A 288,358-nucleotide genomic window follows, 5' to 3' on the forward strand; every position below is an offset into this window, starting at 1 on the left:
TTAGTGTAGCTTGAAAAAAAATTGGAGCACTGAAGGACAACTGATAGGACTCCGCGATCCGAACTACTTCTGATAGCGACAAAGTCTGACCATGATAAGCTTGCTGCCAACTATGACCTCAGACCTGGCACATAAAGGATTTAACACAGTGAAAAAGCACAGTAAATTAGAGGATAGTAGCCTAGTAATGGTACATCCAAAAGTAGAGCTGTACTAATACATCATACTTAAATAAAATTATTGTAGTGTACTGGGGGAAAAAAGCTGTTGCACTCAAAAATAACTGAAAAAGAAATTAATTAATTTATTAATAAGAATGAGAATAATAAACCTTTTGTGTTACAATTAGAGACCAATTTTTGTCATTCAATTTGGTTAAATAAATCTGATGTAAAAATAACCAAGAATGCATTAAATAATAGATGACAAATTTTATTAACTAAATTACACAAGTGTCAAATCTAACAAACATCAAGAAATCAGATATAAGCATATTTATTTATTTATATCAAGGCCATCTATGTTACAGTCACCTATTTTGGATAAAGTATGTCCTTTTATTTAATGTATAAAATGTCTTAAGTACATTCAATCTTACTTGATTGTTTGCATAACAGATATTATGGACTATCATATTGTTTTAGAGTGTGCTTCATGAACCTTTTTTTAAATCACCAGTTACATACCCCATAACAAGGGGATGAATAATATATATATATATATATATATATATATATATATATATATATATATATATATATGTGTGTGTGTGTGTGTGTGTGTGTGTGTATATATATATATGTATATATATATATATATATATATATATATATATATATATATATATATATATATATATATATATATAATTTTTTAAAGGAGACTATAAAAGTGTCACCGTTTAACACAAGGTATTACTTGTCAATGACAGGGATGTGTAATATGTATATATGTATAATATAGACCGCTGCATTGTGAAAACAGTGTCGCATAATGCATGTTATGGCCTATAATATTGTTTTAGAGTTTGCTCTACTAAGTTTACTTTCTTTACCGACCATTTTCCATGTAAGCCCTTTGGAGGTGTTTTTTGTTGTTGTTGTTTGTTTGTTTTTAAGTCTCACCAGTGTCATATTGTAACAGTATTACTTTTGAGTATGTGTAACATATGGTCTCGTGTGCTGTAGTTATCATGTGGATTGCGTGGCACTCTGACACACAGCGTTAGTGCGTTTCGCACGTAGTTTTACGGCGATGAACCCCTGAGCGGATAAAACTGCAGTGTGCGGTGCACTCGTTTCAGTCCGTGCTGATCCCTACAGCTCAGCTTCTCGTTCTCTTTCAGTAATGGGCGGTCCGTGTGCTGTTCAACCAATGAAAGCTTCCTTGTGTTTAAATAGCCCACGCCATTAGCTCTCTCCCCCTCAGTTGCTTTTACTTGCGAACGCCATATTGGTCGCTCGGATGACTTGGTGTTTTTTTCTTTAGGAATTACTACGAGACTGGAGTAGACGGGAGTGACTTCTCCAGAGCTGCACACTTTCATGCGATCACTTGTTACTTCTGCTACACTGACTACATTGCTTTTTTTGCGGGGTTTTTATTATTATTATTATTATTAGTGGTAGTAGTACTATTATTTTTGTGTGGCATGCCTGCTCTCGTGCTCTCATGCATGTTCGTTGTCTGATCGGGTTTTTTTTCTATTACGGAAATAATAATTACGCGCTTGTGATCTGACGTGTAATCTCGACAGCAGCTATTTGTTTGTTTTCGTGCCGAGTTTCATGTGGCAAAATGTCGGACGTGCGTCTTTCTAATGGAAGTCCGCCGCTGGAGCGCGTGGACGCGAGACCGGAGGGACACACCAAACCTTCGGTGTGCAGGAACCTGTTCGGCTCGCCGCACCCGGGGGAAGTAAGACAAGCGTATCTGGACGAGTTGCGGGAGTCGGAGGCTGCGTACAGGGAGAAGTACAACTACGACTTTGTGAAGGACATGCCGCTTGAGCCGGGCAGATACGTGTGGGAGCCGGTGGACGCCAGAGACGCGCCCGAGGTTTACAGCAGGCCGCCGCGTGCGACCAAACGGGTGGATCTTAACGCGAGTCAGACGGACTGCCAAAAAACGCAAAGCGCTGGGAAGAAAAGACCTGCCCTGGAGGACGCGGGTAAATAAATACACCAGGATGAAGGAGTGCTTGGCTTCTGAAATAGTATTCGTTACTTTTTTATGACGTTCGTGACTTGGTCGGTTTACAGCGCACGCGAGCTCTTAAACATCTGGCGGAGTTGTTTTGACGTTTCGACGCTCGCGCAGCCTTTTGTTTGAAGCCCGAGCGTAGCGTCATTGCATTTACTCTATGTGCAATGCCCTGCATGATATATTTTTGCTACAACCTTAGCTGTTGGCTTTGCTATTTCCTGTAATTATTTGTTGCAGTTAAACATGTAGCTACAAGAGCACTAGGAAGTAGGGCTATTTCGAGTGAGAGAGATTGAGAGAGAGAGAGAGAGAGAGAGAGAGAGAAAGAAAAAACGACCTAAAAGAGTGCATTTGAAATTGATAGTGGCGCACATACAAGAGTCTAACCGCGTCTTCCTTTTCAAACTCAGATTCTGCACGGCAGAGTAAAAGAGTGAACCACGGAGAGGAAGACAGCAGCAGTCAAGACAGTGCAGAGCAGACACCCAGAAAATCAGATACCAGCACGTAAAACAACAGGACCTACAGGAAAAGGTGGGTTTCATTAGATTTAGAAACAACAACATGTAGAAAATGTATACCTACCACTGTTACTTTTGCATTGGGGGAGGGGGGGGGGTGTTTGGTCACAAGATTCACAATTATATGTTAAAGTTGGTCAAACGTTATGCACGTGGAAAGTTCTCGCAGGAAGCCTGAGTTTCATTGCAAAAGGGGACTTTGGTGTTGTAAACAAACGCCTTTGGACTGCAGTACTACAGTGTAGTAACACGTCATCGACACTCTGGTGTGTGTGTATATGGGTGTGTGTGCAACATTGTACACATACATCCATACATGCATTGATTGTCACTTATTAACTTGTTCCTAGATAACCTTTTGAAAAAGACATTTTTCATTTGCTAGAGGGGATTGCAAGCTTTTAGAGAGTTCCACAGTTTTAGGAATATGCTTTTTTTTGACGATGCTGATAAGTATATAACTGTAACAGGTTCTGTGCAGTGCATACAAATGTAATGCACGATTATTTCTGTGTATATATTTTTTTTCTATTGCTCCTTTTCTTTAGAGCTAAATAGACTTGTTATTCTGTTTCCTGCAGAGAGATGAAGAATGTGCATTTCTCCATCAAAGAGCTTTATGAAGTAAACAGGGACAACAGCAAATGGAAAAAAAAGAGCATTTCCTTTTATAAGGATGTGCAAGGCAGTAGAAGCACTGATTTTTTTTATTATTTGTTTTTACACTAAAGTTTTGGCACTCAAAAAAAAAGACATTTGCCTCAAAAGCAGACAATGTAGCAGTGTGCAAATGGAGTTTCCTTTTTGCTTTTGTCTTTACTACCTATGTATATAATTATATGTAGCATATTAAAATATAACATTATGATGAGAAAAACCATATAGTGTGAATGACTTGAAGAATTGCTGTGCAGTTTTCAAAACAACCCCCAATCATACTCCCAGATTAAAAAAAAAAAAAAAAGATGTTTTATTAACTTCAATATTGTCAGGGTTTAAAACACTGACAAGTTATCCATTTCAAAAATAATCACAAAGGACCGAGGTCCTCCATTAAAAAGCTCCCATAGAAAAAAGTTCACAGTTTAAACAGAACTGGTGTCCAACCATTTGAGACACCAGGAGAAATTTTTTTTGTTGTATTATTGGTGATACTATAGAAGTGTGTATGGTACTTAATTATGTGAAGTTTATTTAAAAATCTGCCAAAGTTGCAACACATTCAGGCAGGGATATTCTTTTTTAGGGTGTGGTTTTATGGTTTTGACAGTGTTTCACAGTATTATTATATCCCTGGGTTATTCCACTAGTTTCTTTTCTCCCTAGATTATGTTTTGAATTTTTTTTATGAATGACAAAACCTACTGAGTAAATAATAACTTTAAAAAGGAAACTGAAATTAACAGCAAATTTTCTTCAGTAACGTTTCGTGTATATTTTTTTTTTCTTGCACCGTTGTATAACAAATTTTTAGATTATATTTTTTTAAACACTGGTCCATGTTTGTTTTTGGGTTGTTGGTTTTTTTTTTTTAAGAAAAAGTCCCTAAATCTAGTCATTTGCAGTCACACATGGTATTCATGTTGAACATGATGTTCCACTATCCCCCCAAACAATAAAACAAAAACTAGACGTTACACTGCATGTGTAAAATTCTGAAGTGTACCTGTGTATATTGCTTTGTAAAAACACTGAGGAAATTATACTAACTTATTTATGTTAAGCTTTTTTGTTGTTGTTGTTCATGACTATCCAAAGTGGCATTTGTGTTTTTTTTAACTACCTTTTTTTTCTTTTTTCTTTTTTTTTACCGAAAAGTTTATTTTCAAATTTTGAAAAGAATTTGTGCAAGGTTGCAAACTGAGCCTATGTTAAATTTTGATGTGGATTTTGTATTGCTTGTTTAAAGAGATCATTAATAAAAAATAAAAAAAAGACAAACACTCTACATTTGATTCTATTCTGTGTACATCAATATGCATGACAAAATGCATGTTTAAAAAAAATAGGTTTATATCACACAATATATTAATTAATCAATTCACTAAATACATTTTGCTCTTGTTAAGGATAATGAATGATTAATGCACAACACTTGCCAATACAAAATATGCTGCATAAATATATCCCTTGATTTTTTAAAAACTTGAAGCCAAACAAATAGGATCATCCTAGAATGTTTTGTACATTTGATATTACATACATTTTACACAACCTGTCCAAACATAACCCATAATCCTATAATCACCTGAACTGAATTAAGCTTTAAATGTCTATCAGAGAGTTACACCTTTTTCACTAGAGAATAAAGTTGTGCTTAATATACAGATGGCTATTTTATGGAGCGAGAATGGGGCATAAAAACGGGTGACAAACTGGACACTATCTCACCCGCTGTAATGTCAGTATTTGTCTACATTTGCATTTACCTGCATCCAGAATAAATAAAAGGTATGGACACCTATGGTTGCGTATGGGTATGGAGCCTATTTAACATGGAAGGATGTCTGAAATACATGAAATATGCTGTAAGAGATAAGTAAATACCGATTGCATGCTATCACCCCTTTAAAATACTTGTTCATAATTTACACTACAGTTCGAACGCGTGATAATGTTTGTGTGCTCGCGGTTACAGGCAGCTTTTGACGCAGTTCAATGTCCCATGGAAGCCTGTAAGAAGTGATTTGAGTGCCTTGTCTTTCAGTCTTTTTAAAGCCCACTACTTCTGCTTTAAACGTGCCGAAGATGTTTTACATGTGAAATACTGAAGTGTGGATGGAAACATAAAACGAAGTGTTTTCGCTGTGTGCACAGCCTACTACTCCAGGCGCCATTCGGAGCGCGCTCAGGAACCTGCCCTCACGCTGCCTGCCTCGATTGAGAAAAACAAGGACACGTCCCATGAAAAAGAAGAAGGAGGGGAAAAAATATCGATAGGATACTGACATTTGGTTCGTCCAATCAGGCAGGGTTTAAGGAAAGCACACCACTGGAGCCAGCCACTGAGCTCGGCTGTGCTGCGGGTTTGCCGCGGGAGCGCGCGAGTCGGTACAGGATGTCCTTTCCGCTAAATCACGGTCTCGAACCCAGCACCATTGGCTAGATTCATGGAGTGTATGCTTTTTTTTTTTTTTTTGCTGATGCTTGCAAAACCAGCCGTGGTTGACACACAGAATGAGCGCTTAAAGCCCCAAGCTATCTGTAGCTCGATGGATAAAAACGTGAATGTGAAAACAGCTTGTATTGAAGCGTGTACAGAACTTGTAACTACACAAAAAACTTAGGAGGTAGTTTAAGTTTTCGCTCGTTCATTTTGCGCATCCTCACTTCAACATCCCTTCAACATGATAAACCAAGGCGATCATTACGACGAAGGAGTTGAAGTTCCCTCAAAAGAATCGCGACTCAGAGTTCCAGGTTAAAGCGTTGATCAGTAGAGCACGAGAGTAGCAGTGGAAGTGGTTTCACTCCTGGCCACACAGACACAACACAGATACCAAATTCTGCGATACCCTAGTGTTTTAATGTAGATGGCGACCATTTCAGATCAGGTTCTGTCATTATGGATAAGATCATATTTTAGGTGGCAGAGATATGTCACCTTCCTAAACAAAGAACGTCTATATCATGAGTCAGGATAGAGGCAAGGTGAAGTGAATCTTGTGATGTAGCTAATAATAATAATAATAATAATAATAATAATAGGTGGTGATGCAGCAGGCAGTGTTGCTGCTCACAGCTCCAGGGTCCGCGGTTCAATTGACTTTGGTTTGGAGTTTTGCATATTTTGCTTCTTTACATGTTAATTTAGTCTGGGATCTCTGGTTTCCTCCTACCTTCATAAAATAAGGATTGGCTACACTAAATTGAACCTAGGTGAAAATAAGTATGTACATATCTGTACGCATAGTGCCCTGTCATGGGCTTTGGATCCACCGAAACCTTGATCAGGATAAAGTATTTAGTGCAGATGAATAAATACTACTACTAATAATAGTAGTAGTGATAATAGTATATAGTAATAGTAGTAATAGTAATAATAGTAATAGTACAGTAATAGCAGTAGTAGTACTAATAGTAATAATAGTAAAAGCAGTAGTAGTAGTAGTAGTAGTAGTAGTTGTTGTTGTTGTTGTTATGCCATAAGACATAAGAAGTCAAATATATTATTATTTCAGCACAATGTAATAAATGTAAGCATCTCTTTAATGCAGCTAGCTGAGAGATTTAAAAAGCCCATGAAAATACCTTCATCCAGAACCTTGGCACGAATATGTATTTGTTAACAAATGCTCAAATGTTAGACAAGGTTATTGTGGTAAAATATTAGTACTGTGTAATTAAAATAATTATGAGGTAATAAATTAATTTAAAATAAAAGGTAACTTAAGCAACCTGGCAATCGGAGCTGTGTGTGATTTTCAGTGATCTTGCGGGTCAGTAGGTCAAGTTAGCTGTCTTACTGGGTCAGCGTAAAATGGGGCCATTTTTGTTTGTGCAACCTGCTTCTATAGAAAACCCAGGATGGTTAATTTTTGCCATTTCAGGATGTTTTAAAGAGCTGATCAATGCTCTACATATGTTTCAAAGCAAACCTGGCTGATATTAGCACCTAGTAGTGGCTGTGACTGTTCAGATGGTATCTATTATGTTCATACTCTACAGAAAAAGATGGTTTGGCTAATAATCACCACAGATGTCTGGCCTAGGATCTGAATTAGGATTAAAATGCATTTAATACCTGCTCAAAAATTTTGCTGATGCCAAGCGACCTGTCATCAGGGCCCAGTTCACTGGAACATAGTTAATGTCAGGTATTTTGTAGAGGCAGCAGATACAAGTGCAGATGTTATTGTGCAAAGTGCAACACAAACAACCAAAACAATGAAAACAAGAACGTAACCAATGGTTACAAGGCAAAACCAGGCATACTATGAGTTAGGTTGTGGCACACATGATGACACATACGACAAAGACAAAAGCTTGACAGTGAAACACATAAAAACCAGAACTTAAATAGGGGTAACACAGAACAGGTGTGATTGCTCAGTGAGACATGTGACATGGTCATGGGCTGTGCTGGGGCTGATGGGTGATGGGCTCAGCTCCCCTTTGGCAATATCATGACATAGGTCCCCCCTTAAAGCAAACGTGCAAAACACAGTCAAGAGGGGGTCATGCAAAAAGTCTCTATGCCTATAAGGGCCCTTAGGCCAACAAAGTGACTCGGGAATGATACCCTTAGCGTAGCCGGAAGGAGGTGTGACGTCCTCCAGAAGGCGTGAGGTGGAGCGATTTCTTCTGCAAAGATAAAAGGTGGCGCGATTTCCAAGGCAGAGCATGAAAACGGAGTGATGTGACATTCTCCATAAAACCAGCGGGGGGAGTGACGTTCTCCATAAAACCAGTGGGAGGAGTGACATTCTCCATAAAACCAGTTGGGGGAGTGACATTCTCCATAAAACTAGAAGGAGGAGTGATATCCTCTGCGAGGCCAGAGGGGGAGCGACATTCTCCAGTAAGCCAGAGGGGGGTTATTCTTGCACCTAGTGGTCAAAAATTGGAACTACAACAAACAATAATAGAGGCTCGCTGGGGCAGGAATCACGTTGTCCCACGCTCAGGGGATGAGCAGAGGTCAAAACAATTCATAACTGGGTCGCATTGTTTTTACTCCAAGTTGGGCTAGCTTAAAATACTCTGTGTCCACCAAAATCTTGTTTTGTAGCGTGTAATCAGATTTACATCTAATACTTTTCTGCAAAGAAAGGCAAACAGGGCCTAGACAGTGTGTCTATGATGTACAGAACCATTTCTATTTTAAAATATACTGCAAAGATTGGGAGAAAGAAAGGGGGATTATGGAGTGGCTAATGTTTATACATCAGAAATGTGTGTGCACCACAGTTACCTTGCTGTTGTCCCACACAAAGGTTGAGAAAAAGAAGAATATGTCTGAAATATTTGACTAGTTTTGGGTCCTTTGTGTGGTTTTTGGTATGTAATTCGAATGGAAATTTAGGTGGCAAACCTGGTTAATGATAGTAGCACATCTGTGTGTGCGTCGCTGGTAATGGGAAACACACCTGCTGTATGGAACACTGTTGAACAAAGGTACATCTTAAACTATTCAAGACAAACTACTAGACTGTATGCTGAATTACAGGGGTACTCTAAAAAAATTCACTCAATAGCATAAGTCCAGTGTGATATCTTCTTGGCTTAATTTTAAGCCACTGCTGGTTAAAAGTGATTTAGAATAATGTTTGCACCATGGTACATTTGGAAAAATAAACAATAGCTGCTCTTCATGTAAAGAAGTGCAATCACACCCAACTCATGTGACCCTGTACAGTAAGAACAATCTAATGTTGTTGTTTTTTTTCCTTCAGCTTTAGTTACTTCAATTCCATCAGGTCCACTTCATGCCACAGAACTCACTCAACCACACATACCCTGCCAGATATGATTTCAGAAAAGATATGCGAAAATGTTTGTTCATTCATTCACCTTTGCTAACCTCATTTTTGTTCCTTTATTAGAATGCTCAAAAAAATGCTAGGCCAAAAAGGAAATAGTCCAAGAGATCTGCTGCTTGATTAGGGGTAGAAGCATATGAACATAACTACTCACACAACAGTGAAGAGCAGCCTAGCCAAATCTCTGAAAACTCTGAGATAGTAACACAACATTTCCAGGACTAAACTAGGCGACCACTAATCTAACAGCATGGCAGACAATGAGAAAAGAGTGATCAGAAAACCGGAAAATGTTTACAGCTGGGCCTATTATTAGATATTTTGTGCAGATCCAAACATGATGTCATATTTGGCTCCCCTACTGGGAAAGAAACATTTGCAAATGCCTGTATTATTTTGAATCTGCAACGTCTCATGTGTTTTTTGTTATTAATGAGTGATTTTTATGAGACTGAATAAAGCTTTTTATTTTCCACGTCGGTCTGCCCAATAGTCATGTGCTTTGACTGCCCCTCAACTCTACAAGAAACCTGCACCAGGCATGGAGTGTAACCAACTCTGGCTGGCACTTGTGTTAATTTGGCCCCTAACCTGAACAAACAAAGGATTTCAACAGCGTTTTGCCAGTGGACCTCTTATCTTGGTGTGTACCCCAGATGTGTGCATGGTTTTGATTTGTTCCATGCATTGCACTTTCAGGGTCAATTAATAGTATTCCCATTCTGTCTCTCACTCTGTTCTGACCACATTTATAAATTCTTCCAACTGACTCCTTATATTGATGACAAGATAAGTGTGTAGGTGTGTGTAGGATCATGGTTTGAAGGATGACAGTCAGCTTGAGATGACCCATGATCCTGCTAATTACAAGCTATATTCAAGATTCAACTTTATCATATACGCACACTCCTTGTGCAATGCAGTTCTTAGTTTGCTTGTTCTCACAAATGCTGCAGTAGAAAATAAAGGATAAAAATAACTAATAAAGATAAAGAATAAAGTCTAAAAGATTTTTTTTAAATATGCAATATATTTTACAGCATTGGAGTAAGATAAAAAATATAATAAAATAGAAAATATAAAAACTATCAGACATAAATTATAGTGGCATGTCTGTAATTTCCATACAAAAAGGGGAAAGCAGGTACTTTCCTTACCATAATTTCATCCAAACTGACAATATGTATTCCAATCATATGGCATGTATCATCTCAGTCACATCATATAAATCAAATTGGACATTATGTCCCCTCTCACTAAACACTGATAGTTCACCTTTTCATTTTAACCTTTTATTGTAGAAATTTTTACAATAGTAGATAAAATGATATTTTTGCTTTTTAAAGAAACAAAATAAAGACCTCTGAAGTGTGTGTGTGTGTGTGTGTGTGTGTGTGTGTGTGTGTGTGTGTGTGCTTTTTTCAGCTACATTTGGATATTAAATTTGGTGGAATATTTGTGTGGATGTGTGATACTCTAATTTCTACATCACTGGTGTGGTTTGTTGTGCTGCTTCAAAGCCTCTGACATGTAAAGCTGTGCTCTCTTATATTAATGAAAGAAAAGAAAAAAAAAGCTTTCTTGTTAGAAAAAAAGGTACTATATAATTACATTTTTGTTTTCTAATGTAGGCTGTAAATGTAACCTCAAATGCAAAATGATAGCCATTAAAGGGGTCATATGATGCTTTTTTAATGTTTTCCTTTTCCTTTAGTGTGTAACGTATTTGTTTGTGCATGTGCAAGATCTGCAAAGTGACAAAGCTCATAGCCTCCCACAAAGGGATTTATTTGACCTAACAGAGAACACTGCTCCAGACCTGCCTAAAACGCCTCGATCAAAGTCCAGATATTACTTCCGCAAACGTCTACATCACAATTTGACATATCACCATAATGCAGCCATAATTTTTGCAATTTTAATTAATTAAATTTTCTAAACTGTATTTTATATTGTCACTTCAGGACATAAAGTTGTTACAGTGAAGACGACAAATTAAACCATTATAACATTGTCATATATCATGGAGGTAACTCTGGACTTCATTTCCCAGCAGCCACTGCAACATACTACATCATTGTCACATGACCACCTGCACCTGTATCACGTTTCTGTTTAGCGAGCACTCCCATATATATAGTCACTGTTTGTACTGCTTCCTTGTCTCACGTAAATTGTCTTCTATGCTTTTGTCCACGCCTCCATGTTTAGTTTTCGCCACAGTATTTTGCCAAGTTGTCTTAGTGTCTATGTTTTGTTGTTTGTTTGTTTGTTTGTTTGTTTATTTATTAAACTGTTTGGAAATCTGCGATTGCTTCCCTACCTACCTTTGTAGCGTGACAAACATCGTAGCTGAAAGTTACGAGAGTTATTGACACAGGTAAGCCGACAGCATTATTAACTGTGTTTATAATTGCTTTAGAAGCCTTGAAAATTGAAGCTCACGATTATGGTAAGGGATGTTACATTTCTGACACACACTTGAGGTTTTTGGCCAATCACAATGCAGTGGGTCAGCTAGCCAATCAGAGCACTCTGGGCTTTTTAGGTGGAAGGGTTTTGGAGAAACCGGAACTCAGAGCGTTTCAGACTGGGAATAGAGGTACTGCAATAATGTACAGTATGTAAAAAAATAATGTGTTTTTTGAACATGAAAGCATCTTAACATATTCTATTACACCCAATAAACAAAATAATGACCTTTTTAAAATTATAATATGACCCCTTTAAGGTACAATTATGCACCTTAAATCATGTTAGTCAAATTAACATTAAAAAGAGAGACCTACTGTGCAGGTGACAAGAGTCTGTACTTTTAACATCCAGTTTTAACACTTTTTATTCTAGGAGTGTGAGAAGAGCCTTCACCCACAAGTCCATGCCATGCACATGCTCAAAATGTGTTAGCCTTATAATCAAAGCCATGTCAACACCCAATGTGATACTATGGTTGATTGTGATCTGTTGGTGGAGATGGTGATACTGTACTTGTAGAGGAGCCTTGCACCTTATGTGATGGTGTGTTGTGCACATGAAAGAAAGGCAAAGTTGAAGATTTGGGGCCCTAAGCAACTGAATCAGGGACCCCCTACCTAACTCAATCATATTATTTTGTATGTAAGAATGAACAATTATTCATATTGTAATGATTTTGATCAGGAGAAAAAGTTTAATGCTATGGTGTTTCTGTGGATTTTGACTCACTCTTTTCTTATTAATAAAGGTGTCCTTTATTAATAACACTCCCTATTTGTTATTTGTCAATTACTATTAAACACCTCTAAGACAAACATCATTATCAAACACTCCTTCACGTCTCTGGCTAAACTTACCATGTTCAAACTGCAATAGTTCCTCTGTTTAACTATAGTGACAAAGCCTATACTGTAGATACACATGTAAAGTGCATTATAAAAGCTTGACAGTTCTTACCATTCCTGTATATTGTTTCGGACAGAAACTCATTATAAACCATGTCACTGCTACCTTTATTTAGTTCTCTTGCTACAACCAGTGTCTGTTAAGTATAACACTGGTTCTCTCTCCATATTCAATAAAAAGTTCCTAAATCCTATTTGGTTTCTCATAGTTTCAGGCTGCTGCAGCAAAGTCTTGGAATATGCTACAAAATATTAATTTTAACATTAATTTTAATTCATTATTTATTTGTGTTTTTTAAGAATTCTATTAAGGACAGTTTTACAGAAACATGTACCCGTGTTGCTCCTTACCAAGCACTTTACTATGGTGTTTTTGGTTTTGTCTTTTATTCACCCTTTTGTTGTCTGTTGTTTTTTTTTCTTCTTCTTCCTTCCACTTTGTTTCTATCCCCTTCAAGTGGCTTTGCAATATGGCACATGATGGGGACAGAAATAAGAATTTGTTCTGAATAACTTGCCTGATTAAATCAAAGGTTAAATAAATGAATATTAAACTCTTTTGCATTTATTCATTAGGTTGTGTTCCAAGTCAAGTAAAGCTGCTGTTATTGACAATTATAATAAACAAAGTTAGTAGCTAGCTAATTAGCAAGAAGTTTGGTACTTCCTTCAAAAGATTTGACTAGTATCAACAGTGAATATTACAGTAAATGGCCATGTGATATGTACAAGCTTTGCTTGTCAGGTGACATTTAGTTTTATTGACAGTTCAAAACAAACATTTCACTGTTCAAACATAGGAAGAGGCATTTAATGTAGTCTGGAACAGCTGAACTGGATAGCTAATGATACTCTCTCATGCTTGATAGTTGAGGGATCTAATTAGCCAATAACTTTTTTACTTAAAGAAAATGGATTTTAAATGGTTAGAATTAATTTTTACCTTTTTGGTTTTTTTTTTTAAGCACCAGATGAATATGTGCACTTTATCATAGTCTTCTCCAAACGTTAACTTGGGTAGATTATGGTTCAAACCTAGCCCATAAGCAAGTGCAAAAAAAAAAACCTCTTAAGAATGCTGTGTGTGAAAATCCCAAGGGATGATCAGTTTCTCTAATATCAAACCAGCCTTTCTTGCACCAACAACCATACCATGGTCAAAGTCACTGAGATCACATTTTTAAAAATGATTATATTTATATGGGGTTTTTCATGTTGACCTATGTTATAGAGCAACATTTTTACTGCAATCTTTGAAGTTGATCTTTTTGCTTAGATAACTTGCTGTCTTGTCTGCAAAATGTGCACAATACATGCACTAGCAAACATGCCTCCTACACTGACCTGGGGAGCTGCAGAAGAGACAAAATGGTAACTTAAATATCACTCAAACTAAGCCCTATAGCCAACCAAATTGTAGACTGGTCCTGTTTAAATCTATCCCGAATTAAGAAGTGATTCTAATACCATTGAGTAGTGAAGCCAGTGGACAAGGTCACACATTTGACCTGCATGTGCACACACACACACAGCCCATAATAATATAATATAACCCCAGCTATCATATAAGTTGACTGAAATAAACTCATCATGACCACAGATAGAGAAAGGGGACATGGAGCTGTGGTTAAGAATACACACACACACACACACACACACACACACACACACACACAATCCATTAGAGTGTGCTTCTAATTGAATGGCTCCAAAAAGTCAGCTGAGACTCAGATCAGGCATCACCATTACACACACAGTGAGAGAGAGAGAGAGAGAGAGGGAGAGAGAGAAAGAGGGAGAGAGAGAGAGAGAGAGAGAGAGAGGAGACAGCAGAGACATCTCTCTGTATCACACAGACACTCCACGCCCACAGTGGCCGCAGAGGGAGAGACAGACTTTATAGAGCAAACACCTACAGTACATCTAACCGAAACCACGTTTTATGTTTAGGCTGCACAGCCACAGCTCACACCCATTGCACACGATTAACGGTTCTTTTTTAAATAAAAACAAGCCAGTGCAGCAGCAAAATCACAATTATACCAGTACAATACAATCCAGTCATAGAAGTACATATTAGGATGGTAGATATATAACATGGTTTCACTGATATAAACTAGTGCAATTTGAAATTTGATCCACAAAACATGGATAGAGTTCAAATCCCCAGTGACATTACAAAACAAACAGTAGGCCATTCAGATGTAAGAAAATCCATTTGCTGCCCCTGAATTAATAATATGACTCCAGCAATCATATAAGTTGACTGAAATAAACTCACCATGACCACAGACAGAGAAAGGGGAAATGGAGATGTGCTTAAGAATACACACACACACCATGAACATGTCACTTTCATTAAAGCCCCAAATACCGTAACCTTTTATATTATGGTCATTTGGTGAATTTTATGTATAGCACACATTCTGATGGCAACAATTCCTACACAACAGGAGGAACTAAAATTCATCATGATGACATAACACTAAGTGCAAGCATATTAATTTAACCTGCTGACAACACACCACAATAGTAATATCACACTGGCATAATGACAAAATCAACACAGTAAAACTAACCGGACCTGTTGTACCACATTTTCCACTTCTCTGGTACGTGTATAGGCACTCTTCAAGCCAAATGATTCAGCAATCTTTTCTCTAGCCTTCTCTATCACCTACACCATTTACTGTTTATATTGTAGCATTTAAAGTACTTTTAACCTGTTATTTTAAATATATTATCCTTTTATGGTGGATTACCACAATGTAATAGTAACCTGTTGGAAAACCTAGAGTGTATCTAAGTTTAAGGAAAATATGTGTAAAACCTGTACTTGAGGCAGTTGTTTTTTGTTTTTTTTATCAGAGACATCACTGACTACATGTTTAATTTTGAGAGATTGCAAATTTACTAACATATTGTGAAACCAATATCAAAACACTGCATGCTCAAAATGAAAGCACATTATAAAGCCATGCAGCATGCTGAGGTTCTGCAATAATATTGATTCAAATTATGCTTGTCAGTTTTGGATTAATATTGTGATTTGACAGATATTTAGTGCTGATTACACTTTCCACAGAATGCAGTCTTTTTTACTTTATACTCAAATGTGCAATTACTGAACAATTTATCACAATGATGATTTTCAATGCAGCCATTTCACCTATAATTCTCTCTCTCTCTCTCTCTTTCTCTCTCTACTATATGAGAGGCATAACAGATAAGACTTGAAGTAACTTAAAGTATATAACACTTAATATTTGGTTGCACATCCCTTGCTTGCAATAACTGCATCAAACCTGTGACGCACTGACATCACCAAATTGTTGGTTTCTGTTTTTGTGATGCTTTTCCGTGGTTTGAAACCAAGCCTGTTTCAGTTTTTGTTTGTTTCAGGGGTTTCTCTCTTCAGTCTCCTCCTTTCAAGAGGTGAAATTTTGCTCAACTGGGTTATGGTCTGGTGATTGACTAAAGCCTTCCACTTCTTCCCCCAATAAAGTCTGTTGTTGTGTTGGCAGTGTGTTTTGCATCATTGTCTTGCTGCATGATAAAGTTCCTCCTGATTAATTTGCATTTCCCAGTAAATTGCATTGCCAAACAAAATGTTCCCGAATTCATTCTGCTGCTACCTTCATGAGTTACATCAATAAAGATTAGTGAGCCTGTTCCAGAAGCAGCCATGCATGCCATGACACTACCTCCACCATGTTTCACAGATGAGCTTGTATGTTTTGGATTATGAGCAGATCTTTTCTTTCTCCACACTTTGGCCTTACCATCACTTTGGTAGAGGTTAATCTTGGTTCCAGAACTTTTGTGGCTCATCTCTGTATTTCTTTGCAAATTACAAATCTGGCTTTCCAATTCTTACTGCTGATGAGTGGTTTGCATCTTGTGCTAATGCTAGGTTTGATGCTAGGTACACCAGTGGTTTCTTTCTTTTTCAAGACATTCCAAATTGTTGTACTAGCTATGCTCAATGTTTATGCAATGCCTCTGATGGATTTTCCCTCTTTTCTCAGCTTCAAAATGGCTTGCTTTTCTCCCATAGACAGCTCTCTGGTCTTCATGTTGGCTTATCCTTTTTAACAACAAATGCAGTCTTCACAGGGGTTTAAATATTCAATCTAACAGGACACACCTGGTTAACAAGAAACACCTGTTAGTCACGTTCCAATATTTTTTACTCGTCTACAAATTGGGTTGTCTGATACAAAATGTGTTATGTTCTATGTCATTTAAAACATCTACAGTGCATACAAATACTGGGAAATAAAAGCTGAAATTCTAAACTCTCTTTTCATATTCATCTTTTGATATCAAACCCAAATGTCTTCAGTCGACTGCAAAAACAGTTAATTTGCCTTGTCTCTCAGGCACCCCCCCGAGCTGTCTGTGCTTCTGTTGTCTGATGACCTGTCAGTTGTAGTTCCTGACACACATCTACTGCTGTAGCTTCTCTCACCCTATGGGCTTGAGACAATCAATCCTGATTTATCTTCTGCTTGGTGATTCTCCATTTGTTACTCACGTTAATTGCTGCTGTAGGTGGTCCCACAAAAAAATGTTTTTGCACCTGCCAAAAACATTTTATGCCCAATCTCACCATCAATTTAATGAGAAATCTTACCTGGAAACTGTACATTTGTACATAAGAACTGCTTCTGTAGTCACAAAGACTGTCTTTTGCTTATCCCAGGACTCTTATTCACAATATGATCATAGTGGAACACCTTTTCAACACACTATATATGATTATGATTTATAACCCAGTTATTGGGTGTCACTCAGAATAGGACAGTATCCCTTTTGTGACTTGCTCCTCTCAAGGTTTCTTCCTCATGTTGTCTCCAGGAGATTTTACTTGCCACTGTAGCCTCTGGCTTACTCATTAGGGATCTAAATCTACATCCAGATTTCTTTAATGCTGCTGTGTGACTGTCCCTTGTTAAAAGCAGTATATAAATAAAATTGAATTTGAATTCTTATATGAATGATTTGAATCTATTATATGAATGAGTAAATTATTATTAGCATTTAATGTTATTTGGAATTATATGGCATTTTAATTTAGCATTATGCAAAATGCTAATGAACGGACTATCCCTTCATCATTATGATCAGGGTTAGGGGAAAAACAGTGAACAAAGACAACAGTTGCCAAACATCTAATTTAACCCACATAGCTAAATTAATGTTGTGTGATATGTGAGAGCCTTGTATTTGAAACAAGAGAATGTGGACTATATTTTCTGTGAAATATTACATACTTAACAATATTATCTGAAGCCAAAATCAAAACATGAGACACCAAAGTGCTGCCCTCTTTTGGAAGAGAAAAGAGTGGAGTGAAACTGCATAAAGAATCATTTATCAGGCAGCATTAATTCTGAGAACCTACCATGTCTGTTAGAATGACAAAGACATTCCTATCTCAAATCTGTCTTATCTGTGGACTGGCTTGATAACAACTGTAATTATGATTCAGCCCAGGGTGGTGCACCTAATATCATTCATGTCCTCAGTGCAGGATTCACAGTGCAAAAGGGGGAGGTGGTTTTTCATTGCTGCCCAGCCAGGAAAAAAGATGAATGTCTCTGAATAGAGAGCAGATATATGAAACCACAGTCTCCCTTTTCATAGTGTAGAAGAACATGGGGTTGGCTGCCAGAGGAGCAAAAATACTACCAACTCAAGGAATGTCTTGGCACTGGCAAATAGTGAAGTGCACTCATTATGAGAAAGATGGAGGGAAGACAAGGGAGAAAAAAATCCTTAGGCATATTGCCAGTAGCCTCCAACACAATAGAGAAACTTAGAGCTCATCTCATGGAAACCATGAATTTGAATTTCACCTAGCTACTTGCCTGCTAAATCAACACTCTTTCCTTCAATTATGCTTTCTTTACTCACTCCATTCTACTTGTCCTGATCCTTTATTCAAGCAAGACTGGAGCCTCCTTAACAGATAGACATCACTCAAGAACTGTTTCAAATCTCCCATCTGTGACACTACACAACATCTGATAGGATATTTAACAGTTACATGTCAATCAACAGTTACATGAAGTTTAAGAGAATTCAAGACCAGGCTATTATCTTGCTATCATATAATTCTGCCACTAAACAATACTAAAAATCAGCACAGGGGAGATAAGCTTTCAGTTCTAAACAAAAAACAAGCACAGTATCATCAATAGCTCTGTGGTATCTGTAGTACAACAAGCTGTTGGTCAACACAGTTAGGTGGGTTCACATGGTTGTCTTTGTTTACAGACATCTTTTCTCTAGTCTGATCGATGGCCAGTTCTTTTCATTCTTTTCTATCACATTTAAAGGGGCCACGCACAACCTTTGGAAAGCATTACACTTCAGATATCAGGCTTCCTCCCTGCAAAGAGAAGTGCTCAGTCGTCTCAAAGAAATGTTATTTCTAATTACGCCATCCCTCCACCACATGACCAAGCAACTCTTTGACTGGCCTGAAACACAATACAGTATTGTTTTTGCTCATCACAGCTCTAACCTCTTACCTAACCCTTTTTATGGCACAGTGAATTTCCCTGTTCTAATTAATGTACTAGATATTTGATATGGTGATAGCAGTAATAGGCCTATAAAATTTATTGGATGTAGTCTACCTGCTGAGCGTCTGGTTTAGTGAATGATCATCAAAGTTCAATACTGAGAATGCACACACAAACAATTATTATTATTATTTACCCTCGACACAATTTTGCATCCTCTTTCTCTGGTGAGGACAGGATGACTGGCTTTATATCCGAAATTATTTACAGACATGGAGGAAGATAACACACCATTACCAGAAGTAACTAAAAATGCCACGTCCAGCCATTGAAAATATCATCCAAAGTGTAAATATGTCAACTGAAGGGACTTCATGGAGTCGGCATTGAAAAAGGAACCAAAGGAGGAAAATAGAGACAAAGAGAGCAGAGAAGAAAACCATTGCTATAACAAAAAACATAGATCAAACTAAACAAAAACAGGTCATGAAACTGTCATTTCCCTTGTCTGCAGGGATGCTGCTTGCCCAGCAACAACAACAACAGGAAGTTGTCCACAGAGCTCCCTCCATGGGACTGACATTTAACAACTGAAAACATATTTATCCATCCAAAATACACCTCTCAAAAAATCGGACAGAGAAGATGTGCAGGACTTTTGCTGCCACTTGGTTTGCTGCCAGCTGTTGGTTTTAACCTTGGGTCTAAGACCTAAATGAGAGACAGATATAACTCTCTAAGCATGGGAGTCATGCTAATGCCCAGGGCGAGAATATTCCAGAGAGCAGCTAGATGAAAGGGATGGCATCAGTGTTTATTGAGGGCCTTTTTCAGTGGGTTCGAGGGCAGCCCATAAACCCTCAGTAATTTAATTAAAGCAGTTACAGCAGTCTGACTGGAGCCACATGGAGAAGTGTGTGTGTGTGTGTGTGTGTGTGGGGGGGGGGGGTCTTCTCTCATTTATGTTTAATATATTTTCTTTTCCGCTTTCACTTCCTTTTTTTAAGCGGTCTTCCTCTTTGCTGATTCGCCTGTCACACTACAATGTAAATAATTAATGTTTGCATTTAAAAACAAAACAAAACAAAAAAAAAACAGGAAATGTTACTTTACATTAGAAATGCTTGAAAACATGTCAAATAATACATTAAATCTTATGGCATGAAAAGACAAAAATAGAAAACTTGTATCTATGTTTGGAAGGAGTGCTCAAGCAGGGACAGTGACAAGATCAAAGTGCATTTCAGGGAAAATTTATTTCCAGGAATAAAAAGCAGTTTGATGGGATTTATCTTTAAGTGAGGACTTGCCATCCTTGATAAGATGTCTACAATTAGTCTATGTTTTAACTGTAATAAAATATTTTCCTGTTTTTCTATACTCACACAAAAACATATGTTTAACGAACCTGACAAGGTAACAAGCTGCTCTTTCCAGTATCAGTAATAAGTATTGGTTGCAGTATTATTAATAAAGCAGTAAACACAAAACATCTTTATACAGAAAACAAACTTGAACTCTTTTAACCTCTCACATTGCTTGACAGAGAGCATACAGTCTGAAATAATCATATAGCAATCAACCAGATGAATTATATATTCTTAGAAGGTTCCATATAGCATCCTCAAGGGCTCTTTGGGTTGTTCTTCTGTGGGAAACCTTAGAGGTATACAATGTAGGGTTTCCCTTTGAGAAAGAGGTCCAAGTAGAATCCTTTTAGGAAGCTAGACTCCTTGAACGTGCAAAGATATTATGATTAGTGTAGGGAAAAACACGGACACAAGTAAAATTCTCGGTCGTGTCTCACTACTGAGATAAAAATAGAGCTGTCATCACTGTAATTATTCTGACACATGGATATAGTTTATTCCTCTTTGATGTTCCATTTCAGTACAGATTTTGGAATAGTATGAAGACACAAATCAAAAAAATCTTTGAAATACAGTTTTTGGAATTATGACTAGACAGGATTGGGCTTTGCTAGGTCATCATTGACTACACCAGATTTATCTTTCAAATGTCAGTGGTTGGTGATATTAGAAGTGGATTGGTTTCTGTATCTTATTACAGAGGGGAAAAAAATCCTCAGTGCCTAGAGGCCTGCTAGCTTGTAAGGTATATTCAGTGCAGAAATATGAGTCACTTTTCAAGCTTCTTGTATCTCTCATGTATGCAAGGAAAGCAGTCAGTCATGTTGCCTCCACAAGACTTACCCTTCTTATTGAATCTAATGGAAGCATATAGTAATGGAGACATCCACTATGCATTGAAATAGGTTCTGAGGTGGTATACATTGTGTGTACCAGTCATTATTTCTGTGACAGCCTGGAAACACTGTTTTTAGAGCTAGATAGTTAGTACCAGGATAGTTAGTATAGCTAAATAGTTAGTACTGCCCCAGGACCTTTCTCATCGCCCTTTTGGTCTTAGATTGTGGGCAGGCCGTAATTGCAACATTCTTAGAAATTTGGCGATGCACATGCACACCTGTCCTATTGCACACTTCACAGGATTCGCAGTGAGGCCAGCACATATTAAAGACTTTAGGACTGCCTTCACATACAGTCTGCTACTGCCAATTGTTATTATGTCATCTAAGTAAGCAGCAGCATATGCCTGGTTGGGCAGGAGAATAGTCACTGAAACAGGGCCACTGCCCCAACACGCTCAGTCAGAACCATCACAAATTTGTGTAAACTGATCAGGGTGATCTTTTTTTTCCCTGGGATGTTGTCAATAATGGAATCTGCCAATTGCCCTTGGTCAAATCTAGGGTCGATTATAAATAAGCTTCGCTCAGCCAATTCAGGACCTTGTCAATATGAGGCACTGCATCCACATGGAATTTTTAAATAACATTTGCCTTGCTTTAGTCCACACACAAATTGTGTACAATGAGGCTGTTCCAGTCCCTGTGGGACTCCTGTATTACTGCCATCTCTAGCAATTTTCCCAATTTGTCCTCAAACACATTTCTTTTGTGTTCAGGCATGCAATGCGACTGGCTGCACACAACCACTCTGCAGGAGTCTTAGTGTGATGCTCTATGGGGTCAGTCTCCCAGGCAGGAGAGAAAACAAGTGCTTACAACTCAGCAATCACTGCTCTCTGGGGTGGGTAGAAGTGGTATCCAAGTGGAATTGGAGTGGGATTAGATTCCAATTCATATCTCTCTGCTACTGCAACAGGGCAACAGGGACCACCTCTCCCCAATTGACATTAAAATGGCAAATCTGCCAGGTGTTTCTCCAGTCAATTTGCAATACCTCATAATTTCACCAACCTGCTATGTGACTTCAAAGGGCCCTTGACACTTGGCAAGTAACTTTGAGCTAGAGCTGGGGAGTAATATGAGGTTCTCAGACAGCTGGATGGTAGGTGATAATGATAATGAGTCTTTATTGATCACATATACATATACACAGTGAAATTCTTTTATTCGCATGTCAGGAAGCTGGGGTCAGAACGCAGGGTCAGCCATGATACAGCGGCCCTGGAGCAGAGATGGTTAAGGGCCTTGCTCAAGGGCCCAACAGTGGCAGCTTGGCAGTGCTGGGGCTTGAAGCGCCGACCTTCCGATCAGTAACCCAGAGCCTTAACTGCCAAGCCACCACTGCCAGTGATGAATTGCTCCAGTGCCACCCATTCTACAATTTTCTCTGGCTACTCTGGGTCAGGCCTCAGCCAGTGGCTGCAAAAGTGGAGGGGCCTATGGTCAAAGATGAATGGTAGTGCCCTTCAACCAGTGCCATCATTCGGCACACACTGACCCTCTTGAGTGGAATTTATACATTTAAAGTTTATATTTGGAATGTATATATTTCTGTAATGCACTACACAAATAAATTTGAATTTAATTGAATTGAGCATCGTTCTTTAAATCACATAATCCAGCTGGCTCTTGGGCAGCAAATTATAGCCCGATAAGCCCATGCCTGGCCAGCTGGGCCTCTCCAGTAAGAAGAGCCTGAATGTGGAGCCCCCGCTCAGTCTTTAGCCAGCCACATGGTGAGGCCGATGTCCTCAAACATATCCAGATACGCCATCATCCTGGAATGTTATCATGGCAAAAGAGGGGCAGCTCATTGGTGGAGAAGCAGGACAGGAAGAATATTTTATTAGGGTCTTTGTGACAGCTTGATCCATGGCCTGCTCACCCACGATTTTGTCTAACACTTTTCAACTGTCACTTTTCAACTTCTGGCTCACTGCTTAGGAAGCGAGACAGAGAGAGACTAAGGGAGTCTACATTAATATACATGGCAAACAGGGCTCAGACATGCCAAATTAGTCAGTGCCCCTCTAGCTCTTCCCCCAAATTCCTCTCTTCTGCTGCAGACTCCAAACCTGCTATAGTTGGAACGTGCATAACATGATAACAGACTAAGGCTTGCAAGAGTATAATGGCTGATCACACACCTCTACACCAAGGATGTGTGCATTATGTGAACAACTAAATGAACATTTACATATCTATAATTATTCATATATTCCTATACACGGTTTTCTGGGTGTTTATCTTATTTTGGCTCCATATTTATTCATGGAACATTTTTAGCACAATATTTAACAACCGATATTAAAATGATAAAATTACAATAACCTTTGGTATAATACAGAGTTACTTTTCAAAGGAAGTAAGCATCGGACAAAGCCAGAGTCTGGTCTCGCTGCAGACTAGACATTATTCAAATACCTTATTAGCAAGTAGTCTGAAAGTTTAAAAAAAAAAAAAAAAAGACGTAAATTCCATGCCTGACAGTAACATTCTTTAATTAGCACTTCATTCCATAAAGAATTAGAACATTGTGTTATTTAATCTTTGGGATCTTTAAACTATGCAATTCTAGCATTTTTGTCCTTAATAACTTTAATAAGACATTTTAAAAACACTGTTATTCTACTGGAGATTTTGGAGCAATGTTTTGAGCATTCTCTACTACTATCATCAAAAGACCAGTTGAGGAAATATTTTTTGGAAGAATGGTGTTCATCTCTCCAGTATAATTCTAGAAACTTGTACGAATTAATGGCCATTAACACTTACCTTTACACTAAGTGTACATTTACATTTATATTCTACACTACAGTATAACTTTAACTGCAGACGTTAACTTTACTGTGTCTATTCTGATTTATTCACAATTTTGGTGTGTATAGCTTTAACAAAATAGCTATGTTACATGGTACAATGCAGAACAGAACAGCAAGGTAATGAGAGTAGCAATAAAGCCACTAATTTACTGGTAATTACATTTAAATGTCTGTCACACTGACTTTATGCCTGTGTATTCCCAGATAGGCAGTTTTTATGGAGACAGTATATCAACATTGCGTGCATGATGCACGTTATCACACCCAAGTACACACACTGAATGCTCTCCAATCCACCCCCCCCCCCATCCCCCCATCCCCCCACAACCTCCAACCACCCCCACGCATTAGAATGTGCCTCTAATGAATGACTCGGAAAAGTCAGCTGAGACTGAGAAAAACTTTCCAACATCATGATTCAGGTTTATAGATGATATATATATAAAATTTGCTGGTTGCCAGTGTAATGCTGTTTGTGCTAGACCAAGGTCTAAAGCAGGTAAGAAATATTTTTATGTCTTTATGGCTTTAACAAGGCACTGGGCAACAGGTAACCTACGTATATGGTAATTGGAGACAGATAAGTTTGTTTATTGTACCCTATAAAATTCATTACTCAAATAAATATGAACAGGATGAGCAAGTACTTTATTATATCAAAGAAAACATTGTGGTTTCCTGGAACATGTTGACAATCTAGTTCATATATTTTGTTTTAATTAAACAGTTCAAATTAACATCAGCTGTGTTTTGATAAATCAATTTGAAATAAATAAAGGTATAAAAAGAAAAAAAAAGGGGAGGAGCTGCACAGTAAATCCTAAACATGGTAAAAATGACCCAAGATTTAAGATATCTAGACTTATGCAGATGACCTTACTGTATTGTTTCTAACCACTTCCCCCTTGTCAAATGCATTAAGAGCTTTAACTGAATTTATGTACACTTTATTTGCAGAAGTAATAAGGAAGTCACCAATAGAGAACTGATATGAAAATTGTGGAGGACCAAGGAGAGAACAGCATAAAAACATACAACAGCATACTGCATTTAGCAAAAATGTATCTCAGACACTAAAAAGAAATTCAAAATAGATCAGAGATGTATGGTTGGAGGACAAAATGTGAGGATGTGCTAGGCATATAGTACCATATCACAAATTATTGTTTGTTGATTTTGCATTTGAATAATTATGCTTTTGGTGTGGTTTCCTCAAGATGGCATACAGACATACATACAAAAAACCCCCAAAAAACGACATTTTATGTAACTAATATCATGTTACATTTCAAAGCCACTAGACTGCATCATTAAATTAAATTATTTTGCAAGTGCACACACAGCTAGGAAAAAAATATTTGCTTTCTTTACTGACATACAAGCATTTTTCTGTAACATTTAATTTTGTGTTGGAAAACTATAACGTTTGGGAATCTAAAATGGTTTTGTACTGACTCGATAATGTAGAAGTCATAAAATAAAAATCTATAACAAAGTTTGTACCATTACATATCTGTGAGTGGTAAAAGTATGTGAACCTTTGTTTTCAGTATCTGGTGTGACCCCCTTGTGCAGTAATAACTGAAGCTAAAAGTTTCCAGTAACTGTTGATCAGTCCTGCACATCGGCTTGGAGGAATTTTAGCCCATTCCTCAGTACAGAACAGCTTCAACTCTGGGATGTTAGTGGGTTTCCTCACATGAGCTGCTTGCTTTAGGTCTTTCCACAACATTTCTATTGGATTAAGATCAGGACTTTGAGTTGGCCATTCCAAAACATTAACTTTCTTCTTCTTCTTTGTTAGAACGTCTTCTGTGCTTAGGGTCGTTGTCTTGCTGGTCGTTGTCTTGCTGAATGACCCATTTTCTCTTGAGATGTTCTGGCATTCTCCTTTAGAAATCGCTGTTATAATTCAAAATTCATTGTTCCATCAATGATGGCAAGCCGTCCTGGCTGAGATGCAGCAAAACAGGCCCAAACCATGATACTACCATCATCATGTTTCACAGATGGGATAAGGTTCTTATGCTGGAATGCAGTGTTTTCCTTTCTCCAAACATAACCCTCCTCATTTAAACCAAAATCTGATGATGTTATAGGCAGAAATATACCAGTATCTGATGATGTTTTATTTATGCAGAAATACATCAAATTCTAAAAGGTTCACAAACTTCAAGCACCACTAAAACTTTGATAAACACTGTAGGTGTTATTTCAACACCAAGGATTTTCCAGTGTTGCGTCAACTCACAAGAATCGAATACATTGGAAAAAACAGAAAGAAGTGAAATTCCTAGCAATGATTTATAATCAGTGTTTATATTGAATTACAGTCCTATTATTTTCAAATTTTATTCAATTAAGGTAAAATAACACCGTGCCAAACCTCACAATTAGTTTATTGTGACACTATCACACAGGCACAACTGGATGAAAGTGAAAAGTGAAAATCATATGACTAAAAACTTGTTCAGAGTTCAGCTCTTACTAAAATGTGCCACATAGAACTTACCATGATGATTTGAGAATGACTTTAAAATCACATGGGGGACTCCTTTTACAATTTCAGAGACCATTATGGTTTACAGCAGATGTATTTGGATTGCTGTCGCACTTGCATTCATCTGAATCTTCGGTTCCTACACTTCAGGGTGGCACTGAAAAAGGGTGGGGTGCTTGGAAACTTCCATGAAAAAGACAAAATGACAGAGAATGCTTCCACTGACGACTTCATGTTTGTTGACCGGTCATCAAGCAGTCATGGTAACCACTTTGAGATTAGCACTGACTTTTCAGTTCTTTGGTGCAATAGGAGTAAGATTGCAAAAAGCACATAATAGGTATGAAATAATAAAGGCTACATTTTAAGACAGCATTAATTAACTAAGCAGTGATTCATTGAGCAGTGATTAGTTAAGTGTTTTTTTTTATGGAAGAGAATTACCTAAAACACAATGCTTGACCAAAAAACCAAGACCCTCATCATTTAAGAAACATGGTGACTCCATGCTGCAATTACCCTCTATTGGTCACTGGAACGCCTAAAATGCGCTGTATTCTGACATGAAGCAAATGACAAATTTATACACCATTAATGTTAATGATAGCCTACCCGTTCTATTTTCAGTCTGTCTTGGCTATTACTAGACATATTTAGCACTGGCAAATGCTGTGTTTTATTTCCACATGATGGCTCTGAGGCTGAAACCTGGAGCAGAAGCCACAGACCACACTTTGGCACAACATAATGCCTGTTAAAAATTCTTAGTGAAGGCTTATTGAGCACCAGGCAATCCTCATTTCTAAGAAGGCTGTGGATTAGCTAAGTGATCCGTTCTCTTCACATAGCATGTACAGTGAGGACAACTAAGCATTTGGACCCTTTTTTTTTTTTTTTTGCTTATTGCAAATTTCAAACTGTCTTTGCATTACTTCAAATTTCCACACATAATGCCTTTTGAAATTGTACTTATAAATATGAACAAAAAAGTATGTATTAATAAGCAAAAAGCATTGGGATCATATGCACACTCCTTTTTCCTGCTGCTTTCAGGTTGTCCTGCAACTCTTTTCAAGTGACTGATGACTTCTCTCTTATCTTCTTTATTATTAGTTTGAGAGCGCATTGTAGAATCTTGGATGGTGAACCTGCCCGGGGATGATTAGTTGTGGTTCTCAACTTTCCACCTGCAGATTATTATCGAATCAGTTGCACTCACAGGTATGTTTATGGCTAATGGCTCTGTAGCTTTTTCCATTTGAGTGTTGTCCCTGATAACATTAGGAAGCCCCTTCAACACAATTGCTACTTGTGTGAAATCTTCCCATCCAATGGTAACATCTTCCCTGACACCAAATGCAATTTGCACCAGAAATGTATTTTTTGTTGTTGTTGCAGTATTTTTATATAGAACTTGATTTATTTTTATGTATCGTGCCCGTGTTAAATATAGAGTACTTTTTTTACTACGTTTTTTTTTTAAACATATATTTGTTTATGCTCATCAATACATAGGTTTTTGAACATATTGTAAATTTGATATGGATACATGCACTGGAACTATATTACATAACAAAAACAACAGTGTCCAAATACTTACTTCCTCTCAATCTATGGTGTTTAGGTTGAAGGTTCAGTATGTTGTGCTATGGGTGATAAAAAAGAACTATGTGATACTACTGTCACAATGTCTTAAAGAGGCTTTTCACATTCCTGGAGTATTTAACATGTGATCAGTCTATTCTCCTGTCAGTCTGCTAAAGATAGTACTGTCCTCAAACCGATATACTGACACTATATTTTAATGGAGCTTGAACAAAAATGCAGCCTTTCTCCTAACCATTGTTGTCCATTGTAATGTCCTATGGAGTTAAGACAGGCCCAGGGACTACTTTATTCTATTATTTACACTTTTATTCTTTAGAAAAATAAGTTTGTCAAATAATATTTTAAAAACAGGAATATTCATGGAGTAACTGCTCAGGTCCTCAGTCGCAAATAATGTGTGAAAAGGTTATTCTGATGTGAAATTTAATTGAGGATTACTCAAACAGAAAAAAGTCTGTTTAAATTTTATGTATACTGTACACATAAACACTTTGCGTACACAGCTGATGAAGGACATTTGTGCAAAATGTTCCACTATATTCTCAGTTCATGATCTCAGGATTTACGTGCACAATGCCTTTTGCAGTTCACAACAGGCGTGTGTTATAAGGACATTTTCAGATAACAGATCTATTTATATATCTGCTGCCATTTCAGTATCTCATTATCAGAAAGGGAGTCTCCAGTCAGCAGCAATTAAGCACACTGCCAACAGAAACAGAAACAAACATTACTAAGCTTTTCTTCTCACATGTGTGTTAAGAAATTAACATTGGTGGAGCCATTGCAGTGGCCTGGGTTAGCTCTGCTAAACTATCCTGCAGCTATTCTGTCTGTTGTTTTATTCCACTTTAATAAATCATTTGTTCTACCTGACGTTCCAGTCTTGCTGCTCACTCAGTGTTGCCCTGAAACATCATCTTTTTTATGAGACCTATTAATCAGTCTCTACATGATGGCAGATTTGTTGCCATAGGTTGGTGTTTATAGCAGTTTCAGCAATCTATTTTCACAACTAAGAAAGAAGCTCTATTTATGTGATTTTGTTTTTTATGTGACTTTGTGTTTTTCTTTCTTAGCCATGAGCAGACAGCACTGTACAAGTCAAGCATAACAAAAGTGAAAAAGTAAACCATTTTTACTAAAAGTAAATACAGACTCCCCATTCTCATTCACTGTTAACAACACTACGATTCGTGGGATTGGCATTTTTGTTTTGCAAACTATGTGAAAGCTCAACTCACATAAAAAGAGTCAAAAGCAGTTGTTTCTGCAAATCATCCATTAATAAAACCCTTACGGACAAGTTTTTGTTTTTTACATTTTAAATTTATTTTCACATCGTTTTAATTGTCACATAGTATTCACATGATGTCAATTTCAAGACATGCTGAAATGTACATGTAACCACATATTGCTGACATAAAACGTGATCATGTGTGAAATGTATTGAATTTTTTTCTTAAGGTGTAAAATCCTGAACAGCATTAGAAACAACTTTTTATATATCTTTCAAATTCTTAATTTGTCATTTTCTAATGAATAATAACATTAATATCCTAACACTAGTCACCTGCTCCACTAGAATGTATCCATATCACGACAAGTCTCATTGTCAAATCCTGCCCATTAAAACATTAAGTTGATAAGCTGCTATCTTGAAATTTAAGCCTGTGTCATTAAAATCACAGATCAACCCAACAATGTTAATGATTATACAGTAAGGCATGGCTGTGTCTGATGCAATAATCTCCTAGTCAGCTGTTCCATCAAGTACAATTTTCTTGAGTTTAATTATGCCCATGATTTATGGTCGAATTTACTCTGCAGAGAAATGGAGTATAGTATACTTTGTGTCACTAATACATCAGAAATACTGAACATTACAATCTGAGTATTTACAAAAAGAACCTGATGTTTAATGATAATTGTGGGTTAAGTGTTTGTGTCATTATGTGTGTGTAGGGTGTGACATATTGAAGGGATTAGCCAGGTTACTGTAAATGTATTAATGACATGCAAACCAACAGGTAAGCCTAATCCTTCCTCAGCTTTGATGACCTGAACACACACCCACACCCACATCCACACACGCAAACACATCCACACATGCTAATAATGCTAACACACAAACCCACATGCACACAAAAGGTAAGCTGTAGAGATATACCAAACAGGTGAAGAGTGTTGCAGGAGAGTGATAAACTCATTGACCTGCAGACATAGAGCTGTAAAGCAAACACCCAGAACCTACATGTGTCTGGGTGTTGGACCTCTGATGTAAGGATCTGTATTTGGCAAGTGATGTCATCTCTGCACTCAGCCCTAACCATAACAACCATCACAAACAGAGATGTCGTGCGAAGTGAGAGACAACAATTCATGACTAACACCTTCCACATCATACCAGGAAGCTCCTCCTCTCACACCCTGCTATGGCCTTACAGGGCAACAGTAAAGAATCCTTAAGATGCTTTCAGTTTTTCCTTAAAGCTCTATGCTATTTCTTTGAGTTTACTGACCTCGTGTTAAATATTACAGTACATGACTCTCAGATGCATACACACAAAACTGTCATGAAAATGTCATGTCCGTGAGAGATTAGCCCTTTAATGGTCTGGAAATGATTTGCCTGCATTGCCTGGGGCATTAACAATAAACTTTTTTTTGGTGATGTCTATTAATGGTTAAAATGCATTTTCAAAATATATAAACTTGCATAACTTCAACATGACATCAGACTGAAATAGAAAGAGAATTTCTCATTATAAGATGAGTATAAAACAAATATATTTCAAAATATGGCATGCAACAGAGTGCAGGTTAATCTTTTATGAAAAAGACACTGGCAAACAATTCCAAAACGTGAGACACTTTGGGCCCAATTTGGACATTTTCACTTAGGGGTGTACTCACTTTTGTTGCTAGCGGTTTAGACATTAATGGCTGTGTGTTGAGTTATTTTGAGGGGACAGCAAATTTACACTGTTACACAAGCTGTACACTCACTACTTTATGTTGTAGCAAAGTGTCATTTCTTGAGTGTTGTCACTTGAAAAGATATAATCAAATATTTACAAAAATGTGAGGGGTGTACTCACTTTTGTGAGATACTGTATATATACATATCTCGGGTAATTGTAATTGTGAACAGGTGTGTGTGATTAGAACTCGAGAGATGCTGAACGTACCAGTGGCGTGTTGTGCTGGGGATTGTAGTCCATGGAGGCCATGTTTGTAGGCTGTAGTGTGGAAAGTGGTGGATTCTGTTGTGGATTCAGGCATTTGTGTGAAAAGAGAATTATATTTACAGTGGGGTCCAAAAGTCTGAGACCACATTGAAAATCTGATTTAGATTTTTTTATATTTAAAAATGGAAATAAACAAAAGGTTTTAGAATTTTTAAATATTTAAAACAAAGAAAGTAAATGTTCAATATCTCGAATATTTAATGTTCCGCACTATTTCTAGGTCTCTATTTAAAGGTAAGCAAATGTGTGATACTGACCCTGTTAACTGCTTTGTACAAAACGTCAGATTTTCCTCATGTCTAATCTCTTCTATTGAAGTATGTGTTCAGACGACACTTCTATGAATTTGATCTAATATGGATCATAAGGTTTTGCACAAACGTGCGGAGTCCATGCCAGTTTGAGTGCACACTGTCAATAAATCAAAAAGGGAAAATACCAAATACTAAGAAACTCTGAAATTCATATAAATATTTCCAAGATTCTACTATTCACTAAACTTCTTGTCAGTAATATAATTTGTGATGAAAATTAAATTAGAAAAGAATGCAAAATAGAAGCAGTTTCTCTAGTGGTCTCAGACATTTGGACCCCACTGTATATAATTATATACATTATACATAAAAATTGTCGTATTCTATTGGCAGATACATTATATGGTCAAAATACGTGTACAGCTGACCTTTGAATATCACGTTCCAAAACCATGGGCATTAATATGAAGTATTCCTATCATATTCATATTCACTGCTATAACAGTTTCTTCTGAAAAGACTGTTCACTAGATTTTGGACTGTGGCTTTGGGGATTTGTCCCCATTCAGCCACAAACACATAAGAGGGGGTTGTGGTCTGTGTAGGCCTCTCGAGTTCTTCCACACCAACCTTGATAAACCATATCTTACCATATCAAGTTCACTTTGTACACAGGGGCATTATAATTGCTAAGAACAGTTTACATTCAAGTCTTAATCACTGAACACTTGATAACATCAGTTTGATACAATAGACTTAAAGTTAACTCTAATGATGCTCATACTCCAGTTCCTTTTAACAGAGTTAACACTAATTGACTCTATATAGTTATATATATAGTATACAGTTATAGAAGAGAAATGATTTATAACTGTACAAACCAGTGTGACATAGAAGAGGATGGGTTCCCTTTTGAGTCTGGTACCTCTCAAGATTTCTTGAGATTACTTGTTGCCTCAGGGAGTTTTTTTCTTGCTACTGTCAAGCTACTGTTGTGCAGAGGTGGGTAGTAATGTGCTACATTTACTTCGTTACATTTACTTGAGTAACTTTTTGAAAAAAGTTTACTTTTAAGAGTAGGTTCAACTGGCCATACTTATACTCTTACTCAAGTTCATTTTTCAGTGAAGAAATGCACTTTTACATTTGGTGGGATTCCTCTGTTACTGTTAAATGTTAACGAATATATGTAGCTTTAATAATTAGTTTATATCACATATAATGAGGTCGAGAGTCTCGCGATACACTGCAGTGGTCTGAATGCGGACGCAACAATGGCTCACTTTTAGCTGCTCAGTCCTGGAATATAATGGCCAAAGAGGGGGAAGAAGCGAACGTGTTGACAGAGGCAGGACACACACACACACACACACACGCACACACGCACACACACACGCACACACACACACACACACACACACACACACACTTTTGTTCTCTGTTGTCTTGTTTAAATGCAGTTCTTGACAAATTTGTGTTGTTAACATGTTGCGAAAATAAAGACAGTCAACTGTTGGGAAATTGTTTGTTTTTTGGGATGTGTGTGAGATTTTGTGTTGAAAATGACAGGTTCTGTGTTATTGTACCCATCACAGTACTGGGATATGCCGCTTCATCTTGAACCCAGGTTTATATCATATAAACAGAACAGACAGACTTCCAAAGAGAGGTGTGACTTATCGTTCTCCACATAGACTGAGATTCAGGATTTTCCCTTTATTTTAATCAGATCCGACGTAACTAGTAACTTGCTACTTGAGTAGTCTTCTCATTGTATACATTTTACTCTTACTTAAGTAATTATTAGCATTATTACTTTTACTACAATCATTTAAAAATTATTTTTATAAGTAGTTTTAGTACTTACTTCGGACATTGTTAAAATCACTATATAAATAAAATTGAATTGAATTTAATGGTCATGCTGGAGCTTGCCCAAATTGTCGCCTGTTAGTTCCAATGAATGGACATCTTAATGCCATAGCATACAAAGACATCCTAGACAGTTGTGTGTTTTCAACTTTTTTAGACATAAATGCTTCACTTGATATAATTTTTTGAATGTCAGACATTTTTTTTTTCTAATTTCTAAAGAGTTTCCAAAATTGTGGAAAATTCCAAAGAATTCTTCGCATGTATTGTTCATTTTATTTAATTTTTTAAAATCCCTTTTGTATGATAAAATAATTAAAAAATAATATAAAATATAATATAAGTGTAAAATATATAAATGAACTGAATGATCCCTCATATATACCCCTAACTCTCCAACAACCCTTCCTAATAATTTTCTCATTGTCTTGCTTTTTGTTTAACCTTTCCAGGTTCTTTGGAGTTGCCGCCTGCTGGAACCTCAGCCTCAGCCGCCTGCTGTACGAGCTGTAGTTAGTACTTGTGGTTAGGGCAAAGACAGCAGGCTCCAGTTTACAGTCCTGCACAGACACACAGCTACTGATTTCATACCATCTTCGTTTATTTAAGGATGGGCAGCCCTCTGAAAGGCCTCGCTCCAGTCACCTGGCAACTCAAGACTCAGCTACTAGATGTTCGAGCAATAGCTTTTAATCTTGAGTTTCTCTCAGAGAGGCCTTTTTGTTGTCATGCTGTATCTTTTCCCTTGTTTGTTTTTCCTGTATTGATGTCTCATAGCATAAAGTTAGTCCCAAAGGAGATGTTGAATTTATGATCACAAAGAGTCCATACTGTTACCACTTACTGTATCCTACTGAAAATGCCTGAACCTGCACTTTATTTTAACAAACGTGTTCACATGTGTTCATATAAACGGTAAGGACCCCCACATGCACCTCACACAGGGAGTTTAAAGAGAAAACCTTTCAGGAAATAAGGTAACAGTAGTGCACAAAGCAATAACTGATGAAGGCTAATAGGACATTTTGTGACCCAACCCAGCCTTCGGGGAGCCTTTAAAATCACAGAGCAGTAGCATGTACTCATTTCCACCTGAATTAATGACTTTCTTCATTAAATTAGCTCTGTAAATGAAGCCACAGGATTTAGCAAGTCCACACAATGAGAGGCATGTGAGGAGGTATAGAAGTCAAGTGTGTTTGTGTGTGTGTGTGTGTGTGTGTGTGTGTGTGTGCATGTTTTTAATCCTGACATTTTCATTTCTCCAACAGGACAGGCCTAGGCATGTCTCCATTTCTGGAGGCTGTCTCAGTTTTACTGTCTGGAGAGAGGGTGTCCACACGTAGTGGAATGTCTGAACCACAGGCGGCACATGCGACTTCCACTCATCGATTAATGCCACTGGATTAGTAACAGGTGGTTAACATGATTCCAGTGCGAAGGCCTTTTCCTGAAAAGGCCACACACTGCAGCAGCCATGAAAGCTGCAAATCTGCTTTACTAAAGACCATAAAAGAGACAGAAAATCAGATAGAGACAGAAAGGAGACCTGACAAGAAAGAGAGACAGCGAAGGAGTGTACATGTGGGAGATACTAAATTGTGTGGGTTAGATATAAAGAGTAAAAATAAGTGAGAGAGAAGACACTTCATGTGAGCAATAATGTCATACCATTCATTACAAACCAGACAACCAGATATCTTTTAGTAGCTTCCAATTAAGTAATTGTTTAAATTATATATTGCATTTGTATGTTGGAGCCAAGAAGCACCTTTCCTCTCTCACACACCATCATAAAAATTTATTTAGGCTTAAAATCTAGAATCTGACCTCCTCTGGATGGGACTAATAATATTTTAATGCACCAGCTAATGTTTATTTGGTATAAAAATAAAAAAAATAAAATATATTTTTTTAAAACAGTGATGAGATTATTAAAGGGAAAATCCATCCTGAATAACTTGACTGTCAATGTTTATAATCAATAATTTCCAAAAAGTATTGGAATGGCAAGGCCAATTCTTTTTTGTTTTTCTCGCGTTTGAGATCAAAAGAGGAATATGAGACAATAGATCAGAATTTCTGCTTTCATTTCCTGATATTTACATCTACAGTGGTGCTTGAAAGTTTGTGAACCCTTTAGAATGTTTTATATATCTGCATAAATATGTCCTAAAACATCAGATTTTCACACAAGTCCTAAAAGTAGGTAAAGAGAACCCAGTTGAACAAATGAGACAAAAATATTATACTTGGTCATTTATTTATTAAGGAAAATTATCCAATATTACATATCTGTGGGTGGCAAAAGTATGCAAACCTCTAGGATTAACAGTTAATTTGAAGGTGAAATTAGAGTCAGGTGTTTTCAATCAATTGGATGACAAGCAGGTGTGAGTGAGGACCCTATTTTATGTAAAGAACAGGGATCTGTCAAAGTCTGATCTTCATAGCACATGTTTGTGGAAGTGTATCATAGCATGAAGAAAGGAGATTTCTGAGGACCTCAGAAAAAGAGTTGTTGCTCATCAGGCAGGAAAAGGTTACAGAACCATCTCTAAAGAGTTTGGATTACACCAATCTACAGTCAGACAGATTATGTACAAATAGAGGAAAATCAAGACCATTGTTCCCCTCCCCAGGAGTGGTGCACTCCAAGAGCAAGACATGTAATAGTCTGTGAGGTCACAAAGGAACCCAGGGTAACTTCTAAGCAACTAGGCCTCTCTCACATTGGCTAATGTTAATGTTCATGAGTCCACCATCAGGAGAACAGTGAACAACAATGGTGTGCATTACGGGGTTGCAAGGAGAAAGCCACTGCTATCCCAAAAGAACATTGCTGCCCTTCTGCAGTTTGCTAACAATTACATAGACAAGCCAGAAGGCTATTGGAAAAATGTTTTGTTCACGGATGAGACCAACATAGAAATTTTGGGTTAAATGAGAAGTTTTATGTTTGGAGAAAGCAAAACTCTGCATTCCAGCATAAGAACCATATCCCATCTGTGAAATGTGGTGGTGGTAGTATCATGGTTTGGGCCTGTTTTGATGCATCTGGGCCGGATGACTTACCATCATTGATGGAACAATGAATTCTGAATTATACCAGCGAATTCTAAAGGAAAATATCAGGACATCTGTCTGTGAACTGAATCTCAAGAGGAAGTGGGTCATGCAGCAAGTCAATGACCCTAAACACACAAGTTGTTCTACTAGAGAATGGTTAAAGAAGAATAAAGTTAATGTTTTGGAATGGACAAGTCAATGGCCTGACCTTAATCCAATAGATATTTTGTGATCGGATCTGAAGCAAGCAGTTCATGTGAGGGAACCCCCCCACATCCCAGAGTTTAAGTTGTTCTGTACTGAGGAACGGGCTAACATTCCTCCAAGCCGATGTGCAGAACTGATCAACAGTTACCGGAAAGGTTTAGTTGCAGTTATTGCTGCACAAGGGGGTCACGCCAGTTACTAAAAGCAAAGGTTCACATACTTTTGCCACTTACAGATATGTAATATTGGAACATTTTCCTCACTAAATAAATCTGATGTTGTTTTAGGTCATATTAATGTGGAAATATAGAAAATTCTAACCTTCTGTAGATGTGTTAAACAACTTAGAACATGGCACCTTTGGTGGCAGACAATACAATGTTTAGGTAAGCAAAAGTATTGGAAAAGATCAAGTAAATGAAAGTAAATAACACTTAATATTTGGTTGCATATCCCATGCTTGCAATAACTGCATCAAGCTGGCAACCAAGTGAGATCGCCAAACTGTTGCATTAAGTGATGTTTTTCCTTGCTTGTACTGTAGCTTCTTTCAGTTGTTGTTTGTTTTGGGGATTTCTCCTATCAGTCTGCTCTTCTGGAGATGAAATGCATGCTCAATTGGATTAAGTTTAACACATCTAGATGTAGATATAAGGAAAGGAAAGCTGAAATTCTGACATATTGTCTCATCTGTTGATCTGAAACCCAAATGTCTGTGTTTAGCAAAAACAAAGAACTGACCTTGCTGTTTTGGTACTTTCAGAGGGGACTGTATGATCTTCAACCGTGCAAAAGATTTATTTAGAGATTAAATTCTGAGTTATCTTTTTTGGTTGAAACTTCTTTCATTGAAAAGTTGATCTATTTTCACTTTGGCTAACAGTTTCCTACATTACCCACAATACTGTTTGCTGATAATGGTGCCGATGAGAAATCATGTCTACCTTAATAAATCAGTGAAGCAGCACTTCAGTAATTTAGTCTGTCCGGCTCTCTCATCTCTTCATCTGTACAATCTGCTCAAACAGATCAATATCCAAAGCTTCATCTGTCATGCTAATACCAACGTCAATGTCATCATGCTCGTCATCTAGCCAAGCTGTTAGAAAATGTCACTGGAAAATGGTGAGTGAGAAAAGAAGCTGAGTTATCCCTTATGCTTAGTATTGTTGAAATTTCTGCTAATAAACTGCTTTATAACTGTACCTGGAATGTCCCCCTGTGATCAGTGCAGCAATCAACTACTAACTTTGCACAGGAATAATGAAAACACAGCACTAACCAATAAATTAGCACCAGAATCGCTAAGTCCATCATAAATATTTCAATGTAAACACATTTAATGGGCTTCAGGGTAGACTATAAAAAGCCAGGAGCATGAGATTATGACTCAGGGCCAGTTAGGCCAATCATAACACTCTCATTCTAAGCCTGAGGGAGCAAATGTCATCAGTCAACACTATCAATGTGTAACCAGCCAATACATCATGACTCACCTACCACTGTCTGTCACCCCTGCTATGTCCTGACCACAGTTGGTGTTTTCAACCTTATAACTCCACATGCTAACCAACAGATTCCCCTTTACCAAAAGGTTTACATTATTCACTTACTCAACTGACCTGTTATTTTACAGTTATTAACCAACTAAAGCAGAACAAATGTATTTGCTTTTGATATTATAAGCCTTATAGGGTGTAAATAAAGGAATATAAATTCAGAGCTATTAATTGTTTAACAAACAATCAAGCAAATAGGGCACACCTGGGCAACAAGAAAAATGTTCTAATACTTTTAATCACTTCAAAAAGTGGGTTCAAACAAAACATGCCATGATCATAACACTCCAATTCTAAGCATGAGGGAGTAAATGTCATTAGAACACTACCAGTGTGTAATCAGCCAATACATCATGACTCGCCTGCCACTGTCTGTCACCCCTGCTACAGTTGCGGTTGGAAATTTACATACCCCTTGCAGAACCTGCAAAATCTTAATACTTTTAACAAAATAAGAGGGATCATAAAAATCCTGTTATTTTTATTTTAGTACTGTATTGCATAAGCTATTTCACATAACAGATGTTTACATATAGTCCACAAGACAGGATAATAGCTGAATTTATATTAAAAAAAAATTACCCTCTTCTGTCCAGCTCAAGGCCTGTGCCAAGGCCTCTTCAGTCCATCTTGAGACAAGAATGTCATTGCTCTGTTTCCTGGATCTGCAGAAGACATTGTTGCTCTGCCTCCTGGCTCTCCAGAAGACCTGCTACCTAGGAGTCCAGGACCTAGTTTAGAGGGAGGAATTTGTCACAAATTCTCCCTCTTGGCATGCAGCTTGGCTCAAAGCTGATGTCACTCCATGTACTTCTTTGCTTCTGTGTTGCCAATTGTGGCCAGGTCTTCTCTGTTCTCATGGCTACTACTTTCAGGTTTTGACTTGTGCTCATGTTTCCCATTTCTCTAATCTGGATCACTCTGGTTTACATTTGTCTGCCTGTGATTTGACCCACACTTAGTTTACACACTTGCCTATCTATCATCTATTACATCCTGTCTATCACTCCCACACATTACATCTATCTCGAGTTCTAGATATATAGTTAGTAGTCTCAGCCTCGGATGGCCCACTGAGCATCTAATACTTATTATACCGTTTTTTTTTTGCCGCAAGAATCTTGAATTTTGCAATCTGATTGGCTTTCAGTACCTCTATGTGTGCACACATATGTGCCTTAGTTTCCAAAAAGAAAACACGTTTGAAGACGGACACAGTGAGCTTTACTCTTTTATTAAAAGTTTGGTTTAAAGCAGTTAGTGGTAAGTAAATATGATGCGACTGGCTCCAGGTAAACCCAAAAGCAAGATGTTTTTGCACAGTTCAGTATTCATTTTGGTATTGCCACTGCACATAATTAATAATGTCAAGTGAGTTAGTTTCACTGGCAGTTATACATACCCTTGATATGTTTTGTAGATGATGCAGTATGTTTTGGATAAGCAGTTCCTTTTTTTTTTTTATCTCCATACTCCTCTTTTTATCACTATGGTAGAAGTTCATTTTAATCTTATCTGTTCAGAAGTCCCTCTACCAGTGTTTATGTTATGTTTTAGCAAACTGTAACCTTGATGTTTTCCAGTGGTACACATCTTGTAATGAAACTTTTGAGGTCATGCTGGTGTGTTCATTCTTTTATAGTTCATCTACGCCTACATCCTGGAGAGTGTTCTTGAGTCATTCAGTAGTATTTCTTGGTAATTAAAAGTCTTTGTCAGTCATCTATTACTGTAGACATCCTGCTAAGTTGCTCCACTCACGAGTGCATTCTTGTGGTTCACACAGCAAAAGAAGGATGATTATGACACATCATGTTGAAAGATAGCAGATGAAAATGCAACACATATTTTATATTGTATATATTCTTATACTGTGACACATGAAAAATGGTTGGGGAGTTCAATGTGCAACTCCTTTTGGCCTTTGGGACTGGGAGAATATGAATATTGGGTTGTGATTCCTATGCCTGTTCCCTATGTAATCTATTTTCACTGCCATTATTAATTTTTTACCCTCAAATCCAAGTTTCTTTTCAATTCCTGTGTTAAAGACTCTATTGTAATCTATATGACTCACTTATCTAATTCTGTTTTTTAATATTCTCCTTCAGATTTTTAGACTGCATATGCATTATAAAATGAGCAAACATGAAATCTCATGCTTGTATTAATGAAAAATACTTTAATTTTAGGGTTTTGATGTTTTTTTTCTTCGTCATATTTTAACTGCCTCCAGGCAAATTAATGGGCTTGGCATTTATCTATCTAAAAGGACAATCTGTATTAGCTCCACTGGTAACTTTCCAACTTCCTACTACATTACCCTCCCCAAACATCAAGGAAGAGAATGAGTGTTATCTACATAGAGATAGGCTTCACCTCCTGGCCCTGTTCCCTGTTATTCCAGGACCTCTGTCACAACAGGCCTTGTGACTATACATACAAATGACACAAAATTAATAAAACAAGTAATAATGCTGCATTGTTTTCCAAACATAACCTTCTATAGTCAGGCTTGAACTGGAACAAGGCCACTGAAGTGTAAAGTCTTCTTTCTGCCAAAAATCCCTGGGTGCATTTGGCCTGAAGAAATTGCAGTAAAGAAATACACAAGGCTAAATTATGCCAGGTCATAAAGTGGCTTGTTGGAGATGCATGGCTGGAGTGGCGGCACTGCGTGGGCTGAGAGAGAGAGAGAAAGAGCCTGCTGAGGACTTGGCTGAAAGCTACACACGTCCTTGGTTAGGTCACAGATCCCTCCAAGGTTAATGTGTAACACTCACGGCTGGCTGTGCAAACCAACTCCTCCATGGAGTGTGTGTCTGGGATGGGGGCAGACAGCCGGAGGAATGGGCTCTCAATCAAATATACATTGTCGAATCATGCGTTTCTTGACCTTGTTAAATTTGTACACTCAGCCAAAAAAGACTTTTATAGCCACAGTGGGGGAGTGGTGGTGCGGTTGTAGAAAACAAATACCCGTGCATGCACATGTGTACAAACACACACACACACACACACACACACACACACACACACACAGACACACACACAGTGAGTAATAACTGCTAAAGGGTGAAAACAGACTTGGCTTGGAATATGTCCTGTGAGCCAGGCCAAGTCCCTTCCCCCACAGGGTTTCACCTGACTTTACTTAACTGACGTGCACTACCCAAACCAACTGGCCCCTTGTGAGATGGACACTCACTTCGTCTGTCTGTCTGTCTGACACAATCATGGATATCCAGTAAAATCTACAGAATCTACAGAAGATATGATTAATGTATTGCCTCAGCTAATAGAGACTTTCAGAACATTCAGTAAATTAATCTAAGTTAATCTATTACAATAAATAATGTTCCTGAAATTTTATAAAAACATATGCCATAATAATGGTTTGCTTCACAATATTATAAAAATGTTGCTTGCACAACATTGCAAGTTATACAAAAAATAACACTATGGAAATGTGAGATAACTAAAAATTCTGCAGCAACATTGTAGAAACATTTACAAAAGTAGTGTTAATCTATGCTGACCGGCACAGAAGAACCAATAAAAACATTTGTAATAATTTTCCAATTATCATTACCATTAAAATTACAGTATTTGTAAAATGTTAGATTTGACACGTCACAGTAGGCCTATTCAATATTTTTTTTATTGTTTTTTTCCTCTTTCAGACAAAAAAGTTCTGTTTTGGACTATTTTCAGTTGAAAATTATTGGAGGCATCCCTAATAAATATAGCTAATAAAGTTACAACTTCACAAGCTACTTTGCTGTGAACTTTGTGGGCTAACATTAGCTTGTGTGTTCATTTCTGTTAATAAATTACTTTCATGGCTGTGTATTTATGACAAAGCATTTTAAAGCCTTTCCCAACTTGCTAGAAGGGGTTCTGGAAGTATTTTTACATACATCACTGACATTTATCTTCAGGAGATATGCAGCAAATATGAGTATAGTGAATGAACTGGAAACATAGGAGTCATGGTAAAAGTAAGGCAAAGCATTTGTGCAAGTAACCCACTGGCTTATCTGCTGTTATACACTATTTTACTTTAACTCCACTAAAATCTGCTGTTGTAGCTGCAATGTTTACACCCTACTGCACTACCACATCACACTCTGACATATTTTGTGTGTGTGTGTGTGCGTGTATTATAGTTGCAATCAAAATTATTCAACCCCCTTTGCAAATCAGGTTTATTGTCAAAATTAAACAGACTCTCAGTTGTTTACAATGAACAAATCAATCAAAAGCAATTGAAGTAGTTTAACACAACAGATGCTTCAAGTGGTTTCTCCAAATTCAACTGAAAATTCAACTTATAATGATTTCTCCAGTCTCAAAATGATTCAATCCCCTAAATAGAATCCCTCACAACAGCACAAATGTGTAAAAGATGTGCTGTCTGAAGCACACCTGATGCAACTAATCAAGGGCTTCATTAGTTACACCAGGTGTGCTTGATCTGGAACACAAGAAATACCTGAACTGGCCAGGGGTAGTAAATGTATGAAATACCTGGATGGCGCAGAAAAAGGGAGCTATCAATGACTGCAACAAGATTTCTGAGAAGGCAAGTCATGAAAAACCGCAAAAGACTTGCAGCAAGACTTTGTGGCAACAAGCACTGAGGTTTCAATGAGCACAGTAATCATATAAATCATATAAATAAGCTAGAGAAGTTTTGGGGTTCTGTTCTGTGTAGCGATGAAACAAAACTGGAACTTTTTGGCACGATGGATCAGTGGTGTGTCTGGAGGAAGAAGAATGAAGAAAAAACACTCTGTCCACTTTCAAGCATGGTGGTGGCGGAGTGATGCTCTGGGGCTGCTTTGCATCCTCTGGCACTGGAAACCTACAGCGTATGGAAGGCAAGATGGATTCATTGAAGTATCAGGAAATCTTTGAAGAAAACATCATGTGTCTGTGAGGAAGCTGAAGCTTGAGCATCATTGGACCTTCCAACAGGACAATGATCCCAAGCATACCTCAAATTCCACCAAGGCTTGGATGCAGAAGAAGTCCTCGAAGATTGTACAGGACCATCACAGTCACCTGACTTGAACCCCATAGAAAATCTCTGGTGGGATTTGAAGAAGGCGGTTGCAGCACGCAAACCCAAGAATATTAGTGAACTGGAGGCCATTGCTCATGAGGAATGAGCTAAGATTCCTCAGGAACGCTGCCAGAAGCTGGTGTCTGGCTATGCATCTTATTTGCAGCAGGACATAACAGCAAAAGGTACTCTACCAAGTACTAAACGTGCATGAAGGGGTTGAATAATTTTGAAACTGGAGAAATCATTGCATTTTCAGCTGAATTTGGGGAAACCACTTGAAGCATTCGTTGTGTTGAACTATTTCAATTGTTTTAGTTTGATTCACACACACACACACACACACACACACACACATATATATATATATATATATATATATATATATATATATATATATATATATATATACATGTTAAATCACTCTATGTATACTTCTAACTCTCTGTGCTGCTGTAATAGGTAAATTTCTTTCTGGGAAGAATAAAGTGCTCTATCTGTCTATGTAATCTATTTATCTATTATTATTATTATTATTACTTAGGGAAAAGATTACTCATTTTGTATATTTTTGAGTGATAACTCATAGTAGCATACTCCGATTTTATAATGAGTACCTTTGAGTAAAGGCAGGTCTGGGAAACAGTGGTCTTTATATATAATCGTACTTATATATAGCAGTGTGAATATATTACTGAAAACTGATACTCACTGATTAAAATAATAATTTTTATTCAGTTCTTGCAATACAAATATCATATGGTCATAAACTGCTCAAGGCCTGAGCCCAGAAATAATCCTCATTTAAGCCCGTGAGAGTATTATGGGTGTGGTAAGATTTCCCTGTTCCCTGGTTCAGTGCTGTTTTGGCTCAGCTCTACTTCATGGCACATGCTGGAGATAGAACTTTCATTTGCTTAGGCCACACAGTGGCAGGCAGCAGAAAGTGGAGGAGACAAGTCATGCCAGGCGTGCAGATGTTAATTTCATGTGAGGAGAATATTAAACCACACATTTACCTTGGGGCTTGTCTCAGTCTCAGATGTTTTAAAGAGTGGGGAACTGACAAAAAAAGAGGATGAGCGGCAGAGAACAGGATAGAGACAAGTATGGGGCCTTACATTTCTGTATATATGCACTTCCTTTTTTCTTTTTTTCTTTTTTTACTAAAAACCGCACTATGCTGTACCATTGCTTGTCACAGGCGTGGTACCTTAAGGATACCTCTCTTTAGTATGTCTCTTTATGTATGAGAAAATTAATGTGGTGTATATTTAAAATTCAGTCTTCCTTTGAGGTTTAAATGTACACTACATTCACCTGAAGATAACCTGAATGATACCACAAGTGACAAGCAATTGTACAGTTTAGTATTTCTTTATATTCAAATATGTATTTATTTGTGAATTTTATTTAGAATTTGGGTGAAGGAGTGAAGGGCTCAGCTTATGAAGAAACTCCCATGAGCAAATATATGACTGGTAGTGTATGTGAAACATGTGCCCTATGGACAGTTCTGTCAATTGGAAATTCCCACTAATTTAAAGTTCAGAAACTCTCCTTTCCTCTCATCCATGGTGATATGGCTAAGTATGCAAGTAGGAAGCACTGCTTACCCCTAAGGTGTTTCTGATTGTACTCAGCTGGTTTTCAAAGCCAATTGATCTCTACTGGCACCATTTTTCCTGTTCTGTCTGGTCATGGTAGGATGGTAAAGACATCTCAAACAAGCAAATATGTTGTTGCCATAACTTGACCTCCATTCTTTTTGACATTGCTCTTGCTAATACTGTTGTCATGTGCAGACAATAACAAGGATATTTGACAAGATCTGTTCATAATTTCATAAAAACAGGTTGTGCGACTGCTCACATTGCAAGACATACTTGAAATTTATCAACTGGAGTTCATTTCACCACTTAATCAGGCATTGCTATATTCCTCATACGTCACATCAATAAACAGCCAATACAGCTGAAATTTGGTCCAACTCTGAAGATCAATTGATGACAGGGCCATGAATGCCAGGCTTTAGATGGCCTTCATAATAATGATGGAAGACTTAGAGAAAGTATGTATACAGCTTTAAACTACTGCCATCTCAAACTGGCCTTTATAGCTTTAGGTGGCCTCTTGGCTAGTCAAGCTAGATACAGTACAGGCCCCTGCTTTCCACAGAATGACTTCTTATTGATGGGCCATCCTGTTCCTCAAAGGTAGTACAAATGTCTGGTTCTCATTGAGTATGTTAAGAATTATGACATACACACTCACTGTGGACTTCAAAAGGTTTCCTGGTCTTAAACTAAGAGGCTTCGCTCAAGGTTGGCAGATTGTTATGACGTCAGTTTGGGGTTCCAAAGCATGTCATAAACCTTCCGTCATACATTCTTTAAAGCAAAAATCCTTATATGTAAAAAAAATAAATAATAATAATCCTTTAAGAAAAATAAGTTAAAAATAAAAATTGGGGAAAAGAACATGCAAAGCATTAAACTTGATGAGACAGCAGACTGTGCATAAAACAACAAGGTCAAGAGGGCAAGCAAACTGGCCCAAGGGCTTGAGATGCCTATCCAGACTGACTAACCCTGTCAAAGGCCTTGGAGTAAAATGCATTAATCTAACTAAATCTACCATGACATGATCAAAGGGGCTGAGAGGATCATGTGGCGTTAGCTGAGGGGAGGTGAGTGAAAGCTCACACGTGCAGGCAAATCTGTATAAGAGTGAGACATTGTGAGAGAGAGAGATAAGAGTTTTAGAGTGAGAGCATGTGCCGAATGAAGCAAATCACTCTTTCATGCAGCAGCTCCCAAACAGAAAGCAATAATACCTTCAACAACCTTTAGGCAAAGGTCAAGTCAAGCCCTAACAGCTTGTCATCTGTACTTAATGAGTAAAACGTTTTACACATAATACCCACCTCATAACTAGCTATGATAAGTAATATAATTTATATGTAAGAACATGTGTACCCAGGGACACATTTGGGGTCTCAGCAATTGGCAATAAAATGTCAGGGTCACGATGACACTGGGTGTGAGGTGGAATTACACTTTGGTTGGGATGCCAGTCAATTGCAGGGCACCACACACACACACACACACACACACACACACACACACACACGCATAATATTTTTTTAATGCAGACCTGGATAAAACAGGGCTGGAAATGTATCCACCCTGTGGAACTGTCTGCCAAGCCTTCTATCCTGTACATAATGTGACTTGGTAAACAAGCTAACTATGTTTCAAAATAACAATGTCTTTCCAATATCAGGAAACTATTGTTTATAGTTGACAACAACAGCCAGCTAAGAATATTTTATGAGATTTACTTAAGTTTTTAGGTCTGTAATGTATAGAAAGATCAGAAATGTTCGCTGGACATGCTATTAGAATCTACTACAAAGCTGGGACTCCGTGCAGCTGTGAGTCAAAATGGGGTCCTTTAAGCTGCAATGTAAAGAGATGCACGATTTTCCTTAAAGTTTTTCTTTTAATAACAAAGGAGAATGTTCATTTAAGAATGACAAGAACCACATGAAATTAATGTACAAGTTAATAATTTTTAAATCAATTAAATAATACATTTTTGGAGACCCCAGCAGAGATATTCTGTCCTGTGCACAGCGCATGGTCTTTATGGAGTGCTGGCTCTATAAATAAATAAGGAATACATGCTCACCACTGTTAACTTGTTTCCCATGTAAAGACTGAAAGAAATCTTCCTTGACTAGTGCCCTAACTTTTTGGGATAGGCACAAGTCTTTTTGAATTTGAAAAAAGTTGTACTCCCAGGTTTTTGGTTGTACTCATACAAGCTCTGCATGAAATTTAAAATTTTTCATCTTTTGTACTCACTGAACCTTTTTTGTTTTGTACTGCAGGATCCCAGGCCCATGCACACATCTAGTGCCATTGTGAATTTTTCTGGCAAGCTTCCTAAAAATATTTTGTTTACAAACTGAATAGTGCACCTCCTATTCATATATGTATTCAAATCCAAATAATGTATTTATATTTGGTTACATCCCTTACACTGATTAAACCCCTAAATCTCTCGTTCATATATATATATATATATATATATATATATATATATATAATATATATATATATATATATATATATATATATATATATATAAACCAGAGGCTGATGAGATCAGGACGATAACTGTTTATGATACCAATGAGCTTTTATGTCTTACTCTTCACAGATGGACTAGCGTAACAATGCTGTCTGGGGTAGTAATTGAGATAAGCTCGGCGCAGTAAACAGTTCTGAGACATGACAATGCAGAGGGGGTTGTAGAGAGACCCATACTGCAAATTCCCTAGGGGCTCAGCATGTTTGTGAATGTGTGTGTGTGTGTGTGTGTGTGTATGTATGTGTTTGCAATTTCAGCGTCTGGACGCATGCCGTTTTCTTCACTCTGCGTTACATTTGTTTTTTATGTATAAGGACACAGTCAAAGGCCGAGCTGATCAGAGTGCCTTGATCCTCAGACGCTAGAGACAGTGCTGGGCTCTTTCTAACCAGTCCAAGGAACACTTCAAAGAGAGCCATTAATGACTAACAGCGAAGGGAAGCATGTCCTGTTTCCATATATTGTGATCTTCGTGTTGAGAAATGGCTAACAGTAGTGAATGAGAGGGAGAGAAAGAAAGAAAAGAGAAGGCACATCTGTGGCACATTTGGCTCTCCCACGCATACTGTCAGACTTACCAGCAAACCAAACACAAAGGTGTAGCTGAACTCAAATATTCACAAATATGTGTGTGTGTGTGTGTGTGTGTGTGTGTGTGTGTGTGTATATATATATATATATATATATATATATATATATATATATATATATAAATCAAAATTATTCGACCCCTACTGCAAATCAGGTTTATTGTCAATAGTTACAGACTTTCAGCTGTTTGCAATGAACAAATCAAACAAAAGCAATTGAAATAGTTCAACACAACGAATGCTTCAAGTGGTTTCCCCAAATTCAACTGAAAATGCAACATTCCTTGGTTGTTTTCCAGGACATTCTAAATTGTTTTATTGGCTATGACCAATGTTTGTGCAATGGCTCTGATTGATTTTCCCTCTCTCTGGCCTTCATATTGGTTTGTATTTTAAAAACAACAAAAAAGAAACCCAGGGCTCAATCAAACCTCGAGTAGACATTCAAAGTTATTAATTGTTTAAACAATCAATCTAACACCTAGGCAACAAGAAACACTTGTCAGTCACATGTTACAATATTTATGCTCCCTTGAAAAATGGGTGGGAACAAACAAAAGGTGCCATATTCTAAGTTGTTTAACACATTGAGATGTACATATCAGGAAATGAAAGCTGAAATTCTGATCTATCATCTAATATTCAACTGAGAAGTACACACAACCTCCCCCGGTCGCACATGTTGGGGCAGCTTTGACTTTGTAAGTGAGGAAGACTGCAAGCAAGGGAAAGAACGTGACAGAGTGAGCAAAGTGGTTAGAAATGTGAGCTGCTGAGTTTCCTCGGCAAGCAGGCCAGATGCTGATTCAGCACTAGTGATTCACGCTCCACTGGGAATCTGCACTGCTCTGCACGGCTGCAAAGCACAAGGGCCAGATATGCATACACACCACAGCTGATTTAGGTCCTGCTCATACAACAACCAGCTGAAGAAGCAGACCACTCCTTAACAGACTTGTGAGGGTGCACATTAAATTAGAATAATGCATTAAAGGTGCAGTGTAAAATGTTTGTGTAATTTTAAATATACACTAGAAAAACTGTGTCACCATAGTATCATATTGCAACAAATGTAGTTAGTTACCTTATTTTAGACTTCTGTTAAACGTTCCCAGCCCAGAAATTAGCTCCAGCCCAGGTGGAAAGGAGCTGCTTAGACCAGCCCTTCTTTTGAAAGGGAAAGACTTTACCTAAAGTATATTGCAGCTATATGTTTAAAGGTGCAGAGGTCAATCTTTTCATTTTGCTTACTAAATACAAAAAATGTGTAAATATCTGGACAGCACAATGAAACAGTTGTTGAAATAACATGATTTTAAAAAGCAAGTGTATCTATGCCTAAGGAAAAAAGTGCCTGAGGAAAAAATTGCCTGACTCTTTGGCTGTGTTTGTCCACTGTATTATAGACATGCCCCCAAGGGCCCTGCACTCCACCCCTATTTTACTGGACAGAAAAGCAGACTGAATCCACTGCTAAATGGAAAAAAATGCTTTTTGCAAGCTTAAGAAAACTGCTGTACACAAAGAATGAAGCTGGATGCCTGGATAATAAATGCTATAACCTGGTCGAATCTGATCAATCACTGCAGCAGTAAATGTACCATGTTATTTGCCATTTTAGAATTTCACATGTTTATGGCTTGTTAAGTTGTCATAATTAGTCAAGTAGAATGAGAAAAAATATATATGACAGACTGTCACGATTTCCCCTCGCGTTAAGCGCTGGAGCACGCAGCGCGCTCTGAAACCCAAAGCGCGAGCTCAAAGCGCAAACGCTCGCTTCCGAGTTTTTGAGTGACATTGACTTTGTTTACTTTTTACATGTGCGTTTTGTTATGGTTGATGTCCTGTCTCTGCCCCTGTATTGTTATTGGTTGTTTCCTTTTTATGTGTTATCATTGTTCTCAGCTGATTAGTGTTTCACCCCTGACTACATTTGTTATTTAAACCCCTTTGTCTCATTGCTTGTCACGAAGTATTGAGTGTTATCACTGTGCCAAGCCGTTGGTACTTGTGGCTCGTGGCATGGTATTAATCTTGTTTATAGATTTATAGTATTCTTTGATTCTAGTTGAGCCTTGTTTATGCCTTTTTGCAGGTCACCCAACCCATTGCCTGTTTTTGACTACACTATTGATTCACATTTTGGAATTGTCTGTCTGACTCTCTTCAATAAAGCTCGTTACTGCATTGCATCCTGCCTCAACCCTCAGTCCGTGATTCAGACATTGTTTTGTCATATATCATTATATATATATATATATATATATATATATATATATATATATATATATATATTTATATATATATATATATATATACCGTTTACACCAAGGCTATTCAATTAGCAGCACACAGGCCATATCCAGCCCTTGAGTAAATTTTTACTGGCCAATCTTTTAAAAATTAGATGATCATTTTGTATATATCAGTGTCACGTATTGCTCCCTCGTGCGTAGTGCTGCATGCCACGTCTCTCAGTGTGTGTTTTGTTTTGGTTCATGTCTTGTCTCCACCCATGTCTTGTCATTCCTTGTCTCCTTAATGTGTCATGATTACTCTCACCTGTGTTCAGTTTAGTCTTGATTAGTTTATGTATTAATAGCCCTCATGTTTCCTTATTTGTCACAAAGTATACACTCTGTCATTGTGCCAGTCATTACTGAGCCTTGATTAATTGTTTACTTACCTGGTTTGATCTAGTTCCTGTTACTCACATTTTTTTTTGCTTTTGCCTGACCTTGTTTATGCTGTTTGCACTTCACCTGACCCTTTGTTTTTGGATTATGTCTTTGTCCTGTTTACAATGTTTAAAACCATTGAGTACTTGCACTTGCATCCTCTACTGAATCCTGACAATTAGGCAAATTATTTATTGCTATCTGTCCCATACCATAAATGCTAATTAAAATTCATGAGTGTAACTACATACTGTATATCCACTTTATAATTCACATTGAGTGTGTTCAGGATTTCTATATGCATTATTGCAACTGTTCCAAATGTGGCCTTTCACTGACAAGTGTGTATGAGTCATATATAGAGAAGAGACCTCCAAAAAAATGTTTTATTAAGTCATAAAATGCTTTATTTTCCCTGTTGTTCCTGTTATTTATTCAGATTATTTCATTCTGTCTGTTTTTTATTGCTGCAATATAAATGTGAGCAAAATCATTTCCAGTTCTTGTATTTATTTTTCATTACACGCTATTTTCATTTTTTATTTTGAGCATTTGTTGTCAAAAATTGGCAAAAGTGTAAAGCTGAGCATGTGCTGAATTACAGGACACAGATAGCATAACACATCAGTTATGGTGACCCCTTTGGCCCATAATTTAGCCATGTTTAGGCCTTATAGAATAAATGGGTTAAAGAAAAGCTAGGTATGTTAAATTAATAATTTACTACAACATTTAATTTAAGTTTGGATGGTAAGCAATATACTAACTCCCAGCATTAATAATCTACAAGATCTCGAGAGCTGTTACAGAAATCTAAGAACATACCATTCAGATCAGTCAGAAAAAATGTGAGCCTGTGGCCTGAGCACTGCAGATTTATCTTAATCTGTGACAACAGCAGTTCAGTTAGGACCTCAGGGCCCTGCAGAGTAAGAACACTGTTAAAGCACAGTTTCATTTGGCAGAGAAGTGTGCAGGAGCACACATGACAGTCTCTTTGTAGCGCGCACACACACACACACACACACACACACAAACACACATGAAAGAAAGTTTAACTACTATGTGGGACTACAACACTGCACCATGAAACCACTAAAACAGAGAGCTAAATCTCACAAAATTATGGAACAGAGAAGCAGAGAATTCACACACATTTCTCTCTATATAACTCTAATCACTCTAATACTTTAACTCTAATAACTCTATTTAGGCTTGTTGTAAATAGGCAAGAGAGAAGGACTAGGAGGGAGGGAAAAAGCAGAAAAGCAGGAGAGAGAGAGAGAGAGAGAGAGAGAGAGAGTAAGAGGAGACAGAAAGAGCTGATTGTATCAGCTCAGCATGTCTTGGCATCAATTCTCCCACTGAAGGCACTGGGTGAGGATCGAGTGCAGGTGTTATTATGGTGTCAGAGGCAGGAGCTGGAGTGTGTGTGCTTATGAGGGTAAGTGTGTATGTGTGTGCGGTGGGGGTGAAACCTTCTTCCTCATCCTTTTTGAAATTTCAGCCTTTTTCTCCACTCTGCCTCAACTTTTTTTTTTCCCCCTTAAGAAATTTGTCAGCTCTCTTACATGCTCAAGCAAGTCTATTTTGGCAGGCAACACTTGTTGCTCTATTCCAGTCCATTAATGATTAAAAACACCACACCGGTTCTTTAAATGTGCATATTTTATCCAAAACTGTGCCCCATCACTAAACTCTGTCTCCTGAGTCCTCAAATTTGAGTTCAGAAGTCAGAGCAGGTCAGCTTAGCGAGTTATCACATGCCCCTTTTCGCGCCTCCTCCACCACGAGCATTGGTGCAGCCTCGAGTACTGTAAGGCCTGGAGCTCTGGAGCCTGTCCAAACCCAATACACGGTTGTGTAAATCTCAAAACAGAGATATAGATCTATGATGGTGACGTAGCATATTAGTCTCATGCTGCAGCCTTTAGATAGAGAGGTCTGCCTGATGTGGCTTCATACATCTTTTTCAAATACACGTTACCAGTACATGCTTCCTTTTGCACCCAAATGGTCAAAAATCGAGCAAAGTGGTCTAATGAGAGGGAGAGGAGTTCATGGAAAACATAAAAGAGCAGCACAGTAACACAAATAAACTAACCACACAATTAGAGTTAAGCTGTTGGTTTCCTCTCAGTTAAACAAACAGAGGAATCGGCAGTAGAACACAGATTCTCCATTCCCTTTCTTCAGAGTTTACATGGTAAATTAAATCTCTTTCCACCTCCTTCTGCATGCACTGAGACCTCTTGGATTGCTTCCTCTGCAATAACACAAGCGAGGCCAAGCAGCAGCAGAGTGCCCAAGTCTCTCTCTCTCTCTCTCTCTCTCTCTCTCTCTCTCTCTCTCTCTCTCTTTGTCTCTTTGAAAAACTATTGAAAAATCTCCAGGACCTCCACATTCTTCCACACAGACTCCTCAGAGAGCAATGTATGTTTTCAAAGTCTAACCCACAAATACTTCTACACATTAGGAGCTAGAAATTCCACCTTTTCTACAACCTACAGATGATTTCAAATCAATCATTAAACTGGAAAGTAGAAATAAAATCTGCCTGATAGTTGTGAAAGACCAAAGCTTTGGTTTAAAGTGGGTAGTTAGTGAACGTTGTTAAAGCTTGATTACATGTTTTTCCTATAAAGCACTGATTATGAACATTCGCACAGTGCAGTGACAATCAATTTAGAAAAAAAGGAGAACTCTCTGGAAATTTGAGTGATTCAGAAATTCATCCAGGCCATTCATCCAGAGGACAATTCTTTATACCACAGTGCTATCAAATTCTTGAATCTACTTGGTGCTGATTAATTTTCTATAACAGCAGCTCTGACACTAGTTCACAATACAAATCACATTAATTTATATTAATGTAGTCATTCTAATATGCTATTATTGAAATATTAAGTACTTACACAGAGACATTTATGGTGGATATTCAACATAATTGAATCTGTGATGAGATATTTATTAAGCATCTATGGAAGGAATCTACAGTGCCAGTGCTTTGTAATGGTAAGTGGTAAACCTGTCCCTTTAAGTTTTCCAGCATGGGAAAGTCTTCAGGTCAGAGAACTTTATGGTTTATCAATAACATGACAAGCTAAAAAAGAAGATTGGTAAGAAATGACTGTTTATAGCATAAATGATAATAGGAATTAACTTGTTTTGCAGACATTCCACAACATTAAATGTAACTATATACACTGATCAGCAGTGTATCAACCACCCATCTAATATCGTGTAGATCCCCCTTGTGCTACCATAACAGCTCTGACCCATTGAGACATGGACTCCAAAAGACCTCTGAAGGTGTGCTGTGGTATCTGGCACCAAGATATTAGCAACAGATCCTTCCTTCCAAATCCTGTAATGCCAGGGACAAACTAGACGATTTTTTTTTTTATCTTAACCGATTTTAAAACTGTGGGAGACCACAGACATAAGGGCAGTTTCAACCAATTTTTAACATTATAATCCTCCAAACACACACACTAGACGATTTGGCGAGACCGCGAGACCACACTCCTGTCGATTGTAGCAACGATTTCAAAGACACAAGCTCTCACAGAAACTTGTGTTTTATCAAACGTGACTACAGAAGACAATATCACTCACACTTCATTTTGTTTATTAGCCGCATATCAACCGCCTCATTCACACAGCAGAAAGTTATTTAACAGAGTCTCTCTCTCTCAAGAACCAGTCTCTCTCTCTCAAGAACCAGTCTCTCTCTCTCAAGAACCTAGGCTCAACATATTATTAAAAAATTCTTCAGTTGTCTCTGTTGCAGAACCATACTCCACTTTCGTGGCATGTTTGTGGCTGCCATGTTTCCGCTATAAAAGCACGCAACACCGGGTTGGTGACACTTGCTCACTCTCATTGGCTATTGTGGGTATCCTGCCTCCGGCAGCCCAATCAAGAGTAGTAAATATCAAACATGTTTGATATTTATGATTTGGGATCGGGGAGGCCCCGACTCGATCCAGAGCAGTAAAATAATCATAATGACGCCACACAACTGAGGAATTTTTGGACAAAAAGTTGGTAGAGACAAGCCTCGAATCGGACCAAGCCCCCCCCTGTTCTTCAAGTGTGTGGCCAGCCTAAGTTGCGATGTGGAGCCTCGATGGATCAGGGTTGTTTGTCCAGCACATCCCACAGATGCTCGATTGGATTGAGCTCTGGGAAATTTGAAGGCCAAGTCAACACTTTGAATTGTTTGTCATGTTCCTAAAACCATTCCTGAACAAGTTTTGTAAAGTGTGGCAGGGCGCATTATCCTGCTGAAAGAGGCCACTGAAATTAGGGAATTCCGTTGCCAAGAAGGGATGTACTTGGTCTGCAATAATAATGTTTAGGTGGGTGGTATGTGTCATCTACATCTAGATGAATGCCAGGACCGAAGGTTTCCCAGCAAAACAATCCCCAGAGCATCGTACTTCCTCCAGCAGCTTACCTTCTTCCCACAGTGCATTCTGGTGACTCACACGCACCACGCCATCCACATGATGTAAAAGAAAACGTGATTCATCAGACCAGGCCACCTTCTTCCATTACTTCATGGTCCAGTTCTGATGCTCGCATGCTCTAAAATAGGTAGGTGCTTACGGCGATGAACAGGGGTCAGCATAGAAGGGAACTGACTGTTCATTTGCTGCCTAATAAATCCCACCCATTGGCAGGTGCCACTGTAACAAGATAGTTAGTGTTATTCATTTCACCTGTCAGTGGTTTTAATGTTATAGTTGATTGTATATATATATATATATATATATATATATATATATATATATATATATATATATATATATGTGTGTGTGTGTGTGTGTGTGTGTGTAGTATGCCATTTTTCATTAATAAATTTTTTTATTGTTGGCAAACAATTATTTATGTAGTATAACACGAATAAGGCACTTCAGGATGTGCTGTTACTGGAAAATAATTAACTTTGGGGTGGTAACAGTAACAGGGCTCAGTAAAATGTAGACGAGCGAAGGACAGCATCTCTCCCTTCAGACCCACCTACATGCCAATAAACAAGGTCCATTAATTTCCACAGCTCTGTGTAAGAGACAGGAGGTACTTGGGAGAACAAAAACACTGTTCTCCATGCAGCTCAGCACATGGTTATTGTATGTCTGCCCAGCTCACATTGGTCTCTCTTCCACTCTGCAGTTTCTCTTTTACAGGAGACAGGCAAGGCTCTCATCTCCTTCACAGGTGAACATCTTTTCCCTCTGTGTTTAGAAAAGACAGAGCTTTAGTTGTTCACCCACCCAAAGCAGCTGCATGCAGATTCAGAACAGATCCTTAGTTCTGTATATGGTCATTCAGTGGGTAAAGTCGATTATTAGAGAATATTTCATTACTTGAGATCAACTTACAGTTTAGCTTATCTGAATTATAATTATATAAATAAAGGTCTATCCATATACTTTATAGATCTATGAATGGATTTATATAGTATTTACTGTACATTTTATACTCCAGCACTGCTGAATGCTCTACAGTATTATGATTGCTCAGATGGTGTTAATCAATTTTCTATAACAGCAGTTCTGACAGTAGTTCTGGCTACAAGGTTTATATTAATGCACTCAATATGTTATCATTTCTATAATAACATACACAGGGACTTGCAGTAACATGACTTAACTTAAAGAGAGCCTACAAGGCATGTCTGTGGACTGGGGAAGGAAACTGGAGTACCCAGAGGAAACTCCCCATGCACAGGGAGAACATCACAGCAGAAACGTGCAGAGAGTTCCTCAGAGGCAGGGGCTCAAATGTCAAAAAGGGCTATATCACCAAAGAGCTCATTTTACTTTACTTTATTACTTTAAATACTTTGCTAACTTTAATTTAACTACATATTCTTATCACCTGGTTGACATTGCAAACAGACTGTGTGTGGTCACAATAATGAATATGAGAATGACACTACTAATATGATCTAATGGGATTTTATTTTTTACATTCGTAGAAATAATTACAACAAAACGGCAACTTTTATTGCAGAGATGAATCCAAAGAATATTTTAAAGAAAATTGAAACATTATGAAATGTATTGCCATCCACAAATGTAGTGACACACCCATTGTATTTTGTAAGTCGCTTTGGATAGAAGCGTCTGCTAAATGAGCAAATGTAAATGTAAATGTATGTCACTTACTGTAAAAATCAGTAAAACTATTAATTTCACACTTAAATTTTCATTTGGCAGCAGCACTTTTATTTCCATAAAACTGCAGCACTGCTTTTTAGTCTCAAAGCTTGTCAATTTTGCCTTCTAAATTTCATTTTAAAAAGATAAATTGAGATTTTAATGATCTTATATTATATTTTTTTCATATCACTTAGGCTACAGGGCTATATACATACATACATACATACATATATACACATACATACATACATACATACATACATACATACACACACACACACACACACACACACACACACACACACACATATAGTGGCATTGTGCCTTTACTGATTATATAACATACATATAATTTAACAAGGTTACTTGCATGTCTGGAAATGTGACGAACTTCAGTAGCTAGTACTTACCAACGCATTCCCTCTCAATCAATTTGAAAACTACCGGCGATAAGCATATACAATGCTGCTAATATTAGGTTAGCAGAAGAGCTAGTGGTTTCAGCATACCTGTCTGCCTTTTGAAATGAGACGCATGGCGATTACGTCATGACAACAAGACTATCCGGCGGCAGACTCAAGTCTGACAAATAAATAGGAAAATTCTCCGACTTTCTTGTGATTAATTTGCTACTGTTTTGTGCACGCTCTCGTGTTAATTTGAATTCAAATGCTTTTCACATAATATACTTGTTTATCAATTAATGTTGAGAGGGGCACTTTTAAATAATATAGAAAAAGGGCAGGGGCTCGAGCCCCCAGAGCCTTCCCTTCTGCACATCCCTGGCACACAAGGCAAGGCAGAGGCGTGAATCGAGCCCCCAACGCTGGAGGTGCGAACAGTTCTGTTCTTTAATACATTTTTAGCAGCATAAAAATATATTTTAAAAATTATTAGCAATGGCAAATTGCTGTGGTATAAGAGCAAAACACATTGGGAGGTGCTATTATTAAAAAATAATGAACCCAACCCCATTGTTGATTGTTTTCCTAGAACAACATGCCTCAAAGTGTATCCAAAGGGGTTTTTTTTCCATACATAAAAAAACCCTTGGGATGTAAATAATGCATGGTATGCCCTGTGGAATTAAGGTCTTATTCAAAGACTATGATCTTTATATTTAATATATAGTACCATCAGCCTTTGGGAGAAAGCACTACATGCATTATCACATAAAAAAAACAAACTATAAACTGACCAAAAACAGTAACACTGTAAACTGCAACAGACAACTTACTGTACGTTAAAGCTCAAATAACAGACAACTTTGAGCCAAATATGGTTGCGTTTATACACAACAGACTCAATTATGGCAATGGCAAAGGTACTGTGGGACAAAAGTGGCCCAAACATAACCATATGTAAAGCCTGTGTGGCATTTTAATTTTAGGCTGAGTGTGACTGACCCAGCTGTACGTTCTGGTCCATATCATGCCTGAGATGCGGTCTCCCCAATGTTGAGTTGTAATTCACATTCCACAGCGGTAAAAGGTAAAAGTGGTAAATGCGGGCTGGCACTGGGCTATCACTCATTTGTTCTGTGGGAGTGCCCTGCAGTGATTGGAACAGAAAAGAAAGAACATGATTCTCACAAAATGATCGAGCAAGTGAGTGCAGTCACAAACTGAGATACAGCAAGTGGTTGAGTTCCATTATTCACTTCTAACAGAGCCTAACAAAACACCTCACTTTATCTCTCTGCATGAGTGCACACACACACACACACACACACACCTGTTTGTCTTACTAGCTTTAACTGACATAATTATTATTGCAGCTGATTAATACTATGCCTACACCTAAGTCTAACCCTAAACAATAAATGCCAAATGTCCCTACAAGATCAAAAGTGTCAGATATTCCTATCTTTCTGGGGACATTTGGTCTCCTCCAAAGATATAAAAACATGCTTTCCACTCTCCCCACATACGCACACTCAAACACACTAATTAGCACTTTTTTTTTTGCCCATGCATGTTCTTCTGAAACTTGAAAGGCCTACTCTTACTTTCTGAAGGTGTTTTTTTCTAGTGGTGCAAAGAGGAGTAAACAGGGCAGGGAGGGAGAAACAGTCTGGAGCAGCTTTCTCCCGCCAACTCCCACAGCTCCACCCTCTATCCTCAGCTACGCCACAGTGCACAAACCACTGCCTACACTGCCCCCTATTGCCAGCATGGGCACACAAGCACCTTTGCTACACCAACAAACAAGTCCAGACAAGCCCTAAGTAGTGCATGTGTGCATGCATGATGTGTGGTGTGTGTATGATTTATGTGTTTTTTAGTGCTTGTGTGCAACTGCAGAAACTTGTTGGGCTTCCAAGGCCTTATAATGCTGCTTACTTTAGTCAGGCATTTCTATTGTTATTTATTTAGCAGATTTATAATTACAATATGAGGATAATGTGTGCTTCTGACACACAGTCTGCTTCACACTATATTGAATACACTCAGAAAATTCAGGTCATGACTCTATCAAAGTGGTTATTGTTATTATAGTCATTATTTAGTTATTATTGTTAAAATTTAATTGTCTGTGACTACCATGTGACTGTAACTGAATATTAATCTCAAGTTCAATAGTTCAAACACAAGTATAATTTCTGTATTGTCAACTTCAGTCTATTTTAATAAAATTGGAAAAGGGCTGTTAATATAATAGAAAATATTACAAAGCTATATTTTAATAGTGTTACAGTGTCCCTGGTTTGGGATCTGTGGGTCAAAAGGTGAGAAATGAAAAGTTTTAAATAAATGAACATGATGGTAATGTGCCTAATATAAATAATACTCTCTGTGGGGCTTTTTAAATGCTGGAAAGGATCCCTGGTTCGGAAAAAAAAAGTTTGAGAACACAGACAAGAAGTCAATGCCAAGATGCCAAGTGGGTGAAGTGTAGAGTAGTGAAAAGCGAGTTGACTGTTCCTCACTCATAGTGTCCCTTTAGTGTGCTGCACAGGAATGTTCTTTTTCGAATGTTTAAAAAGATTAAAATAGCTCTGGACATGATGTGCACCCAGACTGGTTGTTGTTCTTTTGTCTGTTTGTTTTCTTTTGTGTCAGAAATGTTTTGATGTTAAAGGGCAGCGCTGTTGATCGTGCATTAGCAGGCAAACTAGCAAATGTCATTGCCGAACTTTAAATTATGTCTATGTGAAGACCGGGAAGAGGCACTGCATTGTTTTTTTTCTGTGTGGAATATCACAAGTACTAGATTTAATCTCACAACCTTTCTTTAATGTCTTGATGGAAGCCATGTGTGTTTTTCCAATTCAGATTCCTTAACCCTCTCCTCTCCAGACTGAAGTATGTCTGAATAAATGAGTCCAACAGAGAGCTGAATGTCAGCACATTTTGACCACACTGACAAAATTCAGTGCCTCTGCTGTCTTCATGGATCATTTCCAAGTCTGGTGTAATTTAAGTAGCTCCTCACTATCACCTTGAATGACAGACTATTTTGGAGAAAACTGCTCTGCTGATGAAGGATAGAGGAGAGGCAGGGCCTGCACTTTCTCCTCTCGGAACAATGAAAAGCTCCACCCATCTGTGGAGGAAAAGAAGGACCCTCCCTTATCTTACTGGTTTCAGCAGGTCCGAGTGCTGCAGCCTTCCGTATTCTCCACCTAGAGCAGCCCTGCCACACATTGGCTAAATATCCATAAAAGCTTCTCAGGCACACGGTGGACAGACTGTGCAGGGCAGGGCTGTAGCCTGGGGAAGGCCATGTGTGCAGTTATACACCTCTGACGCCTCTTAATGAGCACATTCGATGTCGCCATCATTAGACTGAGTGCAATACTGCTGGGTCAGATGGTGGGTGTGGACAAGCTACAAACAACACCCAAGAGCAAGGCAAGACCACATGCTACATAAACACACCTCTCTGGCTTCCATTAAGGAATGAAAAGGGGAAAACGATAGTAAATTCAGTAGCAAAAAAGCCTCTTTTAGCATATGTGGTTGTGATGTGCTATTTTGAGAATCATGGTGGAGCTATTTGAGAACACACACACACACACACACACACACACAAACACACACAATCAATCATTCTGAAAGAGCAAACTACAAAGGACAAAATAGTAACTTCAATTAAAATATAACAAAGAAATGAACACTAAAAAGACACATTACTTGGCAGTGTTCATAATGTTACATGAAACCTACATAAGCCCTTCCTGACAACTGACACAAACATATTTAAACCACACTGTACATCTGGTATGTCAAAGTCACAGAATGGTGATGATGACAAGCATTAGAACTATACTCAGATTTATGGTAAAAGAAAATGTACATAACTATGTCATTACAATGTCATGATGACCTTGCCAAGCCATGTCACTACATCACAATTATGTGACACTGAAATAGCAGCACGCTGAGATTTAACATTGTGTGAAAGTGTAATCTCAAAACAATAATTGATGAATAAAGCCATTATTTCAGTTTATGGCTTATACTGATCATCTAACTCTATAAATACGGCATTTCACTAAAGTCATAACAAAATGCACCGATAGTGACACTATTACAGTGATTTCTGAAAAAGATTGAATTGTTTAAATGAATGAGATGTCCATTTTTATTAATTGTTTATTTCAAGCACATCAAATTTAATTCCAAAGCAAAGATTCTACAATTGTCTTACGTTAAAAAAATTAAACAGGCACCAATTCTTAATGTAATGATTTAATAATTAATAATTCAAGTCCAACTACCAGTTATGCTGTGCTCATGAGTGAAATAATCTTACATTTCAGTAACTATGACAAAAACAATCTGTGATTTTTTTTTCACAAAAAAGTCAATTATTTGAATTTCTTCAATGATCCAAGTACTATATACTGTATTCAGTTAATTAATGTAAATACATGACTAAAACCCAGTTTATATTATTAAATTATATATATATATATATATATATATATATATATATATATATATAATATATCATAAATCTATAATATACCATATAATATAAATATATTTACATTTACATTTATTCATTTAGCAGACGCTTTTAACCAAAGCGACTTACAAATGAGAAAATACAAGCAAATACAAGCATATATATATAATGCTAGATATTATGTATAGATTTTACATTAAATTACGTGAAGTTAAGTTTACTTTAAAATAAAAAAAGAAAATTGCTGCCACATTTAAATTACTTTTGCAGTGGTTAGTGTTGTATTTTCACCTTCCAGTACTTACCGTTGTATTTTCACCTTCCAGAAGGATCTGACTAATGTTTGAATTTCTTTGACTACCATTGCCTCGTCTTTTTACATTCTTCAACTGTACATTTTCTGTGAGCCTGTGCCCACTGAAGCCTTAGGTTCCTGTTATTGGCTGACAGTGAATTCCAGTGTGGTCTTCTGAATGCCATCTGCAAGGTTTGATGTGTTGTGTGTTCTGAGATGCTCTTCTGCTCACAACATTAGCTTGAACCAGTCTGGCTATTCTACTCAGACAAACAAGGCATTTTGTGCCTGCAGAACTGCCGCTCACTGGATGCTTTTTTGTTTTTTTTGTACCATTCTGTGTAAACTCTAGAGACTGATGTCTGTGAAAATCGCAGGAGCTCAGCAGTTTCTGAAATACTCACACCAGTCTGTCTGGCACCAAAAACATGTCATGGTCAAAGTCACTGAGATCACATTTTTCCCCAGTCTGATGTCTGATGATGAACATTAATTGAGGCTCTTGACTATCTGCATGATTTTATTTTATATACTGTGCTGCTGCTACATGATTGGCTGATTGAATAACTGCATGAATGTGCAGGTGTGCAAGTATTCCTAATAAAGTGAACAATGAGTATGTTAGTGGTTATTCAGATATATAAGTACTTTTGATGAGGTTCTGAAGTACTATCCATGAGCTTACTTGCCTCTGTCCGCCCAGACAGCAAGTAAGAAAATTCTGATTGGATCATTTTCCTTCTGGAGTCAAGCTTAAAGAAATTAGACAATTACTACAAAATGTCCAGAGATCAGGTAAGTATTGTGAATAAAATCTAAGTAAAATAAATGAAATAAAATCCATAATAGAATATATATGTATATATATAATGTAATTAAAAAATATTAAATAGAATTTAAATAGAAAAATATTGACAATATTTGAAAAAATGTAAGATATTTATAATAAAATTGCAGACATTTAATTTTTTTAGCTCCTCAAAAACAAATCCAAAAATGAAGGTTAAACGGGCCTGAGGTTTTCCTTTTGCTAGTTGAGTTAATATGCACATACAAGGCTTTTCATTAGTCTTTGCTCAAGTTTTCATGAGCGTCATGCATAGCTTGTAACATGACTCCCTATTGTTCAGTGCAAGTTCAGTGCTGCGTAGTGTCCAGTGAACAATGTCTTACCACAGAGCCCAAGGCCACATGTGTCTGTGCTCATCTTCCCTCTCTACCACCTCTCTCTCTCTCTCTCTCTCTCTCTCTCTCCGACCCGCTACACTGACCCTCAGGTACATGCAAGCGGTATAGATCAAACAATACCAACAGAACTTATTGTGCTTATTTTATTTTATTTGAATCATATTTGCTTAAATAGCAGCTGTTGCTCTTTTGTTGTATGTGTGTTTTGTATATTCTGTGACTTAGTCACTAACAATTTACCCTAAGCCTCGCCTCAAGCATTTGTAAATTGAGGAACCCCATGTTGAGTCATGACCCCTAGTTTGGAAACCCCTGCTCTATAGACTGCTGTGTGAGAGTTGTCGGAATTACTCAAACAAGCCCTTCTTGCACCAACAACCATGCCATGATCACTTTTTTAAAATATGAACTTTAACTGAAGCTCTTGAACTGTATCTGCTTGATTTTATAAAGTAAGTACTGTAATTTATATCACAATATAATTTATGCATCCTAGAATATGTGCAAATTAAAGCACAATAATATTAATATCAAACACAATATATTGAGGATTAAAAAAAGACACCACACCGGGGGCTCCTCTAGCCATGACAAGTCAGTTGTCTATATGGTCTTAAGGATGGCCCAACCCTGGTTATGGCTACAATGTTTTGATTTCAGCACAAAAAGTGCTTTAGTTAATGTGTTTATTCTATACAAAAATAATATGCATTTGAAGGGGTTTTGTGTTCTGAAGATTCCAGTGCACAGAATACAGATCACTGAGATCTCTAGACCCTGAGTTTAGTGAAGCTTGGATTTATACAGTCCTGAATAGGACAACAAGCCAAGCAAGGAGACACAAATTCTTCATCTATATTGAAAGCTGAGAACATTCACTACCTGTAGATGGAAAGTAAAAGAAGCAACCACTGGTCACACTCCTCCATCAGATGCCACTCTGAAGCCCCATATGGTGTTTGAGGCTTCACTTCAAGCTGAACCTCTTCACAGCTACCAGATGGCATGAGCAGCCACATCGGCACTGACGCACAGAAAGCAGACTGCCTTCAGCCCAGCGGCAGCTGTGCAAACAAGAAGTATACAAAAATGTGAGCTATGCAAGTCACCCTGGATAAGGTCCCAGCTAGGGAAGAAAAAAAAAGTATCAATAAGCAAAACTCATGACAATATGGATAACTGTAATAGAAAAGTGCAGCATATTTTGTTAATGATGCCGGTTGTGTGTGATTAGAGGCCATGGGAAAGATGGTGACACCATGAGGCTATGTGGTCCCACTGAGAGGTCATGCTCCTCACACAGACACAAACACAAGCTCACTCAAACTTGCACATATCACAGGCCACTCTCCCTGAGACACACACACACACACACATACACACACAGCATGTAGTCTGAGATTCAGGATTTTCCCTTCACACACACACACACACACACACACACACACACACAAAGAAAAGCCATTTCAGTAATTACAGTGCCCCACTTGACATCAAGTCATCACAGTTGCTAAGAGAGGATAGTGAAGCTGTCATGTTTCTGGGGAAACATTTCTTTGCTTCAAGTCTTCCCAGTTCCAACATTCCTTATTGGGCTGTAATTATAAAATCCTTAGTGAACTTGATCTCCAGGTCTGTAGCTGAAAATCCCTGTGCATAGACCCCACCCTTTGCAAGAAATACCTGCATACTTCAAATTTAGTTCATACACAGTAGTCACGAGGCTGAACAAAGCCACAATCAGTCAGAGTATCTCATGATCAGTCAAGACTATATTCTTTCAATTCTGGCTTATTTTACAGAGAATAGCACTGACAGCAAACGACCATTGAAACCAATATAATCATTCTTGACTCAGTCACTGCAAATAACATACACATCTACTAAACAAAAGCGTTTAGTCACAGTGTTGACAAGTCCGCTGACTTTCCATGACACCGTCAAGCAGTGGTCTCTGTTTCTGTTTACAAGCTCGATCTGAACATTTAAATCCTTGTCAAACAAAGTGCTCATTTTTTTAATGCTGGTTTTGCAGAAAATGAATTATAGTATCCATCTTGGCAGAGTATCATGAGGGCATTTTTTTCCTTTTTTTTCTTCTTTTTTTTCTGTGCTACTTTCCATAACTCAGACCACTTGAGAATGCTCAAGGCCTGGAAGAGTTTTATTTTTTATTTTTTTTGCTTGGCACAGTTTCATCAGGAGGGAAAAGAATGGAGACAAAGAAAGGGAAAAAATGGACCTTTTCCAAAGACAATATTTATCAGAGCAGCTTCAATACAGATCTTATTGTGTTTGTAAAAAAATAAAAATAAATAAATAAATAAATAAAAAAGGAACAGCCTTACCATTTCTGTCATTTGTCATTTATACTGAAGCTGTATTTTTCTCCCCATCTTTCATGTCTATGATGAACAAGTGATTGAAGTATTAAATCACCTACAAGAGATGAACTGTATCTGGACAGCCGTAGTACCATAAAGAGATTTTGCATGTTAATTTTCCACTTGATGAGAATGATACTGATTTTAAGATAAAAGTGTTGTGAAAAAAATCATCAGCTGAATTTCCCCAGGCTAGAGATTTACTTAACTTACAAACACAAATGGAAACCGAACACTATCATATATGCTAAAATATCTTTGTTAAACAGAAGTTTGAAAACTCAGGGTACCTAACACATCTCCATATTTTACTCTTCCCCTACCCCAGACTATTACATTTACATTTATTCATTTAGCAGACGCTTTTATCCAAAGTGGCTTACAAATGAGGAAATCAAAGCGATATATCAAGCAGAGAACAATACAAGTAGTGCTACCATGCAAGATTTATAATTGAGTTCTAGAGAAGCAAAGTTCGCAGAGTAGAGGAGTAAGGGTTTTTTTTTTTTCTTTTCTTTTCTTTAAATAATGTGGAGGTTGGCATTTTAGGGGTTAATTAAGTGCTCACGGAAGAGGTGGGTCAGAAAAGATTAGAAAAGATGCTGCCACTGATTCTTTGAGCCTTTAGTACAGGAAGGAGAGATAACAACAACAACAACAACAACAACAACAACAACAACAATAATAATAATAATAATAATAATAATAATAATAATATCATCAACAACAACAACAACAACAATAATAATAATAATTTTTCAAGCTGTGCTGCTCAACACAGAAATCTACTTACAGTCTAAACTTTAAGCTGTTTTTTCAGTCAGAGTATATATTTGGACCATGGCCAGACTGAGCCCACTGATTTCCAACACCTGCACATTTCAGCTGCAGAAAGGCAGAGATAAAAAGGCAGAAAGGCAGAGCTTCATGCAGTAAACTACATCTAGGTCACCATACTACACCAACCACACTTCTCCAAGCATGCACAATAAGTCAGGAAACACCCCTCCTCTTTCAGAAGGCAGTAGCTCAATGTTCTATGCATGTACACTATCTGCAACAAGTCAGCAGTGTGTGCTGCAGACAGGCTTTGTGCTTATTTATGTGCTTATGCCATTTGTATGTGTTACTCTCATGTGTTGTTCTCATGAGCTCATCGACAAATATACACACTTGCACCTCTTTGTGCGACAAGTTAGGTGAAATGTTTATGCTGTCATGCAGATAGCTTAACCACAGAACCAGATGAGCACTTAGTACACAAAACTATTAAGATTCATCTGTATAGAGAGGTTACCAATCCACATCTGAATTGCTGGATGGTTGGTCGAAACAAATTTTTGAGCTTCTTGGAATTCTGCTTTTTTCATAGACAAACTGTAAACATGTAGTACTTTTCCCCTTTTTTTCACTCAGATCCCATGGGAGATACAAACTTTTGCACTCAACTGTAACTGAACAAAAGGTTTTTTTCTGAGATCACAGCAAAGAATTTTGGTGTATTGCAGCATTCATGAAATTAGAACTTTTCTTTTTTTTCTCTCTTACTTAAAATTAAAGAACTATCTATCTTTAATTTCTGATTATTATATTAAGTCTGCACAAAGCATACATACTTAAGGAAGATTAAAAAAGCTGTTATTTTTCTTTAAGACACATGGTTTGTAATCCACATTGGACCTGTACCTGACTTTTCATTGGGTCACTGTGTAGTAAACAATCCAACACGTGTCACGGGGCTGAAGGAGGCGAAACAGGAACTGCGATTTGACCCAGATCCGAGAGTTCACTTCCTGTTATGCCTAATCACAGTGCGAGATGTATGTGAAATGAGACACCAAAACTCTGCTAATGACTGTGGCTTTATAAGACGGCTGTCACAACGGCATGTAATGAATTGCAATAATAAGGCCTCATCCAAAACACAGAGTGTCCCTTTTGGCCTGGGGATTTGCACATACAGAGAGTCAGGCGTGGCGTTATTTTGACTGCATGTCAGCATGAAAACCAAAGTGGTGTGAATTGTGGCCGTCATGCTTTCCTGTTTAAAGTCAGCCAGTGTTCCACGTACACACCAAATGACCTCAGGGGTTCCACTAGTGAGGAAACAGAATTCAGCTTTATTATTTAAAAAACATTCATTCTGGTGTCTGCATTAGTGAAGTGAAATGTTGTGTGTAATATTAATAGAAAATGAATGGAGGGCTCTCTGGGTTTCTTTCCAGCACATTAGCTTGCAGGAAGCAGCTCATTTTAAAGTCAGGCGTATAAAACTCGACTCATACTAGGACTTCTTTGCCATCCATTTCAAATCTAAACTCATGTTGCGTTGATGCATAGCAAAGTAATTATCCCATAATGTATAAAACAAACATATTTCTGTCCTAGGGCAAGATTTTTTTGCACAACACTGCATGCTGTGTATTAGCCAGTTTTAGTTTTGGGTTATTGAAATGTGAGGGTCTATATAAATCAACTCACTTTTCCAATCTCAACTGCTATAGTTATTTAAACAGTAACAATCTTTAATTCATTTCATGCTTACTTTGGCACATCTGAATCCATTTCTTGTAGTGTTTAACAGACTACAAGAGGGCTGGGAATAAGGGTGTCCCAGTATTATATCTTCTCATTAACGTAAATGCCATAAATGTCAGGGGATGTTTTTAAAGAGGCCTTTGAGATGGCTCAGTGTTGGAGGAATAAGTGAAGGACAGAACCTTTATATGTCCACTCTTCTTACTCAATGGGCAGTTAACTTAAAAGCTCAGACAGAATTAGTCCAAAGCAGACTGCTGGTTTTAAGGCTAAGTGTTTTAAAGCCTCATATTCTGTACAGACATCATAGTGTGGACAAGAAATTAAACTCTGGAAATAGTGAAAGTCTGTATTGCCCAATCAACCTGTAAGATTCCACTTACATTTGTATACAATTAAGGAAAAATGGTCTCCACACTCATGGACCATTCAAAGGCTGTCTTCCAAGGTGCATGCACCTCCAAAAAATGCACCTCCAAACCACCTTAATGTGTTATATAGAACATTATCCTGATGTTCATTGCTCTGTGGCATTTCTGTCTAAACTTTCTACATTAAAACATCTAAAATGTCAGACTGTAACAAACATTAGCATTCGGTTTCACAGATGATTGTCACTATCACACATGACAAAAATAGTTAAATAGTGCAAGTTAAGATATTAATAGTGAAAAAGATCTAAATAATATCAGCTCACAGTTTTATCTGAAAGTGACAAAAAATTTCTGATAACTTATATGCCCAGGGGGCACGGTGCTTTAGTGATTAGCACGATTGCCTGGGGGCTGGTGTTGAACAGGATGACAGGTGTAAATTGTTATTATTTTGTTTAAAGATCTTTTTTTCCATTTAGTACGGGCCTTCAGATGCTAAATAAGATAGTTACATGTCTCCCAGAAGACAAAATACCAACAATTTACACCGATCATTCTGTTCAATAGTTTACACCCCCCTGGCTCTTAATGTATCGTGTTACCTTCTTGTGTATCAGTGAATGTTTGCACCTTTTGTAATAGTTGTGTACGAGTCCCTCAGTTGTCCTCAGTGTGAAAAGATGGATTTCAACATCATATAGTCGCTGTTGGAAATGGGTCAAATATGCAGAATCTGCTGGAAAAGCAAAGAAGGTGCAGGACCTGGAGGATTTTTTTCTGAAGAACAGTGGACAGTTTAACTGTTCAGGACAAACAAGGGACTCATGAACAACTATCACAAAACATAAATAGATTTATCAGATTCTGCAGGGGTATGTAAACATTTGCTCACAACTGTATATATCAACATCATCACATGGTCTGCAATTAAGCAACATTTAGTCTGTAAAATCCGGAAAAGGCAAATGGTGAACTCCATGTCTCTTCTTTACAAAAGTATGCAAATGATAATCCTCTTCCTCAAGAGCTAGCCATAGCTTGAGTCAAATGGTATTTAATGGACGCTAACCTGTCTTTAGACAGCAGATCCCCTTTATGGTGTTCCCCAATGCACACAAACAACTGGTCAGTGACCCACCAAATGGCCATCATTTTGACAGAGCACTTTGACATGATCCTTCACTGGACACAGGGCTGGCCTGGACTTATTTTCCTCTGCAAGAGCAGATAGGTTGATTGGTTTATTAATAGTAATAGCAGTATCAGCAATATCTTTATTAGGAATGCTAGGTTTGGCCATGTTTGAACTCTGATCTCAAAAGCAGACAAAGGCTGTCCTATAACACATGAATTTCTCATCTGGTTGCAGTCAAGGCCAGCTAAAAAAGCTATCTTAAGCAAAAGCTACATTATGTAGGGGCCTTTGATTGGTTCACAACTGCTTAGTTGTTCAAACTGCTTAGCACAATGTCTAGGTCCTACTGTAGGACCACTGTCTTAAATACAGTTCAGAGATGCTCCTGCCATACACTTTTAGAGGAAACAGAGAAAACTAATTCTGCAAAAACTCCAAAACATTGTTCATGTTGCAAGATAAAGTTTAAAAGCTTTCCATTTTACAGCATATAACTTGTGTGTACAGAAAGCATGTCCTCGAATTCGTGACTGTCCCTTTGTGCATAAAGCCAGTCTCATAATTTCAAAGTGTGTGGTCTGCTGTTCCATAGTGACCTGTGACCTGTTCATTGGGGACAGCAGGTCTGGTGAGATTAGTAGCAGGCATGGAAGCCCCCGTAAATAACATTAACAAATAGCAGAACCATGTTCTGTTCAGCACAAATGGGGCGATCAACACTCTGATTACATAGTTTGTTGAATGCACTGTAGTGTCAGCCCTATCAGTGGGAGCAGCTGAAATTCATAAGACTGTAGATTTGGTTAATCGTGCACCAACACATCCGGCCTGAAGCATTTTCTCTCCCCTGTGCAATGAACCACATTGGACAACACATTGGTTCGCAAGCAGATCAACTTCCACTCTTCTGTAGGTTCCATATTAGCTTAATTACCTCCTTGTAAATTTGCCAATGCCCATGGCACAAGACTGCTGCAAGACCACTCTCTGACCGCATTTGTGTCCAATAAGAAGACAACTCTTAAGACAAAAAATGCATTTGTATACTTCCAAAGTTTACACCACGTAAACTTTGGTCATAAGGGTTGCTTTTTGCACGGGGTCGTGGTCATAAGGGTTGCTTTTTGCAATCAGCAAAGAAAAAAGGTTCCAACGGTGGTCTGAAGCAAAAGGAGGTACAAGTTGTAACAAAGGGTATGAATGCTAACCTCACCTCTAAACATTACCTTAAATATGTATATTTTTATATGATATGAATGGTGCTCTGTGAATTGTAAACTTGTTGATTTCATGACCCAGGCTTACACATATTTATCTGCAGGAGTGGCACAGCATACATCTCACCACCACACAATAAAGTATAATAGTAAAAAAAAATAAATAAATAAAACATCTTTGTCAAAAATTAAGTTCAAATATTATGTAGGCTGAATCTTCTTTGAGGCTAAGGAAGTGTGTTTAACTCCCCATGCTGTGTGTGTGTGTGTGTGTGTGTGTGTGAGAGAGAGAGAGAGAGAGAGAGAGAGAGAGAGAATAAAGCCCTGCTGTTTTACACCTGTGTGCTAAAGGCCTATGTTTATTAGTTCACTTTAATGAGAGCTGACATGCTCTCAGCCCATGTGTCACAGATCAGCTGCAATCTAACTAGGGATAAAACAGGCAGCAGTGGAATTGCTTCTGTAGGCTATCGAGTAACAAACATCCACAAAATTTCATTTGCCAAAATCAAGAGCCTTTCAGAGTTTCCCAACCTTTACTGAATACCTGATACTGAATTATAATTAGTAATTAATTATATTGTATAAGGCCAATCTTGTATCATAATTCAACGTAGACTTCTTTTTATTTTAATCTGAGTTTAGCTGGTATATGTACTGTATATCTGTGTGTGTGTGTGTGTGTGTGTGTGTGTGTGTGTGTGTGTGTGTGTACACTATATATGCAAATATAGATGTCTGGGTATTATTGTTAAGATGTCTTTAAGCCTATTAGGGGGAGGGGAGGTTTTTCCTTTGTGCTAAGGTTGTATTTTTTATTGATTTCGTTTGACCCCTTTAATGTTAATGCACATTATACAGTAACTACAGTAGATCTAATGTGTGTAGTAAAAGAATTTAATGAGTGAGGAATGTAGGTCTGGATCCAGTAGTTGACAATAATAGTTGACAATAAAGTCAACTTGGCTTTCGGTGGGTCCAGAAGCAAATGAGTTTCCAATGGAGTCATCAATTCAGGACAGTTCTACTGAAATAAAAGTGAAAACAACCAGCCAGAAATGAAAAATCATAGCATATGCCTAAAGCAAAGAGGGATTCAAAAGTCAGTGCTGGCCAAGGCTGTGTATTTTGACAGCAGCCTGCAGGTCACAGGGGTAGGATTTGGCAGGAGTATGAGATGGGCTACTGCTCACAGATGTGTAGCAGGTCATCTGAAAGGAGGTGGAATGCTGCAGATAGAGTCTCCTATAGTTACAGTGCTCAGAGTTCCCCACATTCTGCAAAAAGGCAGGACTGTAGAAGCTTAAGCCTAGCTGGCCTTTATCTGGGAGAAAAAACTTGTAATCACACACACACACACATACACACACACACACACACACACATACACACATGGATACTTTTAGAATTTTCTAATTTTTACATATTCAAAGTAAAAAACATCTGCATATGAATGCTTAAGCTTTAATGTTGTACAGTTAGTTATCTACCAAAGTCTATTGAGTCACACACTCCCTTAACTCTTTCACTAAATGAACATTACAGTTTTTTACAATCACTTTGGCACTCATTTCAGAACCTTGATGTCATTTGTCAAAACTCTAGACACAAGACTCACAACCAATGATCAAAATGCACATTGTTCAAAACTCTAACACTTTTTCCAATTGCCTGGATACAACACACATAACCCTTAGATCATTTGTTCATTGAACTAAAATCACCTGTTCAAAATGACACCACATAACATCAAAGTGGTACCATTTCAAAATGCAATTCACACGTTACATCTGAGACGAATGTCTATTCATTTCATTACAGTGATCTCAATATCAACTGATACAACTGCTCAAAATGATAAGTAACTGTTGCATTACTTGGAAACTGACAAATAATGTTCCATGATTAGATCATGAAAGTTTCTGGATAATGAGATCCATTGACACCAATTACCGTGGAACATGAACCAATTGGACTACTTTATCTATGTAATATTTCATCATCATTCTTTATCAGACACTGTTTCTGTGCTCTCATGTTCCACTTTTCCAGACCATGTTTTCAGATTTGACATTACACAGAGGCAAAATTCTGACTGACCAACAAGAGCAGGCTGTGGTCAAATTGGGCCAGAAATTATATTTGCCTTACAGACATTCAGCAGCACATCTTGGACAATGACGACATGTTCAACAGTGTGGAAGCCACAAGTTTGCCGACTACAGTATGGCATGCATGCTGAAAAGGCACCAGGTGTCTCTAAAACAGCTATACTGTGTGCCGTTTGAAAGAAATGTTCCATTTGAAGATAATCAGTAAGTGTCTTTAGAAAATGTCTTTTTAGATGGCGATATAGGTGGATGCTGACAAAAACCATCGTAAATATATATATTTTTTGGATGAGACAGGTTTAAGCCTGGCCAAGATGAAGAGGAGATGTTGGAATTTCATTGGTCAGCAAGCAACCATCCAAGTACCTGGACAACCTGAGGCCAACATCAACATGTGTGGGGCTATATTGGAAGATGTGTGGTGGAATGCAGACCTAGTTTAGCATGGGGCGGCTGTGGTTCAGGTGGTAGAGCGGGTTGTCCACTAATCGTAGGGTTGGCGGTTCGATTCCCGGCCCACATGACTCCACATGCCGAAGTGTCCTTGGGCAAGACACTGAACCCCAAGTTGCTCCCGATGACAAGTTAGCGTAATGCAGCTCTCCTTGTAACCTTCCTTGATGAGCTAGATCAGGTCTGTAGAGCTGATGGTGTGACCTGGCGTAATGTCATTGTGTAGGTTAATGTCAGGTGCAAGCATGGATTCAAGGTTTTAAGAAGGTATATGATAGGTGCCCTCATGAGCAAGTCACCCTTATCCAGGCCATGGATGATTCTTCCCAAGATGTTTGGGTAAAAAGAAAATATCCATTATGATGTGGATGAGAACCTGTGGCCAAATTCACAAGACAGGGTTGATGGAAATATAGAAGTACAGTAATGAATCCTTTGTTTTGCTTTTTACAGTAAGCCAGGCGAGGAATCCTGCAGTTGACATTTTACTGTACTGTAGATTTTTTTCTTTAATTGTAGCTAATTATTTTTGCTTTGATTCAGAGAAACCTATGTTGTGATTTGATTGTATTTCATCAATACATTTCAGATTTTGTTCAATAATTACACCGTGTCTGTAGCGTTCTCTCTCCCAGTCCATTTAAAGTGATGTATTTTGGTGTAGTACCATAATGAAACATGTATCACATATTTGTGACTACAATATTTGATGACTGTACTAACGACTACACACTGAAACTATTGATAACTTGTGTGTGGGTGATCTAAATTAATGTTCCTATGGTATTTCATGATAAATTAGTTATTTGAACCAATGATTCTGCAACTGCAAGTTATATTTAAAGATATGAATGCACAATGTAATGTTTTGAACATTGGGCAGCCTGTGTTACAAGTGATAACCCTTGTGAGTGTTGTGTCTAGAGTTTTGAAAAATGACATCAAGGTTCTGAAATTAGTGCCAAAGTGATTTTAAAAAACTGTAAATCTTTGAATAAATGCATGGTATACTTTTACTCCAATAATTCCACTTATTGGAGTCCCTCCTTTTTTTTGGTGTGTGTGTGTGTGTGAGAGAGAGAGAGAGAGAGAGAGAGAGAGAGAATGTATGTAATCTCCAGAAATACAATTCTTAAGTAAACATCAACAAGAAAATATAAATGTGAATAAATAATATGAAATCATCAGAAACAGTAAAGTTTATTATAATAATACTGCTTAAAAAGTAATCATTTTCTCTTTCAGTGGTTTATGTGACATAATTTCATCTTTAGTATTTAAAGTGATTAAATGTGAAATATTTTCATATTTAATCATTTAATGTTAATTACATGTATTGTTAATTATTATAATAATATAATATAATAATAATTATTATATTATTATTATTATGTTAATTACAATTAATGTACTATATTAACTTAAATGTTTGGAATTACTCACACTCTCACACACACACACACAGACACACACACACACACACACACACACACACACACACACACACACACACCTCATTAACCTAAACTATCTTTTAAACTATATAACCTGAACATATAATTTTTTTCATGTTTTCTGCTCATGTACACTTTCACACTCCATAAACAAAACACATTCAGTACAGTCACATACAATCAACTGCATACATACACATTTCTGTATAGTCGGCAAAATATATCACATTATTCACACTGCAAAATACTTTCATAATATGATGTCAGACAGGCAATGGTTTTCACTAATCATGAAAAGAAAATAATAATGTGTAATCAGAGAAGATTTCTTTATTAGGACAAATCATGAATTATAAGGTATATTTTTCAATATGCCAACATGCATGCAACAAAAGCGCACCCTTGTGGCATCTAATAAAAAGGGAAATGTGTTTTAGTTGGCCCTTTTTATCTTATATTTCAGGCATTTTAGTTAAATGTTGGGAAGTTTAATCATAAATAATATTTAATTATATTTTAAACCCGCATCATGATGCTGTTAGGCTGCATTAAGGTTTAGTGTCGAGGCATATAAATAACGTACCTGTTAGTCCTAATTAGACTCTGAACTCACAGCTGGATTTAATGGTAATAAAACCTGCCGAGGCATGTGTTGCCCCCACACACCCTTACACTTGTCTTTTGCTGTCTCTTATAAACACAGTTCAGCCTGTAGCTTATGTTGAAATTCACAAACACATACCTCCTATTTCTCGGCCTAGTTGTACATCACAAACACAGTTGCTGTAAATACGTGATCACACCACTCTGTTTAAACCAGTTTCTTCAGACTGTAGACTAAACAAACAGACAACTCATCCCACACAGATAAATAATGGTGAGCTCCTAATGGGAATGCAACTCCTGACTCCTGATATGAACCTGCACCAAGCACAGTTGCCTGAAAGCTCTGACTGGGTGGGTGTGTTTGTACAAGTGGCTTGAGCTGGACATTTTTCTCAATGAAAGCACGGACTTTAAAAATTGCATGGCCCGCCCCTCCGGTCACTGACTCCGATCCAGCTTCCCAGAACCACAAAATGTTCCAATAGTCCACTGCCTCATCCAGCAGGAATGCTCCTAAAAAAACACATGGCACAGGTGCATCTGCTCTCGCCACTGTGGATAACTGCACTTTATCACTTTGTGCTCTAAACACTGCTGATGAACTAGATGTACTTTTATATCATGGAATTTTTTTTATCTTCTCCTAGCCATGTGAAAGATAAACACTGCACAATATGACGTATGATCATATAAATTCACCTATGAAAAAATGTTCACTATTGGTGAATCAACCATATACAACTATACTTCAATCTATTTTCATTATATTACATTTCAAGTTTCCAGTAACCAGATGTTATTATGGAACTCTGCTACTCAGATGGAAATTTTGCTCTGTGGAATTTTTACAGCAGAGGAAACTAGAGTAAATGATATGGCACAAACAATTTCCATACCTATTGATGCTTTCATTTATTACTACATAAAATTTCAACCAACCAAAAACGATGCAAACTGATGTAATCTAGTTAGTCACTATTCAGAAACCTTTAGAATAGTGGAGGGAACCTGACGCTCTGGCTCATGTCAAAAACACTCTGCACCTGCTGGAGCTGGAGAGAGGGTCTGCCTCAGCCTTGGAGCAAATCAGTCAGCCGACGAAGTTCAGCCGAGGACACTGGCAGCCTCTCCCCCACGAGCTCGCGTGCTGAAAGGCCTGGGTTCAGCTGAGGAACCTAAACTGTGTGCCAGCGCTTCCACAACTAAATCAGACTCAGGCACCCAGGGTTTGGAGAATGATTAGGTTTCACTCACTGCTGTGTGTGTTCAGTGTGATGTTTTGAGCCCTATGGGTCTTTTTGAATTAGCTGCATAGATCATGGTTTTCTGGGCCAGTACTACACATCTGGACTTTCACCTTCACTTGAGCAGCACACAATATAAAGCTCCTGAACAAAAATAGTTGAGGTTAATTTAACAAATCTTGCTCCTATTTGCTAAACACATGCACACTTTTTCATTTCATGCAGGTTCTTTTTTTTCAAGGCACTTGTGAAAAGGGGTTATGAAGATATGCATTAGTGGGAATGATTAAAAATGGAATAAATGTGTCCGGGAAGTACGAATTGCTGTCCTGATGGGCCTTTTAAAATTTTAAGAGCAGACAGGTATGCCAGAGTTTTATAGTGATTATAGTTAAAAACAAAAAAATACAATTATAAGCAACACTATAAATAATAATAATAATAATAATAATAATAATAATAATAATAATAATAATAATAATATACTAGCTCATCAGTTAGATCAGAGAACATCCATAAAAATCCTTTTCTGTATAGTTCCATTTGAAAAAGCATGGGATGTCCTCTCTGTGCACTTACACAAGGGGAGTCATAAATCTTTCAGCAGATATTTGAAATTACATAGCTTTAGTTTTAATACTTGAGTTCATCAGGTGAACAAAGGACTCTGCTGCATAATACATCACATGGAATGACTATAACTGTATAGGAATTTTTAATATTTGAATAAATAGCCATAAATTAACGTTCACTAATTGTAGGCCAGCACTGTTAGCCTAGCTTGTTTTTATCTGGGAACCTTTGACTTTATGTGAAAAGAGGTGTTGATTATCAGAGCATGATCTTCTCCCCAATTATAATACAGTGCCATGCATAAAGCATTCACTTCCTAGAACATTTTATAGCGTAGTTTTAGATAATCACATTTTATAGTATTACAAATTAGAACTGAAACTGAGTTAATTGGGGTTACATGTCAAAAATCAGAATTGGAATAGACCTAAGTCTAGGCAAATATAGTCATAAATCAAAATATTGTACTGAGGGAAAATCAATATAGTTTGCAAAATTATTTACAAATTTTAAAAATGTCAGTAAATAAAGTCAGTAAATTTTATAGACACATTTGTTCACAGATGGTTCTTTCTTCTTAAAGAAATTAAAAGGGGAGATGGGCCTTCATGTATTAATAATCACTTTCAGTTCAATTTCTGTCACTCTCAACCTGACCAGTCTCATTCCCATGTAGCAGACAGTCACACTGTTCCAAGAAAAACATTCAGCAGACACAGATCTTGTTAACCACAAGTCTCATTTTACTTCCATCCCATCCATCCCTCTGCCCATACATGCCTAACACTCCAGGCCCAGACATTGCTAGGACACAATGACTGACAAATACTGACAAATCCAAGATCATTAGACCCTTCAATAGTTACATAAGGAAAGCAATATCACTAAGATATTGGAGCAGCCTAAAATATGACAGCTACAAACATAGACTGTAAAAATGTATACTCAGAGAGAGCAATTAAATCGGACAAAAGTAAAACATGTAACGCTTTCATGATGATACAAAGGTATTAAAGGTTGGATGAATGGTACGGTATAAGCAGCAGAATCAAATTTACAGACACTTTGGCTACCAATAATGTCTGCACAAAACAGTGTGCGGTTGTACACCACAATGGCCTATGAGTCTCTTACCTAATGTCTCATGTGTCCTTGTAGGGCAAATGATAAAAATAAAACACTATGACAGGGCTTGAACCAGACAAGCTTACACTTTTTACATACTTTGCAGCTCAATTTTCCCAATATGTGCCATTTTGGTACACTAGATCCTGCAATCGAGCACACAGTGAAGTAACATTTTGTAAAATAAAAGCCAAGAAGTCTAAAATGATTCTGAGGAAAATGTATCCACAAGTGAATTTAACTAACAGTTAGTCACATGACTGTGTCACTAATTCCCCCCTCTCACAGTGCAGTGCAATTTCCAGTGCAACAGCTCCTGCTCTCAGGTCATGTGATTTTGTTTACATTACCGGTGTCTTGGTTTCTGTTTTGTCTCTTGGCTCCACCTCTGTCTTATCATTGGGTTGTTGCCTTATTGTGTTCACCTGTTCTGTGTTTAGTCCTAAATTATTTGTCTATTTATTGTGTTCTTTGTGTCATTGTGGTTGTTGAACGCTTCATATGTTACCAAGCCATAGTGTTTTGTGTTAAAGTTCACATTGTTCATTATTGTGCCTGTTTATTTATCCTATGGATGTAGATATGCCTGTATTAAACTTGTCTGCATGTACCTTGAAATCTGGTATGGTTCGTGACCATGATTAAATTCATGACTCCATATAATAAAGTGCACAATGATTTTATGCCTCCTGCTACCATACATTACACATATGCACAGTATACCAAAAGATCATTCTCACATACTGCCTATTACAATGCATACTTCTGCTACTGCTACTATTAAGAATAAAATTTCTGTCCTTGTGCTGCAGGTAGTAGAACCAGTCATGGTCATAACATTAATTATTAATAAACAAATGAAATAAGTCTAATGTTTTGTGACGTGCTCCCGGTCTTCTGGAATAACAACCTGTGGATAAATAATTAATTAGGGGTTAATGTGATCAGTGGCTTGGGTTCAAACCCAACCACCCTTCCCGACCTGCACTTGTATGTTTTTGCCACGTGCCTGCGGTTTGATCTGCCCACACTTTATCCCATTCCCCCTCTCCTTTCATCAAACCTGTCAGTGTTCATAACGGAAAACATATTGAACACATGCTATTTTCTTTCACCCCATCTTTTTTTTATTCAGGGGTTGATGGATTTTTAATCTACAGAGAATTTGGTGCATGACATCACCCAGGGTACTTTAAACATAATATTTCACCAGATGCAGCTCTGTGGAGAATCATTGTTTCATTACCATCATAATTCATGCTTTACTGCAGTCTCTTCTCTACAGAATGTAGCTGGTTAAAACTACGGGAGCATGACCCTGTCTTTTCTTCTAGCAGAGAAGATCATGTTTTTTGTTTTTTAACTTGGTGTTGCTTTTGATGGAGCAGACCTGGCAGAATATTGCTGTTTGCAGCATAGGAGGGACTTGTGAAACCACTGACTATACTGACTTTGCTAGAAGACTGACTGACAAAGCAAGGGATTTTCCACAAATGATGAAAAGTTGTTTTCAACCAAGCAAATCAGTCATGTGTATAGTGATTAGCATGCTTGCAGCATTTTCTAAAATTTTATTTCATTTTTTTAATACACAGAGAATGCAAATAAACCAGAGACTATTTCCAGGTATCTGTAGTATGCAATATTTTGGGTAAATAGATATTTTAAATTTTTCCATAACAAAGCCAACTTAAAGTACAAGAACAACCACTGTAACAGTCACAGTGATGACTTCAATGACAATAGGAAGAAGTGTTTCATTAGGCTATCACATGTTGAATTAGCCATTAGGTAAAAGTAAGAGTGGCCAAGATTGGACATCTGCTGTAAAAATCAAAAACAAAAACAAAAAAAATCTCTTCAAGATTCTCCTTTTGTCGTAATCTCTGCTCAGTCCAATTTTCCTCCATGCTACTTTATGACTTGGCAATAAAAAATGACAAGAAATGAGCAACTTGCCATTTATTTTTAGACTTACCAGAAATTACATTAGGTTCAAACAACATTCACCAAGCAGGCCTGCTGTGTTTAACTTGGGAGGAGGTGAGCAGTATTTGGAGGAATGAGAAGTATTAGGTCTTGCTACCAGAGTTACCTCAGTTACAGCCATCTCAGTAAACACTTATATTTGAGTAATTGCAGTGTTATCACATGCTGGACTATGAATGGGTGAGCAGCAGACACAACAGCTCACACAAAATAAACGGCTCTACTTTGGTATGTGCTGTTGGCTATTAGCAGTAGGGCTAACAGTGCGCTGAGATATGAAGCTAACTTCAAACTCCAGGCAACACAATTATGCCAAAGACCATCCACAGTAAAAATTAGTCATCCTTCCCAATGGACGTGATCAATTTTATTAGGGACGCATCAATACCTTTCTTTTTCTCAGATCAAGCATGACTAATTTTTTGGTTCGCACCAATATTGTTACTCACACTTATTCTGTAATGAATAACCTACTTAGTATTAAGTATTCAAGATGGAACATTTTATTTAGCTCAGTTTACATACTGTAGGTCACTGCCATATGCTGCTACCAATGCACTCCTTGTGCTGACTTTTATTTTTAAGATGTTATGCTGTTTAAACAGTATCTTTTATAGAGACCGCAAGGGCAGCCGACCTGAATGTGGAGAGAAGTATCAGTCTGTGGAGAGTGTGGTCGTTAAAAATGAGAACAAGGTGTCCTTATTTGCATCTTGACTTGCAAACTGTAGATCCTGGCAAGCAAGGGGAAAGGAAATTCTCAGAATTTCTGTCCTTCACCTGTGACAGTTACTCTGTACACTCAATTCACTGCTCCTTGCTTGTGAATACCTTTGTTTGCACACAATTCACGGAACCTTTCGCCCATCCTTCATGACCACGCTTGCTGATACTTCTCTACACACTCTGTTCGGCCACACTCACGCTCTCTATTAAATCCACTTTTTACTTTCCAGTTTCAACGCCATGAGATGTTTTATCAGGTTACTTGTAGTGTAGGAAGATGTAGTAGCTGTAGTACCTGATATTTTCTCAGAGCACAGTTTGCTTTAATTGCTATCATTAATTGTGAAATACATGTAGATCACTGGTATTTCATGTCATCTGTTCATTAGTGGAATAACGTACACTAGGCTTACGTCACATGATATCACGCTGGTATCAGTTCATTTTATTTAAATACAAGAGTAAATGAGCATGGTATGTAACCGATGGCAGTTTCAGTACTGATGCATCCTCAACTTTTATTTTATTGAAACCCATTAACTAAGAACATAATACAAAAGCAAGGTGCTAGTAGTCATGTGGTAAATGGCTTATTCTGTATGAGGTATGGACTTTGCAGGCAGTCCTAAACATTTGTCAGGGATTTCTGTTGACAAAGAACCAACAGGGGCCCTAGCAATCAATTATATACCAATATATTTCATTCAGATGTTCACCAGACGTCATGGTATAACTCTGTTACTGGTACCATGGTCCAGTGCTGAAACGAAAATGAGGCTAATTCTAACTAAAATCAGTGCTAGCAATCACAGAAAGCTTTAGACACTGTGGAAAACCAATCTCTCATCACTCCTATAGCAAAACAGATGGATGAAACGCATGTGGAACTTGTAGCAAGGGAAAGCAAACATGGCCGCTAAGGGATATGGTCTGCACTCTGACAGAGAAATAGGAGTAATGAGTGATTGATATCCCTGATAAAGCTCAGTGTTTTCTTAAGCGTACTGCCCGCAAGGTCTTCAGCGTCTGGTTCCAGTTAGCTAGCTTATACCTCGCTATAGTACACATAGATTACACACTTGAAAATGCTTCATAGTCAGGCAATTCACTAGCATTGCATCATTTCATCATTCCAGGCTCAAATTAGCTAATGCAGTATTAGCATTCATAGATACTAATCTGGTATTGCGATGCAGGACCTAGCACTCTGTGCCAACTCTAGATCTATTGGCACTAATGACAGAAATAAATATGTAAAATACAGAACACATGCAATGAGAGAGCACTGCATCTTCTGCTCTTACATCACCACTTCTATTCCCCTCTCTTTTTTGTGTCTTATTCTGAAAATGTATGCTGCATTCGAATTTGCTCAAACTTGGGAAGATGATGCTCGGCATTAGATCATTTTTCATTTCCGTTTAATTTCCTACAACGTGGAGAAAATACATGAATGCCTCCATGTTTGTCTTTTGTTTGCAACCACCTAGACAGCTAACTGGGATTTCCTCCTCAAAACAGTGAACTGTCATGAGTCAGTGTTATAGATTTAACAAGCTAATATGTCTGTATGTTGATAATCTAAAGCAAATACTTGTATACTGTATACAATTTATATGGTGATTTTTGCTGTAGCCCCGTTGATCAAGCATGGGTATTGAGAAAACAAGCACCATCTTAGCAGGTGAACCACAGAGTTCTGTTGAACAGGAAAACATGCAATTATTGTCGTATTCCTCTTTATGTGTAACTGTAAGTAGGCTATATTATTTGGTGCACACTCATGCTGTAAATCACACAGACAGGCAAAGAGCGCTTTCACAGACTTATCTTGTTCAAATGTCTTTGAGTGACAGGATATCCTTGAATACATAAATAGTCAGGTGTGTGTGTGTGTGTGTGTGTGTGTGTGTGTGTGTGTGTGTGTGTGTGTGAAAATGAAAATATGAGGTTAGAAATGCAGATACAAGCCCAACTGCATGCAGACACACACATACATATACTACTGTCTAAATTATGTTCTCTACATCTTCTCCATCTTCAGATGACACTTTACTCATATTTTGATTATGTTTTTGCAGCTCCGGTCAACATTTGCTTTGGGAGGGGTAAGCCAAAAGACAAACCTCACTTCTAGCCTTTAAATAAATAAATAAATAAATAAATAAATAAGATCTGTCTAGGGTTTGATGTGTATCGGCATAGCTGACAAAAAAACAATCCAGAACTCTATGCGCAGCGCTGACTCATTCTTTTGCTCTACTTGTGTGGCCCGTGTCTAGCTGTCTATTTTTGCTTCCTTTTTATATTTTCTTTTATCAGTTTGGTTCTGTGTGGGCCATGTGCCTCAGCGCACATGGACAATATGACAGCAGTGACAGCCAGAGATGAGTCAGGACTAGAAAAACATTTACCTAAGTGTTGTGAACTCAGCAGTAAGAGTGTGATTTTAGCTGCCCTCTCCTCCCTTACAGCACATCACATACAGTACTGTTGCTTTTTTTTTTCTAAGGACCCAGCTTATGAGGGCCATGGTAAGGATCCAGATAAAACATGGCCCCCACTCTTTGCTTTCATGTCATCCATATGCTTTTATTATGCTGCTCTGAAAAGGAGGGAAATGATTCATGCTGCCGGCGTACGTGGCAGAGCTGCAGCTGCAGGCTGCACCTGCAGCAGAAGCAGAGTGGGAAAAACAAGCTGCCAGGCACATGCAAGGACAAACAGACCCAACCTCTCTCTCTCTCACACACACACACACAGACACACACACAGAGATACACACACACATGCTTCCCCACCCACTATTACAGGCTCAACTGAGTTCTGTAAACACAAGAGTAGCTCAAACTTTCTGTGCTTTACAAGTCTCAAGCAATTCTACAAAGAAGGAACAAAGCCGGCAACAGGACAAGGACCCTCACTTGTTTTATATTAGCTGGAACGGCTCAGTGTCATGCTGGGATGGGCATCAGAGCCTCCTCAACCTTTATGACCCACCACAATAAAAACGTTGTCATCCAGCTGCTAAAAGCTTTAATTAAAGTGACACTTTACTGCAGAAAGGTCCGGCAAGTACCTTTCAGCTAAAGATCAGAGGGAGCAGGGTTTATTGTTGGTTTTAGTGACGGTGGCTGTGGGTGAATGCGTCTGCTTTTCATTATGAGAGGGCTTGTTGGACTAGGCTGTTTAATTAACTGAACTGGAAACTCAAAACAGCACTGGATCAAAAGGCCACGCTACAAGAGGTCTGTACTATGTGCCTAAGCACTGGCATTTGCTCACAGGCTTTAATGCTTTCACTGGCATTTAGAGACACTCCAGAGACACAAGCCCATAGAGGAGCTTGTACTCACAACCTGTTACCTTCCATGATGCAATACTCACACTGTCTATATATAAAAAAATAAAAACATACCTTAGTAATAGGCTATGTTTTTGCATGCCGAGTTAACAAGCTGTGACATAGCCGTACTGCCATTGGGGGGGGGACCTCACACATGCACACAAATTAATGCTTATTCTCAATCACATGCAAACAGCTGGGTAAAGAATGTGGGGGGAAATACATTCCCAGCATTTGGAACAGTGCTGCCAAGCACGCCACGGCACTAAGTCCTACTTTCCTCACATTGTGGATTGACTGCAACGTGCCACTTTGGAGAAATGGAGTACTTTCCCTTATGTAGCAGAAATACACTGCAATATTCAGCAAAATAAGTTCATAGTGTATCAAGTCAAAGTGAAGTCAACTTTTATTTATAAAGCACATTTAAAGACAGCTGTAGTTGGTCCAAAGTGCTGCATCGTATGCATAACAGCGCATTAAATAACGTCATAAGACAAAGAATAAAAATAAGTTTAAAGAGAGGATTTAGATATAGCTAAAGACAGAGCTGACCTCACGTAAAAAGGGAGAGTTTGGGACAAACCATAGAAAAGGTTTGATCACCCTTTGTCTTAGTACGATAACGGGGGACAGATAAAAGAAGTTGATTACAGGATCTTGGTGTTCTGGTTGGAGAGTAAGGGTGAACAAGTTCAGTAATGTACTGTGGAGCAAGTCCAGAATGAGCTTTATATTCATAAAAAATCATTTTAAAACCAGTGTGTTTTTTAAAAAATTGTGTCTTTAAACTTGATTTCATTAAGAGCTTTATCTTTATCTAAAAGGTTGTGAACTGTCTGGCTCCAAGTGCTCAAATACTCTTAACTGAATTTGTATTTATTTTGTAATGCATATCTTCTGTGCTTTTTCGTTTAGCACTCCAGTTTTATTTTTGGTATCCAATAAATGCTCAAATAACTCAAATAACCACACTTTACAACCATGTTGAGCAGGAAAGCATTGCAGATTGCACAATGCACCAAACAGCAGAAGACCACATTGGGTTCCCCTCATGTCAGCCAAGAACAGAAACCTGTTCTTCTCTCCCTGAAACCTGACATTTGAAGATCGGAAAAATGTCACCTGGTCTTTTTCCGTACATTTATATTATATTGTATAATATTATATTATATTATATTATATTATATTATATTATATTTACATTTACCCATTTTATCCAAAGCGACTTACAAATGAGGAATATTATATTAATACTATCCGTATGTAATGGACATTGACATAAAATATTATTTTAAAAATATTTTAATGTTTCTATAATAATGAGTGTAATGGTTAATATATTAGATAATAATATACTGTTATATGTGTGTTTCTGTGAACCTGATGATTGATAATGGGTAACATTATCACAACAATGGGATAATGGGTAACATTAGGTAAAAAAAAAGAACATTTAAATTAAGCATATGAAATATGATTAATTTATCATATGTGGATACATTATGAATTTTGACATAATACACTGATAGATACAAAGAGCTTATAAGAAAATTTTTTGTGGTTTTTACAGCTTCACAGACATTATAGCCCGTTTTCAAAAGGTTTATCAAATGGAACAATCTTTTGAGAAGCAGGTAGTTATTTAGAAATTTTTTGGCATGCTGTTGAAACATATAAAGCAGTATTGCTGCAAGGCCTTGTGCACATTTCTTGTGACACTTCACTGCAGAAAGTTATCTGATGATGGGGAATTTTGTGCTAATGTGGTTTTCACAGCCACTCATCTGAAGGACCAGCTCTACGCCCACATACATGCTCTCCTGTCTGCTACCGCTCTGAATACACAGCATAATGTCCATAGTTCTCTGAAAAAATCCTTATCATCGCTGATGCACTCACCCTGGGAGAGGAAAATAGTGTAAGATCAAGGCCATCATCATTCAGTGGCTGTTGTATAACAGATTCATTATTCATTGTTCTGACAGTTTTATGGTGCAAGCAGATGAGAAAGGCAGAGAAGCTGATGATAAATGATGCAGCCCAAATGGCAGCCTGTTTGTAAAATCAAGCCATCAGTAGGTACTGCTAAAGCAACAGGAAATAAATCCCTCCCTGAATTTGTGTACAAGACGAGAGAGCCTGTAATGTACCATTTTGCTTCTGCTCTGGACCCAAAGGGTGGGAGTATTATGGTATGACAGCTTATGGATGTCTGTACAGCTGTTGCTGCAGGCTAGGTTTACTTTGGCACATACGCTGTAAGCCAAACATCCTCCAGGACTTATGTTCTTCTGCATGCCATCCAAAGCAAGTAGAGCCTGGTAATACGCACATCAGCCAACCTGAAATCTGTTAGGTAGTCCACAGAGCAGGTAGGAAGGAAAGGAAGAAATCACGGCAAGTAATAAACTCACTTACTTAGAAAAAATCTCCTAAACTCTTAAATGTACATTTGTGCCTTGCACATCCAGTGTTCTCCCTTTTTCCCCTCAGAAGGAAGGTACAGAACTATCGGCACTCATGATTCAGGGACAGTTTGAACCCCAAAGCCATCAAGTGTCTCAGCAACCTCATTAGGAACACTTTAAACACTGTTATTGTACTGCACTATTAGATAATTTATCATTGTACATATTGTATACTGCACATTGCACATGCTATTGTACCTTCCCCCTTAAGGTCACAGTGTATGTCTTCTGTCTATTCTGCATTGTCCTTTTCAAAATTGTATGTCACTTAACAGAGGTGGAGACAGATGCAAGTGCAGATTGTAGTTTAATGAAAAAACAATCAATACAAATAACGTAGCTTAGACACACAAAAACCTGAACTAGGATATCAAGGCAAAAACGTACATGGACTAAATAATATAGCAAAAGCAATGAACAGCAACGTAAGACAAAAGCTAAACAATGGGTGAGGTGCAAGATGTGACATATACTAGTGCTCATTAAACCCAAAACTTGAAAAAGGTGAAAGCAGTCATGTGACATGGTGAGGTGCAGTAGCTGATGGGAAACATAGTTCAGTTCGACATAACCCTGACAGTTTACATAGCAAAAATGGGACACAGTCAGTAATTACACCTATACTATGCACTTATACTATGCATCAGTCCACACCAGTTTTAAAAATAAGTATACTTTTTTTAGTATACTGTAGCAGAAGTAAGCACCGAAGAAGCTGCATGTGTCAAAAAGACTAATTATTCATACATTTTATATGTTTTGACTGTAATTATGTGTAACTGCAGTAGATTTACTCAGTGTGGTCTACTGGTTAGGGCTTCAGGGAAGTTTAGTAATGACTTTTGAAAGTATGTAGGCTATGAGTAGTGTCTAATTCAGGCGTCATGAGTTCCAGACCAAGAAGACCAGAGTCCAGCAAAGTTGAGTGATTTCTCTGATCTAAATCACCTGATTCACCAACTTGAATTAGTACAAATGAAGGACTCTGAATCCAGCTGTTAGGGACCATCCTCCAGTGGACATTTGTATTGTTTCAATTCCTGAGTAACCTGAGCCATCGGATTAAATAACCCTTTTTTTTTTTTTTTTTAATAATTGCTCACATGCATTAGTCACTTCCAAGTTCAAGTCTATGGCCAAAATGCAATTCCTCTTGCTTGGTAGTGTAAGCATTTATTTAAAAAATAAATACAAATTTATTAAAAGCAGAAAGGACATCTTGAATGTACAGAATACTGTATACGATATACAATGGTACTAGGGGGGGTGGGGGGGATGGGGGAAGATGGGGGGGGGTTACAAGAAACCAAAACCAAACTCAAACTGTAACAGAAAGGTGAACTTAATCATTTCCAACTCTTTTGTGTGGTTAGTTAATAAGTTAGGAGGGAAATGACTCACTGAAAATAAGTGCATAATGAGTATTCAGACAGTAAAATGCAATATGGTCTCATTCATGCATGTTTTCTTACCTGTTTCCTTACAGACTCAAGCCTTCCATAGAGATCATCCAAAAATGAAATTAGGCACTCTGTACTGTAATGCATCACTGCCAGAAATTCCTGTACACACTGTGCTGTTGGTACCTCTCTGACTGAGAACATTCACTATGGCTCTTTTTATGGTTTTGATTTATTTCAGTATCCCTGCTAAAAAAAAAAAAAAAAAAAAGCCTGTGCAGTCGGACCAGCTACCAGCTTCCAAAAACAGAGGCCAAGCTGGTCAAGTTGGTAAACCATCTTTGGCAGCTGGTACTTACTGGTAAATGGAAACAGTTTCTGAATTCATTCATTCATCTTCAGTACCTGCTTTTCAGTGAATACAGAGTCTATCCCAGGATCACTGGGTCTGAGGCAGGAATACATTCTGAATGAAACACCAATCAATCACAGGGCATCATGCACACACGTGTTCACACTTAGGGGCAATTTACAGTAGGTAGTCTATCTACTGGCATGGTTTTGTGAGATTGGAGGAGAACCAAGAGGAAACTCACCAGGCTGAGTCAATCTCAAATATTTATTGATTAAATGATATAAGAAAACGAGTGAAAACTGCAAACTGCGCTTAATTTGGAGCAGTAATACACTACAGCCTGGTGACCAGCAGAGGGCGCGCGTGGACTCACTGTCAGCTGATGACGTGGAACGTTAAGGGGGAAAACATGGCGGCGCCCGCAAACGAGCACAATAACTGTAATAATATTGATGTTTTTAAGCCCAGGATAATAAAGGATAATGATCCCGATACCAAACATGCATCAGAGGACAGAAGCTGTATGGACTATGTGTGTGAGGTGGTGGAGAGAGAAATTGGTGGAGATCTGAAATCAATGAGAAAAGTCAAGGGGCTTCTTGAGAAACTGACAGCAGAGAACAAAGTGTTAGAGGAGCAGGTAAGACAGGCGGATACAGTTCTTCTAGAACACACTTATAGTGAAATATATATGTATATAGGTGTAGTATAGGTTGTGTATGTGTTTTAGAAGTTTCATTTAAAAAACTGAAGCCAGAGGAGCTTAGCATTTACTAATACTAGTTTGGTATTTATTCCATACTAATATATAGTTCACTAAGTAGGCTCTAGACAGCATTATTTGTAACTATTGTGCTAGGACTGTCCAATAAACAGTTTGACAATTGTAATTTATTGGCCTAAATTACCCATAGACAGTGCTGAGACTGTTTAGATGAATTGCGGTAATCTGATCTGATTATTATTTAACAATCAATTATTCATCATTCGACTGCAAACCATATCACAATCACAATATGTAATAATTTGTTCATTATCAGTAACTGCTTTATCCTGGTTAGGGTAACAGTACATCCGGAGCCTATCCCAGGAACACTGGGTGTGAGGGAATACACCATGGTTGGGATGCCAGTACTGCAATTGACTGGCAGCACACGATGCACACACTTTCACATAAGGGGAAAGCTAGCTACTAAGATACTTTAAATATTTGTTTTATTCCTGCTAATTTTCTGACCAATAATTTCTTATTAAGACCATTAAAAACTTTATATTTTTGCCATTTTGGGCTTGGTCCCCCCCGCCCTCCCCCCCTTCATGGGTCCCTCCTGCCCTCCCCCCCTTCATGGGTCCCTCCTCATTCACACCTAGGGCCATGTGGACACAGAGAGAACATGCACAACTCTGAACAAACAGTAACTCGAGCTCAGGATTGAACGAGGGACCCTGGAGATTTGAGGCCACACCACCACACTGCCCATATGTAAAAATTATAAAAGCATTTTAATCAGAAATGATGAGTTAAATCAATCAAAGATGGGTTAAATTAAGTATTCAAGCATTAATTACAGTCCAGATAAGTAGAATGAGCCAGAACTGTGTCTGGTGTATACTCACTATAGATGTACCATCTCATCCTGAGTAAAGGTATTAGGGTAGTTTTCTGAAATGCCAAGATCAATATCAGATCGGACTTGACATCACATGAATCTGTGTTATGAGAGTTGACGCAATACTGATTTTGCAGGACACAACTTGTTACAGTTCGGTCATTAAAAGGGTGCCAGTATTGGATTAGTATCTCATCGACTGACTCTTAAGTCTGTGATATCATAATAATGCATCTTTAATATTGGTAATGCTCATCTGTACATGTAGGTGGTGACTGTATCGAGCTCGGTGCCTTTGCGTGTGTCAGCTGCACTCGCTGCTGCAGAGGAGTCCCGGTCCAAACTGGAGACTTTACTTCAGAAAGAGAGAGTCCTTTCCAACACGCTGCAGCAGCATCTCCAGGGAGCACAGAGCTGGGCTGACAGCCTCGGACAAACTCTGGGAGAGCTTGACACACTGGAGAGACACATGAAGTACCTCCAGTGCTTGTCTCACATTGAAGAGCTCAGGTAAGAAGCTTGTATGTTTCTCAAAATTGGTCTACACATGCTATGCTGTTTTAAATTTCATGTATGTATATATACTTTTCACACGTTTGCTGCCTGAATTGCACAGTTATGTGATCTTTTGTTATCGTTATTTGTGCCTAAAACAGTGACAGCATTCAGCAGTTCCTGATGACTAACAGTGTCTGGGAGGCAATTGGTGTAGTAGGCAACATGGCCACTCTGGACATGGGTCTTAAAGAGTCAGGCTGCACCCACCTCCAAGCATTCCTCAGAGAAACATTGCACTTCTGGCATAAGATCCTGAAAGACAAACTCAAAAGGTATGAATCATTTTTAATAATAAACACCGGATTCGTTTTTATAGCAGAATTGGTTTATAAGGAAAAAAAAAAAGAAAAGAAAACATCAGTGCTCATAGCCAAATACAAAACTTGCTGACTTTTTGTTGGGGACACAAACATGATGTGCTACGTTAAAAACTTTATTAGAGCCAGACAAGGATCATGTACCTCTTCATTTTCCTTAGCCCATATTTATGCAGTTTACTAGCCAAGTGTGTTATGCTATGTGCTATTATATTATTTTAACTACAGTGGCCTCCACTAATATTGGCACCCTTGGTAAATATGAGCAAAGAAGGCTGTAAAAATTTGTCTTAATTGTTTAACCTTTCGATCTTTTGTTCAAAGAATTCACAAAAAAATATTCTGTTCTCATAGATATCAAACAATTGCAAACAAAACATGGGTTTATTAAAAAAATATCTTTGTTTAATATAGGTGTGGAACAATTTTTGGCACCCTTTTAGTCAGTACTTTGTGCTACCCCCCATTGCCAAGATAACAGCTCTGAGTCTTCTCCTATAACGCCTGATGAGGTTGGAGAATAAATGGCAAGGGATCTGAGAACATTCCTCCATACAGAATCTCTCCATGTCCTTCAAATATTGAGGTTCACGCTGGTGGACTCTCCTCTTCAGTTCACCCCACAGGTTTTCTATGGGTTTCTCATCAGAGGACTGGGATGGCCATGGCATGACTTTGATTTTGTAGTCAGTAAACCATTTTTGTGTTGATTTTGATGTATGTTTTGGATCATTGTCCTGCTGGAAGATCCAACCACGGTCCATTTTAAGCTTTCTGGCAGAGGGAGTCAGGTTTTCATTTAATATCCACTGATCTTAACAACAGCTCAACAACCTTTTGCCGCACATCACAACTATATTCCTTGATCTTACCCATTCATGGTCATGGTTGAACAATTTCCTGTTCCTAGTCACCCAGGTGTACTAAAAATTTTAAATATCAATGGGAGTATACTTCAAATATATTTTTCTCATATGAATTCATAGGGGTGCCACACATATATTTAACAAAGATATATTTTTTGATAATCCTGTGTTGTGATTGCAGTTATTTGATATCCATGAGAACAGAGCATTTTTGTGGGGGTTTTTTTTAACAAAAGATCAAAAAGTTAAACAATAAAGACAATTTTTCACAGCCTTCTTTGCTCATATTTACCAAGGGTGCCAATATTATTGGAAGGCACTGTATAAATTTTTTAGCCTAGACAATTTCTGGGCAACCAAACAAATGAATTGGGCAGCACTTTGGAGCTTTAACTTGCCAGGTGGGCTAGCTAATAAATGTATAATCTGTGCACACCTGGAGTCACAGCTACAATGTTTGTCTCATCCAAAGTAACATTATGGCATTTTATTTCTCAGCCTGCACAAATGTCAAGAGTTACTTGATTATATAAAAATGTATCAGGCCAAACAATGATCTTTACAGTACAAACACAATGCAAATGAACAGATTTCTGTTCAAGTTCTTTTAGGTTTTTAGTAAGTTGATGGCGACAAGACAGGAATCATGTTAATTTCCTCACAGTGTGAATTTTTGTCTGGTTGGTATTGCTGATAAACTTTCAAAACTCTGTGAATGGACCTTTTTTGTTAGTATTTTGTTGTATCCGAGATGAACCGGTCAAACAAAGGGCTTAACTGTTGAACTGAACAGTGTTATTGTGTTCCATGAGGGTGCAGTCAGTTTTTCTTGAGTCGCTGTGTTTAATAGTTATATAACTAGAACACTAAGATTTGTTAGATTTGTGTGGGCCAGTTCTTGTTTTTGTTGGGGTTTTTTTGCACTGGATGTCCCAACTCTCTGTTTCCCTTCATTTCAGTGATTTTGAGGAGGTTCTGACGCAGCTGCACTGGCCAGTAGTGTCTCCCCCGACGCAGTCTCTCTCTCCACTGTCCAACGCTCAGGAGCTCAACAACCAACTGGAGCTGCTCGTGTCTCAGCTCATCTCCCTGCAGACGTCGTATCCTCTGTGCCACACACACACACACACACACACACACACACACACACACACACACTCTCACTCTCACTCTCTCTCACTCTCTCAACACACCGATGCCACCAATCAAACATCTAATACCTTTAAGAACTCAGTATAATAACTTCGATAATGGTGGGTTGTGATTTTTACCACTATATCAAAAATAAAAATATCTCACTCTGAGAACAGCTGCCCTAGACAATCTGACACTCTGAATTTGTGCATCATTGAAGAACAATGAGGAATAATTCAAATGTTTGTCTCTTGGAAATCAAAAGATATATAAGTAATTGTGAAGGCAGCGTAAAACCAGAATTGAATTAGAAACATCGAATTAGAAAGTGGTGTCGGCATTATTGCCTTTAACCCATCACAGGGATGACCTTATATCAGAGAAGAAGGAGGTGCCCACCCGCCCCGGCCTGCCTCAGACCCCCCCACTTTCACTTCCTGTTCAGATCATGCTGCAGCCTCTCAGTAAGAGGTTTAAGTATCACTTCACTGGGAATCGGCAGACCAACTCGCTAAACAAGGTCAGAACATGTGTTATGATTCTTACTGTATTTAAATTATTATAATGTATCTGATATATGAATTATTAAAGGATGATATGGTACCTGCAGAATCTGTGCACTAAGCTGACTAGTTGGTCTGAGGAAAAGTTCTGGAAAAGTATCTATCAGGATTTGGTTATTTTGAACATTCCACAGAGAAGCATGAAATCCATTATTAATACATGGAAAGAATATGACACAAACCCAAGCTCTGTCTAGAGGAGGCCAACCACCAAAAAATAATAATAAATCAGTGACCGGTTAAAGAGGGGATTAGAGGGGAACGAAGAACTAAATCATGGTTGTAATTGCATATTTTTAACAGATTGTCTACTGGTACATAAATTGCTGAGAATATTCCAGTGCAACTTCTAGCTTTATTTCTAATTTGTATATTATAGCTTTCTTCATAAGGTTAAAATAAAACAATATTTTAATTATGATTTAAAATTACACACAGGGAGAGGTAAAATGATCCTAATTACAGTCTAAAATACTAACTCTAGTCCTCTATCCCCTTCCAGCCAGAGTGGTATCTGACTCAGGTCCTCATGTGGATGGGCCATAATTCCACCTTCATGGAAGAGAAGATTCAGCCCATTTTTGACCGTGCTGGAGCCAAAGTCAATGCAAAGGTAAGAAAAGTCAAATACATTATGTTTCACCCACCGGCATGGTACTCTGTGAGGGTCAGATACATGTGGAGTCCCTGCTGTGTTCATTAGGTGGAGCTGTGCAGAGGGCTTCTTACTCTGGTGCATGAGAAACTGGCCCAGGATGCCCCACGGCTGCTCTATGACGATGCTCTCTTCTGCCACCTGGTGGACGAGGTACTGCAGTTTGAGAAGGAGCTGTGCTCCACACACGCCTACCCCAGCAGCTACCCTGGAGCCCTGCACATACTGCTGGAGGAGAACGTCTTTCAGAAGTGGCTCAGTGTGGAGAGAAAGAGTGAGTCCTCTAATAGCCAGGTTTAACTGAGGAAGTGTACTGGAGTAATTGTAGTTTTAAAAAAAGTAACCCTGTATGTGTGTGTGTTTGTGTGTACGTGTGTGTTGATATTTAGTGGCACTAGAGAAGGTGGATGCCATGTTGTCTGCAGAAGGGGCCTGGAGCTCTCAGTACAAAGACATCACTGATATGGATGAGCTGAAAGCACCAGACTGTGCAGAGACATTTATGACTTTACTGCTGGTCATCACAGGTACAAGCCATGTCATTTTATTAACATTAATATCTTTATTCTGGTTTTTGGATGTTTTATCAATTTAGAATAAATTAAAATACCTTTGCCTTTGATTACAGTTTTATGCCATCATGCATCAAAAAAGGGCCCCTTCCTAAAAAGATTCTGCTTGGAACCTTTGTAAAAGGGAAATACAGTGTTGTAGTGTGTCCTGGGAGCATTTGAAGTGGGAATTCACCCTGGATGGGATGCCAGTCCATCAAAGGGCACTGTTCAAACATACAGTCACACACTCCATTACCCTTAGAGGTATATAGTTTTATATAGCCTTTAAAATTACTGGCATGTTTTTGGGAGGTCAGAGAAAACTGGAGAACCCAGACGAAACCCATGCAGACACAGGGAGAGCATGCAAAACTCTGCACAGACAGGAGCTGTGATGAAGTAACGCTACCACCCATGACAACCTATAAAATTTAAACCCAAAAAAATGCATTGAGGGCTAGTAATCAAATAGTACACGTGTCTCTGACTCATTATCTGTCCTTGATTTTTTTATTAGGTTCTCATGCACACCCCACTTTTTTCCATTTTTGTTACAATACTGATATGTTAGTGGATTGGATCAGGAAATACATTAAATCCGATCCTGCTTATCATGCAGAATCAGTATCTCTAACTCCTACACACTCCTCTCCTTTTCAGATCGATATCGTTCCTTGCCATGCCCTCGAGCTCAGCTCAGCTTCCTGGCTCTACAAAGAGAGCTGGTGGACGATTTCCGCATCCGTCTCACCCAAGTGATGAAGGAAGAGTCCCGACAGCCACTGGGTGCCCGCTATTGTGCCATCCTGAATGCTGCCAACTACATATCTACAGTTCTGAGTGACTGGGGCGACAATGTGGTTAGTGTTCATCATACCCATTTGTGACAAATGAAATAAATCTCTGTAATGGAATAAGAAATAGGAAAGTAAAACGTCTCTCCATTTCTCGTTTTTCCACAGTTCTTCTTGCAGTTGCAGCAGGCAGCCGTGTCAGTCGGGGATGAGGTGCTGGGGCCTCTCGGGGCCACAGAGAGTGGGCGCCTGGCCTCACTGGAAGGCTCCCTGTTTGAAGGACTGCTCGCATTGCTTGAGAGACTGAGAGGAGACATGTTGGGCCGTCTCCTGGATGCAGTTATGAGAGACGTGAAGGAGAAAGCACAGCCTTATTGCAGGGACAGGTACTGTACAATATACAGCTGAAAAATGAGCATGGGGGCTTTGGCTGAATATGAATAATTATAATTATGTAATATATAATAACTGAAAACCAAATCACATGTACAGTAGTGACCATTCACTACAAAAGGATATAATAATAACATTAATAATAATAAAAATAATAATAATTAAAGCTGCAAACAGTAATTTCATGGCTGAGCACCCAGACATGGTGAGCCGCACGTTCACAGAAGCGCTGCAGTTGTTGCATAAACAATCACAGGAAAGCAGAGCCATAACTATAGGCAAAGAGATTCAAGAATGATTTGTCATTTCAAGCTTTTGCCAGTCTGTTATGGGAGGACAGTTTTGACTATTAGAGTTTCTTTGATAGCTTTTATTTAGACAGATCTCAAGATGATGTGAGCAAATGCCTACCAAGATTTGTGTCATCGTGCAAGGTCATTGCTGAGATACAGCCTCACTTCCTGTTTGGCACATTACAGGCAAACCATTTGGAATCTCAACATTCTTTTGATAACTTTTGTGAGGTTTACTCTGAAATTTGTTGATTTAACAAAATTTGTAGGAGGAGTGGCAGCGAAAAAACTTTTTGTTTTTTTGACAAAATCCACTTAATTTCAGATGCACTTGAATTTTCAGATGTTGGTGTGCGTTCACTTCAGCAAACCCCAGAGAATTATAGGGGGGGAAAAAATTCTGAATTTAGCACAAACTCTTCAAATATATAGATCTATAAAGATATAAGGGAAAACATTTAAGTTGTTCCAGTTTTTGACCACAAGGTGGCACAGTCAAATATTCTTTTTAAGCCTTTTTATAATGGAGATTCAGTTCTGTTGTGTTGTCAGGTCCTAGAACTGAGTGTGAAAAGTTCATGACTGAGTAATTGTTTGTATTATATTGGGAAAAGAATGCTATATCTAGCTGTGGAGGCCTGGGAGCACACAAAGTGATAACTGCCAAGTCTCTATTTAAATGTCTAACAGATGTCCCTAAAATGTAATGTGTGTGTGTTCTGCAGGTGGATCTCTTTGCCGTCACAGTGTGACCAGGCTACCATGTCACTGTCCAGCTCTGCGTGTCCCATGTTGCTGTGCCTGAGGGATCACCTGCTCCAGCTGCAGCAGCTGCTCTGCCTGCCTCTGTTCCAGATGTTTTGGCAGGGCCTGGCCGAGAGGCTGGACCTCTTCCTCTATCAGGATGTCAGTCTCACTCTACAATATTTCATCGTCTAAATCAGCATGTTTTTTTTTTTTTTTAATAATAGTTTAATGACGTAGACCTAATTATCTCAAATGCAAAAATGAAAAATATCAGAGTCTGAGGTCCAGTAGTACTCTGTGGGATTCTGGCTTTAAGATGATTTTGAAATGGTTGCTATGGCTGTTTGTTATGATTTGTGCTTTTGTCTCTTTTTTTCCAATGATAGTGTATCATACCGTGTCAGAACCACATAATCAAGTTATGAAATTATTTAAAAACTTGATTCAGTTCAGGAAATACTCTGTGTGTGTGTGTGTGTGTGTGTGTGTGTGTGTGTGTGTGTGGTATAGGCATGCTGTTTGCTGAAGCAGTAGCTATAAGCTTCCCCTTACTTCCTAACAACATCAGAGGTGCCAACATCTACTGTATTTGCTAGTGCAATACAGAAGACACCTGAAAATTCCAGTTTTCTGCATCTGCTATGGTTTTCTGAAGGGGCAAGGGAGCAGAACGTTAAAGACACACATTTGTTTCTGGTAGTGATTACTTTCACTTTGAAAGTATTTCGTACTGTTGCTTGGCACACTGAAAAGAAATTATCCATTTTGTCCTCTGAAATAAACTAGACTTTCTGTGGTAATATTCTGGGGGTTTTTTTTTTCTCTCTGCCTGCTTGGGTTTTCTTGTTAGCAATACTGGTACATCAGTCTTCTAGCTGATCAGTCTTATAACTAAAGAAGAAAACTTTAAAACACCAGCCACGTCTTAGAATTTGGAGTAGGGGAAATTGTGTAAATTTCATGTGTAGCAAAGCCATTGCTTAAAAACTCTGACCCTGGAGGGCTGTTCCATTGTATAGCTGAATAGTGCAGAAGCTATCATTACCGCTTAATGATGCAATTGTTGTTTCTCTGTATTCACAGGTGATCCTGTACAACCACTTCAATGAAGGTGGTGCTGCACAGCTCCAGTTTGACATGACTAGAAACTTGTTTCCATTGTTTGGACACTACTGCAAGAGACCCGAGAACTTCTTCAAACAGTGAGTGTGGAAGAACACGTAGGGGCGTGGGGGATTACAGCCAGATTCACATTCTCTTTAATGAGAAATAATGAGCCCTGCGTTTTCAAACTGCCTTTGTAGTTCAAGCAAAGGAGCAAGTTTAATTATGTTTCAGATGTGAGTAATTGATTGCCCATTTTAGTTTGTCTTAAAGTGCACAAAGCCAGTGGTTTTACTGAAGGCTCCTCACATACAGTAACAAATATCTTGCTGTCTGTCTACATGCCAGTGTGAAGGAGGCCTGCATCATCCTGAATCTGAAGGTCGGCCCGGCTCTGTTGCTGTGTGATGTGCTGAAGCAGGAGGAGGAGGAACCAGAAGAGGATGAGGCCTCTCTGAGACCCCAGCAGCCCACGCCTGAGTCAGCTCTGAATGAGATGGGGGTGTATAAGCTGGCCCCGAGTGATGCACAGATCCTCCTTAATCTGCGTTCTGCCTGGCTTAACCACTGATTAAATCAGCATCACTGACCCATCAATGCTAAGGCATGCAGCTGGCCAAACAACATCCTAACACGCTCTCTACTTCCGACGGTGCAGAGTTTACATAAACTACAGTATGAAATGAAGCAGTTCTAATATGAATGGGGTGACCAATGTTTGACAAAAAACACATCTTTCCATCATTAAAAAGTCTCGACATGTTGAGATTGCTGTTTTAAGCGATCCAAATAATCTGTATAGCTGTGTAATGAGTGTCTTTTGAAACTCGAATAAATTCACAGTGGTTGTGAATAATACCCTATGTACTTGGCATTAAAAACTGAACCTAAAATTTCAGAGCATATTATGTAAGATTTTCTTAAAGGAATACTCCAGAATACAGATGATTACCACATACAAAAACTTTGATGTTCCTCTGTACTGAGAAAAGGAGTTAACAGACAAGCTGTTTAACATTTATAGATGAGTTTTGATCCAGTAGATAAAATGAGTTGCGAGTTTTGATCCAGTAGATAGAGATAAGTTTGAAAAACACTAGAGCATTCCCTTAAGACAGCTGCCTCTTTGGTGTCTTTGAGTTGTTGTAGTGTCAGGTGAGAAGAGAGAAGAGCCAGTCACTTAGTGCTCTGTCCTCCAAAGTGGCTCCTGATGAAGGGTTAAAGCAGCACTCCAGGTCGCACAAGATCTGAACACTTGGCTCAAAAGGTACCTGCCAAAACACAAACGCACTTGTCAGAGCAGAGGCACACTCCGCTGAGTCCAGTAATGTGTGAGATTTTCTGATAGTATGTGGAAGATCCTGATGCTGTCTACCTTTGTGATGGGATTTGCTTTTAAATCAGGCTTCAGAAGATTTCTTATCTCAGTACAGATATGCCTGGTTTTCTCCAGCAGCATCTGATAACAGAAACAGCCACAAGCATGTTACTGACTGCAAACAAAAAGGTGTTGTCATGTTAGTTAAGGAAGAATTTCATATTTTAACATTGGAGTAAGCTGGTACGAGTTATTACTCTAAAATGTGCCAAAAAGCCAGTCCTCATTTTTCTCCCCAATAAAAACTACAGATCCAATCGACACATGAATCTTGAATGGCTGAAAGTTGCCTAAGTGTTTTGATATTATCGGACACCCTGTGGAGGCCTCACACACTTCCCCCACTTCACGTTTGAGTTCATTAATGTTAAATAAAATCTATCAATGTGTGTATACTTTGAGTTTTTTAACAATCAGCTAACCATATTTATTAGAAGGCATCAAAATTTGGGCCAAAATCAGAAAAAAACAGTGGAAAAAAAAAATCAGTCATGTGGAGCCATTTCATGCTTTCTAAGAGGGACAAAAGCAAGTAATTTGTGAAAGAAATATGTACGTATATCGTTTTCTTTATTGTTTACTGCATTTTTATTCAAACTCCCCCTTCAGGGACTACTCATTATTCCTCTTTGGGGTTGGTAGGTCTGTAACTGTTTAACCCAGGTTTCTTCAGTCTTATCCACAATGATCTGTGTGGAGGTTTCTACACAAGGCAAGCAGAAGCTAGACTTGATCCCACTTATTTAATTAAATGTTCTTTGTCTTCACACCCACTATTAGCCATGGCTCCTATTTGAATAGGTAGAATGGTCTGGTAAATGTACTTATTAAGAACATACTGTAGCGTATGTCTGGAATGATGTTATTCACCTGTGGTTGTCTGCTGGTGCTGGCTTTAACAGGGGTCCTGCTGCCATGCTCACTCTCCTGTATGCAGCTGACAGAGGTGGTCATTCTGGGTGTAGAAGAGACAGACACACTCGAATCCATCTTGGCCTCCACACACACTGAGATCAGCTGGACATGCAGAGCTTTCAAACTGCGAGTGGGGGAACGAGAGAGTGGACAAGTAGACAATACTATATACTCAAAGCTTGGAATGGATGAGTTTTAAATACAACAAAAATCGTAACCCATTTTCTGATTCTTCCATGATTTCCAAGTGAAACAGAGTCAGCCTTTAACTCAGTCCTAGGTAAGGGGAGGTTGGAAGATGATGAAAAAAATGGAATTTTATTTTTTAAGTGCCTGATGCTGATGCATTATAATATGTCCAAGGATTAAGAAAGTTTGATTTTCAAGTCCTAAAGCATATTATTCAGTAACTACACTGAAAATAATGGGAAAGGCATGTAGTTTACATTTATAGCATTTAGCAGACACCCTTATCCCGAGCAACTTACAGAAGTGCTTTACAGTGCTTTTATTAGAAACATCCTCATGCTAACAAAAATATGTTTTAATGCATTTAACCTTTATTTAAAGTAGGAAATCTTTTGAGATATTGCTAATCTCTTTTGCAAGAGAGTCCTGGCCAAAATGAGCCCCCCCCCCCCCCCCCTTGTCATTTTACTAAAAAAATTATTAATTAATGTAGGTTTTATAATAAAATTTAAATAAATAAGTAATTTTAGAAAATATACTTGTATTAAATATCAGCACTATTTTATTTTTGCATGCAACCGGAAATACGAGAGTTTGGGTTACTTGTGACATTTGAAAAAGTCACCTTTTTCTAAAAGCTGAAATTTCGATCTATCGTATATATCTATTTGGCGTCTCATATTCATCTTTAGATCTCAAACCCAAATGTCTAGTGTATAGCAAAAACAAAAGAACTGGCTTTGCTGTTCCAATACTTTTGGAGGGGACTGTAAACTTACCTGTCTGTAGAGATAAGCCTGTGTCCAGCCTTTATGTCAGCGGCAGGCTGTGTGTCAGACATCGGTGCTTTATTCAGCGCAAAGACCAGCATTATCTACAGACAAAGAGCATAAATTTGAATTTTGTCTCAGCTGTTTTTCATAATGCCTCTGTTATGCTTTATGAATTTCTTTTATTTTTTTATATGTGGATTTTACTATATGTGGGTTAGGTACTCACTATACTCTAGAGAGAGGGATTATGGTATAGTACCGTTTTGGCTGCTAGTCCACTGCTTGCTAGTCTGGGTCGATGCCACTGAATGCAGAGCCGGTGTGTGTTCAGCGTGGCCCATGGACACAGGTCTGACACCATCTGTTGGGGATGACAAACGTGCGTGATAAAGGGTTAGATTTAGTTCATATTGTCCAGTGTATGATTTCTGTGTGTGTATACCTGTATAGTCTGAGGCCCCAGAATGAGGGCATATGGAGGATCAGGTATAACACACTGCTCTTTGTAAGTTGCTAGGTGATCACTGAAGAAGTTGTGTAACTGAGTGAGTTTGAGAGTTAAATTCGAATCAGCAGTTGGAGACATAAACTCCTCCACACTCTGCCCTGCCACTGGACAAAACACACACACACATACTATAGAACAGTGCTCCAACACATCAACTTGCATACTGAACACTCATACTGAATTACAATGCGACTATATGTTTTTTGGGGGAAAACAACATATTCTTGAAGACTCAGAAGCAAATAAAGATGATGCTGAAATCTGTGTATGTAAAGGGTGGGGAGAAAACTGATTTGGTTAAAGATTCTTGATCATGGTGATTTTTACAGTAGATTGTTACAGTCACAGAAATTACAATTGTAAAGAATCAATTAATTTATCTGTTAATTTACTAAGGGATGTTCATCAGTAGGCTACCATCACAAGCTCCCAATTCTCCCAAAAACTAATTTCACCAGCAAAATTTTCATAAACTATATGCCTAGTTGTATGGGCTTAAAAAAAAGAAATATATATATAAGCTCTTGCTTTTAGTGAAAAGCAAAAAAATAAAAAATAAAATCTCGATGGTGGGTCACAATCATCAGTTTAGAGTAGTGCTCCAGTAGACAGTCAGAAACCAGAAGACATGAGGTTGGGACTTGTGGACTGCTGTACTGTACTTGGTTGTGTGGAGATGTGTCTCAGATTGAGCAGTTGTGTATAGTAGCGGGAGAGGTGCACCCAGGTGATCTCAGAGCATCTCTTGACTTTCAGCCCAATGTCCATATCTGGAGCAGAACCGTGGTGAACTAACATGGGCTCCGCCATGCCACCTGATGTTCACCAAAACCACACAAACACACATCCACAAATGAACAGCAACTCCAGATTCATAGATTTTTCAACAGCTGGCTCAGCTAAACTACAGTTCATCAGCTGATTGAATTATGAGCACTTACCGCAAGGACTGAGTAGATCATTGGAGGCAAAATCAGCGAGAGCTTTGAGAGATAGAAGAGGAATTGGGCCTTCTGTTGCTGTAGTGATGCCACACAACTGGCCATGGCTTGTGAGCACTTCCATTGTCTATAAAACACATATAATAATCATAGACCTAAATATAACAATGAACACAGTGTCATTACAACAAAGTCAGTTACATGCTTGTGTGTCTCACCCTTGCAGCAGCTCTCAGACAAACCCAGAAAAGAAGTAAGTGACTCTGTGTCACATGAGTCCAGTCTGAGCACTAGGGACAATAAACATAAATAGTTGCAATACTCATAATAATATAACGCATTTCTTACATTAAGGTCACTTTGAAATTTAAAGACCAAAAGCAAAGACATGAGCTCCTGCATCATCATCATCATCATCATCATCATCATCATCATCATCACCTCATCTGATTCAGCAGGTTCTGTAGGTAGTGGAGGTTCGGCAAGGTCAGTGGTGGTATTTTGCCACTGCTGCAGGTATATTAGAGCTATCTCCATATAGCACATGTGGATTAACCTGAGAGAAAACACACCAACACACACACACACAAATGCACAACTACATGAAATGTACTGCAGCTCGTGTAATTAATGTCATTGAATAGCAGTAATACATCCTGCACAGTACTGAATAATAATGCGTGAAACTCGAAAGTCTCACTGAAGTTTAGTGACACACACTCGTTACTCACTGCAGACTGTGGCTGTGAGAATGAGCCAGTCTGATGCTCTCCAGGAAGGTTTCTACCACTGTCTGATGTCTGAGTGTGCCTAGTGACATCAGGGTCCTCTCCACAGTTCCTAAAGGAACACCGCCATAATTACAGACAGACTTATACCAGAGTTACAGTCAGGTCCATTAGTTTTTGGACAGTGACAAGTTTTGTAATGAGGAAACAGGCCACACCTGGCTATAAAACTGCTTATCAGTCAATTGTCCAATTTCTTTTGTAAAAAAAAAAAAAAATGGCTGTAATTCGTAAATAGTTAATGCAATATTTTTGTTAAACCCGTTGAATTAAAGCTGATAGCCTACACTTCAATCACATCTTGATTGCTTAATTTCAAATTCAGAGGCAAAATGACAAAAATTGCGTCACTCCCCAAATACTTATGGACCTGACAGCATGTGCAGTTGTTGATATGGGGAGGTTTTTGTGTGGAGAGGTTAATTAAATTTTTTTGAAGGAGTCTCCATTACTAGCACTTTGTAGCACTCATGTATACGTACAGAGCTGTTCCTTTACGTTTTCTGACATGTCCCAGGAAAGGACAGAGGGCTTTGTGGTTTCTTGTTAACATTGCAAGGTGCATTTTATGTCTTATCAATGTCACGATAGAGTAATAAAGAGAGACTGGTGACAGAACGACTGTTTCTAGCAGTTATAACGTTATGATAACAGGAACAAACTTGTTTAACTTACGTTGCACAATAAGGTTATGGGATAATATAATGAGTCACTCTTTAATTAATTAAACATGTAAGCATTGGCAAACTGCTGTGGTATGAGAGGAATAAACACTTTTGTCTTTAAAAAAGTGCTTTTGCTTTGTGTTAGGCTGCATCACACCACCCCATCATTGATTATTTTCCTATAACTGCATATCCAGTTGTTTTGTTCCTTAAACGAACGCACAGTCTACAAGCTCTAATCTGACTGTGCTTACCTTTGAGGTACAGGATATCAGCCTCAAGCTGGGGGTCCCTGCTAGCCAAGGCTCGTGAGATGATGAGTGCAGAGTGGAGCTCCTCCTGAGCCAATAACCACAGATTTGAGTGTTGTTCATCTTTTTCTGATGAGCTCACCATGGCCTGCAGGGCCAAACACTGACCTGGAATACAGGAGCATTCCAGAAATCACCATGATGGATTATACAGGTAAAAAAAAAAAAAAAATGCACATGTAGCGTATGTAAAATGTACTCAAATGAATATTTTGCTGTTGGAATTTATATTTCTGTATATCCCTTGGAGATCCCAGCAATCATTACATAATGGTATTTGAAACAAGCACCTGCTATCCTTATGAGGAACTTTATTTTTTTCCCTTTAAACAGGAAGTTTCTTGAGTTTGCATATACAGTATTTGCAACTATTTTCAAAATAAAAGAAAATAGGGAATATGCTACAGCTCAGGTCTCAGGAGAATATAATATACAAGAGCTTACCCAGCCTTGTGCCCCATGCTCCTTGGGATAGGCCCCAGGTTCCCAGTAAGAATAAGTGGTACAGAAAATTGATGGATGGAGCTTACCCAAACGCATGGTTGTCTTGGCCAGTAGAGGGAGCTGTGGGTGGTAAATATTCCTCCAAGCTGGAGTGGAGAGCAGCCGCAGTCCTCCCCCTGCCTTCTGCACAACACACTCCCCCAGTGTCTTCAGCTGTAAAAAAGACAAAGGTGGACACTCCAGAGGTTGCTGATGTTGAACTTTGCGTAAGGGTCAGTAAGTGAAGACTGACCTGCTGCTGTAGTAGTTTCTGAGTGAGCAAGTAAAGCGGCTGACCATCTGAGCCCCTCAGTTCACTCAGCAGCAGAGTAGCCTTAGCAAGTGACAGACCAGAATGCATGGAAAGGGTACTACGGCCAGACAGCAGACTTACTGTCTCCTAAACTCATACACACACACACAAAATATATCACTTAACTGCTAGTCAAAACAATGTATAATGAATATACATAGGGACTTCATTAATCAGTAAGATATTGTGGATGGGTGACAAGCCTGCAGCATGGAGACGCTCTCCTCCGGCACTCTACCACAGTGTGTGTTCAACGTGACCCCCTGCAGGAGCAGTAGAGCCTGTGTGTCTGGGTCTCCCCAGGCTTCAGCCTCAGCTAGGCCTTGTTTTATCAACCTGTCCGCCTCCACACTACTGTCCACACCTACACACACACACATACACACACAGACGAGTGAAGTGTGAAGTGACTTTTGTGTTTGCACTTATTGCACTACTGTTTTGGGACTAAATAATTAACCATGTTTGCTTGGAAGTTATTGTTATGGGTTCGAGGAGAAAATGTGTGCATCACATGCTAAACACTGCTCTGCAAACAAGAGCATTATGATGCATATTACTAGAGCTGTCACAAGTTACATTCATTTCCAGCTCTCCCCTGTCATGTCACAGTTAGGAGTTTGGGACGGTAGGGGCTAACACATGCTTAGACACATGAAGCCAGTCACATTTCTTTAAACTGCTGCTCCTGTAATGACACATGGCAGCTAAACAACTAGAGTGCTAACTCCCCTTTTCTGTACACATGACCTAACAGACCAGCGGTCATCACCTGGCAGCAAACTATTTAAGTGGACTGAAGTGTGTACATAAATATATACTGTAGCCACGCTGATAAACATATGGAAAATAACTCTAGTTAAGCAACTCTTGTTTTCTAAACATGAGCCAGTTTCTATATCAGATCATCTGTTGTGGCTTTTCTAAACACATGCATTTATGTCAATAATTTAGCAAAAGGCAGCTCATCAGATCAGAGACTAACTACAGGGCTAGAGACATTCGCTCATAAATTGATGTTTTCTCAGACTTTCACATTTTCTTTTCCCAGTTTATCTGCTCTGAAACAAAGCATAACCATGCTGGTAATTGTCTTATTTATAGGCATAAACTAAACCACTAATGGTTAAGGATTAAAATATACAGTAGATCTTGTCACCATGCAGTGACCTTGGCTACCTACCTGGACCTTTGTAAGTAAGGAATTTTTAATTTAACTGGACCTTTACAAATGTTAGTTGAATTCCCCTGTCATAGTTATTGCCCTTAAAGCATCTTACTCAGTAACTATTTGAATGATAAAGTAATTAGAGTGAAACAGAAAAGTTACAAGTGTGAGACATGTCTGGACAGGTCCTGGCGTTTAAGGGAGACTACTCGTGAGTAACTATACCTCAGGGGTTACAGCTCTTTATATTGTTCAAAATTGGAAACTGTGTTCACATGTTTTGACAGTAATGAAAACAAAGCATGCTCAAGGATTGATGGATATAGCAAAGCCATGAAACACTGAAAAAGAAAATTATATTTACAGCATTTGGCATGCACCCTTATTCAGACCCTTATTCATATTTATACATCTGAGTAGTTGAGGGTTAAGGTCCTTGCTCAAGGGCTCAACAGTGGCAGCTTGTCAGTGAACTCATGACCAATCAGTAGGCCAACATCTTAACCACTGAGCAACCACTGCCCTAAAATTACCAAGTATCATTTGAACACCTGCCTTAAACCTCCACATCCAACACATTCATCACAGCCACTACTGAACTGTGTGTTTGATGATGCCCTATAGCCATACACTGAAACTTTTATAAGTTTAAAATCATCTATTTAAGGCATCATCAAATCTGCAAAAAAAAGGGATGGGGGGGGGGTTACAGCACTGCACGATCACTCTACACTCACATAGAATTTAGTCATAATATACTGGTAAATATTGTTTTCCTGCAGATTTCCTGCTGACCTGGGTAGATGGCAGTGCCAGGGATGTGTGCAGTGAGGCTCTGGACCACAGACAGTGTGCAGCGGAGCCATAGTGAGCGACCCATGTGCTCTAAAGCTTCCACTGCTACCGGCATGTCTCCTAGCTGAGGCCCGGTATCTGCCTCTGGCTCATACAGCTGAACAGGAACAACAAAAACATTAAGAACAGGTTACACTTTTCCTTGAAAAGTTTGAAATGACAACACTGCTGTATGAGGACTGTCAGGTTAGTGTCAGGTTGGAGTGTCAACTACAACATCCTTGTAGTTAAAAAAAATAAAGAAAAGAAAACAAAGTATTTGGTTCACAAAAACTCTAAAATGGCAAATTCAGTGTAAGAAAATGCAAATGTGGTAAAGACACATTTTTTTTTTTCTGAAAATTGTAAAAACAATTATCATGAAATGTTAGATCAAGGGTCACACCGAACAATTTCTCAGCCATTTAAGATAACTTTCCAATGCTTTTGGGAAACTGGGCCCAGACCAAGATTATGAGGGTGCAGCAATTTACCACAACATATCTAATACTATATATGTATTACAGAGTACCTGCTCATGTTCGGCTCTGGTACTGGACTGCTTATGCACAGAAGATGGGCGTCTGGGGGGCAGCTGTTGGAGACTGTCAATCTGGAGCAATGGTGAGTCCTGCAGTAACCTGAGAGCAGATGCCGCCTGATCTGCACTGCAGCAGAGGAACCACATGATGGTTATATACAAACATACAGAAAACTTTCAGACATATAGGAAACTCTAACTTTCACAAAATTTCAAGCAGCACTATATACAGGCACATACACACAATGAACCATATGTTTTACCTGGAGGCAGCTTTGCCCTGCTGCAGGTTGACACTGGACAGCATCAGTCTGATCTCCACAGCCAGCTCCAGCTCCTCAGGGTCTGTGTGGATGTGCTGAAGTGCAAACAGCTCAGAGTTGAGCTGGCTGAAGCTCTCTTTTAGTAGCAAAGCCTGCAGGAGTAGACAGAGTCATAAAAATATACTTAACTAATCAAATAACGGCTTAAGCAGCTAAGAAATGTCATAAGATTGACATAATTCATGACCTGACTGATGTGTATGGTCACCAATAGTTCTATATGACAGCAGAAACAGCAATATACATGCGATGAATCTCAGCGACCAAAGATAACTGAGTGATATGACAAAAATATCATATCATGATACCTGAAGACATTTCTACAATACCTGATATGCATCACATAATATACAGGTTTGCTATGATTTCAAATTATACGAATAAGTTTGTGAAAGCTTAATATCAGCCAGTGTTTTCAGCCAGATGATATATTGGTTGGGCCATAGTCATAATCCCAAATAATCATGTGATTGATATCTTGTTACAAATTTTAAAACTATTTTGAGAACATAATAAGTGTTGACCTTGACTTGTCCTGGAGTAAGTGTGTCTTTTTGGAGCCAGAACTGCAGGCCTTTGGGTTTCACACTCTTCAAGGAGGGGCCGCTGGGAGACTCGTCTCTGCTGGACTCGTGCAGTCTAGGAGTACTGGAGCTCCTCACCTGTGTCTCCAAAACCTCTGTGTTTCAACACGCATATGTACATATATGTTTGAATGTACCGGTCCTTTGTATATTAGAGTAAACTGGAAAACTACTAACCTGCACTCAAAAAGCATGATTAAAAAAGATTAAATACCTGAAATTGGCTCAGCTAGGTCATGAATCGTACTACACATGGCCAAGATGAGCTGAAGCCTGGCCAGATGCAGTCGGCAGGTCAATTTGGTGCCGTACAAAGCCACGATGTCTTCACTGAGTTTCTTGTTCACCAGCTCCTCCAGAACCTGCAGACAACAAAATAGCATGTTGTTTATGTACAGAAAAGGCCTGTTTCTTCCTCCACTTTTTAAAAACAAAACAAAAGCTTGTTACCTCAAGATTATAAGGATCCATGAGAGGTTTATAATTACTGAACTTCTTCCATGTCTGTGAACACAATACACAAGAGAAGAGAATATTCTTAATATATCCTACAGCTACATGTATACTATCATAGTTATTACTATACACACAAGCTACATGATTTGGCCTGTAAATATGCACTAGTGTATTGTGTTATACCGAAGCTTTCTCTGCTCTAGTGTAGCTGTTGTGAGGCAGGGGGACTTCCTCTCCATCACCTAGACTGTGTATCTCTTTCACTGCCTCAGCAAACAGGCACAGCTCAGTCAGCGTCTTTACCTGTACAAAAAGAAACAGAGCATGACATATAACCAGGCTGACAATTCCATTACTGGCAGCACCCACATTTTTCATTTATTCATTCATTTATTCATTCATCAGTAAATGCTTCAACCTACTCAAATGTGAGGATAGAATACACTTTGAATGTAATGCCAGTCCATTGCAAGGACCCATGCTATACACACACTAGCAAACATTCATTGGGGCTCCTCACAGACAGTAACTCAAGGTCAGGATTGAACCAGAGACCTTGGCGGTGGCAAAGCTACATTAATCCAATATTGCTGACTATACCATACTAATCAATAGAAAGAATGAAAAGTGCAACAAAAAAAAGCAAGACAAAGACAGCATCGCTTTCTCCAAAGCCTACCTCCAGAGTCCTCAATCCCCTCAGTGCCTACCAGGGTTCTATATCAGTATCCACACTTACACACCTTCATTATTCTGCATCCTGCAGAGAGATGGGGCTGCTGACACACTTTGCTGGCTACATATTGGTAGAGAACCAGAAGAGGAAGTGCCTGCCAGTAGACAGACATATAAAATGAACTTACTGGCATATTAAGGAATGTCAAGAAGTAATGAATAGTGTTAACTAATTACAGTAACATTACAGATCCAAAAAGTTTAGTACTCAAATAAGAAAACTCTATTATATAACTGTACTATAACTAATTCCAATGACCTGTGACATTTTTACAGATTTACAGTGAACTCCAACTAAGATAATGTACACTTTGTAAAATATGAAACATATGTAAAATACGGACATGTGTAATGTCCGTACAAATGAATATACATTTGATGAATATCACTAACTTGCATCGGTAACTCAATTGTCCATTTCTGCTATTTAAGGTCACATAAATATTGGAAAATGGTAGGCTTTATCAACAAAAAATGATGGGAAAATGATGCCGTTATTATAAGATTCTGACCAGTCTGCGCACTCAAATTAATTAGTCTAAAAGGACTTAATCGTGAAAAAAAAGATGTGATACGTTATAGGGTGACTTTAAGCATAGTATGTGGTTGTGTTGCTTCAGTACTGAGAGGTGATGTCCTGAGGTGTAGAGCCAGTGACACACAAAGCCCAGGGTGGCCACAGTGCTGCCAACGAGAGTCTGGTCCGACTCTGACCAGAACACATTCACCCCAGGGATGAGCGCCGTATTCAGCGTGTAAGAAGAGTATTCCAAATCATTATCAGGATGAGGCAGGGACGCCCTCAACAGACACTGTGCAACACACAAATAAACTAATCACATAAACAAACACAAGCAAATACTGATTTACATACATTATACAAGTCTTACATGCCATCTTCTTCAGATGCAAGAATGGCACTCTAAAATATAACAAATTAAAGGTGAATATTAATACTCTACACCATAGCACTTCTCAAATCTGATTAGTCAGAAGGTGTTGATTCATTTTCTATAACAGCAGCTCTGACACCAGTGCTGGCTGATATTCAAATCACAGGCTTATTTTCATGCATTTGTTCTAACATGTTTGTTTCTATAGTAACAATTCATTCACAGGCTTGATCTACATAATCTAAAAGTAATAATTAAACAGATTAAAGAATGTGTTGTTATTTAACAAAGAAATATATCTAATCGTTGAAAAGCTGTCCTTTTTGGCACTTGGGATGCAGGTGCTTTGTAGTTTCTCGTAAAAGATGTTTATGTTTTGTAGTATTAATTACAAGAGAACTTGTAGGAATGACCATTTATAGCTGCTAGAATGCAAGTAACAACAGGGACGAATGTGTTTTTTTTAGTTAGTATGAATGAAAAATATATAATAAGCCCTACACTTGTGGTCTTAATGGGGGGGGGGCAGCTTTGGGATTTTGCATCTCACCCCTACCTGATTATTTTCATATAACAGCATGTCCTGAAGTGATTTTTACAGATACTTCTTACTGTGCAAGCACTGTTTAAGTAGGCAGTGGGTATTTTTTTACCTTAAAGAGCTTAGCAGAGAGAAGGCAGCAATTTGTTCGTTGGCTTATGTTAGATGTTAAGATATACCTGTGGACAAAAGTAAAACCATTACGTGATCAAAACTTTATTAAAGTGAAAGAAAAGACAAATATTGTCATTTATCATTTCACGTACTGAGCAATTTTCGCAGACAGCAATGCACCCTGGAGACAGCCCCATATCCCAGCATGCCTCAGGGGCTGTTCAGAGGAGTTATGGCCCCATGAATCACCATCCCAGGATTCTAGCACATTAGTGGTCTGCAGGGAGCAGTCCAGAGCCTTGCTCCAATTTGAGTGAGCAGCCCTGAGCACAGATTATACAAACATATGCACCATAATCAACATTTATCAACAAATTTTTCATTAACTCTATTAATTAGACATACAGCTAGCTAAATATAACTTATAACTATGATAGTACATACTTTGGATTTCCATTGTAGAAGTGCAGATTCCCAAGGTCACGCAGAGCTTGAATTTGCAGGGAGTTATATTTATTTGCCTGAAGGTATTCTACATTAGTGGACAAGAAGTGTTTAGCTTCAAGATCAACATTGTATGTGTTAATAATGATATGATTTTCAGATAGAAATTCTCACTGATAGAGCTGTTATAGGAGGACAGGATGGTCTGGATGTGTGAGGGAGACAGGGGCAAGCTGTACACAGAGCCCACAGAGTTGTAGTCTTCATTGGACAGGTCTGGAGGACCGATGGACGGGGCACTGCTGGCTGCTATGTTAAACTCCACTCTGCCCTCTGAGCCAGGATAGGACTCCTTACAGAATGGCACCTCTATTGCTAAAGAGTTAATACATAGAAGAGAGCACATTACACAATAAATATGACACAATAAGACCCACTGTCCAAATTAGACATACATAGTTTCAACAAAATGGTGGGGTCAGTCGGGGTGAAGAAGAAGGCAGGTCAATGTGTTCATTGTAATCTCAATGTGCCTCATCAGCAACAGAGGGTTCTTAAAGGTACAGGAATAACAATTTATACCCAAGTCTCCCTTTATTCAATGGATACTCACATGGATAGATTTGTACTTTCAAAGAACTGCTGCAGTATTTATAAAGACTGTCCTGTGCTCCCTTTGTTCATAGTGAACATCCTTTCAATACACATAATACTGTTGACCTTTACTCTTCAACACCAATATACTGTAATGATGTACACTACCGGTCAAAAGTTTGGAGACACTCGACTGAAATGTTTCTCATGATCTTAAAATCCTTTTGATGTGAAGGTGTATGATTAAATGTTTGAAATCGGTGTCGTAGACAAAAAATATAATTGTGCCAACACATTCATTTCTTTCATTAGAAAACTAACATTTTATTTACAAAAATATATTTTTTTTAAATGGATAACTTGGGAGTGAAGTATTCCGAAAAGCAGCCAGTAAGTGTCCAGCGTAGGTGGGAACTCCTTGAATACTTTTTAAAAAGCATCTCAGGGAGATTCCTCAAGAAATTGGTTGAGAAAATGCCAAGAATACATTTCTGGAAATTCTAGGCAAAAAGGGGGTCTACTTTGAAGATGCTAAAAAAATTAATTATTTAGTTTTTTTTTTTTTTCACAACATACTTCCCATAGTTCTATTTGTGTTATTCCACAGTTTTGATGACTTTATTATTATTCTAAAATGTGGGGGAAAAAATAAAAATAAAGATAGAGTGTGTTGAAACTTTTGACTGGTCGTGTATATCTATAATCCTTCTATTAGGTGTCACCCAGAAGAGTTTGTGTTCCCTTAAATGGCTGGTTTCTCTCAAAGTTTCATCCTCATGTCATCTCAGGGAGTTCTTGTTTGCCATTGTTGCCTCTGGTTTGCTCAGCAGAGATCTAAACCTATATCCAGATTTCTGTAAAGCTGCTTTGTGACAATGTCTAATGTTAAAAGTGCTATACAAATCAAATGAAATGTAACTTATGCTGAGCTTTACATTGATGCTATCAGAAGGCTGGTGCCCAGTGGACTCTAAGCCTAGTTCTACAACAGATGACAGTGAGTGGGACTCACAGTGCTGTGCATCAGCTAGCAGAAGCATGAGCAGTGTGCGGCTGTGCTGGAAGGCACGAAGTGTGTAACGTCTCTTGGCCAGGGACTCTCTGAAGCAGCGCAGGGTGTCATCAATGTCCAGCGGTACAGAAACCACACACATAGCTCTTTCCCTCTCTGCAGAGATAAAAAAAATTTAAAAACACACATTTTGCACATCTTGAATAAGTTAGACTCTACAAGTGATTAACAGCATTTTGCACATAGCATACACATGGGGCCATATTCAAAGTCAATATCAAAATAGAGTACATTGGTATTCAGACGTCATAATTTACTACGGACTGAAGCACTGCTCAGACAGTTAACGCAAAATAGGAATTTTCCTAAAATACTAGCGTAAAAACTGTAAAAACTAATTTATTCTCAATCATCTGAATCTGCACAGAAAATCTATTCTGAATACAACTAACATCTTATGTGTCTTTCTTATAGTGTGGCCCATACAGTGCAACAAGTATATGAGGAGTAAGAAAGCTCTGATCCATGTCAGTCTTTACCTGCCACCTCCAGAGGTTCTGAGGCAGCACTGCTTGCAGTATTCTCACGCCAATCCTCCACACTGGAACGTAAGAGCAGCTGCTTGCCTGAATAGTTCCTACAGGTCACCTATGGGTGAATGAATTTCAGTTACACAGGATTACTCTAGTGCACAGAAAATAAATGTTATATTTCACAATTTAAAATGCCTGCAGCATTTGGTTCACCTTTTCTCCAGTAACGGACTCTGTGTAGGTGAAGTGTGGCTGAGGGACTGAAGGGCCTCCAAAGTAGCTTATTCTTTCCAGCAGTCTTCTCTGAGCATATACCAGTACTGGCGTTATCATATGAGTGTAGTGTTCCCTGGAATACAGGACACAAGACATTAGTTTCCTTTTTTACGTTTTCATTTTCTGCTGACCTTCTATAACAATTTTCATATGCTGCAAAAATAGAGACAGCGCAAAGAAGGACAGGTGCATCTTCAAAATTAGAATATCGTGGAAAAGTTAGTTTTTTTCCGTAATTTAATTCAAAAAGTTTAACTTTCATATATTCTAGATTTAAAGATTCACATAAAGTGAAATATTTCAAGCCTTTTTTTTGTTTGTTTTAATCTTAATGATTTTGGCTTATAGCTCATGGACATCAAAAATCCAGTATCTCAAAATATTAGAATAAAGAATTTATAATACAGAAATGTCGACCTTCTGAAACGTATGTTAATTTATGCATTTATTCCCCCATGTTCTCCCCGATTTGGTCATTTGCCAATTCCCACCCACCAGCTAACTCATAGCAAACCAGAATTTCAGTCCAATATTGGACCTGATACCGATACTCAGCATTGGACTGATGCATCCTATATGGCAGGTAGAGATCAATGTGTTTAAAATGTGAAAATGTACTCTCACTGTCCTTTTTCATCCGAGCTATTACCTTTCCTCTACGTTTCTCAGTGAGATGACTCACCGTGTATAACAGTTGTATAGCAAAGCAAGATGGGCAAGAGTTTCCCATTTGGCCTGGTAGAAGAGGAGCTCCAATGTGTGCAACACCAAATTCTTCATCCACTTCAGATCTACCAGCACTCCATCATTCAGAGGCCTGGCCTCCAGATCTTCACCTTCCTCATCATATGCCTTCCACTGCTACACAAAGAGAGCTCTCGGCATCAAACACCGAACAAATTACTGGCTTAAACTCTACAGTGAGAAGCGTAAGGTGGATGAGTGTATACTGTCTGAAATGACCTGTAGTTTCTCCATCATATCCATGAGCAGCTCTGAAGCCAGAGCCAGCAGGGGTGTGAACTCTGTGTAGAACTGATCTACTGTCAGTGTGCTGGGAGTCTCAGAGCTCTGTCTACATTCCACCAGAAATGCAATAGTGCTGAACTGGTCCCAGAGGATCTCACACACCCACTGCAGAGATGTCCAAAGACTTCCACGATAGGCCAGAACCTGCATAAATATTTAAAAAGCACAATAATATCACTAATGGCCAAGCCAAAAAAAAAAAGAATGCTGTTCTTGAATTAAGCGTGGGCTTGTGTGCACCATGGCTCTCCTGAGGTGTAGTGAGGCCTTGTAGATTGTGTTCAGTGGCTTAAAGAGGATGTGGCGTGTAGAAGTTTCAGCTGTTTCACTGCTTTCTGAATCAATGGTCAGTTGTGTACGTGGAGTGTCCAACTCACTCTCCACTTCACTTTCCCCAGATCCCTCTCCACTGATGTTTGGTGCTCCTAACAAGATATGTGGCATATTAGTACATATTAGCTATGAGTATGAGTAATGTCTAAAAGACTGATGACAATACATGTAATCCCAAGAATCCCAATAGTCCAGAGAAATATACTTCAGAATTTTATATTAAATTAGTGAAACCAGGTCCAAACTGTTTTTAGAAACGTAGCAGAGAAAACATTGCAACATTTAACATGTGACACTAACATTCAGATTTTTGCAAAGAGTTTGATTAGTCAAATGTTAGATTTTAACGTGATAAGATTTGATCCATGATACACAGGTCCAATGATCCATCCTGCACCATTCCTCAACAAGGATACCCACCCACCTTTGTGAATGGTGGGTTTGAGGATTGAAGGTCTCAACTCAGGAGGTTTGGTGTGTAGGGAAATATTTTTCCATTTCACTAGTGTTCCAGTATGGGCCAAGGAGAAGAAGTGCAGAGGTAACTTGCTGTAACTGTAGTTTTTAGGCAGAATGAGAAAGAAGTCACAATGGTGCTAACTGTAAGGATGAGGGAAAAAAAAAGTCTACATGTCTCCATATCAATCATTTTACATAAAACACATCATACTATTTGCCACATAACTGTGCAAAAACACAACACCTACACATTCCTCTGCTCTGTTTATTTATTTACTTATTCATTCATTTATTTATTCATCAATTGCTTTATTTTCATAGGGGCCATTACGCAATCTACTGAGCTTCACTTTATTTATTCTTTCACTGTTTATTTATATTATAATTTACTCAGTTGTTGTCTTATGTGTATTGTAATCTGTGTCTTCCATGCATCATCCTTGTTCTGTGTCCTTGTAATTTGTTGTGTATTATACTGCTGTGACATATTCCCTCAGGGATCAATCAATCAATTAATAAAGTACTCTCTTTCTTTTTCTCTTTTTCTATCTATCTAAATAATCTAAAGAAATTATGTCATAAGCGAATTTATATATTATCAGGCCTTCAGGAGGTAGCATAGTAAATAAAATAAAAAACAGCTATTAAAAAAAAAAGTGGACATACAGTACAAAATTTAAGCTAACAAGCTAATGATAGACTCCAGCAGGCCATTCAGTCAGTCACCGTAAGACTGAAGACTGATGTCAATCACTGTAAATTACCAAGCATGTTCACAGCACAGCTCATTTATTTTTGATGCCTCCAAAAACTCCATAAAAGTCAAAGTTCACAGAGGTGAAAATGACAAAATGATGATGAACCCATGAAAGAGTGCCTCCTAACTCGGCTACCATAGACAAACATTCACGCTTCCTCCTTTTATACGGTGGTCTTAAGTTATGGATTTGATTCATAATTTCATAAATGCATGCATGCAACTGAAATAAATAAGCTATTTAAACTTTACAGCATATATACAATTATAAAATGTTATTTGTGCTGTATATAAAATTGCAGTAACTCACACCACGATACAATTTGAAGCGTATCAATCAAGGTTTACTTTAGTGAGTCTCCTTATATGTAAATTTCTTAACTCAGGAGCTCTCGTAGGATACAAATGTAGAAAAGAGCAATTGTAAAAATGTGTCCTGTGACAGTATGGGCATACCAGTGCTGGAGAGGTGTTACAGGGTGAAGGTGTAAGTTCTTTCTCAGCAGACCCAAGTGTGCTTGAGCCAGCGTCAGGTTGGCGCGGCATCGCCAGGGCAACTCGTCTGAGCAGACCTTCCTCATCACCCTCTGCTTCTGGTGCCTTCTCACTGAACCCACCTGTTTCATCATTGTCTCCACCGCCTTGAACTCTCTGTCACACCATACAGTACAATACATCAGCATACAGTACACATGACATCAAATAAACAGACCATAGGAATCCTATTAGAGCTTACCTCTCAGAGTCTTCTGAGCTTGAAATTGATTTCTTCTGCAACTCATTCTTCTTTTTGTAAAATCTGTTTATCTAGTAACAGACATAAACAGTAGGAACCTGAAGGGTTCTTAAAGTGTAAGGAGTATCAATGTGTATGTGTATGTGTAATTGTGTTTGTCCTCTTCATTTACTTTATTACAATACTGTATGATAGATATCGTGAATGTCTTCTGATCTTTCCTTAATTTCCCATTAGGCTTCTTTGGCAACATCAAACTTTCATCTCGGCTAGTAAAAAATAAAGCATACATTTCAGCCATGCAACCAATCACTTTGATATGTGCACACACACAAACACATTGAGACCTCTTAATCCAGCTGAAGATTTCTTGTCCCCACTGTATTAGCAGTTCCAACTGATCCTCTTGCAAAGCTTTCTGCAACAGGAGTGCAGCATACTCCATGAAGCAAGACACCTGTTTAAACTTCATTACTATTGGGGAAAATACACATACATATATACACATTACAATAACTGTATCTGTGACAAAAAAAAAGTGTTCAGTGCTGTATTATGGTGTCTAGCTTACCGTTTTTGAAAGCATTCCTGAGGGAGCTGGAACCAATGACCTTGTACAGAATTTTGGGGTCCTCTTCTCCACTGAGGTCATGATCATAATAGTCTGCTGCTTAAAGAAAAGGCACTGACACTAGAAAACTGATTTAAACATTTTTATCATAGAGCTCACAGGTTGTATTCTGTATAAAAGGCAGTTAAAAGGCCACGTCACAAAGACTTCCACTATTTTTACCTTAAGATATTACCAGATTTTGCAAAATAATACAGAGCATTACAAGTACAGTAAACAACTTCAAGACATGCTGGTATAGAAAATAATCAATGACGGGGTGGTGTGACGCAGCCCAACACAAAACAGAGTTACTGTTACCACCTCAGTGTTAATTATGTTCTATTTTTTAATCCTATAGAGTTTAAAAAATGGTTAAGACCTGGCCTGATTTGAGACAGAATGACTGTTCTCTCTGGGCTTTCTACCTTCTCCGTTCCAGGTTGGATTATCACAGTTTACAAGTGTTCCCATTTTTTCATGCTGCTTCAAAGCACTACATGCCAAAGCCTTCAACTCCTCACTAGTTTCACCCTCCTGTGCAGCCACTGCCTTCTTTTGGGGTACCTGAGACACAAAACACATCCACTATAGTTTGCACTATAATTATCACTATAAAGTCTTAAACCCCATTTTCCTGTGCTTACAATGCTAGCAACTAAATATTTTACTTTAAGTCCGCTGTATGTTTTTTTGTTGTACCTGTTCAAGACTGGTAGCAATATGAACCAATGATGCTCAAGGATGCAACTAGGGCAGTGGCGGGTCAGTGGTTAAGGTTCTAGGTTACTGATAAGAAGCTAGTGTGTTTGAATCCCAGGAAGTTAACACTGTTTGGTCCTCGAACAAGGCCCTTAACCCTCAACTGCTCCTGGGGGACATATCATGGCTGTTCTTGTGTTCTAGCTTCCTAACGAGTTGGGATATGTGAATAAAATATATACAGTACCTAATTGTGTATGTGACAATAAAGGCTTTCTTTCTAGATGCACTGTTCACTGCTAAATATATAAGAAAACTTAATCCATACAGGATGTTCCTGCCATCAACAGCAACAAAATGTTATTTTACTACTTACCCTGCATAAACAACTACTTTTGTCTGGTTTCTAAAACCAGACAAGCACAATTAGTGATTGTGGTATCAGTACAGCACAAACAAACTGAAGTAACTGTATAACCATTTTAATTGCAATTCATTCATTCATTCATTCATTCATTCATTCAGTAACTACGTTATCCTGGCCAAGGTGACAGTGGAAATGGAGATTATCCTAGGAACACTGGACATGAGGCAGTAAGGTTTATACATTTTATAAAGAGCATTCACCCCATCATGCTGCTGGAGACTCTCACTCATCTCCAGTAGGAGCTGTTTGCCCTGATCCATCACTGAAGATGCCATGCAGTCCTCTTTCAAGGCTTGCAAGCCCTACACACATAAAAATACACAAAACTTTGTATTTTGTCTTAGCAGTGCAGTCTCAGGTTACTATATTCCTGGATTTGGTAAACAATGGTTTACCAATGGCTGCCCCTCCACTAAATATCAAAATAAAGGACGAAATTAATCTACTGGGACTGACAATTACGAATACAAAGTGTGCCGAATGAAACTGGGAAAAAAAGGAACAAGGAATTAAAGCGGAAATTAACACTTGGAAAGTTGTTAATTATAAAACCAGAATTCAAATAACCAAAATGTATGTGCTCTCTAAATTATTATTTTTAGCTACTATTTTTCCTCCGGATAACAAATGTTTGATTAAACCGAAAAAAATGTGTGTCCGTTTTATATGGGGTAACAACATAGAGGTAACAAAAAGAGCATTATTATTTAAATCGAAAGAACTAGGGGGACTTGGAGCAATTGACCTTAGTATCAAATTAAAAATATCGATGCGTAGAAATGTGTCACAAGCTATATATAGAGGGGCCGATTGGATAGGTGATCAAAAAGTATGGAAGAAAAAAAGAGGTAGGGCGAGACAAAACATACCATATTAGAAATTAATGTATGGAGACATTATATATATAAGTATGAACATCTAATCTTGGACTGGGTTGATTTACCTAACAAAAAGATTTACAAAAAAATAACCGAGTATGAATATGGAGGTGTGGTACAATATAAACATCTTACAATACCTGAGAGTGAACAGTGTATTAAAAATGTAAGTACAAAGAATATTACAGGAAATGTCCGCGATGTTGTATGGCTAATTATTGTTAACAGGTTAGCAGTACGATGTATAGTTAAATGGAGTTGCTTTGTAACTACCAAAGAATGTCCGATTAATAATTGTAATGATGAAGAAACTATTGACCACTTGTTAATACACTGTTCATGTTCGGCAGAGATATGGCAAAGAATGAGAAACATTGGGCTGGATATTGAAATATGCAAGAAAACCATGAAATACGGGATATTCAATCAAGAGATTGCAAAAAAGGTTAATGATTTCTACTGGTTTGTGATATGCATGTTCAATTACAAAATTTGGAAGACAAAGTGTAAAATCATGATTAATCAGTGCCATATCTAGCTGAGAGAGTATTTAAACAGATTGTAGAAGAATTACTAAGACAAAAGAAAAAAGAGAGAAGGACACAAAATAAATACCCATGGACTTTATTGAGACTTTGAAGAGAGATACTATGTAAATGCGTAGTAAATGATGTAAAATATGGCATGAGTTTATGAGAATAGAAGTGTAAATATTTTCTGAAAATGTAAATATACCTGTGACAAACAAATGTTAATAATGTTTCTGTAAAGTATAGCATGAGTTTATGGGAATGCAAGTGTAAATATTTTTTTGAAAAATGTAAAAATATCTGTATTGAATTACCTGTGACAGGCAAATGTTAATAATGTCTCTGTAACGTTGTACAAATTTTTTTTCAATAAAGCTTTATTTGAAAACGTAAACAATGGAACTAAGGAGAATAAGTGATTACATGCATTAACATCCCGATGTCTTTGGGATTCGTTTGGCAGAAATGAATTCATTTCGTAAAATTCATTTGATAAAATTGGTTATCTGAAATGCAGGGCTATGTAGTGTACAAAACTCACCTGATGTGCTGATAATACCACATGTTACAAGAACACTTATTACCTTGGCCACATAGTGTATGATGCAGGCCACCATATGATATAGTGATTCAGTAGTAGTTACACGCCTTTTCTGTTTGAATGCAGCTGGAATCTCTTGCAGCACCATCAGACACTTCAACAACACCTGAAACAAGCAAAAAGGGTGGCTCATATGGTTTCATAATTAAATAGTAAAAAAGAAAAGACTTTTTATCAGCAGCCACATGTGGCAACACTATTACTATAGTAAAAGATGTATTAGTATAGTTGGAATGTGCTATGGTACAGATAGAGAAACAAACATATGATATGCAAGAAATAAAACACAAAGAAGAGTGCTGTTATAGGAAAATATCAAATAAAAGAACACCCCAAAGCATTTTATCCCTCTTTTTCTATAGCAAATATTCACTAGCATCACTCTTTTTTAATCTCACTTGAAGTTAATAAGACAAAGAAATGCAGCTTGTCATGTTAACAAAGAAACCGCAAAAAGCCCTTTCCTGTGTTGTAAACTTAAAATCAGCTTTACTTTTGACTGTTACAAAGTGGTGACACTGGAGACTCCTTCCAAAAATTCCAAATAAACATCCCCTTAGAGAAAACATCAGCAACATTACTATGGAAACACTAACATTTTAAATGAAAATGTTATATAAAATGATTCAATACCTTCTGACCAGTCAGATTCAAGCTTTCAACAGCAATGTGGTACAAACTCCTTTATCAACCCACCTGAATCACAGGGTGTGATGGGATCTGATAGAAGATAAGAGGTACCAGGAGGCCATAGCAACTCACTACAGCCTGCAAAGCAGCACTGCTATCATTGAGATGTAGAGACAGATCTATGGCCACAAGCATCCTTTCACACTCTGCAAGTCTAGCCTCCTGTAGCAAAGTTTATGAGAACAGTGTTAAAGAGAATTTGAATTATTGGACCACAAAGTGTTCAATCACTTTTGTATCCTGATAGACGAAAGGTCCTTAGGCCAGTACTGTACAAAATCACTTCTGAGTAGACATTCAACACACTTGAGATACAGGTTATGCGGCTCTAACCTGTCCCCAGATCAAAGGGCTTCCATCACTGAGGGTGTCACAATATAGTGCTCTCTCCTGGATGTGGATGTCAGTCTGCATAAAGATTGTGGTGAGGAAAAGCTGCTGTAGTAGAGGAGAGGAGAGCTGCAATGTCTCTGGGCACAATCTTCAGGGATAAATATAAAACAAATAACACATGTAAGGTCTCCAAGGGTGTATTCGGAACAACATTAGGTAGATAATATCCATTGATATGGTTGTCTAACTTTGTTTGGACAAGCCCCTGAGGAGCTTCCTCATCCACTGGTTCCTGAGAGGCTCCAGAATCTGTGACTGACGGCAGGGTAAAGTGGCTCCAAATCTCACTGCAGGCTTTCTTGGCTAGTGCATATTGGCCTGTTTCGTAGGCCACCTGAAGCAGAGTGATTGAAATATTATTGGTGTAAGCCTTCTGCCTGATACCTCAGGTCTATATGCACTTACCCGAGCCAGATGTGTCCAGGCTGTCAACAGAGGCAGGGGGAGGGAGGCCAGAACTGGCCTGGTGGTATTTCCAATACTGCTTCCAATCAGGTTGCCCTGAGCATCGTAGGCTGCCACAGCAAAGATATACTTCTGGTTGGGCTCCAGGCCACTTATGCAAAACAAGCGTTCTCCTCTAGAAGGAATCTAATTGGATCAACAGATTGACTACATTACTCTGTACTATTCTGCATAGAACAGAATCACAAGTGCATTCTGATATGTTGTACATGAATGACTCAAAACAGAGTTGAAGTGCAGTGCAATCTAAACAGCCTGGTACAAATACTATAGTTACTGCAGCAACAACAACAAAAAAATAGTTTCATGTACACTGCATCAGCATTTTGTTTTATTTTACTTATTTGATTATTTTATATTTACATTTTATAAATTGGTTCAGTGGGTATGTTTTGAATTTACAATATTTTTCATAGAGGAGCATACAGCCTACCGTTTCACCAGTGCCAACCAGGTGGCAGTCTCCAATCCGCACTTTCAGGTTGACGCCTTTGACTTCTCGTCCATAAATACGATACCAGCAAACCTGCGCCAAAACCAAACCAAAATACATATTTTTTTTATATTTTGCAACCGTTGACTCTACTACCCTAATGCAGCAAACATTGTCGGAATAAAAGTAAATTTGTGTTTTCCAAGGTGCAAACATGTAAACATACACATGCACAATAGTGCTCCTGTTGTACCTAACATCAAAATACATACTTCAAATGACTTTTGAAGGTAAACTACATTTACTTTCAAACTATACATGCAGAAGATAAAAAGGCATATAGTTGAGAGTACTGTCCCAGTGAGGAGTGTTTGTACACTAAAATTAACCTGCTTTTTTTTTTTTTATCAGCAAAGGACTAATAAACTGGTCAGGGTGGAGAGTGAAATGGATGAAACCAAATGCGGGGCAATCATAGAAGAAAACATGTTTCAGTCTGCAAGAGACTTGTGACCAAGAAAGGGGGTTCACGTTCTAAGGCCAACAACTGCCAAAGCTACACTGAAGTGGTTCAAAACCAAGAACACAAATGTGTTATAATGGCCCAGTCAAAGCTCAGGCCTCAATCCAACCAAGAATCTGTGACAAGAATTGAAAATCGCTATTCAACAATGGTCTTCATCCAATCTGACAGAGCTTGAGCAATTTTGGCAAAAAGACATACGGGGTAACTCGAACGGTAAAAATCCTGATTAAATCCAGTTGTAACATTATAAAATATGGAAAAGTGTAAGGGGTGAATAGTTATGCATGACACTGTACTTAAGTAAAAGCAGACAACAAAGGAAACAAAAGGAAAAAATTCACAGAGGAGTGGTGTGGTGAGATCACCTGCTCCTCTAGCACGTATGGCGCTGGTGTGAAAGTTAAAGATTGGTTGCTACGTGACAGCAGCACAGGAGGCGGAGGAGGTCTACACTCTTTTTCCACTCCTGATCCCATCTCTGCAGAAGTAGCAGCACTGACCAGCCGCTTCTCATCAACACCTGCTTTCTCCAGTAATGCCAAAGCCTCCTAAACAAGGACAGCACAACAAGACAACTTTTACAATGTTTTTTGCTTGTAAAGGATTTAAATAGTAATTTTACATACTGACCTCAAGAAGCTTTTTGGTGCCTCTGTTAGTAGCATCTTTCCTGTAGGAAAGTAAGGCTTTCTGCTCCAGAAACAAAACTTTGGAGACTTTATTCTTCTTAATCTTCTCTTGCAGTGCACATTCTGTTACAAATAAGCAAGGACATTGCAGCAAGATACCTTTAAGACTTTTTGGGAAAAGACAGTTGCCTCTCAAATATGTTTAAATGACAGTGAGTGAGAGCTAGATGAGTTTACCCGCTCTGGCTCGCTTTAAATTTACAGCAGTAGACTGTGCACTTTGCGTAAGTGGCTTCTTTCTCCTCTCAGGCTTCTCATCATCTGAGTTGGAGAAACACAGCTGTCAAGTGATATTCAACATATAAACATCATTATTGGGGTTTTTTGTGGTGATGGGGTGTCACACACCCAAGTAGGTATCTAGGAGTTTGAGGGATACTCTGTGCTGGAAAGCCAGTAGTTCCATATGCATATCCATTAAGAGAGATCTCATGCATGATGAACTGCTAGTACTCTCCATCTGTCCATCCCCATAAGATCTCAAATGTTCTCCACTAAACTTCTGAGTAAAAATCAAAATACGCAGTTAAACGATTAGTATACACACTTTATTTTACAAAACATGCCTTTTTGGGGACTTCATTACAGTGCACAGATTGCTCTTAACTGCAGTTTAAAATTGCCACAGGAATTGGAAAATCAGAGTTGAACATGTAACAGACATGTAACATGTAACAGTTATTGCATCATAAAATTCAAAATATGGGGAAAGCATTGTGTGAGTAAGTTTGAAGTGTTTTAATCTGCATCCTCATATGATCTTTATGAGGGTGATGAAGTGTAGGCATTTCTGTAGGTTTCTTGTTGATAATTTATTTTTAGGAACCGCCATGTTGAACAATTTATTATTTCTTTAAAAAAAAAATTAACTTCAAAGCAAGTTGTTTACTGCATTGCTGGATACATGTGACAGCTATTTATTCCGTTCTCGTTCTCATGTGAATTCTAGACTAATTGGAGATGCTAGCTACAGTGGACTGTGTGGTTCAGTACTACCTGTAAGTAAACAGTGTCACAGATGGCAGAGGCATCACGAGGGAGACATACAGTCCTGCCTCTTGACACACACTCCAGGCCTTTCTCCAGCACAGTCCACGCCACCTCAAGATGCTCTGCTTGTGAGTTCTGGAAGCATGTACAGATACTAATTGTAATTAAGTCTTGCTAAATCATATTACGCAATATCAGACCATTCAATTAGCACCTTTACATGCATTTAATTAAGACATAAATGAGTGGTGCATGAGCGTACCATACTAGGTGTGGCTGTAGATTTCTTTACAGGGGTGGACGGTAGACTGCTGGCTTCATTTGAGTCTACACAGACAAAAGCAGCATAATGTAATTACACATAGTTTATTTATAAACAATGCAAATGTTTTGGCCAGAAATTTAGAAAGTGTCAATACAAGTATGTCAATTTAATTGACATTCAAGTGTCAATTAAATAAGCAAAATATTGTAAGTGCATACCTTTAGTTAGGATGGTCAGTGGAGGCAAGTCTTCAAGGCCCTCCAGCACTGAGGCCAGTCTAAGAGTCATCTCAGCCACTGCCACCGGGTCTATATCAGCCAGCTGACACGTATAAGCCACCTCACACAGAAGGAACAGAGTCTGGACCCACTGCATAATAGAGCCACAATTGACCGCATTCATTAATAACACTAGGGATGTGTTATTACTGAGAACAAACGAGTTCTCTTTGGATTTAGGTGAATATTGGCAGCAAACTTTATTTCTGAAGAGGTGTATTTTATATGAAGATAAGACAAATAGATCTCTTGCTGAAAATGTATCAACTTTCTGTATTCACAATTATCTAATGGCTTCATATACAGTACAAAGGGGTGGCTGTGGCTCAGGTGGTAGAGCAGGATGTTTATTAATCCACATGCCGAAGTGTCCTTGGGCAAGACACTGAACCCCAAGATGGCAAGCTAGCACCTTGCATGAGGTTTTTACCATTTAAAGTGCATCTGTGATTTACAGACAGTGACATATCAATGCGTTAGTTCCTTGGCTTTCATCTCTGTGCGACTGCTTGCAAGAATAATATATGTAGTGTAATGTATGGGAGAGCTATATATCAGGATAAATGGAAAGGAAGCTGATTTCATTGAACTATTTTTGGGAGACAAAAGAGCTGTTTCTTATTGTTAAGCTTAGACTAGTGCTTTGATCCTATTTCCATTTTACCATTTACAATAACACATTTCCACATATGCAGTATTCAATGTGTTTGAATTGAACGCTGGTGTGTTAACTCCCTTAGTCCTGTTTGCTTAAGCAGGTTCTAAAACAGCCCACTTAAATGAGCACCAAAATGACCAGTCTAAGATCGTAATTGTTAGTTTTGTGCCCCTTCCATATGAACCCTAGCTCAAACTTATGATTTAATTATAGAGAGAGTACAGTTCAACCCTGATTCGACTGATCAACTACAGCAGGGTACAATGTACAGTATGATGTATTCTGGATATCTGGACCAAAGAACACAAAAAAACTGGTTAAAGTTCACAATAATATACTAATGCTTATTTCTGTGATTTCTAGTTGCATTTGGTTTCTTACATCAACATATTTCTGACCAATGAATGAAAAGTTCAGGATGTTCTCAGGCAATTTTAGTCTAATTCTGACTAGGCAACAAGACTGAAAGGTGAGAAAGTTTACTTAAAAGATACTGTCATTAAGTCAAAACAGCACATCAATCCGACATATAACTACCTTGTCCGGAAAGGCCATTTTGGCCATGTAGCATACTGGGTCATAGTGTCTGGTCTGAGCTCTCTGAAACACAATCTTACATTTCGCCCAGAGGAACAGTACAATATCCAGCACCAGATCCTCATCCGGTCTGATGTCCTAAAAGACAGATGCATATAGTATACACGAGCACAGTGAGAAGTCTGGAATTACAAGTTACACAAAATGGCAGAGATGTGTGTATAAGAGAGCTGACCTGAGCTGCCTCACACACGCATACATGTAGAGTCTGGACCAGATTTAGGAGCTCATCTGTCATGCTAATTAGCCCCAAAGATTGGTCTTTATCTGTGGGTGAAAAATACAGAAAGTGGTTTTGGTTGGAAAAGGGTAGCACAAAAGAATGTAGAAAACATCCACAGTAAAATATGAAAAGACTGTTATTTAAACTTGCTAACTGTAGTCTTACAGTGTATAAACATTCCCATGAACACTCTTATGATCACAGCATAGTTTTACTTTATGTATATATAAAACATAAGGATAAAAACTCAACAGATTGTGCTGGTACACAAAAATAATCAGCATCCAGGTAGTGTGATGCAGCCTGACATGAAGCGGTTGATTATTTGGCTAAATTAGCATTTCCCATTATATTGTATTCCTCTTCTTACCAATAAGAACAATTTAAAGTTCTTAAAGAACAAGAAGTCATACCTTTATCAGATTGCAGTTACATTTAATGTTGTTTAACATCTGTGAAACAAGATACTTCCTGTTATCATTTGCATTACACACTATATGGGTAAAGGTTTGTGGACACCTGAGCATAAAACTCATATCTCATATGTGATGGAAGAAGGGAAGACAAACATATGGGTATGCTGGTAAGGTGTCCACAACCTTTTGCCCATATAGTGTAGAAGCTAAAGTATAAACTGTCATCCCCTCAGCAAACTCTATTTTTTCTCTCTCTCTCTATGTTAATAAGACAAAAAAATGCAGCTTGTCATGTTTCCAAGAAACTGCAAAACCAAAGCCTTCCATCCTGAAGACTCAGAAAACCTAATATCTGTTATAAAGTGCTGTCACTGGAGACTGATACCATAAATGTTAAATAATGGTCTCCTCACAGAAAATTTAAACACTTTAATAGTTGTTGATACCAGTTTGAATCTCAGACATGAGGTCTTTGGTCCCCAGCCGGAGTCTTTGAGTGGACACAAGACGCTCCATGGCCTCCAGCAGAGTAAGCTCCAACTCAGCCTTCCGGAAGAGACGTCCCTCCAGTCTCTACCAAAAATGTATACACTTAATACACTGCTAAATGCAAAGCAATTAATTTTGAAAGATATGTTTATCATTTCACAAGCTGACTTACAGAGAGTACTGTCACAAGGTTGTCTGAAAGGCTGCAAAACAGATCCCACTGTTCATATCTAACCAACAGCTTCACAAACTTCACTGCAGCATCCACTGAAATCTGATTCTCCCCTGTAGTAAAAGTCATAGTAACCATGAGCTAAGCATCAGGTCTTGTTAAAACATACAACATAAAGAAATTAAGAGTTTAAGATTCACCAGCTATTGCCATCTCCATGAGGGTGCAAGTAGGAGTGAGGGCATTCAAAGATAAAGGCAAGCTGTCATTGCGGACTCGATCGGAGGAGCCACCATTTCCTAAACCACAAAAGAAAGTTAAAACCACAAGCTAAATCAAACAGTGGTTTGTTTGTATACAGGGTGGATCGAACAGGAGGGATACCGGATAGTATGCTCATGCCAGCTGACATGAGCTCAAATGCCACCTCCTGTAAATCAGGGTCATCCGGTGTGCCAGTCTGCAGGGGTCTGCGGGAACTGTCCCACAGAGCCTCCAACACTGCCAGGAACTGAGCAGCATTTCCTTCAAACAGCTCCATCAGGATGCGCTCAGTTGTTGTACGTGGCCATGGATTCTGGCGTGAAACATGAATAAATAAAATAAAAAATAAAAAACTGGAGTTAGGTAAAAACCCTCCTGTCAACAGTTTGTAGTATCAATTAGTATTTAAATAAGTATAGAGTCCTTGCTATACATACACACTAGAGGGTGAACCCATGGCAGAAAAAAAGACACTCACATTCTGGCCATCCCTGAGATTGCCCTTCTGTTTTAACCTGAATAATCCTTTACGTTTCCTCCGAGATTCATACACTGAGCGTTTAAACACCATGACTGCAACCTGCACGCCAACACAGCAGCAAACACACACTCTCCATAACATAGCAATAAAACAGGCACCATAAAGAATCCAGTTTTATATCTTAAAGGTATAGTCAGCCATATTGGTGGAAGTTAGCTGAACTCAAACAAATTTAGTTCCTCCCATCAGAATTCCCTAAAAACATGAGGTAATAAGTAATACATATTGGTTTACGATGAGGACCTTACAGAACTGACAAGCAAATGCCTCTTTGTTATGACTGACTGTTGATTTTTCTTCCATGTACAGAGACTAGGGCATTACAGAGACCAGATTACTGACTTTTACGACAAAAAAAAAAGGGGGGGGGGTTGGGTTGAAATGGCTGATCCTGTTTTTAACAGAAATATTTTTCAAATATGAATTTCATCCATACTTTGATGGTGGCATCTTTAAAGGCTCGCTTTGTCTCCGGTGATGATGGGAACCCACTCAACTTCTCCAGCTTCCCTAGTTCATCTATTTTACCAAGAGCTCGCCTAGCAAACACCTGGCCAAGAAAAGACACAATGCAGCGAATAAGGGAAAATTCTAAACTAAGCCTATATCTAGCAGATTATGATGGTTACACATCCTGATACCTCATATATCTCTTTGTAGCTATATTATCCAGTCACTTGGGTGATTCCATGATTGGCATCATTTAGCTCTAACATCTCTTAAAAATTAAGCATTTTTTAATCATTTTTCAACATTGAATCTAAGAAAGCATTCATTTAACCATTTACAAAATATGAAGGAAAAAAAAACCCTCTCAGGCAACATTTTTACATTTTTCCCCAAGGTTTCTTTGCTGACTGTGGCTGCATTTTGCTCTTAAATCAGTAACAAGGTTGAGTTTTTTGTTATTGTTGTTTTTAGCATGGAATTACCAAATACAAAAAGTGGTTAATGAACATGCAAATAGAAAGACAACATTAAACATTCAAATTATTTACTTAAACTTTATTTTTAATTAATATTTTTAATCTATAATTAGACTAACAGAATTGGACTTTTTTCTCCTTCCTATGATCTTTATGAAATCTGAATGACATACCTTCCTTTTGAACATGTGACTTGTGGAATATTTCAGATATTTCATAGGAGTGAATGTGTTGAATTAATGTTATTGGACACAATTAAGATTCACACAATAATGCAAAATATAACAGCATTTTAATTATTATATTTGAGGGAAAAGTGTAATTATAGTGGGCTGGAACAGGTAAAAGGGGCTGTTGACAGGTTTTATTAATGATTTTAAGTTATGTATCTGAAAAAGTATGCAGTTTATTGTGAAGTACATTTTACCTATGTTTAAAATGTATTTTCCCTTTGCTTTACATACGTATTTGTGCATGTATTATCAGTGGGACACAAATGCCAACCTAATCATGGATTCACATATTTGTGTGAAGGCATATGACTTATTAACTGCTATAAAATATTCAGTACCTACAGTAAAACTACAGTGAATAAAAAAAGTTAGGTAGATATGAAACTGAGAAATATAAGTTATATAAAAATATAAGGGATTGAAAACGTTAAGAGGGGAACCATAGCACCATGCCCTTCCATCAGCTTTAGAACATAATCAGGAAAGAATCCTCAGTATTTTAGCCTTACAGAGAGAGAAGTTTTAATCATTGATGTGGAAAACTGACCTCTGCCTGCACAGCAGCCTGGCCATCATAGTAACATTCACAAACACTACAGTACAGTGTTGCTCTCCAGGGCAGGAAACTGGGAATTAGCAGTGGGATGGAGGTCTCCAGACACACACATGCCCACAGTAAATACTCCAGAGCCTGGCAACACAGTGGATTGTTTAAAACAGTTTTGAATCCACAATGCTGCAGGACATGCGCTATGATTGAAAGCATGCATGGTTGGTTACCTGTGCAGAGTGACTCATGGACATCAAGAACCTACATATGTTGTAGATGTATAAAGAACCTGTGGAGAGAACTGAAATACTTACAACCACATTATGGAAATATTTTACATCACTATACTTCAGTGAGAACTGCTGCTGCATTACGTACCATTGTACACCATCCAGCACAGGCTCTCGTGGGGCAGGATGGCCTGCATCATGATGCGCAAAAACGCTAGAACGCTTAGCAGTTTCTGCACCCCGATGCAACCTGGCTGCTTGCACCTTTCGCGTACCAAGTAAAAGGCACACAAGCATTCCCCATACAGAGCCCGGAGCTAAAAATACACAGGCAACAAGTTAACAGGCTTAACAGACCACATCTCTTTGGTGCAGTAGAAGCTACTGACTAGCTTTTACAAACACGTGGCTAGTTCAAATATGCCTAACTGTAAGCTTTGCTCCTGCAGCATGAAAGCCATGTGAGAAGAAGGTCTGCTTGAACTGCTCCACATCTCTGATGTTCTCCAAGGTAGCAGGAGAGAACCGGTGTAGGTAGCGTGTGTATCCCTGCCACAGTGCCAATCTGTAAAACTACACACAACAATTACAACACAGGGAGTGACCTTTATATTCCAAACCTACTTAATAAAGAATGCACATCATCGCTCGTATATTTACAACATACACTCACTGGTCACTTTATTAGGTATATCAACAACATATTGCATAAATAAGTATACAATATATATATTAATATAATTGGCCATTTTACTAAGCACATCTATATTATAGACATAGTTATTGACTCTAGTCCATCTGTTGATAGGAATAGTAAATCAGTCCCTTCTACCTTGTTTATGAATGGAAAGGCACCACCATGAGAGCCACACTAACCAGATATTGTTTTCCTGAAGGACCATTCTCAACAGAGCATTGACACGGTCGACATGGTAGAGTGCACCGCATGAGACATAGGAGCTTTGCCAATATTTTTAAACACTGTACACTACTGGTGCAACTTGTAAGGCAAATCAAAATGTATAAAAATTTGCACTGAGCATCCTCTATCTTCTAAGCCGGACCTAGTGTCACTGTCTGTGTGGAGTTTCTCTGCATGTTCTGTTCATGTCTGTGTGGATTTCCTCAGACTTCCCAAAAACATGACAATAAGTGGACTATTGACTCTAAATTGCCCCAAGGTGTGAATGAGTGTGTAAATGTGTGCACATGGTGCCCTGTGATGGACTGGTATTCCATATATTCCTTCCTTATGCTCACTAACTATTCTTTTGAAAATCCAGTAATGTTGCTAATCTTGATAGTCTCATATCAGCACCACACACACTACTGTTAGTGCAATTAATGCGTTAAGAATGAGAACGGTCCACCATCTACTCATATTTGGTCAGCAGTGGTCCTTTAGTGGTCACTTCCCACTGATGGACAATGTGCATTGGTTACAGTAAGTAACTGAACTGTAAGGTACGCCCACTATTACAAGTTACGCCTATATATACACACATATGTTGTGCCCTGCGATGGACTGGCACCCTGTACAGGGTGTACAGGTACCACGCCTTGTGCCCGATGCTCCCTGGAATAGGCTCCAGGTCCCCTGCGACCCAGTAGGATAAGTGGTATAGAAGATGGCTGGATATATATATATATATATATATAAATGCGTATGTGTGTGTATGTGTGTGTGTGTGTGTGTATATATATGTGTGTCTTTTTCAGTGTATTAAAGTCTGAATTCATAGTAACACTGTTTTGAACGCTATTAGGACGGCAGGTGGGGGGTGGCGGGGGTGGTGTCCTCTTTTTTGGAAAACTAGAATATGGTCACCCTAAATTTTGTGATGTAATGTTACCCCCATCAGTGACAGTGATCTTTCATTTATGCATTTATTTATTTATTTAAAAACAAATCCAAACATTGGACATGTTTTTAAGCTCTAAAATAAGCTCTAAATAAAAGTATTTTAGATCATATTGCTTTTCTCTTGACTTTATTTACATAGGTGGCTTTGAAGTAATAAAAAGTAATCATTGCTTTCACATTATGACACTTGGATTAAATTACTTATGATATTTCTATGAAGTACTTTGTAATTGTAATGGAATACATTATTAAAGTAAACCTCCCTGCTAATAGGTACATCTTCCAGATGTCAAACAGTCAGTTATCAGACTGTCGTTGTTTACCTTATTAGGCATATGTGCTCTATAAAATGATGGAAATCAGAAAATAAATGTTCTTACTTTATTCTCGAAAAGAAAATCTGCGATGTCCAGCACATGCTCCTGGTAATAAGGGCTCGGGAGACGAGGTTCATATTTCTTCCAGATGTCAAACAGTTTCAAAGACCTGTCAAAAACCAAGCTCACGAACATTACATTTAAATTAAAGTCATGACGTTAGGTTTAAACGAAGGTAAATCAGGATAACATTAACACGTGTATATTTTATACAAACACTACATGAAATTAGGCGCCATGTTTTTACCCTCTTGAATAAGAGAAGTGGTCGAAGGTTAGTGAATCACCAATTCTTTTCATATACGATTTAAACTCTTTCAAATCCTTCTCAAAAGCAGAAATGACAGGGTTAGTCTTATCTAAGGCTCCATAATATGAAGCTGTTAAAGGCTCCATTTTGTATCCGAGTAACCATCGAGTTAACCGAGCAGCAAAAGTTTATTAATGTTGCTATAGAGACGAGCAGGCGCGGTGCTGTGGCAAAGCACCGGCAAAAGGAGTAGATAGATACGTCAACCGCGCCGCCATCTTAGAGGGGCAACCTTCCAGGTTGAGAGAGAATTTGGTTGACTTGGAGGGATAGCTAACGTTCTACAAAAAAAATTCTAGTATATATAAAAAAAAAAAAAAATTCTAAACAAGATAACACTGAATCACTCCATTTTTACAGGTTAAAGCTCTGTGTTTTAGCAGGGTTATATCTGTTGGCTGAGTGACCCTTAAACCACTATGGTTTATCATGGTTTTACTACGATACATTATGGCTAACCTCGGTTTTACTATGTATCCCTGTAGCCTGGAGACCTTTCATTTTCTCATGCTCTAATTAAGTGCTATTACACTTTTGATGCTGGGGGGCGGAGCGTACTATCATACTTTTGATGCTGGGGGCGGGGCGTACTATTACACTTTTGATGCTGTGGGCGGGGCGTACTATCATACTTTTGATGCTGGGGGCGGGGCGTACTATTACACTTTTTACATCTATTTGTTGGTTTGTTTGTTTATCAGCCTATAGATTGAGTTTTTGAACTTACTTAAGCATATTTCCTAAAACATTAAGTAAAATACTTCTACGGGTTTTATGGATGGTCCCACATAGATACCCTAGGTATTGCACTACCAAAAAATAGTTCATGACCAGGTCGCCACCTTGCTGCTATAATCCTAAAGACTCATTCACAACTGTGCTCATTCAAAATGTGCTCTTATTAATCATCAACACACAGAGTATTGTTTGTCTTTACTCTTCTACACCTGCACATGTAACTGTAATGATTTATAACTTGCTGTCACCCAGAAGAGGATGGGTTCTCTTTTGAGTCTGGGTCATCTGAGTTTTCCTATGCTGCTGTCACCTTTACATTAGGTTGTTGATTAGGGATCTAAATATAAACCTATACCTGGATTTCTGCTTTGTGAAAATGTCCATTGTTAAAAGAGCTATACAGATCAAATACCTTTCTAATTGAAAGACCCACACAAATGTTTCACCTTAAATCAACCAGTAATTGATCAACTAATGCACCCCTGGCATGAAAATATAATTTCTTATTATTTATTGCTTAAATCTAGAACGGCAAACTGTTAAAGGTTTGGGTCTGTATGACAGAATAGACAGAAGTAGTTTCTTTATTTCATTTTGGAGTAAAATTTTTAGAGTCAGATTTCCTGCAGTATCTGTTAAATAATATTCACAGCCTGTTAGGTATTGTAGAAATCAAATGGAACCTGGTTATTCAGACACTCCCATCTATCTGCATCTCTCTGATATCTGCTGTTTCACCTGTAAACTAATAAATTGGCCAATATGCTACAATCAGTTGTTTATACAGAAAAATTGCACCTTGGGTTTTATCAGTTTATTCTGTTATATAATACCAGTTTATTATTTATGTAGATTTGACAGGTTGGAATATTTTTGCTTGTTAGAATTTAAGCAATGCCCATGCTATTAAATACTTGTGGGAGGAAAACAGTGCAATTACTTCTGAACACCAATTTTTTCAGCTGAAGATGTATTTCTACCTTGTAATTATATGAGAAACCAATGAGAAGTGCTTATAGTGTTATAAGTAAGAGACACTTGAGACATTTGTTTTGCACTAAAAATAATTGTAATTTATTGATTATTTCAGATTATTGGGATGTTTATTTAAACAAAATGCAATAAAGCAATTAATTGATAAAAAGTATTGTATTTAATAAACATAAAATATACATCACACACTTTAGCACTAATATGTCTAGCCTACACATTTAATATATATAAATTTAATAACTATACATTATAGTAATGCATATACTCTGAATACACAATACAAATCCTACTGTACAAAGCCTATGCATTTAACACAGGTATGAGCTAAGTCTTTAGCCTATGTAGCAAGTGATGATGTAGATTTTGACATTACAGATTTTATATTTTACCATTGGGATTTGAAATCAGGTGTATACAAACATACAGACTGGTTGACGGGACGTGACGAACATTGAATATCTCATTACAGTGGTTTGACTTTGTAATGAGATATTCAATGGGATATATTAGACAGCAAGTTGATGTGTTGGAAGCAGGAAAAATGGGCAAGCATAAGGATCTGAGCGACAATGGCCAAATTGTAATGGCTAGACGACTGGGTCAGAGCATCTCCAAAATGGCAGGTCTTCTCAGGTGCTCCTGTTATGCAGTGGTTAAGTGGTCCATGGAAAGACAATCAGTGAACCATCGACAAGGCACCGAAGGCTCATGGATGCTTGTGGGGAGCGAAGGCTAGGCCGTCCGGTCCAAACTCACAGAAGAGCTATATAGCCGCAGACCAGTCAGCGTGTCCATGCTGACCCTTGTCCACTACCGAAAATGCCTACAATGGGCATGTGAGCATCAGTGAACCCCTTGACAGTTGCCACTGTAATAAGATAATCAATGTTATTCACTTCAACTGTCAGTGGTTTTAAGGTTATGGCTTATTATGAGCTCCTCTCCAAATAAGTGTGCTCAGACACCTCAATCTTCATCATCCTCTCGCTCCGCACGCAGTCTTCTTCTGGGAGGGGCCTCTTCATCACTGTCCTCTTCTTCAGTCATCTGCTCCCTCCGTCTCCTCCTCCCACAGAAATGCTCACTGCTGGAGCTGAGGAAAAAAAGCTGGGAATAAGCTCCACAAAGGGGGTGCGCTACTCTCCGAATTACTGAGCGCAGACACCTCATAGTCGTCATCTTCCTGCTCCACATGCTGCCTTCTTCTAGGAGGGGCCTCTTCATCGTTCATCTGCTCCCTCATCATCATCATCCACCAGAAATGCTCACTGCTGGAGGGAGCATCTGCAGATGGAACAAACTCCAAAGTAGGGGATAAGCGCCACAAAGGGGACGAGCTCCTCTCCAAACTAGCGAAGTCAATCGGCTCATCGTCAGCATCCTCATGCTCCACACGCTGTCTTCTTCTGGGAGGGGACTCTTCAATGTCATCGTCTTCATCAGTCACCTGCTCCCTCCGTCTCCTCCTCTCCCCGTGCTCATCCTCCACAGTTTCCTCCCTCCATGTTCCTGTATCACAGGAGATGAAGAGATAATGAGATACATCTGCACATTTAGTAAAAAGGAATCAGAAATTAGCAAACTTTTAGTGAACTATGTAACTTTTTTTTAACAAGTTAGCTAACATTAGGCTAATTATCACTATCTTAAACCATTAGCCAAGTGGTTAATTTCTGCCCGCTATTTTCTCCTGTCACTGCCAGCTGGTATGTTAAGAGTTTAACACGTAACCGCGGTCACACCAGGCTTTAGCGCGCCACCATTCAAAAACCGGAAACGGCTAACCGGAAACGGCTAACCGGAAACGGCTAACCGGAAACGGCTAACCGGAAACGGCTAACCGGAAAATTTCCGTACTACGGTACTGCGCGATGAAAGTTCAAATTTGGTTGACTCTGACCTACGTAATCATATCACGTGAACACGTGTGACCAATAGATGATCGCGATGTGACTGCGTGCCCTGTGTAGTTAAAGAAAGAAAGAAAGAAATTTATAAAGGGAAGCACTAATGTTAGCGGGTTGTAGCTCTCCTGTACTTTACAACACAGCTTTGAAAGATTGTAAAAAACAACTTAAAAATCGCTTAAAATATTATCTCACATATTACTGCTGTAAGACGTAATTAAGGATGATGTCATATCCGCTTCCCGCCCATATTGGCAGCGGCGTCCGACAAAAACCCGCATGCTTCAAGCGTAGTGTGAGCGCAGGTGGCATCGCCGCTTTAAGCTGCCTGTTTTAACATCGTTCATATTTTCGTGTCTGTTTGCAGTGTTGTAGCCAGATGAAAATTAATGTCAGACAGATCGATCGATAAATAGAAAAACACAAATGCGCATGTGTAACAGGAAGTGCCACGCCCTTACTTACAGTAATAGTTATGTTCACGTGTGTAGAGCCATTAGCTAAATAACAACGAGCTGATCGCTTTTACCAAAACCTCTTAACGCTATTACTGATTGCGAGTCCTGTTTAGTGTTGTTTTGATAACGCAGTGTTTGAAGCACTTGTTCTTAACCGAACACCGAAATGAAGTGTGTGTGATGCTGAAGGGAAACTGGGTAACTTACCGTTGCTGTCAGGCAGATCAGGCAGTCCGTTCACTCCGGTCTCAGGCTCGTCCTCCTGGAGCTGCGGCGCTTCGTCCCAACTAAAGATCATGGCTGAGAAGGCACAAGTGGTGCAGACATGATGGTAGAACGACTCGGTTCTGGAGATGATGGTAGAGATGTCTCGGTTTTGGAGATGATCGTAGTGTAGAAAATGGTCTCAGAGTAAAAATCGCACGTGCGAATTCAGAATTTGAGAGCTTTAGAACTCGGACCGCTCTGACTGGCTTTAGGTAAACTTCCTAACCCTTTGAAAATAAACATTCTAAACCATTGAAAGTAAACATTGCAAACCTTTGAATATAAACATAAGCATTGCAAGACAAGCCCTCTAAAAGCCCCGGCCCGTGACGTCACATCCAATAGTGGCACGCGCTCTTATAGATATTATTTTGTATTATGAAAATAAAAAAGATGGCTACCTCGAGTATTGTTGCAGTTGTTTAATATTTAAATATATAATTCATTCACATAATATAGTATATTTAGATATTTCTATTTCAATAATATATCAATAGTAAATCATATATAAGTACTGTATGTATACATATAAACAGTGTGTAGTGATATTTTGGTTTTCCATTTTTAACAAACTAATAAAAACTAATATTCATTTGTATTAATATTAATAATAAAATTGTATTTTGTACTTTAATTAATCACACGTGTATATATTTAAATGATTAATTAAAGTGCAAAATATATACATACAATTATGATCAAGATATACAATGTTATGTTTATAAATAATTTTGAGATATTTGTATTTATATTTTTTCTCTTGTTTGTATGCAAATGTTTTTGTTTGTGTTTTTTTTTTCATATTACTCATCAATATTTGTTATCAGTATAATCCAATGTGTTTATGTAATGTGGTTGTGTAATCATAACTTGTTCAATTAAACATAAAAAGTTTGTACATGCTGAACCCAACTTTATTTTGATACAAAAATCAGGGTGTGAAGTTGATCCTAAACCATATATTGAGAGGAGTTAGTTTAAAATTAGCTTTTTAAATACCTTTTAATATTTTCACACCACTGTTACTTAAAGAACTTTGTAATTAGCAATGCATAAATAAAATGATCGTAATCTTTGTCGTGCAGAGGGATGAATTTCACCATCAGCATCCATCATAAACAGGAAATACTAGCCTACATCCATGATCTACAAGCAGTTAGTTTCTGTCTTAGTGCAATATAATATGATATAATATAATATAATATAATATAATATGAAGCCACATGAGCCTTTTGTCGGTGTGCAACATTGTCATGTCCATGTTGTTGTTTTAATTTTAATTTAACAAACTGCCCGCGAAAAAAGACAGGAACTCTGAGTCTGGGTTTTGTGTCAGGTTAGAGTTCCCCTTTTCCAAAGCCATATCTTTCAATAATACTTCATCCTCTCCTCTTCCTTCATCCTTTCATCCTGCTCTTCTCCATCACATCCTTCTGTATTATTGATGCATTTGGGAAGCTGCTGCCTGATTCATTCCTGTTTCTTTGACATTTTTTGATTTTGCTGTCAGCCCTCATTAGTGGATTTGGTGGTTACTTTTATGCAAAGTGACTTAATTAGAAAGAATCCAAGCTGAAGCTGAGCTCAAACCCAACTATCAGATATCAGAGAATGTGATTATGTAAGGAACAAAGCTAACTTTTATAGGAAAATAATCAAAGATGAGGTGGTGCGATGGCACATCCCAAAGTGTTTTAATTCCCTTATAGCGTTAGACTGTAACGTTACAAACATAAATGTTCTTGGAACATTTCTCACACAACAATTTTGTGTCCCTATACATGTAACTAATAATGTTGCAGCAATATAGTATAAATGTTTGTAAACGAGACGCCCAGGAAACTCGACAGATTAAATGAAAAGTGACTACAACTGTAACACTCAGAAAATATTCTGCTAATCTACGTTTGTTAGCTGACAGGGTGCAAGTGTGGCTTTCTCTCAGTCCTGGTGTTTGATCCCAAAACATTTCCATTACTAGCATCTAGCAACTAGCATTAAGTTACAACCTTATATAAAAATACTAAAATGTACTATTGCAGGTCTGGACTATTTTTTCCTTCTACAGTCCGAAATTCTACAGCACTGATTGTCTGATCAAATCATTCTGCACATCAACACTAATGCACCACAGAAAGAAACATTATTGTCCTTTCATTTGTAAAAGCGCATAACTGTGTTGACCTTCCTGTCCACGCCATCTATCATCTACACTGTAATGGCATTTATTCACATGCTTAGCTGCTATAGTCCTTGTGTTCAGAAACATTTTCTGCCCTTAAAAAGAAATGTTTTAAAATGCAGAATATGTTGTTTTTCATTTCCTATTGCCACTACTGTTATGGGAAATAGCAAAAGTATTTTTGTAATTATTTAATGACAAAATAAGTCAATCTAGTAGTACAGTATGAAAAGCAGTAATTAGAGTATTCTCCTGTAAAAATACAATGTATAGCTGTAGACAACACAGTTTAATATTGTAAAATGATGTGATAATACAGTAAGATTCTGCATTTGGTAATAACAGTACTATACTGTAAATGTGGATTACAGAAGTAGTCCTGTAAAAATAGAATAAGTGTCTGGCAACTCAACTGCCAGTATTTTACTGTATTCTAATTTTATTGAATACTTAATGACACTTTTTATCTGATCCCAATCCCAGTGCTGTTGAAGGACGTGCTGATTGACAGCTGGTTCCAGGCCGCTCAACAACTGGTAAGTTTGCAGTTTTCTTGGACAATGCTAATAATCATCATATGTTTATATGTTTAGCCTGATGACCTCATGGCCCTGGTGATGGTCATGCTATATGGCCTGCAGGACAGGAAGTTCCAGCCCAGAGAGACAATGACAGGAGAAAGGGAAGAGCCTGATGACATGATGCTGGTGGAGAAAAAGCCTGTTCAGGTTTATGTAAAAAAAAGTATTCAAAAATGTGTTACCTAAGTTTATTATTTATTTGTAGCTTTTTCCTCAAATACCACGTGTGTGTGTGTGTGTGTGTGTGTGTGTGTGTGAAAAGTGTGAAGGAAAAACACCGCAAAAAACACAAACTACCCACCTGTGCCTTGGTGAACACACTCAAGAGCAACACACACACACACACACACACACACACACACACTCTTCCATACTGTCTGGACATCATACATATAACAGTTGTGTATGTATGTATGCACACTTTGTGACTCCACAGTATGGATGAAGTGTGTGTGATGCTGAAGACACAGGCCTTCGTCCAGGTGGATGCACACGCACACATCTGGAGTCTGTAAGTACACACACTGTTCCATTATGCTGCAGTTTACACACCAAGTGTAAGAACTTCTGATCAAGACGACACTGTTAATGGATCACACACATAATACAGGTGACACACTCATATACACGCACTTACACTCACCGCCTACTTTATTAGGAACGCCTGTACACCGGCATGGAACTGACAACCGAGAGAATTCCTCTTCTAGTAAGGGGTCTGTCCTTGACTGCCACTTTGAAATTGAAGACATCAGATTCAGCACACCACTGTGCACCCAATGCTCTTTCCAATGGTAAAGTGTCACACTCCAAGTCTAGATCCTTGATCTTCCTTTCTCTGTCTGTCTCAAGTGTAGTGCTCAACACAGCATGGCTGTTACTTATACATTTTGTTAAACAAAATCCACCTCTGGCACACATTTTTGTGAGCCTTTGGTACAGCTGGCCTGCATCAGAATCTGCAGGAACAGACACAAGACGATCATCCACATAGAAGTTCTTAAAGACAACATCCACGTTTGTGTACCACAAATTGTGCTGCTGCCTGTCTTGGCCAGGACGCTCTTGTAAAAGAGATTCTTCATCTTAATGAAACTTTTCCTGGTTAAATAAAGCTTAAATAAAAAATAAATAAATAAAAACCACAAGACACTGATGGACAACATTGGCTATATATAAATGTATTTTAATTGCTTGATCAAAATTATTGCTAGGATCAATTCAGTAGTCGCTAAATATTGGTCCCTAGAGTCCCTACTAAATTTGACACCCCCTGCAAACAAGATAACCAATTCATGCCCATAATGTAGTACAGCCCCAATTCTGAAAAAGTTGGGACAGTATGGAAAAAAAACCCAAAAACAGTCATTTGAAAATTCTGTTCACTCCAAAAAAGTTGGGACAGTTGACTTTTCACCACTGTGTAACATTACCTTTTCTTTTAATAACACTTATTATGCCTTTGGGCATTGAGTGAAGACACCAGCTGGTTAAGTTTAGCAAGCGGAATTTTCCCCCATTCATCCATTATGCATTCCTTCAGCTGCGCAAATGGACAGGTCCTTCATTGCCTTATTTTGCGCTTCATAATGCACCACATATTCTCAATCAAAGACAGGTCAGGACTGCAGGCAGGCCATGCTCTCCAGGACTACGGGCAGGACTACAAGCAGGACTGTAGGCACCCGCACACTCTGCTTATGCAGCCATGCGCTTGTAATCCAGGTAATGTAATGTGGTTTGGCGTTGTCCTGCTCTGGATGGCAGCATATGAGCTCCAAAATGTGTACATATCTTTCTGCATTAATGATGCCCTCACAGATGTGCAAGTTACCCATGCCATGGGCACTGACACACCACCATACCATGACAGACGCTGATAACAGCTTGGATGGTCCTTTTCCTCTTTGGCCTGGAGAACACGATGCCTGTTTTGTCCAAAAACTATTTGAAATGTTTACTCGTCAGACCACAGAACATGATTTCACTGTGCTACTGTCCTTCTCAGATGAGACTGAGTACAGAGAAGACGGCAGTGTTTCTGGACAGTGTTGATGTATGGCTTCTGCTTTGCATAGTAAAGCCAGAGGAACAATCTCCTGCATCCATGTTGTGCCCACAGAGAACAAAAAAAACCTCATGTCTCTAAAATTGAGTCCAATTATAACCAAAAAATTTTTTATTGCTCAATGATTTTGTTTTGTCTTAAGGCTAACATTGGTACCCTATGACTAACATTGGTTTTTCTATGATACACTATGGCTGACATTGGTTTTACTATTGTACACTATGGCTAACATTGGTTTTACTATTGTATACTATGGCTAACATTGGTTTTTCTATGATACATTATGGCTGACATTGGTTTTACTATAGTACACTATGACTAACATTGGTTTTTCTATGGTACACTATGGCTAACATTGGTTTTACTATTGTACACTATGGCTAACTGGTTTTTACTATGGTACACTTTGGATAACCATGATTTTATTGCCTCTCAAAATTAATAGGAAAACAAATCATCTTGTCATGTTAACAAGAAACCAGAAACTGCTCTCGACTGTCCCATGATGAAAAATTAACTGATTGTTTCAAACCACTGACACTGGGGACTCCTTACATTTACAGCATTTGGCAGACACCCTTATATTTATGTCATTTATACAACTGAGCAGTTGAGGGGAGCAAGGAACTAGTGGTGGCAGCTTGGTGATGCTGGGATTTGAACTCATGAGCCTCCAGACAGAAGTCCAATATCTTAACCACTGAGCTACCACCACCTCCTCTGTTGAACATAACCTTCATCATATCAATGAAATCCATCTATTTTAGCCTTAGATTATGTGGAGTGTCTGCCATACACATCCCTGTGAATGAGTTGTTAATACAGAAATGGTAACGTATTAGAATGAGAGCATTAATATGAGCCTGTAATTTGAACTTCCGTCAGTGTTAATCAGTGGTATAATATATTGGTTTGACGTTTGAAATTGGATTGAGCAACTATTCAAAAGTGTCAAGTTAAAATGCTGGTGTAGTGTCGGTTTAATTGGTAAATCAGTATTGCCATGCTGGTTACCTACCAAAACCTTGTGGTCGAACATCCGTGGTCTTGCTGATTGCCTGCAGCAGAGCAGGTGACCCTCTCTCATGGGAAGAGGACAGATGGTTTATTGTCTTCAGCACGACATAAACATAACACAAAATCATGCTTTGTTTTTCTGTACCTAGAAGTTCAGTGCAGGTGAATAGGTTCAGGAAACACAAGCTGCTGGCTCTCCAATGCAAAAAAACTCAAACAGTGTAGCTGTAAAACCCTAAAAACCAACTAGGCTACGATGGCAGAAATTCAAAATATAAAATAGTTATTGAGAATCAAACAAACTTTGAAAGTTTCTTTTACTTATAAAGCATATATATATATATATATATATATATATATATATATATATATATATATATATATATATATATATATATATATATATAAAAGCACTAAGCACTCAACATTTCTTTGGATGGGTTATGGTTCTTGCTTTCTAAAGCTTTTTTCTATGTGGAAACCTAATGACTGTTTAGGAAAGCTTTTTTTTTTATCTAAAAGTGTATGTTGAACATTCTATAGTCAGTTCAGACATTTTCTCTAAATATATTGGAACAATTATGTTGCATGTTTTATCATCAACCGGAATGTGAGATGGAAGGGTTGATGTTTCGAGATGAATGTGAGATGAAGAGTTAGTGCCTGCTTTGCTAAACAGAAACTGTCCAGACTTTGGCTTTACTGGAAGGACAGATAAGCATGAGTCAGGAATGCACTGTGTTTGTTTATGTACGTCAGGAGAAGTTCACAGCGAGGACACAGAGAGTGTCCTCTAGTGGATGCAGTTCAAAATGACTGCATGTCCCTCCAGGAAGAAAAACACCTAAAGGTGTGGCTTTATCATTGTTGAGACACACACCTGTAACCGAAAGCCATTAAAGGACGCTGCTGTAAGTGACTCCGTAAATATTAACTTTTTTTGTGAAATATGTTAAAATGAATATAAAAGTTTCACTTCCATTTTGTAATGGATACTTGTGTTACAGGGCGGCGTCCATTTTAATCTACAATTGAGGTACGTGTTTATGTTGTTTCTGCCTTTGTAACCTGTTCTTTGTCAGACAAGACAAACATGGCTGCTGTCACACATCCATTTAAAACATTCTATTCATAAAATGAATGTTTAATATGAGGCTGGAATAACATTTCTGTGTTTAATTTGAAGCTGGAATACCAATATAAAGTTTTGAATACTGTTTGAAGATTTTTAAAATGGTCTTTGTTTAGTGTTTACAGCAGCTTGTGTAGGTAAACAATTAAATCGAACAGAAAACCGATTCCAGTTGTAAATTACGGTGTGTATGGGACAAGGCATATTTTGACAATTTTCACATTACTCTATTAGGTGGAAAAAACAACATGTATTGTACAAATGTGTTTATTTCATTTGCTCAGCTCTGAGCAGTTTGGCTGATTTGCATGTATATTTGCATTAATCTTTTATCTAGGAACACACACGAACAATGGGGTTGCATAAACATAATTCCTCAATGCATTTACACTCACTGAACACTTTATTAGGAATACTATACTAATACTGTGTTGGGCCTCCCCTTGCGCTCAAAACAGCCTCAGTTCTTCGTGGCATGGAATCTACAAGATGTTGGAAAAATTCCTTTATGATTCTGGTCCATGTTGACATGATTGCATCATGCAGTTCCTGTAGATTTTTCATCTGCATTTTCAAGCTGTGAATCCCAAAGGTGTTCTATTGGATTCAGAGTCGGTGACTGTGAAGGCCACTGAAGAACACTGACCTCATCGTCATGTTTATGAAACTTTTTTGAGACGACGTTTGCTTTGTGACATGGTGCATTATTATACTGGAATTAGCCATTAGAAGATGGTAAATTGTGCCCATTAAGGGATGCACATGGTCAGCAACAATACCTAAATAGTATGTGGCATTCAGGCTATGATTGATTTGGTATTAATGGGTCAAAATGTGCCAAGAAAATATTCCCTACACCATTACACCAACTCCACCAGCCTGGACTGTTGACACAAGGCAGGTTTGATCCATGGATTTATGCCGTTGGTGCTAAAATTCTGACCCTAACATCAGCCGCAGCAGAAATCGAGATTCATCAGACCCGGCTGTCTCAAGATTTGATGTGTTGTGCATTCTGGGATGCTTTTCCACTCACTACAATTGAGTGGTTAACTTGGTTATTGTAGCCTTTCTGTCAGCTCAAACCAGTCTGGCCATTCTCTGTTGACCTCTTAATTGCACCATTCTGATTAAACTCTTGTGACTGTTGTGCGTGAAAATTCCAAGAAAACAGCACTTATACTCAATACTCAAACCAGCCCGTCTGGCACCAACAATCACGTCAAAGTCAAAATGACCAAGATCACATTTGTTCCTCATTCTAATGGAGTGATGAGATAATTGCATGAATAAGTAGGTTTACATGTGTTCCTAATAAACAACTCAGTGAGTGTATATTGCCTAGAACTATAAATTAACAGAATTTTATTGTTTTTTTAAATGTAGAGTTTTGTATTGGTTCCACTTCCTCATCATTCCGTTCTCATGTAGACAGACTATATCTGACTATTTATAAATGGTGTATTTCTGATCTGTTATGACACAGCATGAAAAGTTATTTATCGGAAAAGGGAAAGTAATAATAATAACAACAGTTAATAAGGTGTGGAAGGGGAACCTTCAGTGGATGAGCTCATCTTTTCACTCTCCACTAGCAACACAATGGAACACACCCAGTATGCTGATGAGTCATGTGACTGTGTTTACATGGCAGTACGAGTTCGCTGAAAGCCATAAAAAAGGCAACCACAAAGGGCACAGTAAAACACAACATGGCTCTTAATCAAATAACCACTTAAAGCAGGTTAAAAAGAAAACAAGGGAAAGTTATTGAACTGAGATGTAGATGTAGGATACATGCATTATGTTAAAATACAAATAAAATAGAAAATATTCTCTTTTTGTTCAGAATACAAAATGGTGGAACAAGCACTAGAAGCGAGCAGTGCCATTTCCCCTCAGGCTGGACCTGGCGAGGTGGAAAACCACATTCTCTCTGATATCAACATGAGGTAGGGGGAAAAAACACATTTCTCCAAATTCATGTATAAGCTTTTACACAGTTATTCCAACATGATAATATTGTGCTTTCTTTAATTCAACAGATGCATTATCTTAGTGAGCAGATTATTGTGTAGATTGAAATTACACCCTTATTATGATTTTTTAAAAAATGTTTGTTCTAGGAGAGCTACTCAACTGATTGGCCGTCAACTGGCTCAGATCGGAGATGAACTGAACAGCAGGTGGAGGGAGAAGCTCCCACAGCAACGACACCTAGACTGGCAGGTTTATCCAAACATATTGATCTGGAGAGTCAATAGGTAAGTGACATTTTTTTAGACATACATTACCTAGTGAGGAAAGAGAAACACAAAGCAAGATATTTGTGGTGCATCTGTTGAGAAGAAAAATAAGACAATATATTTCTTGTGTTAAATATGTCATACAGGAGGCTTATTGGCATCCTTCAATGGTCCAAGTTCATGCCGATGATAAGAGGATCCAGGCTGGTTCCAGAGCTGCACACACAAGCTTTCCAAGCAACTATGAAGTGGATCGACTGGGTAAAAAAATTATTATTTATTATTTTAGAGAATAATAATGGGATAAGGCAGAATGTATAGTCTAAAGTCAATGTACTGCACATGAATTTCAAATATGACATCTTAAGAAAATAAGTTCCATCTAGACCATAGATAGGATACCTAAGAATGAGTGCAAGACTCCATCATCAACTTTTTGCTGATTTGTAAATACTGGAATTTTATTTTCTCTTCACCCAGGTAAAGCCACACTTTCCTGATTGGTCCTGCAAGACAAAATGTTTTCTAGTTTCTGCTGCCCTGCTGGTAGCTGTAACTGTCTTTACTGCAACCAAGATTTAAGCCACCATCCAGAAAAGGGCCAAGAGCGGGTCTTTGGCGGGTCTTCGAGTGGGTCAAGAAGGATTTGTGTTCATTTTTTATAATAATTTTATATGATTGTTTTCTACCTGACTGCAACTTGAGTGCTGGTTCACACGATATTTGTAAGTTGTTTGATGCCGTTGTTGGTTTACAGTAAGGTCTGTTGCTGGTTAATTGGGCCATATTCATTCTCTTACCTCTTCCTCTAAAAAAAAAATTGCTATACTATTATAGGAAGCTGGACTTTCAATTTGATGTTTTCACCTTAATGCAAATAATAATAAAAGCTGTTGGATGGAACAGTCACTGTTTTTTTTTTATCATCATTTGGAAAACAGGACGTAAAACAATGTCTTGCCATTTATTCTTGTTGTTCTCCAAGTTAAACATTTCACACCATTTTGCCACAAATGCAGAACCATCAAATTTAATGTCATAATGTAATCTGATAAGACTACAAGAAGTGTAACTAGCTAGCAGTAGGAGCTCGAGTATCATATCTCGTTAAGACAGTGTGATAATTTGGAAAAATACAGACACTGCCAAACGTTTCTCAATCGTCTTGTGGCAATGCCACGTCAACGTGTGTGTAGTTCTTAAATGCCTTCATGTTGCACTTCTGCAGCGTAGCACCCAGTTGTCTCCCAGGTCCCACCTCATAAGTGTTAGGAAACCCCTGGCCCCGAGTCCGCTCATATATCTCATGCAACGTCTGCTCCCACTTCACCGGTGACACCAGCTGCTTGGCCAGCTGCCGCTGCACGTGTTTTTCTTGCATGTAACGCTTCCCATCGACGTTGGAGTGGACAGCAACCTCAGGCCGGCGCACCTCTATCTGGAGCAGCACGTCGCGCAGAGGCTGCACAGCCGGCTCCATCAACTCAGTGTGGAAAGCCCCGCTTACTGGCAGCAGCCTCGTCCGAGCAAATTGCAGCTGCTTCGAGTTTTTCTGGAGGAAGTCCAGCGCCTGGGGAAAGCAGGAACAGTCAGTTGTGTGGTAGACACTTGAATCCTATTGCATTGTAATGCTCCATCTAAAGTTGTTCCAGCTCATAAAGGACTAGCTCTTACCGCAAGATGTCCAGCGATAACCCTCCCATCTGGAAACAGGTAATTTGCGATGGAGCAAACAGGATTCTGTATACCCAGAGACAGACAGTGCTCTCTAGCTTGAAGGCAGGCGTATTTGTAATTGGTTTGAGGTCTACCGATTACAGATAACATTCCACTTGGGGTGGCATCAGAGGCTTTCTGCATGGCTTCTGCCCTAACTTTCACTGCAAAAAGGGCTACACAAAATTTATGCAGGTCAGATTTACATTTAACATTAAGATTTTACTTTCCTGGATCTAGAGAATAAACAAGCATATGGTGTCTTACCTTCAGCAAAGTCCATCGCACCAGAGAATACCAAAGCAGCAAACTCCCCAACACTGAAACCAGCAGCAGCAACACAGTTCTCTATCGCCTGAGGAAGGACAGACGTGGTTACACCTGACTGCCATTTTCTCTGTCTGTATTCAGATAAACCCAACCTCCTCAGAAAAGACTGACTAGTGGCCTAATTCATACTCCCAAGATTTCCACCAATTCAACAGTGAACTTCATCCAAAATCACATCATTTTATTCTAGCAGTTCATTCTATATTTCATTTGAATATTTTCCACCAAAAGCTCATTAATTCTTGATCTGATAGAGAAAATGCAATACTTTTATTAGCTGTGCCAATGGTGTATTTACATTGCACCTTGCTCTAACATTAAGTCAAATGTTTTTGACTGCTTTAAACTCTTAAAACTATACGCCTCTGGTATAGTACACAGTATGCATTACTGAGTAGAAATGCACATCATTTCAAACACAGTCTTCATCAATTTATAGATCACAGGTTCCCAAACCGCAAGCACCCCGTGTCCTGCACGTTTTAAGTCTTTTCCCTGCTCTTAAACACACACCTCGACATGGTGAATTAGCTGATGATTCAGGCATGTTGTGAGCAGGGGAAACACTAAACAGTACAGGACAGAGTGTACTCAAGCATGAAGGTTAGGAACCTGTGTCATCAATGTAAAGTAGGGGAGGGTGGATCGATCCTGAAGTATCTGATGTTGTATCGAAAGAATCAATTCTCACATAAAAATATCGATAGTAGCGTGTTTTTCCCCCAGTGATTTTAATTATTTAGCATGAAATTTAATGTTTAAAATAAGCTTTGAAACTAATAATACACCGCTCCTTCCCATCTCGCATGCACAGCACACGTTGCTCCGCCTCCCCTACTCTGCTGTGTTTTGTTGCTGCTATCACGTGACTCAGCTGCACCAAGCAAGTGCAAACCAAGCACTTCACAAGAGCAGACACTTTTGGCTGCACGTGAGTGAGAGATATTAAATTATGTTTCATTATTATTTTATTGCTTCTGAACACAAACCTCAGACTGAAGAAAATGAAAATTTAAGTTTTAAAACATTCGTTGTTCTCCAGTAATAATTTTGCGCAAATTTCATGTTTGCAAATTCAGTTCTGTGAAATAGTTTTCCTTATTTTCCATTATTATGATTCAATCATTTAAGATCAGTTCAATGTGATTTTTGCTTACTCGTGGTCTTATTAAGTTTTTGGGTTTCTGTCCATGATTATGTTTTTTGTCTTATGTTTTCCTTAACTAGCCTTAGGTATGCTGCTTGTACGTACAGCTGAGTATAAAAGACAACTGTATCCCACTTATGTTTGGACTAAGATTGAGACTATGAAACGCTGTAGTTCCCAGGGTGTCTCTGTGTGCATAATAAACCATCTCTTTGACTATACCCTGGCTCTTGGTCTCCTGATGCTCCAAACATCTTACTTCTGCTGAAGCTGAAGCATTTTAATCATCCAGAAAAGACTTACATCAGTTCATTACAGTAATAAAAATATTTTTATTTTTGCTTAAAAAGTGCTTAAAATCTGTCTTGGTTTTAACATACACATGACTTTACACAGGCACATTGAGAGCACAAATCACAAAATGTTTTCGTGGTCATGAAAATGTATTCAGATTTAGCATATTAACGATGCATTCACCTCATACATCATGGCACACTGCTCTCCCCTACAGGAAAGTACATGTAAGTTCAAGTGCATGCTTTTAAAAGTAGGAAGTATCGGTATCGGTGATACTGGCACAGTATTTACTTAGTAAATTTTGCAGTATCGCCCGCCCCTAATGTAAAGTACCCGGATGTCATACTACTATTACGTATTCCAGAGGGGCGTGGCTTGTTATGTTTCAGTCGGGTGGTGAGCAAAAGCACGTGATTATTACACATTATGTGTGGCTTACTTTATACAGACGAGAAATTTGGATAACTATCAGAACATAATAATAATAATAATAATAATAATAATAATAATAATAATAATAATAAACGTTTTAGCTCTCAGCACTCTTTATAAAAGGTTCTAGTTAAAGTTCAAAGTTTATATGAAAATAATTCCAGACTTCCTTAAAGTGCCCCTGCAATCAAAACCGGCCATTCAGTGCTTTTTGTACCTGTCCCTTTGTTTTTGGAGATATTCTCGCTGTATTTTGTAGTCCGTCACTTCCGGGAAATGAACGTAAACTAAGAGAATAATAGACTACTATGATTTCAGACGCACGGAGGCCAGGTGTGGCAAATATAACAGTTCATTTTGGCTACAGCGGTGTGTTTGAACACTTACAGCAGGGTTTTCATTATTCAGTCTTTCCACAGCAGCTAAAGAAGTGACGAACACCGCGGGTTGGCAATGCACAGTCTTCATCAGATCCTCCTCGGGTCCGTTTAAGCACAGTGAGAGAAGGTCATAGCCCAGCACTTTCTCAGCCACAGTAAACATGTCCTTCACGGTGCTGTACTTGAGCAATCCTCTGCCCATGCCCACAAACTGACTGCCCTGCCCGGGGAACAGCAGCACGGACACTTCACCTGGGGGTTTCCTCACCCTCTGTCTCTCCTCCACCGGCTTCTCTTCTGGAGTTTGCTCCGGTTTCTGAACATGATCACTGAGTGTCCTGCAGTGAAGAACAGCAGCCTTGCTGCAGAAACACCGGACTGCTGCTGCCCTCCTACAGTTAACTAGAGCCTTCAAACTCATGTCAGCACGCCTGGTACATCAGATAAACGTCATCTCTGGAGGTTATCTTTCCTTTAAATTTTATTCTCTTAGCAAGAAATCAAGCGTCCTAATTTATTAAGAAAAAGAAAGAAATGCTATATTTTAATGCATACTGTAAACTAGAGATAAGTACTTGTGCCTAAAAGTATAATTTTTGGATTATTTACACGCCATGTGTCTGATTTGTCTTATTCTATAGTAAGCAGCGTGCACTAAACACCACATATAGCGCCCTCTTCTGGCCTGGAGCTGCTTCCTGTTCTTAGCTTAACCGTGTTGAGCGTTAATATTTATTCCTAATAAAATTATACCTGGATTAATTTTGTATGATGTTAGGTCAAACCAGTAACTTCACCCAGTTTGCAAAACTTAAATCAAAAATAAAATAAAAAATAAGCGTTGTGTGTGGATGATGTGAAGCGTATAAACCTGCATACTGTCGCCCCCTATTGGTCAAATTATAATATTTACAGCTTAGTAAAAAAAACATTGTTGATGCAAGTATTTTACAAGAATACAAGAAAACCCCACACGCTCAGACTGGCTCTATGGTTTGCATTTCCAAGTTCATTGCCTCTATGATTCAGATTCAGGATCCCGTTGGCTCTATGATCGGGATTCAGAGACTCACTTTCTTTGTGATTCAGATTCAGAGACTCACTTTCTTTGTGATTCAGAGACTCATTTCTTTGTGATTCAGATTCAGAGACTCACTGACTGTATAATACAGATTCAGATGCTCGTTTGCTCTATGATTCAGATTCAAAGATTCACTGGTTCTGTGATTCAGAGATTCACTTACTCTATGATACAGAGTCAGAATCTCACTGGCTCTCACACAGTATCAAAAGATTGCTGGATGCTATCTCACTGTCTCGACAGCTTAACAGAAATTAACTTTAACTTCACTGTTAAGAAGATGTATTAACTTTGTTCCATTAGCTGAGCAAGCTTTGGAGACGCTTACCTTTGACATCTTTATGGGATGACCCATGCTCATTATGTAGTCCCAGAGGGACCCATCCCTGAGGAATCGGTGTGGCAAATACAGTACTTTTATCAGGAACTTGGACAAGTCCATCGACAACATAGACATTTATGACACCTTCTCCAACTTTGGAAAGATGCAAGGTTTGAGCTCTGTGCTACTTGAATCTAAATAGCATGTGTGTAGCATGTCTTTATTCACCCTTGTTGACATAAATTCTGTATATTGACAGATGTGCCTCTCCTGAAGGTGGTGTGGGATGAAAATAGATCTAAACGACACAGTTATGTGTACTTTCAGACTCCCGAGGCCATGGAGAAATCCATCAAGAAGCTGAATGGCATGCTGCTGAAAGCCACAGTGTGTAAGCCAGGTGCATATTACTTCGATTTACCAGCTGGTTAGGGTTCTATTGAATGTTGACCTTTTGGTTTTTTGGTTTGTGTCAGTCAACATGACGTTGTCATTTTGGTGCCTATCCAATGTACGTTATACATAATACAAGAACATTATAAACACAACAGAATCGTTGGATACATTAAAGCAGCCAACAATCTGTGATACAGTATGATTCTGTATGGTGCAAACAGTTAGAAATTAACAGGAAAAATACAGCAACTCCTGTATTGAGACTGATAGGCTCAGAGGCCACACCTACTTCATTTTTGACCCTAATAATAGTGTCTCAGTTGTGTTATAGGATTATTGCACACCTTAAATCCTGTCAGGAAAGTGAGGCAGAGCCAGATTCCCACCCCGAAGGCTTCACCACTGTCTATAGCAAAAACCTGAATGACTACAAGCTGTTCTGTGAGAGAATCTAATACAGAGAGTTTGAGTAATACACATGATCTCTAAGCCACCAATAAAATCCTAAGTCTTAGACATTTTCACATGAATTCTAGTGTTTGGGACAGAACCTAATGTTCTACACTCATCCTCTCATGTGTGTTTGTGTGTGTTCCAGGTCCTGTAGTGAATACTCAGGTCGTGACCAGTGAAAATGGAAAGTCCAAGGGCATTGGCTATGCACATCTTGTGAGCCAGGAGTACACACCGAGGGTGAGTATGCAATTTAGCCAAGCTTACTAGTGTACAAGTTCATCGGCAGAATGAACTTTGTGGAAAAATTCCTTATGGCAGATAAAACCCTGCTCTGTGTGTGTGTGTGTGAGAGAGAGAGAGAGAGAGAGAGTGAGTAAGTGTACACTTGTATTCAGGCTGTAGGTGAGATGAATGAGAAGGAGCTCAACACGGAGCAGGTGTATGTGGACCAAGCTCAGAAGAAAGAAGGGAGACAGACCAAACTCAAACACAAGTTCAAGCAGATGTACACATACACAGTGGATGTTGACTTTGCATTCTTTTCTGTAGTGTGTGAACCTGTATGTGGAGCACCTGTGTAAAGTGTCATTGCATCATCAGTGCAAATGTCATTTACAACTACTAATAATCTTATTCATTTTCTAATAACCTGTGTCCACATCCCCTTACTGGTGTACTACACTGAACCAGTGTGTACATAGACTGTGTAATGGGGTAGGTTGATTTTCAACTACTGTATTTTTCAGGTATTGTTAACTTGTCATTGCCATAAAAAAAAACACTATGGGAAGCTACAAAGCAAGTGCGTGACGCTAACAAAATACTGTACACTCAGTGCTAGTTTTTCCTGATGGTTAGCCCTGCTAGCGTATTTATCTGCTAGGTGATAATGTTGAATGGCCACTTCAGGGGTTCATGTGCTTCTTGTCTTCAGCGATAGCCATGAAGGCCACGAGAGAACTGAACAACAGGAAGGTGTTGTACACCGATCATCCATAACATTAAAACCACCTGCCTAAAATGGTGTAGGTTCCCCTTGTGCCATCAAAACGGCTCTGACCTGTATAGGCATGGACTCCACAAGACCTCTGAAAAAGTGCTGTGTGGTATTTGGCACCAAGACATTACCAGCAGATCCTTTAAGTCATGTAAGTTGCAAGGTGGGGCCTCCATGGATCGGACTTGTTTGTCCAGCACATCCCACAGATGTTCGATTGGATTGAGATCTGGGGAATTTGGAGGCCAAGTCAACACCTTAAACTCTTTGTCATGTTCCTCAAACCATTCCTGAACAAGTTTTGGAGGCGCTATCATTAACTTCAAGTACTGGCTGTTCACTTGCTGCCTAATATATCCCACCCCTTGACAGGTGTCACTGTAACAAGATAATCAATGTTATTCACGTCACCTGTCAGGGGTTTTAATGTTATGGCTGATAACATGGGTACACACTAAAATGATTCTAAAGCCTTTAATTCCCATGTCATCAGCTTCCAGCTAGAGTCAACTTTCTTCTCTTAAGCCAGCAGTCACCAACCCTGTTACTGGAGATGTACCTGGAGATGTACTAATCATTGCCTCAAGAAGCGCTTAATCAACTAAAACATGTGTTATATTTTGGTTGGCTGCAGGAAGGGTACAATGGGTAGAATTAAGTGTACAGTGGGTAGAATTAAAGGCACAATAGGTAGAATGAAACCTGTGATGATGTCCGAGCTGCTGTTATATTAAAATTAATCAACACCTTCTGACCAAAACTAACATGACAATATTCAAAATATTGTACAGTGAACGTCTGATGATATTCCGCACTCTTTTCTTTAGGGATGCACTGGTCTGATGCTGAGAGATGTACATCACATTTTAGCTAATACATTTGAAAAATTTACAAACAAAATTCCGATATTCCTTGACTTCAACCCCAAAATGATAAAATCCCCTGACTTTCCATGACTGGAATATACTTTATTAACTTTCCATAACATTCCAGAAATTCCATGACCCGTGGGAACCCTGTAATAATTACATAGGGTTGTGCTTCAGACAATGTTTGAGAGATAAGTAAGCAACAACAGAAGAATTTATGTTTCCTTAAAACTGATGTTAATCACAAAGTAATGTCATGGAATCAGTTTGTTTCTGTTAAAGACATTAATTGGTAATTGGGTGTGTTAACATTATACTGTGGCCAGGCAGAATCTCCTGCTTTGATTGCTAAGGACTTTATCAAGAAAAAGGAATTCTCTTTAAGTAAAATGTAACTTCTGGAATAGAAAATGGTTTGAGATACAGGTGATAGTTTCAGTATGATCCACTTAATTATCCCTGAAACAGACAGAAGCAGATCCAAGTCATGTATTGTACTGGGAGATATGGCCAAATGTTTGTGGACACCAGACTATCATATCTGTATGTGGTTCTTCCCCAAACCATTGCTACAAGGTTGGAATCGCACATTTCCTGTTCCAGAATGACAGTGCCCCTGTGCACAAAGCGAGCTCCATGAACATATGGTTTGTCAAGGTTGGAGTGGAAGAACACTGTGACTGTGTCCTGCAGTCAAACACAACAGATGTGCCAGAATATTTTAGGAGTTTGATGACCTCCTTGTGAATAGCTTTCCCAGAAGAACGTATACTATTGTATACTCAGCAAAAAATAGAAACGTCCTCTCACATTCAACTGCTTTTATTTCCAGCAAATTTCTTAACATGTGTAAATCATTGTATTAACATAAAAAAGATTCAACAACTGAGACATAAACTGAACAGGTTTCACAGACATTTGAGGAACAGAAATTCCTGTAGCACTGTCTTAGTCGTCTTACGTTACAGACATGGCAGTTTATTGCTCTGGCCACGTCTGCAGTCCTCATGCCTCCCTGCAGCAGGCCTATGGCATGTTCACGCAGGTGAGCAGGAACCCTAGGCTAGTCAGTAGAAAGGTCTCTCTAGTGTCCTAACTTATTGTAACTGTGACCTTAATTGCCTTCCGCCTGTAAACTGTTAGTGTCTTAAGGACTGTTCCACAGGTGCATGTGCAATAATTGTTCATTGTTCACTGAAGCATGAAAAACATTGTTTAAACCCTTTCCAATAAAGATCTATAAAGATTATTTGGATTTTACAAAATTATCTTTAAAATACAGTCTCCTGAAAAAGGGATGTTTGTTTTTTTTTTTTTTGCTGAGTATATATATAAATGTTTATAACATGGTCTGTCTGAATACTTGATTCTGATTGGCTGGAAGGTGTGTGTTCAAACTGTATGACGCACAGGTCGTTCCAGTCAGTTTAATTACCGTTATAACTGAATGTGCTGCCTATAAACAACTGCAACCATAGTAAAATACAGGTTCATACAATAGTTACACCCTCAGCTTCATTATTAGTAGAGACACGGCACAGACGCACGTAAGTCACACACACAATGTCTCTCTCTCAAATGTTTTATAATTGATTATAATTCATTCAAATAAATGTAATCTTATCACACTATTGTGTCTCTGTGTATGATTCAGAGCGGGCAGAATTCTAGATCTAATGACCAGTACAGAAAATAATGAACAAAAAATTAAGCATTACTTTTATCCTTTAAGTCAAATTTTGCACTGCAAACATCAATGACAGCTTTAACTTGTCAATGCTGGCAAGTGACCATGATATAAGTGAGAATCCACGGCTAGGTGTGCATTACACGATTTTAACACTCTGCATCGTAGTGTACCTAGCTGTGGATTATCTATTACGTATTAAACAAAAACAGAGCAATACACACTTGAGAAATCTTAAAAGGTTCTTAGCTTTAAGAAAATGATACTCCCTGCTACACGGAACTTATATAGGTTCCTCCAAAGAGACACACCAAACAAAGCTTAATGGTTCTAGATCATATTATTTATATATATATATATATATATATATATATATATATATATATATATATATATATATATATATATATATATATATATATATATACACACATATATATATATATATATATACACACATACATATACACACACACACACACACATACATACATATATACACGCACACACACACAAACTCCATATAAATATATTTTTAAAGATCACTAAAAGCTGAGAAAATATAATTACCTCTGTAGAAATTCCATACATCTGACTGCTCTGTGAACTGACCTCATGATTTTTGTGCTCCTATATCCACAGAAAGTACCCCGATTATGTACCCTGCCCCAGTGAAATGTGAACTCTCAGGTCATTCATGGCTAGAACATCATTAGTGTAAAGCTAGCTAGCTAACCAATAAATCCTGCTACAGGATGACTGTCGTTATCCACAACTGTTCTCGCCTTCCTGTTACTTTCATTGGTTTATCTATTCAGAGAAGCCTGTAATACCACTTTAACATCTATTGCATTTCTTTTTCCTCAGAATATATGATTATGTATTAAGCTAAATCATAAATTTATGTTCAATAAGTCAGACTGTTATTCATGCATGAAGTAGCACTAACAACAATCTGAGTTGAACTACCTTCATGCTTAAGTGGCCTTAATAGGCAAATATTGGGAATGTTCATGCACACAGCAAATTATAGTGAAGAAGCCATCGCTGTGAAGAACCCACTACATTACTTCTTCATTAAAACACTTAAATTTCTTAGTTCTTTAATGAACTCAAGTCATTTTCATGTTCATGCATATCTAGAAACATAATCTTAAAACAAATATCATTAGAGCAAATGTTAAACTGATTTTATTGACAGAAGAACTGTGAAACAATACACAATCAAGTGGCAGAACTGGCTTCTTGCGAGCCCTTGCATGGCAATCCAATTTATTGAACTACAGATGCTCGATTATACAAAATTGCACCACTTCTATTAAGGCTTTTAAGTTTACATTTTGCCACCCATCCACCCACCCTCTTCCCAAACTCCACTGTTATTCAATGTTTCATTTCAAATACTGCCGCTCTCTCACAGATTCATCCTAACAGAGGTTTGTTTGTTTTATTTTAAACAGAATTCCAACAAGACATTTGTTGACAGAATCAGCAGAACAGAACCTCAAATGTTAGCCTTCATCACTGGTTCAGGATTGCTTAATAGTTGTTGTTTTTTTTTTTTAAATTTATCATCATGTTACTGAGTGAACCTCCATAATGCATGCATAAAGCATCCATGGTGCACATTATAGTATACCGAGTCGAAAAACATGAATTTTAATGCTGGGAAAGACACAGACGTTTCCTGCAGACTAAAAGAAATGTCCGCACAGTTCATCCAAATCTCATGAATGCTTTATGGATGCCTCATTACAATATGGTCTTTTTAAGAAAATTTTTTTTTTTTTCAATTATAGTTCCCTTTTCTCCCCGCTCAGAAACATAGCATCCCCACCCCAACATTCACTACAGTAATTCCCACAGGAACGCAGACAGAAAAAACAGTTCAAACCAAGTTTTACAAAAGTGAAACAGTCACTAACAGGCAAGTTTTTTTTTTGTTTTTTTTATCTGTACTGACAGGAACCAACATGATCAGTTGCATTCGCAGGCAAGAGGGAGGTCAGGGATGAATTACATTTAGAGATCATCAGTAAACGCAGTGCAGACACTGAAATTACTGGACTTTATATTTTTTATTTTTATTAATTATAAACTCAATTCACGATAAAGCCCATTTTTATAAATTATAACAGTACTTATAAATCCTTCTAAGTTGGTAATGATGCCTTGTAAGCATTTGTATAAACTCTAATAACGCCCAATAAAGCTCTAATAATGTTCTGTAAGTACTTCCTTGAGAATTATAATACCATGTGGTGTTCCGCACAACCTTTTTAACTAGTAACGACCTGTGAATAACTAATTCATTAACAATTATAAAAACATATAAACATTTAAAAAAATGCCATTACTCAGTGCTTCAATAAATTGAATGTTAAATTATTCCTCATAAGTTGTAAGACAGTTAAAAAAAAAGTTGTTAATAAATGTTACAGTTACTTTAAATATTCAGAGAATCTTTAGTTATAAAGTTTGTGCAGTACAACACATGGCATTATAAAGAATAGCGGCACTTGCATTACGACATGTTTAGAAGTTATCAAGAAATTATTTATTGCACATTATTAGAGCTTTATAAAGCATTGTTAGTGTTTATAAAAAAAAGGCTTACAAGAAATCATTATCATCTTACAATGAACTAAAAACACAGTTATAATAATTTATGAATATGGGCTTCAGAGAAAGTGTTACCCTTGATTCTTTAAAATACACTTCCTGTAGCAGTTAAGGGGAATTCTGTGAAAGGGATTGGACAGTTTATATTCTATCAACGAGACATCACATGATGCGAAACTGATTTATTACATTTCACACTTTGAAGGTGAAGCATGAATGTCCCTTTCGACAGTGCCCCCTTGTGAGCACCCCAAACTGTACAAATGTCTCTGTAAACAAGACAAGAAACCTGGTATGAGAAATGGATTACATTTTTTTTGTTTTTTTTACTTGGATTAACCTGGAAAGGGAAAAAAAAAAAAAAAAAAAAAAAAAAAAAAGATCTAAATACATATTTGAAGGCATTTGAGGCTAAGAACAACATAATAGTGACAGAAATCATTATATTTTTTAATTTTTACACATACATGTATCCACAGGTTTTTCCTAAAGATAAAACTCATCAATAGTTCATGTGATATACCATTTTGGCAGAGCAAAAACTTTTAAAAAGAGAAAATGCAGGAAGGAGGAAAATTAGGATGAAAAAACCAAAACAAAACAAAAAAAATGTTACAAAAAGACAAAATCTACAGAAAGAAATGCACAGAAATCAAGGAGCAAAGTTAGCTGTACGAAATGGACTATATAGGTGTCTTTGGACTTCCTCTCATCTCTGGCTAAAATAGTGGTGCTTATAAATATCGCATCATTGTAATTGCCATGGCAACGTGCACAGTCAGGTTCAACACACGCTCCTTACTTTTCCAACGGTGGCTGACTCCGTTAGCAATAACACTGTGTGTAGGCTCTGCATTTTTAAAATTCTTTTAGGACTTTATTCATGTATCCACACAATTATTGGTCTATTTTAGTTGCATACAGTTAGAATATATATTTATATATTTATAAGTAAAAATCTTTCTTGCAACTCTGGAAAGTGTTGATGGTTATCTATGTGCAAAAAATATTATACTGTAGCCTTGAATCTGTCGGTTGTTTTTTTTTTTTGTTGATTTTTTTGTTTGTTTTTAAAGGGGCATCACCACACAGGAAAGTCCATTCGATGTTAGGTTTTAGTAACGTCGGAATGCTGGCACTGCTGACAGACACAGCAGCAAATCAGACCTAGAGACAGAGGAGGAAAAGGAAAGGAGGAAAAAGAGAGAAAGTGCAAACAGACAGCACAAACAGAAAAACACATCCGAGAATTAAAGTATAATCAGACCTAAGCCTTTACATATCCTAATCGTGTGTATTCTCTTGATTACTGGGTTTATTTTAACGATCCACAGGCAGAACTGATCCTGAATCGGGCATGAATTCACACACCCACTCAGTACAATCTGTTCTCTAGTTCTCACCTGGCTCAGAGCAACAGAACAGCTGTGTATTAGAGCAGCTGACAGTTGGACTTTTTGCGTGCCTTCCCAGGTACCGGGGTTTTCCTGTTGATTTGCCGGACCAGGTCATAGAAGATCTACAAAAGCAGAGAGCACAGGCCATTACGCCACAAACACTTAAACTGGATTCATTTTGCACTCATTTCACATTTACTATTCGGTAACAGCATTAGTATTCACCCCTAGCTCTGTGGACAGAAATGTCTTCTTGATAGAAGAAGGCAGAGGAGAATGGCCAGACTGGTTTAAGCTGATAGGTAACTAAAATAACCGCTTGTTGCAATCATGTTGAGCAGAAAAGCAACTCGGAACACACAACATGTCAAACCTTGAGGTGAATGAGCTACAACAGCAACTGACCACACTTCTTTCCATCCAAGAACAGGAAACTCGGACTACAGTGCACAGAAGCTCACTGAAACTGGACAGTTGAAGATTGGAAGTAGACCAGGTTATATTTCCTTCAATAAAGCCCAGCTTTGTGAAGTTACCCAGTCTATGGCTGTCCTGTGAACAGCTTCTCTCATCTGAGCTGTGGATCTCTGCAGCCCCTTCAGAGTTACCCTGGGCATTTTGGCTTCTTCTCTGACTAATCCCCTCTCTACCCAGTCATTGACTTTTGATGAACAGTGTTTTAATTTAATGGTGCGGGGGGTGTTTTTTTCCTAATAACTAAACCTTTTCCAGAACTTTTTCCCGCCCTCGTTTTGGTAGCTCCTTCATCTTCATGCCACTCTTTTAGGTATGTTCTCTAACAAACTCTGGGATCTTCCAGAATGCGACACTGCACACTGGTGAACTTCTTTCAATTAATTATGTGTTGAGCAACTAATTCTGATGGCAAATGATTGCACTAATTTAAGGGTTTCCACAGTAACAGGGTGAATACTTGTACAATCACAACTTTTTATGATGTTTTATTTATAAATAATTTTTAGACCTGCAACAACTAATCAATAATAATTGATTTTGAAAATCGTGGTCAACGAATCTCATTATCGATTAATTAATCTGTGTGCGGCACGGGGTATATTTACTCGTTATGTTACTCCCGTTCCGAAAACACGCATCGGAGAGTAAATACTAAAGTCGTGTCCCAAATGACGTACTCTACACTTACCCTATTCACTGTGTACTCTACCGTCTAGTGTAGAAATTTTAGAAAGGTAAGATCGTCTCAAATAGAACACTAGCGGGTTTGTTTCACTTTTTTACTGCTAGCTTTAGCAGATACGCAGAGTCACCGACAATTACTTTCTTCAGTTTACTGTTTATGGCAATGTTACCTTTTATAAAAGGTAATGCATAAATACTATTATATAATATAAACTTATATTTTAGTTTATATTATATACAAGTATTTATGCATTATTTTTATGGATGCACAAAAAGCACTGAATTAAACTACAGTCCTAAATGAATAATATATATTCTGGTGTGGGTGGGTGTGTGTGTATTGGGTTCTTTTCAGCCTTATATAATTGGACAAACAGTTGTGTAAAGTTTTAGTCTGAAGTTTATATTTGTAACTCAGTTTGTGGATTTTATTTTAAATAAACGAAAAAAATGGTACTGAAAGTTACCCCCCCATCCGATTAATTGAAAAAGTAATTGGCAAACTAATCGATTAGGAAAATAATCGTTAGTTGCAGCCCTAATAATTTTGCAAATATATAATTCATGGGCTTTTCAGTAATTTTAAGCTGAACACCATTTCAGATCACCACAAACGAAGGTGCAGTGGTAGCTTAGCTGTTAGTACTCTGGACCACTGATCAGAAGCCACCAAGAGTTCACTGTTGGCCCTTGAGCAAAACCCTTAACCCCTCAGTTCTTAACCCTTAATCTTCTCAGTACAGTTCCAAGTCGCTTTGGACAAAAAAAAAAATATATATATATATATATATTTTTTAAAGTGATCGAATGCCAAATGAATAAATGTAGCTTCGAAACGTCTTTCAGTTCACATTTACAACGCAACATCTCCTAAATCTTTATCCCTCCAGCCCTGCAGTGGAGTGCAAGTGAACGAGCAGCATCAGAGAAGTCTGCCATTGTCACGAGACTGAATTTGCTCAGACAGTGTGACTGGCATGACCAGGTGACCAAAATGCATACACTCACAGTAAAGAGAAATCATCCACTCAGTAATGCAGCTGCTGCAAATATTTCGCTCCAAGTCATCCATTTTAAAAAAATATTCTTTGTAAATAAAATGTTAGTTTTCTACAGAAAGAAATGAATATGTTGGCACAATTATATTTTTGTATAATTGTGAGAGAGCGAGAGAGAGAGAGAGCACAAGAGAGAGACCGACTGTCAACCTGAACACCAGACTTAAGCGTTTGGAGATGTCCTGCCCAAACACACCTCATTCAATTCACCAGCTAATTACCAGTTTTAGTAAGTCTGTGTAAATGAAAAAAAGTGACTAATCCTTGCTGAACATCTGCCATCCTGGGCCTCAGTTGTGCACCTCTGGCTTAAGAGACTAAATGATGATAACACACCACCAGAGAAAAGCACAGAGAGGTGTTTTCAGTTGATCATGGCCAAAGAAATACTTTAGCAGTTTGGTGCAAATTCTCAGGCTGGGGAAAAGGTACACATCGCCTTTCTACTTCTAATTAAAAAGCAGCCTGGCTGAAAGTCTTACAGACTTTGATTGATGGCTCTGCATTCCTAAGACAGCAAGTGGCTCAGAATAAGACCTCACTGCAGTCATGATTGAGATGTAGCTTTACTGAATTGGTGTCTGGATTTCAATTCTGAAAAGCGACAGGTGACTTTTTTTTTTTTTTTTTTTTTTTTTTTTTTTTTAATGCTGCTGCTTTGACGAGAATAAATGAAGCTCACAGTACAGATGCCAAAACTGATTATAGATGATTTCTTTCAGCCAACACCATGAAGCGTAAAACCTACTCCAGGGCAATGTTGGGATTTCTTATCATCTAGTACTGGAAATGAAGGCTACCAGCATCTGACTGATCAGACAAAATGAAGGCTTCATGCTGACAGAACACAAAACAGCACTATGCTGTCGAGTCAGCAGCAGCAGAGCCAGGGCCCTCGTGCACAGAGCTTCCTCTGTGTTCGTGTGCTGCAGCTGACTGCCTGACATGGTGGCTGTGTGACTATGGATACATCAAGTGATGGCACAGGTCGACCCTCAACACCATCAGCTGATCAGCAGAACATGGGACACTCCAGCACAAGGATTTTATTTGGTTGATCTAACATCTACTATTATCTATCATTTATTCAAAAGTATATCAAAAGTAAAACAGAGCTTGTTTAGTGGGTGTGCTGCATTGTTCAGACTAATTCTAAAGCAACAGATATAGATAAACTTTTCAGTAGACATGGCAAAGGACAGACGTGTTTCTCCACCGTGTTGTTTATACTCTGCTTGTCAGAGGCAGGTTAAAATGTGCTAATTGAAAAGAGCACAAGGCTCACCTCATTGACGTTAATCTTGGACTTTGCGGAGGACTCGAGGAAGGCACAGCTGTTCCACTGGCGGGCCAGGTTCTGTCCCTGCTCCTTTCCCACCACTCTCTCATCCTCCAGATCACACTTATTCCCCACCAGGATCATCGGCACCTGCAGGAAAGTGGTGGTTAATGGAAAAAAAGTCCAAGCCTTTCTCCTTCTGTCTTACTCATGAAACTAAAAACCAAATGCATGTCGTATGCGTGGTCAACTGACAACTGATTTAACACTACATAGAAGCAAGGCTGCCCCTAAAGTTTCACTAAAATTCTGCAATGAAAAGTTTACCAATTTTCTGACATTACGCATCACTCTTGGTGAAATTCAATATTTGATCGAATCAAAATATCATGTACATCTCATTGAAATATTGTGCTGTCAATGAACACAAACTATACTCAATGAACCGCCTGTGAGAAAATGGGATACTATGACAGATCCGAGTACACTGTACCGTAATGGACCAAAGATTAGCGTTCATTGGTCTCTGTGCTTTTAATACATCATTTTAGGTCCCTCTCAAATGCATTGGTTTAACTGGGAAACAATGATTGCATCACAGGTGGCTTTGCACAGGAAAAAAAAAAAATCTCAAAGCCTACTGGACAATACAGTCTTCGTAAATGCTTTTTTGTCCCACCCGGATGCATGGATTCTCCATATGATGACTGGGAGATCTCTCAAACGGTCTGAACTTCGTAACCAACTGACAATCATTGAAACAATAATGAACATGACAGCATTTCAAATTTAAACATACCAGCGCCAGTAATTCAATCAGCAACCCAGAGGGCTCAGAGCTGCAGCAGCAGTCAGTTTATTAGCCTAATCCATAGCACATCTACACAAATACACAACTTTTACAGTTTTTACACAATCTGTTATTTTATTTTATAAATACATTTTAAGTATAAAGTTTGATTATTTGTATTCCTTTTGGAAATTTCTAGCTAGCTAACGGTCACCAAGTTCTTCAGTGAAATTCACCTAGCCTCGCTGCGTTTTACAGTGACTTGTCAGACACCGCTCATGCTGTGAACTTGATTTTTGTAAACTCGTTTCATGCTCTTTTACTCATGAAGAGAATTAAACAGGCAGGCAGACCAACACCCAAAACTGAAGCAATAATAGGTCTTTTAATCTCTCTTGGTACAGTCAAGTTGGTTGGCTTGACTGGTAAGTGCTGTGACCAAGCTCATGTGGTGGTGTCCTTATCTGCTGACAAGACAGCTGTGCTTCCCCTATTCAAAAAAAAAAAAAAAAAAAAAAAGAAACCCAGCAGCCACCACTGTCATGGTGGTAATTGTAGTGCATAGTTTGTGATTCATATACATGCAAAATTTGTAAATATTGGAACCACCTTAAAAGGTCAGCCTGACTGACAGGGGCCAATACTTTGAACACAGCATTAAGAAGGTAAATGGCATTAATTTTAATTCAGACAGCAGGGTTAGAAAGTGTCAAACTGAACATAACAGATCAAACCCATGGTTAGAACGACACTAGGTATAGCCTTTTAAGATTAGTACAATTATTACTAATTGTACTAATATGGTTACTGGTATCATCATGGTCAAAAGATAAAGAGAACAGAACTAGAAACAAAAATATATTTTAACACATAAAACAGGATCTAAAAAAACCTGTCCTACTGAGTATTGCTTAAAACCTTTATACATGCACATTATGTAGGGATTTTTGATTAGCTAGACGTCTCAAAAAACAAACAAACAACAAACTTTTTTTACGAGACAGTAAGATTTCCTATCTCATTTGTGTCATTCAAAACAGCTGCTGGGAAGCCTGAGAACTTAAAATTAAAAGCGATTAGAAACTGGGCCAGTGCTGAGCCAGACTGGGTTGAAATGGAAGAGGAAGCTTGAAAAATTGAGATGAAAAACCTTAGATGAAACCCGGCCTCGACCAAAACTCTGTGGAGAAGTGAAACTATAAGACGGACTTAGACCTGGCAGTACAAAGCGCTTTTTCTAATTCATCTACAAGCAGGAAGAGGACTGAAATAGCACATGCCAGAGGGGGCCATGACACCGCCTTCCTTCTCGGAAACATTCTGAGCAAGCCTGATATGCACATACGCACAAGCCTCTTTCACTGGGATTCGTTTCCTGAATGCACACATCCTTGTATACACACCTCAAAACTGGACTTTGACCGAATATGACTGCAAGTTAGCAAAGCTATAACCCTAACACCACCTACAGTGATAATATGGACAATAAAAAGTCATGTGGATTGTAACACTGGTTATGGATGTTCATCTATTGTTAAAAGCACTAAACAGATCAAGCTGAATTGAAATGGATAATAAAATAGAAAAAACACATTTGGACAATGGCGTTTTGGATTTGATGGTGGCTCTACGGCCTATAAAAGAGTATCAAATGATTGAATCTATCAAACAACACTGTGGAATTAAAGCAAGAAAGGAACACTGTCTGGAAGAGGAGAACATGATGGGCTACTGATAGAAAGCAGGGCTTTATAAATGATGAAGGAATGGCTGGATGAATGGGGGAAGACAAGAAAACTCACATCATCGGTGTCTTTAACTCGCAGGATCTGTTCTCTCAAGTCCTGCAGGTCATTGAACGTGGACTGTGCAGTTATGGAGTATACTAGTGCGAAGCCCTGGCCGTTCTTCATGTAAAGGTCCCTCATGGCTGTGAATTGTTCCTGTTGAGAAGGAAAGAAATTGTGTGAATGGAAATATCTTAAAGACAGTGACACTAGTGGTGCATATCTACTGTGGTCAATTTTCAAAGCGGAATAAACAATGTGAAGTTTCAAAACTTCTGGTAACAATTTCTTGCACACTAATCATTCAAACTATTGTCTATCTGAATGGCAAACATCTTGGCTGTATTACAATAATTAATACGAATTCTTTAGGCCAGAATGCTGCAAGGGAGTCATAGTTCAAAAGGACGACAGGGAGTAGCCACCATTTATTAACGTCCTGACAAGTAGAAAGCTCAAGTTTGGCTTTAGCCTTCATCAAGACTGAAGTTTACTTCTGCCTGCATACTGAGCTATTGCCCTATTCCTCTCATGCTCAGTGGGTGGTTGCGAAGGACAAAATATGAAGTATGAGAAGGCCGCAGAGGATATAATTACTTGTTTGCCCACAGGACAGGATTGTACTTGAATGTGCCTTGTGATTTACTCAGAAGAAATAATATGTGCACGTGCCCTGACATATAAACATCACTGAGACTGCATGGTGAACAGCCAGCTCTCCATCCTGGTCGAATGAGACACTCGTAATGCTTCCGCTGGCTTTGTTGTGTGTTATAAAAGAATACTATATACACAAAAACTTCTCTTTGCCATTATAACCTTTGTTTATTCTTACAAGGATTATAGAGGAAACCTGTCTGCAAGTCGAAGTGATCGTATAGGTCTCACATAGCTTGGTAATGATCAACCAACTAACTCCTCCCAGGACCTATTCACATTTGCTATTAACACGCTTAGTACTGTTTGCCTTCAGTTCTCCAGCTGTATACTTCATGGATTTATAATTCCACTACCGAATGTCACCCAGAAAACGATGGGTTCTCTTACAAGTCTGGTTTCTCTCTAGGTTTCTTCCTCATGTCATCTTAGGGAGTTGTTCTTTGTCACCTTCGCCTTTCACTTGCACATAAGGGATGTAAATCTACTTCAGGAGTTCTAAAAGCTGCTCTGTGACAATGTCTATTGTTAAAAGCACTATTCAAGTAAAACTGAATTGAATGCGAGACCTGAACTGTTCTCATTACAGAGACTCTCTATGTGGGCCTTCCATCAGGTGCCTTCTGAGTCATTCTGGCTCTTCCCTGTTTGACTGTGAAGCTTTTCTGGAGCAGAAAGCCCAAGGACAGTGTTGGCCATCTGTTAGCAGGGCTTTAGGGCTTTAAAGCGTGCTAAGAGTGGTAAACAGCATACATGCCTTGCTTTCCTCAGGGGAAGAGGCCCTTTCTACTCTAGCTACACTTCTGCAACCGAGTGAGGAAAGGAGGAATCCTCTGTTACCTACGGTGGCCCGTAGGTGAAAAATACAATAACAAACCAAAAACGCAACAGCAACAGCTGGAGGATGTTTACAGTAGGAAATATGAGCCTAAATGAATCAACTGATGCTTTTATTCAGGCTTATTTTTATCATCAGAATAAATGTTATTTTAGAAATGCTATCAAATTTGCATGGCATTAATAATGAGCATACAAAGGTTAAAAACCTGCCTAAAGGAAGCCGGGTTATTAAGAGGAAAGAATTACTCCTCATATTAATAACACAGCTGCGCATAAAAGCACACTGAAAAGGGCAATTCTTCTTCGATGTGATAGTCATACACTATATTCAATCAGCAAGTGATGTTAAATAAGGACCTACCCCTTCCTCTTTTGCACGTGTTACATGTTGACTGTGTGTTTGGTTTTGCTGTTGCGTTTTTGGATTTGTGCTTATGTTTTTGATTTACTGATGTGTTACAGACCACCAGAATTAACAACAAAAATACTAAAACACGCATATGATTTGCCTCAAACAGAGCATCATAATGGATAAATGAAGCATACGCCTGAACTTTATAAGTTTACTGAACCTTTTTATATTAATCCAAATATGATTTGTCTTATGGAGGAAAAACAAACAAACAATCAAACAAACAAACAAACAAACAAATAAATAAATAAAGTGTGTCTGCATTACAGTATGAATAATGTGGGAGTAACTCATGGCAGACAGAAATCCATCTACAGTAAAGCAATAACATGCAGCATTTAGAGTGTTAGACAACACGACTGAAGTGGTGAATAAGAATTTCAGTATCATGTACTTTACCGTTCCTGCAGTGTCCAGGATCTCCAACATACACTGCTGGCCATCCACCTCTACTTGCTGCAAAGAACAAGAAGAAAACAAAAACAGAAAGAAATGACTCAAGTACATGCAAAATAGGCAATGTATTTCTCGACAGATTGTTTAGACTATATAATGATGCTTATCATAAAACACAGCAACACTTATCTAACTTCCTGCTGGCACACAAGTGATGCACAGAGCAACAAGCTGGCTCTACTAACTGCTAATTTAAAGAAAGCCTGCAGGGGGGCCACTAATTCTTTCACAGGATTGTTCAGATGGGTAATCTGGCTTTATCAATCCACACGCATGAGGATCGAGATAAACCTCATACTATATAGCATGTATTATATAAGCATGAAGGAAATTCCTGGCTCTGGTTTGGGGGTTTCCATGTCCTCTTAGCTTGGACGGATGACAGTACTACACTGGTGTATATCCAGCGCTGTACTGCATTCTGTCAGCACCGGTAAACCTCACCCACAGGAAGTACCCCTGGGGCACCAGCGAGAAGCGCAGTGAGGAAGAAGGGTGGTGACCCACATGGGACTTCCTGTTAGCATTTGAGAGAAGCTGCATTTTTAGTCACAGCTGTCGTCACAGGTCCTTGTGGTATGACCATTAATAAACACGAAAGGCAGTGAACATAACAGGCAGCAGATTCATGCATGGCCACAGTCTTTCCTTTGGTCTCGTTACTCATGCAGCCCAGGTAAATCACTGCACAGGAAATGCGACTGCAGTCCATTGAATGTGACCCACGATGCATGCACACACAGATACACACACACTTTGACACATTACAAGTACAATGCCTGGTGATAGGTTCATGTGCATGCAGCCATTCAAAAGGGACAAAAGGAAGTCTGTGCAGCACTGGGGAGAAAACAGACCGATAGCTGGGGAGTTCAGTGATAAAATAATTGCCCTAGAGGTGAATCCTAAAGCAGAACCAGGAAGACATTCAGTCAATCATTTGTTAAGAAAAAAGTGACCACCCAGAGTGCAAGAGGAACACAGCAAAGTGTGATATTTAGAGAGAATCCACTTCAATCAGAAATGACTGGCGAGCCATCCCATTATAAACTAGAGCAGCATTACATCAATAATCTTAAGACACAAAGACGTTTACTCACCTTTCTATACGAGTCTTCTATTGTGGGGTCATACTTCTCCACAAAGATCCCCTGAACAAACTGAACAGTCTGAAAAGCCAGAAAAGTAAGAGAGAGAGAAAGTTAGTATTGAATTATTTCAGATTACCTGGGGCACAACACTACTATGAATTAGAATAGAGCTGCACAAGAAAAGGGACATCGATAACACAGGTTTTCCACTCGTCCCACCGGGAACTTCATTTGTAACATTACTTAGCTAGGCAAACCACGAATACAATTTTAGGGTAGGTAGGTCCCATTTACTTCCTTCAATCAATAATCGGGACATGTAATAATTCATCAGCCAGCAAAAGCACATCAAGTCCGAGAGGACTGTAAACGTTCCTCTGACATTTGGAGAGAGTTTTTGTTGCTCAAACAACGAAAAAGGAGGCGGGGGGGGGGGGGGGGGGGGGTTTAGATTTTAAAAATCTAATTTTAGATTTTTTATAATACATGCAGACAAAACAGCTGGAGGGGGAGTCAGCACAAACCCACTGTTACAAATCATGCGATGAGGGCGAGGACAGTTGATAACATAGCAGGGGGTAAGCACTTGGATTTGGACATGTCAAAGCTAGAACGTGTGCTCTGATGAGGGAAAAAAAAACTTTTCACCACAATGTGCAAACCACAGCTATGAAGCAAATCCATATTGGTGTATTATTGTTGTTACCTGCATCACTCACATAGCTTGAAAAAACATTTATTTTCCCCAATATTGATAAACGGAGAATGTAGGTGGACAAAAACTGTCGCAAATTTACGTGTTGATAACTGACATACAGTGACATGAGGCCTGAGTACTTCAATGTTTCCACAGAAGCTTCCAGACTGAAGGATCAGAGATGACGTGGGAGACCTTTGATCATTCCCTCAAACACGTAACGGCCCCAGAAGACCTCAGCAGTGCCTTGTTAATGACTGCAGTGCGTTGATAAGTAGCTTCCCCCACTCACACATTTAAAGCTTACATAATAGAAAAGTAATTAAGATGCTGATTATTAGTGGGAGGCCAAAACACAGACAGACAGACAGAGAGAGAGATGCAATTGCTATTGAAGAAAATTTAAAAGGAAACTCCCCCTGAGCAACTTGCATATTAATCTTTATAATTAACGTGATCTTCAAGATCTATTTAGTAATGCAATTCTTAGGTGACTATTTTTGACTACACTTGTATAAACATCTCATAGATGACCAACAAGCCAAGCTGAGTCTCTGACGCAACTCTGCGTCGTGTAGCTGCATTGCATTCTGGATCTTTGAATCTCGTTTGTTGTCTCCACCACTTCTACATATAGAAGTAACATTAACACAGCAACAAAAAATAAATAAATAAAATTACCAGCAAAACAGCCAGGCACATCACACATATTCTAATATAATCATGTGCTTCAGGGTGAAGGCATACTTAAATGTTGGATAATAAAAATCAAAACATCCCAAGATTAGGCAAAAATGTGTAAATTACATATGTACTGTATCAGATGGGAACACAGACCCTTCAGATGTCCAGATTACCAGTAGAAATGTGTGTTATGAAAGACGGTCACATGCAATGCTCTAATGAAATCCTAATGAAACAATCACAACTGCCAGCATAATCCTCCAACTGATCTGATAAATGCTGCACTAACTCAGTGTCCACATGACCACAGGACCTTCAGGTCAGTGTGGTTCCACCTGCTACATTTTCAGCTCACAGCACACCTTTCTAGTCTTTCTATCAGAGCCCAATCTGTATAAACCCAGACAGCCACCCACCCACACACACACACAGTATACAGTGCTGTGAAAAAGTGATTTCCTGATTTCGTCTGTTTTTGTGTCTCATGCTAAATAGTTTTTCATCTTAAAACGAAATACAATACAAAACCACGGCAACGTGAGTAAACACACAATACCGTTTTTTTTTTTTTTGAAGCAAAAAAAGTTACCCAACACCTAAAACGAATCGCCCTATTAAACTTAAATCTGGCTGTGCCACCTTTAGCAGCAATAACTACAACCAAACGCTTCTGATAGCTGGAGATCACTCCACTTACTTCTAGCACTAGGACTTACTCCTATGCGTTGGATCATTGTCTAGCTGCATCAATCCAGTTTCGCTTAAGTTTCAACTTACAGAACGAAGACTGGACATTCTCCTTTGGGATTTTCGGGTAGAGAGCAGAATTCACGTTTCCCTCAATTATTGCAAGTTGCCCAGGCCCTGAAGCAGCAAAGTATCCCCACACCATCACACTTCCACCACCATGCTTGACCGTAGGTATGATGTTCTTTTTGTGGAATTCTGTGTTTGGTTTACGCCAGATATAACGGGACCCCTGTCTTCCAAACAGTTCGACTGTTGACTCATCAATCCACAGAACATTCTCCCAAAAGGGTTGAGGATCATCAAGGTGAGTTTTGGCAAAATTCAGAGCTTTAATGTTCTTCTGGGTTAGAAGTGGTTTTCACCTCACCCCTCTTCCATGGATCTGACAGTGGAGTCATGAACAGTGGCCTTTATTGATGCAGAGAGGCCTGTAGGTCCTTTGATGTTGTCCTCGGCTCTTTTGTGACTTGCTGGATGAGTAGGTGCTGTGCTCTTGGAGGAATTTTGGAAGCCACTTCTGGGGAAGTTCACTACTGTGCCGGGTTTTTCCATTTGGAGATAATGGCTCTCACTGTGGTTCTTTGGAGTCCCAGAGCCTTTGAAATAGCTTTGTAACCCTTCCCAGACTGATGTATTTCAGTCACCTCCTTCCTCATCATTTCTGGGATTTCTTTCAGTTTTAACATAGTGTGTTACTGGGTAAGACCTTTTAACCTCATGCTGTTGAAAAAGTTCTATTTAAGTGTTGATTTGATTGAACAGGGTTTGCAGTAATCAGGCCTGGTTGCATCTAGTCCAGCTGAACCCCATTATGAATGCAGTTTCATAGATTTGCTGAATTAGTAAATACGGGGGCAAATACATTTTCACACAGGCCCAATTGGTATTTGATAATGTTATTTATTGAAGCAAAAAAGTTATCATTTAAAAACTGTATTTTGTGTTGACTCAGGTTGCCTTTGTTTTATCTTAGATTTTGTTTTAATTCCTGAAACAATTTAGTAAGAGATATACACAAAAAGAGAAGAAATCAGGACACACACACACATTGTCTGTCTGTATATATATGTTTTAAATCATGTAGTGTGTCTGCATGTAAACATTCTTAAAAGCTGGACAAGAGCCTGATCCACAGCTTGTGTGTGTGTGTATGGAGGTGATATGCTGATGCAGCAGGATCTAGCTGATGGATGCATGAAAGGGGGTCAACAGAGAAAGACCATACTCTGTGCATGAGTGACTTGTGCCTTACCGTACTACACAACCTGCCACACACACACAAGCACCCTAGTCTGTCATCACCTACTTAGCCAAGGTCAACAATTGTTAAGTAAACAAAACAGTGACAAGCTGTCAAAGTGTGCCATATATTGCCAGCGTGTGTGTGTGTGTGTGTGTGTGTGTGTGTGTGTGTGTGTGTGTGTGTGAGACAGAGAGAGAGAGAGAGAGAGACCAGCATGTGAAATATAAAGGAGACTGAGTAAGAAAGCTGTGTGTGTTAGTGACAGACATTGCTCAGCTCTCAGCAATCACATTAAATCTATTCCACGCTAAAAAGTGATTCCTGTTCCTCTCCGTCCACACAGTGTGTAAAGATGGACAGGTTTTACAATTGAATTCAGGTGACACATTTAAAATGCACCATACCCTTTCTCACAGCTTAGTGAACTGGAAACACATTTAAACAGATTAGAACTGATTTTTACGCACACATACCTCTCTCGCAAAACCCTCTGCATTCAAGCCTTATGATTGGCGTAGCACCATATACTAATATGCAGCCTAATAATTATACCTGCTGCATGCACTCGAGTCAGGTTTATTTGTGAAATGAAAAATGTTGAACTACATAAAGCATAACGGGAAAACTTGTAGAATCCTGCTGTATCAACATCCATCAATGTGCAGTGTCTCTCTCTCTCTCTCTCTCACACACACACACACACACACACACACACACACGTAGACCAGAGTCACAGGAAATCAGACTTTTAATCTACAAACGCCTATGTGGCAATTAAGACAAATCAATTTAATCTTCTGCAGTTTAAAGCCCTTACACTGTCAGTTAGTACTGATCTAATTTATAACTGTAGCCACTGAAACTGAGTCACAGAGGCAGAGCCTTACGAAGCAGAAAAGGTGAATGTCCTCAAATGTCTAACATGGACTGGAAAAAAGGTTTCATTGAAATGGATAATTGCTCCCCACTCCCCAAGCTTCTCCACATTCTTTTCTGTGCCACTTTTCTTTGATTGCCTGTGTGTGTGTGTGTGTGTGTGTGTGTCTGAGCACTGAGGAGCGGGACTTTGACATGACATTGACATCATTCTCAGCTGTCCATAGGAAATACTTCAGTTAACACTTCAGCCATAAACCAAGTGATTCTAGACAAGTTTCACTGAGAGAGCAAGACAGCAACCCATCACAGCGTGTGCACACACACTCACACAGCACTCCACACTAACTATCACACATACATACAAACAGTACATACACATACACACTTGCACACACTAACTGCATCTCTCTCTCACTCACACACACACCCTAAATGTGGACTCGCACTGGCTAGTGGGGGTTATAGAGGATGCATCCTAGACATCCACACCGTACAGCACCTGAGCATCTCACTCCTAACTGAGGCCCACATGCTGCTGTTCCATTTACACAACCAGCATGAAGAGTGTCAAGCTACACACACACCAGAGTGCACCATTACACTGTTACAGGACATGAGGTTAACTTGACAACGTAACAATCCAATTTTACAGACGGCCTTCAGCCACTGAGCATGAAGCAGAAAGGGGATTAATGTGAGTGCTTTTCACGCAGAGCTGCACAGAGCTCCAAATAGAGCTAATGGACAATAAAAGTCTGTGTGCTGTGCACAGAGAGAGCTCTGCCTTCGCTGGAGAGAGGGATGGTCATTAACACTCCCTGCACACACACACACTAACATGCACACACGCTTCTCGGTGGAGGTGACTGGGTTGAGTCACTGTGGCAGTTTTCCAGGAATCTTCTATTTAAAATCAGCTTGTCAGAAATATAACTGGGTAAAGTGCTTGGAGAGGATAAAGTCCACATGAAGCTTGAGAGCTATAATCTGACACATTTCCTTTTGAAACAGGAAGTTAGAGTGACTGTGTGTTGCAGTGCTTGAGTGATTTACACAACAACCAATAGTGCTCGAGGTACGCTACATCATTGCTGAATCTATACGAACTTGATGCTAGTTTATTGCACTTGCTTAAATATGAGGAACTGCAAAGAGTTTAGCAAAAGACTGTTGAGTTCGCACCACCGCCTTCCTCCTCACCTGACCACGTTAACAAAGACGATATCCTGGATGACTGGATGCTGTGCATCAATGACTACGTTTACATGCACATTAAATTCTGTTTAAGGTCTATATTCGGGTTGCAGCTGTATTCCGAATACGATGTTTATGTGTGTACAGGAATCAGAATATTCCTGTATACATGATTGTTGTAAGTATGCCCGAGTGGCCATCCTTAAATACCTAGCCTACAGCCAAGCGTCTGTTAGCACCCACAATTCCTTGCGGACTGAGCATGCGCATACATCTCCTGTCAGTGGATTTTCTGAATAAGGTATTTACATGCAACAAATCTGCGATTAAAACAGCCATATTCCAGGGGAGGGAATCAGAATTTCTAAAATCAGAATATAGTCTGAATCGGGCAATGGGATTGCGGTGTTTACATGACTCAATACTAATTAAAATATTGCCAAATTCTGATTAATATCGGAATATTGATGTGCATGTAAACGTAGACACTGACAATACTATGGATGTTATCACTTGGAAACCATAAAGATGGCTTAGGACTGCAATTGCTATGAACAGTTTTAGACTCAAATCTCCATCTTTGAACAGTTGATGACTTCAAGTTAAAACTATAATGAGTTCAGAAATAACTGATGGTTATATTCATAAAAGTTGCTCGTACGCTCATTGGCTCCTGGTTACATGATTGGACTTTTTGATTATATCGTATACAGTTGTAAAAGGGAAATTATTTACAATCGCACTATGAAGTGTCACCCAGATGAGGACGGGTTCCCTTTTGAGTCTGGTTGCTCTCGAGGTTCGTCGTTCATAGCATCTTAGAGTTTTTCTTTACCACCTTCACCACTGGCTTAATCATTAGGATAAATTTATAAATGCAAAATTTATATCCGGAATCGATACATTTCTGTAAAGCTGCTTTGTGACAACGTCCGCTGTTATAAGCGCTATACAAATAAAACTAGAACTAAATTGACCCGTGTAATTTTGGAGTCATGTGATGCATCTATAATGGAGAAGCCCTGATGGTCTAGAAAGATGCAATCGTGCTCTCGATCAGTCTGAGACAGAACAGCAGACAGAAGACAGAACAGCAGACTAAACTCCAGCATAGGGAACTTGAACTAATTCCAACTTTTTTGAAATGAAGAAACTCCAGCCATTTTTAAGTCAACCAAGGGATGGCTGGGAAAGGGAATAGTGTGAAGGAAGACTCACAGCTTGGAAATGAGGATCAATAGAACGAGACACCTACATATATCGTCCAGAACACTGAGTACAAATGTTGCTTTGGCAAAAAGCTGTGTTTTAGTACTGCGTGGTCTCCAGTCGAAAGTTTCCATTTCACTGAAACACTTTTTAGTTGCGAGAGGGGGTGATACAGTAATGCTGTTACAGGGACACGAGTTATTTTGGATTGTTACTCTTCAGACTTGATCACCTATGGGCATGAACGATGAAACATTGTTTAATGTGATGCTATAGAGTTATGTTTATTTGTTTATGTCCATTTGTACATTTTTGATGTAACCCTTTTATGTGATGTTGTGGTTACAATGATGTGCTACGTCACTGATCGTGATTGGTAATGATGGATCATTGCAGTGATTAGTCATGTATTGATTTTAAATGAGATTATGTTGAATAGATTGATTCTACATGCCTGATGAAGGTCATGGGACCGAAACGTTGTGAATAAAGCTATTTTGATACGTGTGCAAGTGCTGTTAGTGTGCGGGATTTTTTCCTTTTTAGTTGTGCTTCTTTGAAACGACTCCGAGAAGACGCTGGCTTTGGCATTTCAATGAAGGATAGCGTACTATATCTGCCTGCTGTGCTGTTACTATAACTCATGAAGTCTACGATAAGGCGTTTGCAGAGTCATTCTGCTGCATCTCTGACTCAGCGTGGTGAGCCCAGACAGCAGCCAGCTCGGTTCTCACAGCCCACTAGTGACCCGGCTGAGGACTTGCGTCCTCCAGGGACACGCTCATTTCTATGCGACCGTCAAATTTCCTCAGCACTCGACACTGAACGCAGCTCTTAATTGGGATCTCATGTGAAAGGTACAGAATTGCACCATGGCACTGATTTCATACTAATCTAACTGCTAAATGACCAGCTGAATGCAGTCACATCCGAAGCAGCTTCTGTTTGGTGGAAGGTGATGCATAGCATTTAACAGACAAATTGGAAAATACATTCGCCGGTAAAATACAACAGTGGACGTGACTTAGATATTAGATAGATAACAGTGACTTATTAGATATAGAAACCGGTTACATCGGTGCGTATGCATTAAAGACGTGTCTTGCCTGGTTTTTGTACGGTATACACCCAATTATATACCTGATGTTATATTCTATACCTGAAAAAGCAAGAAAAGGCGCACTTACCAGTGCAGACTTGCCGACACCTCCAGAGCCGAGGACTACTAACTTGTATTCACGCATCATGCAGTGTGTCAATCACCTAAAATAAATAAACAAACAAACAGAGATATGATTATCTTTATCATTTAGTATCAGGATTATATCCAGACTGTAATTATTAATGGATCATCAATTCAAATGCAAGGAGTTCCACACCCTGTGTACACCTGGTCATTTTATCCTTCCCGTAGCTGGATTGAAAACTGAACATTACAAGCATTTACACTTATAAATCAATTGCGGTAGCACACATACTAGGCAAAGAAGATTTCGCCATCAACGCACTGGATCGTTTTTCCATTTCAAGTCGTTAGATGCAAATGCAGTTTTAATTTTGTATAAAAGTGTCAAAGTCAGCAGTTATGGGTTGTGGGTGTTGGAGTGAAAGGGTTTAAATAGGCTTCTAAAAGTAAATATGGGGAAAACCCCAATACAATCCCAATATAATCATATTACCCAAATTGCATGAAACAACCAGGTGCAAACAGGGTCTGAGACATATTTTAGATAGATGATGACTACTACATCTCCAAATAACATGGCAAACAAAACCCCTCTGAATTCATTATGCCATAACTGAGGCTGCAGAACATGAATATTTTAATACTCCATTATTCATGTGAATTCGTTTACAATTGATTAACCAGCTTAGACATGGCATATAAATGAGAATGGGTGTAACAAATATCATTTTTTTACACCCCCCCCCCAATAAAATAACGCACAACAAAATACTGAGGAACATCATAACATTTAACACCTTGTTACTCGGTGTGAAACAACATTAAACCTATTTTATTTTCAGTCTGTTTTGTGTTCTTTAAAACCGCATTAACTCTATTGCACCTGTAAACAGTTTTCACAACTTCTACGTGTCTACGTGCTCTTACGTTCCAACACATTTCTGTTTGTCAAGAAAACCCAAGCCAATAAATCTGCCGAATCAAGACAACACATGGTAACCAAAGGAATTATTGACACGGCAACCATCTTTCGCATAACACTGGAAACTGAGAACAATACAAAGTTGGCGGTCACGCCTTATTAGCCGATTTGATTATTAGGAATACAGCAAAACAGATTTCAGTCGGCGTTACCGGAGACACGTTTTAGAGGTCAGTTTAGATCAGGATACAGTCATGAAGTGACCAGGTGTTAACAGATTAATAAATGAAGATAAGAAAAACTTTATTGATCACACACTGGGGAAATTCCCTCGTTACAGCAGCTCAATTACACACACAAAAATAAACAGATAGGAAAGAAAACTCATTAAATAGGAAAAGAATAAAAAAAAAGTCTAAAAAATCTATATATTCAATAGGAATAGAAAAATAAAAATAGTAGTGAAAAATAATGGTAATATGTACACTATGAACATCTCAACGTATGTATAGATGAATACAAATATGAATATAAGCGTCAATGCATTAAAATATATTTTAAAGCCTTCACGCAATTTGATAAGTCTATTTAAGTTTCTTGAACAGAATGCTACCCTTAAAGCTGCGGTTAGAAGTATCAGGTATGACTGATTATATAAAACTATCAGATAGGCGTGAGGATTCTTCGGTTTCTTTTTTTTTTTGCTGAAGTGTTAACTTATCTACTCACATCTAGAGCTGATGTGTGAAGTTTCCGCTAACACTGGGTGGTTCCTGACTTTCATTACAAGCGTGCGGGCTCGCTAGCAAAAGGCGTGACAGGCTTCGCTCTACAGGTCACCGATCTTGCAGAAATTCAAGTAAGGGCTTCTGGGGTTACTGATCAGATGGGAAGGCAACGCCAACTTACCTAACCGATCTTAAAACACTTCACGTGAGGAACACAAACACCTCTGATAATGGTGTGCTAGAGCACAGAATAGCTTAGTTTACACACACACACACACACACACACACACACACACACAACCACATGCAGACTATCTGGTGCTCAGCTGTTTTCTTAGTTCTTACTTCCTTTCTGTTATTCCCCATTTAGCAACAGCTGTGGTTATGCTGACGATGCACTGGGCGTCATGAATAAATGCAACAAATACAACTTCAACTCCTGCCGCTTGTCTGAACCACTCCAGAGCTGATTGTGCATGAGGGTAAGAGGAGAATCAGATGAGAGGAGGCCTGCATCAGATACGAGTGGTCTTTAGTGGGCATCAGTGTGGTGTCTGGTGCCAGACTGCCTGATACAGTACACTCAGACAGGAGTGATTAAAGGGATGCACACAGCACTCAAATGGCCTCGTTACTATTGCATTCAATTTGTGCAAGTCCCCCTTCCATCTGAGACCAGTCCCTTTAAGCTGAGCGTAAATAGCTCCCTACTAAAAAACAAATCTTCTGCTGTCATCTAATGTTCTGCTTTCCATTTACATTGGCATGAGGAAGGCAGCAAGTGAGAGATGGGAGTGGGAGAAAAATGGGAGTTAAAGAGAATGAGAACAAGAACAAAACCTCTGTTGTGACAAGCTCAATAAAAACGCTGGAAAACAAAATGGTCCTGTAACAAGCTAGAGGCTGTAACTGTGAGAGAAACAGTCCATGTGGTGTATAGTATATACATAAAAATATAAACCACTAGTTGACCAAAAAAAAATAAAATAAAATGGTTGACAAAATCAAGGTACGTTCTTAAATTGACAATGTTTAAGAGTTTTATTGTTCACACATTTACTTTTAAAATATTTATGGAGAGAGACAGAGAGAGAGATAGATAGATAGATAGATAGATGGACATAATTCCACTTCTTCCAAGACTCCCTGTAGATTCAGAGCAATGCTGGCAAATGCTGCTTGTCTGTTACATTAAATGCATAGAATTTATCAAGTGTTAGAAGCGGTTATTGTTCATTACCTCATTTAGTACCGTAATAGCGCTCACTTCTGTTACACTAGTGCTTCAAATACAACAGTGTTTAGAAGAAACTTTATCCAAAGTGACGCAGAACACATTCAGACCAATATACTTCTATATGTATACCCAACTTTTTATATACAAGTTATTATTTCAAGCACAAAGAGTTGCCATCAAGTTAAACTACTTTAAACACTACTTTAAACTATATTTAAACAATATCAAAGTTTATGCATAGTGCTATACTTTTAGATAGAGCCATATGGCAGGTCATATGAAAGCTGTGACACTAATTCACAGAAATCTGCAGAAATTCTTATTAAACAAGGTCCTGGATTCAGACACTGTAACAGTGTGGATGGAGACGAAGTACTTAACAGGAATAAACAGTCGTTCCCTCACCCAACTCTCTACGTTTATTTTGTTTGGATAACAAGCAAGTTACAAATGCTGCATGTCTTATTACTGAGAAACTGCAAAGCCCTCTGCCCTGTAGACTTTCCTTTCACTGAAAACTGAAAGGAACAGTTTTACTTCTGAATGTTAAAATGCTGACTCCTTCAAAAAAAATTTAAACAGGTCTCTTGACAGAAAACTTCACACCATCAACAATGACACATTTTCTTAAATCTGTTATGTGAAGCGCCAGCCTTACAAGTCCCTGTGCAAGTTCATCAATTCTTTCTGACCAATCAGAATCGAGAATTCAATACCACGGACAGTTTAACTGGCGATTACACTCACTTCACACTTTATTAGGAACACCTGTACACCTACATATTCATTCAATTATCTAATCAGCCAACCATGTGGCAGCAGTACAACACATAAAATCATGCAGATACAAGCCAGCAGCTTCAGTTAATCTTCACATCAACCATAAGAATGGGGGAAAAAAGTGTGATCAGTGATTTTCACTGGGACATGGACTATTGGTGCCAGATGGACTGGTTTGAGTATTTCTTCAACTGCTGATCTCCTGGGATTTTCACATACAACAGTCAGAGTTTACTCAGAATGGTGCAGTAAAGAACAAGCATCCAGTGAGCAGCGGTTCTCTGGACAGAAACTCCTCGTTGATGAGAGAGGTCAACGGAGAATGGCCAGACTGGTTCGAGCTGACAGAAAGGCTACAGTACCTCAGTTAACCACTCTATAAAATTGTGGTGAGCAGAAAATCATCTCAGAATGCACAACATGACAAACCTCAGGGCAGATGGGCTACAACAGCAGAAGACCATGTCGGGCTCCACTTCTATCAGCCAAGAACAAATCTCACCAAAACTAGACAATTGAAGACATAGCTTGGTCTGAAGAGTCTCAATTTCTGCTGCGGCACACAGGTGTTAGGGTCAGAACATGGCACCAACAGCATAAATCCATGGACCCGACCTGCCTTGTGTCAACAGTCCAGGCTGGTGGAGGTGGTGTAATAGTGTGGGGAATGTTTTCGTGGCACACTGTTGGCCCGTTAATACCAATCAATCATCGTTTGAATGCTACGGCCTATTTGATTATTGTTGCTGACCATGTGCATCCCTTCAACGCCACAATTTACCATCTTCTAATGGCTACTTCCAGCATGATAACGCACCATGTCACAAAGCAAAAGTCATCTGAAACTTGTTCTTCAGAGGTCTTCCAAGGCACTGGTTCTGAAGCCAATAGTACACCTTTGGGATGTGGTAGAGCTGGAGATTCACATCACGAAATCTGCAGGAACTGCATGATGCAATCATGTCAACAAGGACCAGAATCTCAAAAGAATGTTTCCAAAATCTTGCGGAATCCATGCCATGAAGAATTGAGGCTGGTTTCAGAGCAAAGCAAAGCCCTCCCAGAATTAGTATAGTGCTCCCAATAAAGTGCTTAGTCAGTGTATATTATACACAGTTGTCACAGGTAAGGGACTGTTTTTCTATTGCGGCAGTGAGATGAATGCACAACGACATGAAATCAGCTTAAAGAATTTTTATTGTAAAAGTGGCACAACTCCAGTGAGCGTTACTACATGGTACTGAGTGGGTTTTTTTTTGTTGTTGTTGTTTTTCTTAATCACCAACCAGGCTCTCAACTACCTCTAATTATATGAATCTGTTCATTGAATAATGAACATATTTCTCCCACAAAGGCTCGATGGTCTTGCTGCATAACCAACTTACAAATAATTTAGGCAAATGTTATGAGAATGCAATGAGAATTTCTCATTTTTGAATAATTGTGCCTATTTTACCTTACGAATGACGATAGGCTGGATTATGACAGGAAGTGGTACGAAACCGCCACTTTTTTGTGGGTTATAAAGTGAGCGGTGTCAGGCTCTGCAGTAAAGATCACTCATCATCGAAAGATTTAGTCAGAAACATGCACACTGCACTGACTAATCCAGCAAGTAACAAGTGTGTGCAGTTTATAACACATGAAATGTTATATGCCCTCCTCTTGACCCAAGCAAAGTCACAGAGTACTGATGAGACAAGATCTGCATCTTGGGCCAATCAGCACTTGAAACACCCTTCCAGACAGCCTTAATCTGACTTTTCTTCAGAACGGAGACACTGGGGTGTTGGCTGTGCATAGATTTTTTTTTTTAATTTTTGTACACCACTCATGACTTATCTTATTTGGGCTGCAACAGACAACTCTGATGGCTCTGAAGGTTTCAGTCAATTTGGAAAATCATCAGCACTCTCGAATGTGCATTCTATTCACTGAAAAATTCATGAGCACAATTTAGACTGTGCATGAGCCAAGCAGAAAAAGATACCACTTGCAATATTGTTTATCAAGTAATTACCCCAAATAATCCAATAATAATAATAATAATATAATAATCTTATGCTGGAAGTTTGGGGTACACTTCTGACAGCTCTGCTTATCAGATTTTATTTACAGTACGTTCATACAGGTCAGCCCCAGGTTATGGGAACTGGAGCTAAAGTCACACACGACACTCGGTCACACGTGGTTTTGCGCATGAAGGAAAGTTTGTTTATGCGGAAGCAAGAAGTATGTAGGGGTGGGTGTGGGCACATGCACAAACTCTTGCTTGAGCAGTGAGGAAGGGTTTGTTTTCAATCCCCATCTCTTTGTGTATACCACAGAGCTGCTGAGTTCTTGAACCAGAAGTTGCTGATTCATTTTTTAACAGCAGCTCTGGCAGTAATTTCAGTTTTAATTCAAATCTTATATTAAATGTTCTAATACATACAGGGACTTGTATGGTGGATGCTTCTCGTAATCTATCTTCAAGTTTTGAGTCACAGGTAGGTCGAAGACAGTGGACTGCCACCTCACCTTTTCTTTGATTATTTTCCAGCTCACTGCCACGCAGATTATTTTACAGCTCACTACCTTATACAAAATGCTGGAATAATAGCAAAAATAAATAAATAAATAAATAAATTACCACAAACTTCTGTTGCACATAACTTTTTCTGACAGGAATTTGTCATTTCTTGATTAATCTTTGCACTTAAAGTTTCCATTCTGTCAACATTTTTGCTTGAGTCATGTACTCAGAAAGGAACTGCACCTTGGTAACCTCGGGACTCACGTGGCACACTGAGTGAGAGCGCTCACGCTTGTTATCACTGGCCACATGTCCAGAACAGCACGGACAACACAAGATCCAGGGGCAAGGGTTACGTCGGGAAGATGATGAGCTATACTCAAATTAATCAAATGATTTTATTGAATATTTTGACATTTCTATGTGAAAGGCAGATTTGCAAATGTCTAAAAAGCAGGGCAGTAGGACCTGTTAATAACTCCATGTTTGTAAAGGTCAAATGAAGAGGCATCCATATGGGAATCGATACAAAGTCCTTACACACAAGTCTGTCATTACCAGTCTTACAACACCAGGCTGTTGTCTAGTAGAAAGGGGAAAGTCCAGGAAACCTGAAACCAATCAGAAAAAAACCCCCGATGTTTTAACAAACCAATTTGACATCAACACACCAAGTACTGCTTGCCTTTCCTCTTTACACCGGTGTCCTCTAATGATTTATAATTGAACCTTGTGGTATCGTCTAGAAGACGATGGGTTACCTCCTAAGGTCATCTTTTCCTTGTCACTATCATCCGTGGCTTGATTATGACTCTTGTCTACTGTCAAAATCACTGTTAAAATCAAAACAAAAATGGCATAAATGATTTTGTTACCCTTTCCAGAATTTGTTCCAGGTACTACCTCTCTCTCACACACACGCGAATAACAAGAGGGTTGAGGACACTGACCTTCTACCTGTTTCTATGGTAACATACTTGTCAATATAAAGGGTCGGCAGAATCCAAAATGGCTTCCAAACTACATACGTGCACTGCATGGAATATAACATTATGAATTCTACATGCTTCGTAGTGCACTATACAGAAAATGGAAAGCCATTTAGAATTAGCTCTGTAGCTATGTTTGCTAACTGTAGAGATAGCTAGTTCAGCTATTGATAAGCATATTTATTAGAGAATCAGGGTTTTTCTAGGTTTTCAAAAGAGCTTAGGTGCTGTCTGGGTTCCGGGGGCGCGGTTATACTTGTAATCAAAAGTCTATTTCATTTCACCATATAATATGTTTGAGATTGAATTAAAAACACCTTTTTACGTTCGTTCGGCTTAAGGTGCTGCGCAAAAACACTTAGGTGCTGCACCCAAGCCTTTCTATGGTAAGGAAAACCCTGATAATGCATTAGCTACATATAATAGCTTGCGCTAGACGTCTTGGCTGCTCTGTTTTCACTTGTACTTCCTTGTAGTTACTCCACAATAAACCACATCTCCTGTGTATTATGTTGCCACGAGGCTGGCCTTCTGCCTTAGGCACAGACACAATCCACTCTGATCTAAAAATCTGATGCGAGAACTTTTGCAGCATTAATCAAAAATCCAAAGTTGTTGCATCATTAAGAAAATGATAGATCTGACCAGTTTGCTACACCGCTTTTTATTACCAGCAGGACTTCCCACAGTACAATTGTCACATTGAGGGTTACATGCTGTACCGTTCATATTTCACCCAGTGAACTGTTTTCTGTCCTGATACCATGATTTTCTCTGCTGATTACAGAGTATATGACTAGAGTTCAGGCAAAGATCTCTCATCGTTATCCTTCCATCACATTTCTGAGGGAGCCACAGGGGAATGAAAAGATAATGCTGGAAATCCTTCGGAAATGATTTAAGATTAAGTGCTACAGGAAACGTCACTGAGCACCAACTAGCTTTTTCTCTACACACACACACACACACACACAAAGGAGACATAAGCTCACACAGCTTCAATAGTTGTATTAACACTTGTATGGCCCACAGCATTTCTTCAGTGAAGAGAGTGTAGGTCAACAGACATGAGAGACCAGAGTGTCTCAGGTGTGTTATCTGGAAAGCAGGAGCATCCTGTAGATCAGCTATCATTACAGTCTGTTCAAGTAGTTGCACTTGATTCGTGTTGTACACTGATTCATGTCAAACACTGAACAGGTCAAAAACCAAACCCAGGTGGAGTGGTCCATTTTTGCACGTTTCTTGCTACTGCATACTCTGAAGGCTTATAATGGAAAAGAGAAGCTTGGCTACAGCCATGAGAGCTTTAACTTGGATGATGATATACAGAAATTTTTCAACATATTCTCAACATCATTTCACATTAAAAGCTCAACCTACAACGTTTGGCTCTAATCATTTAAAAGCTGCTTAAAAAAAACAATAAACCTATCTTTTGAAGGTGGACAACTCACAGTATAATCACATCCACAGTCATGCGGTGCCAAAGTGTCTTCAAGTGCTAAACAACATTCATGTTAGTCATGTCCTGTAACCACTTTATCCTGCTCAGGAATGAGGCGGATTGAGAGCCTAACTCGGGAAAACTGGGAGCGAGGCAGGAATACAGCCTGAATGGGACACGCATAGTTTCACACTCATTCACAACTAGGTGCCATTCAGAGCAGACAAACAGGCATGGTTTTGGTAGGTGGAAGGAAACCATGTCCCGCTGAGGAGAACATACAAAACTCCACACAGACAGTAATCTGAGCTCAGGAATGAATCCTGGGTACTGGAACAATGCAGAACCAACACGACCTGCCGTGCCACTGTGCTTCCCACATTGAATAATACGATTTCTAATAATGAAATGCAATATTAAAGCCTAAAATATAAACGGTGTCAAGAAAAAACTCCCTAAGACAATATGAGGAAGAATCCTTGAGAGGAACCAGACTCAGAAGGGAACCCGTCCTCATCTGGGTAACGGATAGTGTGAAAGTAAAGGAAAGTTCATTATGGTTTTTATATGAAGTCTGTTTGTTGAACTAGTCCACTGTTCACTAAAGGAGACCTGAGTGCAAAACTGCATGTGGTAATTGCAGTCCTAAGGATATAGTTACAACCGTAGTCCCAGCAACCACAGTAAGAATGTCCATGTGGAATTGAGGTCCAAAACCATTTCCATGGTACTTCAAGCGGTACCATCAACCGACAACATTACTAACAGGAAAATCCAAGAAGGCAGTGAGAAATATTAAAAAAAAAAAAAAAAAAAAAAAAATTTTAGTGTGTCAGTGGAATAGATGGCTATGTTTTTCTCAAATGTGCCGTCAAGCAATAGCAAAGCAAACGTCAGGTAGAAGTCACACCAAATACTACTACTTAATAAAAAGCAGCTCCTCCATTTTTTTTTACCAACCAAAGTGACCACAGTTCCACCCACTTATTTTCTATTGAAGTCAAAGTTCAATGTTGACCTACATGTAGTCATCATGAAGTGACAGTGACCTCTAGCACAAGCAAGTTTTACACTTCCTACATCTTTACACCTTCAGTAAACTGGCTTCTCTGTCAAGTTTTATTCGCATGTAGTCCGACCACTGCCTTAGCTGAGAAAATAGAAAAGCATAGTTTTCACATGTCTCCTGTATAACCATAGCAATGAGTCAAAAATGCAACTGCTAAACCATAGACTTTGGCACCTTTGAGCAAATGGTCACCGTAGATTAAGCATTTTGACACATTGCAGATGCTCTTATGTGAGAACAACTTAAAATGTGCAAACAGCTAAAAGGTGCAGTGATGCAACATATGTTTGGTATCTGTAAGCACTCAAACTCAAGGACTAGAGACTACTGATGGCTTGTATAAGTAATAGGGTGGACTAGGCGGTAATATATTAGAAAATGCAACCTAATTTTCAACCTAACATCCAACCTTGAGTAGTGTCATGCATGAAAAACTTTTTATTATTATTATTTTTTTTTTTTTAAGTGATTGCAAAATGTTCAGAAGACCAAGATGTAAAACCTGGGCTGCTTTCTATACTGTAGTAACAATTTGAAAAATTCTCTAATTAGGCCTAATTTTTAAAAACGTTGACGTCCCTATGAAACACTTCAAACTAAAATGATTGATCTGCTGACACTAATTTTCAGGTTATATCACTGAGAAACAGATTTTAAGTGTTCTCAACCTTTTACAAAACACTCCCAGCTGTTTGGGCCCCAAGGCACCAAAAACTGTAAATTAAACAGCTGTGCTACATTCATGTTTATGACCTACTAAAAGAATGGGAACATTTTAGTAGGTGGTGTACATGAAAGTATTTAGAATTTGCTCTGCACACACATTTATACTCTCTCAGTAGTTAACACAAGTGTAAGAAAGAATGATCACCTTACCACAATCCCCCCCCCCCCCCAATCAAGAACATAACTGATTACTCTTAATGGCTGAAGGACACAGTGTGACTAATCTCACCCACTTGATAAGGCAACAGAACAAGCAGAGCTCTAGCAACCTAACTGACAGCAAATAATTCCAGCCTGAAATTTGACTGAAAACCAGAGAGCAGCAGCCTCAGATGAAGCGATCACAAAGCAAGCTGCTCAGCTGACCGTGCCAGTAGTCAGCTGAGCTCCGGGGAAGAGGCCGAGAGAGTTAAAAGCAGACTGCAGCTCAGCTGTAAGACCACATGCAGGCAGGCATCAGACACAAAGCGAGAGAGAATGCAAATTCGACGGGTTGAGACATTAGATAAGGTGGATAAGTCTGTAACCTCTTCTGGCCCTGACATTTTACGATGCCTTAAATTGAATTTTCAACTGATTGCCTGGGTCTTTGCCCTCTCCTTAATGATACTTGGCTACTGGGAGAGAGAACTCACCTGGGAGAGGTTCATTGTCACTTTGGCATAACACGTTCTGTATTAGAGAGGAACTACAGCCACATTTGGGTCATAAGACTCAGACTTAGTTGTCCAACCAGGGGTGGACAAATCTCTAACCTGGGGGTCCAGGCCAAGCAGACTACACTTCCGGATTTTCATTCACAAATCGCATGGTGGACAAGCAGGTTCAGCACACTGTTGAAGGTAAAAACTCTACTTTCAACTCACTTTCTCAAAAGAAAACGAGCCAGACTCGTATAATGTGCGGATGTGCAACGAAATAATGCTGCAGCACATAGCCATAACTTTAGCCGAAGACTTTCTGCCTTGTTGTCGAGGGTGAACACACGATATGCTTTATCACTACAGACATTATCAGGAGAAGATAAATACTATGGCTACATAAAGTCGTCCCTTCCAGTGATTCAAGTACTCACTTATTTTCCATAGTGTGTATTAATGTACATAATTAGCTTGTCATAGTTAATTAGGCCTCCGGGCAAGCATGTCATGGCACTGGGCTTCACTGCACTTCCCCAGTGGGCTAGCTACTTCGGATTTGTCCATCCCTGTGCAACATAAGACAGGCAGAAACGTCTGTTACTGCGATTGTATTTGCAACATTTTGCAAAGATCATCTCTGTTGCACAAAGAGGCTTGGTTAGAAATTCAACTCAACCAAGGAGTGGCGCAGGAAGTCAATTGACACCAGAGACCTCATTCAACCATGTTATATTAAAGCTGTAAGAAGCTGATAGTAGCTGTCATTGATGGATTGGGCTGTTGGGAGAGGATAGGAAATGAAGGCTGTTGCAGGGGGGGAAAAAAGGAGGGTGGGGTCCATTCTCATTTCAGACCTTAAAGTATTCCCTTTATGAGCCCAATTCATCTAAGGATGCAAGTAGTAGACAAGAATAAACGGTTTTGGGCTCGCACACGGAAAGGCAATAGACTAGTGCACAGGTTACCAACCTTGGTCCTGGAATATCCCATCGTGCACATTTTTATTGTTTTCTCTGCTCCAACACACCTGATTAAACTAATCAGCTATTTCACAGCCCTTCCCGGGTTGAAGTTTATGTCTTCGAGCAGGGAAAACTCTAAAATGTGCTGAACAACTTCAACTACATGGCAGGCTCTCTCTCTCCCTCCCTCCCCCTCCTTCCCTCCCCCATAACTAGTGACAATAAACTGAGTATACTCTCCACTAGACATTACTATATAACTTTTGCAGAGATTAGATATATTGGTGCATCTCTGACTAAAATAAAGAGGGATCCATACAGCATTTTGCATAATCTGCCCTCATTCTAGCCAACCGACAAATCCAACACAGGCCCGATTCCCAATTGATAATGCCCTGTCACTCTCACACTGGCCAACAGCTGGGCCAATTACACTTTTATCATCCAGCAGCCTCTATTCCCGCAGTCCTTGCTGGATCCCAGGCAGCAATTAGACAAGCGGATGCTCACCAGGATGGAAGCTTCAGGCACAGGGAGATGAGAGCGGTCCCTGCTGCTAGGAAGTCAACAGAGGCCAAATCCCACATGGTCTTAAAGACCCCCCTTGGTGTTTTCTGGCGCTATTGACCCTCTCACTCACAGTGCCAGAGTCGCAGAACACCTCTTAAATAAGGGATGGGGAGGGCCAGCTGTTAAACCACCACCGCCTCAGCCCAAGTGGGGTGGTAATAAATATGCAAGACGATCATGGTCACTAGGCAACAGGAAGAGCAACAGGATTGGAGGAAGCTGATCAGTAAGCTGTTTTGACAGAGATGAGGCTGGAAAGTAGAATAAGTGACCTCACAGCAGGGAAGGGGGTTTGAAGTTATGCCTTAGTCACTGACTACAGATCAAGTGCTCTCCAGGCTGCCAGCCTCTGTCTTAGCTCCTCTTCATGCGCTACCTATTAAAAGAGTGTTTAAAGCTGAGCTTTCCACAATGCACCTTGGGCTTGGCAAATCTGCTGGATATCTCAAACTGGATTGCACTCTCCCTACCACCATTATCATCGGTGTCGCGGTCTCCTTTTTACATGTGCCATGATTGCCCACTTGCAGTAGTCGCATCCGAAATGCATCCAGTATCTTCTACTACACTCTTCTTTTGCAATTTCAACACTATATAATGCCCATATAAGAAGAGCAAAGATGACGCACATTACCCAGGGGCTCAGTCTCATGCCACAAATGAGAAATTATGCTCCCTAACCCCATAACCATTTGTCATGTCCATAGAGACAGGGGTTGTCTAGCTCCAAGTAAATAAAAAAAAATGCACAGACATACCATTTCAAGTAATACACAAGTTAGGCCAACAACGACAAGGCAAACAAACACTGGATCAGGAAACACAAATGGCAGTCAGCAGAAAAAGTAATTAGATAATGACAAGCCTGCCACTTATTACGTAAACTCTACGAAAAAGTAGTGTTCCTTAACATATTTTCCATTAATAAGACTTTTGAGACCATAATAGCTGGATGCGAGTCCTGGCACTTAACTGTTTGTGAGCAATGATACCAAGACAGCTCATAAGCTACATGATCACACTGACATCATCATCATTATTATTTTTTATTATTATTATTATTATTATTACGTGAATGATAATTCAGCATTATTCATATTCATTGTATACCAATACACATGGCAAGGCAGTCTCTGTCAGATAATGAGAACATTTGTAACAAATTGTGCAAATGTATACTGAACAGTGTGGGAGAAAAAAAAGTCATGCTTTCAGTTATGATTTCAGCTTTTGAAAATGGATAATAGCCAAAGAAATTGTGTGACATTACAAAAGGTCATGATTTTAGACCAGGAATGGAGAACCATCACGGCCCAGGATCCAACTCTATAATAGTGTGACATTAGGGCTAAGACTGCATGCTGGCCTGGGTCACAGTTCACCACACCTCAATTTATCATTCTCCAATTATAAATGTAAGACAAAGTATAGCTGTCACGGATGAATAAACTATTACAAATCAGCATGCTTTTTTTATGCATCCTGATCAGAGAATATGCACCATAAGGGGGAGAAAAAAAAAAGTCACCTTTAAACAATGAAACAGATTTTGAATGATTCACTGTGTTGCATTTGGGACACTGGTAATGACAAATGGGTAAAATGGTGGTGACTGAGTATGCCCAGCCCACACCATAGCAAAACTTTGAATTTCCCAGTCACTGGGCAGCTAAATTTTCTTTGACAGAAACTCGGAGGCCTGACTTCATCACCCACAAAGAAAGCACATGGGGCCTGGCCTCTGAGCTCCCGTCAAAGCAGCTAGCAGAGGCACAATATGAAATGCCACTATACATCTGAACAGGAGCTGTTTAGGTTCACTTCATAACACAGACTTTCACTTATATAAAGTCATTTGTTTCCCCATATACATATTCCCTGATCCCACAAGTCCACCTGTTTGAATACATTTTTATGACTTGTGTTGGATTATTTTAACTTCGGAAAAGGCAACATATCATTTGTACAGGGTTTACACTTATCCATATTAGTGTGAATGTAATAGCTCAGTTGCAGTTCTCCCACACAGTGTTTAAAATGCAAATAAAGATGCCCATGAGACAAGCAGCACAAGTCTAATTCACACATTCGGCTAGGAACTAAGCACTTCTCACCAATACTTGTCTGCACTGAACTGAGAAACTTTTGTACAATGGAGATTTAAATCCCAGCTCTGCTTCTCAATATCCTCCTATGCACTAAAATACACATTCGCTGAAGTGGAGATCAACAATACCGGCTACGCTTTTGTTTTTCTTAGGCCGGTTAGCTCTTGTGTCAGAGAGGATGGTATTGTGCTGAAGGAATGAAGTCATCCTCTTTTATTTCCTTTTGTCCAGTTATTAATCCATGAACTGCAAAAAGAAAAATGTTACTATAGAGCTGTCTTTAGGGTCTTCCATGAATGAGAACATGGGCGTTGGTCACGCTTTGGCGAGAGGAAATCTGAATGACGACATTCTCAAAACATTTTTTTTCCCCAAATGTTTAACAGTGGGGGAACAGTATTAGCCCTGAGATTGTCTGGCCTTAGATCATCTTTGGACAATAAGAACAGGCAAAAGAGGAGAGAGTATGAGAGTAATCCACTAACGAATATTAATGAGCTTATCTTCCTGGTTGAGAGGATGCTGCTCATATGCATAACAGTCTCAAACAACTCACACTACACAAGCACTATGTTTATTAATGACCAACTCGAGAAATATCATCACTACTAAGCTATTCTGCTATAATCGAGTTTATTCCAGTTTAATATGTTAACCATGCTCCATGTTTCTCTAGGCAGCTTCTACACACTTACAGGTGGTTTGCTCTGAATGGACTTGATGAACATGCATTAGGCTCGCTGCGATAGCCGGTATTCCCGGTGTTGGGGCCGCACACCGATTACATCACCTGCTCACCGCGGCACCGCCCCCACGGTCGTTTTGGCGTTTTATATTAATAAAAATCATTGAGTTCAGTTAGAGAACATACGCTACAATTAAAAACTGAATGAGTCTACTCAATTCAGCACAGATCAGCAGGAATCAGATTTCACTTCTCACGTGACGAGAGCGAGGCGAGCTGACTGACAAGACGATGGCGGAAGATTTGGTTTCAAAAGTTCTACGTTTAATATAAGCGAGTTTGTCATTGTACTGTTTTGTAGTTGTGTTTTTCATTAAAAATAATTAGGAACCCACCGTTCAAGCAACTGCTGCCCACGAATTGCCGCCAATTCGAAGGCGAAAGTGAAATGCGCACTACCGCACAGGCAATCAGAGGCGAGGGGGAGAAGCACCCCCCCAGTGATACCAGTATTACCAGTGTTGTCACATGTTGATTAACCGGTGAGAAAATTTCCTCACCATCACATCCTTAACATGCATGCAAGAAAATGTACTTTGAGAAGTGTGTGGGGGTGGAAGCATTTATACAGAAGAGTGAAAATTGCTGATGAAACAAAACTGCAGATAACACTTTTTCAAATGTTTTCAGTTCCTGATAAAGACGAGAGCAAGCTGCTCCTCACGAAGTGCTCAGGCACTAGGTATAAACAGCTTGCGTATAAACAGCCTGCGGCTGCTGAAAGAGAGTTCACAGTGCCACGTCGCATTATTGGCAACATGAAACATCTGAATTGCCTTTATCTATTGCTTCAAAATGTGTTGCATGACTACATTAAAAACAGTTTATTGCACTAATAAATGGGGAAAACTGCTCTCTGCCTTCCTTTTCCATCAGCACCTCTACCTCTCTCACTCCTTTTCCACCTGACTCAAAACTCATGTCACCAGTGGGCTGCGATCCACTTAATGACATTTTGACAGCAAACATCCATGTCTTTACAAACCAATAACTTGGGGCGTATAACCAGAATGACGAGCCCACACAGACAACACTATGGAGGTGACCATTTTCTTTTTTTTTTAGCATGAGATCAGCAACGCCAGGCAAAGAAATTCTGCCTGAGCAGTAAAATTCAGTTAGCAGTCAAATGATGGGAGAATTCACAACTGCACACCTAATCACTGGCCTGACTAGAATACCAATACATGGATAGTTCATATAGGGGTCATGGTTATTTTAAGGTTGGAGTCTTTTGCCTGGAAAAAGTCCTGGGTCCCTGTATGTCAAAATTATACCACCCTCAAGCAAATGAGATCAATCCACTCAGAGCAGAAAATGCAGGCCAGTAATGTTGCCTTGCTAAGTAGGAATATTGCAGCCATACCAGCATTAGCAGATACTGCATATTATATAATAAAGAATTGGGATTATTGATCCTCAGGTGGTATGGATACCTGCAAGTGCAACACTGATGTTTCTCTCACATTCATGGTTTATTTAAGGGCAGTTGAGGCTCAACGGTTAAGGCCCTGGGTTGCACCAGCACAGCCGAGCTGCTGCTGTTGGGCCCTTGAGCAAGGCCCTTAAACCTCTCTGCTCCAGGGGCGCTGTATGATGGTCAACCCTGTGCTCTGACCCCAACTTCCTAAAAGGCTGGGATATGTGAAGAAAAGCATTTCACAGTGCTGTAATGTATTTGTGACAGGCTGCTTCTTCTTCTTTTTCTTTACAAAGTTCTGTCTGTCTTCCGCTTTGGAAAATCCAGGGAACTTTAACTTCAGGGAAATTACATTGAGAGAGCCACAAAAGGGCATAAGTGTTAAGTCATATTCCATCACGTCTGACATCCAGTGACACTGCCCATGTTTCCATTATGACACTGGCTTGATTTAGAGAGATGCGAGTAATATGCATGTACGTGTAAGAAGAGAGAAAATGAACGGGAAAGGTTGCTGATAGCTCATATTTCAGCAGCAGCTTGGGGCCACATGCATGTCTCTACACGCTGATGGAGAATCATCCTCCTGCGCAAATCACAGCCTGCAGAGAAAGCTTTAGGATCTGAAGCCACGCCCGGTTCAAGGCTCGTGAAAACAGATACCTACTGACTTGTCTGGGCAAACGAGGAGTTCAGGGCACAGAGAAAAACTTCTGCAAACTCAACACAGCAGCAAAATGTATTGAACTCTGTGCCACTATAGTTTTGTACAAACTCCAGCCTTACTGACCTTTTCTAGCCTCCAGCAAGCAGCTGTCTAGGAGACACTGAAAAAAGACAGTGAAAGGAATACATCATCCTACACTGAGTTTCAACATGAGGCGTGTGGTTTTACAATGGGACTTGAACAGCCAAAATACTTGGAAAACTTTATATAATAATACATTTAAAAAAAAAACCTACAGACTTGACAAAGCACAGATTTCCCTCCACAGGAACTTGCGCAATCAAACTCCCAGCCCCAACTTTAAGACTTCAATCCCTCAAAAGTAAAGCAGGGGGTGACCAGATGTGGGAACTAGCCAACACATGTATGTGCACACACACACACACACCTCTTTCACAGCATACATCAGCTCAGTCTTGTGACAACCAGGTGCAGGAAGACACAATAGAAGGCTGTGGTCAGGGACAAGATAATGCACACAACAAACAGTGTGTTCATAGGAACATCAACAGTGAGGACAACATTGGGGCTGTGCAACAAACCTTATTTTCAATAACCTATTGTTGAATGTCGTTCTGCTGTGTGTTTGTTTCGATATTCAATCAATGAGGAAAATGCAGCAGAATAACAGTGTTATGAGGGGAACTGGTGAACATGCTCTCGTTCCTTAAAACAAATCACCAAAATGAAACATTAATGAGTAAAGATGTAGAGAAAGGATGTCAGGTCACACTACTCTATTTTAGGGTTGCAAAAATAAAATAATAATAATAATAATAATAATAATAATAAAAAGGTGAGCTAGGTAGCTAGTTAAATGCATTAATACAGACGAAGAGAAACAAACGTGATCATGTACAACATTGTGGTTGCCTCCTTGACAAAAAATTTGCATAATTTTTGACAATGTTTCGGCAATGGCATTTGGTATTCCTTCCACAAACAGCATGTTAAAAGGTATTACCCGAGACTGGCTAGCATCTTCATTTTCTCTTGATTTATTAATAGCAGGAGACTCATAGTTATGTGACAGGTTTGCACTGGACTTTATTTTGCTCAGGTTTACCAGTGCTTCCACATACAATTTGTGCATGCTAATTAATCCCGTGTGTGCGTGTGTGTGGGGCAGCAGGCAATAGGCTTCATGAGGAGCACTGTGCATTACAGCATCACACATTAAGGAGCATAACATTAAGTATAAACAAAATAAGCAGTAGTTTTTTTTTTCTTTTCTTTTTCTGGTGGTTGAATCTACTTGTCCTCTGGGCAACTATGAATAAGAAAATCTAATACAGGAAACCTGCTACTCCACCACTGGATCATGACTTTGAGCAATGCTGAGTCAGGTAAGAGTCTACTAATGTCAATTTCTACAAACTATCAGATAAGATTCCATATAATTATGATGTCTGTTGGTAAATGAGCTGTACTCGTGTTTGACGCACGTGAACTGAAGAGTGCTTTGGCTGAATGCGCGTTGTGATAACGTCAGGTGGCACATCTTGGCCAAAATCTGCGGAAAACCTCAGAATATTGCAGAGTTTGCTTGATTTTGCATTCATTTCTGCGATCACAAAATAGCTAAATACTTGTTAGTGAAAATGCTTGCTCATTTCCAAGCAGAAGACATGAAGGAAAATAGCCTCTTAATATTTTACAACTGAGGAGAGGCACTACATTAAGGTTAACTTGGATGTTCTTTTTCTCGATTTCACTGTAATTTAAAAATAGATTGGCTTTCGCTTAGATAAAAATCTTTTTTTAAATAAATAAATTAATAATAATAATAATAATAATAATAATAATAACAATAATACTTCAATTTGATTGATCTGTATCTTCTAGAGAATGTCTTATTATTCTTATTTTTTTTTCTTAAATGAAAAAAAGTCAGCAAACTGAATGGTGCCTGTGCTTGATGGATGAATTAAAGTTGCACCAGAAAATAAAATATCAGAATATTATCAATAACTTAAAAAACTTGGCAGGATATTAAGGCTACATCCAACATGATGATAAATGATGTATGCATGGCATGTAGAGGGGCCGGGCCTGGTCTGCCTTCTGACACAAGGATCTGCTGTCTGTTTCTCACACGGACACAGGAAGCTTGTTCTGGTAGAGATTAGGGCCTGAGGCACTCTCCATGACTTAGGCCACCCTGCAGAAACGGAAACTACACAGCCCTGCCTAATAATCTTCAACCAACGCTTCTGACACGTCGGCTCCAGTGTCATACGAGTGGTTTACATCTCTGTAATGCAGCAGGGAGTTGATGGCGAGTGTGCATGTACTCCTTTACTCTCTATACACCCAGAGGAAACCGCAAACACAGGGGCATCTCAGCAACCAGCAGGCAGCTCCCGGGACTCAAAATTATGCTGACTCAAGGAAAAGGAAAAAGATAAGTTCTATCAAAACACCACAGAAAACAAAGAATGGACTCTACAGAACAGCGTGTTTGTGTGGCTGATCTTACCATGTGCGAGCACTGAAATACAGAGAAATACATTAAGGGCGTTTTCACATGTGGTTTAAATACTTGAAATTCGAGGAAGGGCGTTATCATCACGTAAAGTTCACCGCAGATCAATTGTGCAATGCTAACTCTAATTTTTCTTCTTAAATATTGTGCAAGATTTGAGAAAATAGGCGGGTACACCCGCATATTACTCTTAGTGTACATTTTGATAATTGGGTTATTATTTTTTACTTTGAAGGTTTGTGAAAAATGAAACATATGGTTCAGAGGAACTATCAGCATTTTTAGTTCTCATGAGAAAGGCTACCGTTTACAGCACAATATTTAATACAGTATACAAGTTTGACGCCTGGCTCTGGGATTACCTCACTCACTGGCCTTCATTTATCAATATTTTAGCAAAGAAAACCGAACGTACAATTCCCGTCACATTTACACAAGTTTCACTAATTTTCTTCTTCGTACTTAAAGCAGCCGTGAATTACTAATCATGTTCACGGCACAGCTGATTTGCTTTCAGTGACTCCCGTAAAAGCCAGTGCTCGCAGAGTTCAAAACGGCGATTAAAAGGTTGAAAGAGCACTGTTTAGGTGCGGTGTGTGCTAAATCTTCCAGTAATCGAGGCTCATACCAGTAAATCTCCTTATGTGTAAATTTATGCGTAAGCTCTTGTAAGATATGATTTTTTCCCGAACTAACTGGACTTTCACGCATACCATATTCCTCATGTAAATACTCCTGTGAACAATTTACGTACTCGACCGAATATATCAAACCTTCAATGCAAATGGCTTCAGGCCCCAAAAAAGTGCAAGTGAAAGCAGGAGAGCCGTACAGTTTATTTCTCCCCTCATCCGAGTGTGCAGGGGAAATCTCTCAGGCCTTACCTCACTAGAAACCTCTGGCTCTCAGCCATGCCACATGACACACTGACCTGAAGAGTGTGAACTGAAGGAGGTGGCAGGCAGAGAGCAGGAGAGAGGGAAGCATAGATGAATGAAAGAAAAAGAAACAGAGAGATGGAGAATGAAGAACAGGACAGCTCATGTCTATGTGTACTTTGTTCTGTCTTGCTGTATCCTGCTGACACCTCTGTGTGTTTGTACACGTGTGTGAGTGTGTGCACACACACATGTGAGAGCATTCCAAACATAGCAGAGCATGTACACACAAATCTCTAAGATGATGTCATCAGAGGGAACGTGATCATACACGAGTGACACAGGGTGCCTCGCTCAAAAGCTAATCCTGCTTCAGATCCAAGTTAGAGCGCACACACACACACACACACCCACCAACCTGAAACTCAAATCCACTCAGACAAGAGATGAGCTGGGTAATCGATATCCCTACAGTGCGCTGCATCACTGTGAAAAGCAAGACACCATGATAAGGACAGTGGAGTAAAGATGTAAAGGAGGTAAAATAACCAAGGCACATTAATGAGTGCGAATTTAAATTAGACTCTTTAAAATTCAAAATGTGGTGCCCAAGGTAATGAAGGGTTCCAGACTCATTATGCAGTGTTTTACATGGACTTCTTTATACATCAACACATATCATTAGCAGTGTTTAATTTCCCTCATATCCCAGCACTTCACTTGTCTTTGTGTCCTCAAAACAAATAAATACACACACACACACACACACACACACACACACACACACTATAGGTAGATAGATAGATGGATAAATAGATAGATAGAGAAACATTTATTCCACTTTAAATTGATTAAGCATTGTATTATTCCTCCCCAAGTCCTCAGGTGAGGAACACAGCTTGAGCAGTATTAGTATAGCAGAAAGTATGGACAGCTGTGAATAGTGATACTACACCGCAAGCACGTTATATCTTATGGGAAATGGCTGCAGTTATCTGGTTTGACTAAATGGGGGATTTGAGGACCTCATCTTCACAGTGACATTCTAGAGTGGCATTTACACGCACACCCTGATTACATTAGACTTCTGCTGAGCAAGATAATGAAAAGATTCTGTTTGAAGCTATTAGAGAGGTCTTGGGATTAATAATGTACAACTCTGCTTAAAGGGCAGCCATACTGAAACTTTAAAATAGTGGTCACAGAGGATCCTCTTGTACATGGTCGCACGTGTATCTACTCTTCCAGAAATAACTAACTATGGCATCATACTTGAACACTGCTGAAATCCTAAAATCGGGTCTCCTGAGCGGCACAGTGGAAAAGCATTCAGCCTTTTGAATCCAGATTGCTATAGATGCTGCAGATTTCTATAGCTAGGAGAGCAAGAAAATAATTTTAGCCATGATCTCTGGGTGGGAGGGATAGTGTTACTGCCAATCAGAGGGAAATAGCCAATCATGGGGATATGTGAGCTTATGTACGTGGAAGAGGGCATTTAGCTATTTGTTGCGAGTGTTCAGCTGCCCTGTAACGTAGCAGCAGTTTGAAAAGAAGCAGTGTCTGGCTTCACGTTTTTCAGAGGAAGCACATTACTCGCTAGCCTTCACCATGCCCAGTTGGTATCGGTAGTATGATCAGGAAGAGATCAATTGGCAAACAAACAAATGAGGAGGAGCCGGGGGGGGGGGGGGGGGGGGGGGGGGGGTTGATTAAATCTTAATACCTAAGGAGCTCCTTACTCTTTGCATACTAGAGGACTGGGTTCAACACATTTTTAGGCTTTTGAAAAACAGGGCACCCGAAGTAGTTCCAGATATTCCTGAACAGCGCTTATAAGTAGTCAGGTAACAGAAAATGTATATAAACTACATAACCTGGCATAGTGAGCGTAAAGCAAACACTTATAAGGATTCCCTAACGGTGAAATGTGGATGTTGAGAGTTAACCGAAGACAGGTGTAGGACTTTATTTCACTCCTTATTTAAGCCTGCTTTATACACTAAAACTAAAAGCCTACGCAGGGGTATGGCCCAGATACAACTATTAGACCTACAACAATGCACTGACATTTGGTGGATCTTGCCAAGTGTAATTATATGGTGATGTGCTTCTGAGAAACCAAAAGATTTCAAACATGAATAGGTGACAATGTTGAAGCTATTGGTTCCAATACAAAGCATATGCCGTTATTTACTTTGGAAACAGCCCAACCATTAGAATAGCACACTGAGCATCTGGTACACTTTGAAAGTCAGACCTGACTCTAGACCAAACAATGCCAACATTTAAATGTGGGAGTACAGAGAAGCAGGTTCACTGAAGTAGTAAGAAATACTAAGAAAACAGCAACCTACCAAACACCAAGGGGCAAAAGCCATAGCAAGGAAGAGCTGAACTCGGGTTCGCCATGTTTAAAAGAAAAGTAATAAAAAACAATATTTTTGCAAATTGCAGAAATATATTCCACTCCAAACATATTCCATTTATACATCTAGGAGAATATAAGGCAATTAAGCAGCAAACTGCCTTGCATTTGAATAAATCAGCAACAACAAACAGTGATGATAGTTGTATATATGTGCCTGAATGAGGAGATACAGCATGTCCCCCCCCCCCCCCAATGAATAGAGGAATGATTAGCTCACTGCTTGGAAGAGCTTCTCGTAAACCTCCAATCTCTCCCGAGTGAGCAGTGGGAGTCTCTACACGTCACTGAATGTTTCGACAAAATGTTTCGACAGGTCAGGCGACGTTTGAGCTAAAACATAGGCGCACAGTGTAATGTGAGCAGACATGTTAATCCCCCCAATGGACAGTGTGCCTTAGGAGCTAGTAAAACTCCCACAAACCTTAAAGTAACTGCTGTTAAAGGAAAACACCATCATGAAACACAATATATGCAAGTTTATATTGAAAAGTTTTGTTCTTAGCGATTCTGGCACGAACATGTCGGTTGGAGCTGTATTTTCATTATTCCTGTATTATTCATTGGGACATTGCTAGTGCAGTTTCAACAGTGGCTCATGAAAGAACATCTTCAAAGATAAGGAATAATGGTCAGGTTTCCAAAAAAAACACCAAGAGTTTCTGTTCTCATTCACCATTTTCCAATGATGGTTAATATTAATTATTAATGAGAAATCAAAAGCAGAAGTAGTGGAGATAGCAAGCACAGGACTCAAAGTCCCAGAATGCAATGCAGCTACAATAATGGCACTGTTTGCAAGATTAGCATGAAAGCTTTGGAAGCATGTGTGTTTGAGTAGAGTGTATAGATGTGAGAGGTAAGAGAACTAGACAGACTAAAACATTAAAGCACTGCTGCATCGCTCTCTTTAGGTAAAAGGTGCATTCCGACTGTGCCCACAATAAGCGGGCAGTTGAACAGCATTGTGGGTAACGTAGGAAATGAAAATAGACAAACCGTTCACAAAAGATGTTTAAACCAAAAAAGTCAACTCAGAATCTAAATGTTAAATACATCTTTTGCACCACTGATTATAAATAGTGCTATGCAAGTTGCTAACGATGGATTTCTCCTTTAAGAGAATGCAGAGAAGGTTTCTGGAGTGTCAAAACAATAAAGCGTTCGCCCTATCATCTGGAGATTGCGAGTTCATATCCGGACGATGCCAAAGCCATCCGTGGCCCGTGTCCAAGACAGCAAAATTGGCCATGTTCTCGGAGTTGGAAAGAGGAAGATACATAAGAAAACATGCACAACCACAAGGAAAAATAAAATCTAGGAACTTCAAGTGAATTTGAGTGCCAAGTTAACAGCTATGCTGAACATCTTACCTGGTTTACACCTTAGGCTACCTGAGACATCAAAGCAACAGATCCAATGGAAAACTACAATCCTGTGGAATCAAAAGCATTCATATTCAAGTTTACATATCCCTTAGGTCACACTGAATACCTCTCTAGCAGAGTGGAAACACAGCAGCGGCAATTACACAAAGACCTCGATAAAGCCAGCCAGCAAAAGCACACACTGTTTGCCACAATGGTATGGCTCGATAAAAGGACATGAAGCTTGGTGGGATATTTTTAGAACGTACAAATGACAATTCTCTCAAATTGCATGAAAAACCATCCAAGAAAATGGTTAATGAAAAGTATCTTCGTAGTATAAATACGTATCTCTTCATTTTGGATTTCTTCACAGGATAATTGACTACGCTTCTATGACACAGTATACAAGTCCCCAGGGGCATCGGTTTTCACTCGTACCTGGCTCTCTGACACCAGCTTAGCTCCTCATTCCAGCTGCTCTTTTTCTAAACCTTCAGCAGAGAGACCTCCCAGACGTCCAGTTTAATATTTTAACCGTGGAATCGTAGAGACCCACAGTTAAACATGTCCCCAAAGACCTCTGGCCAGATGAAACGTATGAACCAAGTATTACAGTGCATTTATCTTTCGTTGGATGGCAGAGCTCTTGCCACAGAGCCATAAATACCATGGATTCTGCGTAATCTGTCAGAGAAAGTAAGTTAAACATTCCAAAAGCAGAAAAATCAACATTAGAAGCACATGATCTGGCTAGTAAATCACAAGAAACCATTACAGAGATGATGACTGGCTTTTGTAAGTCAATCATCTCCACCTAGGAACAACACTGCAGTGAGTAAGGTGGAGTCATTCAAATTCCTCCAAATCTCTAAAGCTCTTAAATGGGAAACACAATGACCATAATAATTATTTTTTTTAAAAAGTTTGTCAGCGAATATTTTTTCTAATGAGGTTGTGGCAACAATCTCTCAACCAGTTCTGCCCCAGTTCTACAGACAGCAATCAATAACCTCATGGTTAAGCTAAGCCTCCCTCTGCTTGAAGACCAGACTGCAGCGAATTGTAAGTACAGCAGAAAGGCTGAAGAGAGAAGAAAATAACTGAACAAAAACAAACAAAAAAAAAAATCACCATGAACCCCATATACCCAGGAAACTGTTTCAGAAGCTTCCCTCATGTAAATGATACCACTCCATCAGAACCAGTACCACATACCACACCACCTTTTCTCCGCAGCGGACACTCGTCTCATAAAGCTATCTATGACAAATTAGAAGCACTGAACTTTCCTTGCCATTTAGTGGTGAATATGGTCTTTGTATTTGTTAATTTCTCCCTGATTCTGTCACATGCCAATTCCCACCCAGGATCCAGTTCTCTACTATCATACAACAGCTACCAACCGGGGAGGGCGAGGGCTAACACATTCCTCCTCCAAGACATGTGAAGGTAGCCAACTGCATCTTTCTGAATTGTTGACCGTGCTGCATCCCAGGACAGTGTAAAGCACTATCTACCCTCTTCTGCTTGCATGAGCTCACAGATGCCCACAATTGACAGGGGAGAGAGAGAGAGAGAGTATACCCTCCCTCCCACCAAGAGAGCATGGCCAATTCTGCTCCCTTGGCTTACAGTTATGGCTCTGGCATCGTCAGGGTTTGTACTCGACCTCCAGACGATAGGGCGAACACTTTTCTGTTAGGCTACTTGGGAACACAGTAATTTTGATGAATGGGTCAGTGAGGCGATCGGCCTGAATCACTGCATTTTCACTGAAAGATCAATCTAAACATGGAAAATGAGATAGCTACCAGTTTTAAAAACTTCAGATCTGGCACTATACATCCAAAGGCCATTTGGTTAAAATTGCCTATATGAAACAAACTCATTGAATGGCAAGACATTTTAGAAGAAATGTGTTGAATAATAAATAAGAGGAGCTACTGACCCTGTGAAACCAAAAAAGAAAGAAGTAATGTGTAGCAAATCAACTACAGGCATCACAGTGATTCTGGTCATTTTACCAGCTTTACAGTTAGATGACAAAGAAAACTAGTGGTAATGAGTGCATAAAACATGGCATTTGCCTGTTTTTAATACAACTACAGCTGGTTTGCTGCCAAAAAAAGGCCTTTTCTGGAGCCAATTTCAAGCTCAGGTGTAGAAGAGACCATGCAATCATGTCAAGGTAACACATGCCAGCGCCATTACATCAAAGGCAAACTGTTCATAAGAGGCACAATGACATGTCTATCACCTATCAGAACTTGTTTTTCACTCCTCTTGTGAACTCTTAGTGGTTATATTCTGCAGCTGTCACAAAACATTTGTATGCTTAGAGTTCTTTTGACTCCAGGTGAAAACTGAGACTCTGTTCATAATACAAGCCTTATTGAACCCATCCGGTCCGTCTGCCTTGTGGCGGTTTGTATGTACAAGGGACACTTATTTGCCTTAAGCATGATGCAAAATGTCACTTACGCACATTTTGAAACTCAGTAACATCACGACAGCTTGCTACATGGGTCATGAAGAAGAACAAACATCATATCTCGAAACAACCAAGTCAGTGGAGGAGCAATGAAACGAATGATTATTTTCTCTGGAGGGCGGCTGACAACATGTCAGCTGGACATGATTAGGGCGAGAAGGGGAAAAAGACCAGATGTGTAGCTATTACTGGCATTACTGTACAGAGAAACATGAGAGGAACCAGCAATGATATTTGTATTTGTGGTAATATGATTTGAAGAGGGGGTGGGGAATTCCAATCTGCCCGACTTCATTACCTCATTTCTGAAAAGCGTGTTATCATGGTCCATATAAGCACATATCAAAGTGATGCAAATTTGATTTGAAAAGGACCAACGTTTGTGTTTAAACAGCAAGCATTGCAGAAAAAAAGTTTAATATCATATTTAGCATCACTTTAACACAAAATATGAGATTTTATCTGCAGGTCTTCTTATTGAATAAAAATAATAATAATCCACAACGATTGAGCACAAGTTTTTAATGCACATTTTGGAGATTTTATTCGCATCTAGTGTTTCCATACAGGGTTTTTTTTTTTTTTAAATGAGATTCAGATAAAAACGTGTGGATGGAAACAGAGCTACTGTGATACCCTGTATACTAAATAGTAGCATTAGAAGATCATTTGCTTTTCTCCACGATAATGTAGCCGGGTCTTATATACATGCCTACAAAGAGGCCAACTGGAGCAGCTGTAGGAGTGACATGAGCCCCACCTTGACCACTCCAGCTCTGTATCAACGCACTCGTAGAGATAGATACCCCTCTTTAAAACACAACACTCATTAGCTCCCATTTAAAAACCACCAGTGCCAAAACACACATTTATTGCAAGGGAAATTAATAAATGCATCAGAGAATAATCATCACAAAGGATGCAGAAGTTATACAAGCAATAGGAGTTAATGTATTTTACTGGCAAATATCACTTTACGATTACATATGTAATATTTTAAAATGTTGGACTTCTGATTGGAAGCTTGTGATTTCAAATCCTAGCAGCACCAAGCTGCCACTGCTGGGCCCTTAAGCAAGTCCCTTAACCCTCAATTGTTCAGCTGTATATACATGAGATAAATGTAACTCGCTCTGGATAAGGGCGTTTGCCAAATGGCGTAAATGTAAATGAACTAGACTGGGAAGCTGAATTGTGGGATGTTGCATGTCACTTGGTACACTTAAAATAATAATAATAATAAATTATTAATTAATTTCAAAAAGACCATGTCCATCACCCAGTCCAACTTGGGAAAAAAAAAAAAAGACAACTTTTTTGAAATTACATGCCTTAAACTTTCCCAACTGGTCAAAAGAACACAAACTCAGCATGTCATTTGCAAGTCAATCACCTCACCTAGGTCACAAGTTTCATGGAAAATGGAAAAACACATAAAAGCAACACTCAGGGTGCAATGTGAGTTAGTTTCACATTTCCACCCAAACTGTTTTGGCTCAAAACAATGCAAATGATCAAGACGAATCGATTTAGCCTCTGCTGCAGGAATCTTATACCAAACCTGCATGAGAATCTGTGCATGAATTACCCAGAATAATTTTTTTTTTTTTTTTTTTTTTAAAGGAAAGGAGAAAACATACTATTTAGTCATCTCTTACTGAGAATTAGATTAGAGGAACCGATGAGTTAATCTGTGCCATTCATTTGGGGTGAGATTTAAATTTGTATTACCGCTGATGTGTATCTTTTAAAAGGACACGGCAAGATGAATTGCAGATGCTGAATGGAAAAAGTCACATTTTTAATCATCCCACATCTAAAGTCCTATCTGGATTGGACTAGTATTACATGAAGGTGTGGGATAATTATTACTTGAGCAGTTTGGGAATTTTAATCCAGTTCAAATCAGTCATGTCAGTAATTTATATGGACGGTGTGTGGAAAGATTACACCATATTTTACCTTCTACAAAATGACCCATAGAAACACTCCAGGTAATGACCTGTCTGAAATGCCATGTTAGCAAAGATTCCATTATATCCTGGTGGGAAAAGAGCTTTTGTGCTTTTTCTTCAGCACATTCAGGACACTCCAGGAAGTGTTCACTCTTTTGTAGCATCTCCCACCGAAACCAAAGCGGTTTAGCAAAGCAGAACAATAAAATAAAGAGGATGTCAGCGAAGCAACACTTCTGACTTCCTAGCACAGGTACAGCCTACATATGTTTCGGTCATGTCACCTACTGCGCAGATCATTAAAAGAACCCAACAAGCACTTAGAATAAAGATAAAAAAACATTGTTTGTATTAAAATGAGGTCTGTAGTGCGCATAGATATTTTAGTGTAACAACCATGTATTTTGTGAATACGCGCCCATCTCTGATTTATATAGAGACTGCTTATCTCACGCAAATCGATCATAATTACTACAGACGTCCTCTGGCAACGTTACTAAACACACATGTCTGAAAATGTTTTTCCATCCCAGATATTTTTTGGTTTTCTGTTAACAGGAAGCTATTTACGCTCTTCACAGCTGCTTGTTTTTATATCAGAAAACAGGTCAAATATGAAGTAAAAATAAAGGAGAAGATAACGGATATATTATGAGGGCACGGTAATGGTGACAGCGCATCGCCTACTCGCCACCCACAGCAGACCTGCTTCTCCTCGCCTACAGGTTGGTGATGTCCAAGACAATTATATAACTTGTTGAAACTGACCAACCCCCACCACAATCAGCGCACAGCTACACAGCATTTCCCAGGTACAAGGCTGAGACAATGCCGTGGTGTCCAGCACTGGACGCTGTGAAAATCCTGGTGACAAACAGCTGGTTGGGCTGCAGAATACAAGAGAAAAATGGGCAGTGGGGAATTGGATCAATACAAACTGACTACACGGTGTGTCAACTGGCAGGGCATCCGAGCTCGTACTACAGACGGATCGCACAAATTAGTTTCTACATGCATAACCTCCACGAAGGCAGCATATAATCCATGATTCATCTCCATCTATTGGTCAAGTAACTTGCTTTATCATTGTACAAATATCCGCTTCATAACTAGAATTTAAGCTGTAGGTACCCCTTTTCACACACCAATGCGTCGAGCCCTTAGTCACATCAACTTCAGCAAACAGGTGTGACATTTAATGTGCTCTCAAGCATGAACAAACTCACCTAAAAATGTCGATATGAGAACGATGCAAATTTTTTAAACTGAACTGGCTGCTGAATGGGACAGCTTTCGTACAAAGTATTTTTTCTCCAGTGAAATTCTCCAGGCTGTTTTGTTTGGAAGACTTCTGGAGAAAAAAAATGGCTGCTGAAAACACAAATCCACTGCCCATAATGTAGAAAACTGTGTTTATGAGTTTATGTCCCTCTGTAAAAAAAACAAGCCACAAAACAAACTCAGCTAAGTGGAGCAATTATCATTTTGAATTCTGAATTGATAATTGGGCAATTCACAAGATTTAACTATAACCCCAGGCATTTTTTTTTTTCAGAAAAAAGGGGAGAGAAAAAAAAAATATGAATGCTTCCACACTCCTCATCATGATCATGCATTGCTGTCTGTGTAGTTATTGAATAATAAGCCTTATGGCTTGGAAATGTAAAGGAGTCTAGTGCACATGACAGTCTACAGGCTGTTACTCTATGGGGAAAAAGTAACGCAACATATGCACAAGTCTAATCCTCATAACTACTTTTTTTGTAAATGCTACACATTCCGTCACAGCCACAGCATACATGCATTAATGCAGACAAACAGATACAAACTGTAGAGCTGATGCCACCTAGTTGCCTACATGTAAGCTACTGAATGAAACACTAAACTCTGGATCACAGGTCAGTCATCTCTTCAAACATGTCTGGCTCCCTTTAGTGCAAGCAACATGACCAAATAAAGGAAGGAAAGAATGACAAGGCCACCAGGTTTCACAAGGCCCTTTGGCCTGAAGGGGAAGTGAGCCAACCCCCACCACAATCACTATTTTCCCTCTTTTCCTCCCGAGTGTCTTCTTTCCTCCTTCGGTTTTCCTAAAAGTACTCATCAAGCAACTCTTAGTGAATGTCGTGAATACTGTGAAGTGTGTCTTAAAAGCCACAGACATTGTGCTGGTTTAATCTTTGGTGTGACAAAGTCTATTGTTGGGAAAATTTCAAACATATATACTGGGTATGTGTTAACATGTAATGTTCCTCATACAAATCTGAATACTGATTAAGATGAAAACGTTAATTACATTCCACCATACCTTATTCCTAAACGACTGACAACATCGACAAGCATAACTAAAGAGAATAACGCTTGAACTCTGACACAGGATCCACCTTGTGCATAAATCAAGGGTGTCCCTTTCCAAAAGGAAGTCAGCAGTGCTTCAATTTGTTTTTCCAAAGGAGCCTCTAAAGCAGCATTCCTCTGTACCCAAGAGGGCCTACTATCACAGGGATTTCCTTCCTCTCGCTCCAATGGGGACAGCACTGTGGTCGAACTACGGCAGGGCGAGGCTGGCCCACCAGCCCTACTACTCAATGATCAGCACGTCACCAGCATGGGTTGGTCTTTAAGACGTGTATAAATTAATTGCCCATACTGAATCGAATACTACAGCTCTTTTAGACACTGCTGCGTGAACAGAGCGTGATATCAAAAGCACAAAAAGGGCGAGTCTGTGAGCTGTATGCAAGATCTCAGGAAATGGAAGGGTTTCATGTGAAACTATCTAACTCAAATGCTGAACATAACATTATCTCTCACACTTCCTTGGTTAAAAATGAGGACATGTTCCATGATGAACAGCAGAAGTAACATTAGTAGCACTCTATTGTTGCTGATTTTTTTTTTTTTACCATACTATATTAGCACACGTTAAACAAAAACCTAACATGTCAAATCTCAAAGAAAGGAGACCTGCAATCTCTAAAGACTTCATTTCAACCCTGACAGACTCACAGAATGCCACCATAAAGTAGGGTGGCATTAAAAATAAACGAGGAGGCAACAGGATCCGCCTGACCACCTTAAACACTTTTAATGCTTCTCTGATACGTTCACATGCTTATAAAATAGCTTTGAAAATGTACAATGCCTTGTAACCCTGGTGGTACTTTCAAGGGTTGACCCTTTACCAAAAAGAGTGTATGTAGTGTACCTTTAAAGCTTGGAAGGGTAATCAAGGGCCAACTATGTAGCCTAGATTAAACCTTTATTTATTTATTTTAAAAGGTACATTATATCCATGTGGTAGATGATACATATTAAAACGTACACAAGATAAAGGTCCAACCCCAGCAATAAGGTAAGGTACTGTTTAATACCCTTTTATCTAATTTGTCAAGCAGCCATGCAAAGAAACTGTGCTGCCTTTAGGGTGGACTGCAACATCATAATTCACTCACAACGACTACAGTATATCTGAGGCATTCCTGGAAAGCAATAAACCTTAAAACGCCTTATTTATTTGGTGTAAAAGCCAGCCGTGTTAATGCGTAGTTGGGGAGCAGAACTGCGCGATTTCTCTTTCTCTTCTGTGTAGAATAAACTGGACTTGGCCTGAGAGAGAGCTGAACTAGGTGGGGCCGCTAATCAGACACACTCAGAACAGGACACAAAGCATGAAATAAACCCGCTTTTAACGCCACGGCGATAGAAAGACGGTTATAATGTTAATAAACACGCTTCTGTAGTTTAACACAGGATATTTCGCTTGCTGACATTTAAACGCTGGGAGCCGTCACACGCCCAGTTTCCCCTCACGGTACTCATTCGGACAACTTTTCCATTTCCGCTGTAACTTCCACACAGCGGCGGATAAAATACCGTAAACAATGAAAAGCCTGTTTCTTCCCCCAGCACAGCCTCGCTGTTTAAACTCTACCGCTTCACGGGATTAAACGCCCTGGTTCATCCACCACACTGACACAACGGCGTGTAGGAAAGCGTTAGGAGTTGAATTGTTTCACTCAGGCTCCGCCATGTTCTCGCCGTTTGACCTGCTCTTCCGCAAACCGCGCGCTGCTGAGCCGGTCTCGCGCTGCGAGCTCGCGCGCCTCTAACGCACGCAGTGAAAACAAAAGGCCGCTCGGTACATCCGCGTCTGTTGCTACAAAATGACCCGGTTCGGGTCCTCTAGGTAAAATACAAAGTGACACATTAGAAAAGCCGACGAATCCGGTACTCACAGATTAGCTCCAATCCGTTTGCGCTCTCTCAGTCAGTTAGCCAGCCAAGCCAGTCTCTCTCTCTCTCTTTCTCTCTTTCTCGCTCACTCAGCCGTCTGACGGGTTGGAGTTCGACGTGACGTCACAGTCCCTCTCTAGTCTAGCAGCCATCCCCCCCGCGCGCGCGCGCACACACCTTGCCTCCTATTGGATGCGTGGCGGGAAATTAGGACTCAGTACAAAAGCGCACTAACGTTACTAAATACATTGTGTACTAAATAGTCTCGCAAAATCTTAATCTTATGTCACAACAGCAGAACAAAACGTTGGCTATTTATTTGCGCGGCGATTAAATTTGGTATATGTAAACAGAAAGCTTAGTATTTGCACATTCTTCTTCTTCTTCTTCTTCTTCTTATTATTATTTAGCATGGTCTCCCTGATTCCTCACAGCTCTTAAAAATAATTCATCTTCATTAACAGCTTTGAGTAACCACTAATAGCGGGATCACTAGGCGCAAAGCGGTGTAAGTGGAGGTGGGAGGAAACCCGAGAACCGAGAGGAAACGCACAAGGACATCTGGAGAACATGCACAACTCCACACAGACAGTAACCAGAGTTCAAGAGCTCAGGCCACTGGAGCTGTGAGGCTGCAAATCTACCTGCTGCACCACCATGCTGCCCTAATAATAATAAGAAGCGAAGAAGATGAAGAATAATTTCAAGCTTTCATTTCAAAATTGCAAAATGTCTTCTTTGAATCACGGCAGTAGATAACTGCTGAGTATACAGCCTACCTCAGATCACAAGGCTTAATTAATATCATGGATTTATGCTGCAAAAGAGTCATTTTAATGCGAAAAACACAAAACAAGGAATCCTGAAAACACAAGTTATTTAAACTACCCAAGTATGCTTTAATTAACCCTTAGGGCACAAAGTTAGAATGAATATTTGCTTTTATAATAACACATAAACCAAACTCTTCCCACATTGCTGGCAGTGAAAGTAGTACCTCCTAACCCCCAGCGTAACCCTTTGCTATTTATTATATGATCTTTTAGGAATATTTTTTGAATACAGAAAGGAAACACGACCCCTATTTTTTACATCATTTAAAAAGTAACTTAATTACAGTTTAAAGGAATTCTCCTTATGTTTAGTGTTACATGAAGAAAAATTAATACATGTCCCTTTACCCTGGAAAAAGAACAGAAATCCAATTATTCCAACTAATGGAAGTCTAAGTGCAGTTGCTAAAGTAAACAGTAAATGTTAATCCAAAAATAGACAGTTGTAATTCTGTTTTTGCATGTTTTAAATATTTATTAAATGAATTTAACAGTTGCCCCAAGACTTCTCTTGCAAACAAGTTTGAGATAAACAGGATTCTTACCGTTTTCTGTGTGAGAGAAATTGTGCCAGAATGCTACAGATGTAGTGGATAATGAGACAATGTTAAAGAAACATTGAAGTGCAGGCTATACCATACAAGTTACTGTATAGTGTTTCTCAACCCTAGTCCAGGGAACTAACTGCCGTGCACAGTTTCAAGGCCTCACAAGTCCCAACACACCTAATCTGCTAACCACAGCTCATCAGCTCATCTAATTACTAAGTCCATTGTGAGTCGGCTCAGACATGTGTGAAGGACCTGGGCTGAGAAACTCTACTTTAAAAATTACATCTAACTTATAGCAACCCATAAAACACGAACTACTACAAAACATAGTTTCAAGCACAGCATTTTTTGGCTGAATTTGCTGTGTGAATGGTCTCCTGTTCTCAGATGATCGCATTACTCATCTCTTACAGACTTAGAGGAAAACAAGTGAAGAAATCAAGCAGCTCATTGAAAGGGTCTGCAAGCAGTCAAGAATGCCAAATATGCTCTTTAGCATCAGGAATGTGAGTCCGCTCCCTTCTGTAGGCCACCATCACTCACAGTTCTCAGCAATCATGTGGCACTCAGCTGTGCACACTCAGATGTATGGGAGTATTGGTGTAAGTTACACCAATGTGTTTTTCTGCTACTTCACTGAGTAAAAGATTTACTTACTGGGCAATAGCTACACAAACCATGGCACAGTCCTATTTAAATGCCAGTTGATGTTCAGCATAAAACTCACATAACCTGTGAATCGAATTCACACAACCACAAACATATGAAACATTGAGATTGCTGATTTAACTGATTTTCATATCTTTAGGAACTAGTATATATTACTTTGTGCAAAGACAGCGCCATCCAGCCATTTAGCATCACCATATAATTGTTTATCCATGACAGCAAAGTTAACAAGACAAGTTATTGACAAGAAATATTGACAGGACTTTTCAACATAGAAATGCTAGGTATAGCCAGCCCCACTGAAAAAACAGGGAGGCTGGCTGGGTGAGGGGAGGGAGGGTTTAGTAATCCACTAAAATGCAGAATAGGACTGTCTGAAACATGTCTGTTTGATAAAACTATGATGGTCTAGACTTACGCTTTTTCTTTTTTGGCAACTCATAAGTTAATACCATCCATCCATCTTCTATACCACTTAATCATTTTCAGGGGGAAACCTGGAGCTTATCCCAGGGAGCATCGGGCACAGGGCAGGGTACACCCTGGACAGGGTGCCAATCCATCGCAGGGCACAATCACATACACATTCACACACCCATTCATACACACCCATACGCGGTGTGAGGCGAATATTCTAACCACTAAGCCACCGTGCGCCCTCATAAGTTACTACTTCCAGTTTTTTTGTGGCAAAAACTTACATACCTGCTGAAACTTTTGTGGCTAAATACAGACATAAAAACTGTAATTTTTTATTTAAAAAAAAAAGAACCAAAAGATTTCCTTTTGGTTAGGGTGGGCGTATACGGTGTTATTTTTGCCTGTCATGCGAGCTCCCGACCATATTCTTTCCTGCCAGGAGAAATCGTTGGTGCTCATGTGATCAAGTTGACCAATGACGAGGAAAAGAAAATGATTGACATAAGGTCTGTGGTTAACACAAGCTCAAGATATTTTCACGTTTTTATTCTACGACATAAAATACATCAGTAATACCCCACTCATGATTTTGTTAAGCTTTTACATGTCTTGAAAAAGTGACTAAATGGTACTACAGAGGTTGTTGGGGTTATTAAACGCCATCACGCCGAACAGGAAAACACATCTACTACAGTCTCGTTGTGTTTTTACTTGTGCTCTTGCAAACTATTCCAACTCGAACGTTCCAACTTGTAGATTTATCAATTTATAGCATTTTCCAATTGTAGTGTCATGTAAGAATCATAGATTTTTGTTGGTCACAGAGCTTATTTTCTGTAATAATCTAAAAGCCAACAGAAAAATCTTATTGGATTTTTGTCGAGTGAACCAGGGTGATCCTAACTTCCTGGTTGGCCTACAGAAATACATCATCCCTGCAGCACTCTATTGATAAATGGCGCCAAAAGTCAGGCAAATGCATCAGAATTCGGTTGTAAAATCTTGTGGTGCACCATTGCATCTGTATGATTTTAAAATAAACTGACTCATAACGTGTGCAGGGGGCTTACAACCCACACCGTGTATGCCCACCCTTACTGATGTTAAGTTTAGAGTTAGATTTAGGTGTAGGCGAAGCATTAATTAGCCCCATTAATGTCAATGGAAGGTCCTCACATGGATAGTAAGTGTGTGGGAGCTTTCTTAAGTACATTGTCCCAGGCCTGAGCAATATCCATGCTGGGCCTGGTACAACTCTAAAAGAGACCTCCACATTCATAGCAAAGACACACACCTTTAAACTGTGTTTATAGTGTTTAGGTGTTACGTTGGTTAAGACAATTATGATTTATCTGGAGCCTTCACCAGAATCTACTTTCAATATTGCACACTGTATGCTGCCTGATGCCTGTGTCATAGTTCTATGTCCCAATCCAGGAAAGCTACATTATTTCTCCTGATCAGATAGAGCCTACAGGAACTCCCGTGTGTGAGGGTGGCTGGAAAGTCATGGGCTATTCTTAGCTATGTTTTCCTGCCTGGGTGGGGTTTCACAGTTTCTTCATGACGATTGCGCACCAGCAATTGTTTCCCCACACAAGATTTCACATGGGGTCAACACAACCAAAAAAGGCCAAAAGAAAGACGACAGTTTGGGAACCCTTCACAGAGGTAAACTGACAATGAATCTTACTGCTGATGCAGAGCCAGTGGAAAGCAAGAGTGACTCATTTACAGGTCCAACCCATTATTAGGCAGAAATAGCCTGTCAAATGTGTCAGGTAAGTGTGTTGTAACTTGAGCACATTAGCCTTATCTTCAGGTCTTTAACCATGTAACAACAGAAATAGATTGTAGTGCTCTCCATGATAGCACTCGTCTCATATGAGTCGAGAGATAATTTAGGTTAATGGGAGGATCTGAACCTGCTCTGGGAGTGCTCTCACTTTTACACATACATGCATACACAGACACACACACACACATATACATTACTGGGCCGTATACAGGGCAATGATCACTTGGTTTAATTAGCTACTGCAACTGACCCACTTGCGCAGTTCATGAATGAGGAGAGCTCATTGCTAAAATCATCTGCCAAATGCTTCTGGAGTCAAGCTTCCATAGCAACCAAAGCAGAGATTAAATCTTTCCATAAAGTATGATTATGACTATGTAGAATTTCATAAGAAAAACGTGGTTAGAGGTCATCGTGTTTTTGTTTTGTTTGTGCACAATCCTCTAGACTCATGGGTTTTCCCCTGTAAAAATAGAACAAAGCAAAAAATAATAATATATACAGTACACGCTGTTGAAGGCCTAAAACCATGTTTAACAGAAAAAAATCAGAGAAAAGCAAGCTTGAGAATTCAGGGTCATAGACTGTTTAATCTATCATATGGTATTTATGAAGAATTATCATACGGCCCACTTTGCCAAGCAACAGCAAAAACACAAGATGACACATGAGCTGTTTGTCTCAGGGATATATTCAAGGTTTCTACACACACATTTCAACATGTTCACACATGGCAGGAAGGCCTAGTAACACATTTAATCTACATTTACTGTACCTGTAGATTGGGAAAGGCTTCTTCCAAAAGTTTAAGTTTAAACACAGTTTAGTTAAATGCCAAACACAAGGAAAAAAGGAAGACACCCGAGACAACAAGGCTATTATTGTTATACTTCTAATAGACAGATTGGAGAGAGGCATGCACTAATTACACTCATAAAATGACAGAGAGTTTGTTTCTGTCTTCAAAAACACAGTGTGTGGCGTAATCCCAGGGAGTCAGGGACCTTCTCACCTCATCCCCAACATACTCACACCCCCCCCCCCCCCACACACACACATACATTCACATCCACACACCCACACACCCATGCAAGCAAGAACAAGAGAAGCAGAGGTGAAGAAGATGAATAGAATTTATCTAATTTGAGAATTAAAAGCGCTGCACTGTGGTTATTTTTTTATCTGTGTGGAGTTTTACATGCTCTACCCGTGTTTGCTTGGGTCTCCCCCTGGGTTCTTCAGTTTCCTCCCACCTCTTAAATACATGCCAGTATGTGGTTTGGCTACCCTACAGGGTGTCCCAAAAGTCTCCATACATACACATGTTTGCCAGCACCATGTCGGTTGTGGCTTCGTCAGTGGATGTTCGTGGACGTCCCCTATTGGTTGGTCTGCGACACGTTCAGTCTTTTTGAATTTGTTAAGAAGTTTGGCAACAGTGTTGTGTGTGTGACGTGCTTGCCACGCTTCCTGTTAAAGTCCATCACAATCTTGCGACAGCTTCCTGATCCAGCTATGAAAATGATTTCAACACGTTCTTCTTTTGTGAAAGGCATTCTTAAAGGCTATTTGGAAAATAATAATAATAATAATAATAATAATAATAATAATATAAACTAAGATTTTGGAAGACATTTTGCTGAAAAGTCTTCATTTCCCCGTGTATGGAGACTTTTGGGACTAATTCTAGATCAGTCATTCATGTAAAAGAAAACAAAGGAGCTCATATTAATTTCTAGTTGAATGACTAAGCAGAAGAGAACAGAGTGATTTTATCACACACATGATCATGAGGAAGACAGAGTATGACAGGGTCAAATGATAATGATCGTACCACCCATATAAAGTTTTCTTCATTAATCTTCCAACACTGAAGTAGCTGTGTAAATGAACAATTTGCGTAAGCAAGTAATGTCATACTGTAATGTAAATCTACTGCTAACAGTGATCATACACAGAGATAATCCTGTGGTTATAGTGAGAATAGTAGCTAAAAGATATACAAACATGCTTTCTACACAGTACATGAATCACTGAATCACCAGAAAAAACACTGGTTTTCGTATGCATTGGCTTGATGTGCCCTATTCAAAATGCAATCCAGATCTGATGGTACGCTTCAGTAAGAAGCATTGTAGTGGCAAGAAAATGAATACACATTTATCATACACATTATAGAGAATTAAAAAAAAAAAAAAACCTGTGTAAAAGTGAATAGTCTATATGAAAAAGCAACAGCTCATAGAAAAGCAAAGGTCATGCTAAAATCTGCCTTGGATTATATCCGCTAGCAGGACACAGCAACAGCAGAATAGAATAATGCACCAGAGGGCAAATCTGTCATCGAAAGGCTCTGAAAGCCAAACTGAAAATTCATATGCTTTCAACAACAACAACAATAACAACAACAACAACAACAACAACAATGCCTCTCCATTTCCTGAGTCTCCATTCATGATCCAAGCTTATACGAGTTAATAGTAACATTATCCTCAAGCAGCACAACTGCTTTAGTAACGCTAACAAAAGCAATGACTATGGATGAGAAATCACACAGACTCTATTCTTGCTGTGTGGAAAGTTAAAGGAGAAATCCACACAGAATTACTTGCGTATTAATCTTTATAATTAACATTATCATCATCTTCGTTGGCATCCTGTAGATGTAAATCTACAGCTAACAGTGATCATACACAGAGATAATCCTGTGGTTATAGTGAGAATTTGAATAGCTAAAAGATATACAAAAATGCTTTCTACACTGGACATGGATCGCTGAATCACCAGCAAAGAAACCGATGCAGCACTGCTTTAGTCCTTTAGTCTGCTTTTTGGAACTTTTAGTCATTTCTAGTTGAATGACTAAACAGAAGAGAACAGAGTGATTGTATTACACACATGATCATGAGGAAGATGTTTGCTATCTTCACATCTTCCATGTTGGATTTCTTATTAATATGACTTTGAATGTCATTGGGAAATGATGAGTGAGAAAGGAAGTTCTGCTCATTTGTTTTTAGGTCAGTCAGTGAAACCTGATTGGTATCACATAATTCTCTGGAAATGTTTCCTTAGTAAATGCCATTGTAACTGAGCTAACATTGTCCATCTTTGACAATAGCTTTCTTACAACTTCTTACAGCAATAACAAAAATAACAACAAATTACCAACAGAATCGCTAAGCACATCAACGAGCATTTCGGTATAAATGTATTTAACATCTTCATATTTAAAGTCTTTCATGGTGGAGTTTTACGTTAAAGATATAACCCAGTACAAGAACATAAACGATTCAGAAACACTATAATAGAGAATTAAAAAACCTTGGACCTCTCACATTTAGATGTGAAGGCACAGTCCCTTAACAGGTGTCTTTAGGCTTTGTTAATTCGGCCCTGCTATTAAATCCCCCACTGCACAATCATCAGTGAACACCCCTGCTGCACTTACTTATTCTGTGATTATAAATGCAAACCTGATCTATTGTCCTGCTCACATTACCATTTCCTGATAAATTACCATATCAAAACCCATGTGACGCAGAGAGCTGTGGGATAGATGAAGGGAGTGGAAATGATAGCTAAGGTATTGTTCAGAGCATGAAAGGTTACAGGTTGTGTCAGTGTAGGTTTGAGAGGGAGTGCATATTGTCTGTCATCTTATGCTGGCTGAACTGAAAGCAATATCTTCCATATGATGAAGACTCCATCATCCAAAGTACTGACACAACACCAAAATCTGTACATGAAACCACAGAAGGGAAACAGCAGAAATCAATTAGTAGTTGTCTCTGGTTCACAAAATGATCTGTTTACTTAAAAGAATTATTATTATTATTATTTTTTTAGGTCTAGCTGGTTTTATTGTTATTCCTCCATATAGTTTTGAATACATTGTAAAACAAAAACGTCACTTCTTTAGGCCATGGTGCAGAGAAATTATCTGGAAGTTGACTGTTATAACTTGTGCACACTACATAAAATGCAATACACTACAGTATGAGACAATTGTAAAAATCTACTATACTCTCTATATATTGTATACTATGTATCTACTATATTATATATAATGTGTGTCTGTGTGTGTATATATTATAGATATTGTATATATTATATATGGGATAGGCTTCAGGCTTCCTGTGACTCTGTAGGATAAGCGGTATAGAAAATGGATGGATGGATGGATGGATGGAGGGATGTATATGTATGCACACACACTTAGTGTCATTTGTCAATCAGTACAGCATGTTTCATTAGCTCTGCAATAAGTAAGGAATAAATATGCCCCATTACAGTTACCACCCCAACGGTGATTATTTCCTATTACCACTTCCTATTTTCCAGAAGTATTTACTCCTCCTATACCACAACAATTTACAATCAATTACAATTTTTAATTTATTAATGAACATTTAATATTGTGGAAAGTTAGTGGCTCTTTTCTATTACTTTATAGCAGCGATATACAGTCGTTCTCTCACCAACCTTGATTTTTTTCTCTCGCTTGAAGAATACACAAATAACACAGATTGTCATGTTACTCAAACACCTTCCTCTGGTGTAAAAACAAAGCTGGGCACTGGAGACTCCTTCCATAAAAATTATATAAATATCAGAGCTGCTGTAATAGAAAATGAATCCACACCTTCTGACCAATCAGATTTGAGAATTCAACAGCACTGTGGTATAAGGTACTAATAAAACAGGACTTACTATAACCATCCATCAATACTTGCACAATGCATGAATACATACTGTAGGTGTTAGTGACAATATAACATCCAGAGCAAAACATCTGTTGCTGCATTACCAAAAAATTCCAGGTGCACTGGTTCCAGTTTGAAGCCTTTTTTTTTGGCACACAGTCAAAATTGAACACATAAATGTGACACCCTGGTGTATGCGAAAGAAGTGAGGATGCTGGAGACAGAATTGAGAGAGAGAGAGAGAGTGTGTGTGTGTGTGTGTGTGTGTGTGTGTGTGTGAGTGAGAGAGAGAGAGAGAGAGAGAGAGAGAGAGAGAGAGCCTTGCTGTGATTTTTTTCTCTTTTTCCCCACCTTGCATTTCAACACAGGTGTTTCAAACAAAATTATAAGGCACAACGTTGTCGGCTTTTGACATGCACGGCTCTTTTTCTGCCATTCAGTTCTTTCCCTCCTCATTGAAACACACACACAGCATACACACAGAGCACCGTTAATCACACACAAGTGTACACTCATTCATTAAATGCGCTTCATGCATTCAGTGCTATGACGGATTTACGTTTTGAAATAGTTGTTTACATTCATCAACCGTAGTCAGACAGCAACCTGTCCTTCAGGTTTCTCTAACTTGTATTCCTATATTTATAGAAGGTACTTATATAAGTTCTATATAAAATATAGATTCTCCAAGCATCACCTGACTACACCCCCACTGCCGCAACCCTTAAAATGACCTAATATAATTGTATACAGTTGTATCATCTATAGAAGTTGTCCAAAGGGGGGCATGGTGGCTTAGTGGTTATCACGTTTGCCTCACAACCCCATGGTTGGGGGGTTCGAATCCTGCCTCCCTCCTGTGTGTGTGGAGTACCTCTGGGTACTCCAGTTTCCTCCCCTAGTCCATAGACACTCCATTTCCAAATTGTCCATAGCATGTGAGATTGTGCCCTGCAATGGGTTTGCACCCTGTCCCTTTGAATAGGTAAAATGCTGTTTTCATCAAGAGACCTTATTTAGGCATCCTAAAATAAGAAACACATGATAGAATTTTGATAAATTTTGCTTTGAATTGTATGTACTTGCAATCGTTTACTGAAGATGAATGAATGAACGAAAATTTGAATGAATTTGCAGTCATTAGAAACTTTCTTTAGGAGTGTCAATAATTTTGCAATGCTTGCAATGTTGTGAGAAAATACCATTAATTAATTCAATTAAATTGTTTTATTCAAATTTTATTTGTATAGTGCTTTTAACAATGTACATTGTCTCAAAGCTGCTTTACAGAAACATATAAACACAGGATACAGATTTTAAGTGTTTGAATTTATCAATATTGAGCAAGCCAGTGGCGAGGAAAAACTCCTTAAGATGATCTGAGGAAGAAACCTTTAGAGGAATAATGTGAAAGTAAAGCACAGATAGTGTGAAAGTAAAGCAAAGTTCATTATGGTTTTTATATGAAGTCTGGTTGAGCTAGTCCACTGTTCACTAAAGGAGACTTGAGTGCAAAATTGTATGTGGTGATTGCAGTCCTAAGGCCATAGAAGCAACCGTAGTCCCAGCAACCACAGCGAGAATGTTCATGTGGACTTGAGGTCCAAAACCATTTCATGGTAATTAGATATTCTTATGACAATTGTTTTTATTACAGTTCATCGTAGTAGTTTCTTTATTATATACTTCCATTTTTGCCATTTGCTTGAAGGGTGTTGATTCTGGAGTTGACTTTACTTCCTTATCCAAAAGACGTGGACGACTGACTGTTCAAATGTCATTTTGTCACATGTTGACATTTCAAATAATCAGCTCTGTAATATCATGTCACACCATTAAGAAGATAAATAACAATCGTGAATAGTCATCCAGTAAACTGAAGAGTGCCTCCAGGGTTGTGGGTTCGATTCCTGCCTCTGGAGGTAAACGTGTTAACTACTCGTGTTAACTACATCGTGCCCCCCACTTTTGTCATAGGAATCTATAATGATATCTAAGGTTTATTTTGTAAGGAAATTTGAATTGAGAATTGAGACTTTTCATTAACACGTTGGTCTGTTTTCACTTTGGTTCACAGTCTCCCCTAACCCTAAACCTATCTGCTGATAGCAGTGCCAGACGGACCTTAAAGAGCGCGATGCAGCAGAGCTTTAGTCCTGTAATCTGTCCAGTTCTCTCACCTCCTCAATCAGTACACTCTTCTCAAACAGATCAGATCATCGTCAACTGCATCACGTTCGTCATCTCGTATAACACTAACTAGCCGTAAATTGTTTCTTATAATGGAAAAATTGTAAGTGAGGAAAAAAAACTTGTGCGCTTTTGTTTCAAGAGCTAACAGCAAAATTTGACCATTAGCACTTATGTTTTGCGATGTGTTGGATTTATTTCTCCTATTAAACACAATTGTAACTACACCAGCAATGACCGCCTGTTATCTAGACCACTACAGTTTGGAGAAAACACAGTCCCTGAACAACATACAGTAACGTGCTTAACAGGTGTAACAGCCCTGCTGTTTAATCTCCTACTGCACAAACATCAGTCAACACCCCGGTACACACACACACAGACACACACGAACAGGAGTGTGTACTAACTGCTCAATGTTGCTCTTACTTACTCTGTGATTATGAAAGAAAACCTGATCCACTGTCCTACTCACATTACCATAGATTTCCTTTAAGAAATCATATAATAACATGCATGAAATAGCACTGGTCCCACATTGTTGATGCTCATGATAATTTTTTTTTTTTTTTTAAATACTTTTTAACCCCAGCCCTATGTTGTCCATATTTATCCAGGTCTAATGCTGCAGTTTAAATTATGAGCAAAATAAAATTTTTTGGACCTTGGATGCATGTAAATCTATTGTATGAAACATCTAAAACAAAATTAGGCAGGTTTTAAAACCATAATAGATGCGCTTTAAAGAAGATCACTCTGTGCAACAGCCTCACAAAAAAAACAACAACAACCAAGAGGCTTAGATGTGCATTCAGTGTGCATGCGCGTATCAAAGGACGCTCCAACCGTCACCATGTCAACCAGCGTCTTAACTGTAGCCAAATCTCTCAGCTAGACAGCGTGTACACAAACAACCAGATTTATTCACAGAAAGTCTGCGTGTGTTTAGTCCTATTCGGAGTTATAATGACAGTCCATTTTAAGGTATGTCATTTCCTTTATTTAAACGCAGCGAGCGGGAGTTTAACATGCAGAGTGCAGGGAAGAGCTGGAAGCGGAACTTGATCATTTTACGTCATTGGGTTTAAAGTAAAAGCTCTAAAGCTGAGCCTGCGGATGGTTTCGGTTTTATCTGATCCAAATTTACAGAAGAATGACAGTGAAGCCATGAGGGGTAAAGTAATACATATTGCTCTTTGCTTTAGTAGATAGCCTCATAACATATTTGCGGAGTCTTAAAAAAAAACCCCAAAAAACAATGCATGTTTTATATAGTAAACACAGTTGAGATTTCCTGCATGAACAAACATGCCTAGCGTAGCTAGTTTAAAAACAACATCATCATCAACAGCAACAACAAAGCTACACATTACATTGTAATAACAGAAGATTCTTGAGGTCAGTGCTTAGTCGCGTGCAGATAAGGAAACTTCGAGAAAATCTTATCAGTAGTGAGTTAGCCGGTAAAGCTAATCATGGATTAAAGCTGGTGACGGAATAAAATCCCTCTGCACCGCGCCGGTGTGTGTGTAAAATAAGGTGAAACACTGTTCAAGAGAAATCCTGCAATGTTGAAGCAAAGAGCAGTCCAGTAATCTCGAGCTGTTCGCTACTGAGCCGTTACTTTAGTGTTTCTGATTCTACCCCCACCACCACACAGGGCATCAGCAGCCATCAGAGTAAACACAAGGCGAGGAGGCGAGTGAGAGGCGCGTCACCGCAGCGCACAATGCGATTGGCTGGACTGCGCTCCGACCAGCTGGGTAAGACACACCAGACCTCCTTTCCCCTCCTCTCCTCTTCTCTCCTCTTCTCTCCCCTCCTCTCCGCTCCTCTACCCTCCCCACTTCTCCTCTCCCCTCCTCTCCTCTCTTCTCCTCTCCTCTTCTTTCCTCTTCTCTTCTCTCCCCTCTTCTTCTCTCCTCTCCTCTTCTCTCCTCCTTTCATCTCCTCTCTCAGTTGAGAACCACTCAGCACTGCTCTGAATGCAGTAGAATATTTTCTGCCACTACATTTTCAGGACATCTCTGTTTCCATATTAAGTTTGACAACTGAAGATGCTACGTGAGATGCACAAAAACATCACCTTCTGAAACTGGAGAGGTCTGGACCAGACACAACCAAGCCTTTAGAACAGGTTGTCAAACCTCGTCCATAGAACCCATTTTTATTAAATTGTCATTAGATTCCAGTTCACAGTATTTTCAGGCAAAATAATTTATAATAATGGTGGGTTTTCTTTTCTACCACTGTAACAAATTAGACAATCCTGGATCTCCTGTCTATGTTTCATGGACCCCTTTGAGAACCATAGCTTTAGAGTAAATTACTTGGATGCTTATTAGGGTTCAATTTTAGAAGAGCGATGATTTCCAGTACCCTAAATGATGCCTTTTTTCCTCCTTGATCCTACATTTTAAAAAGTCAGCACGCTTGCAAAGTGAAGATACAGTATTTTTATTATAGTGCATGATATACAGTAAGTATGCAGTATTTACATTTTAATTATTTGTCAAACACCTTTATCCAAAGTAACTTACAACTGAGCTGAGTATATGAAGGTTAAGGGCCTTTCTCAAACACCCAGCAGTAGCAGCTTGGTGGTAGCAGGATTCAAACTCACAACCTCATGCACAGTAGTCCAGAGCCCTAACTGCTAAAAATACCCACCATCTCAAAAGACAAATTAATCATCCATCCATCCATCCATCCATCTTCTATACCGCTTATCCTACAGGGTCACGGGGAACCTGGAGCCAATCCCAGGAGCATCGGGCACAATCACATACACATTCACACACCCATTCATACACTACGGACATTTTGGATATGCCAATCAGCCTACCATGCATGTCTTTGAATTAGAGGAGAAAACCGGAGTACCCAGAGGAAACCTGTGCAGCCCAGGGAGAACATGCAAACTCCGCACACAGGACGGAGGCAGGATTCAAACCCAAAACCCTGGCGGTGTGAGGCGAACGTGCTAACCACTAAACCACTGTGCACCCCAAATTAATTATATGATAATAAAATCAATAATTACACAGATTTTCAGAGTCATTAAATATATAACAATTGGATCACATTAAAATACTTGAATAAAAGCTAATTACAATGTGTCTGAATGCATAATGTCCTGATGTTAATTCAGTATGCAATCACACAGTATGCAAATGTTCTGCTCAGGTGACACAGCTGTGCAACGAGTCATCAGTAAGTCACGGCAATTTAAACAGACGCTTCAGTGAACAAGTGCAGCTTATCTAGCAAATACATTTGATCCCTCGGTTCTCGTTCTTTTCATTGCATCCTCAGATGGAGGAGCTAAGATACGAAGAAACGAATGAAATGAGGAAATGCAATTAAAGAAAATAAAAGCACCCCAGGGGCCTGGTTTATAAAAGTTGAGTGCTCACAATTTAGGCCTTACAAAGTGTGTAAATAGTTTTCCATACACACAGGGAGAGTTGTAAAAAAAAAGTGCATTTTTAAAAATGAATGTGGAAATGCGTATACTGTCATGCATACTCAGACTTTTACTAATGACTTAATAATCACTCCATTTAAAATGATGCTTTTTATTGAATTAACCACAGTTTTGATTTAAATAAAGCAATAAGTCACGACAAGGCATGCATTGCACTGAAATGATCATGAGTAAGGGTATTCTTAGGCATGCTTTTTATAAAACATTATGATAAAATCCAGTGTTTAATAAATAATTTAATTTATTATTGACAAATATTTGCTATAAAAATTCTCCCACCATGTGGTGTAATCTGTAAAGTAAACTAGCTGTGGTTGCTAAGCAACATAACAGCCAAAGAGTAGCCTATGGACAGAACAATGACTTAAGAGTAACGGCTTTATTGGTTTAAAACCTGGTGCATTAATACAGAATTCAGACACTGACATGGGTGTGTTTCGAACACGGCTCAGCCAATCAGATTGTAGAACAGCGGCTTCCCGTTTTATAAGAAAAATTAAGTATTACACTCCGAAAAGACACCCAGGCGTTAGCCAGTGATTATGTCTAAATCCCTTTTCGATAAATTCCAAGTATAAATCCTGGCGTATTGGTGTATTGCTGGACTTGCTAATGACAGACTAATGACAGAGCATGTATTTTAGGAAAATGAGGATTGTTTTAAGCTCTTGATGATGACTGGATAATGAGCTGCTTTTGAACTGTGTCCTGAAATAGAACCAGAATTGGATAAATAAATAAATTTATACCAAAGTACAAATTGTTGTATTGTCAGTATACAAATATTATTGTTATTCATATATTTCTGATATTTATTCTTTTATCATCATTATAAATATTAAGTAAGCACTGATGCTTTCTGTCATTTTTCTTAAAGGTGTAATTATAGTTATTCTCCTGTTTTCTACTTGCCTAAAGGAATTAGCAGAGAACCCCAGATTCAATCCAAGAAGAGAGCCCCCTTGAACCCACCTCAAGTATCCACTCCCACTCTCCAGTGGGGAGATCCAGGTGTTTTAACCAGGAGGCAGATTACAACTCTGCCTGCTTCCCCTCCAGCTGTGGTCTCTGTAGCACCAACAAGCAGTGTTGAGAATGTAGAAACCCCTCTAGCCCCGAGAACATCCAAACCAACAAGAGCCTCAAAAATGACTCCGGTCCAGGAAGAATGTGCATCTGGTCATATATCCAAGGCCTCTGCTGACCAGGAGACAGAAAAACAGCCAGCAGACGGAGTGAGTACTATTCACTCCTGTAGTTTAGCAGAAACAGGAGAAATAATAATTTTTATCATTTGCTTGCAACAATGTTTTATCAATACTACATATACAAATTGAAACTGAGATTATGTGTTATCTTGATCAGGGTTGTGGTGGAGCCACAGGACCTTGGAGCTTGGAGGTTGAAATGCTACTTGCTGCACCATACTACTAGTGTGTGTTAATTTAGAGATGTTTGGGATGTTGGTCCACAGGTTAACCATGTACTGAGGAAGAAGGCAGGCCTGAAGTCAGAGCGCCAGAGGAATGGCCGCCAGAGCTCAGAGTATCAGAGGCAATTTCAGTGGAAAACTCCAGCAGCCGAATCACCTCTTCTTACTGCCCAAGAGGTACTTGATCAGACTGACACAGCACATAAGAGTTCATCTTCTCTGAGTACTGTAGTTGCAACTGAATTCTTGATAACCATATCGCTGTCAAATTAGACTTTGTAAATGGTTTGTTAAAACCCGCAAGACGAAAATAAAAATGATCACCACTAGATGGCAGCAGATAGTTAATGTACACCACATAACCAGAGGAGTACCAGAAACCTGTACTATACATGGTGACTCTTTCTCTTTAGAAATGTTAATGCTTCCTAATAATGGCTCTAAGAACACTTCTAGGCTAAAAAGAAATGCGTCTATTTAATTTCAGAGAAATTCTTTATTTTTGCTGTCTGTTCTAGATGTTGTACTCCAACAACAGGTCTATCCCACCTTATAAATCTAATCCAGTAGTAATGGAGAGTGAGTACAAGAGGAGCTTTAAAGGATCCCCTCCACCCAGAGGCCCATGCTTACGAAGAGACATGGAACTAAATGAGGTTCCATCTCTCAAAATGGAGAATATCTCCCCAGAGAAGGTACTGGTGTTTTTTGTATAGTGAGCAAGGAGTTCACCATTTGTACACAATAAGTAAGAGAGGTAATACAGTTTTCACCCTTCTTCCTCTGTTGTACCTTTCACATGGCGCTAATGGCAGAGTAAGAAGAAGAAACGATGGCATCAGCGCCTCAGCAGGAAGTCAAGCCCCAAAGAGAAAACTCCTCATTCAGAACCACAGCCCTTAGAACAGAAACCGGAGACACCACAAGCTCAAAAACCTGTTTCGCCCAAAGTGGTGAGGTGTGTGTATGGTTCCGTATTTTGTTAGATAAAACAAATGAAAGGTCAAGTGATATAACGATCACCTCACTATTGAACGGCATGCTTGTCCCCTATATATATATAAATATATATATATATATATATATATATATATATATAGAGAGAGAGAGAGAGAGAGAGAGAGAGAGAGATAGATAGATAGAGAGAGAGAGAGAGAGTTGTGGTGGTAAAAGTTCAGTATGGTACACAATTTATTACACAAACCAATTTGATCTTTCTGCCTACTTCAGGAAGGTGAAGACTGAATATAGCTCAAACTTCCGCTCTCCTCTTCAATACTGCTACAGAGACGGTGCCTGGGTCAGGTCCAGGACTTTAGGAGAAGAGGTAACCCGACTATCCTTACATCCCTCACCCTTACACTCTGGCAGAATATGTGAGCGCATAACACAAATACTGAATGTTGGATGTGGTATTCTTATTGTAATATTATATTTATTATATTATATTTTCTGCACAGCCATCCACCAGCATTCTAGTTTATACCACAGTGCTGCTAAATTCTTAAATATGATTGGTCACAAGGTGTTGATTAATTTTCTATAACAGCGACTCTGACAATAGTGCCTGCTGTAATTCAAATGATAGGTTTATATTAATAAGTCTGTTCTAATATGTTATCGTTTCTATAGTAACAGCTAATTCACAGGGACATTTATAGTGGGCACTCTACATAACCTAAGACTAATAATAAAAGGATTCAAAATGTGTTGTTACTTAACAAGGAAAAGTTGCAGTTGCAGTTGTTGGCAAATTGCTGTGGTACAAGAGAAATAACAGACACCATTAATTATTTTCCTTTAACAGTATGCTCCCAAGTGGATTATTCCTACATTAGGTATAACATATATCTTTACTGTTCATTCAAAAAAGGAGAGGTAAGCAAACAGCAGCTGGTCCACTCTTCAGGTCCTCCTAAAAGCATTGATTAAGATGGTTAAGGAGTGTTAAATGCTCCAGGGTGGAAGATCACCAGGACTGAACTCAGACATCCCTACTTTTAAATTCGGTTGGTTATAATCATTAAATGTTCATTTATTTTGAAAACACCCCAATGGTTTTAAACTCTAGACAACTCAAGATGCTGATTTTTAAACAACATACGTTGAACCTCTCTTGTTAACCTCAGACATGTTGCAGTCTGCTGTGGGATCTTTCATTCAATCATGAGTTGTAACTGTGGTACCAGTAAACCAACGTTCTATGTATGTATTACTCATCAAAGATTTAAAGAAAAAAAAAAATGGCATCTTGTGTAAGCTTTGGAGAAACGAGAGTATGTATCAAATGCTAGCAGATGGCATCAAGGTTTTGCTAATCGCTGATTTGTGTCATTAATCTTACAGGGTCACAAGTGGTATCATGAGGTAAATGACCTGCCTATCATTTCATCCTCTCTTTTGTTGCTGTGGTCTCCGGTGCCTTCACATTTCCTGTAAATATGTGCTCAAGGCTGTGTGATTTGCAGGTGCCATCACTTCATGCATGTATAAGCTCATGTCTTGTAGTCTTAATTATCAAGTATTCCAAGTAAATCCCAAGTCAATTAGCCAAAGTCCAGTGCTTCCCACCATTTTAATGCCACTCATTCAAGTTTCTTCAAAATACAGTGAAACGAGTATATTTCATCTGGTTTGAAGGCCACCATAAATTCTTTTATGATGTTGGCTTTATGCTGCTCAGAAACCCAGCAGACCCCAAGTAAGATCACGCATGAGCACGAAGCACTCTTTAACACAAATACATTGGCAGCTTTCCAGCTCGCTTGTTGCTTTCTGCTTTGCTCGGCTAACGGCCACACACACACATACACACACACACACATACACACACGCTCAAGGAGAGAGAGAAAGGTATTCATAGAAATCATATTAATATATGGGAAAAGCAGGGTTCATGTGTACCAGTTTAGTAATTACACCTGTAGCTCAACCCCAAAACACCACCTGCCTGCTCACTCCCATTACACACATCTAAAGCCAAAGCATTAACTTTATAACTAACTAGCAATATGAACATGTTTTGCTTCTGCAAATGTACTCATTTACCACTAATGGCTTTTTTCTCCTGCCAATGGCGGCTTTGGCTCAAGTGGTAGAGCGGGTTGTCCACTAATCGTAGGGTTGGTGGTTCGATTCCCGGCCCACGTGACTCCACATGCCGAAGTGTCCTTGGGCAAGAAATTGAACCCCAAGTTGCTCCCGATGGCACGCTAGTACCTTGCATGGCAGCTCTGCTACCATTGGTGTGTGAGTGTGTGTGTGAATGGGTAAATGAGACACAGTGTAAAGCACTTTGGATAAAAGCGCTATATAAGTGCGCCATTTACCAAATTACCTCTGATCAGTTTGTGTGACAGCCTAGGAAAACCTTTCATTTCGAAAAACGCAGATCTATTTATCTTCTCTATTATCATAGATTTCTACAGGGTGTCTCAAAAGTCTCCCTACATAAGGGAAATTAACACTTTTAAGTAAAATGTCTTCCAAAAGTTTCCATACTTACTTTATATTCTGTATGTTTTTTTAGATAGCCTTTAAGAATGCCTTTGACAAAAGAAGAATGTATTGAAACCTTTTTGACGGCTGGATCGGGAGGCTGTTGCAAGGTTGCGAGGGACTTGACTTACCTGACTGGACTTGACTGACACTGTTGCTAAACTTATTAACAAATTCCTGAAGACTGGAAGTGTTGCGGACCGACTGAGAAGTGGACGTCCACGAACATCCACTGATGAAGACACAACCGACCTGGTGCTGGCAAACGTAGTCCACTGTGTATGGAGACTTTTGGGACGCCCTGTAGTATCTTGGTAAGACAGAGGCTTGCTAAATGAAGCTAAGCAATAGGACAGATTGCAGGCAGGTATCACTACACTACACAGGGGTTCACTGAATGGATACGAGTTCTTAGGATTGTTCTTGGCGCGCTCTCTGATAGGGAATACCTATATTGTACGGTTCTACATAGAATAGGCTGAAGGCTGAAGAACTCTTTAGGGTTTGACAGTGTGACATAATTGCTTCAAGCAAATCCTACCAGGTAGAAAGCAATAATGGTGAATGTTGGTGGAATAGACGGCTGATTGTTCCCCCCAGATGTGCGGCAAGCAGCATTAAGAAAACAGCGAGGCCAAAGTCTGAAGTGACGGCTACTTAATAATAAGAAGCTCCTCATTTTTTACAGACCAACGACACCACAATCCCATACACTTTCTTTCTGTTTGCTCACAAGGCCGAGGCTCATGCGTCCAAAGTACAGCGTGAAACCAAAGTAACTGTTACCAGAAGCAGTTGCACATCGTTCACATCCTGTGCACTTTGCCCTTCTGAGAATTGTTTTTCTTTTGTTGTTTTTTTTTGCTGAATTTGATTCCGTTTGGTCTGATTGCTGTACATTATATGTGCACGTAACTGTCATGGTTAAACCGCAGATGTCGGCACTTCTGGTTCTAAAATTAACCTTTTCCTCTAGGAGTGTGAAAATCTAGACTTTCATAGTAGTTTTAGACAGTTAACAAATAAACATCTATACACATTGTTTTAAAGATTTTTTATTATTATTTGTCAGAAATAATCGGCAATAATCGACTGCTGTCCCAGACTGTCACACATACATTATGACAAACATCATTCTTGTTAAATAATAATAAAAAATCTTAATGTCACTTATTGTTTCACAAAACAATCCAAGTAACTGATGATGAAATCCAAATTGAGTCTAATGTGGCCTGTTTTTAATTTTGTAAAGTTAAGCGAGTCAAAAGTGGTTCAAGGTCATTCATCTCCAGTCCTCAGTTCTTGTAATGTGTGTGTGCTGCACACCCTCCCAATTGATCTGCAAGGCCTCATGATGTCATGTGTCTATTTTACAACAGAAATTTGTGTGTGTGTGTGTGTGTGTGTGTGTGTGTGAAAATGAGACTTTCACTGTTAATGAGTCAGCAAGTTAGTAAGTAAGCAGCCTTCTTTCCACAGAACTTTCAAACTGCATGTGGTTTTGCTGGGCTTTTTTTATGTACAGGAATTACAACACTGCATTGTGCATACTACCAAGGAGTGACTATTTTTATTTTATTTAATTTTTGCTCATAAAGTATAAGGTGGACGCCATGCATCTGTTACATGTATAGTATTTCAATTAAACCAAAGTGAAGTTTGAAATAAGGTTAAAAAATGATTTTTGAGTATCCCTTTCAGCATTCCTACACTCTTAAAAGAAAATTCTTTAGATTTTTTTTACAAGCACAATTGCTTTAAATGGTTCCATCCAGAAACTGTAGTTTTAATTACTCTAGGCCACACTTTCTGGATTCTCTTCCATATATCCTATTTCTTTGGATTAATACATGCATTATAATCTAATCCATTTGATTTGGCTTTCTCTTGAAATCAACATGGACACCATAGAAATTAGATATTGTTATAAATACTAGCTTTTGTTCTAGGACATGTTGGTGCACCTTTATAGACATCCCACATGGTGTGTTATACCTTGTGCATGACACAGATTTGAGTCAATACAAATTATTCTCTGCCCTCTTTACCAACTACACAAGTCTGTTTTTTAAAAAAAAATTTTTACACAAAACAAGCTATTTAGACAGATATTTGATATAAGAAAATTATTGAATAATCAAAGAGCCGTTTAGTGCAGTTATGAAAGCATAAATATATTGTAGACGTACGTTTTGGGCTGAATTTTAAATATCTGTGGCTTTGCTCTTTCAGGTGCGGGAGTTGCGGGAGAAAGCAGAAGCATATAGAAAGAGGGCCTGGGGAACTCACTTCTCCCGGCAGCACTTGAGCCAGATCCTGTCTGAGCAGAACTGCCTGTGGGAAGTATCTAGTGGTTCTTCTCCCTCCACTCAAACTGATGAGGGCACTCGTTCCACCAACAGTCCCATCATCGAGGCCTTGGACCTGGCCAGGTACAGTACACTGAGAAAGTCTTCAGTTATATTAGACTTCAGAAAACCTAAGTCTCATCCCTAAAATGGGTAACCATAGCAACCACAGAAAATTGCTGTCCTATCTAAGTATTATTTTTTTATGAGGAAGGGGCAGTAGAACAGATTGGCATCAGTGGAATGGCATTATAGTCACAATAAATAGCTGAAATCTTGGGTTACTATTGAGTAGTAGTTCTTATTCATAAGCAGTCTGTAGAGTTGACATTTGAGAAGTATGTTTAACATCAATGTAGCAAGCAGAGCAAAACAGTGGAACTTGAGATGCATTGCTTGTTTTTTTTGGTCCATCAGTATTCTTATGCATTCATTTTGTTGGGTATTAAAATAACATTGGGTTACATCCAAGTTTCAACACAACACCAGATGAATACCTCTATGTTGGGTGCTGTACGCTTGTGTCTGTGCTGCACAGCTCCACCTTTTAATGCTTTCGTTTTTCTGCTTCGCCGCCCATGCACTGTATACAGTATGTTATATTATTAAATATTTTATGTTGTTCACTTCTGCTCAGTTTATAGCAGCGCTTTTTATCAATGACTTTATTTACAAGCAAAAGTGTTATCTATTCTGAATGTGTCCTTAGTGTCAGGGAGAACTGTAGCCCCAGTTCATCTGTGTCCTTGGCCACAAGTAGGAGAAGCTCTTGTAAAGAGGCAGAGCTTCCCAGCAGCCCCACCCTTCCTGGACAGACGAGAATGGCATGGGACGAGGAAGTAAGTCCTTGTGAAAGGGGTGTGGCCGAGATAAAGCAGCAGAGGAAGGAGCAGCCAGAGGAAACCAGTGAGGAAGTAAATATAAATGGGCATTCAGAAGACAACAAGGAGGAGTAAGCTCTGAATCATTTTACACTTTCTTTTCCACAATTTCATAATTATTTGTTGAGTAAAGGCTATTGTGTGTGTGTGCATGTGTTAATGAAATACTCTAAACTCCCTAAAATGTTGTAAGGTACTTAGTGTAAATAGGTTATTTAATAAGCGTCTGCACACAGGTTATTTGGAGTATTGTGTCATATTTTGATTGTAGAATTACTTTTGTTCAGGGACACTGGGGCAGAGAGTGAGCACTTGTCACATCCAGAGGAACCTCGAAGCTCCAGTGATGAGGGCAGGTTACCTACTCCCAAACTAAAAGCAATGCTGGCTGCACAGAGGACTCATCATGACCGCACCACTCCAGCAACTGGTAACCAGCAAAAAAAACACATTCTTCTCACACACATGTACCATTCTCAGACAAGTATCTAACCTGAAAACAAGTCTGAAATTCTAAAGTCTGCCCCCTACAGCAGCCGTGTTGTACTCGGGAGCACCAGTAGCTCCATACCACAGGCCCTTAGTTTGCAAACTGGCTAGTAAGTGTTCTAGAAATTCTACATATAGAAGAACTAAACTAGAGGTGTGCATCGGGACTGGGATCTCGTAGGTGCCGGACATTTTTTACTCGTGTGCGGGAGCGGGCAATTAAAAATCCTGGATCAAAAAAGATCAAACATTGTTATGCTTTCTTAATAATTACAGGTGCTTTGTCATAAAGACAAAACGCATCCTGCCTTATTGTTTTCTGTCGACTCATGACTCAAGGTTGCAGATATGTAGGGTTAAAGAATTGCTAATTTGTTTGTATTTTGGCAAATATGGACAGCGGAGTTCCTTAGAAAATATTCCCAACGGTACAAACAATAACAAGCGCAGGGGTAGGTGGGTGTAGTCCAGAGTGTCTGCAGGAGTGTATGGGCGTGGTCATAGTTTTTGCTGGAGCGGCAGGGTGTGGGTTAAAAAACAGGTTATATAACAGGTAATATTAACTATACAGTGCTTCAAATGAAAGGAGCAGTAGTTTGTCCCTAACTCAGACCCGTACCTCTTCATTAAACCTAGACAGGAGAGATTTTGGCAGATTTCAGAAGTAAACAGAGGTTAGGCAAAAAATGCCTTTAGATTGACAAGTTGCATGACTTGTTATGACAGGTTGTGGACATACAGTAGATCTCTTTTCCTGCAGAAAGAATCACTTTCATGACTAGAAAAAAGCTGTCGGAATATTTGACATGCACACCTGCAAGTTCTTCCCCACGCAACTCACACATTTTGGAAAAAAACAACAACCCACGTTTCACTTCTTTGTCAGACATGTCAATTGACATGTCATGTGGATGCTCTCTCATATTGTTTATAATGAGAAATACTTTCTAAATCATGCTTGCACTGTGAACACATGCCAATCCCTATATACAGGGTGAATAAAAAAATATGTTAACACTTCTTTACCAATTTCTTTTCTTTAGAGTACAGTTCTCAGTTTTGGTGAACAAGCGGAGCCCCTTTGAAGCAATTAAATTACATTTTACAGTCCATATTTAGTAACCTGACCTCCTTGTGTAATGATGTCAGTGTTTCCACTACAGTGTTGCATTGTTATATGTGTTAACATTTTTTAATCACACCCTATTCTTGTGTTCTTAAAATGGATATCAGGCTCCTTAGATACGGGTATAAACAGTGGGGGAGAAATTCTGCTTTACTGCACAGGGAAACCCCTATCTGATGTGAAATGTATTTTTAGATGACAAGCGTTACAATGGATTTTGCGTGTTAAGTAGAAAAAGACTCACCACAAGGGGGAGCTATAACTCAAGTAGCTATTGTATGCTTCATCGTTGAACAAGAGAAATTACACAGTCCTGTACCATTGGGAACTGACAAATGCACATGTTTGTTCTCACACATTGTGTGTGTGTGAGATAAAGAACCTATTAATATAAATTAACTATAAATAAATAAACATATGTCATGCCCTCTCTAAACCCCACATCATAAAGAAAATGAAGATGGCTGGCTAGGGAATGGACTGATGTGGACTGATTTATGAATGCTGTATAATAGGGTATTAAATACTCTATATTTTTTGCACTGTTCCTGAAAGAGTTTGTGGTGCAGCACCTCTTGGTTGTTTACTATAAAGTCTTTGGGCCTTGATTTACTAAGTATTAATGCGTTTTATACAACCACAAAAAAAGTGCAAGCTGGTTTACTAACAGGCTCTATGGACAATGCATCACTTACATAAGCAAAATAGCATGTCTTGTCAATTCTGCACATTTGGTTTTGTGAATATGCATATATTTGGGTTGTCCCTACCCCAAAAGTGCAAAATACAGGTGATTTTCGCACCCACAATGCAATTTTTCTTTAAGCTTGAAAGTCACCTCAGCAGTCGCGATTGAATGTGCGAATGAATACATGAGAAGAGCATGTATTAAATCTGCGGAAGCCTTTTTTTGTCAGTGTCACCATTTTCTTCCTCCGTTTTTTTAAAACCAAATTTTCCCTTTTGCTAAGGCTTAGTAATGAGAAAGCTGATCTGAATTATTTCTTAACATAATATTAAGTTTCTCAAAACAGTTACTTAATATCAGTGTGGCAGATAAGTGATTTCATATTATATATTCATTGCACGTTTAAACAGCTGATGGCAACAGCAATTTAAATAACCTCTTTATTTTTATCCACATTTCTACACTTTTTATTTATTTATTCCTACCATATTTCAGTGATCATTTGCATATTTTTGGATATTTGTAAAACAGGACCTAGTGCTCTTGTTTTTTTGTTTTTTTATTGCATTTTACATGACATAAAATAAAAATAAATGGCCTGTGATAAAAAAAAAAATCTTAGGTTTGTAAAAGACTGCATAAACTTTATTTAAACTTAAATAAAGAGAGCCTTTCAGCAGTGATTTATAGATCTCTCTTATAGGTCTGAGTATAAAAATATACTCAGGTTATTGTTCAAATATGTAATGATATGGTGATATAAACTTTTGACTATATCGCTCAGTCACATATCTGCATGATTTACTATACAATATAAAATTTACTAAGTAAACGCCTGCAGCCTGGAAAGTTTCTCACAGAGCTGTCAATCATTTATACTATACAGAAATATGTAAGAGTTTCCTTTATTCTAATTGTTCCGCTTTCATTACATAATTACTTTTAAAAGTAGAACAAACGACAACCTCCTTCATTTTGATGTGTTCAGATTTAAGTACGAACATAGTTCATACTGGTTTTCATGTCAGCGATTGGGCAAACAGCAAATGACAGGTACTTTTTTCAGGTGACTAAAACGAGACATCAAACAGCTTATGATAGATATCCAGAGTTTCCAGTATCACTTAAAACAAACATAAACAGTTTAAATATGTAAAGAGAGACAATGTCCAAACAGATCACTGGACAATTTAAGCAGGGAAATGACCAAACAATGCAATTTACATAATGGAATTACTCCAGCATAAAAATGACCATACACTTCACAATGCTTAATGGAAGTTAGTTGGAAACTGTTTGTAATCGGGGTGAAAATGCATGACCTTGTGTAATGAGTGTAGTGGAAGAAAGTAATATAGTGTGATGAGTCATCTTGTGCTCTTCTTTCTACATTTGTAAATTATGTCAGATAAAAGCATCTACTAAATGAATATGTTTAAATCTAATGGAAGTGTGCATTTGATAAACAATAAATTGTTGAGGATGGTAAAGAAATAATTTGAGCACGTTCTGCTCAATATACATTAACATTATATATTTCTATCTTGAATTATGAAAGAGGCTGTCATGTTAAGCCTACTAAGTCTAGTGTGTATGTTTACAAATTGTCACAAACATTTTGCTCTTCCTTCTGCCTATAGCCTAATATATGACAAAATTGAGTGAAATTGCAATTTTCATAAGGGTTTTCTCTTTCTACCTATTAGGTGGTGCTATACTTGTCTCCCCTCCAAAGGTTAAGTATTCCAAGACCTCCAGGAGGAGTGAACCACCACTTGGAAAAGCTCACTCACCTTGCAGACACCTCAGTTGTGCCTCAGTTCCAGAAAAAAACAGCAAGGTACTACAATACCCCTAAGCTTCTCCAAAAAATGTCAGTCAATGTCATTAAAAAATATCAAACATTTTTTAATAACACTCTTGTCGTACATGGAGTTTAATAGCCTTATTGAATGAGAAAACAGAAGTGGGAAAATATTTGCCATTAATATTGAAAATAAAGCAGAAATATGCTTCACTTCACATACTTTGTACGCGCAGGTCGCACATGCGCATTTAATTCTTTTGCACTATTTAGTTGTACCACAAGGTGGCAACAGTGACCCAGAGCTGTTGATTCACAAGGTAGTCGAAGAAAAAAAATGGATGAATGGAGGAGAAGGAAACAAGTGCAGGTTAGAAAGTCCCAGCATTTGTATGATTCTAGCCTTAAAGAGTATAAGGATTTGTGTATGGGTGCTAATCATGGCGAGAGATTGCCCAAGCATTGTTCTTCGTGTTGTTGCGATTACCTTCGTTGTCGTCCTTCACACCAAAAGACCTGCTTTACTGCTCTGTACTGACTCTTGTAGGCCAGGAGAGGTAGTGCAAGTTGTCGTAATGCGCATGCGTCGACCGTCTGCGTACGCGTATATGTCAAATGGAGTATACTTTGAAGGACTATGTGTACGACTGTGTGCGTTAAAAAAAACGAAGTATACCAGAGGCTTGAGAAGTAGCTTTCAGCAACACAGCTGTTCATTTAACATATAATTCTGAATATAATAAGCTACTAAGTGAAGCTTTAAATGCAGCTTAATTATGATGAGTGATTTCACATGCAACACTGATCAAGAGTAACACTCTGCTCCACTCCATAGGCCGAAGGTGTGAGTTCCTCTCATTCTCCTCCAGCTGCAGGGATGGCAACAGTAGACCCACTCCCGTTAAGAGAAGACGCATGGGCTGAGGAGTCACCTGAACCTCCGCCTGATCCTAAACCAGCAAAAAAAACACCTCACAAAAAAGCAAGCGGTGCTTGGCTCATAGACAGTACCCCAGCGCATGCCAACAGAATCCATGGCACACTGAGAAACCCAGAGTTTCAGCATAACGGTATGTTATATGCTTTCATAGTCCAGTAGGTCCAATATCCTCATCAAAAAGTTTTCACCTTTCCCCAGTGTGACCGCATGCAGTGTGTAAAAAAAGCCAGACAAGAAACACAATGGTCACATAAACATTATACAATGAGTAATTTACTGTCAGGGAAAAGAGTGAGGTTAAGTTACCGCCAACAGCATCAGGAGAGTAATTTAGGTCAGTCTCCCATCCCCGCTCTCTTTTTCTGTTTTCTTTTTTTCCATAAACGTGTGTATATGATGTGGGGGTTTTTTCCACTGAGGGTCCACTAATGCTCGTCTCGGAGAATTTAGACCTTTGTGGTAAATTGTGACTTAAAACTATCCCCATTGTGATGAAATGTACTACAATCCCTACTCCATTTATTCTCTGATTTCATGGCTTAACTACTAACATGTAACATCCTCTGTAGACACTTTCCCTCTATTTTTGATCTATTCTTATGAATTTGCAGTGTCATATATCAAGACATCAACGGGGTTAGAATCTTGCTCTTATAACAATCACAGAATTACAAATTAAATTTGCATGCTATGTAAGCATTATGTCATCAGATATATATATATATATATATATATATATATATATATATATATATATATATATACACACACACACACACACACAACATGACTGGTACATTATAATATTATAATATCACTGCAAAAATTTACCAAAGGATTTCTCATCAGTAGTTCCACTTTATTTATAGGAAACCTGGGAGTCCATCGGCCAGAAAGAATTGTGTTCCCTTCCAAAGACTGTCTCTCTGACGATGGTAAAATTCTCTCATTAATAATATTCATATGAAAGTGTGGTGATGTATAGAATTAATTTCCAGGTTAATTTACTAAAGATTCAATGTCAGCCTTTTATCACGAAGGGTAAACTTGAAGCAACATTTTTCTCTGTCTGTCAGAGTGCACAACAACCTAGTTCAGGCATTCTTTACCTTTTGATGTGGTGCACATACTGGAAGCATTGAATTTGTTTTAACCCTAATGCTCCCAGCCTGGTATTTAGTCATTACATTTCGAACACATTATACAGTAACTACTATGTAATTATTTTGTGATTTCTATGCACACTTAGAAAAGTTTTGTTTACCCTTTTCCATTACTGTATTTCTGGCCAAACACTTTAATTGTTTTGCCTAATTTTTAGCCTAATATGTTCCAAATGATCTAAAAGGATCTGTACTAAGTCTAATTGTGCCCACTGTCCATTAGATTTAGAAGACAGGATGTCCCAGATCTCATTCCAGTCAGCAGCTTCTTGTTCCATGGCATCCCAGGTTTTGGACCGTGCTCATAAGAGGAAAGAAGACTTCTGGGGAAAGATTTAATGTCATCTCAGTGCTCACACTGATGAAAAAAATCACAGCGCTCCACTCACAGCCCTATACTAATGTATAATGTTAAAATCAGCTTTAGATTTGCCATTTTTTCTAAATTTGTCTTAAATTATATTTTGATACTAACTATATAGCATGATTATAGACAAGGGTTTTAATAAAAGTGCATAAATTATTTCTTTGGGTTTTTAATGAAATTGTCTAAAAATTAATGCAATTTATTTTATTTTAAGGATTGATTGGTACATTTTTGTATTATATTTTAGTTTGTAATTAAATTATTGTCTTTTGAAAAAGAAAAAAAGCTCCTGTATTATAAAAATACAAAAACCACAGGCATTGAGGAACAAGACTGAAAAGGCAAAAATATATTATACACATTCAAACTATTCTCAAGTTTCAGTGACATTCAAATGACATTTCACACAAATCTGTTTGGAAAAACCTCACGCATCTTCTCACACATTCCAGAGTGTAGATTTGAAACTGTGTTGCTCAGGCCAGTCTTCACAGATTGGCTGTTGTTATTTTCAAACATTGAATAATATGGATGGTTGTTTCTATAAATAGACTTTCTATATTCCATAAATTCAACTTGTTCTAGATTGTTCTATAGGAAGCCATAAATAACACACTTACATATGGACTGTTGAGTTGACTGGGTTTCAGCCATAGTCCTGACACACTTTATGAGTTAGCCTATTACTGGGACCTGCAACGTCACAATTACGTCATGGCAGCATTGAGCGTCAACACAATTTTTATCTTTTTAATTGCATGTTTGATTGATTTCCCTTACATTTTAAACAGTCTGTATGGCTCTCTTAGCACCAGTACAACGCCTCTCATAAATCTCTTGGCAACCTCTCAGTGTAAGATTGCTCAAGCTGCTCAACTGTAAACATAATAACGAGACTGTATTATAACCGTGCAATAATTAACGTGAAAGCAGAAAGTTCACAGGTTTTTTTAACGTCATCATGGGGATTTTACCGGAAGTACATTCCAGACAGGCAATAAATACCACGAATAATAGGACGTTTGGCAACCTGCACGTTTCAGGAACTCTGTCCAGCACAATGTGCGAATTTCCTAACCAATTAACCTGAGTCAGAGGTGCTGATAGATGCACATTATGCACATGAGCAGGTGCGGAATCGCCCAAATCAGAGAAATGATATCACACCGCAGTGACGTTGGGATAAGATCTAGGCCAGAGCGTGGGCTATATAAACAACTAGGTTATGCAAGTTACCACAAGCAGCGCGAAGCTGAAAAGGGACGGTGGAGATTGTTGTTCATTTGATCTGATCTGTAAGAGTGCTCACGAGTGATCCGAGTTTTGAGCAAGATGAATTGCGCTGTACTTGCTGTGCTGGTGGTGTTGTGCTGCTGCTGCGCTCTGAGCGTGGATGCCCGACCTGCGCGTTTACGCTCGCGCCCTTTGGACAACCCTGACACCTGGAACAACGTCATGGTCATGGCCAAGCACGTGAGTTTAAAGCGCAGGGAGTCTCAGTGTTAATGCATGTTATTGGATTGCTAATGCATGTTATTGGATCTGTCTATCCATCTATCTATCTATGGTGCCGCACTAAAACATGTCACAGTTCGTAACTTTTACTCCTTAATGATTTGCGCGGTCATTAATACCGTTCTCCTGTTGCGTGCTCAGGCGCAAGCGCAAGACCGAGACCATGAGACTCGCCTGATCCCGGTGATTTCGAGCGACAAATTAAAAGTGAGTGCACGAAATACTCCAGCAGTTTCAACAGCACGAATAAAATAAATAAATAATAATAATAATAATAATTTAAAAAAAGGCATACGTGCATTCATAACTTTCTTCTTTACTTCTTTAGGACGGGGATGTTTGCTGCGCCAACGTCAAGATCCTCGATTACTACCTCAGGCACATTTTGGACGGTAAGGCGCATGAAGGTCGGGAGGACAACTATCCGCGCATACATCTGGTGAAGCCTGATTTGAACAGAGTGGCTAGAGACCTGGAACCACACTGTGTAAGTAGTGCATCATATAGCTACAGTAAATGCATTTCAAAATGAACAAGACTCCCAGAGTGCTATCTTGTCCAAGTCATATGAGAATAAATGCAATTTTCCCATTTGCTCTAGAACGCCAAGCAGATTGACTTGGAGCACTTGCAAACTTTCAAGCAGAACCTCAACAGAGCCGGAGAGATGTACAAGGTAGGCTGGTCTAAATTGGCTTAAGACTGTGCATATCTTAACGCACGTTGTGAACATATAGGCTAATTATAATGTCACAATTCTTGTTTCAGAATAACACCAAAGCGCAGAACAAGGCAATTGGGGAGACTGATATTCTCTTCCATTACCTGTACGAGTCCTGCAGTGCCACCAGCACATCCTAGAACTGTGCAAGAGCCACTGCAATGTGTTGTCAGGAAAAAGGGGTATTAAACTGTATGTACCTTTTCTTGTTGCTGAAGTAATACACGTAAGGGTGGTGTGTATTTTTCACCTAGAAATGTGCCTTTACTCTAAAAGGTTAATTATAGTCAAATTATGTACCTTAAAACTTTTTTATATTATTTAAAAAGCTATGCTATATTCACAGGTGAAAGGTACAAAATGTAAAGGTACAAACGATTTATCCTTACGGGTACCACTGCATCGGCAAGGAAAGAAAAGGTTTAGTACTATTCTTTTTTATGAGTGTGCCAATGACTGATGGAAATACGCCTATTTTTATTTTATTTTTATTTTTTTTTACCATGAAAAGTGTTTTTGAAATATTTCATATTAAGAACATTATTTATTATTATGTTTTATTTATTAGCTTTATTTATTCAGCATTATGTGATGACGATAAATTATTGAATTTTTTATTGATAGTATAGGCTTCACATAGTGTGTCAACTGGGTCTTTGTGACTTAAAGCCACACAAGTGGACACCAGCATAACTGACTTGGAATGTACCTCCAATGCCAGAGTAAAATAATGTAAATGCATCGTAAAAGCATTCCTACTATGTACTTTTTGGTTTTTTTTTACTTTTCACAATTAGAAAAAAAATGAAATTATTTAACAAAGAGTTATAAATTGTTGGTATGCCTGTTTTCTACATAATCATTTGCATATTCACAATAAAAGCTTTAAAAACTACAATGTGTTGCTTTTTCTGTTTGCTATGTGATATAAAAGTGAGAGAAAAAAACCTTTTCAGCAAATAACAAGGCTGGTCAAACATGCTCTGCTTCATAAAATGAAACTGAGTGAACACCAGAATTTGTGCACCTTATTTTCTAGAGACAATAAATAAAACGAATTCATTAGGCATACATTTGTACTATGCCTATATTTAACCCTTTACATTCCCAGGACCCATTGGCAGGGACATTATTAATACAACTATATGTTCTCTACTAGCTTCACTGCCGTTACTAAATAATATGTTTTAAGATGTATAACTGAATAATAAGCTATGACTTTAAGAAGTAATCAGGAATCAGTCATGTGTTATCTAGCCATAAAGCTGACAAAGATGACAAATTATCCACAGCTTACTTGTCTGGACCAAATATAACTAATAAAAATAATCAAACAGAATTCAATTATTATTTTTATAATACATATATGCAAACTTTGCTCTTCTTGTGTTTGAAAAAGGACAGAAATTGTCCAATAACATAACAACGAAAATTCATTCATTCATATTCAGTAAGCACTAACACTGGGTAGGAAAATCCACCTCAGATGGGACACTAGTCCACTGACAGGCACCATTTACACACACATTCACACCTATGGGAAATTTAGCATTGGCAATCATACCTGCATGTTTGTGGACAATAGGAGGAAACTGGAGAACCTGGAGGAAAACCACACAAACACAGGGAAAACAAGTATGTGAAACTCCATACTGACAATAATCTGAGGTCAGGATTGAACCAGGCTGGAGCTGTGAGGTTGAAATGCTACCCACTGCTCCACTGTGGAACCCACAAAATACTGAATTACCACTAAAAAACATCATTTAACGAAGAGCAAAACAGAGAAGCCCATTAGACATTAGCCAAGCTACTGAAAAAATATCACTGAGTAGAAATTGTACATTGTACATGTTCTGGCAATGTGTAGTGTAGGTATACTGTGTAGGTATACTGTGTAGGTATGTTGTCTCTGAATGCATTCACAGCATAGCTGACATTTATGTAATGCTCTGCTATTTATACCGTGCAAATTATGATAAGCAGTCTTACGATAAACAGCTCCAGCGTCTATGTGATCGGCATTCTGAAAACCGAAGATACTTCCTCGAATGAGATCTGAGAAGTCTTGCTCAAGCAATATCCTTATCCTAAATACATGTATTCAACATGTACACCAACTCAACATAAAAAGGCATTAAAAAATGAAACCACATTGAAACAAGCCCGATTCTTACTTTCAATAACCGCAACATATAACCAGGAACCAAAAAGAGAAATTTCCTGCTGAGAAGTGCTGAATAGCTTCTACATGATAGAGTCACGGGTCTGGTCAGAGCCGAGCATATCTAAATAATAACCCAACAGTTAGATAGACCATTAACTATTCATGTAGGAAGAGCCTGATTTAGTGGTGAACCCTTACAACAAACCATAGCAACAATGTTTTATTGCTAAAGGTAGTTGTTATTCAGTCAGTTTTGTTTTTGAATAATGCAAACTTGATTGGTCTTGCACACTTCTTCCTCTGGTTTTCCAGGTGATTTTTTTTTTAATTGACCAGGTTGTGAGTAATACCTTTACAAGCATAATAAATCATCTAACATTAATACTTTTAGTGCAAAGAGTGCAACTGTTTTGGGAATCTAATCCAATTCCAGGACCTGCATGGCAATTGTTAACTATGACCCACAACACCGCAAGGTGTCACATTGTGGAAGTTGCATAATTCCTTATTTACACACCAGATGACAACAGAGTAGACACAGCATGAATTCCACTATACAGCCACCCAGTCAGAGAAGAGAAAGGTGACACGTTTCATGACACCTGCTGTAGGTGAACTTCCTGGTCTGTGTCTGTGTTTAAAAAAGGAGGTGGAATACCCATTGTTACACAGTGGAGATGACATTATGCTAGCACAAAAGGCTTGAAATGATAATAGTTCCTTTCTTGGATTCTCGACAGGAAATTTGTCAAAACTTTCCCCACAGATTTCCATCACAAAATAGATAACAACTGTTAGAAGCTTTAAAAATAAATTTTTTAAAAATGTCTTTCTTGTGATTAACTCAAGCGTGTCTTGGAAGGAGGTTCAGGTTGGAACCCTGATTGTGGCAGAAAGTGGTAAGCCATCTATCTGGGTCAGGTGAAGTTCTTGCTGAATCAGATGGTTTATGACCTGGTTTAAAGTGATGGCAGAAGCTGAAGGTGACACACTCATTTAGTAGATCATCAGAGTATCAGCACTAATTGTGTGTGACAAATCTTGGTAGTACCATTGTAAGCATTTTATTCGGAATGACACGGAATCAGTAGAAATGACAAACGCTTAAACTGTACAACGGCTTAAACTTCCCGTAATCCTGTCATTCTCTAATTTAACGCTAATACACGTATTTCTGAACTCCTTGCAGTGTCTGACAATATGTAACAGCAAAAATGCCTATACTCACATATCTTTTTATTAAACAGCAATAATTATAGCGAGTCATTTCATTTGGATCTTGTTTTAATTGCATGTTTTACCTTGTAGGCCTCACTGAAGTCATTTAAAGGTTAATACATAAACGTTCTGCATAACAATGTTACTTTTAGTATCGAAAAACCTCATCAGTGTTGTTCACACAGTGATAAATGTATTTAGTTAATATTTTTATGCCATGTTCATTTACTGTATGAGCATGTCAGGAGTTATTTAAGGCCCAGTTTCCTAAAAGCAGATTGCCTTTAAATGATAAGATGAGCATTACATTGAACTCTTTCTACTAGTAAAATTGATGAAAAATGATGAAAATGTAAACATGTATACTGTACGTGATTTGAACTCGATTACTCTATACTCTATTATTATACACGCATATACATAATGTTTTAACTGTTTTAATCCTTACCACACATATGATGATACATGAATTAATCATGTTATTGTATATTAACTAGTTCCAGTGCAAGGTTTTGAAAATAAATGCTCCTAAATGACCTGATGTCCCAATGCACAAGAATTCACTCTGGGTTAAAAAGGGCCAAGCGGGGTTTTTTTTTTTTAAGTTAGTTTATTTCATTGTGCACTTTCCAGTTGTACAGCTTTTTTTCTGTTGATATGTGGGTTGAAAAGCGTGGAAATTCGCGCTACTGTAACCCATATCTGGAGCGTCCAGTAACCAGAGCGCGTGCCGCACACAGTCAGCAGCTGATTCTGACCGCGAGCGCCTCATCAAAGCACGTGAAAGCTCCGCGCGCCGCTTTCAAACGGGGCGGCGTCGATTTCACACGTCACACGTGTGGGAATTTTCAAGGCAGCACAAAGCTATTATAAGAGTATAAATGTCGCCGGTTTTGTCTCGAAAACACGCTGGTGGTAACTGTCTCGTAGCAGAATGCGCGTGAACGTCCTGACCGTGGTCGCCCTGGCCGCGCTCGTGCGCTTTTGCCCATGTGAGGAGAGTGCAAGGTGCGCGCAGGTGAACTGCCTGGCTAGATGTCTGCCTCTACCCATGATGAAGGACATGATGAAAACTCTGAAGAGCATCAGCAAGCCTTGGCCTGTAAGTAGCTTCATAACGTCACTTATTAGCGCCTATTATAGGGAATAATTCATTCATTCATTCATTCATTCATTCATTCATTCATGGTCTTTTCTTTCACCAGAGTGACGGTGAAAGAAGCCACAAAAGATATTTGCCAAAGTTATATATAAAGGTAGGTGGACTGAAGTCTACGTATTATGAGTAAAAACATATTTTCAGGAATAAGCCTAGATAACATTTAAACTAATAGCAATTGAAAATTCATTAAAACAATATTGAGAGAATGCCATCAAAATGTCACATGAAATAGGCCTTTATATGTAAGCCTATTATTTTTAGATTCTGCCTGCCGATACCAGCAACAACAAATCTGATGTCGAAGAAAACATATCGGATATCGGATCATGAAGGAAATGGCAAAGAATAGAATTGGATTTGGAAAAACAATTGATTTTTGGAACTGGAAATGTTTACATGTTTACAAATGTTTAAATTTGACTGTTTTTTTTTTCCTTTTGTTAGGAGTGATTTTGTAGCATTTATTCTTTATTATATTTATTATATTTACAATTTAAGTGCTTTTTGGGTGAAAGGGTTTAACTGTAAAGTGCTTTAGTTAAAAAATAAACATTTTAAAGCTTAGTAGTTGTTTAAGAAAATAATAACAGACGGGTATTGGCTGATGGTCAAGGTTTTAATATTGGCGTCAGAAAAAAAAGAAAACTTCGTATTGTGCCATATTTCATATGTACAGTGGATGGAGTAAAAATAAAGTAAAGTATAGTGCACAAAGTTTCCAGAGAAACAGGATGTTTTGGACATCACCGACATCACCGACATCATCTGAAATCTGTTGAATTGTATCGTGCAGAAGCTGAACATCGCAGACATCAACAAGATGCTGGGAATCTATGAAGATTACGTATTCACGAAGCTGTGGAGCCATGACATAGACTATCCCGAGAAATTTATCCATTCCTTCTACAGACTAAGAGTGAATGTGGAACGCTGCGTAAGTAAACATTTTCTCTTGTAACATGACACAGACGCATAAGAGTACACTTGGAAAACATTTCTGCAGTCAGAATTCTAGTGCAAGGTCTCTGAATTCTCAGGCCATGGTTCTGCATTAGTCAGGTTGTAATCATGTACCAGTGAATGATGCTTATACATACACATGGGATACTGTTTTAAAAAGGCCTTCTTGTTTCTCCATTAGAAGGACCATGGACAAGCTGAACTCACTCGCTATGCAAGGAAAAAGATCAAAGGAATGGAGGAGGCTTTCAAAAAGGTATGAAGGCCCCACTTTAAAATCCAGTTTCCTTAAACGACTAATGCTCTTTGCTAATAATATAAGGCATGCTATTATTTGTGGTGTCAAGCCTTGTAAGCTGTGCTAAACCGCTGATTATTGCATGTAACTCCTCATCAAATAATTGCTGATGTTCCATTTATTCATTTGGTTACTCGTCTGTCAAATGATCCGTCAGTTCATACAGTAAATAACCTTATACTTCTGTGTTTTGCAGCTGCAATCGAGAGAGCTGTCAAAAGCAGCGGGGGACTTTGAGACAATACTCCGTTGGATCAGTCTTTACACTGACAAAAAGCTGTCACACAGCAAATGCCAGTAGCCAGTGGCTATAAACTATGACTGAGTCAGCATAGACACAGATGTAGTGGTAGGGCTAGGTGATATATATATAGGCTTGCTCACAAACTGCCAGTAATCCAGTGTTGCATTAACAGTGTTGCATTACTGTATTCGATCAGTCTAAAAATAATAATTAAAAAACCCTGACAATTTATTCATAAAATAACCGTATAAATATTTAACATTGAACAGTGCTAAAAAATATCTGTAACGATTTTAACATTTTACAATTTTAAAGATTATACACATACAAAATGTGAACAGCACATCATCCGCTTCCAGTCTGTTTAGAATTAAATTTATTAAAAACATTAAAAAATATACTTTTTTAAAAAGATGTTATGATATCCAAGATATCTCAGAAAAGCATATCGTGATAAACATAATTTAACCCAAAATCGATATTATATTGTCATATTGTCCAGTCCTAGGTAGAGGTTTATATTGTGAATTCTGTAGCAATATGATATCATTCGTAACAAATGCATGACTAAAGTGGTATGAAAAGGTAACAAAGTCGAGCTTAGGGTTAGAAGCACGGCTAACGTTTATACCGTTTCTTAAGACTGTGTTTGAAATGGAAAAATAATCTGCTTGCTTTCATACGAATGTCTCATGCAACCAGGTGGTAATTTTACACCAATAGGCTCCTGTTCACTTTGCACACCTGGCAGTCAAATGGCACCATAAGAATGACTTCATTTTCCACTGAGTGATGAGTCAAACTGTGGGGGAACCTGATAGGACTTTAGGAACACCTTTAAGAAGGTGACTTTTTATTTGGTCCAGTAACTTAATCCAGTGTCTTACAGTAGTGTTGACTGTATGTGTGGGGCAGACAAGATGCAGCTATTTACCTGTCTGATCCTGAAGCTAAACAATGTTTTATCGTGATGTGAATATTTATTGTTTCTAAAATAACAATGTTTTCTTATATAATTTATTACATTAGACTTTTTATTTATTATTTCTGGGTTTTGGCTAGTACTGTGAGTAGACATTGCCTGAATGTTCAGGTGATGTCTCAAAATTGTAATATGTGACTCATAGGAGTTTGTATTCTTTACCTCTGAAATAATAAATACCTCTGCATGCTATAAATACATTAAATATATATTATAAATCTGTTTTCAGATTTGCACAGTTTCCTATTTAAATAAAGATTGAAAAGAATGATTTTCTCTGTCATGCCTAAGCAGAATGCATTTTAAGGCACTGTTTACCACAGACACAGCTCAGAAGTGTAAAACTTAGCAATTAGGAATGACACCAATGAAATGCCTTTATTGCTTCTATGTAGCGAAACGCCTTCTGTTTTGGGCTATTTTTTAAAAATCCTGCTTTCATTGGGCAACTTAAGTTCAAAGGTTATGTCAGTATACTAGGAAACTTCAAGGGACAATTAAAAAATATATGGATAAGAAGATGGCAAGTATTAGACTAGAAATCTAACAAGAGTCTAATACTCTGATCAGCCATAACATTAAATCCAATGACAGGTGATGTGTATAACATTGATTGTATCATTACAATGGCACCTGTCAACGCGTGGGATATATTAGGCAGCAAGTGAACAGTCAGCTCTAAAACCGCAGGTCTTGTGGGGAGTTCCTGGTATGCAGTGGTTAGTACCTAACAAAACTGGTCCAAGGAAGGACAACTGGTGACCCGGTGACAGGGTCATGGGCTCCGAAGGCTCACTGGTGCATGTGGGGAGCGAAGGCTAGCCCCTCTGGTCCAATCCCACAGAAGAGCTACTGTAGCACAAATTGCTGAAAAAGTTAATGCTGACTGTGATAGAAAGGAGTCAGAATACACAGTGCATGGCAGCTTGCTGCATATGGGACTGCGTAGCTGACCAGTCAGAGTGCCCATGCTGACTCCGTTCCACCACCTCCTACAATCAGCACATGAGCATCAGAACTAGACCAGTGGAAGAAGGTGGCCTGGTCTGATGAATCACATTTTTTTTTACATCATGTGGATGGCAGGATGCGTGTTCGTCGATGACACCAGGATGCACTATAGGAAGAGGGGAAGGCAGTTTGATGCTCTGGGCAACGTTCTGCTGGGAAACCTTGGGTCGTGGCATTCATGTGGATGTTACTTTGACACGTACCAGCTACAGGACCTATACATTGTTGCAGAACAAGTACACTCCTTGATTGCAATGTTATTCCCTAATGCACACTGCCATGCTGCAAACATTGTTCAGGAATGGTTTGAGGATCATGAGTTCAAGATGTTCCCCAGATCTCAATCTGAACGAGCATCTGTGGGATGTGCTGAACAAACATATCCGATCCACAGAGTCCCCAACTCGCAACAAAGAGGTCTTGTGGAGTCCATGCCTTGACGGGTCAGAGCTGTTTTGGCAGCACACGTTGGACCTACACAATGTTAGGCAGGAGGTTTTCATGTTATGGCTGATCGGTACATAGTGCCAATATAAAGTATATCACATACACACACAGCATCTCTATAATGAGTTACCATATTTTTCAAATTTGGACATGCAATAAAATGATGTTCCCCATTAGTCATTACAAGAGCAGTTCAGATGCTTTTAGAACTCTGTACAGAATCTGTAAATTATTGAAGATAATTATAATCCCCAGCAGTAGGGGTTCAGTGAAGGTCTGTTGGAGCTGGATCTGGGTCTAACTAAATTAGAGTTATGAAGAAAGATCTTATTATAACTTTTGTGCAGAAACAAAATTAACACCAAAAAAAAAGTTTACACTTGAATTGATTGCACACATTGAAATCCTTGATCCCAGATAACAGTACTGTCTCTTGTAGAATTGAACTGGTAAATATCTTTATATACATAAGCCATTGGCTAAATCCGGGGCTGAACCAATCATGGACTCATTTTCAGAGTCTTCAGCTTCATATGGGAAGATAGCAGTTGAATTTTGGGGATATACAAGTAGCACTGATAGACAGCAAGATATAGGAAAAGAAGGTTCTTTAATTGTTGCTGTGGTAAAAGCAAAATAAAAGCCACCTGCAACACAAACATCATTGTTGCATTCATTCATTAATTTATTAATTAATGCTAATTAAGCAGTTGTATCCAAGACAGGTAGAAAACAACAACAACAGAGCTGTGGGAGCTATTTTTACTTTCTGAATAAAGCTTAAGGGACAAAGAAAGACCATGTTCATTAACATGAGAGGGTATGTGGTCCTCATGTGGCACTGCATGATGCATGTACTGCTTTCATTCATACTTCATCAGTATCTAAATATATTTTGGTCAGGGTCACAGAGGTTTAAATTACAGCTTTATTTACAGTTTGACAGACAGACCTAGCTAAGTTTGGCAGAAAATATTGTGGCCAGGTACAGACAATAATAACTGTGGAAGTGGGCAGCGCAGCTAACTATAAAAAGGTACTAAACTGTACCATTTCTTGTTGCTGGGGTGGTGCTCTCAAAACATAACCTTTTGTACCGTACAAAAGGTGTGTGCTTATACAGTACAAAATGTGTATGCTTGAGCACACCACCCCAGCAACAAGAAATGGTACAGTTTAGTACCATGTGGTGCACTCAAGCATACACCTTTTGTCCAGTACGAACAGTTACCTAGAAAAGTGCATACATTGAACCTTTAAAGCTTTACTCTAAAATCTCATTACAGTCCAATGAGGGACCTTAAGTCTTTTTTATTTTTTATTTTTAAAGTTACACATTTACTTTGGCAAAATATTGCAAATTCTTATATGTCATGGGGTGCATTCCAAAAAACAATATTTAGTTATATGTTAATTTCAAGAAATCCCTTTCCCTTCCGGAAAATGAGGTCAGAGTGAGTCTAGAGTCTGATTTGGATTTTTAATAAACAGCACTTTCAATCGTCTGCCACCACCTTATAACACCTCAAATGTGCCATCAATGTAATGCATAGACTACATGTTCTGCCTCTGAAATCTTTTTTATTTTTTTTATTTTTTATAACATTGACTGGATATACTGACCACATGCAAAGGAAACTGTATGTCAGAGCACACAAAAATATGAAGTTTCTGCCAGGTTTCTTCTTCTTAAAGAAGAGCTCCAGAGATAAGAAATAAACCCTCATCTGGGTTTCTGCTATTTCTTAACATATAATATAAGACAAAGGGAATCTGAGTGAATAGAAATCACGTCACGGATATCCCGGAAGGGACTCCGGACTACAGTTCCCAGCAGCCACTGCACCACACAGCATCATCATCACATGACCACCTGCAGCTGATTCTCATTCACTTAACCAGCACCTATGTGGACATAGCCACAGTTTGCACTGCACCCCTTGTCTTGCGTTTCTCTTTCTGTTCATGGTCTTTGTTAATGGTTTATTCTTGCCTTAGTGTTTTGCTTCCTGTCGTAGTTCTTGTTTTGTGTTTAGTTTTGGTATTCATTAAAGGTTGGTGCCACTTTTAGCAAATTTATCTGTGACCAAATGTTTTTGACAGTCTGGGAAAATCGGTGACTGGGCGAATTCTGGAAAACAGGCAAAAATGATGGAACATAGTATTTTGAACAAAATAGGATTTTCCAATTAAAATGACAGGAAATGTTTTTATTTATAATACTTATAATACTGTCTTTGCTTTCTGCCTGCAAAAATCATACTGGGTAAGAAGCCAGTTTAACATACATACTGGTAAGTGCAAGCAAGTCAGTCAAAGGATGTCTAAAACCTGTACAGTGGTGCTTGAAAGTTTATGAACCCTTTAGAATTTTCTATATATCTGCATAAATATGATCTAAAACATCATCAGATGGTAAAAAAAATAAAACCAAGCTAAATCATGTCTGATCTTTTCCCACCTTTATTGTGCAATAACAACCAAAAAAATTACAGTGAAAAACAAACAGAAACATTTTAAAGGGAAAAAGAAAAAGAAACAACTTGCAATAACCTGGTCGCATACCCAAGTGTGCACGCCCTTTTATAATGGTGTTATGTGACTGTGCTCAGAAATATCTAATCACATTCAAACTCATGTGCAAAAGTAATTATCATACACTTTCCACCAATTAAGTTATTCTGATTAACCACAAATAAAGATCAGCTGTTTCTTTAGGATATTTGGTTACACAACTGCACTCTAATAGCATGTAGTATTAGCATGAGTTTTAGTTGAGCATGTAGTATTAGCACATTTATAGAAGGGACTTTATTTATTTATTTATAATCACACTCTCCAGTGTCACCCAGATGAGGATGGGTTCCCTTTTGAGTCTGATTCTTTTCAAGGTTTCTTCCTCATATCACCTCAGGGAGTTTTTCCTTGCCACCATCACCCCCAGCTTGCCCAATAGGGATAAATTCATACATTTAAAATTTATATTCTGAATTTATGTTTCTGTAAAGCTGCTTTGGCACAATGTCCATTGTTAAAAGCGCTATACAAATAAAATTAAACTGAATCTTCTTGGTTTCATCTGACTGCTGAAGCCACGGTCTGCAAAGAGCATACAAAGCATGTATGGGATCTCATTATCAAAAGATATTGATCAGAAAAGCGGTACAAATGAATTTGCAAAACATTAGATGTACCATGGAACACTGTGAAGATCATTATCAACAAAAGGCCGCCCACAGTGACATTAGAGCGACAAAACAGAAGCTTTCTCACGAAAAAAATAAAAACATCCAAGCCTATCTATCACCCCAAACCATCTGGCAAAATGTTTTATGGTCTAATGAAGCCAAAGTAGAACTTTTTTTTTTGCATAATGCTAAAAGATATGTTTGGTGCAAAAACAAGACACACAAAGAAAGCTTATCAACCAAAGAACACCATACTCATCGTGAAGCATGGTAGTGGCAGCATGTATGGGACTGTTTCTCTTCAGCTGGGACAGGAGCTCTAGTCAAGTTAGATGGAGTCGTGGATAGGTCCAAACATTTTGTCACAAAACCCACAGGCCTCTGTTAAACAGCTGAAGATGAAGAAAAATGTCACCTTTCAGCACAATAACAATACAAAGCACAAATCCAGGTCAACAAAAGAATGGCTTCAGAAGAACATGATCAACATTTTTTTTTTTTGAATAGCCCAGTCAGAGCCCTGATCTAAATCCTATCGAAAACCTGTGGAATGACTTGAAGCAGGAGGTCCTGTTTGCAATTTGATAGAATTGGAGCATTTTTGCAAGGAAGAATGTAATAAAATTAGCAAGTTAAGATGTGCTAAGTAGGTAGACTTTTACCCAAAAGCACTGAGTGCCTTATTACAAACAAAAGGTGCATTAACAAAGTATTAGTTAAGAGTTGTCCACAGTTGTGTAACCAGGTTATTGACATTTTAAAAAGTTTATTTTCCTTTTCCCCTCTAAAACACTGATACATGTGTTGTTCACTTGAATTTTGTTCGTCACATTAAATGTAGAAAAAAGAAATGACTGATATCTCAGTTTAATTTTTTTTACATCACAAAAACCTGCAATTTTAAGAGGGGTGTGTAGACTTTTTATATCCACCATAGCTACATGCCACAGCAAAATGGGCATAAGCCTCTGTACAGATGACAGTGGATAAAGGTTTAAAATGTTTATATGACTTAATAAAAACACATTACAAGCAACAAATGTAGCCAACAGAACAAAACTGACTCAAATAATCAGTGTTTATTTTCTCACTGACATTAGCATGAACAGAAACCACTGGTGTGAAGAGACAATGAGGCTTGTCTTTACATGTATATACTGTGAGTGACTTGCACCTCAGATGATGAGTCAAAGACTGATGTGGATGTTGCTGATAATCAACGTGAGAACTTATTTTTCCATTGTAAACTTGTAATATTAAAAAAACGTAGTAATGTTTTTTTTCCATAAATAAGTTAGCTAGACGCAGCATCTTTCAGTGGAATTGAAATAAAAACTTTAAATGCAATTTTCTCTTTTTCACTTTTGGGGGTAACCGGAAATTAACTAACTTATTGAAAAAAAGAGAGACATATTTCAGTTTTGGAAAACTGTGACAACACTCTCACTCTTTTTTGCACAGCTGTGTAAAATGATAGCTTTTCAGCTGATGGTTTCAAGTCTTGCCACAGGATCTTTGTCGGGTTCATGTGCGGACTTTGAAAACGCCACTGAACAACACTGATTTGGTTTCTTTTCATCTGTTCATACATGGACTTGCTTTTGTGCAATTACTCCTCAGGTCAAATCGTGATAACATGTACAGTTATTAACTTAAGAATTTTCTGGTACCGGTTAGAAGTCATGCAAATGTTTCAAGTACAAAATTGTCCATTTTTTTATTAACATAATTATATATAAATTAAACTAAACTTGCACATATGGACTATACGTGACAATTTGATCACCAATTGTCATGGTATAATATGGTCATACAAAACATTACCAAAATGACAGGACAGTATCATTTCATACAACAAAAGAGAATAATCCCCTCACATCATGAGACAGCAGTTATCAAAGATGCAATGTGCAATAAAATTATTGAATTAAGACCAGAATCATGTCAGATGCCATTGTGGTAAACCGAATTGTCTCAAAATTTTGACATTTTTGATACAAAACACATGTGGTGAGCAGATGTTGCCTACTTGGGGGCTATGTGTCCAAGCATTCCCCTCAATTCAACAACTCGCAAGAAAAATTGATGTACCTAACATTTTTACAGGCCTCATCTCTCTCCCTTTGGCAACAGAGTGAAATAAGAAATAAGCTTAAGCCTAACACTAAGTTCTAATTTGTAGCCAGCTAATTTGTTTTGGAAACTAAGACAGTTCAAATTATTTATCATATTCATCGTAAATCAGCTTATCAGTGGTCTATTAAGGACGGCTTTTTTACATTCACTACTGACAAATGAATCTGCTGTTCAGGGATCAGTAACTGGATATATTGTGTTGAGGTTCAATCAACTCAGAATTCAGTTTAAGGTTGAGGTTTGTTATACCCACTTTCTGGAATAACCCTCGGCATATCCTGGTCTTTCCCCTTAAGAAAACAAACAGCCATGGCATGCAATCAACCCACACAGCACAAATGTCTAAGCTTCTGTGCTGAGAGTACCCTCTCATATATTATACCCACTGACCCACTTAAGGAGAATCGAGCTTACATGCAACATTTTCCGATTTTTCTAAGTAACATAGCGTTGAAGGTATGTGGCCAGGATGGCACAACAAAATGTAACAACTACAATTTTTTACCAGGATGGTTCATGTATAGTATAAGACCATCTGTAATATTAAATATAAGCCTATCATTCCTCTTTACTCTGACCCTTAGATGTGCACCAGGATATTATATATATATATATATATATATATATATATATATATATATATATATATATATGTGACAGAGATGGGTCTCATTTATTCAATCTAAGATGTAGGGTTGCAATATTGCTAAAGGCATTACAGAAGCACTTTAAGAGTAGCAGCAGAGCTGGAGCATCAGTGGCCCTAGAACCTATGGTGGCTCAATTAAAGTTAGCATGCTAACTAGAGTTAACATTTGCAAGGACTGCCATGACATTATTTTCAAGGGCACTCAGCCATTAAGCTGATTAAAATCCATGTTATAACATTATAAGCACAAAAAATTAGCTTCATGCTGATTTATTGGACAATTTTCACTATACACTGAAGACATTTGGGTTTGAGCTCAAAAGATGACTATGAGATGATAGCTCAGAATCCATGGACCTTAACCCATCCGAGCATGCATTTCACCTCCTGAAGAGGAGACTGAAGTGAGAAACCCCCCAAAACAAACAACAACTCAAAGAAGCTGTGGTACAAGCCTGGAAAAGCATCATAAAAATGCAAGAGTTTCGTGATGTCAGTGGGTTACTGGCATGATGCAGTTGTTACAAGCAAGGGATATGCAACCAAATATTAAGTGTTATTTACTTCAATTTATTTTAACTGCTGTTCAAATGCTTTTGGAGGGAACTGGCAAAAACAGGCAAAATATCAGTTGCACTGGTGAACATGTACTGGTAGATCAACAACACTAATGTTCTGAAGGCATCAAATAGTAATGGTGTTTATATAAGCCTGTTAATTTTGCTGCACATGCATGATGCTGGATATTTCGGACTGCCGAGGTCAGAAAGTTTCAGTCCTGCTGAGACACATTTAGACACTATGTCCAATTATGTCCGCATTCTCAGTATGTGAGAAACAGTAGGTGAGAAATACCCGGATGGCGTACTGCTTCTAGCGAGATTTTGCAGAAGGCAACCGATGCACACTACGTGAGTCAAACAATCCCATGACGCAACGAGACTGGTGTGGACGAGCTCAGAAAAGAAGACAACGCCGGCTCTTTTTAAGTATTAAACCTTGGTTTAACAGGAATTGTTTAATGATACTCAAATATACTGTTAACTTGTTTAAGGTTTTTGTGCTTATGATGACGTCGAAGGTCACATGACAGTGCTAACATGCAGGGGTGCCGTAAAGAAGGGGGCGGGGGGGTTGTTAGGACGATTCTAAGGGCCCTGGTCAGCCCAGCTCAGACAGGGGGCCCAGCAGAACCCTATACTTTCCTGCATGATTTTGCTATTTAAATGGCCTATTTGCACAATAATCTATTAAGAAGCATGGTACAATGAATGCCCTCAGACTGCGCCAAGTGCATGTGTGTGTCCCCTTAGGATGTTCGTGGATTATTCAGAAACACGGAACTTCACAGTTGTGAGTCGTTACATGCATCAGGTAGATGGCAAGAGATGGTGCAGACAAATTCAGGATACCAAAAGAGGAAAGAATACATGAAAAAGAGGAGAGAGCAAGACGGGGAAGACAGCTAGTCACCCAGTTTTTCAAAAAATAAAGAAATTTATGATTCCAGTTTTGTGCTATGAGTCTGAAGCTAGCCCGAATGAAGCTGTTATAATTAACATCAAATAGAAATTGTATCAGTTACAAACCCTGATGTTTATCCTTGGAAGATGGAACACAATACTTCCAAGAATGTATGTTTTTCTATGCAATCGAGCAATAGTAATGGAGCACTGAGCTTCAAAAAGGACAGAAAAGCACTAAGTGACAATAAAACTAGTCCAGTGCTGAATATATTCAAGCTTTGTGAGGAATCGATTGAAATTTAATATAATCGTATAAATATGCTTTAATTGTCCCGAGTGAGTTTATAAGAGAAGTGTTGTAATGATGTCCGATTCGTGAGTGAATCGTTTGTTTGAGTCGGTTCATTTGAATGAATTGGAGAATCCCGTTCATAAAAGTAGTCTGAATGATTCATTCACGAATAGAACCGATTTGATTCTCGAGTTCAACTCACTGATTCAGTGATCCTGTCACTGTTTTAGCTAATTTCCACATTTCTTTCTGGAGCTGCTGGTGTGTAAAACTTATTATTCACTCAATGAATAATAATAATAATAATAATAATAATAATAATAATAATAATAGTAAAGGTCAAAGAGAGAGTACAATGGTGTTAATTACTTGTACTGTATATATAGTTATTTGTATATAGCTATAAATGCATAATTTCAGTTAATTTAATAACCTGTTCAAATGTAGTTCTTTATAGTCTCTTATTGAATATGCAATAATTGTTATGCTTATTGATAATGATTGTCTATACACGTGGCAATGATAAACGATAATTGGGGGGTGGGGGCTTGGGGGCTTGGGGTCTGGAGTACAAATTAGCCAGGGGCCCAGAAACCCTAACCCAGAAACCCTAACCTGCTAACATGGCGGATGTAGTATGTCCGGAATTGTAGTCATAATACACACACATACGGATTAATACGTACTGTCATAGTATGCAATTTCGGACTCCGCCAATATGTTGAATTGCTGACGTCAGCCTCTGAGTTACAGTGGCCGAGAAGTGCAAAATAAATCACAAATACAAAAACAAAACAAATTATAAATACAATGGGAAATCAAAAACCGAAATAACTAGGCAGAAAACACAACGACATATCCGAAAACAAATGAACATGTCAGAAAACACAATGACAAGTCGGATAAAACGTCAAACAACTTTACGGCGGGTCCTCTGATCTGTATCTGTGGGTTAAGTTATTTCAGTAACCGCATAACATCATTCATCATCATGATTTGTGTTTCTGCTGAAGTGTTAACCACACTGTCCTGTAGCCGAATAACTGTCCTGGTCCACACAGCTCTGCTCTTATAGCTTTCCTGACTTCTTTTAATGGGGAATAGTTTTTTTCTTCTAAACAGACCTGCGTCCTTTAGGTGTTTTTTGTTTGTTTGTTTGTTTGTTTTTTAGAGAGAGCAAGCTAATCTTTATGTGATGTTTGTTAACAACAGATCCAAAATCAAACATGAATGTCCTTCCTCAAAGTAGCGCTGAATAAATTCCATTTCCTCCTTTCTTGCCTTCTATTTTCTTGACTTCTAAACATCTATTTTCTACGATTTAAAGTTTCTCTATGGACAAAAATGGTTTAAAGTAAACACAGAAGTCCACTAATGTACAAGAAACAAAGCTGTTTACAATTTTTTTACTTCCTGCATATCTTGATTGACAGATGTGTCGTCCAATCAGCGGTAAGTAATTCATTCGCAAAGTACACCTGCCTTTTCAGGTTTGTCCGACTTGTCATTGCGTTTATAATTTATTTAGTTTTTAGATTTGCCATTGTGTTTATAATTTGTTGTTTTGTTTTTGGATTTGTTTATTTATTTTCGGACATAATTTGTTTTCATATTTGTGATTTGTTTTGCACTTCTCGGCCACCGTAATTTATTCTTTTGGCTGTTTTATATAATTTTGTAACTGCTTTTTATCAGAAAGGTGCTATAATAATAATATTAATAAAATAATAATAATAATAATATTAATAATAATAATAATAATAATAATAATGTTGTTGTTATAATTATTTCTCAATGTAGACCCATGTGTGTGTGTGTCATGAGAAGGCTCTCAGCAGGCCGTTAAAGAGGTGAATGATCATGCTAAATGTGGTTTTCTCTTCAAGAATGCAGTGACCTCATGACAAATGATTAATCATAACTTCAGTTATTATTACTAATTGTTGAGCAGCACCAGCAGGTTTATCCAGACAGCACAAACAGACATTGGCAGGACTACACTAATTTTCCTGCTTTTCTACAGAATAATAGACTTGTATGTGGCAAAATCCATCCATAGTTGTTCCATCCTGCTTATCCTACACAGGGTCGTGGGGAGCCTGGAGTCTATCCCACGGAACACAGGACACAAGGTGGGAGAAATCCTGGACAGGGTGCCAAACCATCACAGGGCACAATCGAACACACATTCACACACTACGGATAATTCGAAAATGCCAATCAGCCTACAAAGCATGTGATTGGACTGGGGGAGTATCCGGAGGAAACCGCCGAAGCTTGGGGAGAACATGCAAACTCTACGTACACAGGGCAGAGGTGTGATTTGAACCCCCAACCCCAGAGCTGCGAGGCAAAAGTGCTAACCACTAAGCTCCACCAAGAAACCACTATTCACTCCCTATATGTGGCAGAATGGTTGTCCAATTCAATTCAATTTGTATAGAGCTTTTATCAACGGACATTGTCCCTACAGAAATATATAAATTCAGGATATAGATTTTAAATGAATTTATCCCTAAATGTGTTGCAGAACCTATTTCATGAAACACATTTGTGTTTCTGAATTTTTGTTAATACATTTGTTTTTAGATGATTGAGCTACCTCTACATATTAGAATAAATGGTTGTAGCTAAACAGTTCTACAGGGTAAGACCATTGAACATCAGCATATTTATTTTTTCTACTCATTGAGCTCCACCCTATCATGTATCATTCACCCTATGCCATGTATGCAGTGTTGCTGGGATAGTTGCAATTGAATTCAATGAAAACCTTTTTTATATGAATGTAGATTTAGATCACTCATGAGCAAGCCATAGGCTTGAAAAACAACAACAACAAAAGGGCAAAGAAAAATTCCCTGAGACAACATGAGGAAGAAACATTGAGAGGAACCATACTCATCCTCTTCTGGTTGACAACCGATACACATATGTGATTTGGGATGATAAAATACATTTTGCATGCATGTTAAATCTTTTCAGCATCCATCATATATAAGCATGACCAGCACTATGTAAACAGTCTGTAGTGGCCTACACTAGTAAAGCAATCTATTTACAGTGCCAGCATGGCATATCATGGCTGAACCTGCGCTCTCATCACAGCTTCCTAACAAGTTCGGACATGTACAAGAAAATAATTTCATTGAACTGTGCTTGCATATGTGACATCGAAGGCTGTCTGTTTTTTTTTTTTTTGTTGTTGTTATCTTCAAACATATTGAACCAGGCTACACTACTTTTTAAAACAAGTTCAAATGAAAGTTTCTGCCATATAGGTAGCCATCCTCAACTTGTATGGATGTATTATTTATACCCTCACTGACTCATTATATTACACTTGAAAATTTAGTCTTGGCTCCATGTTTCAATTGGATGAAATCTTCTGCAAAATAAATAAATGCAGGTGTACAGTTTGTACTATGGAAACATTCTGTATGCTTTTCATGTTTTTAGAATGCCGAATAATCTCTAGTCTGTGATTTCATTTGACAGTTGACGCCAAACAAATACATCAGTACTAACCCTTATTTCTGTACTTTTCATTTATCCTTCTTTAGCCATAAAGCTGCCAGTCTGCATTTACAAGATTGAAGTAAACAAAGATTTTATTGTAGTGATTGTTGTTATTCATAAAGCTAAGTTCCACCCTGTGGAATCAGAAGGAATCGATTTTAAAAAATGTCAGTAAACCCACTGCCAAACTGAAATTATGCAGGAAAAAACTGATGCATATTAGAGCAGAGGTCATCAGTTCTAGTCCTGCAGTCCAGCATAATTTAACGAATTAACTGCTCAAAGACTTCTGATTCAATATCAAGCCAACATTATAAGGCTTCGTAGGTGTGTTAGAGCAGGGACATGAGCAATCTGGACCCCAGACTTCCAGGAATTAATACGTGCTATATTAGAAATTTGTTCAGAAAGTTCAAGAAGTTCAAGTTCAGGAAGCCTTTCTTGCCGTTTACACGACAGGTGTGCAGGTAATATTTGTTTGGACTGTCTCCCCCTGGTGGAAATAATCTGCATTGCGTTCAGTTTCTTCTTGAAGTTTTTTTTTTTGCGCACACACACACACACACACACACACACACACACACACACACACACACACACACAATACATAGAATATAGTAGGTATGCACACTAAAATGTATAACTTATCACTAGACAAAAAAAAAATTGTAAAACCTTTGTAACAACATCTAATGTTGTAACCTGTACTACCCATGTATCCGTGTTCACATAAATCTAGAAAGTGTTGCAACACCTCTAGAATTCCTCTGAGAAAAATATTGACACTTTACATTACACAACAAAAATTCAAATAAGAGATCATCCTTGACTCTGTGTAAAACTGCATCACTCTGGAGTTGGCAGATTTGTAGAAATGTGCACAAGCCGATTCCTATGAAAAGAGGGAGGAGGGCTTACTTATAAAATACAAAGAAATTACTCTTGCTTGCTTATTAGAATTCCAACAGATTCTTCGTGAGATGGGGTTTGTACAGCAGAAGTTCCTGAAAGTCACTGAACTCTGATGCTCAACCACAAACGTCTCTATACTAAGCAACCACAAAGTTTATGAGAGTCTCAATTCTGGTGCAATTAAAGAGAGCAAGCAAATGCATATGCATATGCACAGACACACACGCGCGCGCGCACACACACACACACACACACACACACACACACACACAGCGTTCTGCAAGAGAGTTGGCCTGTGGGCCAGTATTTCAACAAAACACACATCAAGTATTGCTGTAAATAGACTGAGCCTTGAGCCTTTAAAAAGACTTGCTTTATTGAGACATCACATTGTATTGTACACTTTTCTCAAAATGATTATTCTGTAGGATAATTGGTAAATCTCAACGGTTCTATGAATCAACTTTCAAAGAATACTGTGATTGCAACATTGCAGTTAAATGTAGTGATTTGTCAGATGGAACAAATCTTACAAGTGAGTCAGAATCCAGTAATCATAATCCGCCTGTCACTACACAGAAACTTAACCATTAAAACATCTTTGCCCAACAACATTATAGAGCAGACTTTTTTAAGAAAACTATTATATAAAAGAAAAAATAAATAAACTGAAACTGCCTAGTTTCAGTCAGTATTTGTCCGCTGTACCCACAGATTCCTGTTCTTGGCTAACAGGAGCGGACCTTGATAATGTCTTCAGTTGTTGTAGCCCACCTGCCTTGAAGTGTAAACTATTTAGGCTGTTGTGTATTGTGTGTGAAAATCCCAGGAGATGAGCAGTTTCTCAAATAATCAAGCCAGCACACATTGGTACCCACAACCATAGTAGAGTCAAAGTCACAGAGATCACAATTTTTCCCAGTTCTGATGGGAAACCTGAATCTGATCTTGACTGATATCTTTATGATTTTATGCATTGCATTGCTTCCACATGATTGGCTGGATGGATAATTGCATGAATACTCTTTAATAAGAACTGGTGTTCCTATTAAAGTGCTTGGTGAGTGTAATATTTCCAGAAGTATACCTCAGTGTGCTTTACAGAAAAAAACTAAACTGGTCATTTTGATTATATATAAATCGATTAAAACTAGAAGAAAAAAGAAAGGAATTTTTTTCAGTTTAATTTTTATTTTCAAATACCATCATTACTATTATATAAAGTGAGCGCTAAACCTATACTTTAACTATGACTTGATGTGGGCCTGGCCCCTGTGAAGGGCGTGGAAATCTTGGTGAGTGAGCACACATCATATTAGCCGACTTACACTGATGATCTAATGATCTAATGGCATTCTCTTATAGAGTCATGTCCCAAATGAATCCCCCTCCAGCTCATATAATTGTAAAACCCATGAATGAGATGTCTCATCTGACATATCCAGTGCTCAAGAAACTTCGCTACACATTGAGAGGTCTGACCACAGTAGAAACTTGCTGGAAACTCTCAGCGGTGCTCCTACGCACACACTGTAGCCCAACAGGAAACCCTTATGTCACTCAGTAGTGAGTCAACACAGCACACTACGGCCGAATCATACTTTTCCACTACACTGGGGAGATGAGTGAGGGAAATCGTATGGGGACTGTGCTAGCAGGCTGGCTAGCTGCCACAAACTGCCAAGCACAGGAACAGAAATATTTAAGAGTGTTGTTGTAAGTCTATAAAATATCTTTATGGGATTAGTAGTTCATTTATGCACATTCAGTGATAGCAAAAAGAACCTACTGGGGTCAGAAAGTGAATGTGACTTGAGGAACACAGATGAACCGACACTTGACCTCTGAAAGAGAATAATGTATTGACCTTCTCTGACCTTGACAGTGACAGTATTCATTTTCATAAAGCTTTACTGTGAATCTGAACTGACTGCACAATATCTGGACATTTTACATTTTCCTCCCACTTTATCCTGATGGATCCAAATCCTGTGATATAAAATATAATGTAATGGCAAATGTCTAATCAAAGACGCTATATGATGAATACTATGTCACGGTATAAAAAAATGTATGTATAAATAAAAGTAGGTTCTCCAACAGGAACAAAATGATCTCACATGTAAGAAAATATTCTACCTACTATTGTTTATGTAAACAAAGGGTAAACATTTTACATTTGAACATTCTAGTCATTAAAACTGTATGGTTTTTCTTGTAGCGCTAGGTTTTTAACAAAAAGAAAAGAATAAAACAACACGATGGTTGAATCACGGGGAAATGCTGTGCAGCATTGTGATTCCTAGCAGCTAAGAGTTGCCCTGGAAATCCTGTAATGGTAATTGACTGTCAGAGCTGCTCAGGTTTGATTTGGTGGGAGTTTCCGGACGTATAAGTCATGCATCATCTCAGATACGTTAAAACGCTCCAACCTCAGAAAGGAGTCTAAAAGTAACAAACGCTGGAAAACAAAAGACATGATTAACACAGACTGGATAATAAAAATATCCATACTGGAAGCAACTGGGCATGAAAGTTTTCTCTACGTTGTCTTTTTTTTGCTTGCTAGATAATGTTATATGGCTACCATCAACCTCAGAGCTGCTTCCAGCACAGTGGGGAGCAAGTAATCCTAAACTGCAGTTCTGAGAAAAAACGCTCTCTAGCTTATTCTATCAGGTTTGTGCTCAGTTTTAATTACACAGAACAAGTACAGTTAGGCTGTGGAAACAGCAGCTGACTCAGCGTTGCACAGACACACTGCTGCCAGAACAGATGCCAAGAGACAGCTAATTGTTTACTGCAAGCTAAAAACACCTGTTGAACGTGAGATGTTTTCTCTTTCATCTTGTATCTACTAACCGTGAAAGTCACATAAAAGTGCACAATCAAGTTATTTTATTCTTACAATGCTTCTGTAATATGGAGAGAGCAAATATTATAGAAGCAGATAACTATATCCTCTTGTTTACAGTCTTGGGCTGCATCCCAAACCACACACTACTTTATTAAATAATATGTATGTGAGCACACAAAGTATCATTACTATTTAGACATACTAATTAGCGTATAATATGTAATATTGGATGTAGGTGTGCATGCTTCTTGAATGAGTATTACTCACCACTCTCTCAATGGAATGTTCATGGAGGACCTGTCAACTTTCACAGAAAGAGGCATGACAAACTAACTGACATAACAGACTACTAACCACAGATATCACTCATCACTGACTGCTTCAACCAGAACCCTTTAACAACGTTTTAATAACGTTGTGTCACAGTGTTTAAAAAAAGAGAGAGGCATACTCTAGAAGTTATCTACATCTGACTCTTGGGTGGATGTTTTATGTACTCCACAGGTATAAAAAAAAATAAATAAAAATAAAAAAACAAGCAGAGCTTCTTTTGAGAAACAGATGAGATCTTAACATCCAAATTTTTGAACAAAAAACACACTACATTCTTCATTACACCATTGTTGGCTGTTGTTTTAAATGCAAATTTGCATATCTAGGCCCCAATATCAGTACAAGGCTACAATAACAAAAAACCTGACCTCGACCGCTGTCAATTGTCCAGCTATAGGCCAATATCAAATCTCCCCTTTATCTCCAAGATCTTACAAAAGGTTGTAGCACAGCAGTTATGCTCTTACCTATATAGGAATAACATTCATGAAATGTATCAGTCAGGATTTAGGCCTCATCATAGTACAGAGACAGCGCTGGTTAAAGTGATAAATGACTTACTACTGACCTCCGATCAGGGTTCTGTCTCCTTGCTCGTGTTGCTTGACCTTAGTGCAGCTTTTGATACCACTGATCATACTATTCTCCTCGATAGACTAGAAAATGTTGTGGCATTAAGGGTACGGCCCTCTCCTGGCTCAGGTCTTGTTTGACTGATCGTTATCAGTTCGTAGATGTAAATGGAGACTTCTCTGTGCATAGTGAGGTAAAGTTTGGTGTTCCACAAGGTTCTGTTTTAGGACCACTGCTTTTTTCTTTATATATGCTGCCTCTGTGTCAAATTATTCATAAACATGGAATTATCTTCCACTGTTATGCTGAATGACACAGGTGTACGTTTCAGCAAAGCCAGATGACAGACAGCAGCTTAATAAAGTTGAGGAATGTGTAAAAGACATTAGACACCGGATGCTTATTAACTTCCTTTTACTTAATTCTGATAAGACAGAAGTACTTGCACTAGGACCAGATACAGCTAGAAGTAAGCTTTCTGATTATATAGTAACTCTGGATGGTCTTTCTGTTTCATCATGTGCAGCAGTAAAAGACCTTGGTGTGATTATTGACTCCAGTCTTTCATTTGACGCTCATGTAGATAATATTACTAGGATAGCCTTCTTTCATCTCAGAAATATTGCTAAGATAAGAAATATAATGTCACTACACGATGCAGAAAATTTAGTTCATGCTTTCATCACCTCTAGGTTGGATTATTGTAATGCCTTACTGTCTGGATGTTCCAGTAGGAGTATAAACAAGCTACAGTTGTCCAGAATGCAGCTGCAAGAGTCCTTGCTAGAACCAGAAGATATGACCACATCACCCCTATCTTATCCACACTGCACTGTCTCCCAGTAAATTTTGCATTAATTATAAAATACTACTATTGACCTATAAAGCACTGAATGGTCTTGCGCCAGAGTACCTGAGCGAACTTTTGGTCTTTTATGATCCGCCACACATACTGCAATCAAAAGGTGCAGGCTATTTGTTGGTACCTCGAATAGTGAAGGCTACAGCAGGGGGATCAGCTTTCTCTTACAAAGCCCCACAGTTATGGAACAGCCTTCCAATTAGTGTTCGGGACTCATACACAGTCTCAGTGTTTAAGTCCAGGCTGAAGACATACTTGTTTAGTCAAGCTTTTTGTGAATAGTTTTTTTTCTTAGGTAAAGGAGCAGATTTAGAGGGCTCACAGGCATAGAGTGTTGTGGTGAACTGGGATGTTTGGATGCTGCCCCCCCCAAACCCCCCCACCCTACAACCACCACCCACGAGTTCACCTAGGTTTGTTGATGGTGGAATGGCTGGCTGCCTTATGTCCCAGGGTGCCCTCATGTCTGTGTTACCTTCTGGCTCTTCCTTTTAGTTATGCTGTCATAGCTAGTCTTGCCTGAGTTCCTGCTTACACTCTCACAATTTACATTGTCCTTAACCATTACGGGACAATAAGCATACATAATAATCTCTTTCTATTCCCTTCTGCTCTCGGGACCTGCCTGAACCATCCTGATGCCTGGAGTTCTCATCAATTGGAAGTCACATGCCGCTGATGAGGATGGCCCCACATGGTGCAGCCTAAAGATCATTGAGATTGATGAGGATGGTACCACTTAAAAACCATAAAGATGGCTTTGGACCTCAATTCATATGAACAGTTATGCTGTAATGGCTAGGACTACAATTGCTATTATAGCCATAGCACTGCAATTACCACAAACAGTTTTGCACTCAAATCTCCATCACTGAACAGTGGAGAAGTTCATGTAAAAACTGTAATGAATTTTCCTGGTTACACAATTGCACTATTTGACCATGTAGTATTAGCACAATTTTTTTTAAATTTATAATCGCACTATCCGGTGTCACCCACATGAGCATGGGTTCCCTTTTGAGACTGATTCCTCTCAAGGTTTCTTCCTCATATCATCTCAGGGAGTCTTCCTTGCCACCTTCACCGCTGTCTTGCTCATTAGGGATCAATTCATACATTTAAAATCTATATCCTGAATTTAGATATTTCTGTAAAGCTGCTTTGGGACAATGTCCATTGTTAAAAGCGCTATACAAATAAAACTGAATTGACTTGAATAGCAAAATTAAGTCATATTGCACTGTATGGACTGGACAAGAAACTCTAATACTCTAAAATTCTCATTTTCAAAATGTTTCTTTCTTTTATGTTAACTGGTATTATATTGAACAGCACTGAAAACATATTTCTTCAGTACGCATATTCTATCTCTTCTTAGCCCGCATTTTCTATGCATAATTTACCTCACATAACTGTGACAACAGTTACCTTTTAATGCTTAAACCATTAATTATTAGTTTATAGCAATATAAGGGTTGTAATTTGTTTTGCAGTCATGCTTCATATTACCACATTTTACTAGGGCCATAGACTCTGAACAGAGGAGACATGTTTTGAACTTAAAGCATAGAGAACAAACGCATACTTCTCTGTCCATTTGTCATTAAACATTCTGTTTTCATCATGAATTTTTTTTCAGTCATGGCATCACTTCAGTAATCAAACCAGAGAGGGTAAGCGAAGTGAAAACTCTGTGAATACTGTCAATGAAGACTCTCTCCTTTTTAAGCTAACATATGTAGCCTTGTACCTAGTCTCTAGAGGATCTGATACAGAAGTCATGTTTAGAAAATGCTTAGAGTCTTTGAACGACAACCAGTTTTTTTAAAAAAAATTTATTGGCTCTGCTGCAGTATTTTTTCAAGTACTTGGTTCTGTCCACTGAAATACTTTGATGGACTGTGCTGTGCTATTTGATGACCCATGGCATAGGGTGTTTTAGGCCTAGACCTGCATACACCATACAGTATGTGAGTGCAAACATATGCACACAAAAGCTACGTGAGTGATAGCACCAATCATAAGTGAAAGAGAGAGTTACAAAGCCAAGTCAATGAGAGGCTTCACATGTAAAAAGATTCAAGGAACTGCTGTTTATTTTCTACCACAAAACACTGCAGGGGAATTCTGAATTCACTCGAAAAAAAAAAAAACAACAAAAAAAAAAAAACATGGTCACATGCAACAGAAATGTTGTACAAGCATAATTCAGACAAACCACAAAAATCTCACAATATCTGCACACTCCAACAAAATGTTACTGTTTCAGTGAGAAGGAACTGCTGATTAAACCAACCAATCAAAGGTTTATATAAATGAACAGGTTAAGTAAATGAACCGAATGCATTTTAATAGGAGAAGTGCAAAAGATCCCAATCCATTAACATATAATATACATTTGCACTAACATTTATGATTAGTTATATACATGCACTGTTTTGAAAACATGCAGGCTAAAACTACAAGTGGAGTCATGATTATAATTATTGAAATGTAATTAACTTGTTTAGATAACTTTTAGTATCACCGACATTACAATATGTTGATATGTAAAATGCATGCAAAATATTCTGATGTGCATAACTGGTGGTTTTATTAACTATTAACTAGATGGTGTAGTCCAGTTTTAAGGCCACATACTGGCAGACTAAGTGCATTTAACATTGATGTGTGTCTTTTGTGCATTCATAGTCCTACCTACGAATTCCTGTGAGGAAATTACCTGCATTTGGCGTAGCAGTAATTGCAAGATCAGGTATTTAGGAGCAGCATGTCTCTTATTTAAAGGAAACTTTCATGAGGAGCCCACAGAAACCGCAAAACCCCAAGTGCATCCCTTAACGCCCTCTCAGGTTGCTCTCTTTCTATATAAATCCCCTGACCCATTCTGGTGAGCATCATTCACTTGCTCTCAGTCTCATTATTCTGATTAGCAGTTAGAGCACAGTGCTAAGACGAAAAGCAACGAGAATGGGTTCTTGGTCCAACGTTTTACTAATGTGCGGACTTGTCATGGTGGCACTGCTGAATGGAACTACTGGACATGAGATTCACAACCTGACTGAAGCTGTACACACTCTGCAAATACATCATGTAAGTGTTTTTATTGAAGGGGTTAAGTAAGTTGATCTTATCTTGAGTTTATTTCCTGGTGCAAAAGTGCTCCAATATATAAACCAGATCAAAAGGAGTAACATTTTAGGTCACAACTTTGTACTTTCAGTTAGCATAAGTGCAGCTACTACAAGGCGGCTGTACAAGACATCTTACTTACTGGAGATTAAAGCATGCACTATACCAGCATACTGTGCATTTATTCGGAAATGCATTGAACTATAGGGGGCTACTGCTTATAGGGGGCACTCTTGGCACAAAAAAAATATACTATAATAGGTTTCTCTGAAGTACAACCTGCATCTTGATGGAAGTAATGGATGGTAAAAGTAACAAGGAAGTTCTGGTTAAAGATTGCATGCACTCTTCTGAGCACTCATTATTTGCTTTCTGCATTCTGCAGGGGTTAACAGACACAAAATGGGTGGGAAAAGCTGTTTTCACTCCATACTTGGGCAAAGTAGAGGTAAGCTCGACTACTCCATTTACAGTATGTCAACTTTAAACTTAATAACTTTCGTAGAAGTGACTCTTCAGGTTTCACAAATCCAATAATATCTCATTAGGACACCTGCACTTGTGAGAAGCTGGTGCTTCTGCGTATGCTGAATGGTTACATGGACATCTTTTCGGACATGTTGAAAAAGGCCAAAACTGTTGAGACTGAGACTAGTCTGAAAGAACTCCAGGAAAGTGTGAAAGAACTGAAAAACAAATACAATAAAGAACAGGCAGTGTGGAAACAACTTCATGAGATTAACACTGTAAAGGTAAGAAAAAAATTTTTCTTAATGAGTTTATGATTTTTACTGTATACTTGCTTAGCAATTCCCTTCAAATTCCTTCTTATTGCACTCTGGTTAGCTTCACCAACATTATTCAAAAACGTCCATAAATTATTCAGTAACTACAGTTTACTTATAGTACATATATGTATTTACAAGAGTGAGGAAATGATATCTTCAAAGATTTAAGGGTTTAGTACAAAATAGTTTCCTTTCATGAGCATTATTTCACAGAAATTCTATAGTATATAAGACAATAATGCTCCATTTCATATTCATGATCATGTAATTTTTCTTCACATTTAGAAAGACGACAGCACGATCCAAGGTGGAGCAGTGAACGACTTTATCTCTGTGTACGATAAGGCCTTTGTAGTTGCACAACATTCCAAGAAGACCCCATTGCTATTCAAGCATTTTCTGCAGCGTTAGGAGACCTTTGAGTAGAGCACGAGACAAATCTGTTTGAGTCATTTAGTCTAGTTCCTCTGTGTTATTTATCAAACTTTATTTAACCATTAATTACAATATTAATTTAACGTATTTATTTTCACCACAAAATCCAATATACCTGTAAAATGTAACTTATTTTGCTGTGCAATTCAGTTTACAGTTTTGCATGTTTGGTCAATGACTTCATCAACCATATGTGCGACTCATGTATCAGTACAATAAATCACTAACTTTTACATTAATCTGATTATGCTTTTTTCAAGAATGAATTATTCTTATCATTTAATACACAACCAGAAGCATCAAAAGATACAAAAATATACAAATACAAGTTCACAAGGTCTGGACATCACAAGTACAGACACTTTTTCATACATTAATTCTACATTAAAGGTTTGTTCATTGGTACAAATAATAACAAAAAAACAAAAACAAAAACAAAAAAAACATCATGACTGAGAAATATTCAATGCATTTCTCCAAAATATCTCAAATCACAGGGATCACATATTAATCAACAAAGAACTATACTTTGTATAGTATGGTTGCAAATGTATATTACAGTATAGCTATATCATGGTAAGCCAACCAGCTAGAACTGAGGGTGGTCCATCTGACACTACAGTTCTTACAAGTTCTAAATTGCTATCTGCTGGGCCACTCAGCCCAGTCATGTCATGACAGTCAGATATGTCAATCATCAAGATGGCACGAAGTCAAACAGCTCTCTTCACCTTGCACAGAACCTCCTGCCCATCCACGGTTAGCCTCAGTGAGACCAATTCACCTACTGGGGTTGTACAATGATGCAGAGGAAGTGCACACAGAAGTGGTGTAGAAATCTTTGGCAAGGCACAAGTGAGCCTCTTTGTCAATATCAAGACAAGTCAGTGTACTTATGCTATTTAAACTGAACAGTGGCCATACTATGCTAGACTCAGGGGGCTGTATTTTCTGAACAGAGACTGACCCATTGGGTGGATATCATCCCCATGGCCTATCGGTGGACTGGGCACTGGGCGCCTACTGAAGAAGAAGCATAAACATTAGAGCATTCTTACACATTCTTTTCTTCGCATATCTCAGTTTGTTAGGAAGTTGAGGTTAGAGCACTTTGTCAGCCATGATACGGCACCCCTGGAGCGGAGATGGTTAAGGGCTTTACTAAAGGGCCCAACAATGGCAGCTTGGGGTGCTGGGGCTTTTACCCCGACCATCTGATAAGTAACTCAGAGCCTTAACTGTTGAGCCACCACTGCCCATAGTGACATCGCACACTACCAGGAATGTCTTACCAGCATTACTTCTACAAAGCGAACAATGCCTTTCCAGTGGTATGAGTGTAATGGTAATCTCTGAACACCTTTCCAGTTAATCCTAACATTATCCAGATGGTTCTTACGTATGTAAATGTTGTTCTATGAGCCTCAGATAAGAACAGGAATACACGTCATTCACAAGCAGTGCTTACCCATTGAGAGCAGCAAAATGGAAAGATGGCTGTGTGACAATAGTATTTATTGCCAATACTGTGTGAGTCTCAGCATGCATGCATATGTGCACAAGAAGGTATCGAAGTGATTCTTACTACCTCTGGAGTTTATCACAGGTTCACAGAACCACTCACACATGTACTGTATGTAACTATTCTTTGGTTACCTGTTGAAAGAAAAAGATTAACTAAGCTAAACTTCACATTTATATTGTACTTTAAATCCAATTTCTTCAATGAATATACAGAAAAAGGATAAAAAGACAAACCTGGGCATCTGTGTTAACCATAATAATAATATATTTATAATAATGCAGATGCTTAGCTGTTACTTTGTGGATACAGACATCTGTAAGTTTCTCATACAGTAGCTGGTGCCGAGTATTGTTAAAAGTGATAATTTAATCCAATGATCTTACTGGCAGTTATTAGTGCAGCTAAAGACAGACTACAGTAACTAGCTTTTCCTATCAACACAAATTTTGAAAATCAAAACAATATTTTGGTATAAAATCACATGAATTTGATTACGGCCTGACCAGTGACAGAATAGTAACCGAGAGTGGATGAGTGAAATGTTGCTCTCATTGTTGCACACAAGCAGAGTGAATACCACAACTCATACTGTACTCCACAACCACTCAGTCTTTCTCTCTTTCTCTTGTTGTATCGCATTCTGTATGGATTTGGCTATATATAATATGATGTTCTCTCACGTAAAAGTGTAACATACAGTCCGATCTGAAAGTACTGGAACAGCAATTCCAATTTTTATTTTTTTTTGCTATACACTGAAGACATTTGGGTTTGAGAGCAAAAGATGAATATGAGATACTTCAGAATCTCAGCTTTCATTTTCTACATTGTCACGATTTGCCTTGGTTATATACACATGAGTGCTCGTTAACAGGAACATGATTGAAGTGCAGGTGGTCATGTGACTGTGATGCAGTGAGGTGCAGTGGCTGCTGGGAAATGTAGTTCAGAGTTTCTTCTCTGATTTACATGACTGAACCCCCACCCCACCAAAAGGCGCTACTCCCGGAGCGCCAGAAAACACTCTCTCCCCCGGCGGTCCTGGCCCTCTGGGCAAACGTCGCTAGACAGCACCCAGACGTGGCAAGTTGGGTTGTCAGCTTCAGCAGGGTGAGAAGGCAGGGCAACGTCTGAAGCGGAACAGGAAGGCAGAACTTGGTCGGCTGTGTCAGCAGACTCAGATGTAAATATAACTTTGTTGGTCGTGATGCCCATCTCAGACAGGAACGTGGCTTGGGAGGCCGTTGTTGGCTCTATTACTATAAGATATTATTAAAGTTATTCATGTGTGTGTATGAGAAAGAGAGAGTGTGTGTGTATGTTGTGTCTACTTGCCCGCCCTTGACTGTACGAGCGTGTGTGTGTGTGTGTGTGTGTGTGTGTGTGTGTTAGCCCTCCTCAGCTCAGCTCGTATACCTCTTTTTGACTTTTTTTTGACTACTACTGCTCTTAAAGATCTTTAAAGTGTAATTCCAATTTGTCAATGTCCGCCTAATCCCGCTTCTATGTGTCTAGGTGCCCGTCTTTTCTTCTTCTCCCCTTTGCTGGATGCTAGGTCTCCCTTATGTTTATTTTATGACATTTTTTATCCACAACACCGTCTTTTCACCCTCGGACAGGAACTTGGCTTGAAAGGCTGCCTCTTTGACCTCGGACTTGAACTAGGCGTGCTCTCTGTGGTTCAGGTGTGGAGCAGTGTCTTCTGCACCGCAGAGAGACAACATGATATCCCTGGCCTGGCTTGAATGTGGAGCGATGGTTACTGAATAGTCAGCGGGATTAACGACGCTCAAGGCAGAGCCTGAAGGGGAAGCAACGTTCCCCATGACGCTAGAGGGGGGACAAAAATTCTCCATGAGGCCAGGAGGAGGAGCGATGCGCTCCATGAAGCATAGGGAGGGAGCAATGTCCTCTGTGGAGCAGAAAGGGGGCGTGACATAAGGCGTGTAGCAAAGAAAAGGAGCGACATTTTCAGTGGAGTATGGAGGCAGAGTGACGTCCTCAGCCGAGCTGGAAGGCGGAGCAACGTCCTCAGCCAAGCAGGAAGGAAGAGCGATATCCTCAGCTGAACAGAGAGACTGAACGGCATCCTCCGCTGAACAGGGATGATTAGCGGCATCCTCAAACGAGCAGGGAGGCTGAACGATGTTCTCTGATGAAATATAAGGCTGGACTAGATCTACAGTGGGGGAAGGAGGGTGGGAGATGGTTCCAGCCTAGTTGGAAGGCTCCCATTTGATATACCCCATGATGGAGTACATCATGTCAAGCCATTCCCTATTATTTTAAAGAAGAATTTTCCCTCCTTCTCCCACCTCAAATTTTCCTTTTCATACAGGGCCTCATGGACCCTGAAACATTCTGCTGCATCCACGTTGAGGTCTTATGATCTGTCACGATTTGGAAATGGAGATGGATGCCAAGTGCAGATTTACTTTTTAATAATACCAAAACAAATCACCAAACAAGAACTATGAATATTCAGCAAAACTTTAAGGTAAAGACTAAACATAAACCAAAGACCTTAAACACAGCAACATAGATAATGGCAAAAGAACACAAACATAAGACAAAGAGTGCAGTGCAAACTGTGGCTATATACACTATTGCTCATTAACAGGAATGTGATTTGGGTGCAGGTGGTCATGTGACTCTGATGCAGTGAGGTGTAGTGGCTGCTGGGAAATGTAGTTCAGAGTTCCTTCTCTGATTTACATGACATTCATATTTACATGTAGATGTGTTAAACAACTTAGAACATGGCACCTTTTGAGTGAACCAACCAATAATGATAAAAAATATTGGAACATGTGACTGATGGGTGTTTCTTGCTGCCCATGTGTGCCTTGTTAAATCAACTGTTTAAAGAATTAATAGTTCTGAATGTCTATTCTTGGTTTGAGCTTTAGGTTTCACCTGTGAAGAATGAAATTGTTTGTAAAAAGGATAAACCAACATGATGACCAGAGGGCTGTCTATGGGAGAAAAGCAAGACATTCTGAAGCTGAGAAAAGAGGGAAAATATATCAGGGCATTGCACAAGCATTGGGTATAGCCAATACAACAGGTTTGAAAGAAACCACTGGGGTAGTAACAACCAGACATGGAACAGGTCGGCCAAGGAAAACAGTAGCAGTGAGATAAACATTGTGAGAGTTGTGTAGAAAAACCCCAAAACAACAGTGACATCACCAACAACCTTCACAGTGCAGGGGTGAAGATATCATAATTCACCATTCAAAGAAGACTTCAAGTTGAGAAATATAGAGGCCATACCACAAGATGCAAACCACTCATCAGCAGCAAGAATCAGAAAGCTAGATTGGAATTTGCAAAGAAATACAGAGATGATCCACAAACATTCTGGAACCAAGATTAATCTCTACCAAAGTGATGGAAAGGCCAAAGTGTGAAGAAAGTATGGATATGTGCATGATCCAAAACATAGAAGCGCATAAGTCAAGCAAGGTGGAGGTAGTGTCGTGGATTGGGCTTGCATGCCTGCTTCTGGAACAGTCTTACTAATCTTTATTGATGATGTAACTCATGATGGTAGCAGCAGAATGAATTCAGAAGTTTACATAAACAAGCTGTCTTCCAATTTACAGAGAAATGCATCCACTCTAATTGGGAGGAACTTCATCATGCAGCAAAACAATGACCCAAAACACACTGCCAACACAATAGAGGACTTAATTGGGGGGAAAGTGGAAGGTTTAAGACTGGCCAAGTCAGTCCACAGACCTTAATCCAAGTGAGCATGCAGTTCACCTCCTGAAGAGGAGACTGAAGGGAGAACACCCCCCAAACCCCCCCCCCCAAAATAAATAAATAAATAAATAAATAAATAAATAAATAAATAAATAAAAATAAACCAAAACGAACAAACTACAACTCAAAGAAGCTGTGGTACAAGTCTAGAAAAGCATCACAAAAAAAGAATGCAACAGTTTGGTGATATCAGCAGGTCACCGGATTGATGCAATTATTGCAAGCAAGGGATATGCAACAAAAGATGAAGAATTATTTATTTTATGACTATCCGTTACTATACTTTTGCTCACGTAAATATTAGGTAGTCTGACACCAAATGTGTTATGTTTTTTCTTTTTTTTTTTTTTTTTACATATCTAGATGTAAATATTAGGAAATAAAAGCTAAAATTCTGATCTATTGTCTCATTCATCTTTTGATCTTAAGCCCAAATGTCTTCAATGTATAGCGAAACAATATAATTGGCCTTGCTTTTCCAATATTTTCATAGGGGACTGTACCTGTATAACTGTATAGATCAAGTTTACAGTATCAGTAATACAGTAAGTATCTAAACTGAAACACTCTTTCTCTGCTGGCCATAATCTCTCTGAAATGGAAAGCATACAGTATGCACAAGATCACCATTTTCGTACTTGCATCCACTATTTTTTTTATTCAAACAATTCTCATTTAGTAGTTATTTGTCTGCATTTTAATCGAGACTAAAACTAATAAGAAAGGGATGTCATTACAAAAGAAAGGAATGTAGCGATGAGTGAAATGAAAGGAAATAGTAAGCCACCACAATCCACCAGAATGGCGTCAAGTCTCTGCAACTTTACTGGAGGTATGGACACTTTTCCAAAAATATTCCTTTAACTGCTGTTTTGATTTGTTGGAGGAAAGCACTGTCTAACACATCAGTCCAAAATCTCTCATAGGTGTTCAACTGGGTTGAGCCATAGCACAAGATTTACATCATTTTTATCCTCATTAAACCATTTAGTGACCCCCTTCATGCCCTGTGTATAGGGGGCGGGGTCATCCTGTAAGTGACCACTCCTATCAAGATAGAAATATTTCACTGTAGGATAAAGATGATCAGTCAGCAAAATTATGTTCGTGGCTTTCATTAGTGAGACATGCACAGTGCTATGGCTCTTCATGAAAGACAGGAATTTTTCATTTTAAGCTTTATAGCTAGAAAAGGCCATTTTTAGGTGTGAACATAAATAATATAATAACTAACTGCCAGTTAATAGTGAATAACTGCCATATATGACAATATGAATTACCAATGGGGAAAACTGACAGATGTCTAACAGTGATAAAGACTTTAGCTTAGTTAGTTTGGTATTTAGTGGCAACACAACATTCGGCAAATAATCACAGAAATACAAGACCGAAGAGTTTTGTTTTTCATAGTAAGTATACTCAATGGTTTCACAATGAATGTCTACTCAAGTCAGACATGATTTATGTCATATTTCTTTACATTCTGTGTGACTTACTGAGCAATAAGTCCGTCTACTATCCACGTCATCTCATAGCTACGGCTATATTGGTTATAATTATATAACAATGTATATGGTAGTGTCTAATTGATATCTAAACTGACTTAACGAACGGCATCCAATTAGCAGACTCCTGATTTTTTTAAACCCATGACTAATAAACTTAGTTTCTGCGTGGTCCGTATTTAGCGTCATGGCAGTTGAGGTGACTGAGAGATTCCCTCCTTACACACAAGTTTCATTGGTAGCCACAGCTCCGGAAAACCAACCATGCAGACTGAAGATGAAGCAGAAAATCGTTGGCTGTTCAATTCAAGGTGTCGTTTCAGATTCACTTCTTGGGACATCACCGTTTTCCAGGCTAGCTCATTACCTAAACCTATTTCCACACGATCCTGGAGAGATATGATGAGGTGGGAAGATCTGCGGGGGGGTCAAGCCTTTTCCGATTACAACTGCAAAGCATAGATTCACTAAATCGAATTCAACAGAGAAATTACATAACATAATGGCAGAACTAAGATGAAAAGCCAGAAGAGTGGTCCAGTGTATACCATCATGTTGCTTAAGCAAAACTATTCTGGAAACATCAGATACTGTGATGTTGAAAAGGATGTTTTTTGTTTCACACTGTTCTCTCTGCTCTTTGGTTCTGCTTCTGCCCAACTAATAAAGTGTTAAAACCTCAACTAACACCAGAAGACATCCTTACTTCAAGCAGCATTTAAAGCAAATGACAGTTTAGCATATTGTCATGTTAATCTGGCAGTTATCAGAAACACTGTAATGCTAAATGTTAGCTACATATATCCAAGGTTTATGAGGTTGCAAGGTTAATACATATTACTGTTATTCTGTTCAATTTTCACATCCTACTAATTATGATCATGTTATTACATGTTATTTGCCTAGTCTGTCTGCTCAACTTTCTCAAATGTCACACTCAAAAACTTAAACTTAACCCGTTAAAGTCCCAGTTTGTTATTTCATTGTTCATCCTAAAACATATGTTCAGCAACTACAGCAACAGGAAATGTATGTACTTAGAGAGTGAGAAATTTAGAGACAGGTGAGAAATAACATGAAAAACCAACATAAAGTGTATTACTAAGGTGCCACCACAAGCTAAAAGAAGAGCTTCAGTGCTTCAATACTGGAGGGATGAGTGCTATTCGTCCAAAAGATATTACTTGATTGATGTTTTAATGACAGTGGTGTAGAGCACTGTCTAATATGGTCCAGAAAAAGGTGACAGGCCAGGTGTGCAGACCATAGCATATGATTTACATCACTTTCATCTTCATTGAACTATTAAGTGAAGGATCAATTGGGATCGTCATCCTGGAAGAGACCATATTCATAGGATAAAAGTGATCAGGCAGAAAAACTTTGCATTGATTTGCAGTGACCCTTAATGTTGAGGGGACAAGTGGATCCAAACCAGACCAGCAAAATGCCCCCAGAACATGGCACAGCCACTGTTTCTCCTTTTTAAACAATACTGTGTGAAATCCAACCCTGTATGTTTGCACAAGTGTGCATAAGCATGCTATCTGGTTTATATGCTGTTCCTGCCATCTTCTGTAGTTGGTTATCTGTACTAATCTATGTACAGATACAGATAGTGCTGTGTGGCACTCACTATTGAACCAAAACTCTAGTTTCACACACTGATTTGTTTTACTACTTCAGGTAGGCCTGTTTATAAATGCACCACATTTCATTCTACTCTTGTATATGGACGTAATATAAATTATGTAATCATGTAAAAATTATGTAATAAAAACTGACTCTGAGTTAGAGTGCAAATATTTGAGGCTAAAACAGCTTTACTTCTTTTAAAGTACTTGTTTACTCATATCTGGGGATTTCGTACAACAATATATTCAACAATTCTTAACAGTTGAGTGGCAACCTTAGGAAGTGCTTTATTTAATTAAGAGTATGCCAAATAAAAGCTGATTGGATGTCCTTGTCTTTCTGGTTGCTGTCTTTGGGTACTGACTTTCGTGTGTGCAGTAAATGTGCATGAATATGATTACACTGAAAAATACTCAAAACACAAAAACAGGGTAAATAACTTTTTTTTTTTTTTTTAAACATCTAGGGCATATGAACCACATGTTGAAAATGAGGCAATGGGTATTAACTGCTAGTATTTTCCAACATCGGAAAATTCCTCTGTAATACCCTATGAGGTTCTTAATGTTTACCATTTCATGGTAAACCCATGGGGCAACTTTATGTGACTGGTTTATGTGACTGATGTCAGCAGCATGTGTAGATGGGCGTCATAAGTCATGGTGAATAACAATGAGTGCACATTTGAATGAGTGTTCTCTATTTCTCTATAATCTCTAATTATTTCAGTTCTGCTCATTTTTACTTAAGTGTCCAAAAAACAGCCTCCTAGAGTACATTACATAAAGCTCTACTTCTTTAAAGCTCATGCTATCAAGCACATTTATGGTCTGCATGACATAGTTATTAAACTACTTTCAAAGAAGTGGGTCTCCCAGACCTCCATACTTGCTCATCATTGAAAAAGAGCCCCTTACCACAAAAAGCACCAACAGCTCCGCCCTTTGCTATCCCAGAGATTCCACCTGGGGTGGTGTATGATGAACTATGTGCATAGAATTATGCATTGTGATTTATAGGAAACTCAGAGTGTCAGAAAACCACAAATTTCACACCTTAGCCCATCTACTGCTGCCTGCTCGCGCACATGCACACTACACAGAAAACTATAAATATCGTCTCATTCAGACTGATAGGAGCATTCAGACTTTGACAGAGGCGCAGTGAGCACAGCAGTGACTTCAGCCAAAGAGAACCAACAGGTGACGCGAAAAGACAACTTTGTGTACGGCACTTGGGAATATCTGTGGGAATTTGGTAACAGGCTGAAACTTGCATAAGAAACGAATGATGACTCTGTTTTGGAGAATATGTTTTGTCTTTTTTGGAATGATGGCGTACTCTGAGGCCTCCCTCCCGAAGAACATCAAGGAGTCTATTGACCATCTGAATAATCATTATGTAAGAAAAGTAAGTCCTATTAACCGTATATGATAGAAGTCATGGTAGGAGCAGTAAGCTAATATTTATTGGAGCTGCTTATTAGAAATTAGTTTACTTGCCATTCTGATTGGAATGTTTTGCTTAACAGTTGGGTTCATATATGTTTTCTAGCAAAGTTTGGCAAGTAAAAATGGTAGAGGAAGATAAACAGCATACCTTGAAATAGTTCAGGAAGTAGACAGTGAAACCAAATGATGAGCAAAGCTTCATGCTGGCTGTGTGGGTTGTGTTTATAGGTGGGTTCATTAGTTTCAAGATTTGTCACCAACTCTAACCACTTGTTATGATGTGACAGTGGTGGGCTTATAACAGAAAGCCAAAAAAAATATTTTCAAAGTTGCAAGATCAAAAACTGACAGCAATTGTCTTAATTCATTGAAAGCTTACACACTTATTTAACTTGAATTTGAGATATTTCTACCCTCTATGTGTTTCTATCTCTTTCAGAATCCCAACCCTGGCAAATTGTACGATGGTCATTCTCTCTTCCTAGACAAGCTGAAGGATAGAACATTTGAGGTAAACCATGCAACAGCTTAATTTCTCACTACCCTCTAGTATATGAGAATATCTTGTAGATGGCATAATTTTATTTTGCATGTTATAACAATTGATTTGATGCCTATGTATGCTACTCTTACTCCAGCATGTCCACAGATCTCACAAAGCCTATAATAAACCCACTGCTTGTCTCTCTTTTGTGCACAGGAGGGTGAACAGAAGCTCCTGATGACTATTATTCTCGATGCATACAACAAAATTTTCACCAAGATGGAGAATGAGACTCAGGATGAAACGCTGAAGAATGACTTGCACGAAGTGAAAGAACAAATGAACAATCTGAAAGAACACTACTTCTCCGGCAAACATGCAGAAATCAAGAAATATGTCACTGAGCTGCTGGCCCTTAAGGTAAGCCCTGTCATGGATGTGTTCAGTGAACTCAAATCATGTTCTTGAAAAGTCATACAGATCAATAGGAAATGCTTGTCTATTCTTGAGGAAGGAAGTGGGGCTTTCTATGAAGTAGTAATGGCTTCACTGCTTAAACTGCAGGCTCTTTAATGAGACTTCATGCTTCATCCAACTCCAATAACTATGCTCTCAACTGAGATGAAACAACAAAGTGCATGTATATGTAATGACAGCCTTACTAATCACTGTTGAATACCTGTATTCTGCTTAAACCTAAAGTTGGTTTAACAAACTGCATTTAATTTCACCACTAACCAGGAATAGACAATTAACCTACTATCTCATCTTAGGAAAATGACCCACGGATCCAGAGCAAAGCAATATTTGAGCTGAAGGCCATCTACAATAAGGCAGCGAACCTGGGGAGGATGTCAGCAGAAAACCCTCGGAGACGACGTCAAGCTAAAAGCTCCAAAAAGCAGCATTCATAACCAAAAAGCTAATTTGTTGAGATTGTTACCTAGGAGGTGCTTTAAGGTGTAGATTTATTTATTCTAATACAGTACCTCATATTTTATATTTTAGTGATACTGACATAATTTATTAAGTGTTTAATTCTGAATTGTGTTAATTTATTTAATTTGCTATTTATTTTGTGAAAGATTTGCCCATTGTTTATTTGGGTTTAGCAATTGTTTATTACTTGCTAAAGCAAATGTTGTAAGGTCTATGACTAAATAAATTGAAAATATTTATTATAATAAGTGGTTTGTATTAATTTCTGAAAAGCTGTAGCAAAAACATCATTGTGAGATGACTCAATAACTATGGTGAAATTAATAGGAAAGTTCTGTGGTTACATTGCCATGCATGCAAGAGTTCAAGGGTAATGCTTGACATGCCGTAATTCTACCACCACCATGCTTCACTTGGGGATGAGTTCTCAGGGTGATGAGCAGTGTTGGGTTTCTGCCAAATGTAGCCTTTTGTGCAAAGGCAAAATGTTCAGTTTGGGTCTGATCAAACCAGAGAAGGATAAACTTTCAGAGTTACCTGTTGCCATTTGGTTGCTTCTTTGGCTAGTTTCCTAGTCCTGACTTTTGGTGGTTGCCCTCATTTAGTCAGAACTCCAACTAAGTATATGAGCTCTGATGCCAACTGATTGTGCCAGAACTAACTGAGGAGTTTTGCACCAACATGGGTGAATGTCTATGCAGTCATAACTGTTTTTTTTTCCATACATTTTTTTGTAAGTAATTTTACTAACTATATGAATGTTTGCCCCTATTTTGCTATTTGTAAAGATTCATGGCATATAATCCCAATTAAGTCAATTTCAGATCCAGGTTATAACACTACAAAATGTGGGAATTATTCAATTTAGTGTAGTGAGGGAATGTAGGTTTGGAAGCTCCAATAGGTTCTGAAAGTTTAAAGGGTTTCCAATTTATTCTAACAAATTTTAAAATTTGATACCAAAAGTATTGGTCAAGTTAGTGTATTGTCCTGTTTGATCTTCACCCTTGTACCTTCTGTAAATTCAAATGGTCCTGGATGGAAAAGTATGTGTTATAGTTTCCATTGAAAACTTCTAGAATTGACACTTGTTGAGCTGTCAATGAACTAAGAGGGGGTTTGATGATGTAATGGGCAGCGAATGTGAGAATTCTTGATATTACACCTTTGTTCTATGGTCAGGGAGCTGGGGATCTGCTACCTTGTATTTGAAGTGCTGATACAAATCTCTGCACTCAAAGTTCATGCCATATTACTACAGAATTGTTCCTGATGTCCTGATTTACAAGTCACAATATGGAATGGATTGAAGTAGCTTGAGCTTTGAGTAAAAAAAAAAAAGATTCTTTTAGCAAATGAAATGGTCGGGATTTAGTGTTTTTAATGAATAAATATCATATTAAACTTGCTCTGCTCAATTCCATAGCAACACTGTATTGATTACAGTTCAGACTGTGGGGCAACTGTGGCTAAGGAGGTAGAGCGGGTTGTCCACTAATCATAGGGTTAATTCTCTCCCAAATGTTTCCACATGTCGAAGCGTCCTTGGGCAAGACACTGAACCCCAAGTTGCTCCCGATGGCAGGTTAAGGCCTTGCATGGCAGCTCTGGTACCATTGGTGTGTGAGAGAATGAGAAACAGTGTAAAGCACTAAGCTTAAAAAGCGCTATATAAGTACAGACGATTTACCATGTACTTCAAGATGGGGTCACTTCTGAACACAGCAGAAGAAAATAAAACAAGAGACGTATTTTATATACATTTTTGAAATCAGCATTGTCTTGCTTATGAATGGACAACTGTGATATGGCTTAAGCTTACTGTTACTCAGATGCAGTTGTCTGTTGTCTAAATTTTACTTCTACTTAAGTAAAGAAATTGCTAGTTCAGTAGAATCTGAGTAGTCTCACAATGGTACAGGCTAGATGCAAGACCCTCATTTAAAGGAAACAGGTTAAAGGTAGAGAAAAAAGAAAGTAAGACAAAAGATTGAACATATGTGGAAACCCCCTCCTCTAGTGCGCCTATAGATGTGAAGAGATGCATGATGGGGAAACCAATGAGCTGATACAACAAAATGGAAATCCCTAGAGCTTGAGGGATTCTACCAGCCAGGTGCATACCATGCCATGTACATAGTGAAATTAAAGGAAAACAACAAGCTTTAGGTAAGAACTGAAATATGCTGAACAAACATAACCAGTTTGTTTTGTGAAAAGACAGACAACTACCTGATCAACAACATTCTCTGCCAAGAGTAAAGTCAGCACCACTTAAGAGGCACCAGTTCGGTGGTAACTTAACACTCCAAATGAATCATGAAAATGAACCTCCTACATGTCATTGGTTTATAAAGGGCACTATAGATGTGTGGGTGAATGATATCATACTAAACTTATTGTAATATACTACACCCATTTCATTGTGTTCCTGACTAGAGAGCATTTCAGCAAAATGTAGCCAATATCATCTCAGAGACAGATTTTCTTGCTCAATCTGAATGTCTAGGCCAGTCTATTCCTAGCCCTAAAAGCATCACAGCATGTTGCATTTCTCAATCTGACTAAATGTGGATGGATCAGTTCATGTTCATCATGTAAGGAATAAAACACTTCGGGCATGATGT

General features: G+C 38.6%; 11 protein-coding genes across 18 annotated transcripts; 8 read left to right on the top strand and 3 right to left on the bottom strand.

The window, feature by feature from the left end:
* Window positions 1-1,387: 1,387 nt before the first annotated feature.
* Window positions 1,388-4,667, top strand: cdkn1ba (cyclin-dependent kinase inhibitor 1Ba). Its single transcript, XM_053650302.1, has 3 exons — window positions 1,388-2,170; window positions 2,616-2,739; window positions 3,308-4,667. The coding sequence occupies exons 1-2, from the start codon at window positions 1,798-1,800 to the stop codon at window positions 2,714-2,716; spliced, it is 474 nt and encodes a 157-aa protein (XP_053506277.1). The 5' UTR covers window positions 1,388-1,797; the 3' UTR covers window positions 2,717-2,739; window positions 3,308-4,667.
* An 84,803-nt stretch (window positions 4,668-89,470) lies between these two features.
* On the top strand, window positions 89,471-99,549 carry rint1 (RAD50 interactor 1). Of its 3 annotated transcripts, none has more exons than XR_008388563.1 (13): window positions 89,471-89,743; window positions 90,982-91,223; window positions 91,370-91,543; window positions 93,414-93,554; window positions 93,952-94,108; window positions 94,654-94,764; window positions 94,855-95,080; window positions 95,196-95,333; window positions 96,021-96,220; window positions 96,323-96,540; window positions 97,566-97,746; window positions 98,098-98,283; window positions 98,671-98,720. XR_008388563.1 is itself a non-coding variant. In XM_053650318.1 (13 exons), exons 1-13 carry the CDS (start codon window positions 89,486-89,488, stop codon window positions 99,260-99,262), a joined length of 2,388 nt encoding a protein of 795 aa, XP_053506293.1. In that variant the 5' UTR covers window positions 89,471-89,485; the 3' UTR covers window positions 99,263-99,549. The 3 variants fall into 3 exon arrangements, 2 of the variants coding, with proteins under 2 accessions (XP_053506293.1, XP_053506294.1); XM_053650318.1 differs by lacking the exon at window positions 98,098-98,283 and adding an exon at window positions 99,040-99,549 and having other exon boundaries at window positions 98,671-98,789; XM_053650319.1 differs by having other exon boundaries at window positions 98,098-98,756.
* Window positions 99,550-99,639: 90 nt separating this feature from the next.
* cfap54 (cilia and flagella associated protein 54) lies at window positions 99,640-135,282 on the bottom strand. 4 transcript variants are annotated; one of them, XM_053650315.1, is made up of 69 exons: window positions 134,582-135,279; window positions 134,338-134,443; window positions 132,523-132,666; window positions 132,242-132,410; window positions 132,094-132,152; window positions 131,861-132,004; window positions 130,591-130,704; window positions 130,092-130,193; window positions 129,734-129,926; window positions 129,550-129,648; window positions 129,350-129,462; window positions 129,135-129,261; window positions 128,225-128,316; window positions 127,990-128,127; window positions 126,735-126,885; window positions 126,514-126,578; window positions 126,258-126,386; window positions 125,610-125,763; window positions 125,439-125,522; window positions 125,203-125,324; window positions 124,938-125,120; window positions 124,047-124,139; window positions 123,554-123,739; window positions 123,337-123,482; window positions 123,089-123,236; window positions 122,762-122,917; window positions 122,049-122,171; window positions 120,257-120,358; window positions 119,356-119,494; window positions 118,889-118,984; window positions 118,665-118,791; window positions 118,490-118,586; window positions 118,318-118,388; window positions 118,038-118,232; window positions 116,790-116,920; window positions 116,273-116,457; window positions 115,967-116,176; window positions 115,686-115,864; window positions 114,941-115,076; window positions 114,734-114,842; window positions 114,195-114,350; window positions 112,763-112,963; window positions 112,589-112,676; window positions 112,297-112,467; window positions 112,143-112,209; window positions 111,220-111,408; window positions 110,605-110,691; window positions 110,045-110,164; window positions 109,856-109,909; window positions 109,620-109,767; window positions 109,346-109,500; window positions 108,762-108,913; window positions 108,490-108,625; window positions 107,919-108,075; window positions 106,159-106,319; window positions 105,896-106,042; window positions 105,690-105,816; window positions 105,103-105,267; window positions 104,127-104,235; window positions 103,837-103,951; window positions 103,614-103,685; window positions 103,396-103,522; window positions 103,117-103,269; window positions 102,389-102,558; window positions 102,206-102,307; window positions 101,953-102,047; window positions 100,940-101,024; window positions 100,067-100,150; window positions 99,640-99,962 (listed from the first exon to the last, which is right to left on the bottom strand). In XM_053650315.1, the coding sequence occupies exons 1-69, from the start codon at window positions 134,728-134,730 to the stop codon at window positions 99,843-99,845; spliced, it is 8,979 nt and encodes a 2,992-aa protein (XP_053506290.1). In that variant the 5' UTR covers window positions 134,731-135,279; the 3' UTR covers window positions 99,640-99,842. The 4 variants fall into 4 exon arrangements, 3 of the variants coding, with proteins under 3 accessions (XP_053506290.1, XP_053506289.1, XP_053506292.1); XM_053650314.1 differs by having other exon boundaries at window positions 100,940-101,108; XM_053650317.1 differs by lacking the exons at window positions 99,640-99,962; window positions 100,067-100,150 and having other exon boundaries at window positions 100,987-101,260; window positions 134,582-135,280.
* A 10,401-nt stretch (window positions 135,283-145,683) lies between these two features.
* bik (BCL2 interacting killer) lies at window positions 145,684-149,136 on the top strand. The gene is made up of 6 exons (XM_053650681.1): window positions 145,684-145,766; window positions 145,863-145,891; window positions 147,837-147,939; window positions 148,114-148,251; window positions 148,380-148,494; window positions 148,714-149,136. Exons 3-6 carry the CDS (start codon window positions 147,845-147,847, stop codon window positions 148,813-148,815), a joined length of 450 nt encoding a protein of 149 aa, XP_053506656.1. The 5' UTR covers window positions 145,684-145,766; window positions 145,863-145,891; window positions 147,837-147,844; the 3' UTR covers window positions 148,816-149,136.
* Window positions 149,113-153,735, bottom strand: mcat (malonyl CoA:ACP acyltransferase (mitochondrial)). Its single transcript, XM_053650680.1, has 4 exons — window positions 152,543-153,735; window positions 150,217-150,304; window positions 149,908-150,125; window positions 149,113-149,803 (listed from the first exon to the last, which is right to left on the bottom strand). The coding sequence occupies exons 1-4, from the start codon at window positions 152,954-152,956 to the stop codon at window positions 149,390-149,392; spliced, it is 1,134 nt and encodes a 377-aa protein (XP_053506655.1). The 5' UTR covers window positions 152,957-153,735; the 3' UTR covers window positions 149,113-149,389.
* Window positions 152,990-158,579, top strand: LOC128623572 (polyadenylate-binding protein 1A-like). Its single transcript, XM_053650682.1, has 5 exons — window positions 152,990-152,997; window positions 153,991-154,108; window positions 154,198-154,338; window positions 154,933-155,027; window positions 155,186-158,579. Exons 2-5 carry the CDS (start codon window positions 154,102-154,104, stop codon window positions 155,369-155,371), a joined length of 429 nt encoding a protein of 142 aa, XP_053506657.1. The 5' UTR covers window positions 152,990-152,997; window positions 153,991-154,101; the 3' UTR covers window positions 155,372-158,579.
* A 2,812-nt stretch (window positions 158,580-161,391) lies between these two features.
* Window positions 161,392-213,299, bottom strand: rap1b (RAP1B, member of RAS oncogene family). The gene is made up of 8 exons (XM_053649925.1): window positions 213,167-213,299; window positions 179,737-179,812; window positions 171,903-171,971; window positions 170,746-170,802; window positions 168,453-168,593; window positions 165,867-166,010; window positions 162,369-162,484; window positions 161,392-162,132 (listed from the first exon to the last, which is right to left on the bottom strand). The coding sequence occupies exons 2-7, from the start codon at window positions 179,794-179,796 to the stop codon at window positions 162,398-162,400; spliced, it is 558 nt and encodes a 185-aa protein (XP_053505900.1). The 5' UTR covers window positions 179,797-179,812; window positions 213,167-213,299; the 3' UTR covers window positions 161,392-162,132; window positions 162,369-162,397.
* An 11,985-nt stretch (window positions 213,300-225,284) lies between these two features.
* On the top strand, window positions 225,285-243,336 carry mdm1 (Mdm1 nuclear protein). 2 transcript variants are annotated; one of them, XM_053650692.1, is made up of 15 exons: window positions 225,285-225,505; window positions 225,992-226,094; window positions 228,737-229,053; window positions 229,293-229,427; window positions 229,769-229,945; window positions 230,066-230,208; window positions 230,481-230,577; window positions 231,597-231,617; window positions 234,981-235,180; window positions 235,806-236,048; window positions 236,265-236,407; window positions 239,987-240,120; window positions 240,920-241,154; window positions 241,894-241,959; window positions 242,411-243,336. In XM_053650692.1, exons 2-15 carry the CDS (start codon window positions 226,061-226,063, stop codon window positions 242,524-242,526), a joined length of 2,061 nt encoding a protein of 686 aa, XP_053506667.1. In that variant the 5' UTR covers window positions 225,285-225,505; window positions 225,992-226,060; the 3' UTR covers window positions 242,527-243,336. The 2 variants fall into 2 exon arrangements, with proteins under 2 accessions (XP_053506667.1, XP_053506668.1); XM_053650693.1 differs by lacking the exon at window positions 231,597-231,617 and having other exon boundaries at window positions 225,303-225,505.
* A 211-nt stretch (window positions 243,337-243,547) lies between these two features.
* Window positions 243,548-245,685, top strand: il22 (interleukin 22). Its single transcript, XM_053650537.1, has 5 exons — window positions 243,548-244,027; window positions 244,211-244,276; window positions 244,398-244,556; window positions 244,671-244,745; window positions 244,838-245,685. The coding sequence occupies exons 1-5, from the start codon at window positions 243,887-243,889 to the stop codon at window positions 244,928-244,930; spliced, it is 534 nt and encodes a 177-aa protein (XP_053506512.1). The 5' UTR covers window positions 243,548-243,886; the 3' UTR covers window positions 244,931-245,685.
* Window positions 245,686-272,834: 27,149 nt separating this feature from the next.
* ifng1r (interferon gamma related) lies at window positions 272,835-274,672 on the top strand. Its single transcript, XM_053650455.1, has 4 exons — window positions 272,835-273,159; window positions 273,584-273,646; window positions 273,747-273,950; window positions 274,272-274,672. The coding sequence occupies exons 1-4, from the start codon at window positions 273,037-273,039 to the stop codon at window positions 274,395-274,397; spliced, it is 516 nt and encodes a 171-aa protein (XP_053506430.1). The 5' UTR covers window positions 272,835-273,036; the 3' UTR covers window positions 274,398-274,672.
* An 8,976-nt stretch (window positions 274,673-283,648) lies between these two features.
* ifng1 (interferon gamma 1) lies at window positions 283,649-286,112 on the top strand. 2 transcript variants are annotated; one of them, XM_053650439.1, is made up of 4 exons: window positions 283,649-284,267; window positions 284,748-284,819; window positions 285,009-285,212; window positions 285,566-286,112. In XM_053650439.1, the coding sequence occupies exons 1-4, from the start codon at window positions 284,145-284,147 to the stop codon at window positions 285,704-285,706; spliced, it is 540 nt and encodes a 179-aa protein (XP_053506414.1). In that variant the 5' UTR covers window positions 283,649-284,144; the 3' UTR covers window positions 285,707-286,112. The 2 variants fall into 2 exon arrangements, with proteins under 2 accessions (XP_053506414.1, XP_053506415.1); XM_053650440.1 differs by having other exon boundaries at window positions 283,649-284,258.
* The last annotated feature ends 2,246 nt before the right edge of the window (window positions 286,113-288,358 follow it).

Source organism: Ictalurus furcatus, chromosome 19 (assembly GCF_023375685.1).
Source record: "Ictalurus furcatus strain D&B chromosome 19, Billie_1.0, whole genome shotgun sequence".
Taxonomy (NCBI): Eukaryota; Metazoa; Chordata; class Actinopteri; order Siluriformes; family Ictaluridae; genus Ictalurus; species Ictalurus furcatus.

Bases quoted from the DNA above. Each gene is read 5' to 3' on its own strand.
- cdkn1ba (XM_053650302.1), top strand. From the start codon at position 1,798: ATGTCGGACGTGCGTCTTTCTAATGGAAGTCCGCCGCTGGAGCGCGTG. The intron at 2,171-2,615 runs GTAAATAAATAC...TTTCAAACTCAG, and splicing joins ACCTGCCCTGGAGGACGCGG to ATTCTGCACGGCAGAGTAAA.
- rint1 (XM_053650318.1), top strand. From the start codon at position 89,486: ATGACGTGGAACGTTAAGGGGGAAAACATGGCGGCGCCCGCAAACGAG. The intron at 96,541-97,565 runs GTACTGTACAAT...TGTGTTCTGCAG, and splicing joins CAGCCTTATTGCAGGGACAG to GTGGATCTCTTTGCCGTCAC. The intron at 98,790-99,039 runs GTGAGTGTGGAA...TCTACATGCCAG, and splicing joins CCCGAGAACTTCTTCAAACA to TGTGAAGGAGGCCTGCATCA.
- cfap54 (XM_053650314.1), bottom strand. From the start codon at position 134,730: ATGGAGCCTTTAACAGCTTCATATTATGGAGCCTTAGATAAGACTAAC. The intron at 118,587-118,664 runs GTCTCAATGTGT...ATTTTTTACTAG, and splicing joins ATCTTCAGCTGGATTAAGAG to CCGAGATGAAAGTTTGATGT. The intron at 105,268-105,689 runs GTAAGCTCCATC...CCTGTATTCCAG, and splicing joins CAAGACAACCATGCGTTTGG to GTCAGTGTTTGGCCCTGCAG.
- bik (XM_053650681.1), top strand. From the start codon at position 147,845: ATGGTGGAACAAGCACTAGAAGCGAGCAGTGCCATTTCCCCTCAGGCT. The intron at 147,940-148,113 runs GTAGGGGGAAAA...TGTTTGTTCTAG, and splicing joins CTCTCTGATATCAACATGAG to GAGAGCTACTCAACTGATTG. The intron at 148,495-148,713 runs GTAAAAAAATTA...CTCTTCACCCAG, and splicing joins CTATGAAGTGGATCGACTGG to GTAAAGCCACACTTTCCTGA.
- mcat (XM_053650680.1), bottom strand. From the start codon at position 152,956: ATGAGTTTGAAGGCTCTAGTTAACTGTAGGAGGGCAGCAGCAGTCCGG. The intron at 150,305-152,542 runs GTAAGTGTTCAA...GTCCTTCCTCAG, and splicing joins TGAATAATGAAAACCCTGCT to GCGATAGAGAACTGTGTTGC. The intron at 150,126-150,216 runs GTAAGACACCAT...AATTTTGTGTAG, and splicing joins TGCGATGGACTTTGCTGAAG to CCCTTTTTGCAGTGAAAGTT.
- LOC128623572 (XM_053650682.1), top strand. The intron at 154,339-154,932 runs GTGCATATTACT...TGTGTGTTCCAG, and splicing joins AGCCACAGTGTGTAAGCCAG to GTCCTGTAGTGAATACTCAG. The intron at 155,028-155,185 runs GTGAGTATGCAA...ACTTGTATTCAG, and splicing joins GCCAGGAGTACACACCGAGG to GCTGTAGGTGAGATGAATGA.
- rap1b (XM_053649925.1), bottom strand. From the start codon at position 179,796: ATGATGCGTGAATACAAGTTAGTAGTCCTCGGCTCTGGAGGTGTCGGC. The intron at 171,972-179,736 runs GTAAGTGCGCCT...CTGGCTTTTCAG, and splicing joins GTGTCGGCAAGTCTGCACTG to ACTGTTCAGTTTGTTCAGGG. The intron at 170,803-171,902 runs GTGAGTAAACGT...TGTTCTTTGCAG, and splicing joins TAGAAGACTCGTATAGAAAG to CAAGTAGAGGTGGATGGCCA.
- mdm1 (XM_053650692.1), top strand. From the start codon at position 226,061: ATGCGATTGGCTGGACTGCGCTCCGACCAGCTGG. The intron at 230,209-230,480 runs GTGTGTGTATGG...TGCCTACTTCAG, and splicing joins GTTTCGCCCAAAGTGGTGAG to GAAGGTGAAGACTGAATATA. The intron at 236,049-236,264 runs GTAAGCTCTGAA...ACTTTTGTTCAG, and splicing joins TCAGAAGACAACAAGGAGGA to GGACACTGGGGCAGAGAGTG.
- il22 (XM_053650537.1), top strand. From the start codon at position 243,887: ATGAATTGCGCTGTACTTGCTGTGCTGGTGGTGTTGTGCTGCTGCTGC. The intron at 244,028-244,210 runs GTGAGTTTAAAG...TTGCGTGCTCAG, and splicing joins TCATGGTCATGGCCAAGCAC to GCGCAAGCGCAAGACCGAGA. The intron at 244,557-244,670 runs GTAAGTAGTGCA...CATTTGCTCTAG, and splicing joins GAGACCTGGAACCACACTGT to AACGCCAAGCAGATTGACTT.
- ifng1r (XM_053650455.1), top strand. From the start codon at position 273,037: ATGGGTTCTTGGTCCAACGTTTTACTAATGTGCGGACTTGTCATGGTG. The intron at 273,160-273,583 runs GTAAGTGTTTTT...TGCATTCTGCAG, and splicing joins ACACTCTGCAAATACATCAT to GGGTTAACAGACACAAAATG. The intron at 273,951-274,271 runs GTAAGAAAAAAA...CTTCACATTTAG, and splicing joins ATGAGATTAACACTGTAAAG to AAAGACGACAGCACGATCCA.
- ifng1 (XM_053650439.1), top strand. From the start codon at position 284,145: ATGATGACTCTGTTTTGGAGAATATGTTTTGTCTTTTTTGGAATGATG. The intron at 284,268-284,747 runs GTAAGTCCTATT...TATCTCTTTCAG, and splicing joins ATAATCATTATGTAAGAAAA to AATCCCAACCCTGGCAAATT. The intron at 285,213-285,565 runs GTAAGCCCTGTC...ATCTCATCTTAG, and splicing joins CTGAGCTGCTGGCCCTTAAG to GAAAATGACCCACGGATCCA.